The sequence below is a fragment of the Ceratotherium simum genome, chromosome 5, assembly GCF_057802395.1.
Source record: "Ceratotherium simum simum isolate JZ-2026a chromosome 5, ASM5780239v1, whole genome shotgun sequence".
In the NCBI taxonomy this organism is placed as follows: domain Eukaryota; kingdom Metazoa; phylum Chordata; class Mammalia; order Perissodactyla; family Rhinocerotidae; genus Ceratotherium; species Ceratotherium simum.
The window spans coordinates 40,222,770-40,458,719 of record NC_141904.1 but is presented as its reverse complement, the minus strand read 5'-3'; the positions used below and the strand labels follow the sequence as shown (position 1 = coordinate 40,458,719).

The 235,950-nt window shown below is 39.2% G+C and overlaps 3 protein-coding genes and 1 pseudogene across 22 annotated transcripts; 2 read left to right on the top strand and 2 right to left on the bottom strand.

Moving 5' to 3' along the window:
• Positions 1 to 37,419: 37,419 nt before the first annotated feature.
• LOC147917012 (uncharacterized) lies at positions 37,420 to 38,527 on the bottom strand (annotated as a pseudogene).
• On the top strand, positions 38,055 to 152,799 carry LRRFIP2 (LRR binding FLII interacting protein 2). Of its 13 annotated transcripts, XM_087430712.1 has the most exons (27): positions 38,059 to 38,202; positions 39,643 to 39,714; positions 59,228 to 59,371; positions 78,023 to 78,109; positions 84,777 to 84,833; positions 84,931 to 84,975; positions 88,436 to 88,504; positions 90,883 to 90,924; positions 92,384 to 92,449; positions 94,074 to 94,148; positions 95,466 to 95,516; positions 95,597 to 95,641; positions 96,504 to 96,551; positions 97,004 to 97,060; positions 108,087 to 108,131; positions 109,514 to 109,630; positions 112,469 to 112,540; positions 118,271 to 118,441; positions 126,197 to 126,289; positions 128,826 to 128,918; positions 134,459 to 134,560; positions 134,861 to 134,993; positions 136,668 to 136,717; positions 141,965 to 142,085; positions 144,668 to 144,747; positions 145,358 to 145,462; positions 145,889 to 152,799. In XM_087430712.1, the coding sequence occupies exons 3-27, from the start codon at positions 59,282 to 59,284 to the stop codon at positions 145,997 to 145,999; spliced, it is 2,025 nt and encodes a 674-aa protein (XP_087286838.1). In that variant the 5' UTR covers positions 38,059 to 38,202; positions 39,643 to 39,714; positions 59,228 to 59,281; the 3' UTR covers positions 146,000 to 152,799. The 13 variants fall into 13 exon arrangements, with proteins under 13 accessions (XP_087286828.1, XP_087286838.1, XP_087286827.1 ...); XM_087430701.1 differs by lacking the exons at positions 90,883 to 90,924; positions 92,384 to 92,449; positions 94,074 to 94,148; ... (2 more) ...; positions 96,504 to 96,551; positions 97,004 to 97,060; XM_087430702.1 differs by lacking the exons at positions 39,643 to 39,714; positions 90,883 to 90,924; positions 92,384 to 92,449; ... (3 more) ...; positions 96,504 to 96,551; positions 97,004 to 97,060 and having other exon boundaries at positions 38,055 to 38,202.
• On the bottom strand, positions 148,515 to 195,865 carry MLH1 (mutL homolog 1). Of its 4 annotated transcripts, XM_004419488.3 has the most exons (19): positions 195,703 to 195,865; positions 193,472 to 193,562; positions 191,288 to 191,386; positions 187,765 to 187,838; positions 186,060 to 186,132; positions 184,604 to 184,695; positions 183,125 to 183,167; positions 182,901 to 182,989; positions 180,508 to 180,620; positions 177,773 to 177,866; positions 176,721 to 176,874; positions 166,266 to 166,642; positions 164,429 to 164,577; positions 156,751 to 156,859; positions 154,772 to 154,835; positions 151,593 to 151,757; positions 150,932 to 151,024; positions 150,206 to 150,319; positions 148,515 to 148,843 (listed from the first exon to the last, which is right to left on the bottom strand). In XM_004419488.3, the coding sequence occupies exons 1-19, from the start codon at positions 195,816 to 195,818 to the stop codon at positions 148,676 to 148,678; spliced, it is 2,277 nt and encodes a 758-aa protein (XP_004419545.2). In that variant the 5' UTR covers positions 195,819 to 195,865; the 3' UTR covers positions 148,515 to 148,675. The 4 variants fall into 4 exon arrangements, with proteins under 4 accessions (XP_004419545.2, XP_087286819.1, XP_087286820.1 ...); XM_087430693.1 differs by lacking the exon at positions 150,932 to 151,024; XM_087430694.1 differs by lacking the exon at positions 187,765 to 187,838 and having other exon boundaries at positions 193,472 to 193,557; positions 195,703 to 195,801.
• Positions 195,866 to 196,141: 276 nt separating this feature from the next.
• Positions 196,142 to 204,195, top strand: EPM2AIP1 (EPM2A interacting protein 1). 5 transcript variants are annotated; one of them, XM_087430699.1, is made up of 2 exons: positions 196,142 to 198,611; positions 202,278 to 204,195. In XM_087430699.1, the coding sequence occupies exon 1, from the start codon at positions 196,314 to 196,316 to the stop codon at positions 198,138 to 198,140; it is 1,827 nt and encodes a 608-aa protein (XP_087286825.1). In that variant the 5' UTR covers positions 196,142 to 196,313; the 3' UTR covers positions 198,141 to 198,611; positions 202,278 to 204,195. The 5 variants fall into 5 exon arrangements, with proteins under 5 accessions (XP_087286825.1, XP_087286824.1, XP_087286823.1 ...); XM_087430698.1 differs by having other exon boundaries at positions 202,273 to 204,195; XM_087430697.1 differs by having other exon boundaries at positions 196,142 to 198,669.
• Positions 204,196 to 235,950: the final 31,755 nt, after the last annotated feature.

The window sequence follows — 235,950 nt, the reverse complement described above, 5'->3', positions numbered from 1 at the left end:
TGTAATGTGAATCAGTCGGAGGTTTCTTAATCATAATTGACTGTGGACCTCTTTTCATGGATCACGTAGGGGGCTTGTGTTCTGGAAAACATGCTTGGAAAACACCGACCTACTTAATATATGCCTGGACTTTCCCAGCTATTAAATGGAGACAATAAGATCTGACAATTACTTCATAATGACATTGTGAAGATAAGTTTGAAAAATATGTATTTCATAGTTAAGTTCTTGGTATAGAGATTCAAACAGGGAAAGGCATATGTTCCATCAACAATCTAGTCCAGGTGGTCATCTAAGAAAGTAGAGCAGGTTGTTGTCCAGGAGACCTCCTGGGGTGACATTTAATTACCTTGCTGAATTTACCAAAGCTCTCAGTCTTGCAGGCTCAGAGACTGTTTCCTCAACACACCCAGAGCAGACATCTCTCAGAAGCAAGTGTGCATGAACCAGTATCTCAAGATAGAAACAAACTAAAATTTATTAATTTACAACAGTGAGGGCTATATCTGTCACATGGGCCACTATAACCTTATTTATTCATTCAAGAGTACTGATTGATTGCCTATTATATGCTGGGTTATGAAATGGGCATAAGATCCAGGTAGTGCGAATCAGTATCCCTCCGGGAAAGTGATGCACAGATCTTTCCGCTGACATTAAGCTTGAGAGGATGGGACTCTTGGACTGCTGGGAGATTAAAGGTGTTGTAAAGGCTGCCGGCAGAGAGTAAGATGGACGTGCAAAGAAAAGCAGAGACAAACTGTGTTGAGAACTGGATGGAGAGAGAGTCCTATTGGCAGCGAGTCCACGGTTCCAGTCCCTGAGACCCTAGATTCTTTGGCTCTTCCTCCTACCCTCTAAATTAGCCCATGATCCTTCCTAGTTATCTGAATTGATAAATTCTTTCTACTTAAGCTGATTTTAGTCAGGTTTCTGTCTCCTGTGACTGGCACTATCCTGACCTGTGTGCCTGGTCTGTAGCTTGTCTGGAACAGGACAAGGCATTTAGAGCAGCTGGTGCTCTCTCGTGATTCATGAACCTTGACAGAGAAGACGAAAGATACAAGCTAGGCAGGAGAGCTTTTAAGGCTAATGTCTGCAAAACCTGAGAAAAGAGACTAAAGAATGGCATTTTCCTCTCTGTGGCTTAACAAAGCACAGTGTTACCCTTTTACAAACAAGAAGGATAGAATTGAGCCAGTCTTTATTTGGTTGCAAAATCGGTCAGTACCAGCCCATTTCCTTAGTTGTCTCTCTTTTGTCCACAGCTGCAGCCCAGCCTCCTGCCCCCAGGCGCAATCATAGCCTGATAAAGGAGGCATCTGACTAGCTCCCACCCCATAGCTATGCATCAGCATGGATGATGGACTCCATTCTGGTTGCAGTGACCTAGTTCTGGTCTCATCTCTGGGGATGGTCACATCCCCAGCATCCCCAAGTGTTCTGATTATTTGCCTTTCGCCTTGTCTCTCTTCCTGAATTCTTATTCTGGTATGCTGCCTAGTACCCTAGTACCTCATTCTGCCTCCTTCCTCTACTACGGACTATAGATTTACTCCTTCCCTCAGGCCAGTGGTCAGCATCTAGCCACCCTCTGATCCATTTCCCTAGATTTTGCTCATCCTGAATTCCTATCTTTCTACCATGCTTATTATAACAATTTCAGGAGGCTCAATTAATAAACTCCTACTCTCCTTTCAAGTTCTGAGCCAACTGAGAGATAAACACAGGAGTCAGACAGATGGAGAACAAAGTATCAGCTTTATAACTGATAAGAGTGATAAGTGTCATGTTGTATGCCTCATACACTTGCTAATAACCTTCATTCTAGAATTAAACGATTCAGCAGAAGTGGTGGCATGGCACGCTACTCTAGCCTCTGTGCCCTGATGATGATCCTAGGGCCCTGGCTGGGCAGTTGGCTGCCAGCACTATGTCCACATCACCCAGTCCCCCAGTGACAAGTGCCCTGATGAACTTCACCTAGCGTCTTCATTGGGTTCCCTTAGAAGCAGATGCTAAGACAATGACTCAAGTACAAGTAGTTTATTTGGGAGCTGAAGAAACACCAGTAGGAGGAGTAATGAGACAGTATGGGAAAGGCACACAAATAAACAGGTCTTGACATTATCAAGCCAATTACCATAGGGACAACTGGAGCTCAGTCAGACGGGGAACTCTGGGATCCAATGTAGGTATCCCTCAGGTATCCCACCCAAGGAATGAGGAGCTTCGGTATTTATACACTAACTTCCAATCATTGGTTGAAGGCTAGTGGGGAGTAGGGATGAGGCAAAGGGAGGAACAGTAATTCCTGGACACCTGCAGGTGAGCAACTGGGCTTCAATGGCCAGAGAACAGCCCTCAGACAGAGTTGCAGGTGCTGGCAGTTGGAATTTGGGCTGGTTGCGCTGAGAGGATGTGAAGAGAACATCACCAGTGTCCTTTAGCCTCTGGATTCTATCTTTGACCCCAAGGAGAAGAATCTGAATGCAAAGCTCCTTTGCTTCCTGCTGATGGGTGACTATGACTCAGGCTCACGCCACCTCCACCTGCGCCACCACCCACCATCACCACCACTCTGCCCTCAGAGACCAAACCTGTGATGGAACAGGGTGGTGAGGATCGGACCTGAGCTGGACCAGACGCTTTGGCAGCTGCTATTGAGAGGCCAAGGAGGGTGACATCACATGGCTGTGTTATTTGGGGACTTTCCCCTAGTCAAGAAGTAACCTCTGATCAAGGAACTGAGGAAGAACGTAGAGATATGTCATTTTCCATAACAGGCTGTGAAGGAAAAAGAAATGTTTCTAAAGTAGCAATGATAAAAAATAAATTTTGATTAACCATGCAATAGGAAAGGTTGAATTATCTTCTGTTCTCTTTATAAAAGATGGCATTACAAAATTGGTGTTATATAAAGAGGTAACTAAAGAATAGACAGACATAAAACATAGGAAAATGTATTATAGAAGCATAATAACGACTGAATAATAATTTATACCCTCATCTTCTTTCTAGCAGGACACAGAGGCTGGATGAGACAGTCCTGGCAGCAGCTCCATGTTCTGTTCAGAGTCAGTACCCATCTTTGACATTCAGGCACTTTTTTGAGGTCTCACTCACTGGGTCATGTCACTTTCTCCCTTAGAGTCTGCTCTCTGAGCCTCCATTGTCCCCTCTGAAATCTGAGCATCTCCGGGGTGACCCACCCATCAGATATGTTTATACAGTTGGTACGCGTCTGAACCATAAGGATGGATAGGGATCGAAAGTCTCCCTAAGAGCAATCTCAGAAGACTCTGAATTCCCAATGTGGACCAATGGGGAAGGGGTATTGCCTCATCACTCTGCCAAAAGCTCTGCATCCCAGCTCATGCCCTCTTGACCCCATGGTAGTAGTCACCGTTGGTACTCCACCCAGATTCTTCTACCTGAAGAATTTGGAGCTACTATGGGTGCTGCTGCTGTGGGTGCTATGACCTCCCCATGTGCTCTGCCCTGGGGAATTGCCTTTGGCTGATAGGAGCCACCTCCCTGGATCTCCCTGGGAAGTTATGCTACCACTCCCCTCAGGGGCAGCCAATGATTGACCAAGACCAAAAGCATCAGGGTAGGTCAACTCTGGGTTATGATTCACACTCCATGGTGCTGTCCAGTAGAATTTTCTGTAATGATAGAAATGCTTATGTCTACTCTGTTCAATATGGTAGCTCCTAGATACATGTGGCTACTGAGCACCTGATATAAGACTGAAGAATGGAATTTTAAATTTTAATTCCTTTTAATTAATTTATATGTAAATAGCTACATGTGGTTCTGGCTACCATACTAGACAATTCCATGGATCAGGCCAAGGATAGACTTTGCCTGAGACCACATCATTACTCATCTCTTCCCCTTTCCCTATCCTATTCCACTCCCTCCTTTGCTGGGTTCTCCTGAGAGCACAGCCTCAACAAATTATGTGCACTCAAACCCCTATCTCAGGATCTGCTTCTAGGGAAACCACCTGAGATATTATGTTACAATTATTTAATAGTAAATTACAGAAAGCTTAAACCCTGATCAAAAGTGCACATATGAATTCAGTACCAGTCAGAATTTTTTTAGCAGAAAGTATAAAAGAATCTCAAACTCATCTGGCTAAACAACAAGGAAATAGATTATCCTGCTCCTGGAAGTCCAGGGGTAGGATAGCTCCAAGGTGGGATAATTCAGTGGCTCAGTGACATCCTCAAGGACCAAGTTCTTTACATCTCGCTGCTCTGTCACCCTGGTGGGCAAGCTTCATTTTTGGACCACCCTCACCCTCATCATCACAAGGTGGCTGCCCAAGTGCCAGCTTTCACATCTAGATACAGCCATGTCCAGGAAAAAAGACCATCTTGTCCAGTGTGTCTTTTATTAGGAGCAAGAAAATCTTTCCCAGAAGCCTCCTGCAGACTTCCCCTCAGTTTCATTGATCAGAACTGCATCACATGGCCATGTCTAAACCAAGTCCCACAAAGGGGAATGGGAAAACCATGACTGTCGTAGAACAATCAGGACCTGGCCTATGGGTCTGTGGCCAGCCTGTCCTGAAGCACACGGCTGAGCAGAGAAGGATGGATACCTAAATACAATATAGCATCTGTGCGTATGGGTTGGGAGCTGATTACAAAGAATGTTAGAGAGACAACCACAGTATCAATTATGGGTTTTTTTAGGCCAGCTTCTCCTACAATGTGTTCTGTGAACCAGCTATGTGAAAATTATTTAGAGGGCTTGTTAATATGCAGATTCCTAGGCCTAAGGCATTGTCTGATACATGACAGCAGTTTAAGAGATATTTGTTGGAAGGAAGGGAGGGAGGGAGGGAGAGATGGAGACCTATTGTGCTAGAATCACCCTCAGATGGTTTTTCTGCTCACAAATGCTAAAGAACAACTAACTTAAGCTGAAAACTAAAGATTTATCTCCAGTCCCTTCACTACCAATCTCCCAGCAGAAGGGATGCAGTATGTGACCACGTTGCCACATGTATGCCTCTTTGCTCTAACACTCTCAGTGATGTTAAGATGGCAAGAGTGCCTATCGGTTGTACTTAACATACATTATTAATGTGGCTTTCAGCTTCACTTACTGAATCCACGATTCCTGTTACAACACTTCACGAAAAATAAATGAGTGTGATTATGGCTTCCAATTCCTGGACTAATATATTAAAAAACATTTAAGAAGACATAAGTATGAAGTTTGTGGAAAGCAGCACCTGGGGCCATTTTTTAATGCAACAAAAGATCTCAGGGGTGATTTTGGCATCTGGAAAGCAGCTGCCACCAACAGTAAAAGCTAGCTGTTTATCTCCTGGATAACTCTAAATGGAGTCTGATATAATGCTCAGTCTCCAGTTAACTAACATCAGTCTTCAGGGAAAAGAAAGCCTGAGCAGCGACAGACATTTATGTCAGAGGAGGGACTCGTTGCCAGAGAAACTAGACAGTGATCAGCTCCATTTTATTGATTGTGAATAATTTGACTTTTTAGCAGTGACTGCTCAACTTCTTTTTTCTTTTTTTTTTTCTCTTTTTCTCCCCAAAGCCCCAGTAGATAGTTGTATATCATAGTTGCACATCCTTCTAGTTGCTGTATGTGGGATGCCGCCTAAACATGGGGGAACAAGCGGTGCATCAGTGTGCGCCCAGGATACGAACCCCAGCTGCCAGTAGCGGAGTGCGCACACTAAACCGCTAAGCCATGGGGCCGCCCCCTCAACTTCTTTTGGATATCTAAAAATCATTTCAAATTTTAAATATCCAAAATAAAATTCTTGATTATACCTTTACGGCTGATGTTCCTGTCTTAGTCTTTCTCCTTTCCTTGTCTTGCTGTCTCCACTCCTTCACTTCTGCTCCCCAATCATCTCCCTAATAAACTGCTTGCACCCAAGTCCTTGCTTCAGTCTCTGCTTTTGGGGAAACCCAAACTAAGACAGGTGACATGAAAGGAACAAACATTTCTTAAAATATAGAAATAGAACACTATTTCAAAGAAATTATGAATATAGTATGCATACAGCACAACTAATGTATACTTGGAAGGACAGCCATGATTAAAGATGCACAAGAAATGAATAACAACATTTACCTCTGGGGAAAGGAACTGGAACCAGGGAGGGGATGAGAAGGGAACTCACTCTTCGCTGTGACCTTTTCTAAGTTGAATGCTTTTGCCTAGTTAAAAATATTTACCTATTTTAATTGTAGACGGACATAGTAACTCTGAAATCAAGTATGTACACAGATTGACCAGCCCAGGATGGAGTTTGCCTTGTGCCTGCATTGAGGGGAGTGCCTTCCTTATTCCTGGAATCCCTGCTTGATGTCATAACCACAATTTGTTTAAGTTGCTTTGTAAAGAGAGCCCAAATATGTAAAGACCTACTGAACTTGGTGAGCAGAGTAACAAATAAGAAAGGATTTGTCGTATGTAAAGCTCCATGGCTCTAACTAGAGGGAAAAAGTGTATTTCATAGTCTGTAGGTAATTAATGCAATAGGTTTCCACTGTGGCTTCCACTGTGTAGTCTCATTACTCTCAAGGTTTTTAGGTCTTTGATCTGAAAGTGACTGAGAGGGTGGGATTATCATGGAATAATTAGATGATTCTGATTTCAGAATATATGCTGCAAGTCAGTGTTTCCTAAAGGGTGGGTGGGACCAGCATATCTCTGGGGTACAGGAGGAGATTTTAGGTGTTCCTGCCTTTCCTAACTGTGATCTGCCTTTCATGGTGATCATTTTCATCCATGCTGTTTGATGGAAAGGGTTTGCCAGTTCTAGACAAGGCCTGCAGAGAGAAATACGGTTGCAGGACTGCTGACAGTGATGGCTCCTTCTGCTGATGGAGGCCTGGGGAGAGATGGCTGTACCAGACACCTCAATCAGGGTCAGAGATAAGGAGAGACTTCCCCTATCTCAGCTGATGGTTGAATGGAGGGAGAAAACATCATGCTACCCACCTTCTCTGGATCTGATACTGAAAGTGATGCTACAGTTGGACACATGGAGAACATTATCCTAGAGGATGGATGAGGACAATTATCAAGGATAATTCTCTACAAATTATAAAGTTCAAGGTAATCATACACCACCCTGCAACTTATTTAAATGAACTGAATATTAGTTGAATATATTCCCTGAATTATTCTCAGATACCTCCCCACCTCCCGTCAAGCTACCAGAAGGCTCAGGCCTACCGTACTGGTATTCTTGAGTTTTCAGTATTGGTCACCCAGCATTGCCTCCTTAACTACCTGGGTTCCAGTCTGTCTGCTTATATCAGACTCAGGTTTCTGTTAGACCTTGGCTGACTCTTTCAATCCCTGGCTGAAGGCCTCCTCCTAGCCATTTTAACCAAAATTAAAAGGGAATGCAGGGCCGGCCCCGTGGCTTGGCGGTTAAGTGCGTGCGCTCCGATGCAGGCGGCCCGGGTTCGGATCCCGGGCGCGCACAGACGCGCTGCTTCTCCGGCCATGCTGAGGCCGCGTCCCACATACAGCAACTAGAAGAATGTGCAACTATGACATACAACTATCTACTGGGGCTTTGGGGGAAAAATAAATAAATAAAATTTAAAAAAAAAAAAAAAAAGGGAATGCAGAATGGGTGGCAGCAACAGATCAGAAACCATCAAGCAGGAGCAATGAGCCAAATCTCGGAAGAGCCAGATGTTAAGAGATGACTAGCCATTAGGTGTCAGGAACAGACAAGAAAGTTGAAAGTCACCGAAGAGATACACTTATCAATCTGCAGGTAACAGCAGAGAGTGCTGAGTTAGACAACAAAATCTAGATTCAAAAAGAATTTAGTTGGCTAGAATGTAAGCTCCACACAGCCACATAAAATTTTAAAGGAATGAAAGTGCTTTTGCTTTTGGTATCACCATGCCATAAGCACTGAGGGAAGACATTTGGCTTGTGAACAATTTCACGTGAAAAACATCCCGGGGTTTAGATTAGCACAGCCCCACTGTGAGCCTAGACTATTGATCCTGGGCAAAGGAGAATGGGGTTTAGTGGTCCCCTTGAATTCTACATGTCAGACCACATCTGGGACATGTGTGTCCTGGTCTGGGTAGAACGACTGAGATGGGATCTTAGTGTAAGGCATACAGATCCCCTTTCCAGGGCATCCATTCCCTACACACTGTGACGGTTTCCAACAGCTTACATCTGTACCCTGCTCCTGAGACCTCCCTCGCTGAAACGGGAACCATTTCACTCTGGAAGGTTATACGTAACTCCCCTCACCCCCAGAGCCAATGGCTGAGAGACATAGAGTACAAAAGACTGCCCATGGTGACACTCTTGCTCCAGAGCTGCCCTAAGGATCACCTGAGGCTCGTCTCCAGCTGAGACCACATCCTTGCTCAGCTCTGTCCCCTACCCCATCTAGATCCCTCATGCTTCTACAGGTGTCCCCTGAGGGCGCTCCCCCAGTAAATCACTTGCACTCGAATCCGTGTCTCTGACTCTGCTGCCAGGGAACTTGACCTGAGAGAGAAGCATAGGATGATGAGGGCTCTGGAAATCATATCATTTAAAGAGAGATGAAGGAGCTGAAATATTTCGTCTAGAAAAAAAATGTATGGAAATATGATAAGCAGCTGCCTTCAAATATTAAAAAAATTAGAAAGTAGCAAAAGAAGGACAGTTTGGATCGAAATTAGACCAAAGTAGAATTTGGCACAGTATCAGAAAGAATTCTCTAATAATCACAGCTTTACAACATAGGAATATACTGTTTTACAAACTGGCAACCCGCCATGGGAAGTATTCACCCAGAATCCAGTCGACCAATGGATGGGCTGCAGGAGCAGGAACTCTGGGCCTTGTCTGGTGGGACCACAGGCCACACACTAGTTGTTATTACTGCAAGTGGCCACAAGATGGCAGCAGCAGAGAATTCCCAAAGGGTGATTAAATAGAAAATTCCAGTTTCCACAGATTTGATTCAGATCTTCAGACATTTCAGGAGGTGTTATGTCTACCATTATATGCCTTTATAGATTTGTGACACACAAGCTTGGAAAGTAAAAACATTTTCCCTAAATCGTATATTTTACTATCGGAAAAAATAGAATCTCAGAGGTAGCAAGAGGTAAACACTGATCATTAGGGTTACACTGAATCAAGGTAAACACATTTCTTACATTCTGATCATGATGCTACTTCTATCTTGTTACACAGGTTTCCAGGTCCAGCCACTGTGCACCTTCCAAGGGAGGGGGTCTGTGTTTGAAATAGGCTCAACAATGAGGCTACATATTAGGCCTCAGCCTGCACTGGCCTATGGTCCTCACAGAAAAAATTCTCCACATTGGTAGGCCTCTTCCTGCACCACCCTCGAAGTCTACAGGAAGATGTACTGGCACTGAGAGCCTAACTAACTAGTCTGCCAGGGAATCCAAACATACCTGTGATTACCGGAAGCAGATCTATATCAGAGCTCTGTTTGCAACTCTGAGGCCAGTTAATCCCACCAGGCCTCACAACCCTGCCATGCCTGTCCCGATCTGTGGTAGCAGCCTCCAAGACGGCTCCCAGTGAACCTTTGTTCTTGGCATCTATGCCTTTTCTCATCCCCATCCACACTGAAACATGGCTGGTCTGCATGACCAGTAGGATACTATAGAATTGATGATGTATGTCTTCTGAAGCTAGGTCATAGAAGACATTTGCAAGGGTCGGCCTGGTGGCGTTGGGTTCGCGGGCTCTGCTTCAGCAGCCGGGGGTTCTCCGGTTGAGATCTCGGGCACAGACCTATACACCTCTCATTAAGCCACGCTCTGGTGGCGTCCCACATATAAAATAGAGGAAGATTGGCACAGACATTAGCTCAGCGACAATCTTCCTCAAGCAAAGAGAGGAAGTTTGGCAACAGATGTTAGCTCAGGGCCAATCTTCCTCACCAAAAAAAATCAAAAAGACATTTGTAGATTCTGCCATACTCTCTCTTGGCTCACCCACTCTGGAGGAAACCAGCTGCCATATTGTTAGGACAGTCAAAAAGCCCTATAGAGAGTTCCTCGTGGGCTCCTGACAACAGCCAGCACTGACTTGCCAACCACATGAGCGAGCCATCTTGGAAACAGATGTAGCCCTAGTCAAGCCTTCAGATGACCACAGCCTGCCAACATCGTAACTGCAACCTCATGAGAGACCCAGGTCTGAACTACCCAGATATGCTGCTCCTGAAATCCTAACCCACAGCAGCTATGAGATAATGTATATTGTTGTTTTAAGCTACTAAGTTTTGGAGTAATTTATTATGTAGCAATAAATAACTAATACAACACCAAAAATAACTAATACAACTCCCTGGCCGTATACACTCCTCTTTTCAAATATTTTCCTCTCTTTACTCTGGCTGCTATCTTCACCACTCTGGTTTAGTAACAATAACCTGCTAACATTGAAATGCAACAGACATTTTCCAGCCCTTACAGTACTGAATCTCTGCTTTGACAATGGGGATCTTCTTGAGAATTCCTACTCCTTGGCTTCCATTGCCTGGCTTCCATGACACCATACTGACCTGGTTATCCTAGAGGATGGATGAGGACAATTATCAAGGATAATTCTCTACAAATTATAAAGTTCAAAGCAGTCATACACCACCCTGCAACTCATTTCCTTCAAAGAGGCTTCTTTTCCACATGCCACATAAATGTTGGTGTTGGCCCAGAGTCTATCCTTGTTTTCTTCTTTTGACCCTCAACTAACTCCGTGAGTTGTCTCCAATGACCATCACCCTGCAGATGACCACCAGAGCCATCTCTGCAGCCTGCATTCCACCCCTCACATCCACCTGCCTGCAGCCCATGGTGTGCTGGAGACTGCTCATAGCAACTCGGGAGAGCCAACTGTACACATCTCTTCCCAACTCTGTGTTTAGTAATGTCACATTGGTAGCTTGAAATCGGCCACGGTGGGAGTATTTACACCCCGGCATTCAACGACTGCTACCAACCAGGGCTTTGTCAAGAACCAGTTGGTATACATTTGTCAGCACATCACTGTTCAACCAGATGCTTCTGCCTTCTGTATCCCATAAACATCTCAACACGTCCCAAACTGAGTTTTATTTTTTCATTCATTCAGAAATATTTATGCCACTTTTTTCCAGGTTCTAGTGAAGGAGAAACATTCTCTGTTTTCAATAAACTTGCACTCCATTGGAGTAGACGGAAAGATAAACAGGCAGTCTCACTAGCATGGTAAATGCTATAGCACAGGCAAGCATGAGGTGCTTGGTAAGCACAGAGCAGGAAGACTTTAAAAAGGATGTCTCATCTAAGCTATGACCTATAGGATTTATGGGAATTTTCCAGAAGAAAGGGGGAAGAAAAGTGCTCCAGGCAAAGGAAGAAGCATGTCAAGGCTCAGTGTGAAGAGAGAGATCCCCATGTTTGGGGAGCAGGAAATGCTTCCAGTAGAGATGGGCCTGGCATGAAGCAAGCAGAAGTGAGCTCATGAAAGGCTTTATAAGCCCTGATCATTGCCTTGGACTTTTCCTGAAGGCAGCAGGAGGTCATTGAAGGGTTTTAAGTCTATTGATATGACTTGATTTGCTTCCTGGAACATTCACTGCAATTGGAGTCTTGGAAACGGGCTAACTAGGACGCACTTTCTCCTTTGAAAGTCTTTCTTCTCTTGGCTTCCAGGAAAACAGACTCTCTGGCTGTTCTCATACCTCTCTGTCTTCGCTTTTGTTGCTTTCTTGTCTTCTTCCTGACCTGTTCGTGTTGATGGGCCCAGAGAATTCCACCCTTGCTCCCTACAGTCTACTCCCAATACAGCAGCCAGAGTTATTCTTTTAAAACATGAGTCAGATCATGCCACTCCTTTGCTTAGGACTCTCCAATGGCTTACTATTTCACTCAGAGTAAAAGCCAAAGTTCTTACACTGCCCCATGAGGACCTTCGTGATCTGCCTTGCTTATCTCGCTAATCTCTTACTCACTCTGCTGCAGCTACCCACTCCTCCTAGCTGTTCCTTGCATTAGGAATGCTTCTGCCTCATGGCCTTTGCACTGGCTCCTCTGTCTACCTGGATTCCTCTTGGCCCAGATACCCCATGCATGGTTCAGTCCCTGATCTTCTTCCAGTCTTTGCTCAAATGTCATCTTCTCAGTGAGATCTTCTCTGACCACTCCATTTAAAATTGCAACACTTCCTCCCATCCTGATACTTCTGATACCCACTCCCCATTCTATCTTTTTTTCTTTCTTTCCTTTTAGTAGCCTTTATTACCTCTTAATAACAATACATAATCTACTTATTTGTTATGTTTATTGTCTATGTCTCTCTCTCCCACTAGAATGTAAATTTCACAGCAATGGGCATCCTTGTGCCTTGTTCACTGATATAATCCAAACATCTCTTAGGATGATTCTAGAGACATCCTGAGGTTCTTTCCAAGGGCTCCTCTCTACCTGAGTGTAGAAAGTCCCTCAGAGCCTGTATAACCTAGAGATGATAAGGCTGCCTAGGACATAGCTGAATAGGAAGGAGAACACCCCGTATTTGAGGCAGATGAGGTAGATGTGGGGCTAAGTGACCACTTCCCAGCTCTGTGATCTTGGGCAAGTCACTCCACCTCACTAAGATTCAGTTTCTTTGACTGTAAAATTAGGTTAATAATATTTGTCCCTCTTGCTTTGCTGGAGTGTGGTGGGAAGTGTGGCCTTTTAGCTTAAATCCTCATGCCTCAATGACCCAGAGAAATGGCCCACCCATTAGTATATGATGACCCAAGGGCTATGTCCATGTTTGCCAGCTGTCCTTTGGGATAAAATGTCAATTCTAGGGGAGGACATGTTGTGTTTAAGACTCAGAGATCCTTAGAGCATCTGGATGAAATGGAGAAGGAGTGAGATTAGGATGTTTCAGACAGAGTGGGCCGGATTCACAAAGGTGGAGAAGGGATGTGCATACCATGGTCAGGGGCTACTAACATGGGAAAGCCAGACTTTGAGGAAATGAATCACTTTCCAGAAGTCCTAATAGACCCTCTGTGGACTCCAGGACTTCTAACTCCCAGGCCAGCACTTTCTCTATCTTCATGAAGAGTGATAAATGAAATTATTTTAATAATACAGTTACATTTTCAGGTCCAGTTCCTTGGGCTCACTGGGTACTTCATGGACCATCATGATCCTGTTTAAGCAGCATGGACTGCATCTGTATCTAGTTTCCAAGAATCCTATCAGAACAGGAAGTAATCCAGGTTATTGTCCCAACTCTGCCAGTCACCTGGGTCCCTGTCCATTCCATAGCTCTGTGTCTCAGACCACCGTTTCCCTTTCAACATAATGGTCGAAGTTGATGCCTGTTGGATCTTTTATGATATCTTGTTGGCTTTGTCTCAGGTTTATTAGTCTGTTATTTCAGGCTGAGCCCCAGGAGTATTTCTGAAATATAATTGTGTGCTTTGTGTGTGTGTGGGTATGCATGCAGGGATGGTCTGTGGCTTTGAATCTGAAGTTTAACTGGTAATAATAATAACTTATAATTGACAATTTGGATTAATATAATCAAATTTTATTGATAAAATAATAACAATAGCCTTCAGTTATTGAGTGCTTGTTTTTTCCAGCCACTAAATTAAATTGAGGTTGGGAGCATTTAAGGGTAAGGAAATCGATCACACAAAGTCAGCGATGGAGCCAGGATTCAAATGCAGGCAGGCTGACTCGAGAGTCCATTCTATTTTTTACACACCATCACCACATCCTCATATTCTCCCCTCCTCCATAGGTCTTGTTTCTCTTCAATAATGGTTCCCACTCTTTGCTGCCTCAACTCACCAGATGGATGATACTTCCTAGCACAACCACTTCCTTGCCCCATCCCCAATTTCTAATTTGTCCTGCCTAGTTCTCTGCTGGTTCTAACTCCATCTGCAGCTCTCACTGATTATGGCCCAGCAGTGTGTCCAACAAGATTGTGGGAACCTCTGCTCTAGGAGAAAGACTGTACTCCAAACAAGTAAGAAAGGACTTTCCCACTCTAGCTCCACCCCGCATCTCCCACCTGATTTCTCACACTTCCTCCCTGATGTCTGCCCTTGAGCCAGGCCAAGCAGAGTTCTTGAGACGCTTTGCTGATAATGTCCTCCTCACCTGGAATAAGCACCACATCCTTTCCAGCTATTCATATCAGCCCACATCCCACATTTTCCAGGAACCCATTTGTACAAGGCCAGGTTCTCAGGTTGCCAGCAACAGAAACTGACCCTTAAAAGACCTTATTGGAATGATGTGGGAAAGCTCATAGAATTTACAGAATCTAACCTGGCAGGTCCCAGAAAGAAAAGGAATTAGGTTACTTGAGGAATCCAGGTAGCAGGAGTTAATGGGTGGTCCCTTCAAGGACTCTCCATCAGGATAGATTTTTACCCTCATCCTCCTATACTGAAGATTCAATTCCTGGAAGAAAGAGTGTGAATGGCCTGGTTTGGTTACTTGGTCACACATGCCCATTGGCCACAGAACTTTAATCGACAATCTCACCAAGATTGTATGTAATGGGTTGGGGGCAGTTTCTCAAGGGATAATCAAGGTGCTGCAACCGAAAGAAGGGGAAGGAATGCTGAGCAGATCAGACACTAGGCCCACAGACTTCCCTCCCTTCTCTCAAGGCTTAGACCCACATTGCTGTCTTCCCTCATGGTAGCCTGTCACCCACCTGTCTTGCCTAGGGTTGTTATTTAAGTTGTGTGCAGCAAAATCACTGTCATAGCCATCATTGTGCTTATTTAGAAGCACATGTTACCTTCTCCCAAAGTCTGTAAACTCCTTGGAGCCAAGAGGTGAGGCTCCTAATTCCGTAGGTTTGCTCAGAGCCCCACCATGGGCCAGGTAACAGATAAGTGACCAGTTGCATGTTGGGTACAGGAACAGGACATTAAGCGGGTGAGAGGCTCAGGGTAAGTGGGGCACCTTCCCTGGGGAGCCCTTTACCCCCAGTGTATGCCTTTTCTCAGGTGAGAGCAATTAGCTGAAGAAGCTCTGAGAGAATTTGATCAACAAATTGCATGTAGCTCAAGGCTGCCTCCACTGGTTCAGGCTCCTCTAGACTTCCTCTAGATGGTCATATGTGCTGCTGAAAACTATTCTGGTCATTGAATCTCCTTTGTGCTGTTTTTTCCCCTCTTGATTTTTTGTTAAATGCCCTTATGAAAAACACTGACTTTCCCTCTGCTAACCTTCAATTTGGAAAAGAGGCTAAACAGGGATTCAGGACATGTGGTATCTGGGGCCAACTCTGCCCCTAACTACTTAGCTGGTCATTCATTCATTCATTCATTCACTCAACAAATAGGTATTGAGAACCTATGAGGTAGTAGGCACTGTTCAAGGCACCGCTGGGAATACAGCAGTGACCAAAGAGACCAAGTACCTGCCCTGCTGGAGCTTCTGTTCTAGTGGGGGAGCAGGTAGTAAGCAGGTTGTGAGGCAGGAAGCAGACTACCCACCCATCTGGGTCTCCATTTCCAACCTCTTTCTGGAGGTAGGAGGCCTTCTTCAGCTCTCACAGCTTTTTCAGAGCTATCATTCTAGAAGTATATGAAGGGGAAATAATGAAAAATTTTTCTATATATCATTCAAGACAAAGGGATATCAAGGAACCACAAGAGGTAAAGCATGGTGGTGTTTGGAAACAGTTCAGAATCTGGATGAGGAGATGGAGACAGAGACAGACTACATAATAAAAGCTCCATGAAAGTTTGTTCAATGCTGTATCCTCAGCCCCTAGAACAACGCCCGACACATGATGAACACTTAATAAGTACTTGTTCAGTGGGTGAATCATGTGGGAGAGGGGAAGGAGAGTGAAAGGGTGCTTGGGAGGGAGGATTTCCTCACTGTGACTTTAGGCCCTTACATAACCTCCTTCTCTCTCTCCTGTCTTGAGGATACTGCTCCTTCAGCAAAGCCCATTCTATAACTTCCCCACCTCCTCAAGCATTTGGACCAGAGCGGTCCAGGCCTGAGAGTCCATAATTGAACTCTGGAGTCTGCTTCTTCTCACATTCCATGATGCTAAGAAGAGGGCCTGACTCATTATTGACTATAACCTGGAGCTTTCCCTTTTCTGTGGGGGAACTTCCCTCTCTTAATCCTCCTGTTTCTTTCTCAGAGAGGAAAATGTTTGCTTCCTGGGCACCTAACATAATCTTTCTTAATGGGTTTAGGCCTGGGGTCACATATTCAAGGGCACACAGAAAGATGCCAGGCAGATAATGTCAATTGTGATAGACAATAGGGAGTGTCAGGGACTGTGGTAAACTGGAGAGCTGAGCCCTATGTGGCCAAAATCATATTTTTAAAGAGTACCGTGTCGGCCAAACAAACCTCATCTGTGGGTGCTCTGAGATCAGTGGACCATCAGTTTATGGCATCTACTACTCATTAGGAACAAGCCCGAAAGACTTGTCAACTTTTCACTCTTCACTCTGCAGCATGGCTTCCCTGAGACCACATGACTGTCTGCTTGAATGGATGGAAGGGAGAAGAGGACATGCCCACTGGAAAACAGAATGTTAAGATATAGGTTATATCTTAAAATATCCTACTGTATCCACATTTGGCTCGGGTAGACACTCGTCTTGGGCTAAACTACATAAAATTGCTATAGAGGCACAATTACTGGCTCAAACAAAAGCTGCCTTTGACTATTGAGAGGGGACAGTCCGGATCAGAAGGATCAATTTTCTGATGAATCAGTGAACAATTCTGAGTGGAACTAATCAGGCTTGTGTTGTGTCACCCTTTCTTTGTAATCCATAGTTCAGTGATCTGAAATCTGACCACCCTCCTGTGACTTCCCCGCCACCCCCTCCTTTTGCTTTCCTAACATGTATGCAAACACACTGCATGTGCATGCACACACATGCACACACAGAGAGAATAAGAGGATATAGAAAAGTATATTTTAGGGATTAGAAGGCTCAGAGAGACATTAGAGCCTTCCTGGACAGGACTGAAAACAAAGAAAGATGCGAGGGGATGATGACCAGTGGAAGGAATTAGCTCTCCCTGCCGCCAGGGAATTAAGAAGGTCTGAGGGAAACAGAGCCCTGGGTAACAAATTAGCTCCTCTGCAAGGCAAATTCCTGGAGGATTAAAGGATGGGGCAAGTTCCCAGCAACACTTTTAGTTACTGATGCCAAGGGAATAGGAAGAGTAATCAATTAATTTTTCCCTCAGGATTCCAACTGATGTTATCCCACAAAGCATTGGGTCATATCTCCAAAGCCATGTTAGGTTAGGCCTGGGTTAGCCATCATAGTAGTTAAGGTTATAGTGGTTTCAGGGAAGAGAAATGGACTTTGGCCGACTTAAACAAAAGGGGAATTATTGGAAAGCTCCTGGAGGCTTTTAGGAACTCAAAGGAAAGCTGAAAAACCACAGCTCAGCCAGGGAAGAAGCTGAGCTCCGGGAGGTCATGGTGTGCCGTTGATACAACTGTTTCAGCCTGCCTAGGCTCTCAGGCTCTTTGGGGAAAGAGGATCTTATGGGCCCTGTGACTTAGCCTGGGTTCCCAAGAAGCAGAGGGATTCTGGCGCAAGTGATTTATTGGGGGAGTGCTCTCAGGATGGAGCAGGAGACAGAGCTAAGCAAGTCTAGTTTCAGTCTGATCCTACAGTGGGATCTGGAGACTAAAGGGCATTGCAGAGTTACTCCATTTTGAAGCAGCAGAGCCTGCCTTTCATACCCCATATCCATCAGTTATGGGCTGTGGGCTGCCTCCAGGGCGAGGGCTTAGTTTCTTGAGCATTTTGGACAAGGCTATTCAAGAAAAGGAGGCAGCTGTGAGCTGCTAGCAGTCAACATTCACAGCAGCTGGGGGAGGGTGCATGGCCCAGACAAGGGGATCTTGGCAGAGCACCAACTGCATCCATGGCGCCTGGCGTGGGTAAGGTGTCCACCCACAAGCAATCAGCCACTAAGAGAGAGAGGCAGAAACTTGAGGTCTAGACGTGGTGACAGGCTATTTCCAGAGGAAAGTAAACAAAAAAAGTGAAGGGCAACTATACCAAAGAAGGTCCAGCATATTCACTTAAATCACTTCCACTAAAAATGCCCTTCTGCTCAGCATGCACAGCTGGCCAGGTGTTTCTTCCTCAGTGAGGAAAATGTTTGCTTCCCAGGTACCTAATATAATCTTCCTTAATGGGTTTAGAATTGGCGTCACAGATTCAAATGTGTATGGAGATAGGCCAGCCACGTAGTGTCAATTGCGATGGACAGCAGGGAGTGGAGACAGCACTCCAGTTTACCACAGTCCCTGATACTCGCCTGTCTCTCATAACTGATGCTACTTGCCTGACCTCTCTCTGTATGCATGTGAATTTGTGACCCCAGGCTTAAACCCATTAAGGAAGATTTATGTTAGGTGCCTAAGTATGTACCTAGAAGTGAAATCTATAGATCATAGGGTATGAATGTGTTCAGCTTTAGTAGACATTGCCAAAGAGCCTCCTAGAATGGTTGTACTATTGGATACTGATTTTAACAATGTATGAAAGTTCTAGTTGCCTCACATCCTTATTAGCACTTGGTATTGTCTTTTTCATTTTAGCCATTCTGGTGGTATTTTCTCTGGTGGTATTATATAGTGGTTTAAATTTGCATCTCTCTGGTGACTAATGAAGTCAAGTACCATTTCATGTCTTTTTGTTATTGATTTATAAGAACTCTTTATATAGTCTGTATATGAGTCCTTTGTCAGATATATATCTAACAAATGATATATGTACATAGAATAGATACACACACATAAACACACATATACAAACACATACACAGATATAGAGTGGGGGAAGATATATGTGATTTACATATAAAAATATATTTATTATACACTATATACAATATATAATTTTATATGTTAATATGAATTAACATACATTAAATATATTTAAAATAAATATTAAGTAAAATATTTAACACATATTTTAAAATATACAAATATATTTATATATATATATGTAAATCACATATATATTCTCCCACTCTGTGGCTTGCTTGCCAGGGACAATCTTCCTCAGGCAAAAAGAGGAAGATTGGCAACGGATGTTTGTTAGATAATCTTCTTTACCAAAAAAAAAAAAACCCAAACATTTCAAAATGCCAAAACAATTCTCAGTTTGCAGGATGTACAAAAATAGGTGGTGGCCAGATTTGTTCCATGGGCCATAGTTTGCTAACTCCTGCTCTAGTCAGCCAATTGATTCATTATTGGGCAGAAGAAAAAATGACTTATAAAATTGAGATTATAAAATAATAAGTATTATTTATGGAATATATAGCAACTTATTTGTCTCCTAAATTGATAGTCATGTATTCAAGGATATAACTATAAAATATTAACTGGATAAGATTTTCTTATTCCCAAGAATTTCTATGTAACATAGAAGAATGCAGAAAGATCATATTAATGCTAAACTTCTCTGTAGTTGTTTCTTGACTATTTAATTTTATAATGTACTAATCAAAGATTTATTGTTAACATAGAATCAAAGAAAATAAGGGGCTGAAGATATAAATCACCTAGTCACTTACCATAATAATGATGCCTTACATTTGTACAGCATTTGATAGTTCACAAAAATTATAGTTCCATATATTATCTCTTAAGATCCTCACAACAACCCTGGAGGTAAAAAGCCAAGGTATTATTATCCTAATTTAAACAAGAGCAACCTGCTCAAGATTACGCAAGGGACAAGGGAGTGGGAGGAATACTGTAGTCACACCTCTGACTCATAGTCAGAGTTGTTTCCATAAAACATAAAGATATAATCATGCAATTCAAGAAATGGGTAATGAGTAAATCCTGCTTCACCAGATGAACAACATACCATGTATCCCCATAGAGATGTCTCTGGTTTGTCAACACAAGCCCCACAATGCCTAGATCAGTGGGAAATCCAGACCTCTTTTTCTCTCCTCCTCACTCCACCTCCTTCCCCTATAGGAATCACAGCAATCACAACCAGGGCTGATTGCTCTGGAAGGGGTTATCTTAGCTTCTGTGGAAGCTGGGAGCCTAGTGTCATTGCTGACTCTGAAACATTCCAAAGCTATGCTCTTGGAAAGCAATGCCCTTGTCAACTTCCACTGCTGGCCACAGGATTTGAGCCCCAGTCTGAGATAACTACACCCCAACTCAGACCCAAGCTCCGGGCATCAGTGAGAGCTTCAGCTACCACTGCTTTGATAGCCTGTGAACACACAAGCCATCTATAAGAAGTGACTTAGATTGAGCTTCCTGTCCTCACTGTGGCTATTACTTGTGCCCTTCCCTTCAGTGGTGCCACAAAAAGGAAAGGGAGATGCTCCTTTCCTCAGGTTCACACATTTAGACAAGGGCACCCACACCTACTGGTCCAGGGATCCCAACCTTACAGTTCTTTGCATTCATTCACTCAGTCTCTTCCCCAGGGCACAAGTCAGGTGCAGAAATAAGCTGCCCTAAAGCCTTTATGTATGTAAGTATGTATGTATGTATTGATCTAGATTTTAACTTTCCATTATGAAAAATTTAAAACACACACACAAAATAGAGGATATGGTATTACACCCCATCTCCTCCATATCCCCATCACTCAGCTTGAACACTTAATCCTTGCCTAATCTTGTTTCATCTGTCCTGACACCAACCCTTTCCCTCTGAAGTATTTTGAAGGGAATCCTGGAGATCATGGAATTCCATCTTTAAATTATTCAGTATATGTCTCTAATAGACAAAAGACTGTTTTCAAAAACATAACCACAGTATCCTTATGACACTGACAAAATTATTAACCCTGTAATAATAATTCCTTAATATCATCTAATACCCAGTCTATGATCAAATTTCTCCATTGTCTCAAAAATATCTGTTTATAATTGGTTTGTCAAATCAGGATCATCATACTATATTTGGTTGTTAGGTCTCTTAAATCTCTTAATTTATTAAGGTAATTTATTTGTCGAAGAAATCCTGTCATTTGTCCTGTAGAACTTTCCATATTTTGGGTTTAGTTGATTGCATCTTCTTGGTGGTGTTCAACACTTTCCTCTATTGTTCCTTCTTCCTTCTCCTCAGAAACTGATAGTTACACTTAGAGGCTTGATTGGATTCAAACTCAAAATATTGTGGGGAGTGGTAAAAATACTTCATAGGTGATTCAGTATATTTTCGATTGTACCACATCAGGATGCATCTGATGTATGGTTGTTCGACTTATAGTGATGTTAAAATTGATCAGTGGGTCCAGGTGTTGTCAGCCTGATCCATCCATTATAACTCTGTCCATCAATTTTTCATATAATGGTTTTAGTAGCCATTGATGATTGTTATTTGAATCTGTTATTTTATTAGGGGTTTCCAAAATAATGATTTTTTAATTTTATCATTCCTTTTATATTTATTATTTGGAATTACTCTACACAAAAGGACTTTTCCTTAACAACTCTTTGGCTATTCTTAAAATACAATTTGTACAAGAAAGGCAGAATAAATTTTTGATTCTTCTTCTTTCTTTTCCAGTTACCATCACCATATAATTCAGCAACTTACCACAGCAACTTCTATAGTTGACCTGTAAATTCTTTCTTTTCTTAGTGTCTTTATAAACTTGTGAATTTTAACATTATTGATGTGATAAATGATTTAGAATATATTCTGTAGGCAGTGGTGAGCCACCACGGGCAGTTCCCAACTTCAAACATAAAGCATACCTGAAAATGCATCTAAAAATCCAACAACAAACTTACATGTTTTAGGAGGAATCCTTTCCCGAAGAACTAAAAAGTAGGGTCAAAATCTCTAAACATCCCTAAACTTTTAGGTACAAACTTTACAATGAATATTTCCAAGATTCTGCATTTGTTCTCTGATTTTCTTCTTTTTCTTTACTCAGTTTACTGGCCTTCATTTCATGAATGTCCGGTTATCTGATTGAGGCTAAAGATTCCCTGCTTCTGCCACACCTAATGATTTCCATCTTTATATCATTCAAATAACACTTAAAAGACCTACATTTCCTATAACTAGTATTTGCACTTTGATTTTTATAAAACAAGAGCAAACAAATACTCAAATAATTGTACACTCTAATGATCAAACTCTACTATGTGAACAACGATGCGGGTGTGGCTCAAACTGGAGCACTGAGTAACTGAGTGCCACTGTGTGAGAGTTCAACACACTTGTCAGCTGATGGGCCAAAGCCAGATCTGATCTGTAAAAGGAGGGTTAGGTATTTTGACAGAGAATGCATGAAACTCTATCAACTGTGACATGCTGGATTGTTTCTGTCAGCTTACCTGGTAGACCTCCACTAGACAGGCAGTTAGGTCTAGGAAGGTAGGAGCCACACTTGTATTGTTCACTTACTCCCAGCATTTAGTACGTGATTTTCTTAAAATGAAAGAACAGATGACGTATGTAAGGCAAGAGAAAAATCTGCAATGGTTTTGAGCAGTGAGAATCATAATTAGATCTATTTTTTTGTTATATCTTTTGCATGTTTTGACTCTGAGGTATTGGTATTATAAACTATTTTTCTCTAAAAATTAATTTATCTTGGTCTGGCCCCATGGCCTAGTGGTTAAATTCAGTGCACTCTGCTTTGGTGGCCGAGGTTCAGTTCCCAGGCCCGGACCTACATTACTCGTCGGTGGCCATGCTGTGGCAGTGACCCACGCACAAAATAGAGGAAGACTGGCATAGATGTTAGCTCAGGGCGAATTTTCCTCAGCAAAACAAAAAAATAATTATTATTTTGGGTACAGACATAGTATATTTCATCTACATTTTGAAAAGCAAACAATCAAATCAAATCAAATCACTGATAATTCCATTCCTTAAGGCTAACATTTGGGTGTCTTTTCCAGTATTTTTCTGTGTCTGTATAATATTAAACAATATTGGGATAACCTAGAACATATGTTAAGTAATCTACTTTTTACATTTAAATACATGATTAACACTATCCTATGTCACCTTCTCATACAATAGAAATTTTAATGGCTATATTCCATGATTATTCCATTATCATTTCTATTTTTAAAGTAACTAGACCCAAATCCAATTTCTAAACACAAAATTCTGATGAACGGGACCACAGAGCATTGATTCTCATCAGAATTTTGCTTGTTAATAAAAGCGGGCTATTCCATGGCACACACAGTTCCAAGATGTGAGATTAACTTCAACAACTATTCATTTAGTTTGGTTTGATTTTCTGCCAGTCTAATGACCAACTTGAAGCAGGTCCTAGAACAGAGAATGTTAAGTTTTGTGTCTAGGGAAGCAGCAAACTAGAGGAGCCATCCCAAATTCCAGAATAATAGATAGAGCCAACATTCTCTTTATACCAAAGTTATCCATTTTCTGCAGCAAAATTTGAACTAAAATGTTAAAAATGCCATATAGGTTGGCTTAAACATCTTGTGGGGAAAGAACACCTATTAGTGTAGAAAAGAATGGAAATGGTGAAGCTGAAAAGAAGCTGAAAACAGACATATCTGTAGATACCTTTTGCTTTCAAGATTCTACACTGTGTAAATGTCCTTCTAGAGGATTAATTTAAGCTGATTCATTGTCACTTGCTTCTGTAGCGGTTTCCCAGGCATTTTAGCCAGCAGCCACCCTGCCCCCAGGGTATTGAGGGCAAATAACTATGTTTCAGGCAGACTGACAATAGGAAAGAATTGTAGGACAAGAAACTACCTGCAATACCTAGGTGGGAGTATCCTGGAAAGTGATGTGCTGAAACACTGACCCTTCCAGCTGGTTAACTTTTATACTCAGGCATTTACTTTTTGTGACGTTCAATTATCAACGACAAGTGAATATATGACAGCCTAATGATTCAGGAGAAAATGCAGTATTGTGTATGGAATTGGAAGAGATTCAAAGTGAGTGCCATGAAATTGCTAATTTCTTTTAAAAGCTTAAGATTCCTTCCTTGAGTTACTTGGCATAGCATGTATTGTTTTTTGACCATCAGTATCCATTTCCTTATTTTGGTGACAATACCCCATTTCTTCTTCCAAGGAACCACTTCTCTCCCATAGTCTATGTTCTTTGGGCGAACCAGAGGTGAAACATATGACTCACATTTGGCCAGTCACAGCACAGAATTTTCCTACCTACAGTAATTTGTTAAGGGAGGGCAGGTAATCCTTGTTGGTTCAATTAGTGAATTCAGGAACTACTGGGAAGGATTTCTTTCTTGCTGGATTGAACTTGGTCTGAGGTGGATGTAGACTTGCAGTTCTTGGGAACTGTCTTGTGACCACATGTATTCTAAGTATAAAGCCAGTATGGAGGAGAGCTGAGCATTTTTTTTTTTTGCAGAAGATTCTTTTATTTGTTTGACCTGAAATAGGCAGGTGCGGCAATAGATTGAAAATTCTAACTGTATCCTTATTTTCAAAGGACAGCTAGAAGTGTCTAAATTAAACATTTATAAGAAAATTGATGCTTTATGACAACAAAAGAAATGAAAAACTCTACACTACAATAGTTCATTATATAACCATTGTAAAATGTCTTCCAGTGATATGGCATTGTGGAGTATATAAAAGAAAACAGATCTTTTCTCAAGAAACATATAATCTGCTTGGGAAGACAAGACTAACATTAAAAAACAAAACTCCAAAACTCTTTAGAACACAAGTGAATTGCACACAGAAATGCATATAAATGTTCTGAAAGGCAACAGAAAGTAACCATTGGGTATCTACGAAGAAAATCAGCCTAGAACAAAAGCATGAGTAAGATGCTTTAGGCTAAACTCTGAGTATTTCCATTTAATTTTCAAGGCACTGGTCCTTGTATTCCTAATCTTTAGGTGGAGTCATACATTTCTATTTTCTGGGTGTTTGTATTGTATTACCTGGATGTTTCCTCTGAACTAACGACTTCTGTATTCAATTGCCCATTTGATATCTCCACTTAGATGTCCAACAGGCATCTCAAATTCACCTTGTCCAAAAAAAGTCTTCTCTGCCAAACCTGCTTGGCCTAGACTGCCTTCCAAATTTTATTAGATGGCAATCCCATCCTTCCAGTTGCTCAGGTCTAAAATTTTACATGTTATCTTCTACTTTTCTCACATCTCGAATCCACTCCAAAAGCCAATCTTACTGGCTCTATCTTCAAAATTTATTCAGAATCTAACCACTTCTTACTACCTCCACTGCTACCTGAATTATTGCAATAGCCTAACTGGTCTTCCTGATCTCACCCATGTCCACCTGAAGTCTATACACAATACAGCAGCTAAAACAGTCTCCTTATTTTTTTTAGGAAAATTTTCAAACATATCACAAAGTGGAAAGAATGTTACAGTGATACACCTGTATACCCACCACCTAGATTCTACCACAGACAGAACAGTCCTTTCTAAAATGACAGATTGTGTAGCTCCTCTGCTCAAAACTCCAATTTCCTCATTCAAAGAGGAAAAGCCAATTTCTTCCCATGGTTGACAAGACCCCGCGTAATCTGGTCCCTACTACCATTCTTCCCTCTGTCCATCACTCTTCAGCCACATTGGCCTCCCTGCTGCTCCTCAAACATGGCAAGCACATTCTTGCTTTAGAGCCTTTGCATCTGCTGTCCTTTTGCTTGGGATGCTCTTCCCCCAGGTATATGCATGGCTTGCCTCTCTGTCTTTAGACTACCTCATTAGAAGTTTTCTTGGACTCTTCCAAGTATTAGGTTGAACAATATAACTCTAAAGTCATCCAACCAGGTTGAACCATGTGAACCTAGTGTTCTGATATAAAAAAAAAATGATGTAAAGAGATCGGTAATTTCATATGGTTCAAGCTAAAAAAATGGCAACACTATCCTACTCTTTTATTCTTAGTCGGCTTCCAATATTCTTTATAGCACTTCTCACCATCTCATGTACTATTTGTATAGTACTGTCTGTAAGATCCTCAAAGATAGGGAATCTGTCCATTTTGTCCACTGCCGTGTACTCAGTGCACAGACTAGTACGTGGCCCATCATGGGCACTCAGGACACATTTTTATTTTATTTTATTTTTTTACAATCCAATTATTTTTTGGGGGGAGGTATTTTTTTTATTGTGAAATTTTTGTTGTACATTATTGTTTATCAGTCACCATATAAGTGCATCCCTCCACCTCTTGTGCCCACCCCAGCCCCCTAGCCCCTAGTAACCACTAAACAGTTCTATCTGTCTGTGTGTTGGTTTATCTTCCACATATGAGTGAAATCATGCACTGTTTGTCTTTCTCTTTCTGGCTTATTTCACTTAACATAATACCCTCCAGGTCCAGCCATGTTGTTGCAAATGGGACAAGTTTGTCTTTTTTTATGGCTGAGTAGTATTCCATGGTATATATATATACCACATCTTCTTTATCCAATTATCAGTCGAGGGACACTTGGGTTGCTTCCATGTCTTGGCTATAGTGAAAAATGTTGCAATAAACATAGGGGTGCATAAGCCCCTTTGGATTGTTGATTTCAGGTTCGTTGGGTAGATACCCAGTAGTGGCATAGCTGGATCATAAGGTATTTCTATTTTTATTTTTTTGAGGAATTTCCATACTGTTTTCCATAGAGGCTGCACCAGTTTGCATTCCCACCAGCAGTGGATCAGGGTTCCCATTTCTCCACAGCCTCTCCAGCATTTGTGGCTTTTTTGTCCTGGTGATTATAGCCATTCTAACGGGTGTAAGCTGATATCTTAGTATGGTTTTGACTTGCATTTCCCTGATGACTAGTGAGTTGAGCATCTCTTCATGTGCCTACTGGCCATCTGTATATCTTCTTTGGAGAAGTGTCTGTTCATTTCCTCTGCCCATTTTTTTTGTGTGTGAGGAAGATCAGCCCTGTGCTAACATCTGCCAATCCTCCTCTTTTTTCGCTGAGGAAGACTGGCCATGGGCTAACATCCGTACTCATCTTCCTCCACTTTATATGGAGGTACCGCCGCAGCATGGCTTGACAAGCGGTGCATCGGTGCGCGACCGGGATCTGAACCGCCGAACCCCCGGGCAGCTGCAGCAGAGCACGCGCACTTCACTGCTTGCGCCACCGGGCCGGCCCCTCCTCTGCCCATTTTTCGATTGGGTTGTTTGTTTTTTTGTTATTCAGTTGTGTGAGTTTTTATATATTATGGAGATTAATCCCTTGTCAGATATATGGTTTGCAAATATTTTTTCCCAGCTGGTGGGTTCCCTATTCATTTTGATCCTGGTTTCATTTGCCTCGTAGAAGCTCTTTAATCTGATGAAGTCCCACTTGTTTATTTTTTCTTTTGTTTCCCTTGTCTGAGTAGACATGGAATTCAAAAAGATCCGTTTATGGCTGATGGCGAGTAGTGTACTACCTATATTTTCCTCCAGTTTTACAGTTTCAGGTCTCACCTTCAGCTCTTTGATCCATTTTGAGTTAATTTTTGTGTATGGTGAAAGAAGATGGTCTACTTTCATTCTTTTGCAAGTGGCTGTTCAGTTTTCCCAGCACCATTTATTGAAGAGACATTCCTTTCTCCACTGTATGTCCTTAGCTCCTTTGTCAAAGATTAGCTGCCCATAGGAATGAGGTTTTATTTGTGGACTTCCAATTCTGTTCCATTGATCTGTGTGTCTGTTTTTGTACCAGTACCATGCTGTTTAATTACTATCAGTGTAGTATGTTTTGAAGTCAGGGATTGTGATGCCTCCAGCCTTGTTCTTCTTTTTCAGAATTGCTTTAGCTATACGGGGTCTTTTGTTGCGCCATATGAATGTTAGTATTCTTTGTTCTATTTCCGTGAAGAATGTCCTTGGGATTCTGATTGGGATTGTGTTGAATCTGTAGATTGCTTTAGGTAGTACGGACATTTTAACTATGTTTATTCTTCCAATCCAAGTGCATGGAATATTTTTCCATTTCTTTATGTCATCATTGATTTCACTCAATAATGTCTTATAGTTTTCATTGTATAGGTCTTTCACTTCCTTGGTTAAATCTACTCCTAGATATTTTATTCTTTTTGTTGCAATTGTAAATGGGATTGTCTTCTTGAGTTCTCTTTCTGTCAGTTCATTGTTGGTATATAGAAATGCAACTGATTTCTGTAAGTTGATTTTGTACCCTACCACTTGGCTGTAGTTGTTGATTATTTCTAATAGTTTTCCAATGGATTCTTTAGGGTTTTCAATATATAAGATCATGTCATCTGCAAACAGTGAGAGTTTCACTTCTTCGTTGCCTATTTGGATTCCTTTTATTCCTTTTTCTTGCCTAATTGCTCTGGACAGAACCTCCAGTACTGTGTTAAATAAGAGTGGTGAGAGTGGGTACCCTTGTCTTGTCCTTGTTTTCAGAGAGATGCCTTTCAGTTTTTCCCCATTGAGTATGATGTTGGCTATGGGTTTGTCATATATGGCATTTATTATGTTAAGGTACTTTCCTTCTATACCCATTTTGTTGAGAGTTTTTATCATAAATGGATGTTGGATCTTGTCAAAAGCCTTCTCTGCATCTATTGAGAAGATCATATGGTTTTTATTCCTTGTTTTGTTAATGTGGTGTATCACATTGATTAATTTGTGGATGTTGAACCATCCCTGTGTCCCTGGTATAAATCCCACTTGATCATGGTGTATGATCTTTTTAATGTACTGCTGTATTGAGTTTGCCAATATTTTGTTGAGGATTTTTGCATCTATGTTCTTCAGGGATATTGGTTTGTAGTTTTCCTTCTTAGTATTGTCTTTGCCTGGCTTTGGTATCAGGGTGATGTTGGCATCATAGAATGTGTTGGGAAGTGTTCCATCTTCCTCTATTTTTTGGAATAGTTTGAGAAGGATGGGTATTAAGTCTTTTCTTTGAATGTTTGGTAAAATTCTCCAGAGAAGCCATCTGGTCCTGGACTTTTATTTTTTGGGAGGTTTTTGATTGCTGTTTCAAGCTCTTTACTTGTGATTGGTCTATTCAAATTCTCTATTTCTTCTTGATTCAGTTTTGGGAGGTTGTATGAATCTAGTAATTTATCTATTTCTTCTAGATTGTCCAATTTGTTGGCATACAGTTTTTCATAGTATTCTCTTACAATCTTTTGTATTTCTGTGGTATCTGTTGTAATTTCTCCTTTTTCATTTCTAATTTTATTTATTTGAGTCTTTTCTCTTTTTTTCTTGGTGAATCTGGCTAAGGGTCTGTCAATTTTGTTTATCTTCTCAAAGAACCAGCTCTTTGTTTCATTGATCCTTTCTACTGTTTTTTAAATTTCAATTTCATTTATTTCTGCTCTGATTTTTATTATTTCCCTCCTTCTGCTGACTTTAGGCTTTGTTTGTTCTTCTTTTTCTAATTCTGCTAGGCATAGTTTGAGGTTGCTTATTTGGGCTTTTTCTTGTTTGTTAAGGTGGGCCTGTATTGCTATGAGTTTCCCTCTCAGGACCACTTTTGCTGTATCCCATATGAGTTGGTACGGTGTATTTTCATTTTCATTTGTCTCCAGATATGCTTTGATTTTTCCTTTAATTTCATCAATGATCCATTGGTGGTTTAGTAGCATGTTGTTGAGTCTCCACAGCTTTGTCACATTCCTGGTTTTTTCCTTGTACTTGATTTCTCACTTCACAGCATTATGGTCTGAAAAGATGCTTGTTATGATTTCAATCTTCTTAAATTTATATAAGCATGCCTTGTTTCCCAACATATTGTCTATTCTTGAGAATGTTGCATGTGCGCTTGAGAAGAATGTGTAATTTGCTGTGTTTGGATGGAGTGCTCTGTATATGTCTATTAAGTCCATCTCATCTAGTTTTTTGTTTAGGTCCATTATTTGCTGATTTATTTTCTGTCTGGATGATCTGTCCATTGATGAGAGTGGGGTGCTAAGATCTCCTACTATTATTGTGCTGTCATTAATATCTCCTTTTAGGTTTGTTAATTGTTGCTTTATGTACCTTGGTGCTCCTGTATTGGGTGCATATATATTTAAAAGTGATATGTCTTCTCGGTGGAGTGTCCCTTTTATCATTATATATTGCCCCTCTTTGTCTCTCATTTCTTGTTTTATCTTGAAGTCAACTTTGTCTGATATGAGTATGGCAACACCTACTTTCCCATTAGCTTGGAGTATTCTCTTCCATCCTTTCACTCTGAGCCTATGTTTGTCTTTAGAGCTGAGATGTGTTTACTGGAGGCAGCATATTGTTGGGTCTTGTTTTTTAATCCATCCCACCACTCTGTGTCTTTTGATTGGAGAGTTCAGTCCATTTACATTTAGGGTAATTATTGATATATGGGGGCTTGTTGTTGTTATTTTATAGCTCTTTTTCGGGTTCTTTTGCATTTCTTTTGTTTCTCGTCCTGTGTGTTTCGCACTACCAATTTAGTTTGGTAGTTCTGTATAAGAGTTCTCTTAGTTTTCTCTCTCTCTCTTTTTTTTTTTTGGTGAGGAAGATCAGCCCTGAGCTGACATCCATGCCAATCCTCCTCTTTTTTTGCTGAGGAAGACTGGCCCTGGGCTAACATCTGTGCCCATCTTCCTCCACTTTATATGGAACGCCGCCACAGCATGGCTTGATAAGCGGTGCGTCAGTGCATGCCTGGGATCCAAACCTGGGCCACCAGCAGTGGAGCGTGTGCACTTAATTGCTATGCCACGGGGCCGGCCCCAGTTTTCTCTTTCTTTATCGTGTGTGATTCTGTTCTGATTATTTGGTTAGTGGTTACCATGAGGTTTGTATAAAAAATCTCATGGATGTGATAGTTCATTTTTTGATGCCCTCTTATTCCCTTAGACTAAGTCGATTCAATCTCTTTCCTCTTCCCCTTCTACATTATTGTTAACACATCTTATTCCTTCTTGTGTTGTTAATTCATGTTTAACATGATGAGGTTATATTTATGCTTGGTGCTTACCTTCGCTTGATCTTTGGTTTTATAATGAAGTGTTTGCTAATCTATTTTGATAGAGGACTGCAATTTTTCTGGTTTTGTCAACCTATTTTCCTCCTTGTTCAAAACTTTGAATCCCCTTTCTCTTTTTTTCCTCAGGGATGAGGGCCTTCTTGAGCACTGCTTGTAGTGGGGGTCTTTTGGCAATGAACTTGCTTAGCTTTTGTTTATCTGGGATAGTTATTATTTCTCCATCATATCTGAAGGATATTTTTGCTGGATAGAGTATTCTTGGCTGAAAGTTCTTGTCCTTCAGAATTTTGTATATATCGTTCCACTCTCTCCTACCCTGTAAAGTTTCTGTCAAGAAATCGGCTGAGAGCCTGATAGGAAATCCTTTGTATGTTATTTTTTTTTGTCTAGCTGCCCTTAATATTTTTTCTTTGTCATTGACTTTTGCCAGTGTTACTACTATATGCCTTGGAGAGGGTCTTTTCGTGTTGATATATTTAGGAGATCTATTGATTTCATTCACTGATATTTCCAGCTCCTTCCCCAGGTTTGGGAAGTTCTCAGATATTTTTCTTTGAACAAGTTCTCTGCTCCTTTTTCCCTCTCTTCTTCCTCTGGAATATCTATAATCCTTATGTTGGATTTCCTAATTGACTTGGATATTTCTTGGAGAGTTTCTTCATTTCTTTTTAGTCTTATTTCTCTTTCCTCCTCCATCTGGAGCATTTCTGCACTGCTGTCCTCAATATTGCTAATTCTTTCCTCTATGTTGTCAGCTCTGATGCTTAAGCCTTCCAGATTTGTCTTTATCTCCTCTACTGTGTTTTTCATCTCTAAGATTTCTGATTGGTTTTTTTTTTATAGTTTCAGTCTTTTTTGTGAAGAAACTCCTGATTTCATTGAATTCTCTGTCTCTGTTTTCTTGTATTTCATTAAGCTTTTTTATGATGGCTATTTTGAATTCTCTGTCATTAAGATTATACATTTCTGTGCTTTCCAGGTTGACCTCTGGGTGCTTGTCATTTTCCTTTTGATCTGGAGATTTAATATATTTTTGCATGGTGCCTGTCGGTGTTGGCTTACTTTTCCTCATAGGGAAAATATATGGTCGCAGTTTCCTCTTGCTGCCGCTGGGTGGGGGTCAAGGGCTGTGTATTCTGGCCTGCCTCAATCCGCAAGCACTCTCGTCGGCCCCTGGCTGATGTGCAGTGTGGCTGAGTGGAGGCTGGTGGGGGGCAAGCGTGGGAACAGCTGGAGCTGGAATGTGAGAACAGCTGGGACTGGAGCACGGCAAGGCTGAACCAGCTGGAGCTCAGGTGAGGGTGGGTTGAAGCAGCTGCAGCTGAAGTGCCACTAGCCCAAAGAAGCTGGAACTGGTGTGCACTGGGCCAAAGAAGCTGGAATTGGAGTGCGCTTGGCCAAAGAAGCTGGAACTGGAGTGCACTGGGCTGAAGAAGGAGGAGCTGGAGCGCTGCTAGGCCGAAGAAGCTGGAACTGGAGTGTGCTGGGCTGAAGAAGGAAGAGCTGGAGCACCGCTGGGCCAAACAAGCTGGAACCGGAGTGTGCTGGGCCAACAAAGCTGGAATTGGAGTGCGATGGGTCAAAGAAGGAGGAGCTGGAGCGCCACTGGGCCAAAGAAGCTGGAACTGGAGTGCGGTGGGCCGAAGTTGCTGGTGCCAAGTCAGCTGGAGCCTGCACACAGGCCAAGCCGAAGCAGCTGGAGCTGGGTGGTGCGGTCAAGCCGAAGGAGCTGGGGCCATGGCTTGGTGGAGCGGGGGAAGCTGGGGCCATGGCTTGGTCCAGCTGGAGCAACTGGGGCTGTGGCCTGGTGGAGACTGGTGCGGGGGGCACAGGCTCACCCCGCTGCTGGTCGGGCCGGGCACCTGGGGGCTGCTGCCTGAGGGGGTGGGGCCCAGGTGCCTGCGGTCCACTGCCTCTGGGGACCGGGCTGAGCTGAAGCACCACTGTGCTGAAGTGCCAGTCGGGCGAGCCGGGTGGGGGAGGGGCACTTACTTTTGCCCCCCTGATCTCAGAGGCTTCTTGCCTTGCTGTCGCTCTCTGCTCTCTTGAGGGGCTAGCTTGTTGAAACTACCCTTGCAACAGTTCCGCTCCCTCCATAGGGGGATCCCCTCAGGCTGTGAGGGGTCTTGGAGAGCGCCATTTTTCACTTGGCGAGCTGCCCCTCCCCCTCCTCTGAGAGCCATGTGGTCTCAGTCTCTGGGTCGCAGTCCTTGGAGAAGGAAGGGAGCTCCTCTTACCTCCTTCCACTTACTCTGGGGATTCCAGCACCTCAGTCCTCGGGTGCACGGCTGCCTGGGTGCCTCAGATGTCCCCTGTGTTGTGTGAATAGCTTCTGTTGGAATATGAATGTCCTTTTTGTTGTGTCTTAGAGGGGGAGAGTTCAATGGGGGAAGCTCACGCCGCCATGATGCTGACATCACTCAGGACACATTTATTTAAAGAACGAATTCTTCACATTGAAACCAGAGTGATCTTTTAAAAACACAAATATGATCATGTCACTCCCACTAAAAATTGTTCAGTTGGTTTGAACTGCTTTCAAAACAAAGATAAGAATCCTTACCAAGCTCCTATGACCCTGCATGGTGTACCCTCACTTAGTTCTCTAGACTGATTTCACATTATCTCCCTCAATTCTTTTCAGTCCCTGAGACTCTGCTGGTTCCTCATAAAGATCATGAGGTCTTTATGTTCTTCCTTCCTCTTCCCCTACTTCTGCATTGAATTCATTCTCAGGCAGTTTTAAATCTTGGCTCAAAGAGTCTTGCCAGGAGAAGCCATTTCTGACGCTCTAGATTAGGTTGAATTCCACTTTAACGCCCTCCTACACCACACATCTACCCTTAGTAATACTTATTAGGATTAGAGTTACTTGTGTGCGATAATTTTTTTTTTTTTTTGTGAGGGATATCAGCCCTGAGCTAACATCCATGCCAATCCTCATCTGTTTTTTTTTTTGCCAAGGAAGACTGGCCCTGAGCTAACATCCATGCACATTTCCTCCACTTTATGTGGGATGCCGCCACAGCGTGGCCTGACACGCGGTGCCTTGGTGCACGCCTGGGATCTGAACCTGGGCCACCAGCAGCGGAGTGCAGGCACTTAACTGCTATGCCATGGGGCTAGCCCTGTTGTGATAATTTGTCTCCCTCATCAGACAGTAAGCTTCATGAGAGAAGGAAATACAGCTTTCTTTTTACTTCCCATTGGATCCCTAGCATCTAGGGAGTATCTGGCACATCGTAAGAGCTTAATACTCAAGTAAGAGCTTAATATCCATTTAAAAAATAGACCCCGTTGTGTCCCAGTGTTACTAGTCCCTAACTGGATGCCTGGTACACAGTAGATGAATATGTTTGCTAAATGAGCCATAATACAAAGGATTTTTGATTACTCATTTACAATGAATATATGATGCAGAAGAGCTATCACTTGATTATCTGTGATTAGGCACTCATACATAATTGCTACACAAAATCCCAAATTCTCCCCTCTCATCAACCTTTCCTCACCACCAAGACTGAAGAAAGTAGTTACATATCTTTCTTTTCCTTTGTTTACTCTCAGGGGGAGTAAATGATGAGCTGCTTTGGTTAGGAGAATCCACGCAGAGACAGAATTAGCCATAAGTGAGATCTGGCTTCTGAGCCAGCAGACCGTGGCATTCTCATTTGGATAGTTAGATGTTTAGAAACTTTTTTTTCAGTCAAACAAGGACCTTGGCATTCTTTTTCCTTTTACTTTAATAGCAATCTCTTTGAAAACATTTCAGTGGTCAGAGGATGTATTAAAACACAGACACAGGTTGCATAAATTTATAGGTTTATTAGGGCAGGATGACACGGAACAGTATAAGCAGAAAAAGCAAAAATCTTACAAATGAATCACTTTTAAGTGTGTTGACTCACAGAATTTTTTAGTAAACTTGTAATTCCAGATGAGCACCATGGCAAACTTATTGCCTTTGTCATTTGCTAATTTAGGAAAGGGAGAGGAGTCAAATCAAATACGATAGAAATGGATTATTGCAAAATGGTAATTTTTTGATATAATGAAACATAAAGAGAAACTAAAAACCTAAAGAAGATAGCAGGATGTCAATTTCTTAGTTTTAATCATGTATTATAGGTATGTAAGATGTTACCAACAGGGGAAACTTGGTGAAGTGTACACAGGACCTCACTGTACTATTTTTGCAACTTCTTATGAGTCTATATTTCCAAATAACAAGTAAAAAAAAAAAAAAAAAGACAGCAAGAAAGATATATAAAATCTGGATAAGAAGGAATTTTTAGAAAGAGAACTTAAATACACATATTCTGACTACTGCTTTGCCAGGTTTCCATAGGTTTGTAAAGAGTTAACAAAAATTTTAAAAAATGCTTTCAAAACACACTTTACTAATAAATATATTAGGCCCTGAAAAGTAGCATTCTATTTTTAATGTTTGAACTAATGATGTTTTCCAGAGATGTGTATAGACTGAAACACAGCAGTGTGTTTGCAAAAGATAACTTAATTTTGGGAAAACCACAAAAATGAGTGCTTGCTACTAAGAAAGGAAAATTTTTATTTCTTGACATCATCAAAGAAAAATGTGAAGGATCTGATACGAAAGGAACAAAAATGTACAAATCCTACCACCTCATTCCTCAAAACTGTATAAACACTTGCAAAATTTTCCTTCCTCTATTAATATGTCTCTAGAGCAGCCAGCCCACCCAGTCCTGGGGCATTCACATGTCAGAATAGTCCATAAAGATCTGGGAACACATATTTTTGGCAGAAAGAAATCACTTAATGTGATGGGAAAGACTGTTGGTGAAATAATTCAGAGTGATGCATTTAGGCAGGACCCTTTGCAATGACAAAACATTAGCGTCATACTTTATAACATTTTTGGGAGCATTCAAAAGACACACAACATTATGAACTCTTAAAATAAGTAGAGTAGTTTTGGTGCCAAATAGATGGCAAACACCCTATAGAGGCGGAAGTAAAAACACAGAGAAGTTCCCAACTTGCCTCATACCACTCTACCTTAAAGTATATTTTCATAATAAAATTCTAAAAGCAAAATAGAAATCTGCTTGGCTGGACACTTCACTTATATTTCCCTCTTAAATACTAACGTAAAGCAACATGGCATAAAGTAAAGGTGAATTGAAACCAGAAAGACCTGAGTTCAAATTCTAGCTCTTTCAGCTACTAGTTTTGTTACCTTATGCAAGTCACAATCGCTCTGAATCTCAATGTCTTTGTTACTAAATTGGGTATAATAATCCCCATATCTCAAAGTGGTCCTAGTACTGAAAGGGATAATATATTTAAGTGCCTACTACAATGCTGTACAGATAGTAGGTACTCAATAAGTGTGAGCTCCTTCCCAGTTTTTCCAGAAGACACAGCAAAATACTTCTTTCTCTGTTAGTTTGATATGAGCTAAAACAAGTGGTTAAGGAGTAAAACAAAAAGGGCAATAGAATATAATCCTAAAATTATCCAATCTTTCTATTAATTATGAAGTTATATAAACTAATATTTAATAACATTATTGGGTTTATTGGTATTTTTCAGGTAATGCATTATTACCTGAATAGGTCCTCTCACAAATCGGCTTTTTGTCTTTAACTGATTTAGCAAAATATGTCATTAATCCTTTTATTTAGATCATAACATGGTATGATCTTTTGGGAGGATTAAGCTCCTCTTGATTCCAGGTAAAAATCATGGTTTTAAGGTTTACTCCTGGGTCTGAGACAACTAGTGACATGGAAAGAGAAACAGTGAAAGGTTAAAGAATTTATCTTTCAAGGCTGATGGTATGAGAATTCTCCCTACGATGACACATCTGTTGATGTCTCACTGTATAGAGACCAAAGTTCCCCAATCCAAGCCTTGAACCTCCCCTATCAGTGCCATAGTCCCCGCCCCCATGAACTCTAAAGGGCGAGCAAACTTTCCGAAATGGCAGGAGTGGGGAGCACAGAAACAACCCTTAGAACGTTTTAGAGACAGATTCTTAACATGGAATCCATGGGCTTATTCAGGGGGTTCTGGAACCTACAGTCCCTGTATGTAAAGTTGTGTTTAAGTGTATTTCGTGCCTTTTTCTCAGAAGGCTGCTCAACTATCACTTTCCTCTAGAGGTCTTCTCTAACCATCCTATCCTGCTAGAGGTCTCGCCCACATAATCTCTCCCATCACTCTGGCGTGTTTCCTGCAGAGCCTTACCACAATCTGTCATTACCTTGTTTGTTTGCTTAAATCCGTCTACCCCACTAGAAGGTAATCTTCCCAAAGAGCAGAATCCTGGTCTTTCTCCCGTGCTTTGAACCTGGTGGGTCTCGAGAGATACTTCTAGAATTAATGACAGGTCCGTGTTTACTAGATATTTAACGAACTGTATATTCCCCCCCGCCCCATCACCCCCCGCATTCTTCTCCAGAAATTATTTTAAAATCACGCGTTTTCAATTTGGAAGTAAGACTTTTAGTCTTTCAACCACACCGCTCACCCTCTCACACTGGTTTCCTACATTCGGAACTGCCACCCCGGCCCACTTACCCAAGCCCACTAGGCCGGACAGTTTCAAGGTGACCAGGACAGGTGCAGCCTTGAACGGGCCCACACGTCAATTCACATTCCTAGCCCCGATCCTGCGGGCGGTGGGGCTGGGCAGGCACAGCGGGACGGCAGGAGCCACCTCTAGACCGCCCCGGGCCTCCGCCCCCACAGGCGGGCGCGCCCCGCCGCCCTCCTTCGGGCGCGGCCGCAGCCGCTCGCAGCTGCAGAGCAGAGCAGCGGGAGCATCTCCCCCGGGAGGTGCACAGCTCGCTGAGGGACAGCGGGTGTACTTCGCCTGCAGCGACCCAGCCCGTCCCGCAGCGCGCGCCGCCGCGGCCACGACTGCTTCCGGGTGAGCGGGTCGCCGACCCTGTGGCCCCGCCCCTCCTTCGCCGCCTCCGCCCGCCGCTGGGGCTGCGGCGCCTCCCGGGGGCCGGTTCCCGCTGTCTCAGCCGCGGCGTTGACGGGACACTGCCGTGAGTGACTGCCCGGCCGCCGGCACCGGGAGCGCCGCTTCCAGCCCGGCCCACTGGCCGGGGACCTGGAACTGAGTCCGCCCTCCGCGCCCCTCGCCTCCGCTCCTCGCTCTTCGCCCCGGCGGGCTCCTGGCGGGCGAGCCGCGCTCCGGCCCTTCCCGGCGGCCCGGCAGCCGCAGCCCGCGCCCGGAGACAGGTAAGAGCCGCTCCTCCCGCTGGCCGGGGAGAGCAGGGAGCGGGGGGCCCCTTCCCGGCCTCGGCAGCCCCGTGAGGTCCGCTCCGCCGCTGACCCCCGCTGGGGGCCGGGCTTCCCTGGGGCCGGCGGGCTCCCCGGTCGGGGTCGCCCCCTGCCTGCCGCGTTCCCCGGCACCACGCCTGGTTTCTGTCGCGCCCCCTCCATCGCCGAGGGGAAGGTGGTACTCCCACTGTAGGAGAAATTAAATTGGGCCGCTGTCCCCTGCTCCGGGTGCTCGAGGCTCCTTCTCCTCGTCCCCAGACGCGGCTCTCCCTCGGTTCTGTCCCCGGACAAACACCCCAGGGAGCGGTGTCAGGCCGGTGGAGGGCGTAGCATTTTTATGGAATGTTTTTTATCCTCCTTGACCCGAACTGAAGCGCGGGCATAACAGGCGCTTGCTAGGAGTGTCAGGGTTAATGCTTGACTAATATGGGGTGTTATTCACACCCAGATTGTTAAGTTATATAGCTCCAGTCAGGCCTGCTTCTCTTGCCCGTGGCTATCCAGCAGGAAGCGGGAGGACCTAAGGAAACTCACCTCTTTTTCTTTTCTTAGAAGGAAAAAACTTTAAGTGTTTGCTCTACATTTTCCACCGTGGGAGATACAAATATCAGGCTGCTGAGACATGGCTAGGGAAATACTGTATCCTAAACTTGAACTGTCTGTAGCTCATTTTCTTTGAGTTCCTTTAATGACTCAGCATTTCTGCCATAAACAGTAAAACTGTAGAGTAGGTTAATTGACTAAAAGATATATGTAAGGATAATAGAGTGGACATTAATTTTTTTATGTTATCACAGTGGGAAGAGAATGTGGATGTAGTAATGGAACCAGAGGGGTGAGGAGCAGCGTATGGATGAATGAGTTCTTAATCAATGTTTAAAATAACATTTTTTCAAGATAACATTTTATTTTGGGGATGAATATGGAAGGGTGCAATTGGTGGAGAATGCAAAGTGCTACAGATAAGAGTTAGTTGGCAGGGACTCGAGGTTTGCTGTGGTTTGAAAGTCTTGCAGAATTAACACTGTTTAACCAACATCATGCTCTGTTTAACAAATGTAGAGATGATGACCTAGTATTATATTCATATGGAACAAAAATTTTGGAAAGTGTGATTCATTAAGAAAGTTAGGTCACTCTCTTTGTGAATCATTGATATGAATCTGAAAATTGGAAGAGAGGAAGGCTAGAAGTTTGTTACTGCCTGTTTAATTAGATGCCTTCACTCATTTTATAGGAAGTGCTGTATTACCCTTTGTTAGGTTTGTTGCTAGATATTTATTGTCATGAAGTATGATAAGGAAATAAAAATTAAACTTTTGCAGAATGTTTGGATTAAAATAGTTTGTTAGTTCCTAAGTGGATTGTTGTGATTTTACCCATTTTTTTTTTTGCCAGATGTGGGAAGATAAATGAAGGGGTCTAGAAACAAAATAAATGTCAGTGAAAAGGAAAGCTACCATCATTAAGGTAGGAAAAAGTTCACTGAAAGAATTTGCAGTGTACAAAGTAGTCTTGTGAGTGAAAGGCCCCACCCATTTTGTAAATCTATCCTTAAAAATGTGGAATGAGACTAACTGTATGAGTTCTTATTTAAGCTCTCTTATAGAAGAAAGTGTGAAGTTGTGATTTAATATTGGAATGAATTCATTTTAAACTAGAAATAGCTTTTTATTGCTGAAATGTAATTTGATAAGTGTTAAGCAAAATAGTTTTGAATCACAGAATTCTTGATACTCTTAGCCTTGTTTTCTTTTTTTTTCCTTTTTGGAATTCAGATTATTTTACCTTGATTTTCATTTATAAAGAGCTTCAGTTAGTTATCAGTTATAAAGTAATGGTAAGTTTATCCCCTTGGTCTCGCTTACCAAATTCCTTTAAATTCTTTGACTAAATTTTGGCATCTGATTTCCTTGGATATCCATTCTTATATTCAGTGTTCCCTAATGTTGCTTTTGATTTTTGTCCAGCTAGTAGTGACTTCAGAGTTTCAGTTCCCAGTGAACAGCCATTCCTTTGGGAAAATCCCTTGTGGAAATTACCGTAGCTGGCAGTTTTGATGGGTAGATATGCAAGAGAACGTTTCTTAGGTCAGGATTTAAGCATCTCCATAATGAAGGAAAAAAGTGATATGGGAAATAATATTTGGCAAAGTAGATTCTTTCTCTCTCAAAACAAAAACAGAAACATATCTTTACTAGAAATGAGAGGGAGGGAGCAGTTTCTTACGAAGCTCTTTGTGAATTGTTTACCCTGCTCCTAGTGTGAAAAGGAACGGAATTGATGATGTATAGAAAAAAAATAATTTTCCCTGCAGTGCTGGAAATGTTGATGAGGATCATTGAAGAGGAGATAAAATTCTCCTTTCCTCACCATAGGAGCATTTTCCATTGCACCTACAAAATAGAGGCCATTTCATAGCCTTTTCCTTTTAGGTAGTTGCTTTCTCTCTGGATAATCTGAGTGGAGAGATGGTCTTTTAACCAGGAAAACATACTACCTTATCCAGTTTGCAAATAAAGAATGGACTTTATGACCATCATTCAAAACTCAACTTTTAGACTTCAGAAGGAAGAAACTGAGCAAAATTTACACTGTGACTAAAATAACTTTGCCGCCTTCTCCATTCTTCCCTTTGAGATAATAGATAGGACACCTTTGGAAATGATTTTTTTTTTGTGTTGCCATTGTACTTTCACTTTTAAAACTTTTTGGCCTGCAATAAATTAGGTCAGACTTAAAAGGAATCAAATATTGGGCTAAAAACTGGGTTTATTGTATGTTATACTTTTTCGTTTGTTCCATTAGTTCTTTATTTTGGTGGGAAACAGAGAATTCCATTTCTTGGAGAAACTCTGCGATTTGCTACTATGTATACTTTTGTTTTGGTCTAGTCGTAAGGAAAGTTGTAGGGAAAGAAAATGGTTAAGAAGAGGGAGGAAATGGCATATATAAAGGAGAATTCTCACTTCATGGGTTCAGTGGATGTTTGTGGGACTTCTAAAAAATGGTAAAACATTTAAAAAGAAAATGTTATATGGTGAAAAGAAAGTCTCCCCTATAAACTGCCTTTTCTCATTCCTTCATCCCCTAAACCAAGCATCCACTGTTAATGATTTCCTGTGTATCCCTCTCCAACTTTTCTATTACATATGTAATCACATATGTTTAGGAGAAATGTCATGTACCTTTTGTTCTTACCCTTGATATACTTGAGAGATCTGTCTATATTAGCACATACGGCCATCCAATTTTTTAAAAAGACTGGATGTCCTGCCTAGTGTAGATGAACCATAATTTATTTTACCATTCCCTATTAACAGACATTTAGGTTGTTTTTAGCTTTCTACAAGCACTGCTATAATGGACACCTCATATGTAAGTTTTTGCACTAGTCCATAGTATGTATATGGGATATGTTTCTAAAAGTGTGACTGCAAGATTGGCACTTAAGTTGTGAAAATTTATTTTAATCCTGTATTGGGCTTTATTTTATAATAGAAGTTAACTTCTTTCTCAACTTTGTAGAAGGAGAAAGGAGCTCTTAATTATTTTGTATTCTTTATCCTCCTCTCTATTTAAAAAAAAATAATGCAAATGTATTTTATAAGGCAATTTTAAGCATTTGAGAGTGACAGGTGGTTACTTTTATTTGTACTGGTATGGGTAAAAATACTGTAGCTTGAAGACTGGTGCTGTTATAGACAAACCACTTCATTTATATTTAGTAAGTTAAATGAATACCTTTTGTAGTAGGTTGATTATTTTAGGATTTTATGACCAATATCAATTAAAAACATTGTATATAGTTTAACTTTTTGCTCTGGTGAAGTCTGTTACTATATTATTAGTCACAAGGGAACTAAATAGCCCACCTTCTCCCTTCTTCCTTTATCCACCACATCCTAGTCTATTCATAATAAGATAAACTTCTGTGCCGTTTGAGATCCAAAAATCCTTTTGCAAACCACAGTGCTATTGGTGGATTAATTTTCCGAGGCAGGATGTACGTACAGATTCAATCTTTATTCTGCAAGGTGTTTGTGAGTAGAATAAGGGAGGTTCAAATTTTTAATTTTGATGTTATAAAGCTCACTCATGACCAGGAGGAGGTTCAGGGAATTTTTGTCTTTTTACAATGAGTGAGACTAGAGAAAAGAAAAAGTGCTGAGGGGTAACGTATGATGATGAAATTGGAACTTGTGAGTGGCAGTTTCCCTGGCTGGTGCCCAGTGTCTATTTTGAGACCTTGTCAAAGCTCGCCTGACAGAACCTACCACATAACTGTAATCTGTCCTGGCCCCGCTGCAAGTCAGGAAGGCCTGCGGTTTAGGAAAAGTGGCAACCACAGAAGAGGGAGCTTATAAGGGACATTTGCCTTCAGAAGATTAAGGCTAAGTTTTGGGGTGAAAATCTGCTTAGCATGCATATCCTAGGATCCAGTTTTTGGTTTTCCTTTTTTAAGGAAAAGGTGTGATTAAGGAAAACTAACAAGGAAAGTATTTTAGAAAAATGTGCACAAGGAGAAGCACAGGATTGTGCCAGTATTGATCTTATGTTCTGGTTCTGAGAGTGTTTGCCGAGGCTCAGTCAAATGTTTTACAACAGGGGAAAATTATTACTTTTACCTGCATAGGGAGGCCATGCCCTGGTTGATATAGTCCAATTCAGAGACCTTCACGCTTATCACTAGGATCAAAAGGACACTGAGAATTATAGACTGTTTTACAGGATTATTTTGAGTTCATACAGAGAAATTAGCTTCTTCCCAAATTCTCATTCTCTTCTTCTCATACAGCTGTATAGTATCATGTACAGTATCATGAAGTTATCTCTTTAAACTCTTGGTTATTACCAGATGCTGTCTCCCAGCGTAGCTGCCTCTCTGTGCTACTTGCTTTCTCATGTAAACCTTGGTGTTTTCTATATTTAGTGAATGAAGTGCTTGAGTTTAAAGGTCTTTAACTGATCTCACTTCTTTTGTTTTTGGTGAGGAAGATTGGCCCTAAGCTAACATCCGTTACGAGTTTCCTTCTTTTTGCTGAGGAAGATTAGCCCTGAGCTAACATCTGTGCCCATCTTCCTCTGTTTTGTATATGGGATGCTGCCACAGCATGGCTTGATGAGCAGTGCACAGGTCCGTGCCCGGGATCCGAACCTGCAAACCCCGGGACACCGAAGTGAAGCGTGCAGACTTAACCACTACACCAGCAGGCTGGCCCCATGATCTCACTTCTTGGGCTAGAAAGCTGTTAAAGAGCTTATTGCTCCACCCCTTTGACCAAGGTACATGTCACCATGTTTAACTGCAGCCTTGTATTATAGTCGAGGTTGCTTGAAGAATTTGGCATACGGATTTAATGTAGAGATGCAAAGCCTGCAGATGGTTTCCTTCCTTTTACTTTAGGTTAGTTTGGCACTCCAGGAAATTTAGTTTTTTCTTGCCCTCAGAAATTTGGATTCTTAGCATTTGATGAAGATGATGTATTTAGTATTCAGGGTGAAGAGAAAAAATAAAACAAGTATTTTTCTTTCTTCTCTGTTTCTATTATCTGGTTTATTTCTATTATTCTATTTATTTCTTTATGTTTTATTATATTATATAATAATACTATATATCTATTTCTATTATATTCTATTTGTTCCTACTATTGTAGTTCATCTTTTTCCATTGTTTTCACTTTGAACCCTCTATATCTTAGTTTTTCTTCATTATGAACACTAAAATTTTAACTGGTTTTGATATAACATCTTTTACTGTTTTAGGAAGCAAATCTAATTTTTAAGTTAGTTGTTCTGGTCACTTTGTTTTTCTTTTTACATCCTCCGCTTTCCAAAGTAGAAGCATTTTAACAGCTAGGAGTAATCTTTTGGCTCTCTGTTTTCTGAGTTAGATAGATTATACTGTGTGTAGAGGATTGGGATGTTAAACTGTTTATTTCCCTGTTAAATGGTTTAAATCATTTATAACAACAAAAATACAATTAGTAAGCATACATGTTGTTGCTGTTGAAAAAAATGTATTCCATTTAAGTGACCCAAGGATTATAGGACTAAAAATAGAAAAAACATTCAGTTTTAGATGTGATGTTTTTTTCCGTCATGGATATCACTATGTCTAAATAGACAGTCAAGAAAATGAGATGGTCACTGTCCTCTTGTCTTACCAAACTCACCCATTGCTATCCATCCGAAGTTCTTTTTTTTATTGTAGTAGAATATACATAACGTAAAATTTACCATTTTAACCATTTTTAAGTGTACGATTCAGTGGCATTAAGTACGTTCACATTGTTGTGCAACCATCACCACCATCCATTTCCAGAACTTTTTCATCCTCCCAAACTGAAACTCTGTGCCCATTAAACAATAACTCCTCATTCCCCAAAACTCTTGGTAACCACTGTTCTACTTTCTGTCTCTATGAATTTAGACTACTCTAGGTACCTCGTGTAAGTAGAATCATATAGTATTTCTCTTTTGTGTCTGGCTTATTTCACTTAACATAATGTCCTCAGAGTTCATCCATGTTGTAGCATGTATGAGAATTTCACTCCTTTTTAAGGCTGAATAATATTGCATGGTATGTATATGACACGTTTTGTATATCCACTCATCTGTTGATGGACATATGAGTTGCTTCCACCTTTTGACTATTGTGAATAATGGTACTATGAACACAAATGTATAAATATCTGTTCGAGTTCCTTTCATTTACTTTCATTTCTTTTGGGTATGTACCCATAGTGGAATTGCTGGATCATATAGTAATTCTGTGTTTAATTTTTTGAAAAATGGCATACCATTTTCCGCAACAGTTGCACCATTTTGCAGTCCTACCAGCAGTGTACAAGGGTCCAGTTACTCTTTTTTTTTTTTTTTTTTTTTTTTTGTGAGGAGATCAGCCCTGTGCTAACATCCGCCAATCCTCCTCTTTTTTTGCTGAGGAAGACGGCCCTGGGCTAACATCTGTGCCCATCTTCCTCCACTTTATATGGGACGCCGCCACAGCATGGCTTGCCAAGCAGTGCGTTGGTGCGCGCCCGGGATCCGAACCAGCGAACCCCGGGCCGCTGCAGCGGAGCGCGCGCACTTAACTGCTTGCGCCACCGGGCCGGCCCCCCCCTTTTTTTTTTTTTTTTTTAATAGCCATTCTTTCTTTTTTCTTGTTATTTTCTTTCTTTTTTTTTATATAGCCATTCTAATGGGTGTGAATTGGTATCTCATTGTGGTTTTGATTTGCATTTTCCTAATATTTAGTGATGTTGAGCATTCTTTTCGTGTGCTTATTAGCCATTTTTGTATCTTCTTTGGAGAAATACCTATACTTCTCCTTTGGAGAAGTCCTTTGCCCATCTTTGAGTTGAGTTGGTTTTTTTCTTGTTGTTGAACTTTAGGGGTTCTCTATATAGTCTGGATGTTAATCCCTTATCAGATATATGATGTATAACTATTTGCTCTCATTCCGTGGTTTGCTTTTTGCTCTGTTTATAGTGTCCTTTGATGTGCAAAAGTTTTTAATTTTGATGAAGTCACATTTATCTAACTTTGTATTTTGTTGCCTGGGCTTTTGGTGTTATAGCCAAGAAATCATTGCCAAATCCAATGTGAGGAAGCTTTTCATGTGTGTTTTTTTCTTAGAGTTGTATAATGTTAGCTCTTAGATTTATTTCTTTGACCCACTACAAGTTAAGTTTTGTGTATGGCACAAGGTAAGGGTCCAACTTTATTCTTTTGCACGTGGATATCTAGTTTTCCCAGGACCATTTGTTGAAAAGACTGTCCATTCGCTGCTGACTGGTCTTGGCACCCTTGTTGAAAATCATTTGACCATATATGCCAGGGTTAATTTCTAGACTATTATATTCTGTTGATCTGTATGTCTGTCGTTACCCAGTAACACTGTTTTGGTTACTGTAGCTTTCTAATAAATTTGAAATCAGGAAGTATGATACCTCCAGCTTTGTTCTTTTTTAGGATTGTTTTGGCTATTTGGGGTCCCTTGAGATTCCATATGAATTTTAATTTTAGAACCGGTTTTTCTATTCTGCAGAAAAATCATTGGGATTTGATAGAGAGTGCATTGAATCTGTAGATTTCTTTGGGTAGTATTAACATTTTAACGATATTAAGTTTTCTAATCCATGAACATGGGGTGCCTTTCCATTTATGTCTCCTTTAATTTTTTTCGGCAGTGTTTTGTAGTTTTCAGCGTACAAATCTTTCTTGGTTATGTTTATTCCTAAGTATTTTATTCTTTTTGATGCTATTGTAAATAGAATTATTTTCTTAATTTCTTTTTTGGATTATTCATCCTTAATGTATAGAAATGTAACTGATTTTTTATGTTGATTTTGTATCCCTACAACTTTGATGAATTCATTCATCCACAGTTTTAAAAGCTGTTGTATTGGGGCCATCCTGGTGGCGCAAGCAGTTAAGGGCACGCGCTCCGCTGTGGCGGCCTGGGGTTCGCCGGTTCAGATCCCGGGCACGCACTGACGCACTGCTTGTCAGGCCATGCTGTGGCAGCATCCCATATAAAGTGGAGGAGGATGGGTGTGGATGTTAGCCCAGGGCCAGTCTTCCAGCAAAAAGAGAAGGATTGGCAGATGTTAGCTCAGGGCCAATCTTCCTCACACACACACATACACAAAAGCTGTTGTATTCATTTCTATGTTGTGTAACAAATTACACAAATTTAGCAGCTTAAAATTCAAACACACATTTATTATCCTACAGTTTCTTTGGGGGTTAGAAGTCTGAGCATGGCTGAGCTGGGTCCTCTGCTTAGGGCCTAATGAGGCTGCAGTTAAGGTGATGGCTGGGCTGAATTCTCACCTGGAGACTTACCTAGGGAAAATCTGTTTCTAAGCTCACTTTGGTTTTTGGCAGAATTAAATTTCCTTGTGGTTTTAGGACTGAGGCTTCTTGCTTACTAGAGGTTACCTGGTTATCCTCAAGCTTACTAGAGATTTCTTGGCTGTCCTTAAACTCCTAAAGGCTGCTCTCTGCTCTTAGCAGCAACCTGAAGTTCTTGGCCCTGTGGTGTTTCCCAGTATGGCTGCTTCATCAAGCCATCGAGGAGAGTCTAGAGCAGGTTGACTAGCTAAACAGTCTTATATAATGTAACATAATCATGGGACTGACATCTCATAACTTTTGTTATATTCTGTTGGTTAGAAACAAGTCACAAGTCCTGTCCACATTCTTGGGGAGGTGTTTATACAAAGGTGTGAACAGCAGAAGGGGGTTCATGGTGGGGGGCCACCTTAGAGTCTGTCTGCCATAGCTGGATACAAAATAGCACATATTTTATAAACCTATTTTTGTTTAAAAAACATGTATGTACAGTTAAAATAAGAGTATCTTCAAAAGGCTGGAAATTACTGATGGTTTTTATTGTTATTTTGTATTTCTTCATTGTTTCCTCCCACATCCCCTCCCTGCATCATTCCAATTTTGCAATTTTAAATCAGTAGTTGGTGTTTTCATTATAACTGAATAAATATTATTTACTACTTGGCCAAGAATTGTATCATGATTGTTTCCTTTCTTAACTTTCAGTTTTTCCAGTGGATTGAGTTGCTTTTTTTTCTTTGCTTAGTTTTCTATTCACCGTATTTTCCCCAAATGCTCCAACAGATTTTTCAGGTGTCTATCCTCCTGTCTAATTTATTTTGAGCAAAATAATTAGTTTATTTGTGAAATGTAGAGAAATATAAAACAAAAATACAGTTTCAGGAAGAATAATAGAATGAGCACCTGTGGTTTCACTATGTAGGTCAAGAAATTAAACATTATAGTTATCCTAGAAGTTCCCCATATATATATCCTTTAATGGCACCCCTTCCCCTACAGGTAATCACAGTCCCATTTTACATGTTAATCACTCTCTTGGGACCATTCCCTGTCCAACCTTGCAACCCCATCCTACCCCCTAAATATGTATTCCTAATCAATATGTGGTTTGCTTTTGAAAAACTGAATAGCTCTACCACCTTTTTTGTGTCTGTTAGTCAGGGTAGGCTAACCTACTTTAACAAACAACCCCCAAGTCAGTGGTTTAACACAATCAAAGTTCATTTCTCACTCACATCTCTGTCTACTGTGAGTTGGAAAGCACTGGCAAGGGAGTAGATGGTTCCACAGAGTCATCCAGGGACTCAGGCTCCTTTCATCTAGTGACTCTGCTGTTCCCTGAGGTCTCAGAGACTTTCACCGAATTCTCTGCATCTGGGTGATCTACGAGGGCGAAGAGAAGGAGTGTGGTAGATTACATGGCAAGTTTGATGGGCCAGGCCTGGACGTGGCATACATCACTTTTGCCCACATTCCATTGGCTAGAACTCAGTCAAATGGCTACACATAACTGCAAGGAAGGTTGTGAAATGTAGCATAGCTGTGGACAGAAAAGGGAAATGACTTGGTGAACAATAAGCCAGTCTCTGCCATAGTATGTATCCCTAAGCAGTATATTGTTTGGTTTTGAAAAACTGAATAGCAAGTAGAAACTTAGCTATGAAAGGAAAGGTCCATGTTGCCACTATTAAATGAAGGCTCCCAGGAGAAAATAAGCTGAACAGTCTTCTTTGAGCCCTTTCTGGTAAGTCCTTGGGAAAGCTGGTTAGTAAGTCCTGGGAAACCATAAGACTCATCACAGTCAGGGTGTCTGGCAGAGCTGAAGTCTTTACAAGGTACTAAATATCTAGAAGAAATATGGTTGGGGAGTACACTGCTCATGCTCTAGTTCTCAGCAATAGGTAAAAGCAAAATACTTCTGTGGTTTGAAATAAGTCCTTAGCCAGTCTAGGCAACAGGGGAAGGGACAGCAGGAACTTCATCAACGTGGGGTCAGATCAAAACCTGGACCAGGCTCACCTCATATTAAAAAGAATTCTCAAAGGCTGTGGGGATTTTGGTGATGACAGCCCTCTATTGTGTCTCTTTGCTTCGATCTGTAGCTTTCTTTCTGAGATATAAATATCTGCCGGGGATTGATCCCCTTTGCCCTTCTGTATTGGATTTATTTCCTGTATGCTAAGTTTCCTCTCGATTTTCTTTTATTTGATGAAGTGTATCTTCTAGTAGCTTATTGACAAAGGGTGTAAAGAGGTAAATTTTTGAGACCTCTCATGTCTGAAAATGTCTTTAATAGTCAAGTATGAGAATAGAATGGTTTGACTGCGCATTGGCTGCTTATAGGTTTTAATTTTCCTTGAGGAATTTGAAGGCATCATTCTGTTGTCTTCTTGTCCCCAGTGTTTGAAATTCACTATGATAATTCACTATCAGATACCTTGCTGTGGACTCAGAATTTACGTTGCACGTTCTGTACTTCCTTTGAATCTGGCAACTCATGTCCTTAACTACTGGGAAGTTATTAATGATTTCTTTCTCTCTGTTTCTGTATGTCGTGGGGGTAAGGGGTGGTGGGGGAGCAGGTATGGGAGTGGAGAGGGTCAGTTTTTCTTTATTTTTATAAAAAGGAGCCACCAAATGTTGGTATTAGGTCTTTTTTGAGCATAAGCAATGTATCTAAAGTGGAACTCTTTGCATGTGTGTTTAGATTGGAGTGGCACTTGGATTAGCTACTCACAGCTGTGCTGTCAGCTCTCTTCTCTAATCATTCCCTCATGAACATTGTACTCATATTGCATTATATCTTGTTGACTTCTTCCTTTTATGGGCTTAGTTGGTATCTTGCCTACCATTTCAGGGCAATACTTTGCCCTTTCTATTTAGGACAGGTTTAAGCTATACAAACCTGACCAACATGGCTTAAGAGGGGGAAAATGTTGGCATCTTCCTTTCTGCTATGAAAAGAACCTTATGTCACTGCTATTTTTTCCCCACAATGAGTGAGCTACATGGATGGAAGGAATCATAGCGGTCTTCAGGGAAACCTGAAAATTTAAGAGAATTTTGCTCTGATAATAAAAACCTGTAGACTTGAAAATTAATGGTTTTTCCAGGACTTTAGAGGACATTAATGGTTACTACTTTGTTCTAATTTTGACCTGTTGATTTGAGTCAGATTTTTAATTTTGTATCATTTTTAAGGTTAATTCAGTGGTACTCATTCTGTTTAAAATTAGCAATGTGGTTTTCATTTACTTAGAATTCCATTATGTCTAGAAGAGTGATGGTTAATGTGAAATCTGTTAGAAAATTATGGTTTTACCAGAGATGACCAACATAAATTTTTACAGTCCTGCTTTGCAGTTGCTCTGACAGACTAAATGAATCTTTCTCCCTTATCAGCTTATATTAATATAGTTTCAAAAGTTGGTTATTCTTGTAAGTTTATATTTTCATACTATGAAATAGCCCCATAATTGTAACTTTTAGCTTAAATCATTTTATTGATAAGGTGATTATCAACGTATATAAAGCTGAAGAAAAAGGAAAATTTTTTTTTTTACATATTGCCTTTATGGTTCATCGTTCCTATGTACAAAGTTTTACATATTTGCAATCATACTTTACATGCCATTTGGTCATCTTTTTGTACCTTATAGGCATGGTATCAAACTGGTCTCTGTCTTTGCTTGCTTCCCGTGAGTTTTTTAATGCCATAATTTATTACATCATGTTGACTGGCCTTGACTTAAAGCTGTTGTTGTCAATTTGGGTCATTTTCAGTTTTGTATTTTGTTTTACTATAGATTAAAAAAAAATTAAAATGATCATCTTTATTCATGTAATTTTTTCTTTTGTTGCATTATGTTCCAAGTTTTATTTTTGTTGCTATTAGAATATAGTTAACATGAGTATTGTCAATAGAGTTCATCTCTAATCAGGAGAGCCTAAGGTTGAAGGGTAATTTAGGTTCTTTTTTCCTTTGGGACTTAGTTCTGGTCCATTCTATTTTATTGTTAGTAACCGAGGTTAGTTACATGCTTCTCTTATGTTAGTTTTTATTTTCATTTCTTTTGGCAGAGGCAGTATTTCAGCAATAATTCCCTCAGAAAGAAAACACACACTTGTGCAGTTCAGTAAGAGGACTTCCAGTTCTTTTTAATGTTGCTACATATCTAGTTAATTGGAAATAGTGAAAAATGCCTTTCTATTAAGAATGTAGTCTGGTATTGGATTATGTTTATGTTTGAAAATGTACAATCCTCCACCCACCTACCCACCCATCCGTGGCTCAACTAAGATTAACTTTAGCCAGGGGATTTACTTCTGGGTTTTAATTTACTATCTTCTCTTTTGCTATTGTGGTTTCAGATCTTTTGGTTTTTTGGTGTCAGAGATACCATATATTTGTGAAACATTTTACAGTTTGTAGAGACTTTTGTATCCATTTGATCTTTAATGTGACCTCAGTGATGTAGGAATAAATTTAATAAAAGAAGTGTAAGACTCGTTCATTGAAAATCCCAAAACATTGTGGAATGAAATTAAAGAAGATCTAAATAAATGGAAAGACATCCCATGTTCATGAATTGGAATCTTAATATTGTTGAGATGGCAGTACTCCCCAAATTTATCTATAAATTCAGTGTAATCCCTATCAAAATCCCAGCTTTTTTTTTTTTGCAGAAATTGACACACTGATCCTAAAATTTGTATGGAAATGTAGGGGACTCACGATAGCCAATAATTCTTCTTAAAGAAGAAGAATAAAATTGAAGGACTCATTCTTCCCTATTTTAAAACTTAAGACAAAGCTACACTGTGATCAAGACAGTGTGATACTGGCATAAGGATATACATATAGATCAATGGATTAGAATTGAAGGTTCAGAAATAAACCATTAATTTTATGGTCAATTGTTTTTTGACAAGAGTGCCAAGGCAATTCAATGGGGTAAAGAATAGTCTTTTTAACAAATGTTGGTTGAGACAAGTAGATATCCACATGCAAAAGAATGAAATTGGATCCCTGCCTTACACCATATATAAAAACTAACTCAAAATGAATCATAGACCTAAAAGTAAGAGCTAAAACTGTAAAACTCAGAAGAAAACATAGAAGTAAATCTTTGTCACCGTGGGATAGGCATTGCTTTCTTAGATATGACACCAAATGAAGCAACAAAAGAAATAATAGATAAATTGACTTCCCCAAAATAAAAACTTTTGTGCTTCAGAGAACACCATTAAGCAAGGATTCATAGAGCGGCCGGCCTGGTGGCGTAGTAGTTAAGCTTGTGCGTTGTGCTTCGGCAGCCTGAGGTTTGCAGGTTCGGATCCTGGTTGTGGACCTACACGCCACTTATCATGTGGCAGATGTCCCACATATAAAAAGTAAAGGAAGATGGGCACAGATGTTAGTTCAGGGCCAATCATCCTCGGCAAAAAGAGGAGGATTGGCAATGTATGTTAGCTAAGGGCTAATCTTCCTCACCAAAAAAAGAAATAAAAAAGACGAAAGATTTGTGGAAAACAGCATAAGTACCTTCTCTCTAACTTCTTTACCATTCTTATTTTCCCATTGTACTCTTTTGCCTATTTACAAGGCAGTGGTTATTATGTACATAGTGCCTTGCAAATTCTCAGTATGTATTTGTTGAAAAGGGAAAAATTAAAGGTATATGATATATTTTATTTTATAAAAATTTCTTAATTTTAGAACCTCCTTCATATTAATTACATTAAAAATCATATCTTTATCACATGCTTTCCCATTTCTCCCTTATTTTTGGTTTTATCTTTGTTCTTTGCTACCTGAGCTTCTGTTGTTCATCCTAATACTTCTGTTCGTTTCCTTTTCTGCTTTATTTCACACTTTTAAGTCTGACCTGTCCTCAGCAATTATAATTTTCTCTTTCCATTCCTTTCATTCTTTGGATGTATGTCCATACATTTCTGAGATATTTTAAAAGGCATAGGGAAAGGAGGCCATTTGAATGGTACTAGAAAATGGTTTACTTCTTAGGGCATACTAAGAATGCAGTTGTTGGTAAGAGTACATCTTCCTAATTTGGGCTCGGCATAGTCGATGAAATAGCGTTATAAATCATGTCGAACATACAGCACATTGCAGTTCATTTATCAAATAACATCATTAGCAAGGAAGGAAGTGCAACCACTGGCATGTCATCTTATGAAAAGAGGAAATAGAAAGATTGTCAATTGTGTTGGGTATATAAGAATAGTATGTATTCAAAATATGAGACTTTAAAAAACATTTTTGGTAATTCTTAGGACTACTGAATGTGGAAGTAGATGTGATTATACAAGTTCTCATTGTGTAATCAGTTCTCATTGTATAAATGCGTTTATCGGCATTATATTTGTTAAAATGTGAGTTCAAGTTAACCATTATAGGTTTTAATACTCTCCTGAGATTTAGTTTTTGTTTAGCATCTACCTTTCCTTGTTCTGCCAGGTCCTCCAGTTTTGCTTTGTATATATTTTTTCATTTTTTACTTTGCCTCAACTTCTAGAGTACTTTTTATTCTTTCTGTAGATTCTGTTAATGATTTATTCATTTTCTGTAATGGTCTCATCTAGATATGTGCAGGATTGATGTCTTTAACTGTAATTCATACCTTCCTTCCATTCTTTCTTCCTTCTTCTCCCACCCACCCCCGCCTTTGACCTTCCTCCTCCTCCATTTTTTTCTCTTCTAGTCCAGGAATTTGGACCATTCTGTCCTTTGCCCATAATCTTTCCTAATGTATACATAACTATTGGTATTCTTCCATACTATGATTACCTCTGCCTTCCTTTTCTGTTTCAAATCAATATTTTTTTATTGCAATTCCCAATTTCCATCCCTTTTGTTCATTTAATCATCTACCTTTCTCAGCTAGTTCTTTAGTTCCTTTTTTTCAACACTTTATTATAAAAATTTTCAAACATATAGAAAATTTGAAGGAGTTCTGTGAACACTCATGTACCTACTACCTGGATTTCACTATTAATGTTTTACTATACTTTATCACCTGTGTATCCCTTTATCCATTCTTCTTTTTTTTTCTGCGTGCATTCAAAATAAATGGCAGGTATGAGTACATTTCAACCCTAAATATTTCAGCATGTGCATCACTGACTAGAGTTCAGTGTTCATTTAGAGGTCTTTTTCTTTTGAGGTAAAATTTATATAGAAAGATACGCACAGGGGGCCGGCCCGGTAGCGCAAGTGGTTAGGTGCGTGGGCTCTGCTGCGGCGGCCCGGGGTTTGCTGGTTCAAATCGCGGGCGCGCATCGACACACTGCTTGGCAAGCCATGCTGTGGCAGCGTCCCATATAAAGTGGAGGAAGATGGGCACGGATGTTAGCCCAAGGCCAGTCTTCCTCAGCAAAAAAAGAGGAGGATTGGCAGATGTTAGCCCAGGGCTGATCTTCCTCACAAAAAAAAAAAAAGAAAGATATGCACAGATGTTAAGTGTACCATTTAATGACCTCTGTCTTCTGTTTGCTTCTAAGTCAATTGTGTTCTAGTAGGAAAACTAATACTCATTATAAGGCCACACTTCCAAAACTTGTGTATTTATTTGAATTTTCAAAAATAGACTTTAAATACCACAAAGTACCTTAAAAATTTCTTCTTTTTTATTTTTTATTTATTTTTAATTAAAAAAAATTATTTATTTACTTATTTTGCTGTGGAAGATTAGCCCTGAGCTAACATCTGTTGCCAATCTTCCTCTTTTTGCTTGAGGAAGATTTGCCCTGAGCCAACATCTGTGCCAGTCTTCCTCTGTTTTGTATGTGGGTCGCTGTCACAACATGGGCACTGATGAGAGGTGTAGGTCTGCACCCAGGAACTGAACCCGAGCAGCTGAAGCAGAGCGTGCCAGACTTAACCACTAGGGCATGGGGCTGGCCCCATCTTCTTTTTATTTTTCTTTTTATTATGTGATGTGCTATACAATATAATGATTATAGTTATAGACACTTTTATTTTTTCCGGATTGTTCCGTTCTCAGCAAAAATTCTTAGCATAGCTAATGATATCACATAATGCATGCTGGAGGAAATAACTTGAGGATATTTTTGTTTAGTTAAAAGTATGAAATTGTAAAGAAAAGCAAGGAATGCTCTTTTGTGAACTTTGTAAGCGAAATATGTAAAAGAAGTAGTTAATTGAAGACACTTTAAACATTTATGGAGTGCTCTTTAGTTTATTAAGTGCTTGCATTTATCTTAACTCGTTTGAGCCTTACATTAACCGTGGTTTACTTCTTAGGGCATACTGAGAATGCAGTTGTTGCAGTTCTTAGATGAAGAAACCAAGGCTTAGGCAGTGGGAAGGGCAACACAGCAATTGGTAGTGCAATCGACTGAACTCACATCCTTTCACTTTAAATTTCAGCCATGTCAACAACTGCAGTCAACTAAGTCTTTAGTTGCAGATATTGAGATTTGCTTGTGAATGACTACCAAAGGTTTTATTGTGCAGACTAGTGAACTGTAATGACAACTCGTATGCAAAGACTTACTATGCCAATATTTTGAGTTCTCTCTAATGAAATACTTCGATATAAGGGAACTGCAATTATCAGGATCCAGACAGAACTATCTGTGTGTGCTGTATTTAGAATGTGACACACTGATATTACATACACATTCTCTTCTCACAAAAGTGAGCAATATCATGATTGAAGTGCCACTTGATGTGGCAAAATGCCTGTTTTTCAGAAATGTATTATATGAGAAGCTCATTGGAGAAGGAAAGACTTATTGATGTATCTATTTTGGAAGGTTTATATTCCACAACATCCTGAAGGTACTTCCTTTGTTTCCCTTAGGTAGACAAATACTAAATGGCAAAACCATCTGGAGAAAATCAGCTTGACATTGTCTGGATAGAGGATTTGACAAAAATGCAGGCAGTTTTGTTCTTGTCACTGGGTGTAAAGGTTTAGCTCTTCATTTGCTTGATACCACTAAGGAAAAGCTGGAAAAGATTAACATGGCTTCTGAAGAAAAGTGTTCTTGAGGAAACCTCCTTTGGATAGAAACTTACTGAAAGTCCTTTAGGATCAGAAACTAGAAGTACTTTATTTGAGGTCACCTTTGAGTCTACATCCTTATTTTTGTCACTGAGTCTACCTCCTTATTTTTGTCACTTGGTTGAAAAGCAGTTTTCCATTGGCTATGCTAGGAATTTTATTTCTTTTAAGGTTTCCCCGATCATTGATATAGAATTGTTCTAGAGTTGCTAGAAGATAGTTGCACAGGAGCTGAAAACTTAATTTTTCTGATACCAGTAAGGATGTCTGCCTACAGATGCAAATAATATAGTTCTTTCAAAAGCACTAGATTTTTTTTGAAATACGTAATGGTTGATCTGCCTCAAGTGCAACTGAAAAAGATGACAGGACCTGGCCAATCAGTCATGTAAACACCTGGGTATCCTTTGGATAGGACAAGAAAGATGAGGAAGACAGACAGGGAGTTGTTCCCATTTCCTGCTTTCCTGTGCCTCTGTCTCTTTTGCCGTCATCTTTCTCTCAGGCCTGTCTAGCCTAGAGCTTGCTGAAACAGTTTTCTTTTGAGGCATTTTTAAGAAAAGATAATTCTTAATGTAAATCTGTGTGCTGGGAATATCCTGGCAAGAGTAAGGTCTAAGGCAATGTTAGTTGAGAAAGAAGAAAAATGGATTATGGGGAAAGAGGAGAAAGAAATACATTCAAAAGTGGGCCACCATGGGCCGGCCCCGTGGTGTAGTTGTTAAGTGCGCGCGCTCCGCTGCCGGTGGTCTGGGTTCAGATCCTGGGCGCGCACCGACGTACCGCTTGTCAGGCCATGCTGTGGCTGCGTCCCACATAAAGTGGAGGAAGATGGGCACGGATGTTAGCTCAGGGCCAGTCCTCCTCAGCAAAAAGAGGAGGATTGGCTTGGATGTTAGCTCAGGGCTGATCCTTCTCACCAAAAAAAAAAAAAAAAAGAGTGCCACCAGCCTTGGCTTCAGATAGTGTGTCTCAACTGTATAGCATATTCTGCCTAATTTGGCTGTGATCCACTTTGGGGCCAGTTTATTCTTGGAACCTTGGAGCTGAATGTTTTTCTTTTTTTTAAATGCATCTCTCTTTCCCCAATGCTATTGAAATTTTAGAGAATCAAGAAGAAGAAGAAAATACATCTCTAATCCTAGCCTTCTAATGAAACCATTAAACTTTTGATATACCTCCAGCCAAATCCTTTTTTTTCTTCTGTAATTATTTTTATGTGTCTGGAATTAGAAAATGCCTACATTTTTGTCTCCTGCTTCTGTGAAATGTCCTTCAGTGTGTCCTTGGAAAGCCGGCTGAAGGACAAGTATTGGATGATACCACAGTACATCAGCTAAATTGTCATTCCAGTCTGAAAAGAAACTTTGTATTGCATGTTGCTTTTTTTCTTGGGAGGTGACTGATATTTGTACACCATTACTATTAAGTAACTGAATGCTCTTTAAAATGCTGCCCAGGATGAAGATGGTGGGAGACTTCTGAAAAAACTCTTCTGTGCTTTTCAGAAATTGTCCTGATTTGTGGCTGGGATTTCTCAGCTGCTGCTTTTGGACAAATACTCTTTTTCTTTTGTTTCCGTTTAAATGAGTCCCTTTCTTATCATATCCAGATATATTTTCTATGGCAGAATAATAAACTATCATCAGTCTTCATTCTGATAGACATAACAAGCTAACTATGTGGGAATAAGAAATGGTGTCAGATAAGACGGAAATGGCCTGCATTTTCATTGGAAAAAGCTTTTTTGGAGGAGTGAATTGTTGAAGTAGTTCTGTTTTATTTTGCCTGAATCAAGTAAATTCCAATACATTAGTCACTTGTAGTTTTAATATAGTTCATTCTGTTAGGACAGACTTACTGAGAATTCCTTTGTGATTCACAGTGTAATGAAATTTTGCTAGTTTATTTTGTTAAAGCTAGGAAAAAATTTTTTTAAGTTCATGGGTATTTTGCTAAATGCGCTGTACTTCTCAGGAATGGGTATAGGAGCGAGGGAGGTCATGCAAATTGGGATCCCTTCTCATGAGAATCTTTAATTTCAAATACCACGTTAGAAAGGTTAGATGGTCTTTATCATTCTTGTTATTTGATCCTGGTAGATGAATTTTTCTTCTCTCTGTTGTAAAAATATGTCTTTTTCATAATAATAACAATAATAATAGATCCATAGATATATTCTTAATCATTGGCCTATGCCAGTTTTGTTCATCACTGTATCTTTGGCACCTCCCATAATACCTGGCAATAGCAGGCACTCAGATATTTGTTGCATGGACAGTGTTGGTTCTTGTTAATTGCAGAATAATAAACTTTGATTTGTTCTTTTATGTGGTAATGGTTTAATTGGAATTGTTTGTTAAATTACAATAAAAAATCCAAGTTACCTTTGTAGCTTTAAAATTTATTTATTTATTTAGTGTGTGTGTGTGTGAGAGAGGAAGATCAGCCCTGAGCTAACATCCATGCCAATCCTCCTCTTTTTGCTGAGGAAGACTGGCCCTGAGCTAACATCTGTGCCCATCTTCCTCCACTTTATATGGGATGCTGCCACAGCATGGCCTGACAAGCGATGTGTCGATGCGTGCCCGGGATCTGAACCTGGGCTGCCAGTAGTGGAGCACGCGCACTTAACCTCCATGTCACAGGGCCGGCCCCTGTACCTTTAAAGATCTATATTAAAATTTCTTGAATATATTCTCTCAAAGCTTTAAGCTGAATGACTTTTCTGAAATGTTTTTTGCTTGGAATGGTAATAAATTTTAGAAATAGCTGTCGTAATTTTAAACTGTTAAGTAGAATTACTGCTGACTGCAGTTTTCTGAGGCTAATGTTATAAGACATTCTCATAGGTTGCTGTGGGTAGCATGGTACAAAGAGTTAGGAGGTTTAGTAATTAGTATAAATTTAAATTTTCTAAAATTTATTGGGATAATTTGATAGTGGGAAAAAGCTTGTGGTGACTCATTAATTTATAATTAAATACATAAATATAATTTCTCTTTGTTGAATGAGCATTAAAACTGCACAAATAGAAACATCCTAAATTATTCTGTTTCTATTCATTTCAGGGCTGAAAACAGTGAAATCACTTTTAATAGTTAAAAGACTATTAAGAAGACAAGATGGGGACTCCTGGTTCTGGAAGGAAAAGGACACCCGTGAAAGACCGATTTTCTGCAGAAGATGAAGCTTTGAGTAACATTGCCAGAGAGGTGTGTCTGCAAAACCTGTTCTTCACACTGATTTGCACAGATGAGAATGTTGTAAAAATGCAGAGGAAGATATATACAAGCAATCGTTCATTGAACTAGTTTCAGAATGCTTACTATGAATAAGGTGTTATTATATGGCCTTTAAAATACTGTGTTAGGGTAAAATATGGTTTTATCTCTTTACTCTTTGGAGTATCTGGATATCTGTTCAACTTATCTAAAATTAATCTTTCATTTTATTTTTGTGGATTACTTGAGTTCCAGGTACTTGTCCTAATGTCTTGAAGTTTATAATTAATCTTTAGCATTGAAACTTAAAGTAATTAGAATATTGAAGATATGAACACTATATTATAGAAATGCTCATTGAGCATACAGTTAATATCTTCCAGGAGACACTGTAAAAATGTTGACAGAAATAATCCTTATTTGACATCTGGTCAAATTCAGTGTCTAAACTGTTTTTTGAAATATTGCAGTGGAATTTTTAATTTTTAAAAAAGCTAGTAACAGAGCTTCTGGAGCAGTTTTGTTTCGGTTTGTTGACAACTCAGAAAAAAGAAAAAAAAAAGGAAAGGAGTGTCACCTATTGAATCACTGGCAACATTTCCTGTTGGGTATTGGAAATTTAAGATAACTCCCAGCTGTGATTTCTTCCTGAGGTGCCAACTTTGTTTCAGACTCTGACTCTATCTGCAGCTGCAGACCTGACCATAAACTAATCTGGTGCAAGAATTGCTTACAGCGTTATTAAATTATATTCTTTTGGTGAGAATTATTCCCTCATCACTTCCTCTTTGTTATTATTAGTAAATAACTCATTTAGGACTAGTGCTGTTTCCTTTTGACATATTACATAGTCTTTTTTGATCCAGCTCATTGTTGACGTTTTTCCTCTTGTAAGCTACTCAGTTAGCTTTTGAATTAGGAGTCACATTCTGTAGGAGGATATTTGAAGCAGGGAAAGGTTATCCAAATGCGGATAACAAAATTGTGATATTACTTTAACAAAATTACTTTTAAAAAAATCAGTGAGATATTTTTAGATAAAAAGGTAAAAGATATTTAAAAATGAAATAGTAGACATTACAGCAATGTTAAGTATTTGCACAAATGAAGCATTTTAGAAGCTATATAGTTTTAGTTGAAAATTGAAACTACTCAAAATGTTTACTTCCAAAATTGGAGAGATTTACCCAGATTTCTAGAAGGGGAGAAAATACTAGCCCCTCTAGGCTCTTTTTGTACTGTCATTAAGTATTTGAACTTTTTTTTTGGATGTGATGCTTCATTTACAAAATTGGGGGTAGCGTTCTAATATCTAACACTTGAGTGCTTACTATGTGACAAATAACTATTTTAAGTATTTAAAATGCATTAATTAATTTAATCCGCAAAATTCTGAGAGTGGTTTTATTGTCTCCATTTTACAGATGAAGAAACCATTGCACAGAAAAGTTAAGTAACTTCCCTAAGGTCACATAGCTAGGAAATAGCAGAGCTTAGATTCAGATACATGAAGTCTGGCTCCAAAGTCTGATCATTTAACCACTCACTATGCTATACTGTTCCTCAATCTTTTTCAACTTTCCCACTTATAGCTTGTTTTTCTATAACTTTTCATAATTTTGAAAGCACTTTCACATCTTGATTTCTCCCAATAACCTTATGAGTTAGGTAGGATAGGTATTATTATTAGCCTTATTTACAGATGAGGAAACAGATGAAGCTGAGAGATAATTGTCTAAAAGGTATCAGAATTGGGGCTCAAATTCAGCTATTTAAAGCCATTGTTCATTTTACTGTACCATACTGCTTCTGGAAGAGGTGGGCTTTGGAGACGTCTAAGTGTGGCTTTGAATTCTGGCTTTTCTAGTTGCTGGTTTAGTAATTTTGTTAAGTAACTACTCTGGCCTTCAGTTTCCTCATCTGTAAAAGGAGAATAATACTCTCTTCCTGTTTCACAGGGCTATTATGACGATTAAAGGAAATAATGCATGTAAACCTCAGCATAGTGTTAGGCTTGCAGTAGGCTATTTTGTTGCTTATTAATAAGTCGAAATAGAAAGTGAGAAAGAGGTAAAATAATCTCCTTTTGTAAGAAGAAATTCATTAAGATAGGTGTTATAAAACGTGGTTGATCATAAGATTCTCTCACGGAACTTTATCAGGGTGCAGATTCCCAGGTCTTACCCCATACTTGCTAAATCTGAATCTATGGGAGTTCAGCTCAGAAATCTGTATTTAAATGCACACACACACTCTCTCTTTCTTTCCTAGGGGATTTTGATGGCTAGTCAGGCTTGGGAACCTAAATCAAAATACACAGAAGATCCTATCCTGGATGGTCATTTTTTTCTTGTTATTGGGATATAATTGACATATAACGTTATATTAGTTTCAGGTGTACAACATAATGATTCGATATTTGTATACTGCAAAATGATCACCACAATGTCTAGTTAACATCCATCACCACACATAGTTACAAAATTTTTTTTTCTTGTGATAAGAACTTTTAAGATGTACTCTCTTAACGACTTTCAAATATACTGTACAGTATTGTTAACCTTAGTCAATGTGCCGTACATTACATTCCCCGGATTTATTTATTTTATAACAGGAAATTTGTACCTTTGACCACCTTCACCCATTTTGCCCACCCTCCACTTCCTGCCTCTGGCAACCACCAACCTGTTCTCTGTATCTTATGAGTTCGTTTTTTTTTTTTTTAGATTCCACATTTTTTATACTTACAGATTGTTTTCCTCCCTTTACGTTGTTACTTTGCTCTGAAATAACTGAGTTTAATCCAGTTATTGTATTAGATGTTATAGTAATAAAAGTTGTTAGTATAAAAGGATATAAAAGTCAATATTTCTAGTTTTTATTTCTATCTTCAGAGCTCTAAGTATGAATATGCCAGATTTAATAACCTGGTCAAAAGGCTCAGCTTTAACGTGAAACATGAAAGAGCCAGTTTTTACTGTTAAGATTCAAGACTTTATTTGCATGATAAGTGCCTAATGTGGGATACAGTAGTTTTAAAACTTTAGAGGAAATATGTTTAGCAATTTGAATAATTCTTTCATATGTTCCTTGTGATTCTTTCTCTTTCCTTTAAAGTTTCCATAGCCAATTCTTAATTGTCTTTTCATACATTGGATGGTTGGCATTCACAGATAGTTCCTAATCCTTATTTTCTCCAGTGGGATCATCCCTTTCACAAAAAGACATTGCCTTTATAGTTAGGAACAGACAAAAGCTAACAGAACCCCTGTAACAATTAAGAAGGACAAAAAGCTTAATCTTTATATTTTTTATTTTTAGGTTAAATCTTAAGAGTTTAATTTATCTTGCCTCACTTCAAATTGTTTTTTGAAGTAGACAGAGAATGCCATAAATAAAGAAGAACAAACATTGCTTACTGCAATGTTTGTTACTATCTGCTCATTTTTCCTTGTTTGTCACTTGGCTCCAAATCAAGCAACTAGAGGGAATAGGAAGGAATAGAAACAAAAGGCATGAATATATTCCGCAAACTGGATAATTTGCATGCTAAAATATACAACTGAGTGCATTTAAAAAATTGTGGTAAAATATACATAACATAAAATTTACCATCTTAACCATTTTTGAGTGTACAGTTCTGTGGCCTTAAGTACCTTTACATTGTTGTGCAACCATCAGCATCATCCATCTCCAGAACTCTTCTCATCTTGTAAAACCCGAGTACGTTAAAAAAAGATGTTGAAAGGTTTGAAGACTGCTCCATGAGGAAGGAATGTGGATGGGTTTAGAAGTCCTATAATGTCTATTATAGACATGTTGCTGCTTTGCTGAGGGAGCTTGGGCTGTCACAGCCCTGAGAAGAGCTCAGAGGAGCAGGTGTTGGAAGGGTTCACCATCACGTCCTCTAGGGCGTCAGAAAACTAATCTGAATGCTTACGTTTCTTGCTTGTTTGGCTTTGATACTTCCACAGGTTTGGGGGAAATGCAATTGGAGAGTTGACTTTCAGTAAAAATTACCTGAAAGCACAAAGTGTATCAAATTTGGGACCCTTAGGCAGCTGGCCTCTCATAAGGACAAAGATGAGGGTAGAATGAAAGCCAGTTATGGTGCCTTACCACAGTCAATTTGGTGAGTGTTATGGCGAGTGTTCCTATGAGAAGAAATTGAAGCCTCTTGAAGAGTTTGCAAAGTCTTTTAAGGCATTACTAAAGCCTGGAATATTACTGCTTTCCTTGTTTTAGAGCTGAAATTATGAAGAAAACATGTTTTATGCCCGTCTCTTCAAACGGAGGTCATCAGAAGGTTGCTTATTTTTGGATCTAGTGATCTGAGAGTCCTTCTAGCTCTAAAATTCTGTAATTTCTTTCGAGATCCAATATCCAAAGAAAATTCGTGGTCATAGTGCACAATTCTCTTAAATCTAAGGAATCAACGACAGGCATAGAAACTGATCATCTTCTATAGGAGTTGGAGTCTAGCAAATGAAATGTTCAGAGACTTTTATGTTGAGCAGAATTTACATGTGCGAATACATATTTGGTGTGCAAACCTACCTGTAAAAATAAGGAAGAGAGGAAGCTCTATGGATGTTTAACATTTGTGGATTTTAGAACAACAGATTTCATTTTTTAAAATAGCTTCATTGAGATATAATTCACATAATATGTAATTCACCCATTTGAAGTGTAGAATTCCATGGTTTTTGGTATATTACACCATTAATTTTAAGTTGTGGTTAAAATATATACCAAAATTTGTCATTTTAACCATTTTTTTGTGTGTGTGTGAGGAAGACCAGCCCTGAGCTAACATCTGTGCTAATCCTCCTCTTTTTGCTGAGGAAGACCGGCTCTGAGCTAACCTCTATTGCCAATCCTCCTCCTTTTTTTTTTTCCCCCAAAGCAACAGTAGATAGTTGTATGTCATAGTTGCACATCCTTCTAGTTGCTGGATGTGGGACACTGCCTCAACATGGCCAGAGAAGCAGTGTGTTGGTGCGCGCCCGGGATCCGAACCCGGGCTGCCAGTAGCGGAGCGCGCACACTTAACAGCTAAGCCACGGGGCCGGCCCTCATTTTAACCATTTTTAAGTCTACGGTTCAGTGGTGTTAATTATATTCGCAGTGTTGCATAACCATCACCAATATCTGTTTCTAAAACCTTTTCATCACCCCAGACAGAAATTCTGTAACTGTTAATCAATACCTCCCCATTCTCCCCTCTCCCAGCCCCTGTAACCTCTAATCTACTTTATGTCTCTGTGAATTTTCCAATTCTAGATAATTCATATAAGTGGAATTATACAATATTTTTCCTTTTGTGTCTGGCTTATTTCGCTTAACATAATGTCTTCAAGATTCATCCATGTTCTAGCATGTATCAGAATCTCATTCCTTTTTTTTTTCCTTTTAAATAACTCCATTCCTTTTTTATAGCTGAATAATATTCCATTATATGTATATACTGCATTTTGTTTATCAGTTTATCTGTTCATGGACACATGGTTGGATTTCCTTTTGCTGCCTAAGGAGATAACAGCCATTCCCGGCATCTAGTGGTGAGAACCAGAAGTTTTTGGTTTTTGATTATGGATTAGCAGCCTGAGAAGAAAGATACAAAGGGAAGAATTGTGCTTAGTTTAAAAGATACTGTCTAATGTTATTGTTTTATGGAATGATAATCATAATAGCTTGATAGAGCTAATGATCCTCTCATAGTTATTTTGCTATTTTATTTGAGTAATTTATTCATTTTTAGGCCATGGCAAATTAAGGATAAAAAACTTTTAGCAAGGATAGCAGCTTTTAAAAATGCAAAGTAATCAGCAGTAATTATGGGCATTAATACCATCTTTCATGTAAGAATAGTTTTTTTTTTTTTTAAAAACATGAGTTTTGAATATCTTTCATTCAGTAAATGTTTATTGAGTATCTATTCTCTGCAGGTACTTTGTTAAGTATGGAGGATATGGAGTGGACTGGTCTAACATGGTCATTTCCCTTGTGGAGCTTAGATTCTAGAGAGGAAAATAGACACTAAACAAATAGTTACATAATGTACTAATTCTTTGATTTGCAGCTCCATTTTTTCCTTCACAATTAATGTCTACATTTAATATGTCTTGTCTGTCTTGAAAGCTGTGATTGTCAGTGTATGTCACAATCAGTGGCATTCTTAGAATTGAGGAAATACAGTAATATCTTTATTTACAACTGTGTGAACTGGTTTGAAAAGTAAATGATTTTATTAAAGAGTGTGTGACAGGGGACTTGACATGTTTGGGGACTTTGGGAAGGCTTCCCTGAGGAAGCACCCTTTCAACAGAGTTTTGAAAGTTGAGTGGAATTATTTAGGGGAAATTGAGTTGTAAGATGTGGGGAAGAGCTTTCCAGTCAGAGGGAAGAATGTGTGACAAGCTTTTGAGCCTGAAAGAGTATGGAGAATTCAAGGAGTAACAATGATAGCTAACATTACTTGAGTTCTTATTATGTACCAGGCTCTATTCTAAGTTCTTTAAGTGAATTTAATCCTCATGACAACTCTGTGAGGTGGTCTACTATCCTTATTTTATCAATGATTTATCGATCCAATGCATGGAGAAGTGAATTAATTTGCTCGAGGTCCCATAGCTAGAAAGGGGTAGGGCTGATATTTGCTCCTGCACTCTTAACTGTTGTGCCTCCGGTAAGATCACTGTTAACACTAACATGGACGGCAAGGAGGAGAGTAGCTGGAATGTTAGGCAGCAGCCAGATCATATAGGCCAGTGCTTCTCAACTGAGAGTGATTTTGTCCCCCGGGGGACATTTGGCAATGTATGGAGTTATTTTTGCTTGGCACAACTGGGGAAGGGGTGTGCTACTGGCATTTGTGGGTAGAGGCCAGGAACATTGCTAAACATCCTACAGTGTACAAGACAGCCCCCCATGACAAAGAATTTTCTGGCCCAAATGTCAATAGGGCCAAGAGTGAGAACCCTGATATAGACTCTTATAGATTGTATTTAGCATTTTGGTCTGTGTCTTAAGAGCAGCGGAAAAACATTGAAGGGTGTTGTGTTGGGGCATGAGATGATCAGATTTGTGCCTTAAAAGGATGACTTTAGGGGCTGGCCTGGTGGTCTAGCGGTTAAGTTTGTGCACTCCACTGTGGCGGCCCAGGGTTCGCAGGTTCGGATCCCGGGCACAGACCGATGCATCACTTGTCAAGCCATGCTGTGGTGGTGTCCCACATAAAGTAGGGGAAGATGGGCAGGGATGTTAGCCCAGGGCCAGTCTTCCTCAGCAAAAAGAGGAGGATTGGCATCGGATGTTAGCTCAGGGCTAATCTTCCTCACACACACACCAAAAAGATGAATTTACTGTAGGCTAGAGATTATATCAGATGTTATAAGAGACTTTAGTGGATATGGGGAGATGTCATGAGACTTGCAGAGGCAGTGGTGGCCTGGCCTAGAGTGATGACAGTGGGGATGGTGAGAGATGATCGGAGTGGAGAGATAAGTAGTAGATGCTGGGTAAGTGGCTGTGGTTGCAGAGAGGGGAAGTTTTGGCTTGTGCATCTGGGTGGGTGGTAGGGAACATTAGAATGGGAAGGAAGTTTGGTGAGGGAAGACCATAAATTTATGTTGTTCATGTGCTGTATTTCAAGTGCCTGTGAGGCATCTTAAGTGGAGATTTTGAAAAGGCAGTTTGGGGATATAGATCAAGAGCTCAAAGGAGAGGTCTGAGCTGTAGATAAACAGTTGAGACTTGTGAGCATATAGAAGGTAGTTGAAATCGTGAATGTGGATGAGATTATCTAGGGAGAAAGTATAGAGTTGAGGATAATCACTCCTCAGGCTGAGCCCTAAAGAGCTCCAGGATTTCAAGGCAAGTCTCGAGTCTTTCTTAATTCTGACACATTTTTTGATCATCCTGTGTGTTTGGTTCAGATGGTTCTGTGCAAATTTGATTTGTCTGAAAAATTAATCTGCAAGAGGCAGAATTACTCTTATTTAAAATACCCTCAAGTGTTCTCAGTGGTGGTACAAAAAAATTTATAAAAGATTATGAAATGTGAGTTAATTTTCAGAGTTATGGAAAGTGAATGTTTTTCTTTCCATTTTTACCCAGTTAAAAAAAAATCAAAAAGGTAAAAATTCTCCCTCTTAGTACTTACTGTTTTTATTAGATAAATCCTTCAAAAGAGCAAATCTAAGTTGTAGTTTTTAGTCATTTAGGATTCCTTCTAGTGGCATTAGTGCATGAATTCAGCCAGTTCCCGTCGAGTGCAGACCTCTCTCCATTTTTTCCCCATTCACCCACTGGAACTAAGGCAAGGCCAGTGGGAGATGTGGTTGGGGTAGCAACCTCTCCCCCCCCACCCCCCCCATGCAGAGCCCTGGCTCCGTGATGGCCAGCGTTATTCTCAGTATCTTGCTGCTCCTTGATTTGTCCCTCTAACTAGAATTAATGGAGGATTATTGAGCCCCAAGACTTAGTTTTGTGTCAGTGTGACTGAAGAATATTTGGTATAATGTTCACTGTCATAATCTTTACCATTGCTGTAACTTATAGGAATTGAGAGACAAAAAATTCAAGTAGTACAATATCATTAACCTAAATGTGAAGACATTACTGGCACCACCCATTTTTTCCCCACAAAGTATTTCTACTTGGACTATGATTCACATTTTCCCCTTTGGTTAGATATGTCATTGCAGAGTTTAAATTTTCCAAAGTTTATCTTTATCTGTGCTATCTATTTATTAGGTTGTATTCAGACCTAGGTAATAAAGTCTCTAATCTTAAATTTCCTCTCTCATTCCAAAAGAATATTTTGCTATTAAAGGTCTGTGAATAAAAGGAAGATATAGTTGTTTGACATCAGAGGAAAATTGGTTAAAATTCCTAGGTTTTGTCTAATAGATATTGGTGTTTATGCTCAGAAAAATTTATATAGTTGTCTTCAACTACCAAAAGCTTTAAAAAAAAGTAGTTAAATATAATTACTTTGTAAGAGCTAGTTAAGAAAAACGGTACCTAAAATTTTCTACTAAAGAGGAAGTTGGTAGGAAATTGGGTAATGATTTTTATTTGTTAATTTGAAAACCATAGCAACACAATAAATATTATGTCTCTTAATTTGTCTTTCAGTGTTCTTTTGGCATGAGTGTCATAGAAGAATAAACAAAATTAAACACAGTAAACTCTGAGTCTTAGCTATCTGAATTAATCATTTTCCTTGAATGTTTCACTTTCTAGAATTTCATATTTCAAATTTCTTGAAATTAAAGCATAGTCTGTAAAAGTCCAGACTAGACTTTATCTTTCTTACTCATGCCAGTTGCATGAGTTTTATATTATGGATATACATGTAGGCTGGCAGTTGCACACTTGGCTCTCAGTTCAGTGCATTTCTGTCAAATTATGAAATTTTTATTTGCCTCCCTCTAAAACTGTTACATAGTCACAGCTGGACAAAAGTTTTAAAGCTAGAGGTTTTCCTTCTTTTAAAGGCATTTAGTGTGTGTTTTTATGTACTATTTTTGAAAAATATTAAATGCAGGCAGGTTTGGTAATATAAGTACCCTGAGTCCACCACCCAACATTAACTCATGTCAACGATTTGTGACAGTTGTTTCAAATCTTTTCTTTAAAAAGATAAGAAGGAAAGAAGAAAGAAGACATTATAACCCAAATTTAGGTCCCTTTGTTTCACTCCCTAGGCCTGCCTATCCCCTCCTTCCCAACAGGGAACCACTGTAATAAAATCATAAGATATCCTTCCTCTCCATGTTCTAAAAGTTCTAAGACATAGCTCCATAAAAATATTGTTTTTTGGGTTTTTGTGTATTACTTTCTAAGTGCTCTACAGGCACAGGGGTATGAAACAACTAGAACCATGTGGGAAACTGCCAGAATAATCGCTCAGTGTGGCTGGAGAGAGGTTGGGGAATGGGAGGAGATGATTCTGGGGAGGCCATAGGGGCCTGTCATGAAGGGATTTGTGTGCTAAAGAGTTTAAATTTGATTTTAGAAGCTGTGGGGGAGTGATTGAAGGATGAAAGCTTTTTCAGATTTGAATTATAATTGCTTTAGCCACCATGTGAAGAGTGACTGGTAGGAGGCAGAAAACTAGTGACAAAGCTGCTGTAGTCATCTTGGTGAGAGATGATGAGAACCCGAATTAAGGCAGTGATAGTGGGAATAGAGAGGAAAGTTTGGATAGAAGAAATAGTAAAGAGATAGAATCTTGATGGGAGCTAAGTAGTTGAGATTTAGTGACAATGTGGAGGAAGGGTAAAAAAGAAGGAGGAGCCTTATGATGATTCTTCGTTTCAGTTTTTGGGTAATGGGACAGCTGACGGGGAATATAAAGGTGACGAGGAAGTTTAAGGGAAAGATTATAAATTCAATTTGTGATACATTGAATCTGAGGTTCCAGTGGGACAGCTTCAGTGTTTAATAGCCAGTTGGATCAGGAGTGTGGGAGAAAAGTCTGGGTTGGACATAAAGATTTGCAGACTATCAGTATCACCCAGGGAAGGAACATACAATGAAAAGAGTGAGATCAAAACTGGAAGCTTTGCTTATATTAAAATTTAAGGAGCTAGCAGAGAAAAATGAGCCCATGAAGGATTGTGAGGAAGAGAGGTCAGAGAGTCCAGAGAAAACCAGGAAAACACTAGTGTTGCAGAAAGCCAAGAGGTGTGAGTTTTAAGAAGGAATTGAGCGGTCAGTGGTGTTGGAAGTCCAGAAAGGACAAGTGAGATATGAATAGAAAAATTCTGCTGGGTTTGATAGTTAGAGGTCATTAGTGACTATTGCATGAGCAATTTCAGTAAAATGATTTGGTCAGAAGCCAGAATGCAGTCATTTGAAGGGAGTGGAAAGTGAGGAGGGAGGTGCGAGAAAAGTTGGCTGTAAAGAGAAGACAAGGCAGAATTGAACCAGGATGGGATTTTTTGTTTGTTTGTTAAAGATGGGAGAGACTTTGACCTACTAATGATGAGAAGAACAAAGCAATATAGAGAGAGTAAAGACAGAGAAGAGAGCAGATAATTGAGGCAAGGTCCCTGGAGTTCACATCATAGCGTGGAGGGGTGTGTGTGTGTGTGTATAGGGATATATATGTTTTATATTTATATTGAGTTATCTTATATAACTTGTAATGAACTCTCTTGACTTTGAATCTTAAGATGATGGATTCAGACCATTTAAAAAAAAAAATAAACTTAACTTTTTTTTTTCCCCAAATAATAGTCCCAAATGAAATTTGACTTGCAGATTATATTTCAGGGAAACAGTGAGCACTGTCCAGTGGATTGATTAGATCCTGCCTTACTTGTAGACCTGCTAGATGAAAGATTTATAATAGAATTGGCCTTAGTTGAGTTTCTGATTTGGGATGCCACTGGGAGCCACAGTGAGTTTATTTTAGCCTGTTCTCCTGTGTTTATTTAACTGAAGCAGTAACAACATCCTAATTTAAAATTCAGAAACTGTAAGGATACTTTTGGGTATTGGACGTTAGAAAATGTGTAATAGCTAATCGTATTTTACGTTGGGATGTTTTATCTCACTTGTTCCGTGGTGTTTCAGGCAGATTAATTCAACAATGTAGTAGTATGGAATAGCAAGGATGGGAGGAGAGTTGGAACCGAGAAAGTGAAGTTAGAATTAGGAAACAAAGTATTCTAGGTGAAAGTGGTAAGAACCTGCTTGGAAGAAGGGGAATACATTGGAATGGAAGGTAAAGGTTGTATTCAAGGGATATTGAAAGGAAGATTTGGTTAGAAAGTAGGAGGCCCTGAGACCTTGAGTTTTGAACAAGTGTGACAAGGATTCCATTTCTGGAGATTGGAAAATAGGGAAGCAAAGCCTATTCACTAGGGGAAGATGAGGTTGCTTTTTTTTTTTTTTAATTCACTCTTAATTTATGACAAAAGATCTATCAGACAAAAATATAGGCTTTGATTTTCGTCAGAGCTTGAGATACTAGATTTGAGTCATTCTCATTGGCTGATAGTTGAAAATGTGGAGTTAAAAGATGAAAGGAAAGACTGTGTACAGCAAAAGGAGATTTTCTACATGTAGGGTAAAGTCATGGTTAAAGATAGAAGAGAACTTGAATGGTACAGCTTCACAGAAAAGAGAGAATCTATGCTAATTTGAAAATCCTAGGACAGTTTGTCCGAAGTAAACTTTTAATATTTGTCTAAGGATATGCTCTTATACTTGAAGTATAAAGATGTAAGTTGTGGCAACATGGCTAAGAGTATAACTGGAGATGGATTCTTAGGATGTGGATCTCACCTCCAATACTTGCTGACTAGGGGATATTGGGCAAGTTACTTAACCTTTCTGTACCTCAAGGGGTTACTTTGTGGATTAAAGGAAAATAAGCACCTGGGTTTGCTAAGTAAATGCTCAAACGATGGTAATTATATTAGTGTGAGGTCTCATCTTCCCTGTCATCTTGCAAGTTTGAGATTTCATTGAGAAGAGATTATTCTGATAACATTGTTTAATTTTATAAATATTAAGAACAAAGGTAAGATTCCCCTTTAACAGAATTAGTACAATTTGAATTGGATCCTGATACATTGCCATAAGCTTAATCGTTATTTCCCAGATGTGTTCCTTGGAGCATAATCCTTGAAGAATTACTTAAGGTTTTTTTAGTAATGTGGTCAGGTGAGTCTGAGAAATCCTTTTTTATTTTACCCTTTCCTTGGAGATTTATAGCGTGTATTATTAAAGACTGGTTATTTAACCTGGCATTTTCCAAACTTACTAGATCATAAGATTTCCTTTCTCCCATTTTATATATTGAATTTTGTGTGTTGAAATTTTACATGTTTTACTGTTTAACTTAGGCATTATATTTTTTATGCACTCAATCTCATCTATTTAAAAATGTTTAAATTGAGATATAATTCACATACTGTAAAATTGACCATTTTAAAGTGTACAGTTTTAGTGATGTTTAATATATTCACAAGGATGTACAAACATTGCCACTTTCTAACTGCAGAACATTTCATCAGCACAAAAAGAAACCCCATACCAATTAGCGGTCACATTCCATCTCCCCCTTACTCCAGCCCCTGGCGATCAGTAATCTACTTTCTGTCTCTGGACAGTTCATGTAAATGGAATTATGTAATATGTGGCCTTTTGTGTCTAGCTTCATTCACTTAGCATGACATTTTTAAGGTTCATTCGTGTTGTAGCCTATATCAGTACTTCATTCGTTTTTATGGCTAAATAATATTCCATTGTATGGGTAATACCACATTTTGTTTATCCGTTCATCAGTTGATTAACATTTGGGTTGTTTCCATTTTTTTTGGCTATTATGGATAATGCTGCTATGAACTTTCATGTACAAGTTTTTGTGTGGACATATGTTTTCATTTTTCTTAGGTACACATCTAGAGGTGGATACTGGGCCTTATGGTTTACGTTTAATGATTTGAGGAACTGCGAAACTGTTTTCAATAGTGGCTGCACCATTTTATCTTTCCACCAGAAATGTATGAGGGTTGTAATTTCTCTACATCCTTGCCACCACTAGTTATTTTACTCTAAAAAAATTTTTTTATTATAGCCATCCTAGTGGGTGTGAAGTGGTGTCTCATTGTGGTTTTGATTTTCATTTCCCTGATGACTAATGATGTTGAGTACTTTTTTATGTGCTTATTGGCCAGTTGTATATCTTCTTTAGAGAAATGTCTATTCAAATCCTTTGCTCATTTTAAAATGGAGTTATGTCTTTTTATTTATTTATATACTTATCTATAAATACATATATTTTATTTATCTCATCTACTTCTGTTTTCTTAAATTCCAAAAGAGCATAATATAAAATTCTGATGGTAAAGGAAAAGTCCCTAATGTAAAAGTACTCAAACCATAGTACATGTTTAGTTCTCATCTTTTCCTAGGTGTTCTTTCTTAGTGATCACTGTACGATTCCTAATTATTAGTTGAGTGATAAAGTGAACATTCTACAAATTTAGAAGGTTTATGAGTTAATACAACTTAAAGCATTTGTTCCAGGGGTGATCAAGCCCATGATTTTTGCTGTCATTTTTTTTTTTTTCTATTTGCCCCAAGCATTTAATGAGAAATGGATTTAATTCTATCCAAATACAGCTTTACTTTTTGTGTTATCATTTTCGTTGCTCTAGGAAGAATAAATTTCTGTACTTATCCAATTACATATTATTTCCTTTAATCAGCCTTAATATGCCTAATATTTGAAAGCGTAACAATCAGAATAATTTTTAGAAACCTGGTCCAATGATGTTTGGTTTCCTTGATTTTACAGGTAACTTTTGAACCTGAATTTCTAGTTCCTGAATTTTCCTGTTAACTTTATTTTAAAAGTTCGGGTCATATCAGCCTAAAGACCCTACAAGTAATTAAATGATTTAGACTCCTGAATACTTCTGATTTCATGTCTTATGCTAACTTTACTTACTTCTTTTGTGTGGTAAAATATACACAACATAAAATTTACCATTTTAATTATCTTTAAGTATATAGCTCAGTGGTGTTAAGTACGTTTACATTGTTGTGCAACCATTACCACTATCCATCTGCAGAACTTTTTATCATCCTATATTGAAACTCTTTACCTGTTAAACAGCTCCCAATTTCCTCCTCCTCCCAGCCCCTGGAAACCACTGTTCTACTTTCTATCCCCATGGTATTTGACTATTCTAGATATTTCAGATAAGCAGAGTCATACATTTGTACTTTTGTGTCTGGCTTATTTCGCTTAACATAATGTCTTCAAGATTCATCCATGTTGTAGCTTGTGTTAAAATTTCCTTCCTTTTTAAGGCTGAATAATTGTATGTATATACCACATTTTGTTTATCCATTCATCTGTTGTTGGACATTTGGGTTGTTTCTACCTTTTGGCTATTGTGAATAATGCTGCTGTGAACATTGGCATACAAATATCTGTTTGAGTCTCTGTTTTTAATTCTTTTGCGTGTGTACTCAGAAGTGGAATTATTGGATCAAATGGTAATTGTATGTTTAAAATTTTTTACCAACTTTGTTTTGAGCTTAGATAAATCGTTGCGATCCTTTACTGTTATATCCCATTTATTTTATAACTGTCAGTGTGTGTTAAAACAAATCTGTAGTAGCCCTTTCATGCAATTGTATTCTGAGGGGGAAATGCTAGTGTTATTACTTAGAAGTATGCTTTGTGTACCTATAATTTGTCTATTTAAAAATATATCGATATTTAAGTATAGGGTATGTATTTTGTTTACTAGGTTGGAATCACCATTAGCTCCTTGCTTCTCCTACTATCACTATAACCTCAGGCATCTGGTAGCAATGTATAGAAAAAAACAGATAAAGTAGTTTTAAGTTCTGTTTACCTTTTTTAAGCTTGTTGTTTAGTGACCTTCTTCAATACCATCTCCGAGGGAGGTAACATCTGCGTTTTGGATAAAGTTGGCCAAGTACCAAAGGAAAGGATGTTTTTGTGGCTCTGAAGCCATGTTTTTTCTGTTACACAGTCATATTCCCTTCCTTTTTGTTGTGAAAGAAGTCTTATTAGAGAACAGATCTCAGTTATCTATAATTTAGGTTTGGTAAGAGAAGTCTCATTTTAGTATAGATTATGCAGATTTGGCCACAGATCTTAGAAGGATGAAATTGGCATTCTCGATAAATTTCTTTTTTTTTTTTTTGTGAGGAAGACCAGCCCTGAGCTAACATCCATGCTAATCCTCCTCTTTTTGCTGAAGAAGACCGGCTCTGAGCCAACATCTATTGCCAATCCTCCTCCTTTTTCTTTCCCCCAAAGCCCCAGTAGATAGCTGTATGTCATAGTTGTACATCTTTCTAGTTGCTGCATGTGGGATGCGGCCTCAGCATGGCCGGAGAAGTGGTGCGTTGGTGCGCGCCCGGGATCCTAACCCTGGGCTGCCAGTAGCGGAGCGCGAGCACTCAACCGGCCACAGGGCTGGCCCTCGATAAATTTCTAAGGGAGGCTTCAAAGTACAAAGTACAAAGTTAGGATATGTGGAAATGAAAATTCTTACACATTGCTATGGCTTTCTTAAATTAAAAAAAGAGGTTTGAAAGTTTTTCCCAGAAAAATGATGCTTTGTAATTTAAAAACATACTTGCTATCAGTTGAAGCATAACTTAGCTTTGAAGTCTTTTTCTATAAAATACTAACTCTAGTAAGAAAGTGGTATCCACTCATAGTCAGAGCGGTAAAGAAGATGTAAGTTTTTTAAAGATAGAAGCCAATGTGAAATTCATGTGGGATGACTAATTGCTCTGGTCATGTCAGTGTTTAGAGCTTGAGGTTGGTATATTGCAGAGGACTTTGCAGGATTTTTGCTACTAAAAGGCCAGTTAAGCAGACTGGGAAATTGCCAGAATTGGGGTAGTTGAATAATTGTTAACTATTAAACTGCCTCCTCTTTTAGAAACCTGTTGTGACCTTGCCAGGCAAAACTAATTGCTCCCTCCTGCATGCCTCCTTCTGTTTAAGCATTGTGTTTCTGTCTCCCTCAACTAGATGGTGAACAACTTTAGGGCAGAGATGTCATATCTTACTCTGTAAATTTTCAGCACCTAGCATAATTGCTCACGCAGTAGACCCTTTTAAACATTGGCTGAGTCTCTTCCCCGTATGAGACTTGGACGCAAATACAACATGGGAAGAAGCAACTACTGTGGTTATCGGAGGGGGGATCTGAATCAGAGTTCGGATGTGGCCAAGAACAGAGGAAACCACTACAAGATAGAAACCAGAGAGAAGATTTTTTAGTTTTATGTGGTATATCAAGCTATTTCCGTGTCTCATTTCCTTGATACTTTGGCTCATGGCCTGACATTCTTTTGTTTGTTTAGCAGACATTGAGGCATGGAAGTTGTGGGGTGACAGAAGCATGTAATTTTAATACAATGTAATATAGCCATGGTAGAGGCATATGCATAGACTATTGGTCTGTAAAAGATGCAATGGGGGAAATTTTCTTAGAAGGTAATATTTTAGCTGAATAAGAGAGAAGGGAGAATACCTTCTGCCAAGCAAATGGTCTGTGAAGAGAGGCTTAATAGAGCACAGTAGAGTCCAGGAATGGAGGCAGATGGGATGTAGCTGCTACCTGTGGGACAAGTACTGGGAAATAAGGTGGCTATCTCACTGGGAGGAATCTTATTTCTGTTTTTGCTTTTTTATCCTCTCTTCTATCCTGTTTGTGCTAGTCTGGGGAATTTTTGCTTTAACCATAAGTAATAGGGAGCCAGTGGAGCTTTTTACACAGCAGAATGACATGATCAGAAATGTATTTTGAAAGGCAGACTGTCAATCATGTAACCATGTAGAAGATGAATTATAGGGCAGATTCTGGAGGCAGGTAGATAGATTTGGAGGCAGTTGCAGTATCCAGGCAAGAGGTAAAGAGTTGCTATGGTATGATTCCATTTATATGAAATGTCCAGAAGAGGGAAATTCATAGAGAGAGAGAAAGTAGATTAGTAGTTGCCAGGAACTGGGAGGGGATGGTAATGAGGAATGACTACTAATAGGTATGGAGTTTCTTTTTGGGATGATGAAATATCCTGGAATTAGATAGTAGTGATAGTTGTGCAGTGAATATACTAAAAAACCACAGAATTGTATACTTTTCATTTTTTTGTGAGGAAGATCAGCCTTGAGCTAACATCTGATGCCAGTCCTCCTCTTTTTTTTTTTTTTGCTGAGGAAGATTGACCCTGAGCTAACATCTGTGCCCATCTTCCTCTACTTTATATGGGATGCCGCCACAGCATGGCCTGACAAGCGGTGCATTGGTGCGCGCCTGGGATCCGAACCTGCGAACCCCGGACCGCTGCAGCGGAGCGCACACACTTAACTGCTTGCGCCACCAGGCAGCCCCCAGAATTCTATACTTTTAAGTGGTGAATTTGATGGTATGTGAATTATATCTCAATTTAAAGAGAGAGAAATATGAAGAGTTTCTGAAACAAGCAGAAACTGAGAATAAAGAATGCTGAGAGGGCCGGCCCTGTGGCTTAGCGGTTAAGTGCTCACACTCCGCTGCTGGCGGCCCGGGTTCAGATCCCGGGCGTGCACCGACGCACCGCTTCTCCGGCCATGCTGAGGCCGCGTCCCACATACAGCAACTAGAAGGATGTGCAGCTATGACGTACAGCTATCTACTGGGGCTTTGGGGGGAAAATAAATAAATAAATAAAATCTTTAAAAAAAAAAAAAAGAATGCTGAGATGAGTTTGAGAGAAACTCAGTGGTAGAGAATTGACAGTACTTGGAGATGTCCAAAATGAAGTAGAGTCTGGTTCTGAAGTTTCTAATTTGTATGATTGAATTGATAGGGAAAGAAATTCTGAAAAAGCAAGTTTGGAGAGACATATAATGAATTGTGTGAAATGTTTTGAATGTGTAGTCAAGGCAAGCAGTTAAAGGTAAAGGCCCAGATTTCAAGAGAGACTCTGGGACAAGAGAAAGAAATGAGTGTAAAATCATGTCCCCTCCACCCCCAGTGGAAGGTAATGTTCCATTTGCTCCTTATTCTCAAACCTGGTGTGGGGGGTAGTGGTTGTTGTTTTTAAATAAAGCTGAATTTTTATATTACTTCTCAGGCCGAGGCAAGGCTGGCAGCAAAACGGGCTGCCCGGGCAGAAGCAAGAGATATACGCATGAGAGAACTGGAACGACAACAAAAAGAGGTAATATGGGGGAATAACCCTAATTTTGCGTTAGTCTCAAAAAAATCACTACTTGGCCAGTTTACTTCTGAAGTAAATCTGGTTTGCTTTGAAACACTGGGAATAGTATAACTTGATGTATGAATTTTAACAAGCCATTTTATGCCATCAAATTAAATGCAATATTTGTTTTAAATAATAACAGTAAACATATAATAGCTTTTACTATGTATATTGTTATAAGTTATTATAATGTTATGAGTGCTTTACTTATATTAGCTAAAGTAGGCTTAGAGACAGCAAAGTTATTTACTATAGTCCCAAGTATCATAGAATTTCAATTAATTATATTGTATCTACATAGTTAAACACTGTGAAGTCATTCAGCCTTCCAGTTTTTAAGCATATTTAATAATGGAGGAAAATATTCACATAAGAAAATGAAAACAAAAAGCCAACTCTAAGACTGGTAGGACTCCGATTTTGGTTACAAAAAATAGCGTCCATATATAAGGTTAAAAACTACAAGAAAGAAGTGATTGCCTGCAATACTTTGATTTGTCTATGGTGGAATTGTGATTGGTTTTATTTTCTTATTATGCTTTTCTATAGTTCATAAATTTCAATATGCTTATATCAGTAGAAAGAAAAGCAAAAAAAAAATTAAAAAAAAATAGGCATATGGAAATTGGGCTGCTTTAAAATGAAACAAATACTCTCGTTTACCCTTTCCTTCTGATGTTGACCTGGCTCTGAAAATTTCCATAAAAAATATTTCTGATGCCATATTAATAAGTGTGAAGGGGAAAAAATCTGCAGGATAGTATTAGACACTTTATTTTGATGTTGGTGGTAGATCTTCTGCTAATGGGTTAAAGAGAAGTGTATAAATTCCATATTGTCACAGCTCAAAAACAAAACCAAAAACATTTGATTTGTTGCTGATTTTTTTTAACCTTGTATATGGTTTCAAATAGTGAATGCAATTCTTAGCTTGAGATGAAAATGTTGCAATGCATTGTCTTTTATACTCCTAAAATTATAATAAATTATAAGGGGACCGTTATTAAATATAAGTTCTATTTATGATCTTCTGAATTACGAAGAACCATTTCTCTCTTTATTATTGAAAGTATTTAGCTTACTAATTTTCTATATTTTGAATGTGTAACTTACTTTGAGTCAACAATTATTGCTTTTCAGGGCAAATGTATATGATTAAGACTTTCTGGAGAAACAGTATGTTGGAAACTGTTCAGTTTATGAAACTTTTGCATTTGTAGCACTCTCATCATTCCTTTGATCGGAAATGGGGACAGATTCAGAAGTGGCTGGTAGGCCAGGATTGCCTGTTCTGCGTGTTGTGATCAGTTGCTTAAAATAACGCAGTCATGAAGTAAAACGTTAACTAATAGTTTGCAAAGTAGGAGTGTTTGGCGTGTTTGAACCTAAAGGTCAGAGAGTGTCTCTTCTGTCTGGAGTGGACCAAATGTGTACTTGGAGTCGAACCATTTTCTGTTGTAATCTACACCTTCACACTCATCTCATGAATGCTCCTGACTGAGAAAGATTTAGTAAATGAATCTGTTTTCTTTCTATGGGTTTGTTCTTCTCTCCCTCTCTCGAGAACCCACTCCCTCTCTCCCCTTCTCTCTCTCCCCCGTCTCTCTCCTTCCCTCCCTCTCTCTCTTCTTCCCTGTCCCCCTCTTTCTTTCTCTCTTTTTTTAAGAAGGAAGTCAGCAGGGTCTTCATGTAGAGATGGCCCAAGTCATTCTTTTGTCTCCTCTGAAAATTACTCTTATTTTTTCAGTTCTCTGTATTTTTCAAGTCTTCTGCCACCACTCCCAAATTTGTTAGCTACAAGAGCAAATTGCAAACCAGTAGAATATTAGTTATTGTGAATCATTCCTAAATTTGAACTTTTTTTAATGTTGATAAGTTCCCCAACTGTCTCCTACTGCAGGGGTTCTTAACTTGGTATATGAATAGGCTTGGAGGATGGGGCATGCGGCCTTAAAATCTCAAGCAGAGTTTTGAATATGTGTATATTTTTATGTGAAATGCCCACAGATATTTTTATCATCACATTCTCAAAGGAGTCTGTGATCCCTAAAGGGTTAAGAACCACTGTCTAATTGCTGCCAAACAAGCAACTTTCATAAGCAAATCCCTTCTATAGCAGCATCTTAAGGTACAACCAGAATTAAAATATCTATGACTATTTTGATCTACAAATTTAAAACTTTCTCATACTTCTTATTGTGATGTTTTAGAAAAGAGAGAAAAAAGATGTTTGGTTACTTAAAATTAAGTGACTCTTCATGTATGTGTTGGTTACTTTGGAGTGGAATATGTCCTTTGTTGTTACTAAAACTAGCCTAATTATTTTTATTTAAAGTGTCTTCTGCATGTAACTGGGTTAGTATTACTGATGATGCATTAAAAATGTTTTGTGTGAATAAATCACTTCTGCTTGCAAATTTTCCATGAAATATTAGTTTAACTTCTTCTTTTAACTATATGTTATAGTTGTAAAATTAAATTCTCATATTTTAATATCTCAGGGCAGACCAAAACATTAAATAAGAAGAAAAGCCTATATTAAAAGTCTAATATTTGATTCCTATATTCAAAGGCCATGAAGATAAACATATTTTTTATCTCTGTGAATTGTGTGCAGTTCAGGCAGTGAGTGCATTAGATTTTCATGGCATGGGGAGCAATTCTGGTTAGAGGCTTAAAAGGCAGATGGTGACTAACCCGAGTCTTGAATGATACTAGGACATGCAGAGGAGGTGAGGTTTAGTTTCAGATGAGAATAATTATCACTTCTGACCCCTTCTGACACTTGCTTTTTACTCCTTGCAAACTGGTTTTTCCTCTCACTTCTTATCTTATCCTTGTCTCTCCAGCTGCTTTCTGTTTATGAACCTATAGTAGAAGTTGGCATGTGATAGTCACAATAAAAAATATAAATTACTAACAAATTTATAATAAAATAAATAATGCATATACAAACAATAGAACTGTCTGTTATTAGAAGGTAGAATCTTCCCATATTAAAAATTTCTCCTAATTTTAATACTTCTTTGTGTGGAGGTGGGGTGTTGGGATGTGACTAGGGAAAGCAAGGGCCTGAGGCTCAGGAATAAGGCCACCTTTGAGTGTGTTCTGTATGCCAGAACTGTGCTAGTGCTTTTTACGTGTTTTCATTTCACCTTATAAGACAGGTACCACTATCTCTATTTTATAGATAAGGTAATAAAGGATTGGTGAAGTAAACAACTTGCTTAGTCATTGGCAGAGCCAGAATTTGGAAGTATGAGAGAGTGCAACATCTGCTAATGGACTGGAAGATGAAAGAACCAAGAAGAAAAGGACCTAAGTCTTTCTGGGCCTCCAGATAGTCTTAGTTTAGCCAATGATTCTGGGTTTTTTTGTGTGTGTGTGTGGTGAGGAAGATTCACCCTGAGCTAACATCTGTTGCCAATCTTCCTCTTTTTGCTTGAGGAAGATTCACCCTGAGCTAACATCTGTGCCAGTCTTCCTCTGTTTTGTATGTGGGTGCTGCCACAGCATGGCCACTGACAAGTGGTGTAGGTCCACGACCGGGAACCAAACCCAGGCTGCCAAAGTGAAATGCACCGAACTTAACCACTAGGCAGTGGGGCCAGCCCCTGATTCTGTTTTTAAACTGGATGTCTTAATTAGTAGCATGTTGGTGACCTGAAAGAGTAAATGCAATTTCTGAAGTTTCCTAATTTGAAATTGAGGGAATGGCTCTAGCCTTAAGTATTATGTGTTGGCAGAGAAGACAACCAGGTATATTCATGGGGCTGTGGTTTTTTTTTTTTTGATAAAACCACTTCATCCTTACTTCAAGTGAACTTTTAAAAACAGAGTATGTTTCATTTCCATTAATTTAGTTTAAATATATCAAAACATATTTTTCCAGAAAGCCTTGAACAAATTTAGATCCATCTTTTAAGGCATTGTCCTGTTTACTCAGCCTTGGATACTTTATACTAATAAGGACGCACAGGACAATGAAAATGTGTTGTTTTCCTGACTGTGGAAGAGTGGGATACTCTGCCTTGTAATTGGTACCTAAAAACACAGTTTGCTGAAATTTTTTTCTGTTCGCCTCTGGTGCTGTTAATTCAAGAAAAGCCAACTGGCAATTTAAATACTACTTTAGAAATACCTGGGAAATGAAACTTTTTGTTCTTCCAGAGAAGGAGAAATCTCTGAGTAAAAACCAGGATGCCTTGCCATTTTCTTCATGTTCTTTCTATGTAATCAGTATACATTTAGCCACTGTAGGGTGGTATCTTCATGGTTCAGTGGTCTGGTGAGTCAGAAGATCTGAATGATGGTCCCACCTTTATGACTTTGTAGATTCTTACTTAATCATTTTGTACTGCAGTTTTCTTTGTTGTAAAATGAAGAAATCAGAGTAAATGATCTCTAAGGACCCTTCTAGGTCTTCAGAATAATTCTAGGGTTGGTGCTAGGGTCTTTTCTTTGACACAAGGGTTTCCTTCTATTTGCCTCATATTTGCCACCATGCAAAAGTATTCAAGGTGGGGGAGTAATTAAAAACTACCCAAATGCCTGCCTTTCTATACGGGTGGTGCTATGTGGCAGACTCTTAGAAAAATATGTGTTTTGAGTCTTTTTTGGTGTAATAAAAATTTGCTTTGAGCTTGCCTTACTGTTTATATAGTAGCCACTAACCGTATGTGGGTAATTAGGTTTAGATTTAAATTGATTAAAATTAGAAAAATAGTTTCTCAGTTGCACTTCTAGCATTTCAAGTTCAATAGCCACTTGTGGCTAGTGGCTATCATATTAGATGGCACAAACATGGAATGTTTCCATTGTCACAGAAAGTTCTGTTGGACATTGCTAGTTTAAGGTGTAGTTAATGACTGGAATAAACTGTATTCTCTTAGTTCAAATTAATTGGCCTGTATGGGGTTTACATTTTATTCTGTAGTCTTCTGAAGTCTTTTTAGGCCATTTTTTCAAATCAGGCTAAAAAGAAAAGCTTTTTAAATATAGAGGTATTTCAATATTTAAGAAGGTATTTTTATTTAGAATTATTTCAATAATAGGCATAATTGAAAATAAATACGAGTTCATTTGTCTTTGTTGCATCTATAATGGTAGGTTTTTAAATAGTGCTTTTGTGTGGTAGGTGGAATGAAAAGAAGGGGTAGAATAAAGGAAAGATTGAACATTAAACCATGTTTGTCACCCTGGTACCCCAAATAATACTGAGATGGGGCATGTAGAATTAACCTGCCTGTGTAGCACAAGGCTCTTTAAACTAACCAAGCTAAGTAGCCTAGAACTGGTTACCACTTAATAAACTGTACTTACCCTCCTAAGCTAATGCACATGCTCCAAAACTTCTGTGGTATATCACCTGATAGTCAAAGAAAGGGAAGAAATTTGCTTGGCTTCTTGCAGATTACATGTATCTATTACATAACAAAATGTAAATCAGTGATGAATTCCTAAACATCAGAACAGCCTATTGGATATTGAATCATTGAATCATACTGGTGCTTATAAACAGACTTGATCAAATGCATCAATGTACACAGCAGATGACAACCAGTTCTTTGGAATTAAACACAAAGATCATGACCAAAATAAGGCATTAAATTGTAGTGTTTCAGTTAATTTACTATTTCTGTATTTGAAATAAATGGTCACGCATAGCCACCTCTATTTGTTCCACCTGCATAATGATCATGCTATATTGCCTTGGAGTGATAAAGTATTGATTCATTTTGGAAAAGACAGTGTTGATTAGCTGTGAACCCATTTGGACAGTTTTACGAGAATTCTTAGTCAATGCAAATTACTTTAACGCTTTGGACTTTGAAATTCTGAAAGATCAGAAGTTCCTTACTGTTTCAGTTGATCAGATTCTAGGGACTAGTTATTTGATTTCACATGACTCAGGGCTTAATGCTCCAGTGCTAATAGCTGAATGTGGAAAAGTTTAGAATTGCATTCAGTTTAGTCAACTGTTAGGCTGTGGTCAATTTTTTAAATAGTCTTCCTGAGGCATAGCACGTGAGATAACTTCACCAACTCTAAAATATTTATCCAATTTGTTCTAATTATAAGTAGTTTTTCATATTAATACACAGTCAGGGACTTTTTCATTTAGTTGTTCTTTTCTTTTCCAGTTAGAATGGTAAAAGAAAAAAAAGGAAATTCTTTGCAGTGAGCACAAAATTATAACCTAAATCTTTTTAAAGCAACACACTGTCTCCTTAAACTACATCTGTAATAAAGAAAACATTTCTTCCTGCCTTGCGTAAACTAACATTCACAATGAAAAAAAACTCATTTCTGTTTGTTAGGTATACTTGCTTATTTTTATCTTGGTATGTTGAACTTTCTTGGTGATGTGATATATAGATTACATTCCACAAGTGGTCATTCATAACACTTGTTAAGACAAAAACATTGCCAAGATTATTTCTACTTGCTTTCCAACTGAAGCATGTGGCTGCCCCCAACTCAGCTTTTGAAGCTGAGTTGTTCACACCCGTCTGCTATAAGGAAGGTGCTGCTGTGCTCTTAATTGACTGCTCTTTGCTCACTTGTTCTGATAGTTAGCCCTCTCTTCAGTGATTAACTCTCTGTGTACTTTCTCCTTTCCCAGGAAGATTCGGAAAGGGCCAGGTATTCCCACCGGTCCAGTCATCATCGTCCTTATCTGGTTTGTAATAACCTATAAACTTGCCCCCATACTTTTCCTCATTAGCTTAATGTAGTCACTCACAAACTTTTACTATGTTTGTTTTTATTTTTATTAGGGAGTTGAGGATACATGGTCCATTCGAAGTCTTGGCAGTCACAGGGTTGGTATTTTAAGTTGTTTATACCACGATAGCAAAGCTTGTAAGTGTGAGCTTTCTGCAGCATTGTTGCCTAAACAGTCTGACAATTGTTCATATTCCTTTGCCTTTTTTAAAAAATAGAAAATATTGGCAAAGTTCTTTCATTAGAAAATGATGCTTTCTCTCAAATTATTGCTATAAGTAAATCAGTTCTAAAATCATGACTATTTTTATCTATCAACATATGTATTTACTCTTTTTCTATAAAAGGACCTTTATTTTGGAAGTATCACAGAATAATAAGATGGATTTTATGGAATAACATCTGCAGGGTTCTAACTTTCAGATTTTTCCTATTTTCATATTTTTGAAAATGACAATTTATTAAATGAGAAATAGCGTTGGGGCTTGAGTGACTAATTATAGTTTTATTACATGGAAAAATTGAGCTACTGATTTGAAAAATTCCCTGCTTGTTATATAAAGTGTCCTGCTTCAGCATTTGATTAACATTTTATAGTGTTTCAGGTTTTTAGCATTCATTGTTATAAATCAAGGTAAATGAGAAGTCGCTCATTAAAGGCTTGCATACTGTGCCAAGACGCTGATCTTTCTTTCTTTCTTTTTTTTTTTTTTGTGAGGAAGATCAGCCCTGAGCTAACATCCACGCTAATCCTCCTCTTTTTGCTGAGGAAGACTGGCTCTGAGCTAACATCTATTGCCAATCCTCCTCCTTTTTTTTTTTTTTTCCTTCTAAAGCCCCAGTAGATAGTTGTATGTCATAGTTGCACATCCTTCTAGTTGCTGTATGTGGGACGCGGCCTCAGCATGGCCAGAGAGGCAGTGTGTTGGTGTGCGCCTGAGATCCGAACCTGGGCCGCCAGTAGCTGAGCGCGTGCATTTAACCATTAAGCCTCGGGGCCGGCCCAACGCTGATCTTTCTTAAAGAATTTTGCTTTAAATCTTAAAGCAGTGCTTTTAATTTGCACTTTGACAATATTGTATGTATACTTACATCTAGATTTTTCATCAGTAAAATGATCTTTCATGTTAAGGTTGATATTTGTTAATTTTCCCCAAGTCTAGGTTTCTCCCTATCTTGTATAATATATAAAAATACACTCTAATAAACTGAGTGTGTTCTGGTATACTAGTTATTGATGTGTCTGTACTCTTAAATAGTCCTTAACTCTGGTATATTTCTTTTTTTTTTTTTGTGAGGAAGATCAGCCCTGAGCTAACATCCATGCCAATCCTCCTCTTTTTGCTGAGGAAGACTGGCCCTGAGCTAACATCCGTGCCAATCTTCCTCCACTTTATGTGGGACGCCGCCACAGCATGGCTTGACAAGCAGTGTGTCGGTGTGCGCCCGGGATCCGAAGCCAGGCCGCCAGCAGCGGAGCGCGAGCACTTAACTGCTAAGCCACGGGGCTGGCCCCTGGTTTTATTAATTAATTAATTAATTAATTAATTAATTATTTGTGAGGAGGTCAGCCCTGTGCTAACATCTGCCAATGCTCCTCTTTTTTTGCTGAGGAAGACTGGCCCTGGGCTAACATCCGTACCCATCTTCCTCCACTTTATGTGGGATGCCGCCACAGCATGGCTTGCCAAGCAGTGCATCGGTGCGCGCCTGGGATCCGAACCGGCGAACCCCAGGCCGCCGCAGCAGAGCGTGTGCACTTAACCATTTGCACCACCGGGCCGGCCCCCCCTCATTATATTTCTTAATGGTGAATGTAATCTGCTGTCTTTTTAGAGTAAGTTAGTAACCTGGCTTTTGAATCATAAATATTTTGGTTAATTACAAAAGTTTAGATTTGTAAGAATGTTAACCAGCCTTTACAGAACTCTAATCAGCAGCTTAAGAGTGATTTTATAGGAGAAAAACTTTAAGATAATAAATTCATCATGTTTCTCCTTGGAGATATTTTGTTTTTTCCTCTTTAAATATTTTGGAAAAAATCATACAGGGAGTTAGTCAACAAAAAGCTTAAAATAAGTTGAGCGTCAAGGGCTTTGAAAATAATCCCCTCTCCCTCGTTTTAAAAAATGTATGGCTTTTTCCTTTGCTTTTCATCATAATGTTCATAGTGTGAAGTTTCACACAGTTATTATCGAGCTGGTTATTTGTAAATTTGTGTGTGGCCTCAGGGAAACTTGATTATATATTAGTTTAACCTAAAGGTAAAACTATCCAAATTCAACCTAATTTAGGAGCCTTTAAAACAAGTCTGCAAACAAACAAAAAAGAAACCTGCAATTATACCAATAAGGAATTGTTTACCCAAGTGTCTATAAAGTAATGAGGTTGATTTTCTTTTTATGGAAATTATATCATTAAATAAATTTAATATATGACTAAAATTCACACAGTATTTTATTTCATTATGGTAATTAGAAAATCTATTACTATGGGAAAAAGAATAAAGCTCCCAATATTTTAAAAAGTCAGTGTGTGTGCTTAAAGATTAATAAAAATTTTACACCACAGAGGAGACTCTAGTTAGTACTTTATTTACTGTGTGTGAGTATACATTCAGCACACTTTAAATATTTACACTTTCTTGGAAATAAGTCTGAAAGCTCACTAATAACGTTGTGTAAAAGAAATATAATTGAGATAAGGTTTTCTTTTTTCTTTTAACTAGATAATATTGGGAGTTCTAAGTTTTCATCAGATCATTTGCTTTACAAAATAACGTTACCATCTACATTAAGCTGAATGTATAGACAACTTTTGTTCTCTGTGAAGACAAATGTGATGACCTAAAACACTGACCTAAATTTTATTAAGATTTGCTTTATAATTTTGGAGTTTTGGTTTTTCTCTGTCAGTTACTTTTTAAAACTTCACCTGTGAGCTATGAATTAAAGATTCTGACACTTTTGGAACTTGTATTTGATGTATGAACATTAGCAGTACTGGATGTAAGGCAGATGTGTTGGTGATTTTGTGCCGCATTCTTAGGACTTTGATCTTTCCTTTTGTCCAGTTAACTTTTTTAGGTGCTAACTTCTTGAAGGTGGCCTGCCAGAAGCTGTTGGGGCTGGAAGCTGTGTCAGTGCTTTAGACAGTCTGTATAAAAATAAAAAGCGTAAAGATAGTTCAAGACTGTGAATGGTAGGTTTGGGGGAGGGAGGATTAAATCAAAGCCCTGAATTTAGAATTGAAATAATCTGTTTCTTAAAAACAATCTGCCTTAAAAAAAATCTTACAAATGCTTGGTCACTGCTTTATAAAATGCTGAAATACAAGAAGACTATAAGACAGAGATCCAAAATTAGAAAATGAGGAGATCTTGAATCAGAGCAGTGGGGATACATTACTATTTCTCACTGGTGGAGATTTTTACTTTTGTAAATATTAGTTCTTGTTTATATATCAATGGCCTTAGTATAATTTTAATGAGTTTAATTTTAATATGCTTGCTATTTGTGTTTTTATCATTTACTACTACACTGTTTAATTCTATTGAAGAACTCGTCGAAGGACATTACTGGGACAGATTGGAGCAGAGCCAGTACACCCAAAAGGAAAGACATCATGGTGTGTAGTCCAGAAAAATGTGCAGTGTTAGTATTATGAGTTCACTGTTGACTGTCAGAGTTCTGGGGGCTTGAGTAATAGGTACATTCTCATAGAAATTGACATTTACTGAACTTTGTTTCTACTATGTATTTGCTGTACTTTCTTTTAATTTTATTTCCAAATGAAAACTTTCAGGCAAGTTTCTCTGAGTTAAAAAAATTTTTTTTGATAGATTACAATAGCATATTTGGAAATGTTTTAGCTAGAGCCCTTCATATTTTCAACTCTCCTTCCTTTGACGAATTATTTGTTTTTAAACAACATAAACACCAACTGTCACTTATTAGGGGTGTTTTTTTTACTTATCCAATTGCTGTAGCAGCGGTTGGGGTATCAAAGTTGTGGATTTCCCTACCAGGTAGATTCAGCAATCTTTTTAAACCAACTGAACTCTGCATTATATTTTGGAAAGGGAAAATTGAAGTAGGCTAATTTCAGTTCAGCTTGTTAATTCTATGCCTTTGTAAAATGCCATTGGTGCTACAGAGAGGTTGAGAAGTAAGACATGACTATTGTCTTCAATGAACTTAAGCTAGCTGGAGGATGGACTAGTTTATATGTTAGTATATGTGGCTTGAGTAGTATATATTTTGGTCGTGTTTTTATTTAAAACAAAAAAGGTATTTTGTTAATGTAGAAAAGAAGTAAATGAAATTTCTGTAGAGAAGGAACTTTATTTTCAGGGAAATGTCCTTCACCATATAGTGACATTTTACCATTGCACATCATTTACCAAATGCACACCTTTAGCCATTTTAGAAAAGTTTGGGTAAACAAGATTTTTTTACACATGTAATAACATTCTTTATTGCTTGCCTTTTCTGTTAGTTTTGGGATAATAGAAGAAAAGCGTGCAAGTGCAGATATTTTGCTCTAGTACTTTTTGGTATTTATTACAATATCATTTTCATTAAATTTATATCAGTGATAAAATTGTACCATTTAGCCTTATAGTATTGAAATATATTTTGAGGGGTTACTGCAATGTCTTTTGTAAATGACCATCTCATTGGTCATGAAGGGAGGGTCTTTATTCTGTTTGAAGTATTATTTTATTGTTTTATTAGAACTAGACTATGTACTTTAGTCTTCTAGTGTATTTTAAGCTTTTCAAAATTATAACCTCTACAACAAGAAATACACTTTAACTGTGATCCAGTAGATCCATGCAGATATGTGCCTGTGCCTTTGTATATTATATAAGTATATAAAATATATTATTGAAACAAAAGTTTCATGAAATAATATTTACTCTTACTATGCATGATACACGCTAATATTTGATCTTCTATTTCATTTAAAAAAAATGCTGGTTGAACCCATGAATTGATTTCATGAACTACTAATGAATTGCAACCTACACTTAGGAAAACATTACTTTAAATCAGGATTTTGAATGGTGTTCCGTAAAATCCTCAGTGGGTATGAGTCTTGCAAAAGAAAGAAAAAACTTTTACCTAACTACCAGAGGATTGCTTTTACTTCTTTTATGCATTGCTCTTCTGGGTAAGAGTGCTTAAAAAATATAAGCTAGAATGCTTAAAAAACAGTTAGGAAAACCACAAATCTAAGTAGTTACTATTTAATTCAGTTTCTTGGATTTGAAATGTGGTGATACACATATTATCTTATTTTCTTGAAGACCTACATAGATTGTGGTTTTTCTGGTCTTATCATGAATCTTACATATTTTTCTTTGATTTATATTTAATGCCACACTTGTATGTATACTGTGCATTCCACACTTTGCTCTGACCAACCTTCTAGTTTTGTTCAGCATTTTTCATAGAGAAAGTTCTTGAGAAAGGAAGTTGTTCAGGTGTGTGTCCATGAGTAGATCCAAGGGAACTGCCCCCATTTTGATGCTGCAGTTGTTTTTTGTAAGCTTGAGTCTATTAGTTATGTGCTCTTGCCTCATTGCCTGTCCATGCCTTGATTTGCCATGTTTCAATTGATGGGAAATGATGATAACAGTCACAATAATAAAAAGTAAGGGATCTTTTGACTTCACAATGTTTAATTCCCGCATTTAAAGGCTGCCTGAGGATGTTTTCTGCTAGAGTGTACTGAGATTGAATCATCTCACCATTACTGATTATGAATTCTGTATTTGAAAGAGGACATACAGTTTTACATATAATTTAGCAATAACTTACACCAGGAAAGTGTTGGGGGGAGAATATTCTTTGATTCAAATGTAATATTCTTTGTGTTTAATAATTTTGGGCTTTTAAAATAGTGCTGAATTTTTAATAACTTTACAACTGTTACTTTTTTTCCTTTTTATATTTCTGATTTTGCAAATATACCAACTTTCACCTTTTTCTGAAATCCAGTATGATGCTCTCAAGGATAGATCGTCAAGACTTTCATCATTAGTATGTAGTGCATGACTTTGTGTTAAATGTAGAGTTTCACTTTATAAACGCCTAGTGATGCTAATCATAGGTTATGACTAACTTGCACAGGTTTATTTTGATGTTTTGGGGAAAACATATGACTAACAAAACAAAAACTATTCTTTTGCAATTTTACTATAATTTAACATTTGAGTAATTTTTTCTTTTAGAATTTCAGAATCAGATAAAAATTATTTACTTCCCTATTCAAGACTAAGATTGGTAGTAATATCTTTTCTTAGAATGATGAGCCACCCAACTGACATATACTCGTTGCCCTGGGAGACATGTTTCTAGCAGTGTCTTGGAACACACTGAACTACTGCAGCACAGACCCAACTGTGTTTCATGTTACGTATTACAAGCTAGCAGGTATGAAGTTGCTAAACAGAAAACGTTCAGCAGTGACAGATGACACCTGAAACATCAGTTACGTGCACTCATTTTTGCTTGATTTGGTTTGTTTTTATGGTATGTCATTTTAGCCAAGGAAGTTAACTTATAGCATGTTTTTCTTGGGTTCATATTATGTCACTACGTTGCCTCAGTTTCTAGACTATATAGACATCTCTTAAAATGTTCAGGATAATATATAAAAGGAAAGATAATGCATATTCAAAAAAAGAAAAATAAGTTTATAATTATTGGTTCAGGATCTAGCTGTGCATATGTTTATAGATTTGCCTAAAGCAGCCTCTCGATAGGTAGGACACTTTGAGCTGCACCTCATCATTTCACGTGAGCAGTATATGCCTAGATTGGATTTCTTGTCTACCAATAGACCTGTTTAGTAGTATTGCTGTCCTTTATCCCTTCGTATATACTATTGGCTCTGTACTTGCAGAAGTTATGTATTGAGACAGTGCTATCTTCAGAAGACTCGCATGTAAGGTTATTGTCTAATAATACTGCTGCTACACTGGTTGTTCCATACCATCTTGGCTCTTTTCCTCCTGGGCAGCACATGCCATGGGACCAGTAACTTGGCTTAAGGGTACTGTCTGGGGCAATGCAATGTCATGTTCTTTGTTATCTCAACCTTGTTTTGGTTGATCCAAAGGATTGCTTTTTGGTAAGGAAGACTATAGAAGGAGGTGGACTCTCTTGTCGCCCATAACTTTATAAAGAAGACAGAGGGACTCAAATGAGGTGTGGGTGAAGGTCCCCACAAATGTCCTGCTCAAGTTTTCTTTAGCTTGCTAAACGGAACTGAATGGCACAGGCTAGGTGAAGGGAAATGCAGATGTGTAGAGAGGCCATATATCTGAGCTAGTGAAGTGCAGTGAATCATTTACTAACAGATGGGAAGTAGATTGCCTGTATACTACTCTGTCTCATATGGACCTATCTGTGTATAATTTTAAGATGAATTTTATTAAATTATTTTTTAAACTTCATTATGTGATCATTAAAGTTAACTTCAAATATTTACTTCCAGAATCATTCTTATAGTCACTCTTACAGAATGAAGAAGAGATCTTCTGGTTCTCATAAAGACCCACTGGTTAGTTCTCTTGTATCTTGTATCATAGTATTTTGTGCTCCTGTAAAATTCACTGATTACTTTTAGGAACCTTAAGAATTATGACTGCTTTGGTGTGCTCCTGAGGCATTATTGCAACTTGATAATATACTGAAACATGATTTATTAGAACCTTATTTAAAAATAATTTTGTTATTTTGTTTTCATTTACAAGATTTAATATCACGTTATATGCTAATATATAGCCCCACAGGCTAGAGTTTGTAAGGTGTCACAAGAAGTTGGTTAGCAACATATTTTCGTTCATGAACTGTCCTTTGGAATATACCTCAAGACTAGGTTTAGTGAGATTCTTATCTTTATTTTAGAAATTTGAACTGATTTAGTTGTGGTATTATAGGCAGTAGCAAACTCACAAATAGGATTTATTCTGAAAGTTTGTTAGTAGATGAAATTTTGGGAACTTGGAATGAATTTTCTGGTAGAAACAATAAAGTATGTGATGGTAGCGTTTCCATCCTGTCTTGCAGAAAGCTCTTTAGCCTATGATGTAATTAAACTACAGAACTAATAGTTTTCTCCATTCCAGCCCCACCTTGCTAAACAGCATTTCTACAGGGAAAAAAATGTGTCCAGAATGCCCATTTGAGGTGCTAAGAACACCTCTTTCCTGTTGCCGCAGTACTGGCAGAGGAAGTTCAGTCCCAAGCTCCCTGCTAACTCAGGGTTCCCATGGGAGGGGCTCTGACCATTGGTGGGTGGAAAGAGGGTCAGGAGGCTTCGGCTGGTAGAAGGGAGGAGGGAGGAGAGAATGTAGTGGAGAGGACATTAGTGAGAGGCCCTGGAGGGTGGAGTATTGGGAGTTCTGGGGAGAGGTGAGTCATGGCAGCTCATTGAGGGTGTGGTGCAGGAAGGCAGGGCCAGGCGGGGCAGGGGTAGGGTGGGAGTAGGGGTGTCCCCGATTGCAGTGTCAACAGTGGAGGAACAGTCTTTCAGTCAGGGATTGCCTAAATTTGCTTAACCCTGAGTAAAGGTGGCTGGAGAAGTTAGGGAATTTTATAGATGATTTTCTCCCCCTCAAGTAACCGCAATATATAAAATTATTGTTTGTTTTGTGTAGTGTGTTGAAAATGAACCTGCCATAGATGTTTTGGACCAAACTATGTTTAGTGCGTGCTTGCTCTCTCTCTTTGGTAATTTAATTTGATCAGTTTATTTTGACAAATAATGGGAGTAGGAGAAGTTTGGGGAAAAATTACTGTTTAATAATTTCTGTGGCATTGCGAAGTGGATTATAACAGTGGTAATTATTCACTTGTCATGGATTTTTCATGGACATTCTTAAGTATGACATGAGAATAAATCACTTATTATTTCCATTCCGTTTTGACTGAGGGTTTATACTCTTGTTTTTAAAGTAAAAAAATTAGTAATGACTTGGTTTGAAAACAGTTAACCTTTAATATTTGTCTTTTTTGAGAGACTTGAAATAATTACTTTGACTTTTACTTAATATGATTCAATGCTTTAAGCTCATTGTTTTGGAGGAGAAGGGGTTTGGCAATATCAGATTTTGCGTTTGTGTGTTGTTAAATGTTAACAACATTTAACCTAAGAAAAATGTGTTTAATTTTGCTTTTTGCAGAGTGGCCTCTACTTTGACCAGAGAAACTATAGCAGTCTTAGACACAGCAAACCCACCTCTGCCTACTACACTCGGGTTTGTCTGAAGTTTTCTGGCTTCATGTGTTTTATCCAGCTTGAAGACATTTCTAATCCCCTGTTTTGCATTTTGACTAGTTAGAACTAATCTGTGAATGGCTGTGTATACACTAGTTTGTGGTAATTGAATTCATATAGTCTGTTCAAGGGTATCTTTAAACAGTGGCAACTATTGAATCACCATGTTTGTAAATGAGTACCATGTTTTTTGTTTTTTTTTAATGAAAAATATTTAACATACAAAAAAGTTCAAAGAATTGAATAATAACCACCCACATACCTATCACTTAGATTCTACAATTAACATTTTACTGTATTTCCTTTATCGTGTAATTATCTGTCTATTTGTCCCTCTATCCATCCATCAATCTATCTTTTTTGTGTGTGTGGGGGAGGATGCATTTCAGAATAAGTTACAGGCATCAGTACACATCACAGTGGATGCCCTTTTAGTATAAGCTTGCATGTGAAAATTTAAACTATAAATGGGATGAGGAGAACGTAATTATTTGTTTAGTGTTAGAATCTCTTGTTTTTGCAAGGCATTTGGCACATCATACATTTAAAACACAATAAATATATGGCACACAGTACATTTAAAATAATTCAATTGTCAAAACGTGCACACACAACTTAGATACCCTTATTTTCTGTGTCTGATTGAGCTTGGTGAAAAAGAACTGAAAATTGTGTCTTCAAATGACATCAGGAAAAGAAAGGTTTAATTCGTTTTTTAAAAATGCTGTGCCTTGTTAGTGCATAGATTCATTGTGACTAGTACAATTTATCTGATTAAAATAAGGTACTTTGTCCATGACTTGTCTTGAAATACAGGTTTTCTAATCTATTTGGAGAGTGTTTATAGCTGTAACTCAGAGCTCATTTGCCTGGTTCCCCAATAATCAGGCTAAGCCCATTAGGAGTCTGTCGTGAGACCACTGAAAATATCACAGGAGCTGCTGGTGACTGGGATGTGGCCACTATTTGCTACACTCCCTGAGCTGTGGCCCTCTTTGCCTGAGTGTTTTCTTAGGTTGCCATCCCATCTCCTAACGTTAGTGTTCAAAGAGCACTAGGACTTAAACAGATATTTAGAAAACTCTTCCAAGTGTTTTTCTTTTTTATCCCTTAAAATTGGTATTCAAAAAGATATCTAAAGATCAAGATTTTCTCACTTTATGTGTTACTGAACTACATTAACCACTCAGGAATTGCTAGTGAATAATAGAGTATAAAGAAACCATGTCTTCTGCTCTTATGATGGTGAGATCAATTCTTTTCTTTTTTTCTTAATTCGTTCGTTTTTGTTTCTTAGCAGTCTTCTTCCCTGTACAGTGACCCTCTGGCGACATCTAAGAGTAACAGGGTTAGTACTTTGTGAGGAGTGTGTTGCTTCAGAGCTACCAGTTGCTTTTCTTAGGGTTAAATCATGTGCTTTTTTCATAGGCCTCCCTTATTGCAAATTCTGGTCTGCTGAGAAGTGCCAGTCTGGTTTGTATTTTCCTTTTCCAGTGTGTGTACTCGTGGTGGGGCCACTGTCGTGGTGCTGACTCTGGCTTGACAACTTGCCTCCAAAATAGTCAAGGACACATGGCTTTAATGCTGTGTGTACTGCAGAATGTGCTACCTGTGCTTAAAATACAAAAATTTAGGATAGTAAAAATAAGCATATTATCTTTACAGTAGTAGATACTACTGGCTATTGGTAGGCCCTTCCTTAGAATTGGTTTCCTATAAAGAAGGTAGATTTGCATGGGTCCCACTATGCTTGCATACTTTTGTGAGATGGCTGCCCGTGCATGGGATGTCGTAGTTTTCTTTGAGACAGCTGTGGCCTTGGCCACGTCAATACTAGGCTCTAATAAAGCAAGCCCACTAGAAATCAAAAACAATAGCTCTGTTTAATGTGCGAGTTGTGAGTTGGTTGCTTTCAAGTTGTTGTGTTGTGGCCTGTTCTAGTGGACTGGGAACCTGAGGCTTTGTAATTTAATTTTATTGTGACAGTGAGCAAAATGCTTTCTGTACCTCACTTTTCTTTTCTGCTCTATTTCCTCTTTTCAGAGAATAAATTCATAAATATTAGTTCTCCTAGTTGTATAGCATGGTGATGAAAGGAGATGCTATAACCAATAGTGCTTTTTAAATGAAGTGTGAGCTTGCAGTTGTAATATGACGATGTAGCAATTTATGCATATAAATGAGTGTTATCACCTTCAGAGTCTTCACTTTGAGAGGCTGTACACTTACACCATTCTTCAAAACTTTTTGGGAACTGAGTACTGCAGAGAAGTTATGACATTTTCAAAATAACTTTGATGCTGAATAGATAAATGGTATTTCCTTTGTTCTTTAGGTATCATTGTATGATGGTGGATTATATAACCCTTATGGTTCTCGAACTGTAAGTCTAACCAGAGGGAGGTGGTGAGGAGGGTAATGTTTAGGTGGGCACAGTTTACTTAAAAAGAAAAGGTCATTTAATCTGACCTGTAATTACTCTACAATCAGCTGGTCAATTGTGGCTCTCACTCAAGCTGTGAGAAAGTGCCTGCTGGAAATCATGGCTTAAAGTATCAAGGGAGTATAAATAAGAAACCTCTTTTCTTGCTCATTAGTTCCTCAGGAATAGGATGAGAGTAGTGCTTCTCAGGGCATACCCTTTCTCTCCTCTCCCTCCTGCCGTGGGCTGGTGGGTCTTGAGGGTGGGAGTGAGGTAGAGTTCCAGACCAGTGAGTAACAGGTACCTTCATCCTGGGAGCCAGGGGTGGGTTAGGTCTGGGGTCAGTAATGTATTCCCAGCAGGAAAAGGAGCTGATCATTATTGTAAAACCTTTCTTCTTGGAAACTTTATAGCCATCTGAATACAGTTATTACTCATCAAGAACAAATTCAGCCCGAAGCAGTCCTGTGGTGAGCAGTCTAGTCTCTTTGCATGCTTTATAGAAACTTTTGGTTGTTCCATTAATCTGTACTCACAGTTTAGAATGTTGAGGATGTGGTGTGTTTCACTCTCTTGTGCATGGATTGTCGTTTTCCTTCAGTACACAAACTCAGGTACTAATTTGTCCTAATTGGCGGTTTCTCTATGAATGTGACTTAGCATATAATTTCTTAAATGAGTCTTAAATTCTAATAGCAGTGCCATTAGAATTTTTGAAAAATGTATATTTTATTGTCATTTGTGTGGAACTGCTTGTCTTGTCATCAGTGATAATTCAGTGTATGAGTTGGCTACCTTGTGTTTCTCTTTTCCATCTCTGCTTCCTACATTGAGCCATTTCACTTGCTTGCCAGTGCTTCAATCAGTGGAATGGAAGGAGAAGAAATAAAACAGATCAACTTTAAAAAATTGTTACATGAAAGACAAAACTGGGACAATTCTAATCACCTAATCTTTCTGAATATTATTTTTTTAAATTTATAATAGTACTATTAGCTTAAGGAAAGTCCAAAGTAAAAGTCCCCTGACCCTCTCTCCTATTTCCATTCCCCAAATGCAACCTCTGTACTTGTATATCCTTTCAGAGATATTTTTTACATATATGTGTCCTTTATTTGAACAGTGTATATATGGACTCATATACATACTGCTCCTCAACTTTTTTTCTTAACGTACCTTTTTGTATCAGTACATAAAGATTTATTTGATTCTTTTTTTGACATTTAGAAGGTTTTTAAAAAGTAAACCATGTCACTTACTTTTTCCCACTGAATGCCTCTTGGAGATAGTTTATATCAGCATATTCTTTTTAATGGCAATATATTATTGCATTAGTGCATAGGCTATGCATTTTAAAAATCACCCCTCTATTGATAGACATTTAAATTATCAGATTTTTGCTGCCACAGACACTTGTACAATGAACAGTCTTATACAAGTATATTTTTATGTACTTATATGAGTAGATCTACAAGGTAAATCATAAAATGATGGGGGTCAAAGAGTACATGCCTTTAAATTATGATGTTTATCACCATATTCCCCACCAAAAAGACTATACTAATTTACATTTCCAATAGCAAATGATGACTTTAGGAACTACCTTGTTATTCTTGTCAGTGTCAAAATTGGAGAAATTATTAAAGAGTTTCTTAATGGTCAACACAGGTTACTTTTTGGAGTGGACTAGGTGAGCTATATGAGCTTTCTTTTACATATATATTTGGCTTAATTTTCCTGCCATTTCCCAGTGGCACGTCTCAGGAATTTCACTCCTATAGTTAACAAAAATTTACATAGAAATGTTTAAGGAGATATATGCTTTTCACATAAGGAGGAAGTTGACTTTTAATCCACCTGGTAATAAAATTCCTCTTGGCAGTTCTTGGGCCTTGTAGCATTTTAATGTTTCGGGTGTGATGGCCCCTTGCAAACGAAGTGCTGTCATGTATTTTCAATCAAGTGTAGAACCTTGTTCTTGTGTGCTGGCTAGGTGCTATTTCATTTGCAAGTTGGGTTCAGAGTTATTATCTTAGTGATGCAGAATGGTTCCTTAGTGATGTCAGAATGGAGATAACCTACACATACTGAAGATGAGTCTTCACCTGCTGGTGAAACAGGAAGAAAACTGTAGAGTGATGTTAGAAGTATCTCCACTAATTGCATAGGAATGAATAAAGGAAAACAAGAATCATCATTTCAGTGTTCTTGCTGGTAGGAAATTCTGTCTTTGACTTATATTATTTCACTTTAAAATATTCTTTTATATTCTCTGCCAAACTAAAACTTTAAGTATATTTATTGATGCCTGATAGGATCCCAAGGGAGCTAAAGGTTTAAAAAGCATGAAATCCCTAGCTAGTTTTGGCTAATTTACCATGATGACCCTCCTCCCCTTTTCTTTAATTTAACTTAAATAAAAGATAAAGTACTATTTTATTCTTTGTGCTTTTTGTAAATATCTTTTCATTTTTAATGATAGTTCATTATACCTTAAAACAACTTTTCTGTTTAATGGTGCACAATAGATGGTGCCAATTATAATGCTCATATAGAGTGTTTGCATGCTTCCCAAAACCTTGCGTAATGTGCTTACAGCCAGGTAAGACCTGTAGTGAAATTGCATCTTTTTCATTATTTGTTTTTAATATCTATAGTTTACCGACGATGACTGTGCAAGCATTGCGTCCTCTGGTCGTGCCAGTCGTGGGCGAAGGGAGAGTGTGGTGAGCGTGGTTTGCATGCAAACACATACAATGAGTTTTAAAATTGCAACAATGTGTGATCACATGAAATCTATTGGAAAGTGAAATTTGCATTTGACAAAATGAGCATTTTCCTCAAATTTAGTTTATGTGAATAATATGCCTTCAAAAATGTGTTCCTGAGAATACGTATTCTCTGTGGGCTATATAAGCTTTCATTAATAACTTGCTTCTTCACACCTCTTATGTGCTAGTCTTTGTGTATTTAAAAGATGTTCACTTTTTATTCTTTATTGCTGTTTTATGCACATGCATTTAAGTGCACGGTTCACCAAAAACAAAAGTTTCTCAAGCAAAATTAATGCTTCCACATTGTATAAGACTCGTAACTGTGGATTACAAATCATGTTGCCATCAAGTTTGCTTTCTTTGGTGTATATTTAAGTTTAACCATTGTTTATACATATTTTAAGACCTGTGAACTTTTTAAGAGTTGCTCGTGGCAAAATTTAAAAATTCTGGTCTTAGAATTCAACTAGAGTGATAATTGTAGAGGCAACAAATAGCTATATTAGAATACAAATTATATAATTTCAGGTTATTCTTTTGGTAAAGCTGGAGATTTTACAGAGAGCTGATGACATTTTTGCTATGTTTAAGAATTAATTTGAAAATTACATTGGTGAGGATGGTGTTTCAGCTTACAGCTAGAATCAAGACCCCAGTAACTAACAGGGTATAATTCTTGTAAGAAAAATAGAAGGCCATTTACTACTAGTCATGTTTTGTGAAAGATGTAAACCCGAAATTTTCATAGAGAAGGGGAACACCAAGTGTTTGTGAGATTTGTTGCCAAAAATTCAGTGATCTAATTAAGGCAGTTGTGGTCCATTGGCAAACCAATTAATGCTGATAGTCACAGCTGAAGGAAAAGGAACAGGCCATGACGCCTGAAAGCACCTTGGAAAGCCATGGAGTGGAAAGGGCAGGGACTTTAAAATAATAATACCTGGGCTTGATCCGCTTCTACAACGTATTAGTGTTAATCACAGTTTCTTTTATTTGTACAATGCAGATGTTAATTACTATCTTTGTAGGTAGGCATAATGGTAGGCATAATATGTGGATTAAATGAGTTACTGTATAGAAAATAACTATCAAAATTCTGAGACAGTAAGTGCCAATAAAATACTACATATATGTAAATCTAGGTTGTATTACTATTACGGTGAATAAAAATACTATTACTTAATTGTATTAGCCCTTAGCAAAACTTCATATTTATAAGCCTTCTTTGTCTCTGTGGATGGGCTTCCAAATTCCCTTCCTGGAAAGGAAGAGTTTTTAAGCAAGGTAGTCAGACAAAGCTGAGGTAAGGAATGGCTGATGAGTGAGGTAAAAAATATTCATGTATTTATTAATTCCGCAAGTGTTTATGGAGTACCTATTATATGCAAGGCACTGTGTTAAGTGCTGGGAATAATGTGGTGAGCTAAACACACCAGATTTTTGACTTCATGGATCTTATGTCCTAGTGAAAGAAATAGAAAATAAACTAGTAAAGGAAAAAAAGAAAGTAACCCTAGGGACTGTGAAGAGAAAAAGCAGGAACATTGTGTGTGTGTATGTGTGTGTGTGTGTGTGTGTCGCTTTGGATGGGGTGGTCAGAGAAAGCTTCTCAGAGGGAAGTGACCTTTGAGCTGAGACTTGAAATGTGAGGAGCTAGCTGCTTGAAGAGCCTGTCAAAGAGCTTTCTAGGCCAGTTCCAAAGTCTAAGGTGGGAAAAGACTGTGTGTGTTTGGGAAACCAGAAAGAGGCTAGTGTAGTTCTTTCATTCTTTTCTTCTACATGGTTCCTGGTTTTAGGAATATGAAAAAGAGGGAACTGTGGAAATTGGAGAAAAGGTACAGTAAATACCCTGCAAATAATTCTGCATTCAGGGGCCGGCCCCGTGGCATAGCGGTTAAGTGCGCACGCTTCGCTGCTGGCGTCCCGGGTTCGGATCCCCAGCGCGCACCCATGCACCGCTTCTCCGGCCATGCTGAGGCCGAGTCCCACATACAGCAACTAGAAGGATGTGCAGCTATGACGTACAACTACCTACTGGGGCTTTGGGGGGAAAAAAATAATAATTCTGCATTCAGCATATATGCGTTTAACAGAGTTGATAGCTATAATGAATTATAAGCTTTGTGAAATATAGTAGAGGCTTTAGGTAGATATTATCCTAGAAACCGTCCTGTTGAGGGTGATGCATGTCTTAAACATGGGAGACTTTGCTAGCCCTCAGGTGGTAAGTGATCTCTGTAGCATAGAACTCGAGTTAAGGTGAATAAAAGCTTATTTTAGGGAGCTGTGATTTCATTTAGGAAACTCTGCATTTTTCACTTTTTTGGGTAGGTTAACTACAGCAGTTTCCTCATTTCATTTCATGATAGTTTCTCTCTCTCTCTCTCTCTCTCTCGCTCGCTCTCTCTCTCACACGCACACAATTTGCCGGCTATATGCTGATGTTCTTATCTTTTTCTTCTCTCTTTTCTTAACTTTTAAAACATCTTGTTTTTTCTGATTGAAAGGTTTCTGCTGCCGATTATTTTAGTCGTTCCAATCGTAGGGGGAGCATTGTCTCTGAGGTGGATGACGTCAGTATCCCCGATTTGACCAGTGTGAGTGTATTGCATGGGGTGGTTGTGTTGTCTCAGGCTTGTGACTAATGGCTATTTTAAAATTAGTAACTTAACTTACTGCCTAGGAAATATTTATTTGAACACACTAGCATAAAATACAGTTGTTTGTTTTGTTTTGGAATGTATATATTGATACTTTCTGATTTTTTAAAAACTTTTTTTCTGTGGAAATTTTCCCCCATGGAACCCATTGGCAGCTCCAACAATTATCAATATTTTGCCAGTTTTGTTTCATCTGTTTCTTCCCCTTTCCCCTCTTTTTTCCCTCTGAATTATTTTAAAGCAAATCCCACACATCATGTCATTTGCCAATAGATAGTTCAGTATGCATCTCTAATTGAGATTTTTTTCATATTCACTATATCATTATCATACCTAATGAAATAAAAAATAATTCCGCAAAATCATCTAATACCTGTCCTATATTTAGATATTCCTGATTGGTCTTAAAAATTTTCTTCCCTTTTTGTTTTCACAAATCTATAAAGTTCTAGGTGGACTTTGAAGGTTGAACAATAATATGCTAAAATAAAATATACTACTTAGTAAAGTAGAACTAGTTTATAGTAACTGGGAAGAATCTGAATAGATTTTAAACATTTGGATTATGACATTGTTTTGAAGAAGTGCTTATCCATTGCTTTCATCTTCATTGGGAGCTGAATTTAGGAAAGATTATCCAGTAGAAATGCCTTGAGGCATTTGTCTTAATGAAGGAACCCCATCCAGTGGATATACCTGCGTGGTTTATCTAACAGCCTGATTTTCTCTCTGACACCTCCTCTCTGATGCTGGCATGAGTGTTGTCTTGCTCCTGCACCAACGTGCTACTGATTATCAAGCCCTTTGAAGTGGATGAGAGGCAGTGTTTCTTAACAAAAAAGTTAGACAGTTTTTTGAATGAAGAGATAATTATTTATATTTAGCACTTCACTGATTGTATTTACATAGCTATTTCTGAACAACTTTAATCCTAAAAGATAATTTTAAGTGTGGTCTTTAAGTATTCCAAATTGTTGGCTCTCAAACCTGGCCGTGTAACAGTCCCATCTTTCCCTGGGTCAGTTCAAGAAATCTCTCTGCATAAAGACTGGCTTTCAAGTCTTCCCCCGAAATAGTGCCCATTTTATTATTTTGCTTAGTAACCTATTTTTTCATAGATAAAAACAATTAAATTTAATTTATTGTGTACACCTTTTCTCTTAAAAACTTTGAATTCTATTAGCCTCTAATCTGTGATATCTGAATTAGTGTTGTGTCCTCCTTACATTTATTTCTTGGCAATTTATTTTAGTAACTACACAGAAGTGAAAGGGTTGACAATTTTTAAAACACTTTTCCCTGCCTCTGCTAATTAAATATAACTCTTTTTTCCCTCAGGTAGTTATTTTGATTTATTTACGTATTTTTAAATAAAAATTGTACCTATGTAAGGTGTATAACATGATGATTCGATACAAACACACACACACACACACACACACGCAGCCTATATGTGTTCAGATCATCATACTCTACACCTTATTACATAGCAAAAGATTCTCTAGATCAGTGGTTGGCCAATGTGGCCAGCCCCTTGTTATTTTATAGCCTGTGAGCCAATAATTTTTATATTTTTAAATGGTTATCTAAGTACCTGCATAATATCCTTAATTTAGCCTCTTGACAAAGCCTAAAATATTTGCTCGTTCCCTCTCTAGAGCAAAAATTATTCTCTAATATTATTTCTTTTAAAGGATGTATTATAATTCAGCTTACTATAGACAAATAAAAAGTGGACTTGATGTTGGTAAGATCTGTCTCCCCCCACACACACTTTTTAAAAAGATAAGCTGTAAATCTTCATTTTTATGTGAAATATCCTGATTTTAAAATGCTGACAATGAATTCATAAGTTTAAAAGACACTTTCTGGCTTCCCCATTGTGAATCAAATATATACATATAGTCTGCTAGCTTATAACTTCTGGGTTAGGAGGTGCTGAAAACGGGTGCTAGGCTCTGATTGGGCAGACTCATTATCCAGTATTTATGGTGGTTGCCCTAGCCTCTTGTCGTCTTGTCTCCTGCATTGCTTTCTTTCTGTTCCATAGGTCAGGCTAGAGTAAAGGAAAAGAGTGTAAATGTGCTAAATTCAGTTTTACCGATTGTTAATAATTAGACCATTTCTGACTGAAATCCTCAGACAGTTTTGCTTTAGGAGATTATTAAAATTTATTGTTGTCTTCCCTTCCATGGTTGGGGAATCAGATCTTCTGTTTTTTGGCTTTTTTCCAAACAGAATTTTTGAATAACGTTATCGTCATATATAAATTAGAAGTTAACAAAGGATTAGAATCAATGACTTAAGCACACTACACTATAAGTCCTTTATTAGTAATGACTATAATTTTATAGCTTTAAAAATAAATAGAACTTTTTTCAAATACCTTAATAAAATACCTTTATCTTCTGATCCCACATTATATTAGAGTTACTGATACTATTGACAAAATAGTTGCTGCATGCTGAAAGGTGCTACACATCAGGTATGCATAGCTCAATTATATCAAATCTCCAGTATCCTTTTAAGAAAAAAATATAATTTGGAACAAAATACAAGTTTTTTTTCTAAACAACTCTTTCAAATGACGATATCAAAATGTATTCACAACTGAAATGCTCTGTTTCTATTCAAAAAGACTCACATGTATTTTCCTATTTAGTAAGATAAAATTATCTGTCAAACTAAGTAGTCATATGCTGAAATGAAGTTCAGAGGGCCTCTTAATTAGAGAATAATAAATCTTTCTTTTAAGGAGAGACAGAGTTTCAAAGATTTGACAGGATTTATATTCTAAGAAATATTGCTCATGTAGTAATTTCAACAAATAATTAAGGAGTTTAGATTTAAAGAGAAAATATCTATAATGTCAAGAGTAAAGCATTTTCAGATGTCCCGGACATAAATAAGGCAAAGGTATTTATCACTGAAATATGGGAAAGATTATAGTATTTAAGACTTTGTTTGCTAGTGATAATTTGAAATTCTTTAAGAAAATGTTACTTTTGAACTTTTAGCATTCAAATGGGAATATAAAGTTTGCCATTATGTGCTCTTCTTTGCACATTAATAATAAAAGGAAATATTACAAACTTTTAGCTAACTTTCAATTTCCAACTGTCAAGGAAACTCTTTTCTTGATTGGAAAATTACCTATTTATTTATTTAAGAGTACAATGGCATAATATTTACTTGAAATTTTTTGAAAATAGTAGGCTATAGTCAGCATTAATGAGCAAGGCCTTACTAGGAAAAAAGAAAAGGCTTTGCTTACCATTTTTTTGTTTTGTTTTGTTTTGTTTTAAATTTTAATCTACATTTTTATTAGCCACCTTTTTTTTAAAGCAATTTGCTGATTTGTTTGTAGTATCTTTTCTATTCAGTTTAATTTGCTTGTTTTACAGAATTGTGACCATATAGTACGTACAGCCTTTGTTTTCTGATTTTTCACTTACTAATCTTATAAACATTTTTTGTATTAGTGCATATTCATTTTTTTCCATGTTATTCATACACAATAATTGTTTTGTTAGCTATAGTCACTATGTTTTACATTAGATCCTCAGACTTTAGTCATCTTATAGCTGAAAGTTTGTACCCTTTTACCAATCTTTCCCTGTTTTATACTTTAATGTATTAAACATGATTACATTTTATTCCACTTAGAAGCCTTTTCAGGATCTGGCAGACTCTTTGGGACATCCTTATGAACATTAACTTGTCATTGTACTGCAGCTGTGTAGACCTCCTGGCGGTTAGAGCACTGGGGCTTTTAGAATACCAGGTTTCAATTAGTTTTTTGTCTAAATGGAAGACAGCACATAATATAGCACAGGTCTGAGAAGTGAGAATTGAAGAGTCTCTGGCCAAATCACTGCAGCCAAAATAACTGGACTGCGGCATGGCTGCTCTAGGCATTTCTTGCTGCCTTAACAATCCCTGAGGTTTGGCGCATGATCAGTTGGGGTTGCGACAATTGGGATCTGTCAGAACATAGTGAAAGCAGTACAGTCAACATTGCAATGGACTAGTTCAGCGATGCAGCCTCTGAAATGTAAGATTATTCCAAATTGAGTATTAAAAAATGGCTGGGTTTGGGAATCATTTTTATGAGGGGCGGATATGAGACAGGATTTCAAATAGACCTAGAAGAATGTTTCTGTATGCCACTTGGTTTTTTCTTTAACTCGTTAGTAGAAGAGAGTTGGAATATACTCTGAGGAAAATAAGGCAGTTTATTCAGATACAGTATTTCTTTCGCTCTGAAGAATAACACGTTAAATATTAGGCAATGTATTTTACTAGTATAGTTGTGATGGAAGATTATTCCTTTTTATGGCAATAATTGCCAATATTAAAAACTGTCATTGCTTGTTTGTTTTAAAACATTTCATATGTGGTTTAAAAAAATCAAAGTGAACTGAAATCAATTCCTTTTTAAGAGTATTACAGCAAGAAGTAGCAAAAAGAGTTCAAAGTCTAAGATAGTATTTATATTACTGATAAAGTACTTAAAAAGTGTTTTCTGAGAGAGAAAATGAACGTGATAAATGTGGGTAATGAAAAAGAACAGAAAAACTTTCAAATATGAGGAAGTTAGAGTGAATTGATCTGAGTAGAGCCAGACATAATGATATTTTGTGTTATAATAATTAACTGAGGAAGGTTTTCAAATCTCTTCTCTAGATTCATCTGGGAGAGTTGGTCTGGGAGTTGGAGTCAGGGTATATTTTCAGTTAGTTAAATCTCTGTGTGACTTTTTTCCCCCTAGTGGTAATTGGGACAGTATATACAGGGAAATATTATGAACACTGGGGTTAAAATTCACAAAACTGAGATCTGGATCCAGCTCTGACATTTAGTAGTTGTTCAACCTTCAGCAAAATCTTTCACCTCTGAATTTCTCTTTCCTCAGCTATAAAGTCAGGGTTTTGGACTAAATCTTTAAGGTACCCACCTTCTTGAAACACTATCTAACTAACACAGCCTTAAGGCTTATCAACAGAAGATAGGATAACTCAATTATGGTATGTCCAGATAATAGGATACTGTGCAGCTGTTAAAATAAATGAGGTAAGTCTGTAAGTACAGATGAGGTATGATTCATTTATTCATTCATCTAGCAATTTTTGAGTCCTTCTATATGCCAGGTGCTATTCTTGGTGTTAGGAATACAGAAAAAATACAGACACAGAGCTTACATTAAAGAGAGATCAGACAATGAATAATTAATAAATATCATGGGGTCAGGGAGTGATAAATGCTATGAAGAAAAAAGAAGTACTTTTTCTAATCTCCAAAACTTGGTAAGGGGAAAAAGAAGATGTAGAATGTATTTGGGACACTATTGTTAGAGTTTTTTAAAGACTTGGGAGTTGATTGCCCTTGGAGTGAGAATTGGAGGTCAAGGTATATGGGATGGTAGGGAGAGAGTCTTACTTCATATACCCTTTTGTGCTGTTTGATTTTTTTTCCCCTTTTTTGATACATGTGCGTGTATTGCTTAAAAAAACAAAAGACAAAAAAAGCCAAACAACTGAATCCTTAATGCTGTGGGGGAAAATTTTTTTGATGATGTATTTAACATGCATTAGTCCAATCTGAACTTTTTTTGGCTAAGTGTACTAGTCTTATCTATGTGTTCTCTGTCCTAATAATGTTTAGATAATAAAGTTTTTTGGCTTTTGGTTTTATCAGACTTTTCCTTTTGATGTGTACAAGTTTATTTTGTATTAACATTTGCAGTGCTAAAACTTAAGTTTATATATAGTTTTCTTTAATGTGTTTCAAATACCATGAAAAGAAAATCTATCTAAAAGTTCGAAACTTTTGTGTAAGGACCTCTTGCTTACTCTATGTCTTCCTTAGGATAAGAATTAAAGTTCTTGACATTTTATCTTATGTGTCTCAACCTTTATTCCAGTTTTATTAGTATGTTTACTTTTAGGTTCCAAACATTGGTTGAACTTGAAGAAGTCAAATGAGGCCGCTTCTTTTTTTCCCCTAAAAAAAAATCAACATGCTTAGCATTTTTCCTGATTTTTATCTCTGTTCTTTTCTAGTTTGATGAAAAATCTGACAAACAGTATGCTGAAAATTACACAAGGGTGAGTATATATATTCCTAAGGGAATTCAGTTCTCAAAGTCAACTAAACTTACTTTCTACTACTATTTCATTCTTTATTTTCCTACAGTTGAACTGATGGAGCCACTTTTCCTCTCTTCATCTATTTCCTGTCCTTGACCCCCCAAATTCCTCCGAGGTTGAATCATGTGAAGCACTGGGAAGAGAAAAGACATTGCGTTTTATTTCCTTGAATGTCACCTCTTAAGCTTTTGGCTGCTTTTTTGATTTTCATCCCTCTAGAATTTAATCTTGAGAAGAAGCCATTAAACACTGAAAATGAAGTGTCTTTAGGAATGATGGTGACAAACTATGAGGTTTTTTTTTTCCCTTCATAGATAAATTATTTTTTTGAAGTAAAATAACTCCTTTCTAGGGGTTACTTTCAGTTTAAAAGTCTCTGACTTTCTTCTACAAGTGTTTTTAGAAAGTCATCTTAGGGAAATTACCAGGATTAATTTTATACTGTACTCAAAAGAGACATACCAGTTCTGTCTAATAGAAATATAGTACAAACCACATATGTAAGTTTAAATTTTCTAGTAGCCACATTAAAGCAGTAAAAAGAAACAGATAAAATTAATTTAAATAATATATTTTATTTAACCCAAATGTCCAAAATATTTCAGCATAATCAATATTAAAATTTATTAATGAGATACTTTACATTCTTTTTTCTGCACTAAGCCTTCGAAATCTGGTGTGTATTTTACTTAAAAAAATCTCTGTTTGGACTAACCACAATTCAAGTGCTCAATAGCTACATGTGGCTAGTGGCTACTATATTGGACAGCACAGATCTATGCGATTTATTAATCCAATATCATGATCTCACATTTAAACTAGTTGTGGAAAGAACAGTGTAAATTTATAGTGATACACGGTGTTGTTGCTGCACCAACTGCAAATAGTATCTCCATTATCAACAAAGTGTTAGAAAAGATTCTAAAGAAGCAGCTTCAGGATCTAAATAGGAACTAATAGACTGCTAATTAGCATACCAAATATAAAGTTCTAAAACTGTTTTAAATTAATCTGATTTACTCATCCCAGTATTGTTTACAGTATAGCAAAGATAAACTTAGAAAACAAAAAACTCTCACACAAACCGTTTCCTTCTTAGTTATGAATTCTAGATTCCAGTAAAGTGTTTGAGTGAGCGAAGTTAAGCTTAGTATGCCTGGGCCCTTCTCTGGACACCCCTTCCCCAAAGCCAATCTAAATTGTCTCTAGGTTGCACTTGGCTAGTTCTTGTCCACACTGTATTAGATCTCCCCCTATCACCCTGCTCCATTTTTAGTTTTCACAGCAAACATATTTGTAAAGAAACAAGACTTAAAAGTGTCATATTTCTTTTTCTATAGCCTTCATCTCGAAATTCTGTCTCGGCAACGACCCCTTTAAGTGGAAACTCATCCCGAAGAGGAAGCGGGGACACCAGCAGTTTAATAGATCCAGACGCGTCATTAAGTGAATTACGGGTAAACAGCAGTTTTTGGTTTGCTTTTTGAAAACAATTTTTTGGCTTCTTTGTAGTATACTGTTATACTGGAACTATTTAACATTTAATGTGACTTAGTAGAAAAAAGGAGTTTGAGTTCTTTAAAAAAATTGTTAATGCAGTTCAGGAATGTGACTCAGGTCTGAAAGGAAAGAGATTAGTTAATTCTTTTTTCTGTTCTCTTTCCTGAACATTTAATAATATTGGAATGAGTTCTGCTAATTTACAAATGCCAAAAAAACTTTTTAATGTATGTAAAAGTAACTCTTTCAGAAATAATGGGCCATATTTTAAATGGAAAATATGTGGATGTACAAGAAACCAGACTCTGGGAATTATTAGTCTTTTGAGCCACTATGGTATTACTTGGCTGCTTGAATACAGTTATCTTTCAATTTTTCATGATAAGACAAGTGTAATAATATTTGAGATAACAGAAATACCTGAGTAATGAAAAGCTCATTTAACCTATTAGTTGAGTCTTCATTCTTACTCACCCTTTTATTTGAAAGATGGGGACTTTCAAAATGTATTTGAATATCTGTTTGCTGAACCTGCTATTTGTGAAGAATGGGGAAGGGTAGTAATAAAAACTGCTTTCATTCAACATTTATTGAGTACTTGGCCCCAGAGATTTGGGCAGTAAAACACTTTGGACTTTAGGAGTTCACTGTTTCATAGGAAGACAAACTGATACAAACCAGTAAAACCAGGTGGTGTGATACTATGGCAGTAGCAAGAATAGGGCTGTTAAGGGAATTCAGAGAAGCATCATCTAAATTGGACTAGGAGAAGAGATAACAAAAGGCTTTTCAGAGGAGACAAACTGAGCTAAGGTGTGAAGGAAGAATAAAAATCAAACAGGCAAAGTTGAAGGAGGAAGGCTTTCTCAGAGAGAGAAATTCGAAGAACCATGGGTTATCTGTATAGCAAAGTTGCCAGAGGGTAGGATGAGAACTGAGGAGTAGCGGTGGATGAGAGAGAAGGCTAGAGAAGCCATATCACAAAGCATCTTGTTGGCAGCCTAAAAGGAATTCAGTTTACCCTAACAACGTTGGAATATTAAACAGGGAAGCGATACTATCTGATTTGCATTCTTAAAGGTTGACCACAGATTGGAGGAAGCACTGGAGGTAAGGAGAACAGTGACCCTGTGGTTGAACAATGGGGATGAGATGAGCAAGTCAAAACTATGATGGGAGAAAAATGTCAGAAACTTGCTTTGAAGAGGATACTGGAGGGTAGGAGTTGGTTGGTCAATAGTGAAGAGAGATAGAAGGTTAAGAGAAGTTTTTTGTTTTCTTTTAAAGGTGAGATTGATTATTATTTTCATTGGTTGGATGGAGCCAGTAGAGAGAGAGATGAAGTTTGAAGAATGAGAGAGCGGTAACTGACAGAGCAGAGTGCCTGAGTGGGTGAGAGAAATGTCCAGGGCTCAGATGGATGGGGTGGCTTAATTTGGAGGTCGCCTCCGACTGACACAATAGAGGAGGTGGAGACGGGTAAGGACTGAGGAGGATTGTAGGCAGGGTAGGAGCAGGAGTCTGGCTTGTGAAATGGGCAACTTTTAAAAGTGAACTGCGGATTAGGAGAGGGTGGAGAGGTTTGGAACAGTGGCAGTGGCAATAGAGAAGGAGAGAGCTGACCCAGGTCAACGTGGCTATAACTTTAAAGATGTCAGTATTTATTGAGCTCTTAGTAAGTACCAGGCATAAGTGCTGGGGATGCAAAGTTGAATAGATAAACTCTTGCCTTTAGGTGCTATTTTCTAGTGGGACAAAAGACAGGAGGACAAGGCCTTGCAGCCTCAGACTTAGCTTGTGCTTGCTGTGTACTTTTACTTCTTTTTTGAGAGAATGACTTCTTGAAGGAAATGAACTTTTTGTATCATAGCACCTGACTCCTAATAGGTCCTCGATAAATATTGAATGAATCAATGAGTAAAAGACAGATAAACCTACCAAGGAGGGAATGAAGGGGGCAGGGGAAGTGTAATACAGAAACTATATAATTGGCCTTTGATAATTGATCCTGCCTGTAGTTGCAGAATTGTGTTTAGGGCCCTGTGGCAGTTATTTCCCACCTAAATCAAGCATCCAGAATAGATTTTATGTAGCAGGGTCAGGTACAAGGGAAACAATATTTTCCATTTAAAATTTGACCTGCTTCATTTTTCTTCTTATAAGGATTATGGTAACATTTGGAGCAAATGCTTTTTTCATCATTTAAATGTTGTCCTCAGACTCTTTCATTTGACTCTGGGTTTAAAATGTTTGTGTTTAACTTCCTTCCCTTTACTTTCTTTTTCCGAAATTAATTGTGGTCAGTAACTAAGTCATTGGAAGACAACTTTGTTCATATCCATTTATTACATTTTTTAAAACTTCTGCATGAGTCAGTAAAATTTGCTGCTTATAATTTACTACGTGTTTTACTAGTTCTAGGTGAAGCATTATACTAAAAATTATTTAAATGATTTATAAAATTTTTAAAATGTTATATTAAAAAATGTTGTAATTTATATAGCTTTTTTCCATGTACATTCCCACCCCTATTTGCTAATGCTCTTTCAACAGGAGTTAATGCCAAGAAAATACTTAACACTTTAGATTGATTGCTCCAGACCTTCCCCAGCCCACTATCACCTGACCTTGTTGCTCCTTTCAGTGGTTTGGAGTGGCAGTTATGTTTGTGTACTTTGATTTTTCTGCTTTTAGTCTGGAATGTACAAAAGTAATTCACATTTTCATCTGAATCCTCTGATTTAAGATGTATTTGTGCATGGTTTTATGCAATGGTTCATTCCTATGTCCTGCAGGATATCTATGACCTTAAGGACCAGATACAGGATGTAGAAGGGAGATACATGCAGGGGCTTAAAGAACTAAAGGTATCAGGGCGTATTCTGCAGCCCAAGCATGCTCTCTGTACGCAGAAGTGTTGGTAATGGTGGTTTCATGAGGTCTGTTAACCCCACTGCACGTAGCTTTACTAACAGTGTTTGTCTTTCAAGCATGTGCTTAACCTGCAATGCATAGGAAAGGTGAACTTTGAATCTCTGCTTATGTTTAAATGTTTAGTATAATTTTTGGAATATTCAGTAAAAGATATTATACTTCACAGTTTTTAAACCTTGTGAAATACTTGCATGTCCCTTGTATCTTAGCCATACAAAATTGAATTGGGCAAACACCTACAAAGTATTCTAAGAATACTATTTTTTTTGAGAATTAGCCCTTAAAGTTCTTCTAAGCTAAAGGAGAGAGTATTGCCTATTTCTGTCACCAAATTCTGTCAATATTAAAGGCAGGCAGAAGAAGCATCCAAGAGAGCATTATTATAAGTATTCCCTCTGAAGGAAGGACCCTAAAGCATGAGGCCTGTATTTTCTTTTTGTTTCGATCTTTTTTACCTGTAGGTCGAAAAGGATTACATGGATTCAGTGCCTTAAAGAATTTGGAGGTAAATTTAAATGGGCCTTATCTTTTTTTTTTTTTTTTGTGAGGAAGATCGGCCCTAAGCTAACATCTGCCAATCCTCTTCTTTTTGCTGAGGAAGACTGGCTCCTCCACTTTATATGGGACGCCTGCCACAGCATTGCAAGACAAGCGGTGCGTTGGTGCGCGCCCAGGATCCGAACCGGCGAACCCCGGGGCGCCGCAGCAGAGCACGCGCACTTAACCACTTGCGCCACCGGGCCAGCCCCGGGCCTTATCTTTTTTGAGCAAGGACAGCTGCCAGTTTTCATTATAAGTGTTGGGTGAGGCAGATATTTTTGTTGTAAATGTTACTTGGTTATCATGCTCTTCCCTGTGTTTTATTATGAAGTTCAAGCCCAATCTGAGGAAACTAGAGGTTTCTCTGAATACATGCATGTCCCTCTTTGAAGCAGACATACACATCAGGCCTCTAAAAAGTGTAAACAAGGCAGTCAGAAAGGTGACTCAGGATATGCCCAAAGGACAAGATGTGGACCTAATGGGCAAGGCTTTCATTAGCCTCCCTGGCATGAAGTAGCCCAGCTACCAGCCAAAACCTTCATGCAGGTGATTGCTATCCGTAAGGAACTTAAGTTAAGGCTCAGGACCAGAAAGGTGGGAAGTCCTGTGGAGAGTGCCCGTGAGGGAAGGCTGCAAGCTGCTGGTATGGCTGATATGTGAGGTTGTCAGTACACATCAGGAGAATTACAGAGTTAGTATGCTGATGTGCTCATTTAGTCTGACTGCTTTAATCTTCAGGATTTAACCCCCACTTTGAGGTTTTAGAGATAAGACTTTTGGAAATATCTTGAATCAAAGGAATAAATCCGATACATTAAATAAATACACTTATATTAAAGTTTCCTATGTAACATAATATATCAGGACAGCAAGCAAGTGATTCAGAGGCATTCTTACTTGCTTTTTATTTTATTTAAAACTTTTTTTTTCATGGAGCCAGCCCTGTGGTGTAGTGGTTAAGTTCACGTGCACTGCTTCAGTGGCCTGGCGTTCGCAGGTTCAGATCCCGGATGTGGAGCTACGCACAGCTTATGAAGCCATGCTGTGGCAGGCGTCCTACATATAAAAAGTAGAGGAAGATGGGCACAGATTTTAGCTCAGGGCTAATTTTCCTCACCAAAATAGATAAATAAAAAAATAAAACATTTTTTTCTTATCTTTTGGATCTATCATTTATTGCTTTCTTTGAAGGATACAAAAAGAACAGATTAAATTTATTTGAGACTTTGGTTTTTTTTTTGATTTTTTGTTTTTTGTGGGGAAGATCAGCCCTGAGCTAACATCCGTGCTAATCCTCCTCTTATTGCTGAGGAAGACCGGCTCTGAGCTAACATCTATTGCCAATCCTCCTCCTTTTTTTTTACCCCCAAAGCCCCAGTAGATAGTTGTATGTCATAGTTGCACATCCTTCTAGTTGTTGTATGTGGGACGTGGCCTCAGCATGGCTGGAGAAGTGGTGCGTCGGTACGTGCCCGGGATTTGAACCCAGGCCACCAGTAGTGGAGCGTGCGCACTTAACCGCTAAGCCACGGGGGCTGGCCCTGTTTGAGACTTTGAATAGATAAGGTCCTTTTTCTTAATTCATGGTCAGTGTATAATTGAACTTGACTTCGGGTTGTATTTATCTTTGAAATAACTCTTTTAAGTGGAAAAAAAATCATTAAAAAAATTATCTGATTGGTGATCAAGCATGGTGGTGTGATGCATCATATCCTGTTAAAAAAGGACGCTGGGTCATTGCTTATGACATTATTCTTGATTAAGTATGTTTGCCTTTGGGGTGCTTTTCCCCATTCTGCCTTCCATCCAGAATCACCTGAGTCTTGTCAAAACACAGGTTGCTAGACTCTACTCCAAGATTTTCTTATTCAGTAGGTCTGGGATGGGATTGAAAATTTGCATTTTTGCTGTTTGTGATGCTGTTGCTGCTAGTCCAGAACCTACACTTTGACAATCACTGCCTTAAACACATTTCAGTAAAACTAATTCCTAGTGGGTATTACTATGTAAGCTAGATTGAAATCATTACAACTGTCTTGACACTTATATTTAAAATGGCCTTCTGTGGTCTGTTATTTAAAGGAAGAGTACATGGTCTATTATTTAAAGGAAGAGTATGTTCTGTAAATTTTATGTCCAATTGATTGTGTTATGTATCATGTCCTTGCATCTACTGCTTGAAGTGTCTTAGATTCTGGTGTTCATGCACTTATGTCCCATTTTATATGGGACTGAGTTGTGAGGAGGACTTTTTTATGCTATTAGCCTCTGAGATGGATCAGAATCGTTCTAAATTCAGCATTATATTAAGATACCTACTATATTTAAACTATTATACAATTGACTTTGCTTATACTCTTTATTTGGGTTGTATTTGTTCCCAATCCTCGTATAAATGCTGCCTATTAATAAATCTTGATTTTTGAAGTATTAAGTGTATGTGTTTGTGTATATATATATGTGTATGTGTGTATCTTTATTGAGAGATAATTCACATACCATAAAATTTACTCATTTAAAGTGTACACAATTCAGTAGTTTTTAGCATAGTCACAGAGTTGGATAACCATCACCACAACCCAAATTTAGAACATTTTCATTACCCCGAAAAGAAACCCCATACTAATTATCAGTCAGTCTCCACTCCTCCTCTCCCACTCCCATACCCAGCACTGGGTAACCACTAATTTACTTTCTGTCTCTGCGGATTTGCCTATTCTGGACATTTCATATAATTGGAATCATTCAATATGTTGTCTTTTGTGATTGACTTTTTCATTTAGCATAATGTTTTCAAGATTCATCCAGGTTGTAACATGTGTCTATGTATATATATATATATATATATTTATTTTATGGCTTGGTAATATTTCAGTGTGTGGATTTACCACATTTTGTTTATCCATTTGTCAGCTGATGGACATTTGGGTTGTTTCCAGTTTTTGGCTATTATGAATATTGCTCCTGTGAGCATTTGTGTACAAATTTTTGTATAGGCATATCTTTTCATTTCTCTTGGGTAGATACCTGGGAATAGAATTGCTGGATCATATGGTAACTCTGTGTTTAACATTTTGAGGAATTGCCAGACTGTTTCCAAAGCAGCTGCACTATTTTACATTCTCACCAGCAATGTATGAGGGTTCTAGTTTTTCCACATCCTCACCACCCTTATCTTATTTCTGGTTTTTTGGTTATAAATTATAGCATCCTAGTGGGTGTGAAGTGGTATCTCATTGTGGTTTCAGTGTGTATTTCCCTAATTACTGATGATGTTGAGCATGTTTTCATGTACTTTTTGGCCATTAGTATATCTTCTTTGGAGAAATGTCTATTCAAATCTTTGCCCCCCCTCCCCTTTTTTTTGGTCAGGAATATTGGCCCTGAGCTAACACCTGTTGCCAGTCTTCTTTTTGCTTGAGGAAGATTCGCCCTGAGCTAACATCTGTGCCCATCTTCCTCTATTTTGTATATGGGGTGTCACCACAGCATGGCTTGATGAGTGGTGTAGGTCCGGGCCCAGGTTCCGAACCTGCGAACCCCAGGCTGCCGAAGCGGAGGGTGCCAAAAACTTAACCACTGTGCCACTGGGCTGGCCCAAATCCTTGCCCATTTTTAAATTCAATTATGTGTCTTTTTATTATTGAGTTGTAAGAGTTCTTTATATATTCTGGATATAAGTCCCTTATCAGATATAAGATATATAAATATTTTCTCCCATTCTATGGGTTGTCTTTTCACTTTCTTGATGGTATTGTTTGTAGCACGAAAGTTTTAAATTTTGATGAAGTCTATTTCTTTTTCGTTGATACTGTTTTTGCTGTTGTATCTAAGAAACCATTGCCTACTCCAAGGTCATGAAGATTTACTGCTATGTTTTCTTTGAAGAGTTTTATAGTTTTAGGTCTTACATTTAGGTCTCTGATCCATTTTGAGTTAATTTTTGTGTAAGGTGTGCAATAGGAGTCCAACTTGATTCTTTTGCATGTAGATATCCAGTTGTCCCAGCACCATTTGTTGAAAAAGCTATTCTTTTCCTATTGACTTGTCTGGGCACCCTTGTCAGAAATCAATTGATCATAAATGTAAGAGTTCTGGACTCTCCTCTGTATCATTGATCTTGGTTTGGTAAACATTTGCATTAGTATTTTTTGAATTTATTTCCAGAAGTGATGACTTTTTCTTTGTGAAATATTTCTTCTTTTTAGCCTTAAAAAAAAAGTTACTAGGGGGGCTGCCCAGTGGCATAGTGGTTAAGTTCATGCACTCCACTTCGGTGGCCCAGGGTTTGCGGGTTTGGATCCCGGGCGCGGACCTACACACCGCTCATCAAGCCATGCTGTGGCGGCATCCCACATACAAAGTAGAGGAGGATTAGCACAGAGGTTAGCTCAGGGCCAATCTTCCTCACCAAAAGAAAAAAAACTTAATAGGTAGTAGTAATCTACCAAGTTAGATACAGTTTTTTAAAAACAGACTTGTAATCTATTTTAGGCAGAAAACTTTGAAGTACATAAAATTTCAGGCATTTTGTGGTAGCTCTTTTTTAAGTAGTCACTTTTGCATTCCTTACTTATTTAAAAATGACTAAAATTTGAATAATTGCTTGAAATAAATGTTTACATATTTACATTAGCAGTATTATGCAGAACAGGAAAGTATTGAAAACAATGTCCAGGAAGTAGCAAAATTCAAATAAGTATAAAGTTTACTTGTGTAAAAAGATGCTGTTTTCTGTTGTGTCATTGAATTCTAAAGGCCAAACAGCTTGTTAAAAACTACAGGAGTACCATTTCTGAAAACGTTGGTGGTTCTTCACTTTACGTTTCTTACAAATATACATTGTCTGCACACCTTTTCATCTTTCAGAGGCTACATTGCTGCTTGGTTTGTTTTCTTGGATAGCAGAGAGCACATAAATTTCTTATAATGGCATTGTTGGCTTATTATTGTCCTCCTGCTTTATGTGCATGTTACTTAACAAGGAGTTCACCTACTGCTTGTATTTTGCAAAAATGCATCTTCATGTGTTTGTGCCAGTGCTATAGTTTCCTGTTATATTGCATATAGGCAGTAAACATATTTTAGATATTAGGCTGATGACTTTGACTTTCATTTAGGAGTCTTTGTCTGAAGTGGAAGAAAAATACAAGAAAGCCATGGTTTCCAATGCACAGTTAGACAATGAGAAGAACAATTTGATCTACCAGGTCGACACCCTCAAGGATGTTATTGAAGAACAGGAGGAACAGATGGCTGAATTTTATAGAGAAAACGAAGAAAAATCAAAGGTAATTGCTCATCTTGTATCACACCTTTCTCTTGGGTCAGAAAATAAAACCTGCCATTTAAAAAATGCTGGGGTTGATAGAAGAATGCAGCATACCTGGGAAAGATGTTTTTGTCAAAACTGATTGGTCCAAGGAAATTGATAGATCATAAGATCTATCCTGAAATATTTTCCTTTTTTAATTTTTATAAAATTTATTTTATGTTCTTAAGGAAAAGCTTATGACCTCCTTCAGTTTCTGTAAGTAGAATACAACTCAAGTTTTATCTTTATTGTCTATCTCTTAATTGAGACAATTACAGTGGATTACTTACTTCTTCCTGTTATAACTGGCTGGAACTCCACAAAGCTCCAAACGCTTTCAATGAGATGGTTCACTTTTTCTTTCTTTTTTTCATTTTTCAAGAGAACCTGTATTCTAAATAATTGGAGAGAAGTCTTGAACCAGTTTTTAAAAATAGCAGTGTGGAGATGTGGGTCAGAAATCGACAGATGTTTTCTTTAGAGTGTTGTAAGCTATGTTGTTAAAACATGCAGATGGAAAATAAAAGCCACTGCCCAAGGTCCAGAGTTGCGCTTTGACAACGGCAGAAAACAAATTGGGTTCTCTTGAAAACTTTTTGGATTTGGACTTCTTAAAATGTTGATGTCAGTCCAAGCAGAGAACAAATGGATATTATTGCCAAAAAATGAATTGCCACTACGTTGCAGAAATAAAAAACCCAGAAAATAATTTAGGAAATGTGCATTGGTGAAATGTTAGAAACAATAACAATCTGAATTTGTACATAATAAAGGGAAAGAAGGTGTTAATATAACCTCTAAGGGACCAGCATTATTACTGTAGACTCTATAGGAATTTCTTTCCTTGAGGACTGAAAATGCTCATTCCAGTCTGTTTTGGTCATGTTTAAAAAGTGTTAGGAAGTGTTTGCCAAGGGTTTAGGGGAAGGAGGGATGAATAGGCAGAGCACAGAGGATTTTTAGGGCAGTGATACTATTCTGTATGATAATATAATGGTGGATACATTATACATTTGTTAAAATCCGTAGAATCTACAACACCGAGAGTGAACCTTAATGTAAACTATAACTTAGGGTGATAATGACGTGTCAGTGTAGATTCATTGCTTGTTACAAATGGGATGTTGATATTGGGGAAGGCTGTTCGTGTGTAGGGCAGGGGTTATAAGGGAACTTTGTACTTTCTGTTCAATTTTGCTGTGAACCTAAAACTGCTCTAAAAAATAAAGTCTATTAAAAGAAAAAGGATAAGAAGACTTCTGTCTAGATAGGTGAAGAAGAGTCTTCTGGGTATTTTCGTATTGGGTAACAGTGGCCCATTGAAGAGTATGATTTGGTGGCAATAGGTGGTTTCCTCTTTGATTCTTCCTGTATCTCATGGGCCAATGCTAGAGAGTCTGAGCCATCGAATTTTAGCTAGAGTCCTTGGACCCCTTTCTTGCCTTCCCATGCGTTTTTCATATCTATTTCTGGCTCGCTGCTTCTAGCAGATTAGAAGGAAATCTCATGCTAAGTATTTTAATGGCCAGTACTAAAATGAGTTCTTATCTTTCTGTCTTCTCAAATGTCTTTGAGTATTTTTAAAATTAAGAAAGAAACCCCATGATTATCTATTTTAACAAACTTCGTTTTTCCCTTCTGTCATTTTCTAAGATACAGAGATGTCTCAGTGTACACAGAGTTGTGTTTTTTTAATTTGTTCTTAGAACAATCTGTGCTTTTCAAATTTGAAAAATCTTTAAGCTTTTTTAATACCCTAGAAGTGGGCTCCAGGTAGAAGACTTGGTGATAGTGTCTCTCTCTAACATATCTTCACCCTGAGCTCTCTTCTAAACAGATGTTGCCTCACGCAGTAGAATGTTCATGTTCAGAGACACAAAAAGGTCAGGCACTCTGGTATGTTTCATTATAGCAGCAGACAGTGAGGGTAGAAGAAGGGACCATTCAGTTACAGCAACAACAATATTAATACGATTTTTCAAAATGTCTTTAGTGCTTCCTGCTGGGATTATAATAACTGCATCTTAAACATTGTTTTTATACCTACTTTATGGACAGAATTCCTGATTAGGAATGTCTCAAATATACTATTCTTTTCTTAATAGCTATTCATTTTTGTAGGGAATTCTTTTCCTTTTTTTAGCTTATCTGAGATTTAAAAAAATGTTTTATTACAGATTTTAAACATACAGAAAAATAGAGGAGTATGATGAACCCTCTTAACCCGTCACCTGCTCCCAGCAACCATCAATACATGGCCAATTTTGCCCTGTCCATTTCCTCCACTCCTGTTATTTGAAGCAAGTCCTAAGTATCCCATATTTTAGTATGAATTTAGGTATGGCTCTCTAAATGATATGGACTCTCACTCTCTCTCCTTTTTAAACTTAACCACAAGACCATTTCACATCTGAAAAATTAAAAATAATTCCTTTATACTATCTATCCAATCGTTAAAATTTCAGTTGTCTCAAATGTCATATAAACGATTTTTCCTTTTTACACTTAAAAAAAAGTGAGGATCCAGATAAGTTCCACACATTGAAATTAGTTGTCATGTCTTTTAAGTCTCTTTATTTATAGGTTTCCTTTGATCTCATTTTTTCTCCCTTGTGGTTTATGTGTTGAAGAAACCGGATTGTTTGTCTTAACAGTTTCCGTCAGTCTTAGGAGTTTTGCTGTTTCATTCCCATGGTGTCTTTAACATGTTCCTTTTTCTTCTGTATTTTCTATGAATTAGGTAGTTAGGTTTACAGGCTTAATCAAATATAGTTTAGTATTTTAGCAAGTCTGCTTCATAGGTTATCTTCCTTCAAGAGGCCCGGATGTATGGCTGTCTTTCTTTGTGATGCTATAGCCAGATACTTACATCTGTTAGCTGATTAGGGGTTGCAAAATGGGATATTCTAATTTTATCATTACTGCTTTATTTTATTTAATTATTTTTAAACAGCTTTATTGAGATGTAATTCACATATCATACAATTCATCCATTTAAAGTGTACAATTCATTGGCTTTTTTATATATTCACAGATATGTGCAACCATCATCACAGTTTTAGAATATTTTCATCACGTCAAAAAGAAACTGTATACCTAGCTAATCATCTAGACGATTGAGCTATCATCTCCCTGTCTCCCACCACCCCTTAGCCCTAAGTAACCACTATCTACTTTCTGTCTCTGTAGATTTCCCTATTCCAGACTTTTATATCAATGGAACCATATAATATGTGCTCTTTTGTGATTGACTTCTTTCACTTGGCTTAATATTTTCAAGGTTCATCCATGTTGTAGCATGCATGAGTACTTCATTCCTTTTTGTGGCCTAATAATATTCCATTATATGGGTATACCACATTTTGTTTATCCATTTGTGTGTGTTGATGGACATTTGTTTTTTTCCCCACTTTTTGTCTATGACAAATCATGCTGCTATAAACATTGTGTACAAGTTTCTGTGTGGAAATATGATATCCTTTCTATTAAGTATATACCTAGGAGTGGAATTGCTGGGTTATATGACACCTCTATGTTTAACCATTTAAGTAATGCCAGACTATGCCAAAGCGGCTGCACCATTTTGCATTTCTACCAACAGTGTATGTGACTTCTGATTTCTCTACATCCTCACCAACACTTGTGTTTTCCAGCTATCCTTGCAGATGTAGTTTTGATTTGCATTTCCCTGATGACTAATGATTTCAACTATGTTTTCATGTAGTTAATGACTGTATATCTTCCTGGAGAAATGTTTTTTCAGATCTCTTGCCCATTTTTAAATTGGATTGTCTTTTTAGTATTGAGTCGTAAGAGTTTATATATTCTAGATACAAGTCCCTTATCAGATACATGATTTGCAGATATTTTCTGCCATTCACTGGGCTGTCATTTCGCTTTCCTTTGCTTTACTAAATAACGTAAGTCTATCTTTAAAGAGAAATTTCCCCTCATCTGTTATTAGTCAGATGAGACAGTTTACGTGGGAAAGGCAAGATAAAGCCTTGATTCTTTTATTTATGAGTTTTCAAAATAAAAAATGGTTGTTTAGCATCCTCTGATAGTGACCAGTTATTTGGTTTTTTAGAAAAATATTATAAAGTTAAGAATTAAAGGATTTGATGATTTCAATCCACATAGCTTTTATTCTTACTGATTTTCAAATTGTCCCACCTTTTTTTTTTGTGAGGAAGATCAGCCTTGAGCTAACATCCATGCTAATCCTCCTCTTTTTGCTGAGGAAGACCGGCTCTGAGCTAACATCTATTGCCAATCCTCCTCCTTTTTTTCCCCGAAGCCCCAGTAGATAGTTGTATGTCATAGTTGCACATCCTTCTAGTTGCTGTCTGTGGGACACGGCCTCAGCATGGCCGGAGAAGCGGTGCGTTGGTGCGCGCCCGGGACCCAAACCCAGGCCGTCAGTAGCGGAGCGCGCGCACTTAACTGCTAAGCCACGGGGCCAGCCCCAAATTGTCCCACCTTTAACTAATGCAACCCTCTTCACATTGACTCCCAAGTAATTTTGACATGAGTCTAATTGTTTTTGATAGCTTCTTTGCTGTCTAGCACAAGGTGTTCTCCACTCATTTGGTAATTTCCTCCTCCAGACCAGGAGTCAGCTATTTGTCCAAGGAGCCCTGCTTCTCTTTTAGTGGAGCAGTGTAGGTGTCGGGGTGCTCTTGCTACCAAGTTGGTCACTGTTTATAGGCCTTTTTAGTGGATATATCAGGGCAATATGTATGTAGGGTTTTTTTTTGTTTTTAAAGTCAAAATATATTATGAGTTTATGCTGATAGTTCTAGTTCATATTCAGGACTCTAGGGTTTTTACTTAACCTCTTCTGTCTTACACATATATATCTCCTTTTTCCCACACTACCATTCCCAGTGCTCAAAGTCACTGGGGAGGATAGTAATTATGTTATATTCTGTTCTCATTGCTTTATCCAACATTACCCAGAATAGCAATGCCAACATTACCACCAACAATATAATTACTGAAAATAGTTAAAAGTTTTTTGTTCTCTTTGGTGGTTTTTTTGCTGCTAGGCTATGTATAGTTCAACCATTGTTTTTAAAAATTACTTGAAATAGTTTCTCTCTCTGTGCTTATGCTACTAACTGGATATATAGTTAGGTTGACTGCATTTTATTTTTAATTTTTATGAATTGCTTTTTAAATTTTTATTTTTAAATTATTTTTACCTTTCATTGTGGTAAGAAACATAATAAAATTTACCTTTTTAACCATTTTAAAGTGTACAGTTCGGTAATATTAAGTATATTCACATTGTTGTGCAACACATCTCCAGAACTTTTTCATCTTGCAAAACTGAAACTCCACCCGTTAAACAACTCCCCATTTCCTCCTCCCCCAGCTCCTGGCAGCCACCAGTCTACTTTCTGTCTCTATGAGTTTGACTACTCTAGGTACCTCATATAAGCGGAATCATATAATATTTGTCTTTTTGTGATGGGCTTATTTCACTTCCAGTAATGCTCTCAAGATTCATCCATGTTGTAGCATGTGACAGGATTTCCAGTCCTGAATAATATTCCACTGTATGTATGTAACACATTTTGTTTATCCACTCATCTGTTGGTTTGCTTCTACCAGGAATTGCTTTTTAAATTTAATTTTTTCAATTATGTAAAATATTTACATAGATCTGAAGTCAAATCAGCAAAGAAAATATATTCAGAGAAGTCAGTCATCTATCTCTGTCTATTCATCCCTATTCCCTCCTTCCTTATGGGAATTTTTAAATTAAATGCTTTATCTTTCCATTTTTTAAAATCTAAGAAGATGTATAAATTTTGCCATTCAGAAAAATTTATATATATATATATACACAAATATGTATATTTGCATGCCTCCTTTCTTAGAAATGATAGCATACTATAAATACTGTTCTGTACCTTTATTTTATCACCTTATGACTGTAGTATATAGAGATCTTCCTTATTCTTTTTTATCACTGTATAGTTATTCTGTTGTGTGGTTATACTATAGTTTATTCCACCAGTTCCCTGTTAATGGACATTCGAGTTGTTTGCAGTCTTGCTGTTAAAAAATAGTGTACTGCATGGGTCTTTTTGTATTTCTGCCAATCTTATGGGAGTCATAAAGGTGGGTTTGCTGGGTTGAAAGGTGTGGTAATTCTCTAGAAACTGCTGAATTATTACACCATTTTACATTCCCTCCAAAAGTATGAGAGGGCCTATTTCCTTGCCCATAGTACTTTCCCCTAGATATGCTGTCAAGTTTTTGGACTTTTACTAGTGTTTTGGTGAGAAATACAGTTTTACTTGACATTTCTCTTAGTGTGAGCATCTTTTCATATTTAGAGCGATTTCTGTTTCCTTTTCTGTGAACTGTCCATTTCTTTAGCCTATTTTTCTATATAGTAGTGTTTTTTTTTTCTTTCTTTCTTTCTTTCTAATTTTAGAGGCTCTCTATATGGAGAGATGATAACATTGCATCTCTGATATAAGTTGTAAAATTTTTGTTTTTGGCAGTGTGTCATTTGTCTTTTCAATTTGCTTATCGTGTCGTTTGCCATTCAAAAGTTTTTATTTTTATATAGTCTAATTTAATACCCCTTTCCCCTTCTTGCTTGTGGATTTTTGAGTCATTTTTTAGTGATATTTTCCCCACTCTTTGGTTATAGAAATTCACTCATCTTTTCTCTAGTAACTGTACCCTTCCTTCCTCCCTCCTTTCCTCCCTCCCTCCCTTCCTCCCTCCTTCTCTTTTCTTTCTGTACACTTTTGATCTATTTGGAATTTGTCCTGGTGTGTCGTGTGAGGTATGGTTCCAGTTTTCTTTTTCCCTATGGATATCCAGTTTTCCCACCATCACTAATTTAAAAGTCTACCTTTTCTCATTGATTTGAGTTGCTCTTTTTGTTTTGTTGTTGTTTAATATATTTGTTTATGTAATTGGGTCTATTTCTGGCTTTTCTTTTCTGCTCCATTGGTCTGTATTCATATGCCACTACAACACTGTTTTAATTATATAGGCCTTATAATGTGTTTTAATCTCTAGTAAGGCTAGCTTTCTTCTTTTTCAGTACGTTTTTTTTTCTGGCTATTTTTTCTAATGTTTTTCTTACAAATAAACTTTATAATCAACTTTTCTTGCTTTGAAGAGGAAAAAACCTGATAGTATTTTTATTTGGACTGCTTTAAATGTATAGGTTAATTCTGGGGAGAACTGACATTTTTATGATGTTGAGTCTTTTTATCCAAGAAGATGGTGTGCCTTTCTATTTGTTCAGTTCTGCTTCTCTGTCTTCCGGGAATATTTTATATAATTTTCCTCATATAGATTTTGGATATATTTTATAAGTTTATATATGTGTATTTTCTTAATCTTATTTTTTGATACTGTGTTTATTACATCTTCTCTCTAGATTTTGTTTGTATCTATGAAGATTATTGAATTTTGTATATTATTTTTATAACCTGTTACTTTTACTAAGCCATTGCACTTTTCAGAGTAATTTTGCCATGGATAAGTTTGGGTTTTCTAGATATATAATCCTCTGAGATGAAAAATTTAAATTTTCTGAACTTTTTCATAGAATACAGAATTTTTCTAAGTTACTATGCTTTGGCAGTCAAGGCGTGTTTCTGGAGGTCATACTTAGCCTCTGTATTATTATATCATAGATGTTCCAGTTTGTCATGTGCCATGATCATTGCAAACCATATCATTTGTTTAATAACAGGAGTTAGAAAGGCAGAAACATATGTGTAGTGTGCTGCAGCATAAGATGGATGAACTTAAAGAAGGCCTTCGACAGAGAGATGAGCTTATTGAGGTATGTACATGAACTGTGGAAATACTTAATTTTGAAAAAATGCATTGAGTGGGATGAGGGGCTGTGTGTTGGGAGGAAAGAAAGTTAAAATACCGCAAAGAGTGTACTTGTCTCTTCACATTTGGCTGTACCCTAACATTTTACAACATGACACATAAAGGCAGGCTTAAAACATTAATACTATGGGGCCGGCCTGGTGGCTTAGCAGTTAAGTGTGCGCGCTCCGCTACTGGCGGCCTGGGTTTGGATCCTGGCCGCGCACCGAAGCACCGCTTCTCCAGTCATGCTGAGCCCGCATCCCACATACAGCAACTAGAAGGATATGCAGCTATGACATACAACTATCTACTGGGGCTTTGGGGGTCAAAAAAAAAAGGAGGAGGATTGGCAATAGATGTTAGCTCAGGGCTGATCTTCCTCACAAAAAAAAAAAAACACGTTAATACTATGAACACTATAAACATTTCCCCTTTAAACAGCAGAAGCTTTTGTAATTGTCTTATTCCTAAGCACATTCTTTCCTAAAGATATCTTAGGAAATGGGCAAAAGGAAAAATTACGAAGTACCATTATTCTTTGGAATGTAGTGAATGCTATCTTTTGAGACGTGATTTTGGGGAATAAGAAGTTTATCTTCACTCAGGTATGTACATTTCTGAGGTGGTTAAATGAAAAGAAGAAATTGTCAAAACACCTTATATACAAAAAGGTGAAGGTTGGCCAGTGCTGAGGTTCAGGTTTCTGCTGGTAGAGGAACTCTGAGTGCCGCAGTGTTGGCTACATCTTAGGAATGGGGAGCAGTGTGGTCTACCCAAGAAACCTTTGAAAGCATTTGTCATCCTTTTGTGCCTCTGTTTCTCTTTAAATGTGGTTTTTCCTCTTGAGGTTGTTGTTTTTTGTAAGTATGGAGTTAAATTTGTTGGGAAGGGATCCTGCCCACTACCTTGGTGTGGTTGTTAAGAGCATCTAATGTTAATTTAGTGTGGAGGACATGCGAGTGATATCAAGAAGCCAGCTCTTAATGATCCCTGGGAGACGCCTCACTTAACCATGCTCATACTCATCCACATCTGTCGGTCAGATTCCCCCCCACCCCCTCTCTTTTTTCCTCCCACTTTTCCCCCACCCCAGACCAGCCTCACTTAATCTCTCTCCCTGTAAATAACTTTAAAAACCATTCAATAGAAGAAAAGAAATGACTGTTTTTCTATTTGTGTATTTGTGTTACTTTTCATCGTTCTTGAGAATAATTGAATTGAGCATAGCCTGTTGAAAGCAAGTAGAATTTGTGATTTCTAAATGCAGAAACAGATAACCCTTTGAAAATATCAGATTATATGTGAAGTTAGTTGCCTTGGTTTTCCATCTATGGCGAGAAGCATATTGTCCAAATTCTGTATCCTGCTGGTATTTAAAAATAATCTGAATTCCTCTCCCTTTTTGTCCTTTTGTGTTTTTGTGCGTCAATATGCCAGCCACTTGTCATTTCTTTTTCTAATTAAGATATATACTTTTCCCCTTTTATGATTTCAAACGAATAATAAAACTACTTTGGGAGCTGCTTCTCAGATTTAATAGCTTAAGTTAGAATTGGTTAAGTGTTCTAGTTTTTAATTTGATGTTTGCGTTTAAGAGGAATTGTAATGCTTGATTTGTATAATTTGTTACTGTGGTTTCTTTAAAAGCCCAGTGTGCTCGGTATACAAACTTTAAAAATCTTAGTTTTAGGTGACTTTTATGTTTAGAATTAGCATCTTTTAGATGAAAAACCTTGAATATGACAAAATAATACTTTTTAGTCTAAAATTGAGAATCGCATGGTAAAGTAGATAAGAAATGTGTGAGTAGGGAAAGTAGGTGATGATAATTTACCAATAATGCATAAAGAAAACCTGTTAACGTGAGGGTATAAACTTAACATCATTGCCTAGTTAGAAGAGTTGTTTAAGAATTGCTAAATGCTAAATTCTAGTTTTTGAAAAACTGATGTGACTGTTGATTCGTAATTCATGATATTTTTGCTATCATAGATTCTGCTGACAGAAATTAAGAATGATTAAGCCGAAATATTTCCCTCTTGTATTTTTTTAAGTCTGCTTAAAAAAAATGAAGTTTAAAACTACTTCATGTTCTTTATGATAAGAATTGTTTGTTTATAAGCAAATCTGAATTTCCCTCTCTAGAAATGTAACTTGTTCCATGTTTAGACAAAGGCAGTTATCAAAGGAAGAGTACACATATGGAGTTCTCTGTACACAGAAACCCTAGCTGGCTTGCTGCCACATAGCTGTGGTTGGAATAGTTATTCCCAGTCCCCTTGCTTACTTTTATAGCGGCAAGCCGATGAGAAACCTGTCTCCAAGACACTGGATATCACCTTTCCTTTTAGCAAGCAACTCTCGCTTTTCCTGTTCATCACAGACTTTCCCCCTTTTGTTAAGTTTCTTTATCAGCTTTATTTTTGTTTTCCTCCCTCCAACCCCTTCCCTTTTTCCTTTGTGCTCTTTTATTACCTCTCTTCCCTCTTCCTCTGCAGGAGAATCAACGTATGCAGAAGAAAATAGACACCATGACAAAAGAGGTGTTTGACCTCCAGGACACACTTGTTTGGAAAGATAAAAACATTAGGGTATGAGATGAAATTGGGCTTTGGTCTGAAGCTCATTGATGAGGAATAGACCAATATAATTTAACCTAGAGATTACTAAAAGTCTGTCCTTTTGATTATTTTTAGCATTTATACATTGTGAAATATGAATAAACAGAAGACAGAAAGAAACTTGCATGGGAAAACCTGATAGTATGCCTGGAAAGAACTCTTCTTTCTAGCTGTCTCTGGTCTTGCGAAACCTACAAGGAGGAACTTTCTAAGGAAGTTTTCTTTATTCCCCTAGGATTCTTATCCAGAAGCAGCCACAAGCATTTAATTCAAACTCTGTGGGTAACTTGATTTCCTTACATTGCAAGAATTTGGATAAGAAACAAGAGGATAAGGAGTGGGAGTGGGGAAAAGTTATTAGCATCCCATAAATCCTTGGTGAATAAAATAGGAAGAGATTAAAATCAGTTTAATTACGGAAGTGAATAGGAATGTAAGATTTGCCAGAGCTGCCAAACTGTGACGTCATCTCTAATTATAACCCGTTAACTCCCCAAAGCAGGGGCCCAGATAAAGAAAAAGTCTTCAGTCCTTTTTGCTAAGCCCTTCAGGTAGTTTCCAGATACACAGGAGGCTGATAGAATTCGCACCAGTTTGTCCCATGTGGCATTTGGCAGCCACATACATCTCATGGGATGAGCTCTCTGTTCTGCTGTAGGGGAACCACAGCCATAGCTGCCAGAGGCTTACCTTGTCAGGGAAGGGCTGTGTTGGAAGAAACAGAGAGAAGGAAACTCTTGGCCTGAGGACATAGTGAGAAAGTCTTGTTCTGCTTGAGATTAGAGAGGGTAGGGAAAAGTTGGCAAAGATACCTCAGAGCACCTGCAGTAGACATGCTTGGATGTGAAACCCTCTGGATCATACCCACCATTGTTAGAGGCATTCTGATATCCAGTTCTTTTCATGTCTCCAAGGACCCTATCCTCTCATTAATAAACACATGGGAAACAAAATTATTTCTTAAGAGTTTGGTAGACTGAAAGTTTTGAAGAAATAAAGCTACCTTTTGGAGTTTCTGATACTTAAAAACCAACTTTCTAAAATTCCACTCAATGCTCTATAGAAGAGCCTTCTGGGGTATAAATGAACAAATGAACTCTGTTAAAAGTTTTGAAATTGTGATTGTGAACTAGTGATTTTATTTAATTTTTTCCTTGGGGAATTTAAAATGAGATGTGAAAAAATGTATGGTGCAAAGTAGGGTGTGAGATGAAATTTGTACTTTTAGGTAAAACCTGGTCACTATCTAGAATGGGCTTCCTATAGGACTTTACATAATTGTCTTTAGCACAGATCTGCAGGTCTACGATTTTTATTTTGTATAATTATCTTAGTATTTAAAACTGATTATTTTGGACCAGTTACAGAAAAACCCCAGACCTCTCAGTCCAATAAAATAGCTATTCAAAATAAAACAAAAATTTTCTGTCAAAAAGATACACTGATGGTTACGATATAAATTATGTGACTTTTTAGCTTTCTTGGCATTATTGAATGAATAAGTGGGTATCTTCTTTCTATGTGGTAGATAATAATGTGATCCTTTGGCTTTTTTTTTTTTTAAATTAAACTTGAAAAAATTTTTTGAGGTAATTGTAGATTAACATGCAGTTGTAAGAAATGATACAAAGAGATCCTGTATGCCCTTTATCCAGTTTTCCCCAAATGTAACATCTTGCAAAACTGTAGTACAATATCACAACCAGAATATTGACCTTGATAAAGTCAAGATACCATTTTCGTCACCATAAGGGATCTCTCCTGTTGCCCTTTTATACCATGTTTACTACCTCCCCTACCCCATCCCAAGCCCTGGCAACCACTAATCTGTTTTTCATTTCTATAATTTTGCCATTTTAAGAATGTTATGTAAACAGAATCATACAATATATAACCTTTTGGAATTACGTTTTTTCATTTAGCATAATTCCCTTGAGATTCATCCAAGTTATTGCATGTATCAGTAGTTCATCCCTCCTCTGACTTTAAAAAAATTTTTTTAAGTTGTGGTAAAATACAAAAACATAAAATTTACCGTTTTAACCATTTTTAAGTGTAGAGTTTAGTGGTAGTACATACATTTGCATTATTGTGCTACCGTCACCACCATCTATCCCCAGAACTCTTTTCATCTTGCAGAACTGACTAAAACTCTGTACCCATTAAACAACAACTCCCCAATTTCTTCTCCCCCCCAGCCCCTGGCAACCACCATTCTACTTTCTGTCTCTGTGAATTTGACTACTCTAGGTACCTCATACAAGTGGAATCATATAGTATTTGTCTTTTTGTGGGTGGCTTATTTCACTTAGCATATATCATCAAGGTTCATCCATGTTGTAGCATGTGTCAGAATGTCCTTCCTTTTTAAGACTGAATAATATTTCCCCGTATGTATATATCACATTCTGTTTATCCACTCATCTGTTGATGGACACTTAGTTTGCTTTCAGCTTTTGGCTATTGTGAATAATGTTGCTGTGAACATGAGTCTGCAAATAACTCTCTGTGACCTTGCTTTCATTTCCTTTGGGTATATACCCAGGAGTGGAATTGCTGCGTAATATAGTAATTCTATGTTTAATTTTTGGAGGAACAGCCATACTGTGTTCCATAGCAGCTGTACCATTTTACATTCCCACCAGTGCAAAGGGTTCCAATTTCTCTACATCCTTACCAGAACTTGTTTTTTGTTTTTTTGATCGTAGCCATCCTAATGCATGTGAGGTGGTCTTCCTTTGACTTTTAGAAGACACATTTTCACTATGGTCAGTGACTGACTTAATGCATCACTCGTCTCTAGCTTCGTTTTCAAGATTTAAATTTAGTAACTTGCTAAAGGAACATGGCCATTATTCTCACGTTAAAGTTGTTTTCTTGCGTTCTTCATTGATCCTAGTGGTTGTACCTATAGCCCCATGGCAGTTCCAAGTGCCAGGTGCCATGTGTGGAATATACAAAGGTATAAACAAAGGACTTGCATATCTGTATAGCCCAGCATAAGACTCACTCTCATTCTGACTAAAGATATTTGTGCCCTTATGCAATTATGCAGAGAATTAACCTGTTTCCCAAAAGTTCAGCCTATTATACATATCCTTCAGGCTTCTTGACACTAGAATTTGAGGTTAGGTCAGGGGTAAAGAATTATTTAGATCTCCACAAGCATGTATTTTTTACCCTAAAAAAAAAATCTACTGTAGGAGCTATTATTGAATGTAAACACAAGGGTAGTGGTTATATGGTCAGGTAATACAGAAGATTTCAGATCCAGCGTGAATACATTTGGTCCAATTATAAGGTATTTCAGTAGTCTTCAAATTTTGTGGTGAAATGGGAGAACTTACAGGATGTATTTTATTTTCCCACCCATAATTATGGGAAGATGAAGTTAAGTCCAAAAGTAAAGATAAAATCCACACTATAAGATGTGGAAGAGGAGCAAGTGGCATGTTCTAGCATTTGCTAGAATTCCTAGTTTCAGATTGGTCTGTTCCTAAGAGATCTTTTATATTCAGTGGTGGTGTTTTATCTAGAGCGTGTTGTGGCAGTGATCACTGACCCAGTTACATGGGGTGATGCATGGCAGAACTATGCACGCAGATACCAATAACCAAAAATATCTAACCCAGCAGAGATTAAAGCGACTGTCAGCAGATGGGAAAGTAATGCTTGTGCTTTGTTGTCCTAATGTTACGTTTGTTATTAATGTAATGGAGTGTTAATATTAGCTTGAAGTGTTAGAGTAAATGCCTTATGATGCTAGAAATTCAAATTATTAATTTACAGGCAGACTCAAGACACATCATATGGTGTGAATGTAAATTGTTGAAAGGAAGTTAGATATTGATGTTGCAGTTTGGAATTAAGGAGTAGAACTTGCCTAATGGACTACTTTTCTAGCAGCATTTGAGGAGACAATAAGGGAACATAGTATTGGCCTTCATGGGGCTGTGATACAGAAAAAGTACGCAAGGGCTTTGGAACCAAAAAGAACTGAATTCATTTTCTCGCTTTGCCACTTACTGTGACTTTGGGCAAAACAATATAATCTCTCTGAGCCTCAATTTTTTGATCTGTGAAATGGGTATAAGACAAGTACAGGGTAGATAAGGGAGAAATTATATATATAAATATAAGAGCAAAATTAGATATATACAACAGTGCCTGCCATGTAGTTGGAACTATACAATGGTAGTTGCTATCATGCCTTATTTACTTATTGTTTGGTTGCAGAATAGGATTATAATGATTTAAAAAACTGTCAAACTATTCAGCCATCAGTTAGCTCACTTCTAAACCCAATAAACCAAGATTAAAGTTACCTACCTGTTGTAGTTTAACTTCTTGGATTAATGAGAATGCTGGCAGAAAACATTAAATATATGAACAAATGTGTAGAGAAAGGCTTTTTCAAATAGCCCAGCTGTCAGGTCCGTACATAGACTGCTTAACTTGGGTATGTTTTAAAGTCTGGGTTATTTTATTTCATAGAGTAGATTTGATTTGTCACTGATGACCAAAATGTGTTCGTGCTTCTGCACTGTCCTCCTCAGCTCTGACAGTTGTGAGATACAGGCAATGGCAGGGAAAATACATATGGAGACACCAGCTGCTTTTCCTGAGCCTTCCCTGGTGACTTAGGCACTGCAGGCAGTGCCTTTCACTTAGTGCTCCATTAAGCCTGTGTCATGGGATGGGTGGGTGCTGCTGTTATCCTTTCTTTTGTTTGGATGAGGAAACTGAGGCATAGATAAGTTAAGTGCCAGGACTGAAAAGCCTGATTCCAAAACGCATGTGCTGCTACCCTCCATAGGTGAGCTGTATTTATTTTGTCAGTGTTTTATTTTTATTTTTCACATTTTGAAGGTATATTGGAAAACCAAATAACTCAGTTGTATTTAATTAACAAAATATGTCCTTGAGAATCACTTTGGAGATTAACTGTTTTTAATTAAGTGGTATTTGAGGAATATTTGCCACACTACTTGAGAACAATCACTATACCCAATATTTAATTAAAATACCTTATGTATACTTGTTATGTTTCTTCCAGAACCTTTTTTGTTTTTTAATTTTTAAAAAAGTCAAGTATATTCTTGAATAAACTATTTTAGTTAAATATTAAATGTGTTTTTTGGTTCACCAAATGAAAATGTACTAAGAAGGTCAGTGAGAAAAACTATTTTAATATTACAGCTGTCTTCATCTTCCTTTTCCTGTTTTTTTCATTGACTGGAAAAGAAAGACTTGTTTTCTTGCCTGATTTGATAAGCATGTTTTGCCAAATTTATGCACAATTAACCAGTTTCTATTAAAACTCTCTTCTGATGTATATCCACATAACTTTGTATTTCCTTCCATATCTAACTGCTTGTTTCCAAGCTTTTAACTGCTTTCTTGCCTTTTATGCCTTTATCTTTGTTTATTTGAATTAGGTACTTCTCTGCTACCTTTCACTTGCTCTTTTTCTGAGCCATTCTTTCCCTTGCTACCCTGTCTAAAACCAGGCCCTAGAGAAACAGAAAGAATACATTGCCTGCCTTAGGAATGAGCGAGATAAGCTCAGAGAGGAGCTGGCTGACCTGAAGGAGACAGTGAAGACAGGAGAGGTATGTTAGCATTAGCCTAGAGCTCAAGTCCCTCACTGCTATATTCTTCCTTCATTTTTGTCCTGTCATCTTTCCTAGCCTGAGTACAAACCAGTGTTTATTCTTCAATACAGATTTGGTAGGTTTAAGTCATTTCCTCTACAGAACTAAATTCCATGTAACTAGTTTAACCAGGTTTTACCTGTGGCAAATATATATTGTCACAGAGTCACCTCACAGAGCCACAGAGTCACCTCACAGAGCATATTGCTTCTGTGTGGGCCATCTTTTGTGATGGTAGGTTTTTTTTCTTCCCCACAGAAACATGGCTTAGTTATAATCCCCGATGGGACTCCCAATGGTGATGTCAATCATGAACCAGTGGTTGGAGCCATCACTGTTGTGTCTCAGGAAGCTGCTCAGGTCTTGGAGTCAGCAGGAGAAGGGCCACTAGGTAAGACACTGGTTTCTGTGTTGACTTGGATTAATGTCCTGTTGGACTTCCAGCTTGTTCATATCCCATCTTGGAAAACAAAAACAACACAAGGGCTGTCTGAACCCTATCTAGATCCCTAACAGGAAGAAATTCGGGCACATTGTCTTCAGACATCCTTGACCTTGGGAAACTAGTATCTGGGTCATTGTAAGGCAGTAAGTGTAGCTGTCAGGCCCCTGGATGGAAACATTGTGGGTGTATACATATTGCTTTTTCACTTAAATATGGCACATTGCTTTTTCACTTAAATACAAACCTGCAAAGAGATAATCCAGCACACCTGTCCCAGGGAACGAGTGGGCTGGTAGAGGACTTCCCAAGTATGTTTTAAGTTTCTTCTTCCTGGAGCATCTGGTTTTATGTTCTGCTGCTTATCCCAGGGTTCTGTAGCTCTTTGCTACTGCATTTCTTAAGGCAAGAAGCAGATGACCAAGAAGATATCAGGAATGTTATTTCCAGGGCAGGGCTTCTGAACCTCTTAAAGTCTAAGTCTCTTAAATTTAACCCTTTGAGAGTCTAATGACACCTCTCTCAGGAAACCACACAAATGCCCATCCATTGCTTCCACTAAGAATCCTGTGCTAGAGAAAAAGAATAGCACAGATAGATTTGGTACCATCAGCTCACTTTTACTTATTAAAAAACGCTCTTTTTTATCTTGTTTTTATATATATGTAGGTTTCCTAGAGGAGTGGGATATACTGTAAGGGGGTGGAAGCTGGAAAACTTTTTAAAAGTTAGTAATCGTTCTCTAATATACAGAATTCCAGAAATGTAATTATAGAGCACTTTGATAAAGCAGAAGATGCTAGCGAGGCGAATGAGAGAGCTGCTCTGGAGAATGGAATGTGTACAGGTGTGGGCAGCTCAGTGTTTCCTTTGCCTGTTTGGAAGGGGCTGAAGAAACCAGAACTTACATTTGGCCGTGACCCTGGTTGGTTGTCGGGAGCGCTGGCTAGGTGTCAGCTGCTTTTTTTTTACTCATCTGTGGGTATCCCCTCAGTCCAGGGGGCCTATTTTAAGGCATGCTTGGGAAGGAGCAGCCCTCACCACAGGCCATGAGCAAGCCCTAGTGATCCTGCTACTAAGCCTCAGACGAGCTCTTGATGGCCCACATCTTAGACTTGGTCCCCCTCCCTCCCTGCACTAGCTCTTGTGGACCTTTGCCTCTTCCAACATTGTGTTCCTGTCTTTTTTTTGCTCCAGCTTCCCCTCTCAGTCCCACTCTTACCCTTGCCTTCTCTCCCGTATATTTTTTTTTCTCCTGCTAAGGGCTTAAGCCTGTGGGAGCACCCTTGGCATTTGAGTTGTCTGTCTACTGGTAAAAGGTTGCAAATTTTTGAAACAAGGAAATGATCTTTGTGCTTCAGTTTGTCTTTAAATGGAAAATCACTGCCCGAGGGAGCAAATGTTGTATTTAGTGTGCTGATAAATATCAGTTATGTAGACATATGTGTTGAATAATTAAGTACTTTTCCTTAACACCATTAAAGCCTTCATGTCTTTTGATATTCAGAGCTGTAAGTTGTTTACCAGATAATGTTTGCTGTGTATGAATTTGAAGAATTATTTTTAATTGTTATATACTACATCATTACAAATTTAGTTTACAACCTTTTTCATTTGTTTTAGATGTAAGGCTACGAAAACTTGCTGGAGAAAAGGAAGAGCTACTATCACAGGTAAAGGCATTCTTTTCATTAGAAGGTAACGTTAATTGTAACTGACCAAATCACGTGGTAAAATGTTAGCAAACTCAGATGTACACTAGAAAGAAATGTGCATATTTCAAACATGAGTACTCAAGATTTGAAGGATAAAAAGATATTTCATATTTTCCTTCTTTGTTTCCTATTCTTTCAAAAATATCTATAGGACACATAGTTTAAGGAATCGAAGAGTTCTACAGAGCTTGTTATGAAGACGGAAGTTCCCTGCCCTGCCTCCTCCACCCTTACCCCTGACCATTCCTATTTGGTTCTTTCAGCTGATTCTTTTGGTGTGTACTATCCTTGTATATTTCTGTATAACATGCTTATGTTGCTTCTTGATTGTTCTATTTTAGGCATTCTCTGTTGACATCCTTCTATGGAAGATGAGGATTTAGCTTTCTTTCATCCCCTGTCCCTACCACACACGTGTACTTCCCATCCCCACATCCTCCTACTAAAGGAAGTGTAATTCCAGTCTGCTTATGTTACTAGAACTCTGTAAACACTACTCACAGTGGAGCCATGTAGCATTCTAGGATTGCCTTTCATCTCCTCACAACTCCTTATTTCCCTAAGGTTAACATTGTGGTTTTTCTTTTCATTTGTTTGATTTCCTATGTCTTTATCATTAATTTAGCTGCAGTCCCTGAGTGTTTTCAGATGCATCAAGTATTCTCTCAGTTCCATCTTTTTGATTCTTGGAGCATCTGACTCATCCCATTCTGAACTTACTGGCTCAGCGCTCCCTCAGTATAGAGATGTGACCACCCTTCATCACCATCTGGAGTTTTTTCTGCCTGTGGTTCAGGGTGGATTCCCTTTTTGTAATGTCTTATGCCTTCCTCCTCCTTTATTCATTCTCTTATTTTGGTACATTCCCCGGTAACTTCCTGAAAAAAGGTATGTAGGCTGTAAATTTTTCTTAACTTTGCAGGCCTGAAAATGTCTTCATTTTACCCTCTTGATTAACAGTTTGACTGGGTATAGAATTCTGATTTGCAATCATTTACCTTCACTTTTTTTTTTTTTTTTAATAAATTCCTTCATTGTCTTTTGGCTTCCAGTGTGGCTGTTGAGAATTTCAAGGACACTTTGATTTTTGATCTTGTCCCCCTTCTCTGGAAGCTTGTATCATACTCTCTTTCTCCCTAGTGTTCTGAAATTTCAGAGTTTTGTGATTTGGAGTTTTCATGTCTGTCAGTTCTCGGAATTCTTATCCTTCAGTCCTGGGAAAATTTCTTGAATGATTTTGTTATTGATTTTCTCCTTTCCCATGTTCTGTGTTATCTCTTTTTGGAACTCCTATTCAGTCATTCAGATGTTGAATGAGATTCCACCACTATTTAACAGGCACTATTCTAGGCACTTTGGATATTTCAGTGAACAAATCAGTTAAAAAAAAATCCCTGCCCTAGTGGACCTTACATTTTAGTTGGGGGAGACCAGATAATAAACAGTAAACATAAAAAAGTAAATCAGATGGTATGTTAGAGGTGAATGCATTTGTTGTATATGTTTTTCCAGCTACATTTAGCTGCACAGGTGCAGGCATGGAGTGGGTAGAGAGTTAGATTTTACTAGGCGAGTATAACAGAGCAGAGGAGGTAAGGGTGTGCAAGAGAGTGATGATAATGATGGACATGGAGATTAAACTAGGTAAGGAGGTTTGAGAGGACATGCAGGAAAACATCAAGGCACACTGGAAAGAAGATGGAAACAGTGGGTTTAGAGGTGCCAGTGAGGTTAAAGGATTTTTTGAGTTGGGGTCCAGAGAGCGAGCTGGAAAGATAAGGAATAGTGTAAAGAAGATACATGGCACTGAATTATGTAGGGATTGCAGTTATCTTATGATGAGATAAAGTGTATGACTGTGGGACTGAGTGGTTGAGAGCAAGAAGGGATAGACGGCAAGGTCCTTGGAGAGGAGGTGTTCCAGAAGCGGACGTCAGTTGTAGGAGAAGTCCGCTACTTAGATGTATTTTGAAATGGCCAAGAATTAAGACAGGAATAGTCTTGAGGGAGTATGTCAGGAGCTAAAACGGTAAAGAAAAAGTGGAATGATGGCAATGATGAGGCGTAGTTAGTATTTATAGTTTGAAGAGATGAGATTAGGAACTGGGAATTTTAGGGAGGATAGAGGGAGAGTAGCTGGGCAACAGCAAGGAAAGGAAGAGGACATCGATTCCATTTTCAGGCTCCGTGGTAGGAGGGCTGTGGGAGAAAAACAGCCAGAACTCTAGAGGGCTGCAGAGGAAGCCGGATTCTCAGGGGAGAGCAGGTTTCCAGTAGAGCACCAAGGTAAAGGGAATGCTTAGAGAAGAGACTGAGGATGGAGGGGGTTCTGCTGATGCCGCAATGATAATCCAGAGGGTATAGTGGAAGAGTTTCAGGCTTTGGGAAAGGTTCGGAGATGAAGACAGAATAGGAGCTATACAGAGCCTTTTGGGGAAGAGTGCAGGAGAGGAGAAATTCCGAACATTCCTGTCGAGATGGACACAAACAGGAATGTCGGGGATAATGAGATTAGTCCTGGTTCACCCCAGGCAGTTAGTTTTGACAACTCTCTGTGTGTTGAAAGAGCAGAGTTGTCTGGGAATCATGGCTTTAGTCCTAGTGTGGAACTCGCTCTTTCCCCATTGGGGGAGTGGTACACTTAGTCCTAGTGCCGAACCTTCCCTTTGACCCCTGTTGATGGAGTGAGGACAGTTGGGGAAGCCACCTGGAACTCTGAGCATGCAGACTCACCCTTGACCCTTGATGATGGAGGACAAAGGAGGCATGAGGAGGTTTGGTCTCCGTTCCAGATGTGGGCCCCTCTGTAGGGGAGGGGTCGACTTGCTGTGAGTTGTGGTGCTTCCTGGATCTCTGTTGATGAGATTCATAGGCATTTGGGGAAACATGACTCTGATTTCTGATGGAGGGGGACATTAGACCTCGGGACTGATGCTCAGCTTTCTTGTTATTTCTCTCCTCTTGTTCCATCTCTTTTGCTCTGCTTTCTAAAAGATTTTTGCAACTTGATCTTCTCATTCTTTTATTGAGTTTCTATTTCTTCAGTCATTTCAAGGATGCAGATAGTTTCACTTATCTCGGAGGATATTGATAAGCTGGTTGGTTTGTTTTCTGATGTTTTTTCCTGTCTGCATAGTTTATTTCCTTCCAGATGCTCTTTTATCTATATTTATTCGGTCGTCAGTTTAAAAGTAGGGTGGGCAGCTCTGAGCATATGGGTAAGGCTGATGGGCAGCTCTGAGCATATGGGTAAGGCTTGTCCAAGTTTTTGTGACAATTGATGTGGCCAGGTGTTTTGTTGGGAACTTCAATGTGGGAACGTTGGTCTTCTATTTTAGGCTAGTCAAAGAGTTCTAAACAGAGATATCCTCCAGCCTTCTGACCGAGGGAACAGGCCTGGCTGTCTGCATTCTGGGAACTGAGGGTGGACTAGAGGCTTCAGCATTCAATACACATCTGTTCACCTAATATCCTTGTTTTCCATATGTGAGACTCCTGTCTCCAACTGGGCCTTGTTTTTTCCCAACCCTATTTTTTTTAGTTTTTTGATTTTGTAAATTAAAAAAGCAGCTTTATTAGGGTATAATTGGTGTAGAATAAGTTGCACATACTTAAAGTGTACCAATGTACATACCTGTATTAGTTTCCTAGGGCTGCCGTAACAAAATACCATAAACCAGGTGGCTTAGAGCAACAGAAATCTATTGTCTCACAGTTCTGGAGGTTAGAAGTCCAAGATCAAAGAGTAGCAGTGTTGGCTCCTTCTGAGGCCTGTAAAGGGAAATCTGTTCCATGCTTCTTTTCTAGCTTCTGGTGTTTTGTTGGAAATCTTTGGCATTTCTTAGCCTATAAATAGCATTCTCTGTCTTCATATCATCTTCCCTCTGTATGTGTCCGTCTCTTCATATGGCATTCTTTTTATAAGGACAGCAGTCATAGTGGATTAGGGGCCTACCCTATTCCAGTATGACCTCATCTTAAGTTAACTAATTGCATCTGCAGTGACTTAATTTCCAAATAAGGTCACATTCTGAGGTCCTGGGGATAGGACTTCAATATACAAATTTGGGGGGGACACAATTCAACTCATAGCAATACCTGTGAAACCATCAACACAATCAAGATGTTGAAAATATCTGTTAATTCCCCGAAGTTTCTACATCCCTTTGCAAACCTTCCTTCTTGCACCTTCCCTCTCTCCCCCTCTCCAGGCAACCACTGATCTGCTTTTTGTCACTATAGTTCGCATTTTCTGGAGTTTTATATAATTGGGTTTATACAGTATGTACTCTTCTTTGTCTAGCATCTTTCATACAGCGTACTTATTTTGAGATTCAGCCATGCTGTTGCATGTATCAGTAGTACTTTCCCTTTTATTGCTGAGTAGTAATTTCATTATATACATGTACCACAATTTGTTTATCCTCCTGTTGATGGACATTTGGATTGCTTCCAGTTTTGGGCTATTATGAATAAGCTGCTTTGAATGTCCTTTATTTTGGGTAAAATAAGGTAAATTAACTATGTAGCCACACTCAAAAATATATTTCCAATCATTTCTGTATATGGAAACTTTTCTAAATATTTAACCTAACTCTAAAATTAAACACAAAACATCTAACTGCCCATGGAATTTTCTATTTTTAATAAAAGAAACAAAAAACCCCCAAAAGATGTGCTTTTCCACAAACCTACACAAATAAGAAACTATGGCTTTTTTTTTTTTGTGAGGAAGATCAGCCCTGAACTAACATCCATTGCCAATCCTCCTCTTTTTGCTGAGGAAGCAACATCCATGGGCTAACATCCATGCCCATCTTCCTCTACTTTATATGGGACGCCGCCACAGCATGGCTTGACAAGTGGTGCATTGGGTGCGCGCCTGGGATCTGAACCCGCGAACCCCGGGCCGCCAAAGCGGAGCACGCGCACTTAACTGCTATGCCACTGGGCCAGCCCCCAAACTATGGCTATTTTTATTGGGACACCTGGTTCTGGAGCTTGCTCCTTTTGGTATTTGGTCATAGCTTATCTCTAGCACCTTGAACAGTGCGTCCCCCATAGTAGGCACTCAATAAAATAGTTTTTGAATGAATGATTTGTGGCTGATGAGGATATGCCTTGTTCTGTGATGTGGCCATTGGGCCAAGCATTTGTTTCGTTTGAGAGACTGGATCTTGCTGAGGAGCCTTCATTTCCCTTCAGATTAGAAAACTGAAGCTGCAGTTAGAGGAAGAGCGGCAGAAGTGCTCCAGGAGTGACGGCATGGTGGGTGACCTGGAAGGAATGCAGAATGGCTCGGACTTGCAGTTCATCGAAATGCAGAGTAGGTGCTGGGGGACAGGCCAGTCCCAATCTGTATGTAGGCTGTGTCCTAGGAGTGGGATTGCAAGCAGGCTGCTAGTCTTGTAATTCGCATTTCTCAAGAGGAGCTATGTTACAAAGATGAGTTAGTCCTCAGCCAGTCCAGAAAAGCAGTCCTGGTCAGTAATGGAGCCAGATAGAGGCTTCTGCTAGCCTGTATGCTTCAGAGGATGATGAGAGGATTAAGAGTTAGTGCTCTTCCCCCTGCTGGGCAAAGTGATTTCTAGGAACATTTTGCAAATAATGACATCCTGACATTGTCCTTTTCCATATCCCTATGTCATCTTTAAGCTCCCATACAGCACCCTTCTTAATTACGGTTTTTTTCTATGGAATTTATCTTGGATAATTGGAGGGATATATTTGGAACTAACTCACACTAATGTTGAATAGTTTCAGAATTTTCCCAGAAATATTGTTGACTCAAATTAATCTTTATTAGATGGAATTTAAAACAAGGCCACAAAGTAAGCCTATTCAGTTTACCTAAATTTATTTGTTTTTCTCCCTTTCTGCTTTTGACCTCCTATTATTTTTAAATGCCTACTGTATTCACAGTAATTCCCATAGTACGGAGATTTCAGCAGCCATTTATATGTGTTAGATAATATATAATTCACAGATGGGGAGACTTTTATTTTTCCAGTGTGACAATAGCTTTTCTGATAATTTATTTTAAAATATTGGTTATTTCATGGCCTTTTCATCTAAATATTCTGAGTTAAGCTAAATAGAAAAGACTTCTTGGATTAAGGCTTATTAATAGTAACTTATTAATACTAACTTTTGAGGTCAATATCATTTCCTCTATTGGATATCAGAACCCCTGTGACACTTCATGGTAAATATTTTGTTCTGGAAATATCATTTTGGTGTGGAGGGTAGATGGAGACAGGGGCATGACAAGAGGCAGGCTGACTAGTTAGGAGGCTGTGATGAACTGAATCAGTACAATGGCTGCCAACAGTCCTAGAGAGGGTTCAGGGGATCAATTTGAAAGAGATTGGCCTAAAGCAGCAAATTCAGAAGGAATCCTGTTGAGAGGGAATGGGCATGCATTTATGTGTGAATGTGTCCTAGAGCAGGTAGGTGTTATAGAGTTGGCATTTGTGGAGGTAGGGAAAGTACCCAGGGTGCGGCTGGAGATTGAGGTGAGCTGAACAGAACCAGAGAAGGCTGGGCCTGGCTAGTAAAGACAAGAGCAGGCAGCTCCCCTGCACCAGGGGCCAGGAAAGGCACCCTGGTGACTCTCAGGTCTGGACAGCACCTTGGCTATTAAGCATGGTGTTTTGGAATGCAGTTTCAAAACATGCATGAAATAGCTGAGACCAGGGACTTAACACTTTTGAAAACAGGAAGGAATGAGTGGTTTGGAGAGTGAGAACGAAACAGCACATTTTGATAATAAGTTGCTGGAGTTAAGAATTAAAAAACAAGATCCTGAAGCTTCTGCTTTAGAGCCCAGGAATAGGAATTGTTCTCTTTTACTCCCAGAAGTGGCTTTTCGGGAGAGGGTTTTATAACCTCATTACTTTTAGGGTAACAGTAACTATCCAGTTAGAAAAACCTCTTGCATTGAAGATTATATAGGTAGTTGTAACCTTAGTTATATGGAAAAGCAGAAAAATTCTTAAGTTAGGTAGGTTAATGTGGTTTATTTCCTGCAAGCCTTATGATTCCTACCCTATAAGCATTTAAAATGTTTGTTAAATTTGGATTGCTGGAGGGAATTTTTCTCCCCTGTCATTTTTAAAGTTCTCATTTTAAATGATTTGCTTCTTAGGTTTATGTACGGCTAATGATTTATAGCTCTACCCTTAACACATCATCACAACATGTTAGTGAAAAGCATTTATTTCAGCAAATATTTATGAAGCATACACTATGTGGAAAGCACTTGGCTAGATACAGAGGTATATTCAAGAAGCCTAAGACTGGGCCCCTCTCCTTACATACATATGTAATGTTAAGAAAGTATGATAAATGTCACAAAAGAGAGTGCAAATCAAATGCAACAAGGGAAGAAGTTAGTTACCTAAGGAGAGTCATGAAGGAGGTGAAAATTGAGCATGACCTTGAAGGTTGATTAAGACTTAAATCAGAGGTGAGAAGAAAAGGGCACCTGAGGTGTGGAATATTAGAAGGAAAGCTGAGAGATAGGAAGGTTCAGGGCTGAGTTCAGGGAAACAGGAGGGCTCAGTCCCATGGGCATGGAGGCTCCCTGGGCCATAGGGCTGCAGATAAGGTTGGCGGGGGCCACTGCTGCACTGACAGCGCTCCTTGCTCAAAGCTCACCTACACACAGCATGAGATAAAGAGTGAATTTTCGTCTAACTCAAGATCCAAGGGATGCTATTGCAACACAAGTGCTCGAGTTTCACGTTCCAGAACGTGGGCTGTCAGAGATGCTGTGGTTGCCCTGTGTGCATTTGTGTTTTGTCTTCTTAGACTGCATGGTCCTCTCCTGTGTTGCAGAGGGTGTCATTGCCTGATAGGTCACACCTTCACCTTTGAGAGGTGATTCATTATGCTTTTCTGTTCTAGGAGACGCCAATAGACAAATTAGTGAATACAAATTTAAGCTTTCAAAAGCAGAACAGGATATAACCACCTTGGAGCAAAGCGTAAGTACTTCTATATGGTACCAAGAGATTTAAATTCCCTTAAAACACATTTGCTTCCTGCATCTGAGTGGCCCACCCTGTGAACACCTAGGTTTCTTTGGGCTGCCCTTGCAGTTGGAGCTCTATGGAAGCTCTACACCGAAAAAGTGGAAAAGCCAGCAGAGAACACCTGGCAGGGCACTTCAGCCTTCTGTTTTCTGTAAAAACATAGAAAACTGTAGCTATAATGCTATTTTTGTAGATATTTCAAGAGAATTCAAGATCATAGTTTATAATAAAATTCCTTATTGTACATTTCAAAAAGTCTAAAAACTTTTCCACTCAGTGAGTCTCCTCCTGCAGTGTGACTTTGGCACTTTAACAATATTGTCATCATAAAACTTATGGGAAATTGGCCCCATAATGTCTCTGCAGCTGTAATCCTCTCTGGGGACATTTCTTGATTTTATAAATAGCAGTTGAGTTCTGAGAGGACCTATGACTCACTCTGAGGGACTTGTTAGTGTTAGATTACTTAGAATTTGTAATGACATTGTATTTCCTTCTTGACTGTGAAAAAGTGGTGGCTCATAGTGCCCAATAGCAGAGGCCTCTGTTTTAATATTTACAGATTAGCCGGCTGGAGGGACAGGTGCTGAGATATAAAACTGCTGCTGAGAATGCTGAGAAAGTTGAAGATGAACTGAAAGCAGAAAAGAGGAAGCTACAACGAGAGGTACTTGTTTTAATACGCTTCTTGGAATACATTCCTAAAAAGAAAAAAATCCTTTGGAAATTTTTTGCTGTGTAAGGAATTTAATCCTGGGTCCAATCTTAAGGAAAAAGCAGTGAGTCACTTACTCTTCTGTGTTGGTTTTTGACCTGCACAGTGACTGCCATTTACTTTTTTTGGCCAATTAGATAATAAGAAAAAAGGATAGTTTTTATTTTTGTTTCTCTCCAGCTTCTGTATGTCCTTTCTGTGATTAATGCTCAGCATCATTATTTAACACCTCTAGCTGACTGAAAAAAAATTAGGCTGTGAGATCCTATGCAAGGCCGTCATAATTAGCAGTGCTTCTATCTCCCAGAAAGTTGAAAATGAAGTAGTCCCGGGCTTTATTTCTGACACATGAAGTAACTGAGCCCCTCCTGTCTCCAGTTACGAACAGCACTGGACAAGATTGAGGAAATGGAGATGACCAACAGCCACCTGGCCAAGCGGCTGGAGAAGATGAAGGCCAATAGGACAGCGCTTCTGGCCCAGCAGTGAGGCCACCCTTCTACCTGAGGGTGCTCCTTGGGGCCCTGCCCAGTGGGACTGACTTTTTGTCCATCGATACAAACCCCTTTCAGTACTGTTTGAGTTATGTCATTAAAATAGCCACCTTTGTATTTTATAATTTATGAGAGAATGAAACAGGTTTGAATCTTCATGAATGAACACTTTGTTCGTAGTTTGATTCTAGACTAAGAACTGGTCCATGCTGTTTTTTCTATTTCCATAATTTTAGAATCAAGTTTACTCACCATTTTTCCCCAGCTGCCTCAGTGACTGGGCACTCGGAGGCCTTGGCACAGGTTCTGGAGAACAGCGATTCTATGCGTGCTCACTGAGATAACTTGCTGGAGACCTCAGAAAACACAAGTGCCTTCTCCACGGTGCAATTCAGACTTGAGTGATCTCCAGTGGTCAAAAGACATTTACCCTTAATGTCAGATAGCATTTATATTTTAGTGAAGAAACAAATTCACAGGTGGGGAATATCTGTTTCACTCAAATTTATATGTTTGGAGGAAAAAGCCTTTTTTTGTAAAATATTTAAATTTATATAAGAAAATGTTAGAAAAAGATATGGGGAGTGTATATAAAACTTGCTTTATTGCATGAGGCAGGGCAAGTCCAAGGCCTAATACTCTTAAAGTAAGAGTAGGGTCCTTAGTCTTCACATCAGCTGTGCTGTATCTTGTAAAGTATTTCATCTGCTGCTTATTTGTGGAATGAAACCTCAGACAAGCCCGAGGGGGGAGGGAAGGGCAGGGCAGGCAGGTGGGAAGTCTGCCTGAAGAGTCTATTAAACACGCCCTTTTGCTGACCACAATTGGCTACTGACATATTCATTTGGTTAGAGGAGCCTTTAAAACAGATCATGGCAACCACGCCCCTCCTATCTTGCCCCTCTTTTCTCTGCTTCTTAAGGAAAAATAATCTGGAATAAATGGAGAACTTTTTCCTTTAAGAACTTTAGTTTCATCTTTAAAGGTACCCAGAGGTTTTTAATCATTGAGTATAGCTACTTTGCAGGATTTGTGACTTGCTTCTGCTCTCAGAATCAAAGTGGTTTTATGGAAATGATTATTGTATCTTCAATGTGTTTACACAGAACAAATATCGGGGAAAGTCTAATGAATCAAGGGCACAAGATAAAATTAGACTTGAAACTAGATTAATAAAATTAACTCAAATGTGAATAAAATCTCTAATAATTATTCCCTTTAATTAGCCCCTTTTTTTTTTTTGTGAGGAAGATCAGCCCTGAGCTAACAAACATCCATGCCAATCCTCTTTTTGCTGGGGAAGACTGGCCCTGGGCTAACATCTGTGCCTATCTATCTTCCTCCACTTTATAAAGGACGCTGCCACTGCATGGCCTGACAAGCAGTGCCTCGGTGCGCGCCCGGGATCCGAACCTGGGCCACCAGCGGCAGAACACGTGCACTTAACCGCTACGCCACAGGGCCAGCCCAGCCCTTTCTTTTTGAAATATGGAAAACAATCTCCTGAAATGAGATGATTTTCACCTATGAATTTTCTTTCTAGTATTTGGAAGAGTTGTGACTGTGGGTGGGGGGGATGTTCTGAAATGCAGATTTATCCTAGAATCCCATAGCTGGAACCAACACACTGTGTGGTCCAGCTCTTGAGGTCTTAGAAACCCCGCTTCCTCTGTACCCATGGTCACTCAGCCTGTGCCCCTCTTGGGCTCATGGAATCTCACTTCTGAGATGCCCTTGTCTACTTTTTGGAAATTCTAAGTGTTAGAACTTGATCTTGCCCCTTTTGTGGCACAACAAATATGCCTTTCATTCTGTTGTCTCAGTCTTTTCCAAATGGAATGGCTCCACTTCTTCATAAGATAGAGTTTTCTGTTCTTTTTCATGGAACTTTGTTCATTGAGTCTTGTAATCTGGATTTTATCTCAAAACTAGGCATTCGTCCTTCCTGTGCTGATGCACATTTCTATTAATGCAGGCTAATATTAAGGTAGCTTATTTTAATGGCACTTACAGTTTAAGTTCTTATTTTTTACACCATCCTTCAAACAGGAACACCTAGAACTTTATCTTAAGCTGATAGTATTCATAGCCATCAACAAAGTGGGCTAACTTAAAAACTCCCACCAGTTATAGACTAGATAAGGACTATTATCTTCTCAAGTTATTTCATTAAGAATAAATTAATTAGCTTTGGTTATTGAAAGTACTAACAGATTATCAATTCAGCTTTCTCCACAGTCAGTGTCATCAGAGCCTCTCTTATGTTCAGGACCTGTTTTAAAAGGCACCTGAACCAACATAATATATATCACGTGATAGAAATTTAACAGCATACAGAAAGCATCAAATCAGAGCCTGATCTATGAAATCTTCAAGGAGTTTTAGAATTCTTACCAGATGCCCAGAGGGCTTTCAATCTACTTTTGGGATTTTTTCAATATAATCAGGTATATACTAGGTGAAAATCTAGAAAAACTTTCAAGTGTAATGAAATTAAATAAGAAATCATGTTAGGACACATCTGACAATTTATTTATAGTCAACCCAGACCCACCATGCATGAAAGAGTGCTACTAGTTAGAAGGCACAAATGAGTCTTCAACCTTAAGACCTACCAACATCAGGATACAAAGGAAGCACAACACACCCCAGCATCCATAAATGGCCATATTTAACATCTCTCAAAGACTTTGTATAGATCAGGCAGGTTAGCAAGCTGTAGGATATTTCCATCTTCTGTGAAATGTTTAGGAGGCAGAAGGTGTGAGCGGAAGGCTTTATAGACAATGTGTTCCACAGTCCACTTCCAGGGATTTGGAGTGGCGCCAGGCACTTCACTCTGGAAAAGATATGTGAGGTGTCAATATGTGAGGTGTCATAAGCCTCCCCGTTCGCATCCCAGTGTACACTGGCTTCCTGGCTGATGTGCACTGGGCCTCAAAGTCTTATGGCTTATAATGGGCTGTGTTATCTAATGCTTGCGAAGCATCCTCTCTAGGTCAGCCTCACAGGGATCCTACAGGCCTGAACCCAAGAGATGAGATAGGGGAAAAAAGAAGCCCCTGCTCTCCTGAGGCTTTCTCCCATGGAACCTTTGTTTCCATTCAGAGAGAATGTGTTGACTGCAGTAGGCTCTAACATAATGTCTGATCCTGACTACGATGTTTAGATGGCAATAGTAGGAAGTACATTCCTAACTCACCACTAAATTTGGGGGTCTTAATGTAGCCCTGTTTTCCAAAAAGCTCCACAGGTAAGAAATGAAAATAAAAACAATTAGGATTATTTTGCTTCACTCTTTCTCTCCTACATCTAAGCCTTAGTTGTCTTACATACAAGAAAACGTTCTTTCTCATCCATGCTTTCCTTGAAGTAAATTTTTTCAGTCAAATGAGATACTCTCAGCACAGTTTGCTACCCTGCCCCCTCCAGTGGAATGAGATATTCCCTAGGGGCTTTGGCTAATAGGACCTAGGACTGATCTCTGCTCCACCACCTACAGGCTCTGGGAAACCTCGAGCATGCCAACTGTCCCTTAGTTTCCTCACCTATGAAACTGGAGCTCAGAGGATGACTGTAAGCATTCAGCGAGATGGTTATGTATGTCAAGTGGCTACCCTTGGATTCTTACACTATTTCAGTCCCCCTTCCACCCCCAACCCAACCTTCCAAAACAGCTGATTGAAAAGCACTGTCATCTGATTGGAAAAAGTGACACAGAAACATGAGGAACCCAGGCCTTTTTTTTGTCAAGCTGACCTTCCATAAGAAAAGCTGGGGATATGATCTCAGTACAGCCTTGTTTTCCTGGCAAAGCAGTGGTCAGATGTAGAATAAGGCAAAAGCTAAAAGAGACTGGGGAGACTGACCCAGAATCTGAAGACTGTGGCTACACATTTAAGGGCTAACAGTGGGAGATATGGACTCACCAGCCCTGGACAATCTAATTCAACCTTCCATTTCTCATTGCAATGCTTATGTTTTTACATTTGACACTTAGTGAGATCACTCTGGAGGTACCTTCTAAACCAGCAGAAGCAAATAAAAACTCATGATTAAAAGGTGATCATTGTGTTTAAACCTTATGTGCAGTGAAATCCTAGAAATTTAGAGATGAGCAAGTTTCTTCTCTTAAAGGTTGCATGAGGTTGCATGAGGGCTCATCCCAGTACTGGGGTGCCAACACACACCCCCACACTACCTGCTGGCCTGAGAGCGTTGTCTCCTCAGATATATACTGCTTCCGGATGGAGTAAAACATAGCACATTCTTTACTGAGGCTTTCAAAACATTCCTTTTCTTCATCCCAGTTCACCTGGTCCAAAAAGAGAATTCAATACCTCAACATAGGTACACGCTCTAAACACATTTCATTTCTAAGTGGAGATCACAGACTACTTAAAACTAAACGTGACTTTTGGGGCTGGCCCCATGGCCTAGTGGTTAAGTGCATGTGCTCCGCTACTGGCGGCCCGGGTTCAGATCTGGGCGCACACGGATGCACTGCTTCTCTGGCCATGCTGAGGCGGTGTCCCATGTACAGCAACTAGAAGGATGTGCAGCTATGACATACAACTATCTACTGGGACTTTGGGGAGAAAAAGGGAAAAAAAAGGAGGAGGATTGGCAATAGATGTTAGCTCAGGGCTGGTCTTCCTCAGCAAAAAGAGGAGGATCGGCATGGATGTTAGCTCAGGGCTGATCTTCCTCACAAAAAAAGGAAAAAAAACCTAAATGTGACTTTTTAGGCATAAAGCTGTAAAGTGGAACTGCTAAACATTGCTGGGGGTAGGTGGGGATGAGAAGGGTTCTTCAGCTGTTTTACCCTTTTCTTCTTTATCATTCCAAATGAAGGCATGGCCCTGTGCCTTCTCTCTCTAGCATGCACTCACATACCCACATACTTAGTATTGGCTTGATCACTTGCCTCAGTGGCTAGTCGAAGAATGAAGATAGGTAGACCCTCCAAAGGAGGCACATAGTTGTCGATGAGAAGGGGTAATCCAATCAGGTTCCCTTCCTGCTTATGGAAAAAGGCCAACACAAGGCGACAAGAAATAATGCTATTACAGTTTAATTTAAACAAATCTCATTTCCCTGGTGTTTCCTCATACCTGCCATTCTGGGTGACCAGGTGCTTGACTGGGCTGGGCATTGGGGGTAGGAGAGCCAAGCACTTAAAAAAGAGCTTTTGTCCTGACATGCAGGAGAACAACCTTTTCCTTGGATCTGTTCACCAACCAAAGAATATATCAAGAAGGAAAGCTCCAGAGATCAAGGGGTAAGACAAAGAAACAGGGAGAGCAAGTGGCTCAGCATAATCTCATTCACTGTGGCTTGCAGGGACTGGAGGATTTAGTTCTCCCTTGTGTCTGGGTCCTTAACCCTGGGAACAGGAATGGACATGAGTGGATGATAAAACAGTTCCGTAACCTAGAAATGCAAATAGGGAGTGAAGAAGATGTCATATATGTCACATGATGTTTCTGAGGGGGGATCCAGCAGTTTCCTCCTGATCTTGGCCCAACTACAGAACTTGACTCTTAGCTGAAAAATACAACAGAGGTATAATAATGGCTGTCACACACCTCATCAATTTCCAAAGAGAAATAGTCTGCAAGCATTTCAGCCTTCTTTTTCAGAAACTCAACAATGTATTCAGCAAGTCCTTCTTTGGGGCCATCTTCCTCTGTCCAGCCACTCTCGGGACTATCTAAGGCGAGCATGGCGAGGTCAAAGAGCGGTGCTGGCTCCTACAAAGGAGCAAGAACATTAAGGAGTAAGCATTAACAGTGCATCCAAATGAAGCCTGAAGTCCCATAAAACCACTATCAGCCACAAAACCATGATCACAACAGCAGGTGAGAACTCACAAATCTAACACTCACTCCCCATCTCCCCCAAAGAAAACACCTGAAAATCCACAACAAAACCTCTTCCTCTTCCTCACCAATGGCCATTTCAACAGAGATGTGACAGACAAAAAGCTTGCTGAACGGGTGGGAAGAATGAGGCTGTGAGGAGGCACTTTCCTTTTGTGTAGCTTTAAGGTCTCCACTTACTTTCATATTTCTAGAAAATCACTAGGCAGATCATTCATTTCTTCCTACTGCCTTACCCATAACTAAAATAAGGCGGGAGGAAATAAGTTAAATCAAATAACATTTCAGGTAAACCATCTGATGAGGAAGAAGATTGAAATCTATTGTTCAAAATCAGATGCCTAAATTTTCTTCCATCTCTCTTCTTGTGACACTGTTACTGTTATAAATTTTACATGTTATAAACCCACAGTACACTATTATTTTTTCATAACAAAGGAGTCAATTAATCAAAAGGATGTAAGAATCCTAAACATTTATACACTCAACAACAAAGCTTTAAAATATATGAAGGCTAAAACCAACAGAACTGCAAAGAGAAACAGAAACATCCACAGTTACAGCTGGAGGTTTCAATACCCCTTTCTCAATAACTGATAGAACAAGTAGACAGAAAGTCAGGATAAAGAAGATTTGGGCATCACTATCAACGTGATATACTTCCATTTATAGAACATTCTACTCAACGAGACAATTCAATTCTTTTCGAGTCCACATGAAACATTTACCAACATAGACCATATTCTGAGCCATAAAACAAGTCTCAGCAAGTGTAAAAGGATTCAAGTATGTTCTCTGAACAAAATGGAATTAAATTAAAAATCAGTAACAGATCTCTGGAAAATTCCCAAATAAGTGGAAGCTCAATAACATACTTCTAAATAACCTGAGAGTCAAAGAAGAAATCAAAAAGGAAATTAGCAAGTATTCTCAACTGAATGAAAATGAAAACAATTTATCAAAATTGGTGGGAAGCTGCTAAAGCAGCACAGAGGGGAAATTTATAGTGCTTAACACCTATGTGAGAAGAGAAAAATGATCTCAAATCAGTGACCTCAGCTCCCGCCTTAAGAAATGTGAAACAGAAGAGCAAATTAAACCTAAAATAAGTAGAAGGGAAATAATAAAGATCAGAGCAGATATCAATGAAATAGAAATCAGAAAAACAAAAGAGAAAAATCACTGAAACCAACTTAGTTCTTTGAGCTTAATAAAACTAATAAACCTCCAGTCAGACTGATCAAGTTAAAAAGAGAAGACATAAATTACCATTATAAAGAATGAGAGGTTACATCACTACAGACCTACAGACATTAAAAGAATAATAAAAAATATTATTAACTTCATGCCAATAAATTTGAAAACTTAAATGGACAAATTCCTTGAAAGAAACAAAATACCAAGGCTCACTCAAGAGGAAAAAGTTAACTTGAATAGCACTGTATCTATGAAAGAAATAGAATTTTTAGTTAACAATCTTCCTATGAGGACATCTCCAGGCCCAGATGGCTTCACTGGTGAATTCTACCAAACATTTAAGGAATAAACATCAATTCTACACAAACTCTTTCAGAAGATGGGAAAGATAGGATACTTCCCAACTCATTCTATAAGGCCAATATTACCCTGATACCAAAACCAGACAAAGACACTATAAGAAAATGACAAACCAGTATCATTCATGAACATAAATGTAAGAATTGTAAATAAAATTTTAGCAAATCAATTCCAATAATATATAAAAAGTATAATATACCATGTACAAGCAGGGTTCATCCCAGGAATGCAAGACTGGTTTAATATATGAAAATCAATCAATGTAATTCACTATATTAACAAACTAAAAAAGAAAAATCATACAATTATCTTAACAGATGCAGAAAAAGCATTTGAAAAAATTCAACATCCGTTCCTGAATAAAAACTCTAAGCAAACAGGGAATAGAAGGGAACTTCCTGAACCTCATAAGGGGCAACTACAAAAAAACCTACCCATGGCGGAAAGAACACTGAATGGTGAAAGACTGAACACCCTTCCCCTAAGATCAGAACAAGAGAAGAATTTCCATTCTCACCACTTCTTTCTACACTGTCCTAATGTTCTAGCCAGTGCAATCAGGCAGGAGAAAGAAAGGAAAGGCATCCAGATTGGACAGGAAGAAATAAAACTGTTCTTATTCACAGATACTATGATGCTCTATGTAGAAAATTGGAAAGAATCTATAAAAAGCTACTAGAATTTGGTTTTAACTTGGTTGCAAGATAAAAGATCAGTGTACAAAAACACTTGTATTTCTATATACTAGCAACAAACGGAAATTTTTAAAAAATGCCATTTACAATAGCATCAAAAAATGTGAAATACTAAGGAATAAACCTAACAAAAGATTTTCTTCCCAAATTGATCTGCAGATTAAACACAATCCCAATAAAAATTCCAGAACGCTTTTTTGTAGAGTATGTCAAATGTAAAAAGAAGATATGAAACTACATAGGTAGTATAATTTAAACTCTAAATTAAAATTAGGCAATGAAAAGGTCTTGGAAGAAATGGACTATAAAATCGTTAGTTGGAGTTGTGTTTGTGTCAGAGCTTTAGAGAATGTTTATTTCTATTTTTATCTTTTTCCAAGTTTTCTTAAGTAGGTATGTATTAATTTCTATAATAATAATAAACATTTAAATTGGCTACCAAATGACTGTTCTGCTTTGTATAAAATTATAATTAAAGATATTTCTATCTGCAAATCATATAATACAGAAACTATCCTAAGCATATTTAGAAAAATTTAATATGCTACAAATAAGATATTAGGATAGAGCTATTATTTTTAGAAATGACCAGTTGTTGAAGTGTCAGAAATGAGAAGCAGGAAATAAACTTACCAATAACCTCAGAACACCAAAATTGGCAAAATCATAAATGAGTATCTGGTAGAACAGTTCTTCACTGAAAATAAAAATGAAGTCACTTTAAGGAAAAGCTGAATCCATGCTTGAGAGCTAACCAGTAGGGACAAAATGGGAGAAATAACCCCTGAAACATGGATGGGACAAGGAGATGGTTCTGCCTTTTTTAACCTTTTTAACAGTCTACCAAGATCTCCTATTCCTCCAGACAGCTGGGATTCCAGTGTGTGCTCCAGCCAGGGTTTGGCTGGCCAGCCTCCACACGCAGGTCAGAGCACAGAGACCAAGTCTGGCTTGTTATCACTCATGCTCTGTCCCCACCCCACTGGTGCTGTCAAAGGTTTCTGACACTCTGTAGTGAAATTTAAGGAGTTTTTGTTTGCTTACCTTTTCCCTACTTAGAAAAGAATCCTATAAATCAGTTGGTTTTTTTTTTTTTACAACTCACCATTAAAAATGATATGGAATGTATAGGGAGGGCAGGGAGACTTCCTAAACAATCAGAAGTGGACATAAGGCAGAATTAGACCACACTGGTATATGGCTGAGGATGATGCACTGGCTGGCAACATTCCAAAAGCAGCTGTGAAGTAGAATAAAATATACGGAACTACTTACGAAAACACAGAATTGAAATAAATGGTACTTTATAGTTCTTAGAGCAATCTGAACTATATAGGTCTTGTTTAAAGACTTCATTATCAAAGCAGCCAAAGCATTTGCTATGCCTGCATTACGATGGGGAAACTGAGGCACCAAGTGAGTAACTGACTTGTCCCAGGTCAGAGTTAGTAAAGTGGGCAAGGAAGGAGTTGAATCTAGACACTGCACTCTGTTTCTTTACCTTCTCACTAAGAAACCATTCACATTTATTAACAGCTGAAATTCTGACACTGGCCTGGATTTATATGTGTAAAATGAAAGAACCTGAACACAACTGTGATTTGGAGCCTTGGAAATCATGTGCATAGATATGCTGGAAAAGAAAAAACAAGGGTAGTAGAATTCCCAACAAATTAATAAGAGTCAGCTCACTGTGCAAGCCCAAGGATTCTCAAAGCAAAGATAATGGTCCTGGAATACAAATGCACCAAAAGGATTTCCAAGCCTAGGAGGAATGAGTTCTGAATATCCAAGGAGGTATGTGTGCCAACAGTAAGCTTCTGGACTGGGGCAGTTTCTAAGTTAGGGAGGTCAAATAGCTTTTTATCTTGTGTGCCAACTCCAAGCAACATAGTGGTTGCCCCACTCACAGGGCCAGGCAGCACTGTGAGGCCATAGCAAGGCTTAGTGGGAAAGAGTCCCATAATAGACAAGTAGATGCAAGGTGGCAGCACCCTCCCACTTGTACTACCGATTTGAGAACATGTTTCATATCGGTTCTAGACTCAACAGGAGCTCATCCACCAAGGTCCCTGGAAGTAATCCAAAGAAATATCGTCGGCTACGCACTGTGCAGCTGGCACTGCTAGGCTCCCCCTTCCTGTCCTCATCAACCCACTGGCTTGTTTGGTGGCAGGAGTAAGCCTTTGCTACACTTTCCAAGTGGGGAGGAAAGGAGGCATCGGGTCTTCTCTCTCGCATCCCCCACAGTACCCTGTTGCACACAGCAGATGTTAGAATTCTCTACCAGCATGAAGCCCTCAACACCTGGTTCACAGCAGCCAACATCTATTGAGCACTGAGTACCTACCATGTCATTTCTTATTCTCACAAAAGTTAAGTAGTAATATCCCAATTTACAGATGAGAAATCTGAGACACAGTTTAGGAAAGTAACTTGTCCACGGTCACATAAACGGTAAATGGTTGAGCTTAGATTTGAAACCACATCTGTCTGAGTCCAAAGCCTGGGCCCTTTCCAACTGTCATGCTCCTCTCCCCAGCTTTTTGTGCCTGTGCCTCCAGGACCATTCTTCTGGTAGCTCTGCTTTTTTCACATACTCACTGATTTACCTAAGTTTGGTGGTGTTGAGAAGGTATAACTTGGTCTGATGCTGTGCCAAGGCCCATTGAGGATTCACACAGCCCACAAAAGAGTGGTTATGCAGCATCTCCCGGAGAGCTGGAAAACAAACAACAAGTGAGTAATGGCAGCATCCCAACAACACCCCTTTGCAGCCCAAAGCACCAAGCACCAGAACTGCGGGGAACAAAAAAGCAAAGATGCCTGAACTGAACCTCTTGCTGAAACAAACACAAATGAGGAATAAAATATAACTAATCATTCGAAATGCAATAAGGAATTGCCAAAAGATGAAGGAATACTCCAAGATCACAATCTAAGACAAAGCAGAGAGCCAGAGAAGTAATGAGAACTCTGAAGCCAGCTTTATCCACCACACACACCAAAGGAACCTCATGAACTTTAGTTTTTGCAGGCTCTGAGGTATGGACAAAGAAAACCAAAAGCCTAGGAATGGTTTGAAAAGGGGGATTTAATAGGAGACCACTTCCCCAACACATGAAGCTGAGACTTGCCCAGGGTGCACCCTCAGTGTGAAGGAAAAGAAATACTATATATAGTGTCCCACGCCCACTCCTCTCCCCCTCAAAAGGCAGTAAGCTAAACTCCCGACCCGCCTTAAGCCTTGGTGTTGGGAGTAAAGAAAAAACTACATGCCTGAGAATGTATAACCATAAGCGAGTCCTCACACACTTGTGCAGCCAGGATTTGCACTAAGCAGGTTGCCTGAAAACCTTAAGTGGAGATTTTAGTTTAAACTGATTCCAGGGCTGACTGTTCCTCCAGGTCCCTGACAGAATCAAATACAAATTTTCTCTGGAGAAATTCACCTTCAATCCAGGCTTCAAATAATTCCCCACAGATGAAGTACCAGGAACCAGCAGTCAAAAAATGACAGAACACACAAAAAAACAAGGCACCAAGAATTAAAATCCAGAAGAAACCACAGAATCTTATCTGCAAAGGTTTCAGAGATTGGAAATATCAGCAAAGAAGATAAAATAAGTATGCTCAGTATGCTTAAGAGGTATTAAAACAATGAATAAGTAGAGGAAACTATCAAAAGTGATTAAGAACAGGACAACGAAATACAACGTGTGGTGTAGGATTGCATTCCAGACAATATTCCTTTTGCTATAAAAAACATTAGTGTGACAACTGGCAAATTTTGAATAAGATCTGTAAATTAGATAATAGTACTACATTGATGTCAATCTCCTGATTTTCATAATTGTGTGTGGTTACATGAGACAATGCCCTTTGATTTTAGGAAATACATACTGAAGTATTTATGGGTAAAAGAATAATTCAAAAACTTATTCTAAAATGGTTCAGGAAAGATATTTGTGGCAAGAGAAAGAATGAAGCAAATATGATAAAATGTAACATTTTTGGGAATCTAAATGGACGTGAACATGAATTCTTTGTGTTGATTTGGCAACTTTATTTTAAGTCTGAAATTATTTCAAAATAAAATAAATGTAAGCAGAAAAAAAATGATCAAGGAAATTTCCAAAAAACCAAATAAAATTTCTAAAAATGAAAAATGTAATAATTGAAATTAAAAATCAAGATAGACTTAACAATAGATTAGACAAAGCTGACAAGGTAATTAACTGGAAGGTTAGATCTAAAGAAATTATCCAGAATGCTGCACAGAGAGATAAAGAGATGGAAAATATGAAAAATAGCTTAAGCAATATACAGGATAATAAATATACTATGACTCAAGTTCCAGAAGGGGCGGGGGGCAGGGGGAAAAACAAGATTTGTAGACTTTGAAGACAAAATATCAGAATATCCCAGAAGTGATAGAAGACACCAAGCCTCAGTTCTAGGAAGACCAACAAACTCCACACCTGACACACAGAGATACTGCAAGACACTAAAGAAAAGAGACCTTAGAAGCACTCAGTGACAAAAGAGAGTTTACCCACAAAGTAATAAAATATAAGACTGATAGCCAAATTTTCAGCAGCAACAGCAGAAGCCAGAAAATGATTGAATAACACCTTCAATGCACTAAGAAAAAATAATTGCCAATTTGGAATTTTAAATCCAGCAAAAAAACTTCTCAAAGCAAGGATGAATTAGACAAAGCAAAACTCAATTTGCCACCCAAGGCCCCACTAAAGGATGTGCTTCAGGCAGACTATGAAAAGTCTAAGGGGAAGAATTATGAGCAAATAATATTTGCTAAATCCAAACAAACTAACAATAACAATGTATCATGGGGCGTTAGATATCCACATGGAAACTGTGGCTCTGACACCACACACCACAGAGGGATTCCAGGTGGACTAGAGCTGTAAGTATAAGCATTTGAGGAGACAACATAAGAGCACATCTTTAATTATCCCAGAGTTAGGAAGGATTTCCTAGGTAAGACGAAAAAAGCCAATCTGTAAAGAACAATTCATAACATCTGCCTACATTAAATCTAAGAATTTCTGTTCATAAAACAAGTGTTCATAAAAAAATAGCAGATGATCCCTAAACTGGGGGAAGATATTTTCATGTAACTGATAACTATCTAGAATATATAAAGAACTCACAAAATCAGTTAGAAAAGACCAAAAACCCAACCAAAAAAATGGGCAAAAAACTTAAATAGGCACTTAACAGAAGAGGAAACTTAACTTCTATCCTTAACTAAAGTTAAGGATACTTAACTTTAGCAGTAGCCAAGGAAATGCAAATAAAAACCACCATCAGATACCATTTCACAAACACCAAACTGGTAAAAAGGCTGACAATATCAAATATTGGAGGAAAAGTGGAGCAAATGCAATTTCTTCACATTGTTGGTAGGACTGTACATTCAGACGACCTCTTTGGAAAACAATTTGTTATTTTATGAGCCAGCAGTATGTCTCTTAAGCATAGACTCCGTGGCAGAGCTTCCCAATCAGTGTGCCCAGCCCTTGATCCCCTCATGTCTGAGAAAAGGGGTGAAGTGTGAGAGGCAGGGATGAGGCCATATGAGTCCTCCAAATGTCCCTCAACAGGAGAATGAATGAATAAACACGCAGTATGGTCATGAAGTGGAATCTATTACACAGAAAAAGGAAACCAGAGCATAACAAGGTGGATGAGTTTTAGGAATACACGCAAGCACAGGTGTATTTTTTATATATATATGTATACACATACACACATACATATCGGAAATATACTTACAGTATATTTACATACAGTATGGGTGTATATATATATACATATATATAAGTATATATACATACTTACAGTATGGGTGGTAAAACTATAATAAAAAGCAAGGAAATAATAATCAAAAAATTTAGGGTCATAGTTACCCCTCAGGGAGAAGGGAAGGGGATGGGACAGAGAAGCACAATAAGAGCTTCAGAGGTGATGGAATCTTCTGTTTCTTTAAGCAGGTGTTCATGTGTTTTTTTCTGTAATCCTACATACAATTTATAAGTATGATTTTGTATTTACTAATATATCTGTGTGTGTGTGTGTGTGTGTGTGTGTGTGTGTATATATATTTTTGTATGAAAGAAGTAAAACCACCACCATAAAGGGGAGCAGAAAAGTGGGGCTGGAGACAACAGGACAAGGGTCTGGGGACAGCAATAAGCCTGTACATCACGTTTTACTATACTTTTTTATTTAAAGCTTGGGCTCCACAAGTGAATTCTCATTTTGTTACATAAGTTCTGCAACACTCTCTGCCCTCTCCATAAAAAGAGGCTTATTTTCTTCATTTTTATAATAAGTGTTCCCCTCTGTTCCCACTGAAAACTCAATGTCTCTACAGGGTGTTCTGTGTAGGCAGAAAATGATTATTTTAAAAGCTGGAGAACATCAAATAATCCTGAATAATGAGGCACTGGAGGAAACAGAAAGCAGTGTAATCCACTAAAAAAGGGTCAGAGATTTTTCCATACAGATTTTTCATGGAATGCTCTGACGCATCCATAGCTACTGAAGCGCAGCCTTGCCGGCAATGGCAGCGAAGGGAGGAGGCGTCTGCTCACTCGGCACAGAGCTCCCAGAGCTGCTCTTTCAAACAGGCAGGAAATGAACAAAGACAACAAGGCTTTTCTTCACAGGGCTTTGTGAGGCTACTTGGACCTCTTATCAGGACTGCAAGGATCTATATTTCATTCTTCCCCTAAATATTCCCTCGGCACTACAAGTCTGTGGGCATTTCCTTGCCATTCTCCCAGCAGCAAAATGGGACAAAATCCTTCTGTGCTTCAAAGTCAAACCACACATCTGAGTTCACAAAAGAGCCACTGGGTCTCAGCGTGTTTTTCCGAGAAGCAGCAAGTAAAGCCAAACCCGAAGGAAAGGGCGATCAGTCCTCTAGTTCCTAATGGCCACTTGCAGAGTAGACGCTCCTCGCCCTGCTGGACTGCCTGTCTGACAGCAGTGCCGGTAGACCAGTGCCTTTGCTGTCGCCAGGGATGAAGCCCTCCCGGGCAGATCTCACCCTGGGTTCTGCAGCAGGGGCCTTCTATCTCTGTTACACAATGTCTCATTCTACCTTTTGCTGCAGCCAGTTATTCACTAAACAATCGCCACAACACTGTGTATCCTTTAACGCAGGGTCATGGCTCATTTATCTCACATTCCGCCTCAGGGCTTGGCAGGGCACCTTTTGTACAGAAGATACTTGACAAATGTGAACTGATTTCATGTATGAAAAGAAACCGTCATCTGGTAACAAACCAAAGAGGATGTAGACCCAGGACTGTTCACCAAAGACCAAGATAAGCACAATTTCACATTCAAGTGATCGCAAATATCTTAACTTATGACATTCCTTGGCCTCATTAGTTAACAGATCAAAATTATGAGACTAGCAATAAGTAAGTTCAGTCATTACTAATCCTGAGATGAGCCGAATTCCATGGAGCACCTGACTGGATAGTGGGCCTTCCCAAATTACCCTCCTTTGTTAACTGAGAGTGTGCCCACCAGGGATGGGTAAGTCCACCCGATTCAAGAGAGCTGCCTGCTTGAGTGTTCAACTTCGACACCCCTTCAGAATAAAGATTCTAGGGCTTCACCTCCCATGCTGCTCCTCTCAATCATTTACTCACTCCTTTAGCAAATATCTACTGAGTCCACATGCCAGGCACTCTGCCAGGCACCAAGGATGAAGCGGGGAGCACCAAGGATGAAGCAGGGAGCTCAACAGACATGATCTCTGCAGAGACAACACACATGAAATAATCACACAAATCAGTGTAACTAAGAACGTTGTTATGAGGAAACTATCTCTTCTTTCCTTGGCCAAGGGCACAGCTCTATAGGGCAGCAGCCAGGCTGTTGGTCTATTAAGGTGAGTGGCCTACTTCACCAAATCCGAGCCTCAGAGAAATCACTGTACAGCATCCAACTCAGATAACCAGCCTGCCCCACCCGGGGCTGTGGGTGTAAACCAGATGCCAGCGGCAGGACCCCAGGCAGAGGTCCCTTCCCTTGAACACTGCCTTGGAGCTTACAAAGCACACACATGGCATCTTAGGTGTTCATGACAACAGCCTAGTAAGGGCTGGAGAAGTAGCATCATTTTACAGAGCAGGAAAAGGATGCCAAAAAAGCTGAATGAATTTCCCACTGGCTATAGAATGGTGTAGCTGGCAGGAGCTGCAGTGGAGTTCTTCTGGCTCCAAAGGAAGCGCTCACTCCATTCCCCACAATAGACAGCTACTCCCCCTGTAAGGCCCGACACCGGCGGCATGTCTGAACACACCAGCCTCAGTGTACGGGATCAGAACCATATGGTGTGCTTGTCCCGCACAGGCAGTGGACCTAGTTCTCCACTTAAATATTGGGTGAGCCTCCCTGCGTGCAGGCCATGCCAGTTACAACCCACCCTCAACAAGGCATGTACCTGAGCCTGCTTTTGACTGTTGGCATGTTCCAACTACTCTGTCCTCTCCATCTTCCATTCCATTTTCCTCATCTTTAAAATAAAGATAACAGCATCTTCTCTGCCTCCCTCACAAGACTATTCTAGAATTAAATGAGATAACGTGCATGAATGTACAATTTTAGAACATTTAGATTCACCACTTTAGCTTCAGCAATGGACTCCAAATTTGACCAAACTTGATACAGGTTAGTTTTATATTGCACTGAAAATAGTTTGCAGCTTATTGAAATTATAGTCAGAACTTACTGAAATTCTAACTTTAAACAGCCTGCTTTGTATGAGGGATACAAACCCTTAAAAAAAACTCAGTAAATTCCAAATCTGAGGGAGTGTCTGTCAAAACGACTGTGAGAAGGCTGCTAAATAAATCAAGTAACAGCCCACCTTTCTTATACTATTTAGAATAGTTTTAAAAGCTCCCAGCTTGAAAGCCAATGACAGAGGGAAAGAGCAACCAGAGCAAATCTTCATGGAAACAAAAGTCAGAAGCCAACTGGCAGCTATTTCTACAACTGGCAAAACCTTAGTCACAGGAAGTTTCTACCCTTTCCAAGTGTAGGGACACCCTATCTCTTTCCCCACATGAAGACAAAGGCCCAGAGTGCTAAGAAAAGAGAGAACAAACAAGGAGAGGCAAACTGAGGCCTTCTGAATTCGCTCAAACAAGCCGTGACTGAGAGAGAGAAAAACTGTAAGAGGCCACCAAGTCAGAGCAGCTGTTTTAGGAGGTTGAGGATTAGTGGGAAGGGTACTAACTTGCTCCTCAGCCACTCATTTCCTTTAAAAGTTAATCCAGATTGTCCTATTTTAAGATATATTTTATAGTAGTGTTGAAATTCAACTATTTTAATCAAGAAATGTGTAAAAGACGAAAAATGGAAAGGCCATGGCTGAACTGCGTAGACTCAAGTGCAGAGATGCCATCTGAGCCCCAGGCAATGACGTTTACACTTGGAGCATGACTGTCTGACTCATCAAGTGGGGACACGACTGCTGTTAGGGCCGAGCTGCTGTTGCACACCTCAATCCCTGCGTCAGTTCATCCTTGGGAGGTGACTAGCCCCCTTTTAATTCCTAAAACTAAAGAGTTAGCTTTGAAGTAACAGGGCTCATAATAGAGTTCTATATTCAGGTATTCCCAGAAGTTATTTCTGAGGAAGATGATGATAATTTATTACTTTGTCTCCAGGATATAAAAATATCTACTGACTTCTTACTCTGTAACAAGTGTTTTACTTACACTTGAACTCTAATCAGCATAAGAATCTTCAAGGGTAAAATTAATCTCATTTTACAGATGAGGAAAAACTGAGGTACAGAAAGGTGAAGTCATGAGTCTGAGGTCACACAGTAGAAGTGGCAGTGCCAGGATGCAAACTCAGGGCCCTCTAACGCCTGTGCCCTTTCAGCAATAACACAACCCATTCAGGCCAAAGGATGAGAATTTTGCTGATCATTACACCACTCTGAGCTAACACAAAAAACAAACTGAAGATTATTTAAATGGCTACTTTACTCTAACTTCTGTGGTTTGACGAGAAAATTGATTACTTCTAATTAAAACAAGAGACTATTTTTCTTCCTTTTCTCTCAACTGAAAATCACCTTTAAGTTGCTGCTGCTGTGGGTAAAGGAAGGGAGGTTTGCTCAGCACACTGCAGTGGCCATCCTGACATGAATGCTTCTCTCATTTCCAAAAACTTAACATTAGCAGTTCCGGCCCTCAGAGTCCCAGGCAAACCTCAGCACTTACGTACTCTCATGTCCCTGCTCGTTAATTTCTTCCTGGAGACTCAAAACACTGGTGAGGTTAATGATCCTTCTCCGGGGGGTACAAGCTGCTGTCATTTTTTTTCTGGAATCATCTTCCACCATTTCCACATCAGAGCCTTCTCGATGTCTCTTTCTGCAATGAAGATAGGAAGTGGCAGATCATTACTATTCTTTTTTATTATTATTTTTAACTCAGCCAAATTTTGTGTAATGCATTTTGGAGAAGGGAGCAGCTTCCCTGTGCTGGCCCTGTATTTTGGGGGGGATCCCCGTGCTGGCGGCAGCCCAGCAAGATCCGTCTGTTCTCCGGCACACTGCTTATCTGACAACCCTCCGATCTCAGCAGCGGACCACCATACACAGCAGGACTTTGGAGGCCAGCTTGGCCCCACAGAGCTGCAGGGCCTTGAGCAAGTGAGCTGGCTTTGCCGAGTCTCATTCATTCAGTCTTCCATCTATCCAGCCATCAGACATTGTTATAATACCAACTGTATACAGCCATGAAAAAGACAGACAAGGTACCTGCCTTCACAATGCTTACTTTCTAGCGGGGGAGTCAAACAGCAACAGAAAAAAGAACATTTTAAGTAGCAACAAATGCTCTGAGCAAAATAAAACAAGGACAAAGAATGCCTCTGATAAGAGGCGACATCTGAGTTGAGACCCAAGTGACAAGAAGCCAGTCTTCCTAGGCCGAGAGAACAGTGAGAGCAAAGAGGGTAAGAAGCTCACTGAGTTCAGCCACAAAAACAGGGTGGCCGAAGCACCACGAGGGAGAGGGAAGGTGGTGGGCTGGAGGGAAGCAGGGGGCTTTTAACCCAAGTGCAATGGGAAGCCACTGGTTTTCAGCAGAGGAGTGATACAATCTGATTTTTGGTTTAAAAAGATTCCTTTGACTGCTGTGTGGTAAACAGCTTATGATGTTAGCTCCCCAAGTGATAAACACAAACGTAATACTTCCCCTGCAGGGCTGTTAAGAGCATTAAATGAGATAATATCTGTAAAGTATGTGGCACATAGTGGATGCTCAATAAATGTTAGCATCCTTTATTATTCTCTGGAAAAAAATCCTTAGAGGTCATCTTGCTAGATTGACTCGGAGATGAACAAACTGGAGTTAAGTAACTCGTCCAAGTTCCAATGGCCAATTAGTGCCAGGGTTCTGGTTGTCAGCCACCAAGTGGACGTGCAGCCATGGACAAATGACTTGACCTGAGCTCCACGTTCAGTACCTGAACACATTAAATAACGAACATCCACCTTAGAGATTTCAGTGAGATGTCTTTAAAGAACCTGCAGAGTGTATACTGGAAATGCTCAAAATTAAGTGACAGTCATTATTGTTCCTGCCCCCTTTCTCTAGCTCTGTTTTACCACTAGCTCATGTGCTTCATGGAGTTTCATAATTTGAACTGAGAAAGTATGTTTCTTCTGAAAGGAGTGAAAGCAGCTCTGAGTAGGATGAAAGAGAATCCTCTGGATATTTTAGGCTTCTCTCTCTAGCCACCTCTGCTATTGAGGCTTTATTAAAATTCATTACTAAAAATAAAGGATAAATCTTCTGATTTTTTTCCTGATGTCTTTTTAACTAGTGCTTGGAACCATGGACATTTAAGATATTTCAAAGGCCACTGTGATGGGTGACTCTCAAGCCATGATCAAAGGCCGACGGTGGACAAAGCCACAGCACTGTACCACTGGAGGCAGAGGGCGAGTCAGGCAGAGAGAAGATGCGAGTGGTTCATGAAAAGTCCAAGTTAGAAGGCAGTTTATTATTAAAGAACAAAGGAAGCAAGCTGCACTTCTCCCAAAAGGCCATACCTGGGGTTGCCAGGGCTGGAAGGGGGCCCTCTCTTCTCTGACGTTTCTGAAGTCCCCTTTGTTGCATCCTCCTCCAATCCTTGATTCTTGGCAGCCACTTCAGCAGGGTCTGGGAGTTCAAGCATTTCCTCATCTTGCTGCCTGGCCTTGCCACTAGAAGCATCTGTCGTATCCTCTGGGACAATGGCCTGAAGCTGACTGGACGGAGCCTTGCTCACAGGCTGCAGAAAGGCATCAAGCTTCTGTTCCCGGGAATCTGTGCGGACCATTTGGTGGGCATAGACCTTGTCACCACTTCCAGAAGTAGATGAGGGGGTCACACCTGTTGTGGATTTAACCACCTCCCCAGAGGGGGCAGGAAGACCTGGTAGTAAAGTCTGTGTCAAAAAAGGAGACAGGAGCAAGACTCAGAATATGAAGTAGAGAAGTCCAGGTCCCAAAATGGAGCAGTGTTAGAGAAAGAAGCTAAAACCAGGTATAATTATCATTACAGAAGTATTATTATAGAAGCAACTCTGACCAAAATTTGAAGTATAAAATTAAAGAAATACAAATATAAAATTGAAAAATTCAGTAGAATCCTTATAATCTTAAAATTGGTTTGAAATGGAAATATTAGTGTAAAGTTCTCATATTTTTGCCTCTTTTTTTTTTTTGCTGCCATAAGAGGATTTTATGTTTTTTATTGTGGTAAAACAAACATAACATAAAATTTACCATTTAACTATTTTTAAATGTATAGTTCTGTGGCATTAAGTACATTCACATTGTTGTGCAACCATCACCACCCCTCCGCCTCCAGAAGTGTTTCCTCCTCCCAAACCGTAACTCTGTGCCCATTACAATAACTCACCATTGTCCCTCCCCCTCAGCTCCGGGCAACTACCATTCTACTGTCTATTCTTAAATACACATATTTCCTACCTTTGTCTGTTGGAAAGGCCTAAAAGCAGTGACCACCCAGTAGCAATGAGGACCCCCTGATCCCAGATTATAGTCTCTAAATACCATTCCGCACTAAAATAAACCAGAGCTCCTTGGAGAAATGACCAATTTTAGGGCTTGGTCTGGGAAAGTACAGAGTGAGCCTACAACATCTTGTCTTGCCAAAAACAAGGGAACCATCAGGCTAATGGGACTGGGTCAAAAGAACAGGAGCACCCGCTTGAAGGGGCTTCCACTGGTCTAAGATGGCATAATTTGAGTATCAAAAAGAAAAATGACAACAACTGATTAAATTATATTTCTTTGTTAACAGCTGGGACAAAATACTAAGAGAAAAAGAAAGATGGGGAAGTAGGAAGGAAGAGAGAGGTAGGGAGAGAGAGAGGGAAAGAGAGAGAGAGGAAAAAGTCATTAAACATTATTGGAGATTGCTAGGACACCAATTCATTCCTTTGCAAACTGATAATTAAAAAGATAGAACTCAGCATTTATCCTTACTTTCTAGTATGAACTGTATTTCAGGATAACCAAATACCTCTAACAAATGAGGAAAAGTTATTCTATAGAGAAGAATTATAGTTAATACAGAAAAAAATGATTAAATCAGAAAATTATAATCTTGCAATCCTAATTAACTGATACCGGTAATGATCACCAATGAATAGCAAAACCATTAAGCTAAATATCAATGGGGAACTTCACAATGAAGGAATTGGGCAGTCAGTCACCAGCTGAACCCACTGATGAATCTTATCATCAAAATGACATAACAAGTCAGTATGCACCTCCTGCTGGGATGCAATAGAAAGTACATGGCATCATCTATCAAGAATGCTTGCAAAAAAAATTTTTTACTCGTAATATAATCATGCCTCTAGATCTAACTTCCAGTTTATATAAAATATGGAGGATCAGAACAAGTTACATAACACTAAGAAGCAGCAATCAGGCAATTCAAAATGTGCATTATTCTATAGGAAACCTTTAGAATAAGCCAATGGGAACAACAAAAAAATGCAGGGTGATTTTTCTAGTTTCAAAAAGACTCAAGAAATTTAAAAGACATAGCAACCAAATATAATGAGTGGAACTTGACTGGATAGATTTGAACAAAGCCACTATAAAAAGATATTTTTTGGACAACTGGGACATTTGAATATGGATTGGCTATTAAATGATATTACTATTCATTTTAATAGGTATAAAAGGACATTGTGATAATAAGGAAAAAAAATGTTTTACATACCTAATTAAGTACTAGGGAAAAAATAAATGTCTGGAATGTGCTTTAAAATATTCCTTTCCCAGGGCTGGCCCGGTGGCGCAAGCGGTTAAGTACGCAAGCTCCACTGCAGCGGCCCGGGGTTCGCTGGTTCGGATCCCGGGTGCGCACTGACACGCTGCTTGGCAAGCCATGCTGTGGCGGCGTCCCATATAAATTAGAGGAAAATGGGCATGGATGTTAGCCCAGGGCCAGTCTTCCTCAGCAAAAAAACAGGAGGATTGGCAGATGTTAGCACAGGGCTGATCTCCTCACAAAAAAAAAAAAAAATTCCTTTCCCTACCAAGTGGGAGAGGGACCGATAAAACAAATTGGGCAAAATGTTGATGGTTGTTGAAGCTGGGGGATAGGCACCTGGAGATTTGTTGTATTATCTACTTTTACGTGTGTTTAGAAATATTCAATAATAAAGAGTTGAATAATAGAGAGTTAAAGGGCTCAAAAGGGAAAATCTTTCTTGCTGGACAATTTTTTATTTATTATTTTTCTGTTTGTTTTTAATTTTTTGTTTATTGCAGTAACATTGGTTTATAACATTGTATAAATTTCACGTGTACATCATTATACTTCTATTTCTGCATAGATTACATCATGTTCACCACCCAAATACTAATTACAACCCATCACCACACACATGTGCCGAATTATCCCTTTCACCCTCCTCCCTCCCCACTTCCCCTCTGGTAACCACCAATCCAATCTCTGTCTCTATGTGTTTGTTTGTTGTTGTTATTATCTACTACTTGATGAAGGAAATCATACGGTATTTGACCTTCTCCCTTTGACTTATTTCACTTTGCATAATACCCTCAATGTCCATCCATGTTGTCACAAATGGCTGGATTTCATCCTTTCTTATGGCTGAGTAGTATTCCATTGTGCATATATACCACATCTTCTTTATCCATTCATCCCTTGATGGGCACTTAGGTTGCTTCCAAGTCTTGGCTATTGTGAATAACGCTGCAATGAACACAGGGGTGAATAACGCTGCAATGAACACAGGGGTGCATGTATCTTTACACATTGGTGTTTTCAAGTTCTTTGGATAAATACCCAGCAGTGGAATAGCTGGATCATGTGGTAGTTCTATCCTTGATTTTTTGAGGAATCTCCATACTGTTTTCCATAGTGGCTGCACCAGTTTGCACTCCCACCAGCAGTGTATGAGAGTTCCCTTCTCTCCACATCCTCTCCAACACATGTTGTTTCCTGTCTTGTTAATTATAGCCATTCTGACGGGCGTGAGGTGATATCTCATTGTAGTTTTGATTTGCATTTCCGTTATAGTTAATGATTTTGAACATCTTTTCATGTGTCTGTTGGCCATCTGTATATCTTCTTTGGAGAAATGTCTGTTCAGGTCTTTTGCCCATTTTTTTAATTGGGTTGTTAGTTTTTTTGTCGTTGAGATGCATGAGTTCTTTACATATTTTGGAGATTAAGCCCTTATCAGATGTATGGTTTGCAAATATCTTCTCCCAATTGTTAGGTTGTCTTTTCGTCTTGTTGACGGTTTCCTTTGCTGTGCGGAAGCTTTTTAGTTTGATGTAGTCCCATTTGTTTATTTTTTCTATTGTTTCTCTTGCCCAGTCAGACATGGTGCTTGAAAATATGTTGCTAAGACCGATGTCGAAGAGCGTACTACCTATGTTTTCTTCTAGAAGTTTCATAGTTTCAGGTCTTACATTCAAGTCTTTAATCCATTTTGAGTTAATTTTTGTGTATGGTGTAAGGTAAGGGTCTACTTTCATTTTTTTGCATATGGCTATCCAGTTTTCCCAACACCATTTGTTGAAGAGACTTTCTTTTTTCCATTGTATGTTCTTGGCTCCTTTGTCAAAGATTAGCTGTCCATAGATGTGTGGGTTTATTTCTGGGCTTTCGAGTCTATTCCATTGATCTGTGTGTCTATTTTTGTGCCAGTACCATGCTGTTTTGGTTACTACAGCTTTGTAGTATATTTTGAAATCAGGGAGTGTGATACCTCCAGCTTTGTTCTTTTTTCTCAGGATTCCTTTAGCTATTCGGGGTCTTTTGTTGTTCCATATAAATTTTAGGATTCTTTATTCTATTTCTGTGAAAAATGTTGTTGGAACTTTGATAGGGATTGCATTGAATCTATAGATTGCTTTAGGAAGTATGGACATCTTAACTATGTTAATTCTTCCAATCCAAGAGCACGGAATATCTTTCCATTTCTTTGTGTCTTCTTTAATTTCTTTCAGCAATGTTTTATAGTTTTTGGTGTACAGATCTTTCACCTCTTTGGTTAAGTTTATTCCTAGGTATTTTATTCTTTTTATTGCACTTGTAAATGGGATTGTATTCTTAATTTCTCTTTCTGCTACTTCGTTGTTAGTGTATAGAAATGCAACTGATTTTTGTATGTTGATTTTGTATCCTGCAACTTTACCGTATTCGTTTATTACTTCTAAAAGTTTTCTGGTGGATTCTTTAGGGTTTTCTATATATAAAATCATGTTATCTGCAAATAGTTGACAGTTTCACTTCTTCCTTTCCAATTTGGATCCCTTTTATTTCTTTCTCTTGCCTGATTGCTCTGGCTAGGACTTCCAGTACTACGTTAAATAGGAGTGGTAAGAGTGGGCATCCTTGTCTGGTTCCTGTTCTTAGAGGGATAGCTTTCAGTTTTTCACCATTGAGGATGATATTAGCTGTGGGTTTGTCATATATGGCCTTTATTATGTTGAGGTACTTTCCTTCTATACCCATTTTATTCAGAGTTTTTATCATAAATGGATGCTGTATCTTGTCAAATGCTTTCTCTGCATCTATTGAGATGATCATGTGATTTTTATTCTTCATTTTATTAATGTGGTGTATTACGTTGATTGATTTGCGAATGTTGAACCATCCCTGCATACCTGGAATAAATCCCACTTGATCATGGTGTATAATCTTTTTAATGTATTGTTGTATGCGATTTGCTAGTATTTTGTTGAGGATTTTTGCATTGATGTTCATCAGTGATACTGGCCTGTAATTTTCTTTTTTTGTGTTGTCCTTGTCTGGTTTTGGTATCAGGGTAATGTTGGCTTCGTAGAATGAGTTAGGGAGCTTCCCCCGCTCCTCAATTTTTTGGAAGAGTTTGAGAAGGAAAGGTATTAAGTCTTCTTTGAATGTTTGGTAGAATTCACCAGGGAAGCCGTCTGGTCCTGGACTTTTATTTTTGTGGAAGTTTTTGATTACTGTTTCGATCTCCTTACTGGTGATTGGTCTATTCAAATTCTCTACATCTTCTTGATCCAGTTTTGGAAGATTGTATGATTCTAAGAATTTATCCATTTCTTCCAGACTTTTGAATTGGTTGGCATATAGCTTTTCATAGTATTCTCTTATAATCTTTTGTATTTCTGAGGTGTCTGTTGTAATTTCTCCTCTTTCATTTCTGATTTTACTTATTTGTGCCTTCTCTCTTTTTTTCTTGGTGAGTCTAGCTAAAGGTTTGTCAATTTTGTTGATCTTTTCAAAGAACCAGCTCTTGGTTTTATTAATTTTTTCTATTGTTTTTTTAGTCTCTATTTCATTTATTTCTGCTCTGATTTTTATTATTTCCCTTCTTCTACTGATTTTGGGCTTTGTTTGTTCTTCTTTTTCCAGTTCCTTTAGGTGCATTGTTAGATTGTTTATTTGAGATTTTTCTTGTTTGTTGAAATAGGCCTGTATTGCTATAAACTTACCTCTTAGAACCGCTTTTGCTGTATCCCATAAATTCTGGCATGTCGTATTTTCATTTTCATTCATCTCCAGGTATTTTTTGATTTCTTCTTTGATTTCTTCGTTGACCCAGTCATTGTTCAGTAGCATTTTGTTTAATCTCCACGTATTTGTGGCTTTTCTGATTTTCTTCCTATAGTTGATTTCTAGTTTCATAACGTTGTGGTCAGAAAAGATGCTTGGTATTATTTCAATCTTCTTAAATTTATGGAGACTTGTTTTGTGGCCTAATATGTGATCAATCCTGGAGAATGTTCCATGTGCATTTGAAAAGAACGTGTATTCTTTGGTTTTTGGATAGAATGCTCTGTATATATCTACTAGGTCCATCTGTTCTAGTGTGTCATTTAAGGCCAATGTTTCCTTATTGATCTTCTGTTTGGATGATCTATCCATTGGTGTAAATGGAGTGTTAAAGTCCCCTACTATTATTGTGTTACTGTCTATTTCTCTTTTTATGTCTGTTAATAATTGCTTTATATATTTAGGTACACCTACATTGGGTGCATGGATATTTACAAGTGTTATATCCTCTTGTTGGATTGTTCCCTTGATCATTATGTAATGCCCTTCTTTGTCTCTTTTTACAGTTTTTGTTTTAAAGTCTATTTTGTCTGATACGAGTACTGCTACCCCAGCTTTCTTTTCATTGCCATTAGCGTGGAGTGTCTTTTTCCATCCCTTCACTTTCAGTTTGTGAATGTCTTTAGGTCTGAAGTGTGTCTCTTTTTTTTTTTTTTTTTTTAAATATTTTATTTATTTATTTTTTCCCCCCAAAGCCCCAGTAGATAGCCGTATGTCATAGCTGCACATCCTTCTAGTTGCTGTATGTGGGACTTGGCCTCAGGATGGACGGAGAAGTGGTGCCTCTGTGCGCGCCCGGGATCCGAACCCGGGCCACCAGCATCGGAGCGCGCGCACTTAACCACCAAGCCACGGGGCCGGCCCCTGAAGTGTGTCTCTTGTATGCAGCATATATATGGGTCTTGGTGTTTTATCCAATCAGCCACCTATGCCTTTTAATTGGGGCATTTAGTCCATTGACGTTTAAAGCAGCTATTGATAAGTATGTACTTACTGCCATTTTTTAACTTTTTTTCTCAGTGTTTTAGTAGTCCTTCTCTGTTCCTTTCTCCTTCTATACAGAATTGATGGTCTCTTTAGTTTGACCTCTGTCTGAAAGCTCTACTCTTTTTTTTTTTCTAATGTCTTTTTTTTTTTTTTTTTGCGAGGAAGATCAGCCCTGAGCTAACATCCATGCTAATCCTCCTCTTTTTGCTGAGGAAGACCGGCTCTGAGCCAACATCTATTGCCAATCCTCCTCCTTTTTTTTTCCCCAAAGCCCCAGCAGATAGTTGTATGTCATAGTTGCACATCCTTCTAGTTGCTGTATGTGGGACGCAGCTTCAGCATTGCTGCAGAAGCAGTGCATCGGTGCGCGCCCGGGATCCAAACCCGGCCACCAGGAGCGGAGCGCACACACTTAACCGCCAAGCCACGGGGCTGGCCCTGAAAGCTCTACTCTTTAACTCCCCTCCTCCCTCATTTCTTCCTGGACAATTTAAAACCCTTGCAATGTATTTACTTCATTTGCCTGTGCAATATCCACAGGTGGGTTTGGGGAAGCAGAAATTAACATAACTACTTTGCAGACAGTAATTTTAAAGTCCAGAGAAGTGAAGTACTTTATCCAATATGATGGAGTTGGAACAAACTGCAAGAGTCCCCAGGGTTCCCGATTTCCATACCAAATGGCTTCACTGCAAACCAGGGCTTTTACTGTACTGGCCCTGGGCAGTGGAGCACACAGCACAAGCTGGGGAGCTGGCAGAAGGCAGCTCCATGGCCAAAAGTCAGAAGCTGGGGTGACCTGCTGTTGGCAGGGAGAGAAGGTATTCTGACGACTCCAGAGGAGCAGGGTCAGCTTTGAGTTTGGATCCTACCACCCCCAGCAATGTGCCAAGGCTTGTGCCACCACACCAACAGACAGAGTCAGGCCCTCTGATCCAGAAACCCACTTTCCTTCTGAAGATACTGGTCAGGACTACGCAGAGTTCTATCTGAAAATAAAATGTAATCTAACTAAATGAATCTGACTCATGCAGGATAAGACAAGGAGGGAAACCAAGAGGTTTTCCCCAGTGAAGCCACAGACTCACGCTAGGATCTCTGGCAAATCTATTTCCTTGGACCTCAACTAGGACAGATCAAAGGACAATCACTCTGGCCCGGGCAATATGCTGCTCATCTTCATCTCACATTTTGCGCCTTTCCTCCCACTCCTCAGCAGCCAACCCATTTCCAAGTCCTGGCAATTCTAGATGGGTCAACTGTTAGTGAATGGAGCTACTTCCTCTGTCCAGATCCTCACTATTTCTCCCTAATTGCTGTGGGTTTCCATCTTGCTCCTCTCCAATCCATTTTCCACACCAAAGCCAGAGCTCTTCATAAAATGCAAATCAGATTCCATTAATTCCCATCAAGTCAAAGTCTAAACTCTTTAATATGTCAACAAAAACTCCTCTATGTGGCCTGAACTCTGCAGCCTCAACTGTCACCACTGCCACCACCCCCAACCCCAAGAGGCCCACACTCAGGCCCAGCATTGATTCACCCTGGCTGCACATGACAGCACCTGGTGAAGTTTTTAAAAAATACTGATGCCCAGGCTCCAGTCCCAGGGATTGATTTATTGGTTTGGGGAGGGCCCAGCCATCGGTATTTTCTAAAAGGTTCCCAGGTGATTCTATTGGCAGGCAGGGAGTAATCCACTATGCTGAACTTTCAGATCCTCAAACTCATGTTCTCTTGCGCCCCCAGGCCTTTATCCTTGCTCTTTCCTCTGCCAAAAAGACTCTTTTCATTCCTCCTCTCCTTTGCCCAGCTATTTCCTATTCCGCCTTGGGGTCCCAGCCTCCAGATCCCTCCTTCCCTTCCCTGACTGCCCAAGTCTAGGACAGGTGCCCCTCCATATTCCTGAGTCCCTGTTTTTCTCTCTCATGGGATGTACTCTCTGGGAGACTGCAAGCGTCTCTGATAAGGCAGGAACCCATCTGTGCTGCATCCCCACGCACCCAACATGGGACTCACCCATAGAGAGGTCTTAGTGCATATTTGGGGAGGGAGGCAGAGGATGAGAAGCAGTCAAGGGGCATTGAGCCTAAGTAAGCAACAACAGACACAAACCAACAAACAGGCATCGAGCACTTGCTATGTAACAGGCACTGCTCCCCCCCAGACCCATTAACCCTCTGGGGGCACGTGTGTCCTCATCTTGTCCACAAGCACTGCAAGGATTTGTGCCCTTATTACCTCGACAAGACCTGGGGCTAATGTTGGTACCAGGAGCCTACCAAAAGTTAACAGAGGAATGAGGGCTGGTTCCCAGGCAGAAATTCCTCCTGCCTACCTGCCACATACACCTTTCAGGTGTCACCAGCAGCAATGTGACAGGACTCACTCCCCCTCTGCCCAAACAATCTCCAGGTGCAGGGGCTCCAGGGGTGGTGGAGCTGCCCCAACTGGGTTCAATCTCAGTGCTTAGTGCCCATGCCACTTCCCACCTAGGTTCTGTCCAGGTGGGTAAGCGTGAATGTTCTTATGGGAAATATTCATCCGCTTGGTAATTTAAGAAGTTTTCTGTGGAGCAGGGTCTCACAGAAGCCCACTTTCTGCTTGTAAGACCCAGTGTGTAATTTAATGGGGAAAATATTTCCATCACTGGTTTCAGTGTCTGTTGTGCTTCTGATGAACACATCTTCACTAAGAATAAAGGGCTGCCTGGAATCACATCATCTCAGGGCTGGGAGGGGACACTGGAGATCATATCACCCAAGCTGCTTCTTTTACAGATGGGAAAACTGAGGCCTCAGAGAGCGAGAGTAGCTTAGAATCATAAGCACTTAGAACCTGGATAATTATAAGATGAATGGTGGCAGGCCCTGTACCAGACACTTTCCATCTGCTGTTCACCACTGCTTATAACTGTCCTCGGGTGTGGGGATGACTGGTTCCATTGTTACTGAAGGACACCTGGAGGCCAGCGAAGGTCAGTTGCACAGCGGTAACCCAGGTCTGACACTAAAGGCCCTGATCTTTCCACTGTCCCACTGCCTCCCTGGGGGCCAGCCCCTCCACTCTGCCCCGTGGATGTGGGATCAGCCTCTTTGGGGACATCTCCAGTGGAGAAGAACACACGGAAGAGGCGCCCTACTTTGTTTCAGACAGCTCGTTTTCCTAGGAAGTCGTCTAAGGTGGAGGCAGAGTGAGAAGAACTCAGGCTTTATGACTCCAGGCCCAGGGGTAACACCACAGTACCTTCACAGTTAGGTTCAAAGAAGGAAACAGTGCTAAAAGAAAGCTATCAAAGTAATACTTGGAAACAAAGTCCTAGAGCAACAGGCAAAAATCTGGGCTCTCACGTCTGACAGGGCACATTTTAAGGTGGCAAAGGCATCAGAGAAAGAGCTGGATGAAAGGGCCCTCACCTGGGTGAAGTACATCCTGGAGGAGTTGGAGCCCAGGAGCTTGCTCTCAATGTGCTGCTGCACCCGCTCCAGGATGCTGTCCTCATGCAGGAAGTGAACTTCATGCTTTGTGGGGTGCACATTGACATCCACATTCTGGGGGCTGATTTCTAAACTGGAAGGAAAAAAAGAGAACAATTATCTCAGATGGTGGGGGATGGGGAAAAAATTCACACATGGTCCATGTGGTGGCCAGAAGGCCTGGGGAGGCCAAATGGCACAGTGGTCAAAACTTCAAGGTCAAGTCTGAGCAATCTGGGTTCAAATGCTGCCTATGTTACTTAAGAGCTGTGTAGCTTTGGGTAAGTTATATCATTTGTACGGTGGGGATTAAAATCACGTAAAGCACTTTGCACGTACCTGACACATTTATTATGTGTCAGCTGTTATTATCATCATTCCAGAATTAGTAGAATTTTCTATTACACGATCTAGGGCAAGGCACTTCTCTGGATCGTTTTTCTCATTTGTAACCAGGAACCTGTCCCTACTTACTTTTCAGTATTATATGAGGATCAAAACAAGAACATACGTGAGAGAACTTTCTATCATCAAAAATGTAATACAAAAGTCAGTTTAGAGGTCGTGCCAGCTAGCAACTTATTGCCTCAGCTCCAAATCCATCTTTCATCATTTGCTCTGTGATAATGGAGCTTCGCAATGTGAAGCTTTGTCAGTAGAAGGAGCTGGAGGGACCCTGGAGGAGGAAGGGGTTTCTCTGCCAAGCTCAGGAAGGTTCTGCTTGGTTCAGAGGTAAGACATGTTATTCACTTTTGCTTCACTAACACAGTGCTTGGCACATGGGAGGATCTCACTGAGGTTCTGCTACAGGAGTAATAAATGAAGGAAAACCGTGCCCTTTACCTATGAGATGGGACAGAACATCCTTCGCCAGTGGTATGTAGGATTCATTCTGATTGAGCTATTAGCAAGCCCTTCTCTTTCAAAGAGGGCAGATGGATAGAATTTCTGTTCCTTGTGAGTCTTGGGTGAGGAGTTCAGTGCTGCATTACCTGAGGTACAGGAACGGGTGTGTGTTTTTGGGCAAATACGCTGCATACACCGTTTCTATGGCTTTTCTTAAGGAAGTTGATTCTACCAGACGATCTAAAAATAAGAAGGAAAGTAACCAGCTGAATACAGTCCTGAGGAGTGAGGTGACAGGTGCACATTCATAGCATGCCATGAAATCACCTCAGGAAGAACACTTCTAGAGCCACATCCACATTAGTCCCCCAGGAAGGAAGGGCCCCCTTTACCCGTGACTACTTCCCAGCATCTCACTGTGGGCTTGGGGCTCTCTCCTCTCACCCAAGTAGCAAAAACATGATAGGGCAGTCAATTCTGCCTCCCCACTTTCCTTTGCCGCAGTCAGCCCAGATGTACTATCTTTGCCTTTGCTCAGCACAGCAGGCAGTATGACATCAGCTCTCAGACTTTTCATTCTGCAAATACATACTGGCTACCTATCCCACATGCCATGTGCTGGGAGACAATACGCTGGTGAATAAACTAAATCCAACTCTAAGTAGTAAGCACTACTAGAGAGAGGTGTGTGCTAAATGGTGAGATGAGGGAGCAGCTAACTCTGCTCAGGGAGTCCCAAGAGTGTGGTATCCAACTGAATAAGGAAGGGTACGAATGAGTTCTCCAGGCATTTCAAGAAGTACAAATATCTGAATGCATGTTTAAGGTAATTTAGGAAATGAGGCAGGTTTGAGGGGGTGGAAAACAATAAAAGCTGGGAGAGAGAGGACTAAAATCAGAGGAAAATCTATTTTCAGAAAATATAGCTCTCTTTTCTCCCCAGACGATCTGATGATCTGTTGTCCTGTGTTGGTGTAGCCAACACTCTTCTCTTCCAATGAGAAGAGTGGCCACGATCCTATCACTGAGGAGACTATTATTCTCTGAGTGCTCACTACATCCACTGCCCCCTCAATAATGTCATTGTCCTCTCTATCACATGTCCTGACCACACAGGCCTGGAGCAGGTGTGGGCGCCTGACAAGAGGACAGCTGGAGCCCTTCTGCTGAGATTTCTGAACTTGAGACAGGCCAAAGGAGTGTTCTTTGTCCCTGCCACCTGAGTGGGCCTGGACAGTGTGTAGATAACTGAATCACATGTAAAAGAGTATGACCTCTCTTCACTACTGGGATCTTGTCATCGTGACCAGATTAGCTAATGTTAACACAGAGCCCCTGTGGTAAACAACCCTACTAGAAGTACGGACATGGGCTAGTCAGATGGGCACTCACACTGATTTTTGCTTGTCTATTCTGTAGCCAACACGTGTTAGAAAGCAGTTATTCTTCACAGTTAGGAAAAATCAATGAAAAACATTTTCTGAGCCTTGATTAAAGCAAGCCTTGTTACATATTGGACTTAGGTTCTTCCTAATGAAGTAGGAAAACCTCTGCTAACATAAACCAGTTCAACAGAATGCATCTATAAAATATTAGCTATCTCCTCATTGTTTTTTTTTTTTAAATATTTCTTTTTTTTTATAGATTTATTTATTTATTTTTTTGTGAGGAAGATCAACCCTGAGCTAACATCCATGCTAATCCTCCTCTTTTTGCTGAGGAAGACCGGCTCTGAGCTAACATCTATTGCCAATCCTCCTCCTTTATTTTTTTTTTGTTTCCCCAAAGCCCCAGTAGGTAGTTGTACGTCATAGCTGCACATCCTGTAGTTGCTGCATGTGGTACACGGCCCCAGCATGGCCGGAGAAGCGGTGCGTCGGTGCGCGCCTGGGATCCGAACCCAGGCCGCCAATAGTGGAGCGCGTGCACTTAACCGCTAAGCCACGGGGCCGGCCCTCCTCATTGTTTCTATATTGTTTTAAACAAGTGCCATAAAATATGCATAATTTGGGACATTTATAGCTGGTTATCACTATAAATGGAAGAGGGGAATATACAATTTCCAATAACAAACAAAATAAAATTTATAAAATAATTACAAATTGCCTTAAACAATAAAGGTAAAGAACCCATATGATAAAAATGCTAAGAACTGAACAAATGGAAAGATGCATCTTGTTTCTAGATGGAAAATGAAAAGTTGAGTCAGACCATGTTTGGGATTATTTGTTGTTGCCCTGTCACTGTCTGTCTAAACCGTATAACATACAATTAAGTAAGAAGCAGCAGAATGCAAAACAGTATTTACTCAGTAAGTAGCAATCATGTAAACACTATGTCAGCAGAGAGAGAAAGACTGGAGAGGAATCTGAGAAAAATCCAATTCATTTAATTTTCTCCCTGATTTCCAGTACTGCTCTTTCTATCATAAATAACTCGCATTCTTTACAAAGAAAAATCTCAAGGGCTTAGCATTCAATTTCTTTACTTTAATGACACTGTCTACACTCAAAGCACCCCTCTCCCTGTGCCCTGCTGTGCAATTTCAAACAGGGGACCTTGACCTAAGGAGAGAACAAACATCTGCCTAGGGCCTGCTTGCAAAGGCTCTGAAGCCAGCAGGTGAGGAAGGTGTGCTGGCTCACAGGGGCCTGTGATGCCCTCTCCTGGCCCCTTCTTAGAGACAAAAACCAGATTCGGCAACAGTCAGGCAGCAATGAGCGCATATCAGAGGGCTGAAAAGACTTGGGTGAGAACATATAAACGCTTCCTTCAGCATGAGGTTTCCGTGTGTGTAATCAAACCTGTGGATTAGGAATTTTTCCCTGGTCCCATAAAATTCCCTATGAATAGACTTCCCCACTGGTTCTTTTTCACTTACGGTTGATGAAGAGTAAGAAGATGCACTTCTTCACTGAGTAGTTTGCATTGGATATGTAGCCACTCATTTTGAAGGCTAGTGTTTTATCCTCACACCCAACTTCTATCAATTCTCTAGATGGAAAAGAGAAATTTTGAGGCTTTTGAAAACACAGAAAAAACTCAAATATTATAAAAGAATCAGAGTTGGAAAAATCAGGGCTCCTTCCCATAAACTAACTCTGCCAAATGAGGAGGACCTAGGTTCACTGAGGTCCTCTGGCCCCGCCCATCATTCTGTCCCACCACCCATCCATCCATGCGTCTGTCCCTCCATCCACCCACCTACCCACCCAGGCAGTGTTTTCAAGCACTTATGCTATATGCCATGCACTGCTCTAATTGCTGGGACATAACGACAAGTCCAAGCTCTGCGATCTTTTTTTTGCCGAAACTTTTATGTATCTTAGTAACCAAAGCCCTGAGATCCAAAGAACTCATCTCTGCTGAATCCCTTACTATACTGAATACCATCACAATGGGGCTCCAGTGTGGTCTTCCCCAGTGTGTTTATGGAGAGATTACTAGGTGAAAGGGAGGTCCTCACACAAGCCACACTCATTGCTGCCTGAGGGCCTTCCCGAGTGCTGGTTCCTCTGCCTGGAAAGCTCCACTCTTAATCTACTGTCAGATAGTTAATTCCTCCCTCCTCATCCCTCATATATATTAGGGATTACTTCCTCAAAGAGCCTTCTCTATCCCTTTCCCTGACCCTAAGAGAATCCCCCATTGTGCCTTATATTTTTCCTTTGAGGCACCTGGCACAATCACTAATGAATGGCATAATTATTTCATGTCTTTCCAACTAGAATGTGAGTCCTCTGAGGGCAAGAGTCATTTCTGCTTTATTCCCTACTATATATCTCCAACATACGGCACAGCACTGAGCAAACAGCAGGCACTCATTAAGCATTTGTTGAATGTATGGCAGAAGCTTTTCACGCAGTAACGTGTGCTCTGAGTCTCGGAGCAGAGGGTATGGCTTGCAGTGTTTTCCATACACAATGAACCAGCAAACTCTTTCTTCCCAAAATGTCTTAAGAGACTGGTGTTCTGGAAACATGCTTTGGAAACTGCTGCTCCAGGGGACTTCTAATATCTTACAGTCCCTAGAATTTCATAACAACTAATTCTGAGTCTTAAAATTTAGTCAGGAAGCTCTTAAAAGTTTCACTATACAATAGAGCTCTCTCTTTGCTCTGGGAGCACAGTTAAAAAAATTAATTTAACACTTAATTAGAAAGAAGAGGGTCATTAAAAGCAAATTGACTGTTCCCTAGTTAGGAACTTGTTTTGATCAAAGAATGAATAATCTGTCCTTCAAAGTAGAAAACTAGGTTCTGGGACTACTGCTGCTGCCTTTAAGATTATCAGAAAGGGGGCCGGCCCCGTGGCGTAGCGGTTAAGCACGCGCACTCTGCTGCTGGCGGCCCGGGTTCGGATCCCGGGCGCACACCGACACACCGCTTGTCAGGCCATGCTGTGGCAGCGTCCCACATAAAGTGGAGGAAGATGGGCACGGATGTTAGCTCAGGGCCACTCTTCCTCAGCAAAAAGAGCAGGATTGGCATGGATGTTAGCTCAGGGCTGATATTCCTCACACACACACACAAAAGATTATCGGAAAAAGTGAAGTCAGGGGCTGTCTTACTCATCTGTGCACCCAGCATCTGCTGTATGCCTGGCGTATAGAAGGGTCTTACTATTTTTCCCCTCAGTTATGACATAGGCACTTTGGGCTTTGTAAAGCCCTGAGATTTAGCTAGGAGTGTGTGATGGAAATGGTGGTTTCCACCTGCAGAGGAGAGTGCCATGAGGAATCTATCACGCAAACAATTCCCCCTCTTAGGCTTTCCTTGACAATGAAGATTTGGTGACAGTTACAAATCTGCTTGCCACCAGACAGGGAAGTCTTTAAGGGCAGGAAATATTTTATTTGGCTTTACATCCTTAACTTCTGGCACAAAGCCTGGGATATGGGAAGCAATTAATAAACGGTGAATGACAATAAATGAAATCCTAAAGTGACAATAACAGAAATACAAGGAAGAGAGGAAGCATTGGAAGATGAAAGAATTCTACTAAATTATAAGTCTTTTGAAGACAGAGACCTAGAGAGAACACGCTGATTTATAGCCGAAGCATCTAGGAGATAACACTCATCCAGGAAGTGTTGATTATATGAAATAAGGACACAATTAACAAACCCGAAGCGTGAAAACAAGCCTGCATATTTGATTAAAGCAAACTCTTAAGGCAGGTGCTAATTTGACAGATTCCAAAATAATGTAAGGAAATGATAAACCAAGACATGGAAAGCAAAAGATTTTTTAAAAATATAAGTTATCAACATACCGGCTAACAGCATTTCCAAAGATGGAGCGAATATTGTCTACAGTTGTGGCATTGGGCAGTGTTCTAACATCAGCTACTGTCTCACCTTGCTGATAAACAGAAGATACAACTTATTATCCCACCACAGTTGTGATTAAAACATCATAACATCTCCACAGAAAAACTACAAAAAATCCTTTTTTCTTTTACAATACATAACCATCCCCCATAAATCAAAAACTTACTTTTTTAACTGAGAAACTAATGCCTGAGTTGTGTATTGAATACCTGGCAAAGAAAAAAAACAAAACAGTAAGCAAAGAGTGGCCAAATGCACAAGACACGTCAGAGCCCTCTTTATCTAAACAAAGATATATCAAACAAAAATATCTTCATATATCATATTTTACCCATAGGAAAATATGCCAGCAGAGATTTTATGGAGCTATCAATGCTAAATGTGGCTGAATCAAACAAAAAATAGGGCTCCACATTGCTTTTATAAGTTGTTGACTAGACTCAAGGATATTTCAATGCAATCTCCTCCTCGCCTACAGTTTTATTTTCAGTGTCTCAAAAGGTCTGGGTTGCCTTAAGGAAAGCTTGAGAACCTAGCTTTAACAACCCTTGCACTCTTCTATTCTCTCTCAGTGCCCCTCAAAACACCCTCCTTCTCACCCACTTCTTCCTTGACCTGAGGTCCTATTCCAGTACCTCCCAGCCTTTGCTTGGTTGGCTATTATTTATTACTCCTTCCTCCAGGGGCCCCATGAACCGAAGGACTGTCTAGCAAAATGCATATATGCAGCAACAATAATTCACTTTACCACAGCTAGAACCAAAACATCCAACTAGAACTTCTTTATTTCTAGGAGATAATTAATACTGATTAATTTGATATTTGATAATATTGATAATTTGATACTGATTTACACAATTCCAGGGAAAAGGAAAGAAACGATGTATAAATCTGTTCTACTTTATTAGGGGCAAATATTTTATTAATTTTAGATTTTTTAGAAATACTGAAAATAGTTACCACCTCTCTGTTACAATTCCAGGACATGCAGGCTGAGAGAGCCCACGCTAGCGCCACTGTACCAGCAGATTAAGTCTATCATGGACATAATGTTGTTTTCACCTGCTCTGAATCCCTTCTTCTGTTAACAGCTTCTAGTCTTCCTTTGGGAAACTACCCCTTCCCCATTCCACTTGATATATCCTTAGTTAGACTTCCAATCAAGAAATCTTCTCCCCACAGACATGGGCACATGATGGGGGGACCCAAGCTATGCCAATCAGATGCACTCTCCCAGGAAACTCTTCAGCAGAGCCAGGAAAAGAACGAAAACAATTGGGGCAGGGTCACTACATTAAATCCCCGAAGGAACTCTGGTTCTTGTCCTCCGCAAGGAGCAGCTGTCCACACTTCCCTCCTTAGTGAGTCACTCCTAGCTGTCCGTTAAATTTCTTTTGCTCAGGTTAGCTAGAGTCAGTTTGTTCTGTCTGCCACTAGAGAACCCTCACCGATAGACACCAAATGCTCTCTCCTAGGGAGGTGAGAGAAAACGCAGAATTGGTGACTAAACCTTGACCAGAAACAATTTGTAGGCTACTACTGCTGTTTTCCATCTAGCTCAGCAACTGTTCTCAATTTATAAGCACTGGAACACATTCCTTCGGTGAGAGATCTCAGAGACCCACACCTAGATTTTGGACTGTACCTGCCAACAACTTCCAAAATTTTCCCATACTCTTCGCTTGGATTTTTTAAAGCTTTCCTCCTCGTGGATATGTTGTAAAAAAGGTCCTCCACCTGAACAGAAGATTGATTTTTCTTGTAAATTCATAGAAGTATATGGAAATAAAGACCCACACTGTCCACCTAAAGCTGGGTCTTAAGGCAGAGAATCCAACTACATTTACCAACAGCACAGTTCTAAGCACTGATTGGGGGAGGGGGCAAGAGACAGGGCAACCTTAACAATGGAAACAAAGGATATTTTTCCTGCCTCCTACATTCTTTCACTGATTTCTCAAATAGGTACTAGGCTATCTCGATGTCAGGCTCTTTGCTTTGTGCTGGGAATATGAAGACAAATAAAGCACAGCCTTGCCCAGGATAGCACAAGATTTAGTAGGGCAAACATAAATTTATGAACAATTATAATATCACATGGCTTTCAAACTAAGAATAATCACAAAATTTCTGAGATAATGTGGGGTTCTTGGAAATCACAGTGTGGTCACCCTGGTACGGTATTCCTCTTAACATGCACTTGGAAGCATACATTCATTTCTGCCTTCTGCCTGCCTCAACAGGCCTTCAAGGAGATGTGCTCTAGCTGGGGATGGTGGGGGAGGGGTGGGATGCATAACATGACAGTGCGGTGCTTTATGGGATCACAGAATGCGAAGAGACCAAATGTGGCACCACAGAAATAAGGCAGCAAAATAGACTTTCTTCTGACTAATGATTACAACCATATTACTCAAACACCCTTTCAGTGGGCAGGTATTTTTTTTTTCTTTCTTTTTTGTGAGGAAGATTAGCTCTGAGCTAACATCCGTTGCCAATCCTCCTCTTTTTGCTGAGGAAGACTGGCCCCGGACTAACATCTGTGCCCATCTTCCTCTACTTTATCTGGGACACCGCCATAGCACGCCTTGACAAGCAGCACATCGGTTCACGCCCGGAATCTGAACCTGCGAAGCCTGAACCCCGGGCCACTGAAGCAGAGGGTGCGAAATTAACTGCTATGCCACTGGGCCGGCCCCTGGGCAGGTATTCTTTATTCCATTTGATAGAAAAGTCAGGTGAAGGGACATTAAACGACTTGCCTCTGGACACACAACCATTGAGTGGCAAGGCTGGGACTCTACGTCTTCTGGAACAAAGCTTAACGTTCTTTCAATGCCAACTACCCTCCACTGATTTCTGCCATCCCAATAAAAGAAATCTCCCAGCCTCTTAAAAAAGATGAGAGGTGGGCAGGGTGCCATGCCACAAAAGCCAATAATCATTTCTCTTGCTTACAGAGTGATATCCTGGGGCTTCTATTAACTAGTAAATATTCATTTTATTATTATTTTGAAAACTCAGAGACAATCTTATTTTTTATTTCAATATTTATACCAAGCTCTTTTTCAACAATTTACCCTCCCGTGTACCATTCTTACCGTGATCTGGGTCCCTTGATTGCCTGCACACGGTTTAGGAGGAGCTTTCAGCTTTCCATCTGAGTAATTTGCTCTAATCAGAAAATATAAGAGAATATTAATATCTAATAGAAACAGAACAGATACTTATCCAAAGGGTAAAAAAGGAAATTATACCAACAATACATTAAAACACAGCTACGTTACATACTATTTTAATTATCACTTTCCTCTTTATTTCTCCTCTACTTTCATAACCATTCTAACTGGATACTTAAAAAAAAATCCCTGTTCTTCTAGAAGATGTTACTTTTTAGTTTCTGAGTTCTGAACTACAAATAACAGTTTTGCCATTGCCTAAGATGACAGTAAAATTTCTTCAGTAATTCTGCAATCATTTATTAAACAGCATGTATCAGGGCCTGTAGAGGCCTCGGTAATAAAGAAAGGCCTTGGAAAGCTCTTGATCTGGTGAGGGATAGACTTTGACTTAAAGTGTAGAACAACGTGCTAGGCGATCTAGAGAAGAAAACATTCAGCCTGGGGTGGGAGTAGGGGTGAGTGAAAGTGTCACAGAAGAGATGACAATTCATCTGGGCTCTAGGGAGGAATAGTTTCAGGTGGGGAGAGCACAGAAGACCATCCAGGAAGAGAAAAACATAAACACAAAAGCACAGAAGCTTTAGAATATGTGTCAGCTGGGGTTGTGTGGAGAGAAGAGGCTGGAAAGGTGGAGGTGGAAAGGAGGGTGCTGGTTGCTATGACCATGACTCTGAATTTCATCCCACCGTGGAAGGCAAGCCACTACAGGTCCCAATTGGGCATAACATGATCCCAAAGAGAAGAAACAGAACTTGTGTCCCAGGCTATTTAGGAAGACATTAACTCAAAAGTGTCTCCCCATTTTGTGAGAAGAGATTCTAATCATATCAGCCCACCCAGACCCTAGGGCGATTATAATTTACAGAGAGTCAAACTCCTCTAGCATTTATACTCTGAAATGCTCCATCTTCCATTACTTCACACATTTGTCTGTTGAAGACTGAGAAATAGGCAGAACCGCCCTTGTTGAAGCTATTGTCTATATTAATTTACATACAATCTGTATGATAAAAAAAATTCTCTTTGTTAGGCATGAATTAGTATTCCTATCTGTCTTCCACTAGTGAATGGCTAGTGCTTATAAAAAGAAAGGTATGATTTTGATTCCATGAATCCCATTTTTGTTCTGTTCCAAGGCTGCTCATCAGCCTCTGAAAACTGTGCTAGCGCAACCGACAGCTAGTGGTCACTTGTGGGAAGGCAAGCCAGCACAGGCATGCACATGTGGCAGGAAGCTGATGGCTCGTGAGCCAGCTAAGGAACTGTGAGCTTCCAGTACTCCAGCGTACTGGAGTACTATCGCCCAAAGCGATACCCTACTGAAGGAAAGAAGGACAGAATAACATCCACAGCTACCCCTTACTTAGAATACCTCTGTGTAACAGACACCTTGCTAGGCACTTGTAATATGTCACATATTATCTTTTAAGAATCCATGAAGTAAGATTATTACCTAATAATCATCTCTGTGGATTATCAACTAATCTAAAGGGAGGAAAGAAAACTAACCCAAGATCTCAACTAAAAAAGATAACATTGGTGTTTAGGTAGGATTACTTTGAGATGCAGGCAAAAAGCACATTTCTGGATGAATATAGATGAATAAAAGAAGACAGCACTATACCTGTATGCACACTTTCCATCAGCTGTTTTAGTTGTAATAGTAACATGAGCCACATGGCTTATGCTGGCCAAAGCCTAAGGAAGAAAAGGAAATGGACTGAAAGGAAAACTCACTGCTGGGTCACCCCCTGTCATGTCACTAAGGGAAAGGATATCTAAACTGCCTCTTCCTTTTTGTATTAACAAATGGCAACAATGAGCACTCTGTTCACTCACTTTGATGACGTGTTCAAAAAAAAGAGAGGATATCAAATTGTAGCATAATTACTAGAAGAAGGGAAAAAAAAAATATATATAAAAAGTACAAAAGGAAACACACCAAAGCATTAATGTATTAATAGCAACTGTGTTCAGGTATAGAGTTACAGGCATGTTTAACATTCTCAACGATTTGTCTTTCAACAATTTTAAAAACTTGCCTTCAGAAACGGATACTAGAGTCACTCCAAGTAGATAATGTTGTATACTATTACTCAGAACTGTTTTCTGTAGGCAATTATATGTGTAGAAATGTAAATTTAAAATTATGCAATTAAGAAAAAACAAATTAAAAAAATGACCATTTTTTCCCCTTATAATCAAGACTGGTTTCCTAGCTCTTTGGAATCTCTATCTCCTTTCACAAGGATATCACAGCACATAAAAATGCAACCCAGTCACTGTGATGGGTCTGTGTGATAGCATCTCAGGAGACAGTGAATATCGCCTGAGGCAGGTTCAGCTCATTAACAAGCAGCAGGGATCAGGCTCAAAGATTACCAATCCTAGGCTGGATTTCCCTGGTTTATGTAACTGAGCTAATTTTCACCATTAAAAATGTAAATGATTTTGACGCCTGTGTAAGGAAGGATATTACATATACACAGTACTACAACACTACATAACTGCCAGGAAGAGAGAGAGACACTGGCAGATGGTCCTTCTGCTTCAGTGGCCTTTGTACGGGCACTGGAGCAAGAAGACAGGAGCACAGACTGAAGTCAAACCGCCAAGTGTTCAATTCCCTACTCTGCCACTTTCTAGCTGTGTGCCCTGGCCACGTTTCTTAATCTCTCAATGACAGTAAAAAAGGGTAATAATATATCCTACTCCGCAGAGTTGTTAAGAGGAAAAGAGTCAATACACACAAAGTACTGAGAACCACGGATGGCACACAGAAACCCCTCAATAAATCTGCCCCATTTAATTACAGTGAAATAAACCCAAAGATACCCTAGCCTAGATAGGCTAAGGCTCTGGGAGGCCATGGGATTTGAAATTGACCCAGAACTTGCAAAGGCACAACGAAACTGCTTTGCCAGGCCTTGACCTGAGGCATACTTAAAATCAGGGGAACCTCAGGGTAAACAGTCTGATATTGCCCCTGCCTGGAACAACTTGGGCTCACTGTGAGGCTGAGGGTACTCGAAACAACCCAGGTTTGATCTGAATTGCAGTGATTGGGTCACAGCTCTCTTTTAATTTAAAAACACTGAATAAAATACATGCACGATATAAAATTAAAAACTAGAGAAAGGCCTAAAATGAAAAGTAATTGGTTCCATTCCCCTCCCCCACCTTCACTCTCATTCCTCCAAAATAACTACTCCACACAGCTTCTCTAGTACCCTAGGGCCTCCAGAAAGGCACACAGCCCTGCCAAAACTTGGGTTTTAGCGCAGTCAGCTCCAGTGACACGCATGTCTTCTGACTTCCAAAATTGTAAGGTTGTGGCCATTTTTTTTGGCAGCAATAGGAAACTAATACAAACTGTTTCAAAAGTATGCATAGTTTTACTTACAAATGTTATTTCTATAAATTTATCCTAAGGAAATAATTCAACAAAACACACTGTATGTACATGAATATTCACAAGAGCATTAAACAGGAAAAAATGGCAAAGAGCATAAATGTTCAACAGGAGATCATTTAAATAAACTACAGTACCTACATGTAATAGAATAGTACGCAGCCATTAAAATTTATGTAGGCCTATATACATTGAATGAAAAAATATCCACAGAGTGGGGCTGGCCCAGTGGCGCAAGCGGTTGGGTGCGCGCGCTCCGCTGCGGCAGCCTGGGGTTCGCTGGTTCAGACCCCGGGCGCGCACCGACGCACTGCTTTGGCAAGCCATGCTGTGGCGGCGTCCCATATGAAGTGGAGGAGGATGGGCACGGATGTTAGCCCAGGGCCGTCTTCCTCGGCAAAAAAAAAAGGAGGATTGGTGGATGTTAGCACAGGGCTGATCTCCTCACAAAAAAAAAAAAAATATCCACAGAGTATTATCATAAAAATATAAGATCCTATTTTAGTCTTAAAAATATTTTTATGGGGGCTGGTCCTATGGCCTAGTGGTTGAGTTTGGCATGCTCCACTTCGTAAGCCCGGGTTCACGGGTTTGGATCCCAGGCGCGGACCTACACCACTCGTCAGCCATGCGGTGGTGGGGACCCACATACAAAATGCAGGAAGACTGGGCCGGCCCCGTGGCTTAGCGGTTAAGTGCGCGCGCTCTGCTACTGGTGGCCCGGGTTCGGATCCCGGGCATGCACCGACGCACCGCTTCTCCGGCCATGCTGAGGCTGCGTCCCACATACAGCAACTAGAAGGATGTGCAGCTATGACATACAACTATCTGCTGGGGCTTTGGGGGGAAAAAATAAATAAATAAATAAAATTACAAAATGGAGGAAGACTGGTACAGATGTTAGCTCACGGCTAATCTTCCTCAAACAAAAAAAAGAGGAAGATTGGCAACGGATGTTAGCTCAGGGCAAATCTTCCTCAGCCAAAAAAATATATATATATATATATATATTTATGTATTTTCTATATTATATATTCCTATGATACATCAATAATTTCACTCAAATATTTCAGTACATATCTTAAAAGATAAAGACTCAAAAAAAAACCCATGACACTATATTATTTTTATACCAAGAAAACGAACAATAATTTCTCCTTAATACCATCAAAGAACCAATCTGTGATCAAATATCTCTGTCTCAAAAAATTTTTAGTTTGTTCAAATCAGGGTCCAAGTAAGAGCTCTACATGGGAGCTGGTTCATATGCCTCTCACATCTCCTAATCTACAGGTTTTTGCTCCCTTCTTTACTTTTTTTTTTTCCTTGCAGCTTATTAGTTGAAGGAAATAAATCTTTTACCATTGCAGTTTCCCAATCTCAGTATCATTTACCATGTTCCCTTGCTCCCTATATTTTCTGTATATAAGTACTTAGATTTAAGTATTGATCAGATTCAAGTTTGATTTTTGGACAAGAAAACTTTGTAGGTGGTGTTGCATTCTTCTATGAAGAGACATATGATGTCCTGGGGGTCCCTGTAGATATACCTTATGGTACATTAAGTATTTAGGAACAATTCTGTTTTGAAAAATTGAATTTAAGTTTGTTTATATTTGATATATTTAACAAGTAAAAAATATCATATCTTATTTACCTGTCGAGAAACATATGCTGACAAATGGCAGAAATGTCATCACATGAGGATATTGTATTTCTTTAATCCTTAGCTTACCTCACCCCGAAAGCCATAGGTCGAAATATTAGCTAAATCCTCAAAGGACTTCAGTTTACTTGTAGTGAATCTCTCACACACAATATCCAGATCTTCTTTCTAGAAAATATAAAAAAATAAGTAAATAATTATGTTACTCATTTTTCCAAATGTTTTTGAATTTCCCTTTTCTTCATTGAATCCACGAAGAAATCCCTCTTAAGAGAAGAGTTTTTAAATTAGCAGTAACTTCTTCACTTAGCATCCAGAATACCACATTGATCTGGTGTTCCCTCTTTCTTACTAGTCTCATTTCTCAGTCTCATTTGCTGGTTCTGTCTCATCTCCCCTGACAGTGGAATAACCCAGGACTCCATCTTGAACCTCTTCTCTACACTGACTCTCTTGATGATCTCATCCAGTCTCATGGATTTTATAAAAATTATTAGGAAACTTCTGTATTAAAAATCTACAGACACATTTTACAGATACATTTAATTGTAGTAAAACATCCATAACAAAATTTACCATTTTAATCATTTTTAAGTGTACAGTTCCGTGGCATGAAGTATATTCACATTGTTGTGCAACCATCATCAACATCCATGTCCAGAACTCTTTCATCTTCCCAAACTGAAACTGTACCCATTAAACAAAAATATCTCCATTCTCCCCTCCCCCAAGCCCATGGTAACCACCATTCTACTTTCTGTCTCTATGAATTGAACTACTTTAGGAACTTCATGTAAGAGGAATCATACAATATTTGTCCTTTTGTGATTGGCTTATCTCATTTAGCAAAATGTCTTCCAGGCTCATCCATGTTGTAGCATGTGTCAAAATTTCATTCCTTTTTAAGGCAGAATAATATTCCATTGTACGTATATATCACATTTTGTTTATCCATTCATCTGTTGATACTTGGGTTGCATCTACCTTTTTGCTATTGTGAATATGTTGCTATGAATATGGGTGTTCAAATCTCTTTGACACTTTGCTTTCAATTCTTTTGGGTATATACCCAGAAGTGGAACTGCTGGATCATATGGTAATTCTGTTCAATTTTTTTTGGAATTATCATACCATTTTCCACAATGGCTGCACTATTTTACATTCCCACCAGCAATGTACAATGGTTCTAATTTCTCTACATCCTGGCCAATACTTGTTATTTTTTAAACTTATTTTTATAATAGCCATCCTGATGGATGTCAAGTGGTATCTCATTATAGTTTTTATTTGTCTTTCCCTAATGACTAGCAATGTTGAACATCTTTTCATGGGAGTCTCACGGCTTTTAATACCATCAAAATGCAATACACCAAATTTTTATCTCCAGCCCAAACCTCTACCCTGCACTCCAGACTCACACATGTATCCAACTAACAGGCATCTTAAGTTTAACATGCCCCAAAATGAATTTCCAATTTTCCCCCAAACCTGCTTCTTCCCTAGTCTCTCCTACCAGTAAATGGAAACTCTTTTTTCCATTTGCACAGGCCAAAACTTTGAAATCATTCTTGACTCCTCTTTTCTCACTCTACACCAGCAAATTCTGAGAGCTTTGTCTTCCTAATCAACCCAGAATCTCACGGCTTCTTAACATCTCTACTGTGACCAAGCTGGTCCAAGGCACCATCATTCCTCCCCTGGATTGCTCCAAGAGCCTCCTCACTGCTTCTGTCCTGTCCCGCTATAGTCTACTTGCCGTACTGTAGACTTTCACCAAACCACATCACCTCTTTGCTCAAAACCCTCTAATAGTATCCCACCTTATTCAGAGTAAAAGCTAAAGATTTTACAATGGCCCACAATGTTCTACATGATCAGCCTGCTTATCCTTCAGACCTCATCTGTTACTCTTCCACTCCCTCACCCTGTTCTAGACACATTGGCCTCCTTGCTGGTCCTTAAACGTGTCAGGCATGCTTCCATTTTGTGGTTTTTGATGTACTATTCTCTCTGCCCAGAACATTCATCCTTTAAACAGCCTCATGACTCATTCCTTGACCTCTATATTGCCCCGAACAGTGCCCAGCTTAGAATAGGTATTCAGTAAATATTTACTGTTGGTGTTGAGTTTTTCAGTCAAACAATCCCATCCACAAAAGCCCAGAGTTTCCAGAACAGGGAAGGTTCTGCTGTGTCCCGCAGACGTATCACATGAAGCACACAAACATCCTGCTCCTCTGAGGTTTTACTTACCCTGATCCCAGTGCCATTGTCTTGGATCTGAATCAACTTCAGCCCTCCCTCTTTAATAACCACTTGAATACTTGTGGATTTTGCATCTAAACTGGCAAATCAAACAGAAAAAATAATTTATCAGTCTGCAACTACTCTAATGCACATATTTTAATATGAGGCAAGGGATAAAAACAAATTCCAGATAAATAAGACTGTCTCGTTAATGTGTTTTTCCTGTTTTACAGGCTCTGTGACTACGCTATTATCAGTTTACATGTTGTGTGAGAGACAGGGAAGAGAGGGGCAGAAAGGGACAACCATCACTTCCAGTAGGACATTCAGCACCATTTCTGTTCCTCTAGGAAAGAAAGTGAAGCTAGAAGTAGGATTTTTTTTTTTTTTTTGGTGAGGAAGATACACCCCAACAACTGTTGCAAATCTTTTTTTTTTTTTGCTTGAGGAAGATTAGCCCTAAGCTAACATCTGTTGCTAATCTTTTTTTTTTTTTTTTGCTTGAGGAAGATTAGCCTTGAGCTAACATCTGTGCCCATCTTCCTCTTGTATGTGGGACACCTCCACAGAATGGCTTGACAAGTGGCATAGGTCTGCATCCAGGATCCGCACCCAGGCAGCTGAAGCAGAGTGTGCCGAACTTAACCACTACGCCACCAGGCCGGCCCAGAAGAAATAGGATGTTTTAACACACACCTTTTTCTTACCTTTTTCTCAACTAATTCTACCATCTGTTACTCAAACTTTACTCAGCCTCAGGCTCCTAAATGACCCTAATAAAGTGTTATTAAAAAAAAATTATAAATATTTTTCTCTACTATTCCCTTTTCTTTAAGAATATATTTATATTGAAGCAAAGAAAAAATGGCAATGCAGAAAGTTCTTCAAGAAGCCAATAAATCTTTTGTACATTCAAGAGCAGCTAAGAGGCACAGACCATCTGCTAAGAGAAAACAAATTCAGCCTGGGGCTGCACAAGAAAGAGAAGCATCTACTCCTTACTCAGAAAATTCTTTATTCAGAAAAAAGACAGTAAATTACTTAAATATTAAAAACCTTTCTCAGGAGCCTCTGAATTGAAGTTGTATTAGCCATCGTGACTTACATATTAAAAAGAGCGTAACTGGCTTCTATACAAAAATATCTGCTTATAGAATTAATTATAAGCCACTGAGCTAATATGTTTAGTTTTGTTGTACAGTATTTTGGCCCAGTAGAATCATAGGCCTAAATTGTTCTGTCACTTTATTCTAACATGGCAGAAACAAAAGCCAGCCTTTACATACTAGGTAAGTAAAGTCCAAAGGAGAAACTGTTCCCAGGTCCCTGCTCCTTTTTGTCTACCTTCTAATTCTCTTCCTTTCCCTGGGTGGTCCTGTCTGACCCACTGTTCTTTGAGGCCCAATACCCTGAATCGTTGTTCATGTTTTCACAATAAAGTCCTTTACAAACCTACTATTCTTTACTGGGATTTTTTTTTTCCTTTAATGTATGGATTTTACTAAGATCAACTGATTTTAACACAAAGGATCTGACATTTAGGTACATTATGAGCATCTGTCTTTTTTGAGGTTTACAGTTTACACCCACGGTTTTTAATCTCTTCCCTCCACACGGTTTGTTTGACAGTTCTAAACTTTAGAATCCGTGGAATACCCCATAAAATCAGATATCTTCAAAGTGCCCCCCCAGAAAGTAAAGGGCAGCAGGACACTAACCGGGGTCACTAATTTTGCAACACGCAAATCACAAGTTAAACCCAGAAAAAGTCCACCGGTTTGTCCTAAAATCTGGATAATTTATTTAGAATAAAATTCAAAATGAATTGTTCTCTTGAAAGTGTATGGATGATTTCTGGAATAAGCCAGAAACTGATAACATGGTACCTTCTGAAGAATTAAGGGAGATTTTGTTCTCCACCGAAAATTTTTATATGTTTTAAATTTTGCACCTTCTACATATATAACTTTAAAAGTATTTCCCTTAGTTAATGGCACCATCAAAACAGCACCGCGTAGCCCTCCACCTGCACCTACTCCACAACGAGAGCACTCAAGAACACGCGATACCCGGGCAGAGAAAGCAGACCCTCCTCCCGCCCCCGCCCAGGCCTCCTCCGCTGGGGGCATGCGCGGTACACGCCTCTGCCCAGGGCAGGGAGGCGTGTCCGCGCTATCCTGAGGAGCGGCCCGTTAGGTGGTAGCTTGTAAAGAAGCCCGGCTCAACTGCTTCCGTACCAGTTCTCAATCATCTCCTTGATGGCATTAGCCGGCCGCTGGATAACTTCCCCTGCCGCGATGCGGTTCACCACTGTCTCGTCCAGCCGCCGAATAACCCCCGCTACCAGCGACATTTTGGCGCCAGAGGAGCCCAGGTTACGTCGAGACGCTCACCGGAAGTGCCTTCAGCCAATCACCTCAGTGCTTCGTGCCTACATCATTTCATTAAAGTCTGCTTACGCCGCTTGCCCCACCCTCCAGTGACAACGGCGCTTCGGGGCCAGGGAGCTATTCATTGGGTAGCTTGAATGCCAGTCAAGTCTTTTAAGTCCGTGGGTTCCTGGGTCTCTTCGCCCCTCCCTAAAGCAGCTTCAGCCCCTAGCTATAAGGGTATGCGCCTGCGCGCTAGAAATCACTGTCCGCGCAATGAGTCTATTGGCTCATTCTTGGGGCTTGGGGAATACGAAATCTCCAGCCAATAGGAACGGCGGTGCCGTAGCCGGAGGTTGGCGTACCCCTGCTGAGGTGATCTGGCGCAGAGCGGAGGAGGTGCTTGGCGGTTGCTCCTGCACATCGCCTTTTCTTGCGGCCGCCGGGTGGTCGGCCGTGCTCCTGTGGCCTCCAGTGAAATGTGGATGACGCCCAAGAGGAGCAAAATGGAAGTCGACGAGTCTCGCGTTTTCCGGCCTGAGTGGACCCAGCGTTACTTGGTGGTGGAGCCTCCGGAGGGCGAAGGGGCCCTCTGCCTGGTCTGTCGCCGCCTCGTTGTAGCCACCCGGGAACGCGACGTCAGGCGCCACTACGAGGCCGAGCACGACTACTACGAGCGGTATGTGGCGGAGGGCGAGCGCGCGGCCCTGGTGGAGCGTCTGCGTCAGGGCGACTTGCCGGTGGTCGCCCCGCTCACTCCCGAGGAGAGAGCCGCTCGTGCAGGCCTGGGGCTCGCCCGCCTCTTGGCCTTGAAGGGTCGCGGCTGGGGCGAGGGCGACTTTGTATACCGGTGCATGGAGGTGATGCTGAGAGATGTGCTGCCCGAGCACGTGAGCGTTCTGGATGGCATTGATTTATCTCCAGAGCTCACACGGCAGAGGGTCCTGAACATTAACAACGATCTACGCAGTCAGCTTTTTAACCGAGCTAAGGACTTTAAAGCCTATTCCCTTGCCTTGGACGACCAGGCTTTTGTGGCCTATGAGAACTACCTCCTGGTCTTTGTCCGCGGCGTGGGCCAGGACCTGGAGGTGCAAGAAGAGCTTCTGACCATAATCAACCTGACTCATCACTTCAGTGTTGGTGCCCTGATGGCGGCAATCCTTGAGGCCCTGCAGACGGCAGGGCTTAGCTTGCAGCGAATGGTTGGACTAACCACGACCCACACTCTGAGGATGATTGGTGAGAACTCAGGACTGGTGTCATACATGAGAGAGAAGGCTGTAAGCCCCAACTGTTGGAATGTTATCCATTATTCAGGATTTCTTCACTTGGAACTGTTGAGCTCCTACGATGTGGATGTTAATCAGATCATAAATACCGTATCTGAATGGATCGTTTTGATTAAGACCAGAGGCGTTAGGCGACCCGAATTTCAGGCTTTACTAACTGAATCTGAGTCAGAGCATGGTGAAAGGGTTAATGGACGATGTCTGAACAATTGGCTTAGAAGAGGGAAAACTTTAAAACTAATATTTTCCCTAAGAAAAGAGATAGAAACGTTCTTGGTGTCAGTAGGGGCAACAACGATCCATTTCGCAGACAAGCAATGGCTTTGTGACTTTGGCTTCTTGGTGGATATTATGGACCACCTTCGAGAACTCAGTGAACTATTGAGAGTTAGTAAAGTCTTTGCTGCTGCTGCCTTTGACCATATTTGTACCTTTGAAGTTAAACTGAATTTACTTCAGAGACATATTGAGGAAAAAGATCTAACACATTTTGCTGCCTTCAGAGAGGTTGTTGATGAGCTTAAACAGCATCTTAAAGAAGATCAAGAAATATTTGATTCTGGAAGATATCAAGTGGTGATCTGTCGCCTACAAAAAGAATTTGAGAGGCATTTCAAGGACCTCAGGTTCATTAAAAAGGACTTAGAACTTTTTGCAAATCCATTTAACTTTAAACCTGAATATGCCCCTATTTCGGTAAGGGTGGAGCTAACAAAACTTCAGGCAAATACAAACCTTTGGAATGAGTACAGAATCAAAGACTTGGGGCAGTTCTATGCTGGATTGTCTGCTGAATCTTACCCGATTATCAAAGGGGTTGCCTGTAAGGTGGCATCCTTGTTTGATAGTAGTGAAATCTGTGAAAAAGCTTTTTCATATTTGACTCAAAATCAACACACTTTGAGCCAGCCATTGACAGACGAGCATCTCCACGCCCTGTTTAGGATTGCCACAACTGAAATAGAGCCGCACTGGGATGATCTTGTGAGAGGAAGAAATGAATCTAATCCATAAGCCTTTGTAGTACAACATTGAAACACTCAACAAGAATCCAATTCTAAAAAAAAAAATTTGTTTGATTTTTCAAGTTTACTAATTTGGATTGTGGGAAAGCAGCAAGTTTATTCATCCAAATTGATCACGATTCAGATTCTTCTGACAGATGTTTTTTTTTTCATCTCAAAAGGCAGCATGGGACTGAAACATGCGAACACCTTTTTTAAAACTTAATGACAAAGTCATTGTCTTTTGGTTTTGTGATATGACTGTTTTTAAAGATGTTTAGTACTGGTAATGTGAGTTGAATCGGGAGTCTGTTTTTAAGGCGTTTCAAAGAAATTTTAGCTCTTATTTTAACAAAGTTAAAATTCTGATGCATATAATCTGAAATTATCAACTCCTTAAATGTATATTTGAGCCAATTTGCAGAAACTCACATAGCAAGTTCAGAAGTTTCTGAAAAGGAAGAACGTACATACAGTGGAGGTATTTTGTCTATCAAAATGTTTAAGACTTTTTTTTAAAATATGTTTCTGAATCTGAGGTAAATATTCACAAATTCCTACCCCCTCATGTCCCCCCACCCACCCCAGCAATAATGATATTACTACTAGAGGAAATAATCAAATAAAATTTTAGTCAGAGGAGCAAGAATTATTTTTAAATTGCTGGTTTAGGCGGCTTCCTGCAGTTTGGAGATCAGACTAACCAGTTATTGGAGGGTCCCCTGTATTTTTCACAGTTGGGTGCTGTTATATCAGCTTGCCTATGAAAGGACTACGGTAAGTATAGAATCTTAGCGGTTGCCCATTAGTAATTCTTTTTCCTACTCTAGACAGAAGTTTGGCCCTGTCACAAAAGATGCAAAAAGATTTTTGCACTCCAGGATCAGGAGGTGTGAGGTAGTTTAGCTTATTTGTCCTATCTGCATGGGTGTTACTGCTTTATAAAGAAATCCTGCTTAAAGGAAACCCTTTATTTTAAAGTGATATGGTATCAGATTTTGTTAGCTGCTGGAAATGGATTTATTATAGAATTTGAAACTGTCCCACACGTTCTGTATTTAAGACAGTGCACAAGTGGAAATATTTAGCTCAAGAAGCAGCTGTATTCACAGATTGTGGCAATTCCATATTACTAGTGCAACATCTGCTTTGTGGTAAAATAACTCTTTTCAAACTTAAGTTAACCATGAAAAGGAAATCTTACAGTAAAGCCAAATATGTAAAATGATTTAAGAACGGGACCCAATTTAGATATCCTCTCAAGTACAATTGAAAACTTGTGCTAAAGTCCTAACTATTGTAACACATTATTCTGTAGTCACTAATCCAGCAAATTCAAGGAGCCGGGATACAACCAAGAATTAATTAATTTATTTATTTTGTGAGGAAGATCAGCCCTAAGCTAACATCCATGCTAATCCTCCTCTTTTTGCTGAGGAAGACCGGCTCTGAGCTAACATCTATTGCCAATCCTCCTCCTTTTTTTCCCCAAAGCCCCAGTGGATAGTTGTATGTTATAGTTGTACATCCTTCTAGTTGCTGTATGTGGGACACAGGCTCAGCATGGCCGGAGAAGCGGTGCGTTAGTGCGCGCCCGGGATCCGAAGCCGGGCCGCCAGTAGCAGAACGTGGGCACTTAACCGCTAAGCCACGGGGCCGGCTCCACAACCAAGAATTTAGAAGGAACTGCTACCTGGAGCAATCCAAGTAGATGCCGTAAGAGCCCAAGAACCAAATTGTGTCAATGATTCTCAACCAGAGGCAGTAACGCCTCTTTCCAGAGGTTGTTGGGAAACATATAGAAGACTTTGTTGGTTGTTAGATTTACTGAGGGGGTTCTGCTGGCCTTTAAGTGTGAAGGACCACCCCCCCCTGCAGTGCATAGGACAGCTGGCACAATGAAGAATTACCCCTCCTGAAGTGCCAGCAGACCCCTAGTGTAGATTATCTTATTTTGAGGAACGGCAAATTACCGGTAGAAGCAAAATTAGAAGGGAAATTTGGGCAAACTGACAATACTTGATAGGAGAGACTAATTCCAACATTTCAAGTTTAGCTGGTAAGGTGCACTAAAGGCCTTGATAGTTTCTGGTTGCTCACGACAGCATTTATAAATCAGTAGTTGATATTGAATCAGATTAAAGGGCTCTATTCTGTTATACATAATTAGGACAGAAAAGCAAGTGTTATATATTAATGATACTTATCAAGAATGGTCAAGTTGAGAGTTTGGTTAACAGAGTGAACTTAAATATCTGGAAAAACAACATAGTGAAAAACCAAACAAACAAAAAAAGTCTACCGGTAATTTCCCACTAGTTTGAAGTATTCTCTTTCCTGACAAGTGCTTTATTGAAAGAATGATTGGAAGACCTGAAAGGTGCTTTTGTTTTCTGCAGTCTTGTACATTTTGTGAAGTTCCACTATATATTTTGCCTAAGGTAATATAAAATTAGTTTGCATTATGTAGTCACTGAGTAGGGGGGGAGCTATAAGTCAAGAATTTTAAATTGACCCTGAATTATAGAGAATTTGCTATAAACTAGTCTTGTTTGTAAAAAAGAAAAAAAGTGTGTATTTTATTATTTTCTGTATTAGGTAATTCTGTAACTGCATGGCAGTCTTTTTTTAATTTTTTTTTATAAAGTAGTTGTTACTGGTCTTGTTATGTCAGTGAATATAGCAATAATAAGTGCTGTTTTTCAAAAACTCTATGTCCCTATATCTCTCATTCCTACGTGTTTTCTTAAAAATTTGTCTGTTTCCAGTCTCCCATATTGCCACTCAAACGGCTCTACCAAGCTAGCTAAGTCCTTGTCAGTATTATCCTCTTTGACACCACTGACCACTCTCCTTGAAATACTTGTTTTGGCTTCAGGGAGATACTATCTCCAGGTGGGTTTTCTCAGTCTTTGCAGGCAACTCTTTCCCTTAAATACCGGTGTTCTTGGGATTTTTAAATTTTGTTTTAGGCTATCTTCTTCTTCTGCATCATCTCCTTAACTGATCTCATTTCCTTCCATGGCTTCAGTTACCACCTGTATGCACTCCCAAATTCATATCTCCTTTCTAGACCTTTCCTAATTCGTGTATCTAATTGCTAACTTAAGTCCACTTTGCTGTCTCATAGGCACCACGTGTCGTTGATCTTGCCCCCAAACCTGCTCCTCCTTTCATGTTCTCTCTTTCAATAAAGGGCACTGCCACTACCAGCCATTCAGTTGCCCTTGCCCAAGCCAAAAACTGAGTTATCCCTGACTTTTCCCTCTTCATTCATCACATCCACTCACAAAAACCTGTTAATCTGCTATCTAAATTTTTCTCAATTCTCCAGTGCTACTGTTCTAATTCAGGCCATCAGCCTACCTAAATTATAGCAACAGACTCCTCATTAGTCTCCCTCTTTCTGGTTTTGATCACTTTGCACATTGCAGCCAGATTGTTCCAAAAGACATGTCTGATCACATCACTCCACTGCTTTCACCATTACTCTTAGGATAAGATAGTTTCTCCTCGTCTTTCAGGTCTCAGTTTATGTACCACTTCCTCTAGGAAGCCTTCATCAGTGCTCTCTAGACTAGGTGCTCCTACTATGCACTCCCTAAATACCTTGTTCTTTCCCAACCATACTCTTAGCATACTTTATTGTTATGTGTTGATCACTGCTAGACCGTTAGCTTTATAAGGCAGGGACCATATGCCTTGCTCACTGTTATATGTCTAGTGCTTAGCACAATACTTGGCATTTCAGTAAATGTTTGGATGAATAAATAGTTGTATAGTTCTTAGGATCTTTTGAAGCCCTTTCGTAGTCTCGTTTGACCTCCACAGTGGTCCTGCCTTAGACTGCTCACTGGGTAGTTGTTATCCACATATTACAAATTAAGAAATGAAACTAAGTTCTTTGTGACTGGGGAATTGTATTCCTGTAATTTAGCTCAGTGCTTGGCATGTAGCTCAAATATTTCTTATGTGAATGTCGTTAAGGAAACAAACTTAGATTGCAATTTGCCCTACTAAACATAAGTAGTAAGGCCAGGATTCAAAACCAGATATGCTCACATAAATCTGCTATGTAATAGTAAGTGTTTACCTCCTTGATGTGGAAGTCTCAATTTTTTTTTTTTTTTTTAATTTCCAAGGGCAGACTTCCAAAGGAACCTGGATGAAAAAGATTGGACAACTGTTTAGTGGACTAAAACAATACTTCAGTAATTAAAAAGTTACATTCAGTATTGGAAAAAGATAATGCTGCTTAAGAGTTAATATCCATTTTTTTTTTGTAAGCTCAATCCTAGGAGAAAACTGTTTACGGGCTGCTTTCCTTTACAGATGGTTTCTGGCTCTTCTGGGATTTAAAAGTAAGTAAATTTAAAAAATATTAGAAGAATGACTCGGTCAGCCCTTCTGGTCACTAGATATTCAGTTCACTTGCTTTCCTACCTGCAGAACGTCCTCATCACCTCCCCAAGGAAGATGACCCAAAAGGGACATCTAGTCAATGTGTGCTTCTTAGATTTGCTATATTTCTTTGCTTTCTTGTTCACATGCCTCTCTGAATTTAATTTCTGGGTAACTAGGGCTTTCAGGCTTCATGGAAGAGCCATACACTTAGTCTCATTTTCCTTGAGCCATTTTGTCCAATTCGTGGGATTACCAGTGTTACACTCTCAGTTGGCCTTTTAGTCAGAGACACGTTAATTCATTCAGAGATCTTAACAGTAGGTGTACTAGTCATCCAGTGATTTGATCCTTGCTGCAAAACTGGGTTTTAATCAACCTTAGGATTAAAGGATTTCTCACTTTATCTTTTTGTAATTGAGAAGTGGCCTCATCCCACTCAATAAGTACTTGAATTTTTGAATTCTGTCTCCTCCCTTGCATTTCTGCTTGCAAATTGATGAATTATTCTCTGAGTTCATCTCTTTCTTTTACATTTTGTCAAATGCAGCCAACGGGAACTATAAAATATTTTGTTTCTTGTCTTTTTTTTTTTTTTTTTTAGTAAAGGATAGATTCTCTACCTTCCAGATTTTCTCAAGGGACAGTTTCACAACTCCATAACATGAATTGCCCCTGCATAAATTATTTCTTCCATCCTTCACTAGCAGTTTCCTGAATGCCTGCCAACTAAGCCAATGTTCAGTATGTTGGTGTTTTGAAAACAGAACCAATTTCTCTATCAGGATGGGCTAGGTTGCCATGCGGTAACAACCACAAAATCTCAGCGTCGCACACAACTTTTCTCTTACAACTTAGCTAGGGACTTTGCTCTAGGCCAAGGGTTAACAAACTATGGCCCACAGGCAAAATCTGTCCTGCTGCCTGTTTCTGTAAATAAAGTTTTAATTAGAAGACAACCTTGCTCATTTATTTATGTATTGTCTGGTTGATTTTGCTCTATAATGGCAGAGTTGAGTGACAGAGAGTGTATGGCCCACAAAGTCTAAAAGTATGACAAATCACTTATAGGCCCTTAAAGCACTTTCATTGGCCAAAGCAAATCACATGGCCACACCAAAGTTCAAGGAGGAGTGTAATCCTTCCATGTGCCTCGGAGGAAAACCAGAAATATTTGGAAGACAACTCTCCTGATTAACACATGGTTATATCTCTCCATTAATATTTCTTTCAAAATATTTTTTTTATTGAGGTAAAACATTTCAGTAAAGTGTGTAAATATTAAGTGTATGCCTCAGTGGGTTTTTATAATACGCCCTTGAATCCATCACCCAGATCAAGATATTGAACGTTTCTAGCACCCCAATAGGTGACCTGTGTCCCTCCTCCACACAGATAACCACTATTCTGACCTTGATCACCATGAATTACTTTTGTCTGTTTTAAAACTTCATGTAAATGTAATAATTATATGTACTCTTGTGTCTTTTGTTTAACACTATGTGTATGAGTCCGTATTCTTGCATGTAGCCACAGTTCAATTTTTACTTCTTTGTAGTATTCCATTGTATGACTATACCACAATTTATGAATCCATTCTACTGTTGATGGAAATTTTGGTTGTTTCTAGTTTGTGGTTATTATAAATAAAGTTGCTATGGACATTTTTGTATCTGTGTTTCGGTGACCATGTGCACCTATTTCTCTTGGTATACTCTTTGGTATATACCCTACTTCTATACTTCCCTCAATTATTCACACAGCAACCAGAGTGATCCTTGTTTTAAAATATACATCAGACCATGCCAGTCCTCTGCTCAAAATCCTCCAGTGGCTTAGTATCACAATTAGAATAGAATCCAAAGTCTTCATCATGGTCTACAAGGCCTTGCATGATCTACACCCACACATACCTTTTTATTCCTAACCCCATCTTAGATCATATCCTTTATCCCTTTCCCTACTCTTCTCTGTACTAGACACTGTGCTTGTAGATTGGGGAATCAAGATAAATGATTTAACCCTGTCCTTAAAACAGTTGTAATCTACATACATAATTTTAATAAGCCGTAACACTGGTTTATGTTAAATCCATTACTAGCTCTGTAGGGAATAAGAGACATTGCCCTATGATTAAAATAATTAGTGTAAAATAGTTTCTAATAATGTTTAACTCCTGGAAGAGATTTAGAGAATAAGGTTAAAAATGTAAAACCTAGATAAATTCAAGAATGTGTAAGGTCTTGCATTTTAGTTCTACTGATTATGAGTTAGAGTTCATCAACTTGGTTACTCTATTACAATTTACTATTACAGTATGACTATTCAGTATTATATGTTCACCTCCATGAGAGATAGGTAGGAGCTGAGAGCTAGGGGTGAAGGGAGGTGAGTAGGCATTGGAATAAATAAAGAAGTGCTAATATTAAGCACAGTCCAAAATAGCACAGTCATAACAAAGGGCCTCCTTAAATGTTGTACCGTCGTTGGTACATTATCGGTTATTATAAAGTAACTGAAAGAATTCAACTTAAGCTCTTAGTACATTTTTTAACAACTTTATTGATGGTACAATTGAGGTGCAATAAACTGCACATAATTAAAGTATAAAATTTGGTTGATTTTCACATACATTTAAATGCATGAAACCACAATCAAGATGTGAACATTTCATCACCCCCCAGAGTTTACCATTTGGTTTTCGCTAATGGGAAGGGAAATTTACTCCAATTCAAGGGGAAAAAGGAATTTATTGAAAGAATGTGAGGATGTCTCCCAGAACCACCATTGTTGACTTCCCATCTCTGCATCTTATCACTTTGCCAGCCAGTCTTTGTACACCTTGGCTCTCTATCACCATCCCACTCCAGGGCCACTGACCAACTGATCTGGTCTCCTTATATGCCAATTCCATGTTCCTGGGCAGGAACCTGTGGCAGTCCAGTCTTTGATGTCTTCCCTGAGGCCTGACGTGTACCTGTAGTGAAGTGAGTGATGGTTATGAAGGGAAGGGCCCCATAATGTATTTGATAGAGCTTTCTGGTTGCAAGAAACCAACTTGCACTATCTTAAGTGGAAACAATGGAATGATTAGAGAAATACTGGAGTATCTCATGGAAGCCATGTGGGGGAATTAAATTCAGTGGTCATTCAACAATTATTTAATGAAAGCCTGCTAGTGCCAGGCACTGGTCTGGGTGCTGGAGATGTAGGTTACTAAGCCAAATAAATTTCCTACTCATGGATCTTGTCTGTGCCCTCTTTGCACATCTGCTTCATTATTCTCTCTGAACACCAGCTTCCACTGCTCGTATATTTTTTTTAAATAGGAGAACATCATTGTTATGACTGGAAAAATACTTTTCTCCAAAGAGGTCCATAACATACAGCTACAGGCCCCGAGTCCTGCAGTTGGGGTGGGTTGAAGAGGGAGACTATAGGACGATTTGGGCTGGGCAGGCACACCAAAAGTTGTCTATCACATCTCTCAGTGGTTATCAACCACTGATGTTCAAAGCCATTCCAATGAGTTTATTGCCTCCTGTTATCAGGGTTCTCAGTGACCCTTCTTAATCAGAATTTATAAAACTGAATGTTAAAGAGTCCATAGAAAGATTATGTATTCCAACTCCTTTACAGGTAAAGAAATTGGGTTCCAGAGAGGTGGCTAAGGTAAATCTGAATTACACAGCAGAATCACGACAAAAGCTATTTCCTGACTCCTGTTGCAGTGTTTTTCTCACTCTGCTATTGCTGTCATTACTGGGTTGGCCCCATGCCTCCATTCCTTTTAAGTAACTACCTGTTTGCCAGGTGGAAGACCCCAGAATCCTCACAGTCTTACCCTTTGGTTCTGGCCAACAATGTCTGATTCAGTTAGCATATCCCTTCGTGCTTACCCGGAAATCCTTTAGGAATCTAGAATTCTTTGATTTATTTTTACTTTAGATATATAATAAAAATTATAAAGTTTTCATTTTTTTTTAATTTATTTTATTTTTTTATTTTTATTTTTTTGTGTGTGAGGAAGATCAGCCCTGAGCTAACATCCATGCTAATCCTCCTCTTGTTGCCAAGGAAGACCGGCTCTGAGCTAACATCTATTGCCAATCCTCCTCCTTTTTTTTCCCCAAAGCCCCGGTAGATAGTTGTATGTCATAGTTGCACATCCTTCTAGTTGCTGTATGTGGGACGCGGCCTCAGCATGGCCGGAGAAGCGGTGCGTCGGTGCGCACCCGGGATCCGAACCTGGGCCGCCAGTAGAAGAGCGCGCACACTTAACCGCTAAGCCATGGGGCCGGCCTAAAGTTTTCGTATTTTGATGTGTATTCTGAAACAGTTTAAATAGTGTACATATTACCTCTTTCTAGAGGGTTTGAAAAATATATCTGAAAAGAATGGGATTGATGCCACTTTAGGTGGTTCTTTGACAATTTTTCAATTTCTTATGTCTCTTGCATATTAAATTTCAATTTTTTGGATTTTCCTGGGAAATTTTCCATTAAATTAAGCTTTTCAAATTTATTGAGTTGTTCATAGCATTTTTATTTTATCTCCTCTGTGTCTGGTTATATTCCCTATCTCATTCTTAATGTTTGGGCTTTCTGTTTTTCTTAATCAGCCTCACTACAGATTTTTACTTTTTTAAAATTTTTTTAGTTTTTTGGTGAGGAAGATTGGCCCTGAGCTAACAAGTGTTGCCAATCTTTCCTCTTTTTGCTGAGGAAGAGTGGCCCTGAGCTAACATCTGTGCCCATCCTCCTCTATTTTCTATGTGGGATGCTGCCACAGCATGGCTTAATGAGGGGTGCGTAGGTCTGCGCCTGGGATCTGAAGCTGCGAACCCCAGGCTGCTGAAGTGGAATGCAGGAACTTAACCACTATGCCATTGGGCCAGCCCTAAGATTTTTTTTTTTTTGGTCTGTTTCAAAGAATTTGCTCCTGCATTTATATTTGATAAGATTTTCTAATTCATTGTTTTTTGCTTTTATTTTCTTTCATTTATTGTTCCTATTTTCTTATTATTTTTTCCCTTAGATTATTTTTTCCATATGCTTGAGTTGAATATTTTTACACTTTGTTTAATAATTAACCTATCTTAATTGTACATCAAACCTATTATCTATATAAAGTAAATTTCTAGGCCAATATTATGCCTTTTATTGACTTGAATTCTTGTTTGACTGATGTGGATGCTGTCCTGCACCACCAAGAACCTCCTTTAGCTCTGAAGTTCTTATTTCATCTATAAAAAACAACATTTTCTTATATAATTACAGTGCTATTGTCACACCTAATAATAATTATTTGACAAAAACAAATGCCTAGTCCATATTCAGTTTTCCCCAATTGTTCTCAAAAATGACTTTTTACAGTTGGTTTCTTCACATCAGGATCCAAGCAAGGTCCACACACTGTATTTGGTTGTTGTGTCTCTTAAACCTCATTTAATCTAGAGGAGTCTCTCTGCCTGCTCTCCATTTTTTTCATGCCTTTGTCTTGTTAAAGAAACCATGTCAGTTGTTGTGTAGAATGTCCCACATGCTAGATTTATCTATTTTCTTCCTTGCTGTGTTGTTTAATTTGTTCCTCTATCCTCTTTATTTCCTGTAGTCTTGAAGTTAGTTCTAAAGGTTTGATTCGATTCAGGTTTAACTATTGTGGCTAGAATCCTGAAAAGATGGTACTGTGTACTTCTCATTGCCTCACATCAGGATCACAGACTAATCTTTCCAGTTTTAGTAATGCTAAAATTGGCCAGTGGGTTCACGTGGTTACAGCCTGATCCTGCCTTTGTCAGATTCCCCATCATTCTTTCGCCTAATGGTTTTGGTCCCTTGGTCATTGTTGCCTGAATCTATTATTTCATCAGGGCTTGCAATATAGTTATTTTTTAACTCTATCTTTCCTACTACATTTATTAGCTGGAATTCTTCTGTAAAGGTAAATAGTCCTACCCTAAACTTGGTTAGCAGTTCCAGTTCCTTGAAATAGAGAATAGTAATTAGAGATCACCATTAGGATGTTGGTGTTGCTTGTTGTTCATTGGCTGTCATTGCTTCTATGCCTTTCCAATGCAGAGAGCTAAGAAATACATTTTTTTTTCTTTTTTGTGGGGAAGATCAGCCCTGAGCTAACATCTGTTGCCAATCCTCCTCTTTTTTGCTGGAGAAGACTGGCCCTGGGCTAACATCTGTGCCCATCTTCTTCTACTTTATATGGACGCTGCCACAGCATGGCTTGACAAGTGGTGTGTTGGTACGCGCCTAGGCTCCGAACCTGCGAACCCCGTGCTGCCGAAGAGGAGCATGCGCACTTAACTGCTGCACCACCAGGCCGGCCCCAAGAAATACATATTTTAAAGCCATACTGATATTTCCAATTAAAATTTAACATTGCAGTTTTTATTTAACTCCTTTGATTTCTTTTGTTTCATACTGAAAATATTTGTTTCTAAAATATTAGCATGACAACTTATTTGCTTTATCTACAATATACAAAAAACACTTTCAAAATAACATCTAAAATGATTTAGTAATATTACTAACAGTAAGATTACCAAATGAAGTTGAGATTTCTGTGCAATTCTAGTTGTCTTTACAATATATTCTGCTAAGAATGTACAGTGAAAATACTGTGCTCTAAATTCCATTGAAATAATTATTTTTGTGTGTATGGTTATGTCACCAACTTGATATTCATTTAGGTTTATTTGTTGCAGTTTGGGACAAGTTTTAGATTGGTTTTTTATTTTTTATTTAATTTGATGTTTTGTATATATAAAGGAAGTACTACTTCTGAAGATAAAACTACGTCTCATTTTCATCCTCTCCCTTGGGAAATAACCCAAATAACAAGGGAAATAACCCTGGGTTCTCACCATGAATTGTCTAGAAAATCAACTAGCTGGGCTCTCATCCTTTTCCTTAATTGGATGATAGCACCTGTGAAGAGTTAGGGCCAACTGCAAAATGAGAGAGAATACCATCCACACAAGACTGCTCTCACTGCTGACAAAAATGCAAGTTCAGGGGGGCTCCCAAAACCACCTTCGGGTTCAATAATACACTAGAAGGACTCGTAGGACTCACTGAAAGCTGTTGTACTCGTGATTATGGTTTATTACAGGGAAAGGATGCACATTAAAATCAGTCAAAGAAAGACGCAAATGGAGCCGAGTCCAAGAAAGTACCAAACATGGAGCTTCCCTTGTCCTCTCCTCATGAAGTCAGGATGCATTACTTTCTTGGCATTGATGTGTGACTGTAGGCAGACTACTGTTACCCAGGGAAGCTCACTTGAGCCTCAATGTCCAGAGTTTTTATCAGGGCTCCATTACATAAGCGTGATTGATTGTCCATGTGGCTGATCTCACTCTCCAGTCTCTAGTCACTCCAGGTGTGACTCAAAACCCCCAACCTAAATCACATTGTTGATCTTTCTGGTGTAGGTCAGCCCCCATCCTAAATCACACTGTTAAACTACCGGCCATGACCAAAGGCCTCCAGATAAACAAGACACTCCTGTCAGGCATGGTATTCCAAGGGTTTAGAGATCACCTCCCAGAACCTGAGGGCAAAGGCCAGTCCTTAATTCTTCATTTTTTTATTGAAGTATAGTTGATATATGATATTGTAGTAGTTTCAAGTATACGACATAGTGCTTTGACATTTATGTACGCTATAAACTGATCACTATGACAAGTCTAGTAACCATCTGTCACCATACAAAGTTGTTACAATACTATTAACTATATTCTCTATGCTATATGTTACATCCTCATGACTTATTTATTTTATAACTGGAAGTTTGTACCTCTTAATCCCCTTTACCTATTTCACCCATTCCCCTACTCCACTCCCCTCCGGCAACCACCAGTTTGTTCTTTGTATCTATGAGTTTGTTTCTGTTTTGTTTTGTTTGTTCGTTTGTATATTTTGTTTTTTAGATTCCACATATAAGTTAAATCAAATGGTATTTGTCTTTCTCTGTCTGACTTATTTCACTTAATATAATACCCTCTAGGTCTATCCATGTTGTCGCAAATGGCAAGATTTCATTCTTTGATATAGGTTAAATTCTTTATTACACAGCACCTAAGCTCAGTTTCTCATCGTATCAGTAGTTTCCCTCTTGCATAAAGAATTTGTAGAATCCCACAGGCTCCAGTGTCCCTAGTTACAGGATAACTGACTTTCCCAGAAAACTCTTGTGAATAACTGGCACCTCCACTCCCCAAAATAGGACAGCCTATTTTTTTGCCCCACTGATGAGATCACTTTATCACTTGTCCTATAAGAAAGGAGACCCACAGTGAGGAAGAGTTCCTCCAGTGGATTGAACACATGCTGTGTCCAGCAGATGCCCTGGCCCTGACACACCTGTCCATGGGGGTAATGGAGAGACTGGGCGATTGTGTACATCTCTGTTTTGCTGACTCTGGTCTTTTGAGTTTTCCCCAGGAAAGCCAATTCCTTACCCACATTCTGTGATGGGTATAGACTTTATCTGAACCCCTTATACAAAAAATGGCAGCCCCAAAGGGACCTGACACATAAAGTAGCATTATATAAACTCTCTTTGGCGCTTTGTTAACTGAACAATACAAACAAACAACATATCCTGAAGATCACTCCAAATTGATACAAAGACATCTGTCTCATTCTTTTTAATGCTGCATGGTATCCCTTTGTGTGAATGTACCTAGTTTATTCAACTAGTCTTGTAGATTGTTTCCAGTCTTTCATTTTTATAAATAATATACTCATGAATTACTTTACTCATAGATCATTTCATAGTTTTGCTGGTGAAAGTTTGAGATAGATTGCTAGAAGTGGAACTTCTAGATTAAAGCATAAATGCATTCATGATTTTCCTAGATATTGCCAAATTTTCCTCCTCTTTGATTGCTCCATTTTGCATTCTCACCAGCAATGTATGTGTGTCTGTTTCCCCACAGCCTTACTAAAAACAAAAGTTGTAAAACTTTTGGATATTTGCCAATCTGATGGTTTAGTAATGGTATTTCAGTGTAACTTTATGTTTCTCTTATTACCAACGAGATTGAACATTTTTTATATGTTTAAGGATCATTTGTATTTTTATTCTATGAACTGTCTGTTCAAATCTTTTGCCCATTTCTCTATTGGGCTGTTTAAAATTTTTGGGCTTAAAATTATTGGGCTTTTAAAATTTTTAGGAGCTCTTTGTATATTAGGGATATCAGTACTTTGTGATATCAGTTCCAAATAATTAGCCAGTTGTCATTTTTTTCTGATTTTAGTTATGTTTTTTTTCCCATGAGAAAGTTGATTATTTTTTACAAACCTCCAGCAAGATTAACTAAGAAAAAAAGAGAAGATTCAAATTACTAAAATCAGAGATGAAGGGGACATTGCTTATAGAAATAAGAAGTGTTGTAAAGGAATACTATAACAACTGTATGCCAATAAGTTAGATAACTTAGGTGAAATGGACAAATTCCTCAAAAGATACAAATTACCAAAATTGACTTGAGAAGAGATAGACAATCTGAATAGACCTATAACAAATGAAGAGATTAAATCAGTAACCAAAAAACTACCACAAAGAAAAGCCCAGGCCCAGATGGCTTCACTACTGAATTCTATCAAACATTTAAGGAAAATCTGATACCAATTCTTCACAAACTGTAACAAAAAATAAAAGAGGAGGAAGTACTTCCCAACTCATTCTATGAGGCCAATATTACTCTGATGCCAAAACCAGAGACATCACAAGGGAACCACAGACAAATATTTCTTGTGAATATAGATGCAAAAATCCTCAACTAAATACTGTCAAACTGAATCCAGCAACATAAAAGAGGAATTATACACTATGAACAAGTGAGATGTGTCCCCGGAATGCAAGGTTGGTTTGCCATCTGAAAATCATTTAACATAATATATCATATGGGTAGGATTGAAAAAAGACACATGATACAGAAAAAGCATTTGACAAAATCCAGCACCCTTTCATGATAAAAACACTCCAATTTACTCAACACGATAAAGGGCATCTATGAAAAATCCACAGCTAACATCATAAATAACAGTAAAAGATCGGATGCTTTCCCCCTAAAATCAGGAACCAGACAAATATGTCCATTATCTCACTTCTATTAAACATTATACTGGTGGTTCTAGCCAGGGCAATTAGGCAAGAAAAAGAAGTACAATCATCAGATTGGAAAGGAAGAAGTAGAACTATCTGTATTCCGAGATAACATGATTGCATATATAGAAGATCCTAAGGATTTCACTAAGTACTATTACAACTAATAAAAAAGCTCAGCATGGTTGCAGGATCTAATATCAATATACAAAAATCAATTGTATTTCTATAAAGTAGCAGTGAGAAATCCAAAAATGAAATTAAGAAAACAATTCCGTTTACAATAGCATCAAAAAGAATAAAATACTTAGGAATAAATTTAACAAAAGTAAAGCAAAACTTATACTCTGGAAACTAAAAAACATTCTTGAAAATTTAAAAAAGATCTTCAATTTGTTTATTCTCTCATGTGGGGTAAATCTTCAAGTAACTTTTTCTAAAAGTGAACATAAATGGTACAGTTTTTTAACTCTACATTTTGAAATCTATGCTTCACAAAATTTTCTAGGATATATTTAGGTCTGAGTCTTTTTACTGATATTTTTCTTTGGAAGAGCTAACTTGCAGTGAAGTATTTGTCCAGTTCATTGGCCTTTTGGGTGGGAAGTTAGTGGTGAAGAAGGGATGTTTTAAAATGTAGGTTTTATTATTATTCAGGTGTGGTGAGGCCAACAGATCATTACACTTCCAAAGAGGAGGGAGGGGGCACTCCATGCCGTGCAGGGCCACACAGAGAAGCACCAGAGTCCCTCAGGAGTCATAAAGAGTGAAGGGAAAGCATGGGCACGGACCTTTATTGTGGTTTCCATGGGAAAGGCAAGGCAAGACAGGGTAAATAGGCTTAGGATTCGCTAGTTTGAATAATTTCAGTGGGTTCTGGATATAGAGGCTGTCTCTAGACGTCCAATACCTAGCCATGGGATGATTAGGGCAGAGGAATATTGCCTCCTGGAGTGTAAGAGCCAGACAGAGGAGGTGGTTCAGAGTAGAGGCTCTGGGTTAGTTGGTTCGCATATGAAAGTCATGCTCGAAAGGGAGTAGTTTGCTATGTCTAGGAATTAGCTAGCCCCGGAGGGGCAGTCTCTCCTGGATCAGCAAGGCCTGAGATACCAGAGCATCAAGAATACAGAAATGAGAAAATATAGTTAATACCAGGGGTACCTGCCATTCCTGAGCCCACGTTTACTGGTAGGGAAAAGCCAAGACCCAGCTCAGGGGTAGCTGACTTATCCTTGCAGATGTTCGAGGGAGTCATGTCAGGAGTTTCCTGTTAAAAGAGACACTGGCTCTTTCTTCAAGTGTGGGCATGTCAATTAAGGGCAAGCCAGTGCCTTGATGGATAATTCTGTTCTGGCTTTTGTGCTTGGCTTAGGTTCCTCAAGTTTCCGCGTAACTAGGAAAGCCTACCAGCCCACTAATGTATCAGATTAAGTACTATCTACAGCATCTGGTTTAGTTTCCCTCTGATGGATCACATGGGTCACCAAGACAAATCAGAGCCTCAGCATCCTATAAAAGGAAAATTATTTGTCAGTTGGAATATGAAGAGTACAGTCTGAGGGATAAGTGATGGTGAGGGTTCCTTTGTGGTCCCTTGACCTTTCTTTGCTGCTCCTCTACCGAGTAAGCTTGATTGTTATCCCATCTCTTGAACACAGGCAGAAAGACTGGACACCAGTGATCTGGCCTTATTGGTCAGGCAACCAGCAAAACACTATGCTTAGTTGGCAGTTCCAAATAGATCTTTGTTTGTCCCTGCTCTCATAGCCGCTATAGAGAAGGTATGTCCTCTACCTGCTATCAAATGTCAATAATTGTTAAAGCCTGTGTGTGGGTACCTGGAGGTCTCTCATCTTTTGTATATGTTTGAAAATTCCAGAAGAAAAAGGTTTTTAAAAGTGAATCAAGTTTATACCAATTAGGATGGCTATCATAAAAAAAACCCCAGAAAATAAGTGTTGACAAAGATATGGAGAAACTTGGAACCCTGTGCACTTTTGATGGGCAAGAAAATGGTGCAGTCTCTATGGGAAACAGTATGGTAGTTCTTCCAAAAATTAAAGACATTTCTGGGTACATACCCCAAAGAAGTGAAAACAGGGACTTGAAGAGATATTTGTACACGCAAGTTCATAGCAGCATTATTCACAATAGCCAAAAGGTAGAATCAATGGATGAATGGATAAGCAAAATGTGATACATACATACAGTGGAATATTATTCAGCTTTAAAAAGGAAGAAAATTCTGACATATGCTCCAATGTGGATGAACCTTGAGGACATTATGCTAAGTGAAATAAGCCAGTCATAAAAAGACAAATATTGTTTGATTCCACTAGAGTGTCAAATTCATAGAGACAGAAAGTGGAAAGGTGGTTGCCAGAGGCTAGGGGGAGGGGGAAATGAGGGTTATTATTTAATGGGTACAGAGTTTCAGTTTTGCAAGAAAAGAGTTCTGGAGATGGGTGGTGGTGATGGTTGCACAACAACGTGAAGGTACTTAATACCACCAAACTGTGGCCTTAAAAATGGTTAAGATGGTAAATTTTACGTTATGTGTATTTTACCACAATTTAAAAAGAGAATCAAGTTTAACTACCCTATAAAGTTAAACATAAGCCTCAGCAATTTCACTCCTAGGTATTTACTTAAGACATATGAAAACATATGACAAAAAATGTTTATTTTTAAGGAATGTTCATAGTAGCTTTATTCATAACTGGCAATAAACCAAATGTCCATCAACAGGAGATGGATAAACAAATGTGTTCTATTTGTATAATGGAATACTAATCTGGAACAAACTACTGATACACACAGCAACATAGATGAATGTCAAAAACATTATTCTGAGCAAAAGAAACCAGACACAAAAGGCAACATACCATTTATATAAAGGTGAAAAACAGAAGAATCCAAACTATGATAATACTATGGTGATAGAAATCAGAGTAGTGGTTGGCTAGGGGGAGGGAGGGTGGGATACAGGGAAGGCAGGGAGGTGGGAGTAGGGGGTGTGTGTGTGTTATTGCCTGAAAAGGTCCAAGAAGGAACTTTCTGGGTTGATAGAAGTATCCTATATCTTGACTGGGGTTTTGGTTCTACAGTTGTGTATGTATTTGTCAAAACCCATAGAACCGTATGCTTAAGATTTGTGCATTTTAGTATATGTTATTTATACCTCAACATAATTAGTATTAAAAAAAAAAAAAAGTCCTCTCTCTGTTCTCCCCCTCTACCCCTGGAGTCAACGAAGCAAGTATGGAAAAAGTAATTTGGTTTTTATACTATATTCTCTGTGCTTTGATGTCTATCATTTAAAAAATGACTGCTACTCATTTCTCACGAGCAGGTTTGCTTATAACAGAACAAGGGCAACTGGTGATGCATAGCCCCCTTAGCCAGTGTCACAGGCAACAAAGAGGGAAGTGAGGCATAGCAGGTGTAAGCTTCTACAGCTGGCCAGCATGACCAGGAGCAAGAGATAGTTCAGGAAGGTGGCATGGCTCAAGAGGAAGGTTGCTTGGTGAACAGCATTTCTCAGCATTATCTTTGGTATCAGTGAAAAGCTGGTTTCCCTGGCAACAGGGCCCTACTTAATGAACCGTGCCAGGCAGCAGGCATGAACATGTCCATAGCAAGGGTACATAAAGAAAGAACGCCTCGTCACCAAATACTCCCTTTTAGTCTGCATACTCAGGTCTATCTATAGTTTGGAAAAAAAATCAGAAAACGCCATAATAAAAAGCTTTGGTGCCCTCACTCACTTCTCTCCTCCCTCATTGCTAAGCTCTAGTAATAACCACTTGTAACCTTTTCTTATATTAGTTCTTTTGGTTTCATATATATCTCTATATATCACTAACTCAATTTATCAACTCTAGACATTGTCTCTTCATTGCCTACGATAAATATGGACTTAGAAAATTTATACGACCCCGTTTCTCCTTTCCTTCTTATTGCTTCACTTTTTCATAGTTGTATCATTGGTTTCGTTCTTTTGGTTACTTTTGCAAATTTAGATTCCATTCTTAAACTATTTGTTTTTCCTCTGTCAATTTTCACCACTGTTTCTCGGCTTTATCCTTGCACTTGCCTCTGTCCCTGCTCCCACCTCTTCCTCCTAGTACCTCTGGCCATCCCGTCTGGGGTTAGGGTTAGGGGACTCTGCTTCTGTATTTACACTGTCAAGGTTGAAAAATTTTATGTTCTGTTCAGAAATCATAACTGTCCCCCACATTTGGTCTCTAGATGGATGTTATAAGCTTTAAAATAATAAATAATCAATTGTTACGACATATGATTACATTTTCTCCTGTAATTATAATGTCACAACCCTGAACCTCTCAAAGGACAATTTTCCTAGCAAATCATCAAAAGGATTGTCTTTCCTTAAACTACCACATTGCTCAAATTCATACCACATTTTAGTTTGCTTCAAATTTGGATAATAACTCTCCTGTCTTCTTGGAATTTTTTATGGTCTCTCCCTGTCCCTGCCACTTGGGAAAAGTAAAAGCCTTTTTCATCAAGCAGTGGTAGTTTCTTTTTTATTCTAAAATAACTCAGGGTCTAATCTAGAATTCTTCTTAAGGACATCTTTTTGGAGCCCAGTAACCTCCTGTTTTAATTTGGACAGATTTCTTTCAAAACGCGCTGCAAGTTATCATCCTGGGATTTGTTTTCATTAGATTAACAGGGTTAGTTCTATCATTTCTTGTTTTCTACATACTCCTCACACTTGATTTCCTGGCCAACATCTTCAATTATCTCCTTCAGAAAGGGTAAATAGTAGATAAACTCCGAATCTTTATAGGTGTAAAAATAGGCTTCGGTCTGCCCTCAATCTTGATAGCTAGCTTGGTCAGGTATAGATTCCTTGGTTCAAAATTGTTTTCCCACAGAACTTTGAAGGTGTGCTCCACTAATTCATTAAAAACTTAAAAAATTGTGAAATAGAATACATATACAGGAAGGTGCATAAACACAAATGTGTATCTTAATGAATTGTTATAAAGTAAATAGTACCCATATAACCACCATCCAGGCCATAAAATAAAATTTTATCAAAACCCTAGAAGTCTACACCAACACTCGCCACCCCCCAGCTCATATGGCCCTTTCTGATCACAATGCTGCCCTTCTCTCTGACAGATACCCCGCAATTCTGACTTTTATAGAAATAACTTTCTTGCTTTTAAAAAATAATGTTATCACATAAGCATGCATCCCTAAACACATAGTCTAGTTTTGCTTATTTTTGAGATTCACGTACAAAAAGATAACATAGTATGTATATTATTTTATGTCTGACCTCATTTGCTCAACATTATATTTTGAAATTCATCCATGTTGTTGCATGTACCTTTAGTTCATCCATTTTCGTTGCTGTGTAGTATTCTGTTGGATGAATCTAACACAATGTATTTATCCCTTCTACCATTGACGGATATTTAGGTTGTTTCCAGTTTGGGACTATTGTGAATAATGCTGCTATCAGCATCCTCATACATGTCTTCTGGTGCTGATGTGTGGGAGAATTTTCGACTGCTTGTTTTACCAGTTACTGATATAACATTGTTAAAAACTCCCACTACCATTGTGAATTTCTCTTTGTGGGTCTGACAACTTTTGCTCTACACATAGGGAGGCAGTTATTTGGTACAGACACATGTAGAATTGTTCATTCTTCCTGATGACTTGAACCTTTTATCATGGTGAAGTGGCCCTCTCTAATGCTTTTTTGACCTAAATTCTGTTTTGTCTGATATTAATAGAGCTAGACCAGCCTTCTTTCATTTTTTTTTACTGTGGTAAATACACATAATATAAAATTTTCCATTTTAGCTATTTTAAAAATGTACAATTCAGTGGGATAAAGTACATTCACAATCACCAGTATTTCATTCCAGAACTTTCTATCATTCCAAACAGAAACTCTATACTCACTAAACAACTGCCCCTCCCCCTTTCCCCGCAGCCCCTGGTAACTACTATTCTACTTTCTGTCTTTATAAATCTGAGTATTCTAGGTTCCTCACATAAGTGGAATCATACAGTGTTTGTCCTTTTGTGTCTGGCTTATTTCATTTGTCTCTGGAGCTTCATATAAATGCACTAAACCGATTTTTTACACACTCACAGTGTGTAAGGCCCTGTGGGGGAAGCAAAGATGAGTAAACCTCTATCCCAAAGGGTATACAGACTAGTCAGGAGGAAAACAGGAGACAAAGTATAAGCATCAGGGAGGAGCATGATTGATTGTGAAACGAGTGATATGTGTTCTTACTTTTGCTTGACCTCAGCTGAGTGTAAAGAGAAACCTGTATGATATTTAAAAGGCATTGATATTGGAGCTATAAACATGCTGGGCTTGAGCACAGTTTCCACATGCGTGGAGGTAAGAAACCTGAGCCTGTCGCCCAGTGGTGTAACTGCACACTGCTGCCTCACGGTGGCGGCATCCCGAAAGGAAAGGAGCAGTTCCGGGCTTGGCACGTCCCTCTAGGACTGAGGCTGGGGAAAAGAAACAAAAATGATCATATTGCCAGAGGAAACAAAACCCTTTGCAAGTGTGGCATTGCTCCAGGTGGCTGTCAGCAGGGTGCTGGAAGCACTGTCTTATTCATTTTTTTTTTTTTTAATTTTTATTTATTTATTTTTTTCCCCCAAAACCCCAGTAGATAGTTGTATGTCATAGTTGCACAGCCTTCTAGTTGCTGTATGTGGGACACGGCCCCAGCATGGCCGGAGAAGCGGCGGGCCGCTGCGGCGCCCGGGATCCAACTGGCCGCCAGCAGTGGAGCGCGTGCACATAACCGCCAAGCCACAGGGCCGGCCCAACACTTTCTTATTCTTATCATCCCACCACCTCAGTTGTCCCTACACAGCCCTCACCCCACAGTTCCCCTTTAAGAACACTCCATGACAATCACTTTATTTCATTTGTTGTCTTACTCACCCCTACCATCCTCACCATCAGAGCCCACCAGCGCTTTCTGTCCTTTGAACCTTCAGTTTCATTTCCCGATTGTTCCTCTTTTGCTCCTCCCCCTCTTCCGTGAGAATCAGTTTTCCAGTTCAAATGCAAATTCCTTGGCCATCTTGCTGATCATTCTTTTCCCCACTCCTAAGCTCTTATGATGATAAATTTATTGTCACAAATACCAATTTGAAACTATATGCAGCAGCTTCCTGATGTCGGTCTCGTTACTGATATGTATTGTTTATTCCTTTATTCCGCAAGCATTGTGTCAGCTAAGTGCCAGGGAGCTGGGAACACAGAATGAACAAGATAAAATCCTAGACGATGAGGTGCTCACTGTCTAGTGGTAGATGACAAGTAAACAGTTATAAAATAATGTGATAAGGGCTGTAACAGAGACATGAATAAGGGGCAGTGAGCAGAAAGTGGGGAAATGGGAAGGATGGGCTGGGTGGATGGGTCACTCCAGGCTTCCATATGGGAGGTAATGATAGAGATGAGTCATATAGGGACTTTTGGAGTTCACCAGATGGAAGAGGGTGGAAAGGCCTGATGGGTGCAAAAATAACAACACGTGAAAATACTATTAGCTCCTCAAACTGTCTGGAGTTCAGTGAGGTAAGGGCAAACAACATAGCTCTCGGATTGCCTCAGCTTGCCAACTGGATCTAATATAGATGTTTAGTTTTATTAGCGGCAATGAACTTGGCTGACCTACTGGCCTGTTTGTGGCTGGGTTTTATTTGGTGTGCACTGTATTAAAATTTTGAATTAGTTAAGTAGGAACTTCTCATAATAAAATCTAGATTTCTGGTTTCTATGAAAAAATCAAAAGATTTTTGACAGCAAGCCCACCTTTTCTATGGCAACAATCAGCTAGAGCCGCTTTAGAAGGAATCTGGCTGTCCCAGTTTGCTGCAGACTGTACCTCTCCCTGGTACTTACACCTGGCCAGGTACGCTCAGCTGTGATACTTGCCTGGTCTCTGTAGGCAGCTGGATCTGTGACCTCTGCTTTGACATCCACCCCAGCTACACGTGTGGGCCAGGATTCTTAAGAAGCCTGGTGCAGATCACTTTCCTGGGGGGAAGGGGAGGAAGAGGAGGAAGGGAGGAGGAGCAAGAGCTGACCCACCCGCTGAGATTGGTTGTGTAGAGGGCCACCCAGAGACCCCACCCTCTGCAGGAGCTGGGACAGAGCAAAGGAGGAGAAATAAGGCAGCAGTCCAGTCCTGTGGCTGGGACCTACGCGAAGAATAGAGTAATGAATGAACATGTCCATCCCTTGGACATTAATCCTTGTCTGTGAGGGTGAGAGCGATAGGTCCACCGCTGACTGTTGTAGGGGCCAGGGCAATAGTAAAATGGAATTCTACAGCCCACAGCCTGCCTTCTTTCTCTTCCTATTCCAATCTCTGTCCCACAGCATGAGGTGCACATGCGTGAACACCCCAGCCCACAAGTTAAGTTTTGTCCATGGCTCCCCAAGCTCCTGGCAAACAGCCCCGCCCTGGCCACCTCTTTGGCCTAGGGATGTGCACCCCAGAAACTTGGTCCACTCTCAGAAGAACAGACTTAAGACCCAGGCCTGGCCAGATGCTGAAAGCAAGTTCAGAGCCATTTGGACAGGGAATTATGGCCCATATCATGGTCTAGAAGGAAGGTGTGGGTTCTGGATGGGCACATCCCTTTGCGCCAGTGGACGTCTTACCCCCTGGAGAGGGGCGTGGTCAGAGGAGAACCAGCGTCCCGGTGTCTTCTAAAGCCCATGGCCAGGGCTGAAGTGTTAAGAATAGTAGTGCACTTGGGTTACCTTAGGTAATGAGTCTGTATTCACTGCTAGGTCTGCTGTAACGAAGTACCACAAACTGAGTGGCTTAAAACAAGAGAAACTTATTCTCTCATGGTTCTGGAGAGTAGATGTCCAACAAAATCAACGTGTCAGCACGGTTGGTTTCTTCCGAGGGCTCTAAAGGAGAATCTGTTCCAGCCCCTCTCCTAACTTCTAGTGACAGCTGGTGATCCTTGGCATTCCTTGGCTTGAAATGCATCATTATAATCTCTGCCTTCACCTTCATATGGCATTCTCCCTGCATTTCTGTGTCTTCATATGGCCATCTTCTTATAAGGACACCAGTCATATTGGAGTAAGGGCCCACCCTACTCCAGTATGACCTCATCCTAACCAATTACATCTGCAACAACCCTGTTTCCAAATAAGGTCACATTCCGAGGTACTGGGGTAAGCGCTTCTACATATTTTTGGAGGGGGGCACAATTCAACCCACAACAGGGTCTATCATCAGGTCACAGGCAGTGACAAGGGAGGTAAGACCCACAGGTTCGCAGAAACCACCTTCCAGCTGGGCCTCCTGCGGTTGGGGAACAAGGTGGATATTTCCTCAGGATAGCTTGGTTCTCACTGACTCTTGCTAACAAGAATTTGCTGATCATCTAATATCATGGTGCCCCAGTCTCTCTGCATCTGCTTTCATCACTCCTGCTGCTTTCCGAACAAACTGCCTTTACTCTATGCATCTCTTTCTCTACCTGATGCCTTTGGTAACTCTGGCCCTTATGGCCCATATAGCTGCTCTCTCAATATTTTTCATCTTTTGCTTCCACTACCAGTTACCCTGGGGCTCTCCACTCTAACCTGCAGTTCAAATTGCTGAGAAATGGTCTTGTCCAGAAAATCGCTGTGGTCCCTGTTAAACCAGCTTTCTTACCCGTTAGCCTCAGTGGGAACTAGCTGGTCTGCATTGGCTACCCTTGGGGTAGGTGGCTGCCCACGCTGGTTCAAGTAGCTGTGTCCAGGGTTGGGGTCTTGTGGTACAAACCATGGCCAGTTATCATGGAGGAAGCAGCCCCAAGTGGTTTATTAGCAAGTGGCTAAGGGCAGGACAATTGCCCACTGCTCCTTCAGAGGCAAGGTTTCCCAATCTTGGCACTATTGACATTTTGGGCTGAAAAATTCTTTGCTGTGGGGGAACTGATCTGTGCATTGTAGGATATTTAGCAGCATCCCTATCTTCTACCAAGTAGGTGTCCCCACAACCTCCCCTGCCCCCACCAAGTACTGGTAATCAAAAATGCCTTTAGACATTGCCAAATTCTCCTGGGGGGAATATCACACCTGGTTGAGAACCACTGTTCTAAGGGTATGGGAGGCTCCAGCATTAGTCCAGGTGGGTGTAGTCACATCAGGAGAGTGAGTATGAAGGATACTGTTTATATATCCGCCTCTGTGAGGACTAGCTCAGAGGCTGAGAAGGGCAGCTCCTGCTGTGGGGAGGGGGTTGGATGGAGAATTGGTGGGTTCAGATGTGAATAGCTGTGCTCAATCAAAGTGGGGAAACCAAGGCAGAGTATCGTGTGTGTGTGTGTGTGTGTGTGTTTTGTAGTTGTGTAGATTTGAATGAGCGTGTTCATTGGTTTACTCTTTGCGTATACATTTCTGACAATATGCAATTCTCTGTGTGGGCGTAGGTACCTGTGTGAGAGCATATATATCTGTATGTCTAGAGGTTGAACTGTACATAGTCCACACTGCCCTACCTCCTGTGTAATGAGGAAAGATTAGTGTCATATATGACACATTTGATTGGTATGCTCAGAATGTTACACAGGGTAAGAATCAGCTCTACTGAAGTTGAAATGAAAAAGAGAATTTGCTTCAGAGTGTTTTTTCCTTTTGTGTAGACCTGTCTACCTCTAAGCATATGTAATGTATAACGAATGTGTAATGCCCCCAGTGGTCTCCAATGACATCATACTTCAGCACCAGAATCCAGGATGGATGGAGCTCAAGATCCAAGAAGCACAGCCAAGCCCATTTTGAGCTCATCTGAGTTTTCTAGTCTTAGGGCTTTGACCAACTAGCTGTACAACAAACTGCTAACCTTTCATTTCTTTAGTTTTCCTTTCTGTAAAATGGGGATAATTAATATCCTCCTTAGAGGACTCTTTTTTCTTGGCTCATCTTTTTTTTTTTTTAATTTTTCTCTTTCTTATTTTATTTTATTGAGGTCATAATAGTTTACAACGTCATGAAATTTCAGTTGTACATTATTGTTTCTCAGTCACCATATAAATGTGCCCCTTTACCTCTTATTTCCACACTCCAACCCCCTTCACCTCTGGTAACCACTAATCTGTTCTCTTTGTCCACGTGTTAGTTTATCTTCCACATATGAGTGAAATCATATGGTGTTTCTCTATCTCTGTCTGGCTTATTTCACTTAACATAATACCTTCAAGATCCATCCATGTTGTTGTGAATGGGATGATTTTGTCTTTTTTTATGGCTGGGTAGTATTCCATTGTGTGTGTGTGTGTGTGTGTGTATATATATACATCTTGCATCTTCTTTATCCAATCATCAGTTGATGGGCTCTTGGGTTGCTTTCACATCTTGGCTATAGTAAATAATGCTGCAAATGAACATAGGAATGTATAAGTCTCTTTGAATTGTTGATTTCAAGTTCTTTGGATAAATACCCAGTAGTGGGATAGCTGGGTCATATGGTGTTTCTATTTTTAATTTTTTGAGAAAACTCCATACTGTTTTCCATACTCGCTGTACCAGTTCGCATTCCCACCAGCAGTGTAGGAGGATTCCCTTTTCTCCACAACCTCTCCAACATTTGTTATTTTTTGTCTTGGTAATTATAGCCATTCTAATGGGTGTAAGGTGATATCTTAGTGTAGTATCTTTGATTTGCATTTCCCTGATGATTAGTGATGTTGAACATCTTTTCATGTGCCTATTGGCCATCTAGATATCTTCTTCAGAACAATGTCTGTTCATATCCTCTGCCCATTTTTTGTGCGTGTGTGAGGAAGACTAGCTCTGAGCTAACATTTGTTTTCAATCCTCCTCTTTTTGTTGATGAAGATTAGCCCTGAGCTAACATCTGTGCCCGTCTTCCCCTATTTTGTATATAGGACACCACCACATATGGCTTGATGAGCGGTGCGTAGGTCCTCACCTGGGATTCGAACCTGTGAATCCTGGGCAGCTGAAGTGGAGCGTGTGAACTTAACCACTATGCCACTGGGCTGGCTCCCTCTTCTGCCCATTTTTTGATTGTTTTTTTTTTTCTTCCCCGAGGAAGATCATCCCTGAGCTAACATCCAATGCCAATCCTCCTCTTTTTTTGCTGAGGAAGATTGGCCCTGGGCTAACATCCGTGTCCATCTTCCTCCACTTTACGAGGGATGCCGCCACAGCATGGCCTGACAAGCAGTGCATCTGTGCGTGCCCTGGATCTGAACTGGTGAACCCCGGGCCGCTGCAGTGGAGCGAGCACACTTAAGCACTTGCGCCACTGGGCCAGCCCCGGGTGTTTGTTTTTTTGTAGTTGAGTTGTGTGAATTCATCATATATTTTGGAGATTAATCCCTTGTGGGATATATGATTTGCAAATATTTTCTCCCAACTGGTGGGTTGTCTTTTCATTTTGTTCTCGGTTTCCTTTGCCTTGCAGAAGCTCTTTAGTCTCATGAAGTCCTACTTGTTTATTTTTTCTCGTTTCCCTTGCCCGAATAGACATGGTATTTGAAAAGATCCTTCTAAGATTGATGTCAAACAGTGTACTACCTGTATTTTCTTTTAGGAGTTTTGTGGTTTCACGTCTTACATTCAAGTCTTTGATCCATTCTGAGTTAATTTTTGTGTATGGCAAAAGATAATGGTCTACTTTCATTCTTTTGCACGTGGCTGTCCAGTTTTCCCAACACCATTTATTGAAGAGACTTTCCTTTCTCCATTGTATTTTCTTAGCTCCTTTGTTGAAGAATAGCTGTCCATAGATGTGTGGTTTTATTTCTAGGCTTTCAATTCTGTTCTATTGATCTGTTTATCTATTTTTGTACCGGTACAATGCTCTTTTGATTACTATAACTTTGTAGTATATTTTAAAGTCAGGGATTGTGATGCCTCCAGCTTTGTTCTTTTTTCTCAGGATTGCTTTAGATATTCGGGGTCTTTTCTTGCCCCATATGAATTTTTGGATTCTTTGTTCTATTTCCGTGAAGAATGTTTTTGGGATTCTGATTGGGATTGCATTGACTCTGTAGATTGCTTTAGGTAGTATGGACTAAACTATGTTTATTCTTCCAATCCACATGCATGGGATATCTTTCCATTTCTTTATGTCATCATCAATTTCTTTCAATAATATCTTACAGTTTTTATTGTATAGGTCTTTCATGTCCTTGGTTAAATTTATTCTTAGATATTTTATTCTTTTTGGTGTGATTGTAAATGGGATTGTATTCTTGAGTTCTCTTTCTGTTAGTTCATTATTAGAGTATAGGAATGCAACTGATTTTTGCAAGCTGATTTTGTACCCTGCAACTTTCCTGTAGTTATTGATTATTTCTAATAGTTTTCCAATGGATTCTTTAGAGTTTTCTATACATAAAATCATGTCATCTGCAAACAGTGCAAGTTTCACTTCTTCATTGCCTCTTTGGATAACTTTTATTTATTTTTCTTGCCTAATTGCTCTGGGCAAAACCTCCAGTACTATGTTGAATAAGAGTGGTGAGAGTGCGCATCCTTGTCTTGTTCATGTTCTCAGAGGGATGGCTTTCAGTTTTTCCCCATTGAGTATGATGTTGGCTGTGAGTTTGTCACGTATGACCTTTATTATGTTGAGGTACTTTCCTTCTATACCATTTTATTGAGAGTTTTTTTTTTTTATCATAACTGGATGTTGGATCTTGTCAAGTGCTTTACCTGCATCTATTGAGATGATCATGTTGTTTTTATTCCTTGTTTTGTTAATGTGGTGTATCATATTGATTGATTTGCAGATGTTGAACCATCCTGCATCCCTGGTATAAATCCCACTTGATCATAGTGTATGATCCTTTTAATGTATTGCTGTATCCAGTTTGCCAATATTTTGTTGAGGATTTTTGCATCTATGTTCATCAGTGATATTGGCCTGTAGTTTTCCTTCTTTGTGTTGTCCTTGTCTGGCTTTGGGATCAAGGTAATGCTGGCCTCGTAAAATGTGTTAAGAAGTGTTGCATCTTCTTCAACTTTTTGGAATAGTTTGAGAAGGACAGGTATTAACTCTTCTTTGAATGTTTGGTAGAATTCTCCAGAGAAACCATCTGGTCCTGGACTTTTATTTTTGGGGAGGTTTCTAATTACCATTTCAATCTCTTTACTTGTGATTGGTCTACTCAGATTCTCTATTTCTTCTTCTTCTTCTTTTTTTTTTTGTGAGGAAGCTTGCCATGAGCTAATATCCGTTGCTGATCTTCTCCTTTTTTTTTTTTGCTGAGGAAGATTGGCCCTGAGCTAACATCTGTGCCCATCTTCCTCCACCCTGCATATGGGATATGGGATGCCACCACAGCATGGCTTGGTGATCAGTGTGTTGGTCCATGCCAGGGATCTGAACCCACGAAACCCAGGCCGCCAAAGTGGAGCGTGTGAACCTAGCCACTATGTCACCGGGCTGGCCCTCTATTTCTCCTTGATTCAGTTTTGGGAGTCTAAGAATTTATCCATTTCTTCTAGATTGTCCGATTTGTTGGCATATAGTTTTTCATAGTATTCTCTTATAATCCTTTGTATTTCTGTGGTATCCATTGTAATTTCTACTCTTTCATTTCTAATTTTATTTATTTGAGCCTTCTCTCTTTTTTCCTTAGTAAGTCTGGCTAAGGGTTTGTCAATTTTGTTTATCTTCTCAAAGAACCAGCTCTTAGTTTCATTGATCCTTTCTATGTTTTTTTGGTTTCAGCTTCATTTATTTCTGTTCTAATTTTTATTATTTCCCTCCTTCTGCTGACTTTGGGCTTTATTTGTTTTTCTTTTCCTAATTCTGTTAGGTGTAGTTTAAGATTGCTTATTTGAGATTTTTCTTGTTCGTTAAGATGGGCCTGTGTTGCTATGAATTTCCCTCTTAGGACTGCTTTTGCTACAGTTGGTATGTTGTATTTTCATTTTCATTTGTCTCCAGATATTTTTTGATTTCTCCTTTAATTTCTTCAATGATCAATTGGTTGTTCAGTAGCATGTTGTTTAGTCTCCACATATTTGTCACTTTCTCAGCTTTTTTCTTGTGGTTGGTTTCTAGTTTCATAGCATTATGGTCAGAAAACACGCTTGATATGATTTCAATCTTCTTAAATTTATTGAGGCTTGCCTTGTTTCCCAACATATTGTCTATCCTTGAGAATGTTCCATGCGCACTTGAGAAGACTGTATATTCTGCTGTTTTTTGGATGGAGTGTTCTATATATATCTATTAATCCCACTGGTCTAGTTTTTTGTTTAATTCTACTATTTCCTTGTTGACTTTCTGTCTGGATGATCTATCCGGTGATGTAAGTGGGGTGTTAAGGTCCCCTACTATTGTTGTGCTGTTGTTAGTGTCTCCTTTTAGGTCTGTTAGTAGTTGCTTTATGCACTTTGGTGCTCCCCTGTTGGGTGCATATATATTTAAAAGTGTTATGTCTTCTTGGTGGAATGTATAGAGGACTCTTTTGAGAACAACTTACATTGTCATAAGGACCTGAAAAAATAGTGCTACATAAATGTTGATCAAAAATAAATTGTACTTCCTCCTCTAATTGGTATTATCTAAGCTCTTCCCTTTAAAAAAATAAGCTGATATTTATTTATGTACTCTATGTTCCTGGTCATTTACATAGATATTGTTTTTCTTACTTGGTTAGCTCTTTGGGTATATAGGGTTGGGTCTGTAACTTTGCTTGATATAGTGGCCATTGTGGCCACTTGTGACTAAATAGTCATTTATTTTCACTGAATTTTTCTTTTTGGTGAGGAAGATCAGCCCTGAGCTAACATCCGATGCCAATCCTCCTCTTTTTGTCGAGGAAGACTGGCCCTGGGTTAACATCCATGCCCATCTTCCTCTACTTTGTATGGGATGCTGCCACAGCATGGCCTGACAAGCGGTGCATCCGTGCGCGCCCAGGATCCGAACCTGCAAACCCTGGGCCGCCAAAGGGGAGCACATGCACTTAACTACTACATCACTGGGCGGGCCCTTCATTGATGTTTTTGATAGTGATGATTCTGGCCTGACTAAGTCCTTAAGATCATCTGTCAATTTTCAGTTACTCAAGGTCATTGAAATGGGTTCTTGGACATTCAAGGGAGAAGAACTTGTCATTCTTTCAACCAACCAACTAAATATGAGAAGCAGAACGATATCATCAATTCTTTCTTCTGCTTGATCAGTCTGATTTTGATGTTGTCTATTACATTTTCCATTTCATTCATCGTACTCTTCTGCTCCAGAATTTCTGTTTGATTCGTTTTTCATGATTTCTATTTCTGTCTTAACCTTCTTGTTTTGTTCATATATTGTTTTCCTGATTTTATTGAATTGTCTTTCTGTGTTTTCTTGTAGCTCACTGAGCTTCCTTAAATCAACTCTTCTGAGTTCTTTATTTTTATTGATTTATTTTTTTGGTGAGGAAGATTAGCCCTGACGTAATATCCATTGCCAATCCTCCTCTTTTTGCTGAGGAAGATTGGCCCTGGGCTAACATCCATGCCCATGTTCCTCGACTTTATATGTGAGACTGCTGCCACAGCATGGCTTGATAAGTGGTGTGTAGGTCTGCACCCAGGATCTGAACCCATGAACTCTGAGCCACCAAAGTGGAGCATGCATACTTAACCACTACACCACTGAGCTGGCCCGTGAATTCTTTATTGGGTAAATCACAGACCTCCAATTTTTTAGGGTTGGTTGATGGGAAATTATTGTGTTCCTTTTATTGTATTCATGTTTCTTTGATTTTTTTTTTTCATATTCCTTGAAGTCTTTCATTGCCGTTGTCGCATTAGAAGGAGTCATCTCCTTCAGTTTATAGTGACTGGCTTCGGGAGAGAAATACCTTCTGTCAGCCCTGCTAGGTATTCTGAGGCTTTCTCAAATATTATCTATGTATATGTCTGCTCCACACTTCTTGTTCTCCTTTTGGGGTAATTCTTATGATTGTGTGCCTTCTTTCAATACTGCTAAGCCAGGCTGAGAGATGTCAGCCTCCTCTCTGCTTTCCCTAGAGCGGTGCTGAATGTTCAAGCTTGTATGCTTTCTCCCAATCCTGCAAAGTTGGGCCAGCTTTCTGCACATGCTCACTAGCTGTCTGAAAAGGCTCACACTCACCACCCTTCGGGATGTACACAGAAAACTGGCCACAGGGTGAGAGTGTGTGTCGCTGAGGTACATGGAGCTTTGGGGGTGCCGGTGGGCTGGCTGAGGGGATCCACAAGTGAGGCATCCTCAGTGGTTCATGGGCGGGCTTCCTGAAGGAGTCCATGGTTAGTAGAATCTGCATTCCATTGATGCTTCCGAGCCCTGCTGCTGTCCTCTCAGCCACTCACCACCCCTAAGTCATGCAGCTTAAGACTCAGTATTCTGGATGGGGCAAGAAAGAAGTGGGCCTCTTTGGTAGCATCCTATACAGGTGGGGGAGCTGGGCGCTCACTCACATGCTTTCATTTTCTCCTCTGGGAGAAATCACAGGCTGAGAGGGTCTCTCTTGGCACTGAGCTGTGCTGCCTTGGGGGAGGAGGGATTCAGGTAAAGTAAAATTGTTCCCCTTACCTTCTTCAGTGCTTCCAGTCTTGGATTTTTTTGCTCCAATGGTGTGCTGGAACTTCTCCATTGGACTCCCAGACTTCCACAAAGGCACTCTCATCCTTGGATGATTGTCAAAATTGGTATTCTTTGGGGGAGAAGATGGTAGAAAACACCTACTCTGCCATCTTGCTGATGTCACTCCTTAAATTAATATTTTTTAAATCCATGTTCAACCTGTCCACAGAAGACAAACTAACAGTGCGTGGGCAAAGGCAAAGGAAGAAGATACTACTGGAATGTCAGCCCCTACCCTGAGGTCCAAAGAATCTCCTCTCTGATCTGACTCTTTATATACTACTTGCAGCATAAGCAGAGCCCTACACTTAACAGGATCCACCCTCCTTGGAAAGCAGTTGAACGATATCTATTGTTAGTGAACTTGTCCTTGGGGTGGTTCTCTACCCCTCCCGCCCCCACTCCCCAAACCAAATGGTGTTTCCAAATACTCTTTAAAATCCCATATAAAACTCTCCCCAGAGTCTGGGTAGATACAACCTTCTCCATCTTTAGGACTTTAATGTTTTGGGGGCTTCTTAGAGGTGAGTAACATGGGCACTTTCCCAGATGAACCACCCCTTGATCTGACTCTGCAATCTCAGGCCATAAGGGAGGGATACTCAGAGCCATAGATCAAAAGCATAGCCAGGCGTGGGAGCAGGGGCATGGAATGGGAGAAGCAGTGTTATCGCGCACATTCTCCCAAAAGCAGAACTTTCAACCATTTAAAAGAATATTAGAGGATAATAGTGGGTAGAACACAGAAATGTGAAGGCCCGCAAAACTATAGTAAAGGGATTTTAAAAAGGCATATGGAGAGGGAGAACAGGAGAGAATACAACAGCAACAAAATCTTGGAAGCTGGAAAACTATTAGAAGAATGAGAAATGACTTAGTAGACACAGGAGAAACGATGGTAAGCTGGCAGAGGGGAAAGCCAAGGGCCAGCTCATTTTACATAGCAGAATCACCAAAAGTCTCAGGAACTATTGGCGCCAGGAAGTAGGGGTAATGAAAGGGTCTAAAAATAAGGAAGTTTGGTTGAAAGTCTACTTAAGTTGTGCAAGATCCCTAGATCCTACCCTAACTCAGCACAGCTGCCCACTGCCATTTCCTCACCTGGCAAAAGGGGCTTTGTTCCCTGGAGGAGGTAAAAAGGAAGGTCTCAGGATTGGGGGATGCCAGGGAGAATTGAGGATAAAGGTACTATATTGCAAGCAGTCAACATGTGTATACTGGATGCTGAGGCCCCTAACTCCTCTACATCCCCATAGTGCCCATAATGTGGGCAGCCTCCAGACAGGAGACTGCCTGGTCTGACCAGGTCCAGAGGCAGACCCAAAGACCCTGGTGTCAGAGATTCCTTACTCAGTGGCTCACTGACCACTTGCAAGCTAATAATCTCACTCAGATGTTCTAAATTTCCAATTAGCTTTTAATCCACCTCTCCCTCTTCTTAAAAACCTCTTCTGCCTGGAAAAATTTCCAATTTCATGCAAGTAGAGAAAATAGTATAACAAACCCCCATAAGACCTATTACCCGGCTTCAGCAATTATCAATATTTTGCTAATCTTGTTTCATCTATACCTCCACTTTTTTTTTGTTTTGCTTCAGTATTTTAAAGCATATACCAGACACCATATCATTTCATTGGTTAAAAAAAGAGAGAAAGAGATACACAGCGTGTATCTCTAATAGAAAAAGACTTCTAAAACAACATAACCACAACACCATTCATACCCAACAATATTGACAATAATTCCTTAATATCATTATAATACCCAGTCTGTGTTCTGATTTCCCAGATTGTCTCAAAAATTTACTTTTACAGTTGTTTTGTCAGAATCAAGACTCAAACAAGGTTAATATACTGCATTTGGTTGATATGCCTCTTCAATCTCTTATGCTCTATTATAGTTACCCTCCCCCCCCATTCCCTCTCCATTTTTTATTGCTGTTTTTTTGTTGATGAGATCCAGCCCTGTAGAGTTTTCCACATCATGGATTTGGTTTATTGCATCCTCAGTGTGTCCGTTTAACATGTATTTCTCTATCCTCTGTGCCTCCTATGAACTGATAGATAGATCTAGAGCAGGGATTCTTAACCTTTTACATGTCATGGACCCCTTGGGCAATCTGACAATGTTCAAAGACCCCCTTCTCAGGATAATATTAGTAAATGCATAAAATAAAATGGATAGGATTACAACAAAAACTATTTACATTGAACTATGATTCTCAAAATATTTTAAAAATTTTGTGATATAATAACATATCTTCTTTATTAACACATTAAATAATAAGACCTAGCAGCATGTCTAACACTTATAATTGTGAAGCAGGTATGAGCAAAAACAATATTTTGAGGTATCCACAACAACGGTAATGGGATATGAAAGAATCCATGATCTCATTGTTGACAAAACTTTAGGTACTGTTTTTATCACAGTTTTATTTTTTGTTTGCATTTGCCTACGCACATAATTGAAGACAATGTTAAATTTCAGTTAAAGTTTAGTGAAAATCAAGATGATGATTATGTTCTTGTTCAAGTTCACAGACTTCCTGAATTCTATTCATGGATCCTGGTTAAGAACCTCTAGTTTACAGGCTAGCTTAGATTCAGATTCAATTTTGGGGGATAAGAGTTTTTCATTTGAGTTGCTGTGTCCTTTCTTTTACATCACAGCAGGAGGCACATAGTGTCTTGCTGTCCCAGTTTTAATGATGTTAGGACTGATAAGTGGGATAAAAAGAAATAGTCAAATCCATTCTTTCTCCTAGTGGTTTTACTACCACTGATGATCACTGATGGATGGGCTCCCACTGGTCAAATATAGGAAATTAGGGCATTATGAAGAAGAATGATTGCAATGATTAAAAGTATATGAAATATTTTTTTAAAAATTCATGAGTTCATTAAAAAAAAGTTCATTGGTTACTAGGGTACCAACTCATTACTCTGAAAACTGGTAAATAAAGGAGGGGAAACAAGCATTTATCCTGCCTTTTCTACATGAACTGTTTTTCAGGGCAGCCAAATGATTACAGGTGGAATGTTCTTCTTTATTGAAGAATTTCAGCTAATAAATTCAGAAAGAATGATAGAATTAGAAAAATGATTTTTTTAAATGTTTAAATTTCCCATGTTTGAACAGTGGAAGCCCCTTTAAATTGGCTTCTGGATCCTTTGACACAACCCATTCCTCTTTGGTAGCTTTTTTGTTGTCTGGAGCAACAAAATGTCCCAGGCTCAACTTATGCATTTCTGCCCCCAACATGGAAGTACTGATTTTCTTTAAAGAGTCCTGGTTCCTGTAGAGAGGAATGGTGTTTAGAGATCACCTCCTGGGTGTCAGGGGTGCACACGATTATTGAACCCAGAAATACTTCATCACATCAAGGATGGACAGAATGGACAGAGTTAGACAATAAACTGCAAGTTCATAATGATATTTCCAATTCAGTTTTCAGATTACAGAATTTTTCCTAATTTCTTTGATTTTATATTTGTATTTCTCTTCTTTTACACTGAAAATCTTGGTTCTAAATGACATTATCATAATTGATTATTTGCTTATTCTAATCTATACACATTACTGAGTAATAAAAATATTGCCAAGTAATATTTTTATTTTTAATTTTTTTGCTGAGGAAGATTTGCCCTGAGGTAACATCCGCTTCCCATCTTCCTCTTTTTGTATGTGAGCCACTGCCCCAGCAGAGCCACTGAGAGACGAATGGTGTAGGTCCACGCCTGGGAACCAAACCCAGGCTGCTGAACAGGAGTGAGCTGAGCTTACCTACTAGGCCACTGGACCTGACCCAAGCAACGTTTTTAAATAAATGTTTTTAAGAATGTTTTAAAAACATATCAGTATTACTTAACAACAATAAGACTATTAAAGATTTTTTTGTTGGTTCTTTTTTTTCCCTTAGGGTATATACCTTTAGTCAAAAAATTGTGTTTTAAAGTCACTTGAAATAATTTTTTGTGTGGTTATGCTATTCACTTGATATACAGTTAAGTTCATTTCAATTTTAGGAACTACTTTTTAGAATTAGAACTACTAATTTAGAAATTAGAGTTAATTTTTTAATTATGTTAAATATTCACATGGTTCCAAAGTTAAAACTATAAAAAAAGATGTATTTAAAGAAGCTTTGCTTCCCTATCTTTCCCCTCTACTCTATTCCTCCTTGTAAGTAACCATTTGTCTTAGTTTTTGTTTTCCTTCCATTCTTTCAGAAAATAGAAGCAAATGCATAAAAATATTCACCTCTCCTTCTTACTCTAGAGGTAGCATACTATAAACACTCTTCTCACCTGGCTTTTTCCCACTTTACAATATTTCCTGCCCTTTAGCTCGTAGTGTTATATAGTGATCTTCCTCTTTTATCAGTACAGCTGCATAGTTCTCCATGGTGTGGGTATATTATGGTTTATTCAATCAGTTCTCTATTGATGGGCATCTTGTTTCCTCAGTCTTAATCCTGAGCAGATAACCATCTGAGGAAAATCCATAACAAGGGGAGCAAAACAAAAAACAAACAGAAAAAGGAACCTGGAGAATAGAGCCTACGCAGAGAAAACAAAAACCACTATTAATATCTGCAGGGAGATAAGAAAAGGTACATAACCATGGAAAAGAGAGTGGGGTACTCCAACAAAGGGATGCTCACAGAATAAGAAAGAGCTCTTGGAAAAATCAAAGTATGATATCAGAAATAAAAAGCTCATTAAGAAGAATTAGAAGATAAAGTTGAAAAAATCTCCCAGAAACGAGAACAAAAAAGACAAAAATGATGGAGAACAGGAGAGAAGTGATTTGAAAATCAGGGGACTATATCACAGGGACCAATCTTGGAAGTCTAGTATTTGAATAATAGGATTTCCAAAAAGACAGAATAGGGAAAATGGAGGAGAGGAAATAATCAATAAAATTATTCAAGATCAGTTCCCAGAGCTAAAGAGCTTGAGTTTTTCAAGACAGAAAGAACCCATATCAAAGCACATTACTGTGTAATTTCAAAACACTGGGGAGCAAAAGATTTTTCAGGCTTCTAGAAAAAAGAAACAGAGGTCACATAAAATGAGTAATTGGATGTTTTCAGAATTTTCAATAGCAGTACTGGAAGCCAGTGGTCACTGGAGTAATAGGTTTAAAATCCTGAAGGAAAATGATTTCCAACCTAGAATTTTACACCCAGCCAAACTATACCAAAGGTGAAGGGTTTCAGACAAGCAGAATCTAAAAAGAATTTACCTGATGATGCATAAAACTGGAGGAAAAAAAACCCAACAGGAAGAAGTAGCAGTGTTATTTAGAGACACAAATGGCCATCAAAATGATCAGCTAACAGATGTCAAGTGGTTGCCTCTGGAAAAGAGTTAGATGGGGCAGGGGGGACTGCTCTTTTAACTCTGAGAATGTATAATTTTGATAAAAATATAAAAATAGTGGAAAGAGAAAAAATAGTTTTAAAAAGAAAGACTTGACTGTTTTGAGTCTATGTGACTGTTTTGAGGACTATGATGAAAGATATCAGAGGAAGAAGTATGACAAAAAGATTCTGAGATGTTTATGAAAACTGATCAAAGGGTAGTCCAAGTTTAGAGGCACCTTTTTAACCTTCTGTGCCCTCACCAATCTTGT

What these genes read in the sequence shown, in the direction of transcription:
- LRRFIP2 (XM_087430712.1), top strand. Translation starts at nt 59,282, where the DNA reads ATGGGGACTCCTGGTTCTGGAAGGAAAAGGACACCCGTGAAAGACCGA. An exon ending in TGGAACGACAACAAAAAGAG is followed by an intron (nt 78,110 to 84,776) that starts GTAATATGGGGG and finishes CTCCTTTCCCAG; the next exon opens with GAAGATTCGGAAAGGGCCAG. An exon ending in GGAAAGATAAAAACATTAGG is followed by an intron (nt 128,919 to 134,458) that starts GTATGAGATGAA and finishes GTCTAAAACCAG; the next exon opens with GCCCTAGAGAAACAGAAAGA.
- MLH1 (XM_004419488.3), bottom strand. Translation starts at nt 195,818, where the DNA reads ATGTCGCTGGTAGCGGGGGTTATTCGGCGGCTGGACGAGACAGTGGTG. An exon ending in ATTTTGGAAGTTGTTGGCAG is followed by an intron (nt 183,168 to 184,603) that starts GTACAGTCCAAA and finishes TTTCTTTGCCAG; the next exon opens with GTATTCAATACACAACTCAG. An exon ending in TAACGAGCAGGGACATGAGA is followed by an intron (nt 156,860 to 164,428) that starts GTACGTAAGTGC and finishes TTTGTTTTCCAG; the next exon opens with CTCTCCGGGAGATGCTGCAT.
- EPM2AIP1 (XM_087430699.1), top strand. Translation starts at nt 196,314, where the DNA reads ATGTGGATGACGCCCAAGAGGAGCAAAATGGAAGTCGACGAGTCTCGC.